The sequence below is a fragment of the Adiantum capillus-veneris genome, chromosome 25, assembly GCF_014529385.1.
Source record: "Adiantum capillus-veneris isolate H3 chromosome 25, ASM1452938v2, whole genome shotgun sequence".
Classification (NCBI taxonomy): domain Eukaryota; kingdom Viridiplantae; phylum Streptophyta; class Polypodiopsida; order Polypodiales; family Pteridaceae; genus Adiantum; species Adiantum capillus-veneris.
In genome coordinates, this window is record NC_140955.1 from 107605298 (window position 1) to 107893655 (window position 288358).

Here is a 288358-nt window from a genome sequence, read left to right on the forward strand (position 1 = left end):
TTAAACTAATCATTTAATATGGGAAGTGTGAGGGGAGAAAAAGCTAGAATAGTGGTTAAGCTGGCAGACTGGCCACAATAGGGATCCAAAGGAGGGAAAATAGGGATCCAAAGGGGAGCCATTGCAAAATAGCAATGTTCAATAACGGGCATAAAAGACCCTAAGGTTCAACAACGGGCATAAAAGACCCTAAGGTTCAGCCCATTAAGACTTCCAAAATGCTAAGGTTCCATAAATCAAAGGTTGTGTCCAAAGGTCAATCACTAGGAAAATTGGATGCTTAGTGTGTGTGCCAAAAGTCTTCAAAGAGTCCTACTTAGGAGGAGGCGAGCCCTCGAAGTAGGGGATGAGATAGAAACACACACACACACACACACACTCACAAGCTTCCTTTACACAAAGGGAAAGGGGGACACATGTCAGCTCCCTAGCCTAGATACCCACAAGGTGTACTTAAATCCTGTTGGATGGCCATGGAGGTGGACCAATGAGAATTAGGCTATAGTAAATCTAGTTTAATTAACTTAAAAACACTTAATAAGATAACCAATAGGAATTAACCTCTCTAGAAGACTATTGGACAGTCTCCCAAGGGGTCCAATGAGCATTTAGTAGCCCAATGGCTTGCCTGCTTCCTATTGGCTAGGAGACAAAGGGGTCCAATGAGATTTTAGATGCATTAATTAATTACCTAAAAATCTCTCACAAAAGGCGAAAGGGGGACACATGTTAGAAGGCTATCACTTATACTCTTGAAATTCCATTGGCTAAGCCTGGAGAGGTCCAATAGGGTGTGAGCATGAGCAAATAGCAAGAGGGGTCGACCAAGAGAGAGAGGGGGCTGATTTTCCCAAGGCATTATTGCATACACACTCACACTAGTCCATGTGTGGAGTAGGAAGACTCTCTCTCTCCTTCTCAAGCTTTAATGGAAATCTTATCACCTACTCCAATCTTGTGAGAAGGGAGGCCTACACCAACAACTCTTGGCTTTTTGATGCAAATCCAACCAAGGGCCAAGCTTCAATGCATGCTCATCTCCTCTACCATGCTAATTACTAAGCTAATCTATGCTAATATGAGTCATTATGTGAGGAGATGTACATCTTTCTCGTAAGACTACTCCCTCCTCTCAATCTACTCTCATACCCCGCTAGCTCTCACCATCTTCAAAGGTGTGTGAGGTCTTGGGTCTGAGACCGTGAGGGAATTGATGTTGTGTTTAATAAGTGTTTTGCTTAGTGCATGAAGTTTCCATCTTCATTGCACTAGCTAGTATTGAAGGAACACAAAGAATTGTATTGTAAAATGTCTTTCTTGATGGGAGAAACCATAATACAAAGCCTTTTGGAGGGGGGGCCGTCTCCATGTAAATCCGGTCCTCAATTGTTGTCAATAGCTTAATTTTTCTCTCTTTTGAAGTATTGTTCATACTATCTAACTAGGTGTTATAATTTTTGTTGGTCTCTCTATCCAAGCATTCTTGTTATTCTCATTAGGAATCTATTCTAATGAAATGCTCACTATGTTCATGCTATTTTCTGCTACACACAAGTTACTAGGCCATTAAATGTTACACGACAATAGGGTGTTCACCCTTGGTGTGATTGTGGGCTCATCACTCCTTTTTTGTTTCTTATTGCCGGGGGGGAGGATTATTGGGCGGATGTGAAATTTGGGCTTAAAATAGGCCTACGTAGGCAAGTTGGTCCATTGGGGATAGGTCACATGTGCTCAATGTCATTTTTTTGCATACATTCGAGTGTGAAGCAACCATCAACCATACCTTTGGAAGATTTTAGCTCTGGCAAGGGAAGTTCTTGTGTGGCGTTCTTGAAGGCCCATCCATGTCTCTCTCCTTGAAGGGGGGTTTCTCATTATCCCCTTAGATACAATAGGTTTCCCTATCAAGGGATCACACTCATTGATAAACAATGGTAGCGAGGTCTTTCCAAAGCTCAAGAGACATTTCAAAACAACAACTTCAAGGCTTTCCAACTTCAAATGGATTCAAAGGTAAGGTTATTCAACTTCAAAACTTCTATAAACAATGTGCTCAAAGATTTTCAAGACCAAAGCAAATTAAAATCTCTCTCTCTCTCTCTCTCTCTCTCTCTCTCCCCCCCCCCCCCCCCCCCCCCCCCAAGTTCAAAGCTTGAAAATATTTGTATACAATCTTTTCCACTCCATATATCTTCCACTTTGTAGCTCTCCTATAGCTCTCCATCCCATATCTCTTCACTCCATAGCTCACCTCTCCCCTTCGTGGCTCTGCTGCAACTCTCCACTCTTGCTTGAGGCCAGCTTTATTCCCCTTGCCATGGATCTAGGAAAAATTACAAACCTCCCATCCACAGCAAGATCGTCAAGTTTGGAAACGGTTTCTCTACATGTTTGGCTGCCAAAGGACTCACAACATCATTACTTGCAAACTACACAACAACGCCGTGGTGCAGGTCACCAATGGGGACCTTTGGGTACATGGTTGCGTCTACCCTAATGATCCAGCCATCAATGTGTATCCAACATTCAATAGCCTTGCTTCATTCTTACAATATTTAGATAGAGGGGAGCACAACCTTCTTGAATACTGCAAGCGATTGTCGTATATTGGAGTTGATAGCACACAATGGTCTTTGCAGCCCATAATATACAACCCATAATCTCTGCATTGGCCCCTCTCTACCTCCTTCATTCTATGCGATACAACCCATCTCTCCATGCTATGGATACAAATGACAATACAAATCTCCCATATACAACACGATCGTCATGGTAAAAAACAAAACATGTACATATCCGGTTGTCAAAAGAGCTCACATCCTCTAAGCATTATGACTTGCATACAACATAACAATGCCGTAGTGCAGGTCACGCAAATGTGGACCTTTGGGTGGATGGTTGCCTCTACCCCAATGACCCTTTGGCTAATGTGTATCCAAAACTCAATAGTCTCCCTACCTTCTTGCAATATGTAGGTAGAGGGGAGCCAAGTCTTCTTGGCTACTACAAGCGGTTGTCCACTATCAGAGCTCATATTGTGCAATGGTGGATGCATCAACACCAAGTTATCATTCATAACACTGCTAGTCTGCAATAGAGGATCATTCATGTGGAAAAAGAAGCACAAACTCTTTTGCAACATGTGGAAGAGAACGATGGTAAGATTGCAAAGTTTGAGGGTACCATATTGAGTTTGAAAGAGACACCTTTAGGTGCAAGGAAGAATAAGAGAAGCTTCTCATCCATAGAAACCCTTGCTCCCAAAGCCGGTGCTCGGAAGAGAAGAGTTACAGCTTCAAGGTTCATTTTGGAATACCCTATCATATTTTCTACATGTATAAAGTCTCTTATGTGGTGATTTTTTTGTTTTTTATTCTTGTTGCAAGAATTTCATCCAAGAGACATGTGGCACCCAAAGCCAAGAGGATCCCATCCATTTGCTTACTAGTTTCCTTAAGAAGGCAGATGTCATAGCACTCCTGCACACACTAAAACAAAAACATATTAATGATGCTGTAACCAAGGAATTGATGCATAAGTTTTCTAATCTCGTGAGTGATGTTGATGTGCATAAGGCTTGTGTTTAAGTTGGCATTACTACAAAGGGCTACTACATGGCCTCTTCAAGGACGCTGGTACAGCCAAAGTGTATCGACCATAGAATATGGCATGGGCAGGGTGTGTATGCTAGCAAAAGAATGGAAAAGGGCTGGAGCAGGTAGAAAGATCCTAGGTTGACTGGTGGCAGTAGAATTGTATGGCTGATGCAGTTTATAGGCCAAGAAATGCTCCTAGAGGAGCTAATTTAGGGGGCAGATGAAGGAGGTTCAAAGTGCAGCCTTTGGGTCTAGAAATGTGGAGCTCGAGTTGTTGAAGGAGCAGGTCCAGATGGCTCATCAAAAAAAGTTATGGAGCCCAAGATATTGAGGTTTGAAGGTGCAGTGTGTTGTAAATTCTTGCCAACAGGGCAGATAGGGACAAGTGGCCCAAGTGGATGTCATTGTATGGATGCATAGTGCTTGATCTATGGACGTATAGTGCTTGATTTATGGAGCATACTCATCTATTTAGATTGCAGAAGATCAGAGCTACAAATTGCAGTTTATGACCAATTGAAATTTTTTCGGGGGCTAGGTTGGTGCCAACCTGACCACATGGGGAGTCGTTCCATCTGGTGTTTTTTTTGGGTTTTGACAGAGTTTAAGAAGGTGCTATCGCAGTGCATGGAGCTAGCAGGAGTCGAATGCTCGTCAAACGAAGCTCGCAGCGGAGAGATATAGAAGTCAGAAAGTTGGGTGCATTTGTTCGAAGTTGGTTGCAGATGAATGTCCATGTTTTTGTGGCCTTCGTTTGGGGTCTTGGGAATCTCAAAGTGCGGCATGAGCAGGGGAGTTCAAGTCAATAGGAGGGAGTTTTGTCTGGGCCTTGCGGTCTGGCAATCCAACACCGAAGCCACAAATGGCCAAGTTTTGAAATTGGAAGGCACCCTATGGGGTTTTTTTGCTCAAAAGAGTTTTTTTTAAAAAGCTGCTTGGAGGAGAGGGTGCCATGTGGCAGCCAAAGTCCCATGTGCACAGACTCGGGAGAGAAGGCAGGAGTATATGGGCATGGGCTTGATCCCATTATCTTGTGTGGAAATGTGAGAGAGAGATCTCTTGTTGTGTGGATATGGCGGCCCGCTGGGCGCTAAGTTGGTGGCTCTGTGTGGGCTACGCCCGGCGTGGCTTGGGCAATTTTGGCCGGTCATTAGGAAAGAAATGGACTCATTTTCGGGCCTTTTAGCTCTAGTGAGAGAATGCTCCTTAGCCAATAGGAAGAAGGCTAATGTTACGTTGAAAAAACCTTTTTTCTCATTTTGAAAATGTCCATGAAAACTATTTTGGTGAAATTGTCACTATCATCAGAAAAGTAAGGCGCTTGATAATGACATCTTGTGCAAGCACCGAACGCCTTTTTATGACCCGTTGTTGCTATCCTATAAAGTGAAGTACTTGTACTTGTGCATCTCACACAGGTATCAATCACCTTTTTATGAAGTACTCACAATTTAAATTCGAACAGATTGTACTTGATAGTGATTGATAGATACTATTTAAGACTATGAAGGAGTCATAACCAAGCGAATAGAGGCCCTTGAGGGGTCTCTAGGACCCCTCTTCGCTTGGTTCTGACCTCACGAGGCTCTAGGATTAAGATATAGCATTTTTTAAGCCCACGGATGCATCCAAAATGTCCAAAAACCTTAGGATAGCTATTTAAAACGTTGAAATCTGACGTCTCTAGCTCAAGATTTCAGTGTTTTAAATAGCTATCCTCTATTCGCTTGGTACCTCATCTATTCGCTTGGTAATAGATGAGGTACCAAGCGAATAGAGGATAGCTATTTAAAACACTGAAATCTTGAGCTAGAGACGTCAGATTTCAGCGTTTTAAATAGCTATCCTAACGTTGTTGGACGTTCCGTATACATCCGTGGTATTATTTTTGTATTTTGAAAACAACTCTTACGTGTTTTCTCTCATCGTACATCACATCACTCATTCAGATTCACAGACATGGATTTTTGTGTACACTTAAGTTGGGCTCTTGAAAAGCATTTTGTACGAGCATGCATTTAAGTGATTGAGCAAACTTTTACATATGTACTATGAGAAATAGAATTCCAAAAGGAAACTTTTGCATTTTTCATAATTACCTCTCTCTATGATGACTTGGCATTTCTTACAGGGCCCAAAATTGATTCCAAGTTTCTCTTAATGTGAGGCCGCGTCGGTGGCATGCTGGTGACATCTGGTGGTTCTGACTAGCGCTCACTGGCGGCGTGAGGTGATGTGACAGCCCAGCTGGGGCCGATTCTCGTGCCTCCAAAGGGCTCCCCCAATTTTTTGAAGGCAAGGGTGCCCCCCCCACTAGCGATATCACTAGTGCATAGGGAGGGGTCCCGTGGAAAGCAACAGTGAGCCAAAGAGGGAGAGACAGTTCGAGAGGGTCCAAGGCAGCCAAAGGGGCAAGTCAAGGGGCACTCCCACCCGCCACAAAGGCCAATGGAGATAAAGAGAGAGGAAGTACAAGGAAGTTCAAACTTTATGCCAAAGGGGAAGCTCAAGAGGTGAAGGGGCGGTCGAGACGTGCTGACAAAGGACTAATAAATATGCACCATGCAATAGTTACCAAAAATGAAATGTGCCAATTGCAAGCAATGCAAGGAAATTCCAAAGGGTCTCAAGTAGAAGTGCACGAGCTAAAGGAGCTCGCATTTTTTTATTTTTTTAGGTTTAGTTCCCCCTATTAAAAGATGTACACGTTAATTTTTTGGGGCTTTTGCCAATGTAGGCTTTTTGGCCATTATGCTTTTTGGCCAAGGTAGTTTTTTGCCTGTGTAGGCTTTTGGGCCATTGTTTTTTTTGTCGAGGTTTGTGCCGAGAGGGGTGAAGATTGATTATACATGGTTGTATATGCAAGAAGGCTATTCACTACTGTCTCTTGACATCATTCCCCCCTCCCCCTTCTCTTATCTACTTGTGTGCATGTGTTTCCAGGTGTGTGTCGGAGTGGGTGCCCCCCCGAGGTTTGTCGTGCCCAAAAGTGCTACCTTGTGGACCGGGGATTTCTGCACCACCAGGGCCAAAACAAATATGATGTACGCATTTAAAATGGAAAATAAGACCCAACAAGTAATCATTGATAGTTTTTTGCTATTAGTGCCTTTCCAACCTTCTGTACATACAGAAGACTGAGAGACAATCAAAATGCCTTTAGATATAAGAGGAGTTGTGTATAACTGCTAGCATTTCCATGGAAAAACAAAGGAAAAAGGAGAGAGAGAGAGAGAGAAAATTACGAGAGCGGCAATAACCGTGGCTATGGACGCGATAGTGGTTTCTCAGCAATAATCGCGGTAATAGTCGTGGAAATTTACTCGCTTCTATTATCGCGACAGTTGCCGCTCCTATTACCACGCTTATTGCCGCTACATGCCCATTCAAAAATAAAGGTGCTCATTTGGGCCATCCAAAATTGGGTGGCCCAAATGAGCACCTTTATTTTTGACCTGCATAAAACAACGAAACAGCAGTTGTTATTGGAAAGAGTATAAAAAAACTAAAGAATTGAAATGGAATTACTTCACCTTGACAATTTAATATGCAAAAGATCAACTATTTAAAAAAGATACAATAAAAAGTAAATATTTGTATATACATTGTGTCACATTGGGACTTTACAAAAGTTTGAACAAAATATCATTCTATCTAATCCTCCTCTATCTTGTTGTCTGGAGTTTTTTGGAGCAAGGGATTGCGCATATGTATATACACATGCATGGTGCATAAAATAAATCATTGCCCATTTTCTAAAGCCAGGTCGTTATGTGGGGCCCACATGTATACAGGTAGGACAGCATATACATAGTGCATCGATTTTCATCGTCACCAGTATCAATGTGTTTTTTATATAATAATGAGGAGTTGGTAGCATGTAAAACTTCTCGAGGAAGCTATCCACGGGCCGACGACATAAGGTAAGCAGGAGCGTCAGATGGCATCTAGTGGCGTCAGAAGGTCGAATGGAGTCAATATTTTCATGTGGATGAGTACGGACACAACGTGGGTGTTTTCTTGTGATAATTATGCAGAAAGGTCATCATGAGGACCATATTTTGGTCCCACTTCACGTGGTGGAGGGATGAATTATTGGAAAAAGTTGAGTGCCAGGTGTGCGGATGGATGCAGCAGGGTAACAACTATGCACTGGGAGGTCAAATTTTGGCATGTTCGGGGTCCGTTTGAGGTCAACTAAAAGGCCAAGGGTGCTCAAGTAATAAATCTAAGTGTGGGAACTGAAAAACCTAAGAGAAGGGAAAAAAATGAGTGGAGAGAAGAGGAGGAACAGCCGCAACTGTGTTTTTGCTCATTTTGGAGCCTGTTTTGGCCGTAAACTGCTCATCCGAGGTCGGATTGGAGAACTTTGACATTGTAGACTGGGGTTTTGGGCCATTTTTTATGCGATGGCGCTGTCCATTTTTCCAAATTTCTCACTTTTTTTCTGTTGTTTTGGTTGTGTAAGTTTCTCCTATGAGCGAAGCTTTTGCTCCAATTTGTGATTGTATCTGGCATAATTTACCCATATTGTGTGAGCTATTTGCCCCATTGGTGTTGGCCCAAGCTCAATTGTATCTAAACATCAGAAATTATCCTCCTTTGAGCTGAGTTTTTTTTTTTTTTTTGTGTCTCTGTGTGGAGTGGGTAAATGGGTAGTCTCTCTCCTCTCACTCCATCGGTGTGTTCCCTGTTTCGGACAGGTGGGTTGTGTAAGCCGAGTGGTGACCCATAGTGTGTGTGTGTGTGTGTGTGTGTGTGTGTGTATCATCCCAAGAGTGTGTGTCGGGTTATTATAGATGTGTTCTGTGTGTTTCCATCCCATTCACATTCTTTTGGCGTCCCCACGGAGGATCTTCTTCGAGTACCTTCTGCTTTGAGCTTCAAGCTTCGAGATTTGGGATTACACGTTGCAGATTCTAGGTCACAAGTTACAGGGAGAGGTTACAGGGACAGGTGCAGATACAGGTGATTCACACAGATACAGGTAGCTGGAGTTCAGTGATACATTGGCAAGTGGGAGTCACTTGCAGTTGCCGTGGGTATGCATCATTTGGCGTCTGTTTGAGCGCATTGTCTACTGGATTGTATGTTACTTGTGGAAACTGCCATTATATGCCTTTGTGGAGCCATATATGGTTTTATTTGGCAGTCCCAGCCATTTTTGAGACCTGGTCTAGAAGATAGTCATTTTTGACACTTGACTATACGATATTTGCATAAGCTTTCGTGTGAGGGTCGATAGTGTGAGGTTTTATTGAGCTGGGGGATTCTCAAATGTGGAGATCCTTTCGGTGATACAGGTAGTTGAAGAACCCTTTTTGTGACCTCGCCATAGGCTATGTACTAGTGATTCCTACTTGGTGCTTGGGTCCTATTCTTACTACTCTACTTATGGGGAAACTCTACCAAATTTTTTGCAAGTTGTGATGGCTCGTTTTTTGGTCTTTTGAGCCATTTATATTGTTATGCTACTGAAATTTAGGCAAAATTAGAGGATAAGACAGGTGTGCTTTCTTGGGAGCTGCATGGTCGGCTTTAATGGATGATCAAAATGGCCCTCAATTCACTCCTTTTCATTTAACTCAGAGAATCCAGATAAATGTTCATGTGTCCAGGAAATTTTTTTTCCAGCAGCGCATAGTATTTATATTCAGTCCAAGAAGATTAAGAGAGATACTGGAATGTCTTTTGTCTGTTGTAGTTCCGATGATTAACTATGAAAACTCATTTGATGTGCATGTGTTTGTCCTTATCTAAAGTTGAGCTCCATTGAAGTTTCTAGGAATTGAGTCAATCAAAAGTTTTGGGTTCTTGCATGTGTGTTCGAAGGGGTTCTTGAAGCATCGTAACTTGGGTAGCCATGGCTTTCTCCTATCCGTAATTTCATGGAAGAAGTGATGAAGATGTGGAAGACTTTTTGGAAAAGATGGAAGTTGCCTGCATTAGCAACCAGATTCATGACCCGGCACAGATGTTACGTCTTTTCCACATTTGTTTGAAGAGTGATGCTTGAGTTTGGTCCAAAGCATTTGAAGAGGAGTTTGTGAAGACACAAGATCCTGACAAAGTGTGGCAAGAAGTACAGGCTTTGGTTCAAAAGGAAGGTGAGCCAGTAGATGCGTACATACGAAAGTTTTCATTGGCATGGGAGCGGATGTGCAAGGCCTTAGCACCACAGGTAACCCCACCTGATATGATGAAGAAGGACAAGTTCTTGGCTGGTCTTTGGGAGAATATACGTTGGAGAGTGGAGCTAAAGAAGCCTAGGACATATGAAGATGCACTAGAGGTGGCAAGGAACAAAGAGTTGAAGCTGAGGAAAATGAGCCAGTTAGGGGTGGAGTCTTTGCCCATGAGGTTTGAATTTCAACCTATGGATTCTTTTCAAGGTCGCATGCCAGGGGTTCATCATGAACCAGTGGTTCCTGTTACTCCTCAAGTTATGCTAGCAGTGGTCACTACAATAGTGTAAGATGATGGGCTAAGGCAAGACATGAGGCAAGTGGTAGATTTAATGAAGAATCTCAGCCTAAACGTGCTAGGTCAAGTGGGAAATAATCGAGGTCCAGGGAGGTTTGCAAATCAGCCAGGAGGTGAAGAAAGACCTAGGAATGGTGTTGGACAAAGTAATGGTAGGTTCTGGAGGCAGACGCCCACATGTTATAATTGTGGGGAGTTGGGACACATCAGCTCGCAATGTGATAAGCCACCAAGGATGGGGGGAGACATGTATCCATTGCCAAGACAGGTGCTAACTAGGTCAAATGATTATGTCATCGAAATTAAAGGAGAAGAAGGAACCAGTGGATTAACCCAGGAGGGAAAGGGAAAGACAAAAGTGATAAGTGTAGTGACCTTGGAGAAGGCATCAAAGCTAGAGGATACATTAGTGATGCCTATTGGGAAGAGGACCATAGAGGACAAGGAAGGAAGAAGTGCCCCAGGTCCTAGCAAGAATAATGGAAAGAGCCATGAAGGCGAGGATGTCAAGGCGAAGAGAAAAAGGAGGGCTCGTCGAAAGTTTCATGTTTCAGATTTTCCATTAGGGGATGGGCAATTAAGCTATGACTTGAAAGAGGATCTGACAAGAAGGAAGGCAGATGTTACCTTTGGGCAACTTATAGAGATGGTGCCTAAGCTAAAGCGACAGTGGAGGAGGATGGTTAACCCAATGTAGAAAGAACCAGAGAGAGGTTCAGTAAAGGTGTTGGCATAAAAGAAAAAATCCGGGACAAGGCTATGTAGATGGTGGAGCCCAAATATGTGTCATAACACACTCATGCGTTGAAAAGATGTGTCATAAAATCTAATATCTAACCAACCCAAATGATTTTCTCATATTAAATTGATCACTTAATGTGGGAGAATAAACGGGAACAAGTGTTAAGATATAGATATGTGCTTATAGATCTATCTCAACACACGGCCAATAGTAAAGGGGCCCAAATGGGAGATGGTCTATCGAGAGCAAGGCTAACCAATGGAGCATAAGACCTTAGGGTTAGCTTCATTGAAGACCTCCAATAATGTGTGTAAAAGTCCTTTGACCTTAGGTAAGCTAGGGCTGAGCTTGAGGTGGGAACCCTCGAGGTGCTTGTCGTGCTTGAGGTGCTTGTCCTGCTTGAGGTGCTTTTCATGCTTGAGGTGCTTGATTAAGATGCTTGAGGTGCTTGACTGGCTCCATGCTTGAGGTGCTTGACTTGGTGCATGATTAAGGTGCTTGAGGTGCCTTGAGAAGCTTGCGTGAGATGCTTGTGGGAACACCCCCTACTTCAAGTGCTTAGTCATGCTTGATGACTAAGGGGCTTGCTCATCCAAAGTCAAAAATATCCCTACAAGGAGGGGGGCGAGCCTACAAGGGGGGGGGATGAGAGAGAACACACACACACACACACACACACCCCAGCTTGAAGAGGCAGCAAGGACACTTGTCAAGTTCCTCCCCATGTTGCCCTCATGGTGTGCCTGAAGCCTATTGGTTGGCCACCCAAGGGGTCCAATGATAATTTAGGATATTTAATTAATTGATTTTTCATTTATCAAGTCCTCTCTCTCAAAGGGGAAAGGGGGACACTTGTCCCAAGGCTACCCATGTTGCTTGTAATGGCTCCTGCTTGTGATTGGCTAGGCTTGGAGGGGTCCAATGAGCTTCAAGCATGAGCTACAAGGGGGGGTCGACCCAAGCAAGCTAGGGGGGTGCTTAGGGGGTATACTCACCCACACACACTCACAAACACTCTCATTGTGTACTATGCAAAGTGCAAGAACTCCCTCTCCTTCTCCAAGCAAGTAGAGGTTGAGAACCTACACCAACACTCTTGGCTATGGAGTGCAAATCCATCCAAGAGCCATGCTTCAATGCTTGAGCTTGCCATCTATTTCTTCTTCATTACTATACTATTATGTATGCTAGCACAAGAGTTATGATAAGTGAGGAACTAGCTCTTTCTTGTATGAAATGTTTCTTCTTCCTCTTCCCTACCCTCATTCCCTGCTAGCGCTCTCCACCTTCGAAGGTGTTTGAGGTCTTGGGACTGAGGCTTGGTATAGTTAAAGCTTTCTTCAAGTTTAGGTTATGCTATGATGGTGATGCATGAAGCTTTCCATCTTCATTGCTTCACCTAGGTCACAAGGAACACAAAGAATGTATTGTAACAAGTCTCTCTTTATGGGAGAAATCATAATACAAATGCCTATTGGAGGGGGGACCGGCTCCACATAAATCCGGTCCTCAACTGTTGTCATTTTCTCTAAATTCTCTCTCTTGCAAAAGTATTGTCTATGCCAAATTGACTAATTGCTATGGTTATGTTGCTATCTTCAATTATGTCTACCCGCTATGCTCACAAAATCATTTCCTAAAAGTACTCTCATTAAATTCCGCTACTCTCAAATTGAATAGGCAAATTCCATTACAAGATGGGTCTTACAGTGACTGGGGTGTTAGGCTTTCGGATTAGATTGTCAAACCATCAAAAAGTAAAATGTTTGGGTGTTGTAAAGAGCTTAGAAGTGGATGCGTATGATGCAAAGGCAGTGGTTGATTTGCATGTGATGCTAGCGGGGTTGGGAGCATATCCTATTATACTAGGTAGACCATGGTTACATGCAGTGGGAGCTGTTTGGGTGTTGTAAAGAGCTTAGAAGTGGATGCGTATGATGCAAAGGCAGTGGTTGATTTGCATGTGATGCTAGCGGGGTTGGGAGCATATCCTATTATACTGGGTAGACCATGGTTACGTGCAGTGGGAGCTGTTCAAGATTGGAGACGTGGTACGATTAGACTCTATGGAAAGACAGGTGCCAAGAAGCTATATAATATGGACACAAAGAAACGATTGAAGGAGCTTTATGAAGATGAGTATGTGTCTAGTGATAAAGACTATTCCACAGTGTCTGATGAGGATAGTGATAGTACTACCAGCAGTGATGAGGATGTTGATGTTTCATTTCTTTTGATGGAAAAAGAAACCCAGGAGTCTGGTTTAGTCGCATTTGCAAATGAGGTTGAAGATGAAAGTGAAGGGCCTTATGAAGTGATTCAAGGGCGGATGCAATCAAAGATTGAATTGTCAAAGAAGCAGGAATTGATGACACGAATGATCAGTGGAGACCTCTCAAGTATGGAGAAGGAGATATATTTGCACATGCTAGCTAGTTTTCTAGATTTGTTCATTACTTCATATGAAGAGATCAGAGGGTTTAAGGACAAAGAGATGCATATAGAGCTGAAAGAAGGTGCTAAGCCGATGCGGCAAAGGCTAACAAGGATGGGTCAAGAGAAAATGGAAGCCTTGAAGGAAGAGGTGGACAATCTATTGAAGGCAGGGTTCATAGTCCCTGTGGAGACCATAGAATGGGTGAGCCCAATAGTAGTCATCCCAAAGAAGGATGGGAAGTGGAGGATTTGTGTAGATTTTAAGCCCTTAAATGCAACCACTAAGAAGAACCCATATCCTCTTCCATTCATCGATCAAATCTTGGATTCAGTGGCAGGTTATGAGAGGTACAGTGTGTGTGATGGTTTTTTAGGCTATTTTCAATTGAAGATTGCTCTTTAATACCGCACAAAGACAACTTTTATTACGCCATGGGGCTGCTATTGCTACACCGTATTTCCATTTGGGTTGTCAAATGGACCATCTTTCTATCAAGAGAGAGCAAAGTGGGTATTGGAACCATTCATTGGTAGTTGTGTTAAAGCTTTTATGGATGACTTTTGTGTCTACAGCAATAGGGATGAACACCATGAGATGTTGCAGATGATATTGGCTCGATATGAATCATGATGAATGTGGAGGACAACTAAATCCCAAGAAATGTCATCTAGCACAGCCAAGGGTGAAGTTATTGGGCCATATGGTGTCAGAAAATGGCATTGAGGCTGATCCAAACAAGGTTAAGTCTATTATTCTTCTTCCATCACCTACGAGTACAAAGCAATTGGCAACCTTTATACACAAAGTGAAGTATATGGCACGGTTTATTCCGTTGTCTTCACAGCTTCTTTATCCATTACAACAAGTAGCAAAGCATGATCCATTGCAATGGGATGACAAGTGTGAAGAAGTGTTTCAAGAGGTGAAAGAGGTGTTAGGGGGGTTGTAAGCCATGCATGCTCCTGATTGGGAGCAAGTGTTTTATGTCAATCCATCAGTAGGGGATGATTCCATTGGAGCCATGCTATTGCAAAAGGAGAAGGGGAGCCATTATATGAGGCCAGTGTATTGTGCAAGCCAAGTGAAGTTGGTAGCAGAGAGAAAATTCTCAGAAGTAGAGCTAGTGATGGCCAGTGTAATATTTGCTTGTCGACGATTTCGTCATTACTTGCTACCACGACCTTTTGTATTCTTGACGAGTTATGTTTTTTTGCCACAGTTAATTAATGGCACTAACATGTCAAATGTGGTGAAGAAATGGGTAATTGAAATGCAAGAGTTTGAGTTCTCTTTTTTAGTGAAAGATAGTACAAGAGCTACCTTAGATGATTTCTTGACTTACAAGGAGAATCCCCTTCTTGTTAAGGAAGAGGTGGTAAGAAAGGTAGTTGAAGAAGTGCCACAAATCATCAATGCACATGTGTTGTTCTTTGATGGCTCATACAGGAAGAGCCATGATGCAGCTTCAGGGGGTATAAAGACCATATTAGGTAAAGTGGGAAAATCCCAATTCCCAGGTTGGACAACTTTCAATATATCATGTACAAAATATAGAGATTTTGTCAAAAATTTGAGTTTTCTTAAGGTCTCATTCCACTTTATGCACATACAATACACAATGAAAACAACTAAAGTACCATGGTTTTAATCAATTGGATTATTAGGAGACGAGTATATTGCATCCATTATCATTGTCTATGTTCTATTGTCCTACCTACAACTTATCTCAACATGGAGAGCTTGGTTTCTAGGTCCACCACTTGTCCAAGTTAATGTAAAAGTGACTCAAGGTTCACAACTTGTGAAAGCAAGGATCCATTGAGGAATACAATCCACTTGGCTATTTTTCCTTAATTTATTGCATGTGACATTCAAGCAAGGTCCACTTCTAATCTATAACTTCTTAATTTGAGGCATGGGGCATACATAAAATATGTAGCATATGCTCTATTGCCTCATAGGAAGGTTGGTTTCAAGGTGCACTTATCCATGCTAGCCTATCTTGGAGAAATGATGGAGCTTGCTTCTCTCCTTGTTTCAATGGAGACTAGCTTGGACAAGTGGTGGACCTTTGCTTCTCTCTATGTTTCACTAGAGTTAGCTTGGACAAGTGGTGATCTTGGAACAAAACCCCCATGTAAAACATATCATGGGTATTCCAAGTGATTAGAAAGATTACCATTTAAGATATAACCTTATAGGTTGGACAAATGGAGCTTGGCTTGGAGAAATGGTGGACCTTTGATTCTCTCCATGTTTCAATGGAGCCTATCTTGGATAAATGGTGGAGCTTGCTTCTGTCCATGTTTCGATGGAGCCTAGCTTGAACAGTTGGTGGACCTTTGCTTCTCTCTATGTTTCAATAGAGTTAGCTTAGACACATGGTGGATCTTCAAACTAAGCCAACTACTATCAATGTTTCCTAGCTTGGACAAGTGGTGGAGTGTTTCTCTATTCCATGTTTCAATGGATCTTAGCTTGGACAAGTGCTGGACCTTAAAACAAAAACCCCATGTACAACATAGAATGGATTTTCTAGATTTCAATGGAGTTTAGATTTAACAAATGGTAGAGCTTGTCTTCATCCATGTTTCAATGAAACTAGCTTGGACAAGTGGTGGACCTTGTAACAAACCCCCCCATGTACAACATATCATTGGTTTTCTAAGTGATGGGAAGGAATACCATTCAAGATATAAACTTATAGCTTGGATAAGTAGTTGACTTTAAAACCAAATTCATCATAATACAATGAAATACAGGTTAGCCAATTCCTAAATCTTGAGACCAAACCTCCCATGCTATTAGAGATAATATATTGGATAAGTGGTGGACCTTCTATTATTTTCCCATGCCTAGTTTAGACTACCGGTACACTTTGCAGCTATAAAGGCTGGACGAGTTGTGGAGCCTTGTTTCTATCCATGTTTTAATGGATCCTAGCTTGGAAAAGTGGTGGACCTTGGAAAAAAGCTTCCATGTACAACATATATGAGGTTTTCCATGTTTTAATGGAACCTATCTTGGACAAATGGTGAATCTTGCTTCTCTCCATGTTGATTTTGGAACTACCTTAGACAAGTGGTGGAGCTTTGCTTTTCTACTCTTCATAATACAATGGAGTATACGTTGGTTACATGGTGAATCTTAAGGCCAAACCACCCATTTTACTAGAGATGATAGGTTGGACAAGTGGATCAACCTTCTATCATTTCTCCATGACTATATTGGACAATTAGTAGACCTAACATCTCTCTATGTTGTCTAGAGATAAGCTTGGACAAGTGATGGACCTTGCTTCTCTCTTCCCTTGGTTTACTAGTTTGAAGACTCAGTATATATACTTTCTTAGATCTAGCTTGAACAAGTGGTGGACCTTGTATCCACAATCTTAATTCATTACAAAAAAGTATATGAAAAAATAACATAGGAATCTTGGTTTGAAGGTCAAGCAATTAGGTTCCAAATGCACATAATAATATATTTTCCACCCATAATAAAAGAAAGATAAATATGTTATTACCAAATTTACAAAGGTAACGTCCAAGAATTCTAGCTTTGCATCTTGTCAGATCTAAATCTTCATCAAGGCGACATGCATGTATACATCAACTTTCAAGCCATTCAAGAATACATGCACTTAGATTCCATAGTTTTGTTTTCAAAGTCTTTTAGGTTCTAAAACTCTTTCACGTAAAGTATGTAATGACAAAATTCTTGAAGCAAACATTTGTGCCCAAGAAAAAGATCCCTCTCACATATTTAAAGTCCATGAATTCTCTGATCCATACTTACAAGTTTTATTTTGACATCAAACATCAATTCTCTCATAGTTACAAATAAATGCAACCTCGATATGAATTGACAAAAAATGAATTTCTTTTACTATATGACCCAACATAGGCCCCAATCAAATAAAAAATGAGTCTCCAAAAATTTGGGTGCACTCTAGCAATACATCAGAGTCCCCTTACAATAGGATGCACTCCAATAGTACATTGAAGTCCCCTTAGAGTAGGGTGCACTCCATTCAAGTGTTCATAAAATTGACACACCTTTGTTTTTTTATAAAAAAGACTATATCAAATTATATAAATGTTGAAAGATACACACTAGAATAAAAAAAGCATCTTATGGCCATATTTATTCAATTCTTTCGTGTTGACAAGTACACACCAAGGACATAATCTGTCTCAGAATCACTATATTGATTTACAATTGTGTTGTATGTATAGACTCTCTTATCTCTTGCATACAACCATCCTACCAACCATGGAATTATGGTTCTCTGCAAGAAGTTTTGAAGTTGCTCGGAAGTTTGCCTCCACATCTTTGGAAATATAAGATATGTCCCTGGCATGTTCCACATCACCCTATATGGAGTGTCATCAAAAATTAAGGTATTGTTTGCATCCAAATCCTCAAATATCTTCCAAATATCACTCAAATTTTTGTGATAAACCCTTGTAAATCCTAACATAATATTTGGATTTTGGCAATTTTTGTTACTCATAAACACCTTGAACTTGGTATACTGCTCAGGAAAACATTTTTGTGTGATGCGTTGCACCCTTGTTAAGTTATAGCAACTCCATATCCATAGCTTCAAGTATTCAGCACAAAAATCCAAAAAACTTTGTGCGTCTGGTCGCACCACATGATAAACTTCATCTTTATCCTCCACAAGTCGCATGTGTTGAGCCCAAGATGGCATAGAATCTCCATGTTTCATTTCAATTTTCTTGAGAAGTAACCCCTCTAGATCCAAGATAAGTACTCTTTTGATGTCCATGAAAGAAAGTGGTAGGTGATAAGGAGGTGATTCATTCCTTGGACAAGGTCTTGGAGGAGGTTGGATGGGCAATTCAATAGTTTTCTTCAATTTATGCCAGCATATAGCCAATCCATTTTTCTGTAATGGTTCTAAAATTAAAGAACAAGAACACTTAATGCAAACACAACAATAGACATGAGTTTTACATTGTCTACCCTAAGGTTTTATTAGATACCAAAATCCATCTATGATCTACTCATTAATAGAAAGAAATTCAAATTAAAATCCTGACTCTTTTTTATGCTACACTCTCTCTTAGTCTCAATACCATGGAGGTCAACTAGACTTAAGTCAACTAATAACTACTACTTGTTGTTAAAGGTATGCTTGAAGTACATAAGGCTTAACCAATGCTCTAGTGTAGAATGGGTATTTAGGTCTCAAGGTCTACCACTTATCCAAGCAAAGATCCATTTAGATATGGAAACCCAATTTTTCTTAATATAATGATATAGAGTGGACAAGTGGTGAATCCTGAGACCAAACCACTCATGCTACTAGGGATAATAGGTTGGAAGAGTGGTGGACCTTGAATGTAAACCCCCCATGTACAAAGTATCAGGGGTTTTGGGTATTTCAATCGACTATAGCATCTTCGAGACATGGTGGAGCTTACTTCTCTCCATGTTTCAATGGAGTCTATCTTGGATAAATGGTGGAGCATCATTCTCTCCATGTTTCAATGGAGCCTAGCTTGGACAAGTGGTGGACGTTTGTTTCTCTCTATGTTTGAACAGATTTAGCTTGGACAAGTGGTGGACCTTGGAACAAAATCCCCATGTAAAACATATCATGGACATTACAAGTGGTGAGAAAAAATACCATTCAATATATAACCTTATAGGTTGGACAAGTGGTGGACCTTAACACCCAATTATTATTAATATAATGACATAGAGTGGACAAGTGGTGAATCTTGCGACCAAACCTACTAGGAAAAGTAGGTTGGACAAGTGGTGGACCTTGAATGCAAACCCCCCATATACAAAATATCACTCATGCTACTAAGAATAATTTGGTATTAAGGTCCATGTTTCAATGGAGCCTAGCTTGGAAAAGTGGTGGACCTTTGTTTCTCTCTATGCTTCAATAGAATTAGCTTGGACAAGTGGTGAACCTTGGAACAAAACCCCCATGTAAAGCATGTCATGGGCATTACAAGTGGTGAGAAAAAATACCATTCAAGGTATAACCTTATAGGCTGGACAAGTGGTGGACCTTAGCACCAAATTCCTCTTATTATAATGACATAGAGTGGAAAAGTGGTGAATTGTGAGACCAAACCTACTAGGAATAATAGGGTGGACAAATGGTTGACCTTGAATGTAAATCACCCATGTACAAAATATCATGGGTTTTGCGTATTTCAATGGAGCCTAGCATCTAGGAGACATGGTGGAACTTACTTATGTCCATGTTTTAATGGAGCCTATCTAGGAGAAATGGTGGAGGTTCCTTCTCTCCATGTTTCAATGGAGCCTAGCTTGGACAAGTCGTGGACCTTTGTTTCTCTCTATGTTTAAATATGGTTAGCTTGGACAAGTGGTGGATCTTGGAATGAAACTCCCATGTAAAACATATCATGTGCATTTCAAGTGGCGAGAAAGGATACCATTTAAGATATAACCTTATAGGTTGGACAAGTGGTGGACCTTAACACAATATAATGACATAGAGTGTACAAGTGGTGAATCTTGAAACGAAACCACTCATGCTACTAGGGATAATAGGTTAAACAAGTGGTGGGCCTTGAAATAAAACCCCCTAGAGTGTTTCAATGGAGCCTAGCTTGGAAACATGGTAAAGCTTGCTTCTCTCCATGTTTCAATGCAGCCTATCTTGGATAAATGGTGGAGCATCATTCTCTCCATGTTTCAATGGAGCCTAGCTTGGACAAGTGGTGGACCTTTATTTATCTCTATGTTTGAATAGAGTTATCTTGGAAAAGTGGTGGACCTTGGAACAAAACCCCCATGTAAAACATATCATGGGCATTACAAGTGGTGAGAAAAAATACCATTTAATATATAACCTTATAGGTTGGACAAGTGGTGGACCTTAACACCCAATTATTCTTAATATAATGACATAGAGTGGATAAGTGGTGAACTTGGGACCAAACCTACTAGGGAAATAGGTTCGACAAGTGGTGGACCTTGAATGTAAACCCCCCATGTACAAAATATCACTCATGCTACTAGAAATAATTTGGTATTAAGGTCCATGTTTCAATGCAACTTAGCTTGGAAAAGTGGTGGACCTTTGTTTCTCTCTATGTTTCAATAGATTTAGCTTGGACAAGTGGTGGACCTTGGAACAAAACCCCCATGTAAATCATGTCATGGGCATTACAAGTGGTGAGAAAAAATACCATTCAAGCTATAACATTATAGGTTGGACAAGTAGTGGACCTTAACACCCAATTTCTCTTAATATAATGACATAGAGTGGACAAGTGGTGAATCATGAGACCAAACCTACTAGGGATAATAGGTTGGACAAGTGGTGAACCTTGAATGTAAACCCCCCATGTACAAAATATTATGGGTATTGGGTATTTCAATGGAGCCTAGCAACTTGGAGACATGGTGGAGCTTATTTCTCTCCATGTTTCAATGGAGCCTATCTAGGAGAAACAGTGGAGGTTCCTTCTCTCCATGTTTCAATGAGCCTAGCTTGGACAAGTGGTGGACCTTTCTTTCTCTATATGTTTTAATAGAGTTAGCTTGGACAAGTGGTGGACCTTGGAATGAAACCCCCATGTAAAACATATCATGGGCATTTCAAGTGGTGAGAAAGGATACCATTTAAAATATAACCTTATAGGTTGGACAAGTGGTGGACCTTAACACATAGTTCTTCTTAATATAATGACATAGAGTGTACAAGTGGTGCAATTTTGAGACCAAACCACTCATGCTGCTACTAGGGATAATAGGTTGGACAAGTGGTGGACCTTGAATGTAAACCCCTCATGTACAAAATTATGGGTTTAGGGTATTTCAATGGAGCCTAGCTTGGAGACATGGTGGAGATTGCTTCTCTCAATTGTTTCAATGGAACCTATCTTGGAGAAATGGTGGATCATCCTTCTCTCCATGTTTCAATGGAGCCTACCTTGGACAAGTGGTGGACCTTTGCTTCTCTCTATGTTTCAATAGAGTTAGCTTGGACAAGTGGTGGGTCTTGGAACAAAACCCCTTTGTAAAACATAGCATGGACATTACAAGTGATAAGGAAAAATATCATTCAAGATATAACCTTACAGGTTGGAAAAGTGGTGATGGACCTTGACAAGTGGTGAAGGATACCATTTAAGATATACCCTTATAGGTTGGACAAGTGGTGGACCTTAACACCCAGTTATTCTTAATATAATGACATAGAGTGGATAAGTGGTGAATCTTAAGACCAAACCACTCATGCTACTAGGTATAATACGTTAGAGAAGTGGTAGACCTTGAATGTAAACACCCCATGTACAAAATATCATGGTTTTAGGGTGTTTCAATGGAGCCTAGAATCTTGGAGACATGGTAGATCTTGATTCTTTCCATGTTTGAATGGCACCTATCTTAGAAAAATGATGGAGGTTACTTCTCTCCATGCTTCAATGGAGCCTAGCTTTGACAAGTGGTGAACCTTTGCTTCTCTCTATGTTTGAATAGAGTTAGCTTGGACAAGTGGTGGACCTTTGCTTCTCTCTATGTTTGAATAGAGTTAGCTTGGACAAGTGGTGGACCTTGGAATGAAACCCCCATGTAAAACATATCATGGTCATTTCAAGTGGTGAGAAAGGATACCATTTAAGATATAACCTTATAGGTTGGACAAGTGGTGGACCTTAATACATAGTTCTTCCTAATATAATGACATAGAGTGTACAAGTGGTGTATCTTGAGACCAAACCACTCGTGCTACTAGGGATAATAGGTTAGACAAGTGGTGGGCCTTGAAATAAAACCCCCCATGTACAAAATAAAATGGGTTTAGGGCATTTAAATGGATCCTAGCTTGGAGACATGGTGGAGCTTTCTTCTCTCCATGTTTCAATGAAGCCTATCTTGGAGAAATGGTGGAGCATCCTTCTCTCCATGTTTCAATATAGCTTAGCTTGGACAAGTGGTGGATCTTTGGTTCTCTCTATGTTTCAATAGAGTTAGCTTGGACAAGTGGTGGACATTGAAACAAAACTCCCATGTAAAACATATCATGGGTAGTTCAAGTTGTGAGAAAAAAAACCATTTAAAATATAACCTTATAGGTTGGACAAGTGGTGGACCTTAACACCCAATCCTTTTTAATACAATGACATAGAGTGGACAAGTGGTGAATCTTGAGACCAAAGCTATCAAGCTACTAGGGATACTAGGTTGGACAAGTGGTGGATCTTGAATGTACATCCCCTATGTACAAAATATCATGGGTTTAGGGTGTTTCAATGGAGTCTAGCATATTGGAGACATGGTGGAGCTTGCTTCGCTCCATGTTTCAAGTGGTGGACCTTCAATTATTTTCCCATACCTAGTTTAGACAACCCATACACTTTGCAACTCTAAAGGTTGGACGAGTGGTGGAGCTTTGTTTATTTCCATGTTTTAATGGATCCTAGCTTGGACAAGTGGTGGACCTTGGAAAAAAGTCCCCCCTGTACAACATAGCTGAGTTTTTTCATGTTTTAATGGAAGAGAGATTTGACAAATGGTGGAGCTTGCTTATCTCCATGTGGATTTTAGAACTAGCTTGGACAAGTGGTGGAGCTTTGCTTTTCTACTCTTCATAATACAATGATGTATAGGTTGGTTACATGGTGAATCTTAAGGCCAAACCTCCCATCTTACTAGAGATGATAGGTTGGACAAGTGGTCAACCTTCTATCATTTCTCCATGCCTATAATTAGACAATTAGTAGAACTAGCATCTTTCTATGTTGTCTAGAGCTGAGCTTGGACAAGTAGTGGACCTTGCTACTCTCTTCCCTTGGTTTATTAGTTTGAAGACTCATTATATATACTTGCTTAGATCTATATAATTACTCATTAGTTAGGTTACAAGTAGGTATGTAATTTGTTAGCCAAGGGACTTTGAATATTGAATAGTAAGAAAGTCAAGTGCTGGTTTGAAGATCTTTTGCTTATCTAAACTAGACTCTAACTCAATAATAAGTCTCTTAAGTTCCACGAATTGTCCTATCTAGGCTCCAAAAGAGTCTTAATTGGTTTGTGCTAGATTCTAACTTCCTTGATGGGGTAGAATCCTAGAAAAATGAGGCACTATAAGTTTTACCTTAGCTCAAATGGATTTTCACTTAAACTAGACTGCAATTTGGCACTCTAGTATCTTTGTCTTGATGGAGTTTAACACTAGATACATAGTAGTGATATTTAAGCTTCATGTCTCTTCACTTGATCGAGATATGAGACCATACTTTCAAGGTCACCACTTGTCTTACCTAAAGACCAATGTGAGACATGGGAGCAAGAAAGCCATCCGATATTGTTTTAAGGACTATTACATAGACAATCAATAACTTAAGTAAAGCAAAAAGACTTGGATCTTTCACAATTAATAACTTAAGTAAAGCCAAAAAGACTTGGATCTTTGACAGTTTTTTTCAAACTAAAAAAGCACAATCTCATGCTAACAAAACTATAAATCACAATTGAAAGTTTTGAACGAGAAAAAGATCAGCAATCTTATAAGAAGGATACTTTTCATTTCATTTGATGATTACAAACTAAAAGAAAGTCTCTCAAGAAATTGATAAACAAAAAATGTAGGTGACTGCTTCATTATTTTGAGCAAACATATCAAAATCTCTATTGATTGAGCTCCATCTAGTAGTATCCTTTGTAAGATCCTGCAGGAAGGAATAAAAAGAAAGATTTGTTAGATACCATGCACATGAGTGTTCAAGTATGTGTATCAAGAATATATGACATGTCACTAGTACCTTAGGGTTGCTTTCTATCCAGCCTTAGAAGATTGTTCTCAGCTTTCACCTGATTTATATAAGCCTTTGCTGTGGTTGCCTTCAAAACTCCTTTTGTGTTACAACCCAATTGCCTAGCTAAAGTGGTCAATTGTGACGCCTTCATGCTTTCAATGGGTGTACGCTCCTTTGCTAAGATCTCTTGTATTTGGGCTCTTCTCATTTCATTGCGGTGGCTTGTGTCACTTGCATTTTCAATGATAGTTTCATCCTGTCACCTTTTGCAGGTGGTATTCTTCTTGTAAAGAACACCTTAGCTGACCAAACATCATTTTTTGCTTCCAATACTCCATGATTTGTTTGTATTCACTATCATTTGTCACTATAGGTTGTCCATAACGATTAGAAGCAATTAAATCACGCACATCCCTTCTCTCATCAAGCTGAATCAAGTATGGCAGTAGCTCCTCCAAGAGCATATTGTCAACCATCTTCTCAGCATCAAATTGTGGTGGAAAAATGCAATTGTTTGCTGGTGAAATACATCCCTTGTAAGGAGAGTCATCAATAAGCACTGTTCTTTGTGGATCACATTCAAACCCCATGGCAATTTTGGCTAGAGGCTTGAACATTGCCTCAACGTTTGGATTGTCGGGTCTAAACAATTTTTGAGTTTGAGCGGTGTAGCAAACATCTTGCGACCAAATTGCAAAGAAAGGCAATGTATCCTCAGCTAAGTTGTTTAGTGCTGCAAGGATTTGATACACATTATTCCTAGTAGCTGTCGACCAAATTGCAACATTAAACCTCTGTAAAATAGTCTTCAAGAATTGGATGCAACCTGGCCTGAGTATAATATATCTTTTTGAATCCATTTGCACTGAGTTGTGGTGTGAGGATGGTTGAGGGGAACGTTTCAACAATAGACCATTTAAATCCAATATAATTGTAAGCATGGATTTCTCAACATCTACGCTACATGACGTAGTACCAATTGGCAATAGCTCGTGAGTGGACTTTTCAGTCTCTTTTGATGTATGTTGCATTTTTGAAGCATCGATTTCTTGGTTCTCATTATTGGAAGCTTGCTCAAGTTGCACAACACTAGACTCTAGTATAGAAATATCATCCATCTTGGGCACTTTAGAAACCATAGAATCTATGGATTCTATAGTTGTTGACTGAACCATAGGAGCATTATCCATCCCAGTTTGTGAATCTAAGAAAACACACACACAAATGGTATCTCAAAACCACTAGAATTTTATTCACCATATTTATATGTAGAACTCCTAGTAAGAAATTTATTTAAGGTAAAGTCGTTGTTAGAATCCTTGCAACCATTTTCAGCATTCGTACACCAAACACCACTTGTCTAAAATACAATCTACTAACTCAACATTTTCCATCCTACACTTTATTAAAGATGAGTACTTAAAGTGAAAACTAAAAGCCACCCTTGTTGAGGAAACATGGATACAAGGTCCACCAAATGTCCAACCTAGACTACAAGCAAACAATTAGAGATTTGGCTTAGATTTGGATTCAAAGGCCACCACTTATTCAAGTAAGATAACTCCACTTGTTTAAGACAGTAATGTTTGAAGCCCCACCACTTGTCCAACCTAGACATTGATTAAATTTTGGTAAGATTTATCACAAATCTAGAGTAGAATCAAGATTCTATGGCCAAGGTAGTCAAATAAGTTAGACAACACACAAAGCATAAGAGCACTTTAGATTCTCGTTGAGCATAAACTAAACAATAATCAAATGTTATATTCACTTGAGATTTCATCCATGAAAAATGAAAATGATGCATGTACTTGAGATTTCCATCCATGTACAATACTTTACAATGTCAAGTAAAGTTATAGTCAGCAAACAACTCTTCTCCTGCTTCAACTTGACAAATAGTCTCAATGCATACATGGCCATATTCTTCTGACTTGATGTGTGAAGAGGTGCATTTATGCCAAGGTGGCAAATTTGGATCAAATGTATAGCGTACGTTGGGACAGACATTTGTACTGTGAGAACTATTTATATAGCCCGACACGTTTCCTTCTTCTACACAACCAATAATGTATGATTGATCTTCCTCTTCTTCTATGTTTGGATCCTCTAGAAGAGAATATTTATAAGCTCTTGGAAAAATTTTGCATATCTTTTTCCAGTCTTGAAATCTATACTTATGCCCTCCATAGTTTAGAATAGTCAAACCACTTTCCAGGGTAGTATGCACAAATAGCCCATAACCAGCTCCTTCAATACATGAAAGTCGCACTTCAAAATCCACACCGTTAATATGGAAAATTACATCTTTGGGAATAGGAAAAGTTGGTGTCCCAAAAGGATCTTCATGCCAATCATAGTGTGAAATACATCTAGTTTTTATATCACTTAACTCCTTTGTGTCTGCAAAAAGAAGAAAATATTATGCATAAAATAATGACAATATCAAAGAAAGATATCATTATTTTATAGTCCAATAGGTCTATTGTATGGAAGACTTAGAGTGCCTCTTACATGGTGCCTCCAAGGTTTCCAAAAAATAAAATCATTGGAAAAAAAAGGCCACTGTGTCTCCAATCTATTGCCCATTTGAAGCATAGAGAGAACCAAGGTCCACCACTTGTCCAAGCTAGACATGGAGCATTGACACAAGATCCAACACTTATCCAAGAACCCTATAGTATATGTGGTAACATGGGATGCATTGATGCAACAAAAGTAGTCTAGCCTCCTCATCCATCTCTTTTTTCTTGTAGCCTAGAGGGATTAGTTTCAAGGTCTATCACTAGTCAAAAACTACACATAGAACATTGATACAAGGTTCCACCACATGTGAAACCTATCATCTCTAGTAGCATGGATGGTTTGATATCAAGGTTCACTGCGTGTCCTACCTATACTCTATTGTAGCATAGAGATTCTGGTTTGGTGGTACTACACTTGTCCAAACTTGGCTTGTTGTCGATATCTGGAGGTAATCAAGGGTCCTCCACTTGTCCAAGTTAGGCATATAAAACAATTGCAAGGTCCACCATGTGTACAACATATGATTGATTATAGCATGCATGGTCCTATTTCATGGGCAACCATCTTCTCTCCAACATGTGTCCAACCTCGGCTCCATTGAAGCATGGAGAGAAGCAAGGTCCACCACTTATCAAAGCTATTATTTTCCCCCAGTGCTTTCAAAACCCATAATACGTTGTACATGGGGGGGGGGGGGATTCTGGTTTCAAGGTCCACCACTTGGCTAAGATTGGATCCATTGAAACATAAAGAGAAGCAAGCTCTACCATTTTTCCAAGCTAGGTGCCATTGAAACATGAAAACCCCATAATATGTTGTATACGGGGGTTTTTTTCACGGTCTACCACTTGTCTAAGCTATGGTCCATTGGAACATGGATACAATCAAAGCTCCACCACTTTTCTAAGCTAGGATCCATTGAAACATGGAGAGAAGCAAGCTCCATTGTTTGTCTAAGCTAGGATCCATTGGAACATGGAGAAAACAAGCTCCACCACTTGCCTATTATTGCATAGAGATTTGGTTTGAAGCTCCACCACTTGTCCAACCTTGCCTTCATGTATGGAGATAATAAAGAGTGCAATGCTTCTCTAAGCTAGGGACATAAAAGAGTTTCAAGGTCCACTACATATACGATCTATGATGGGTTGTAGCATGGGAGGTTTCATTTTAAGGTTGACCACTTCTCCAGCTCCGCTTGTCCAACCTCAGATCCATTGAAGAATGGAGAATAAAGGTGTACCAACTCTCCAAAATAGGCAAGAAAATCTCTATTAAACCCATGAATTGTTAATATATGCTATGCTGTGGAGTTTTGTTTGAAGGTCCACTCCTTATCCAAGCTACAATCCATTGAAGCATGGAAATAAGTAAGATATATCTATAGTCCAAGATAGGATCCATTGAAACATAGAGAGAATCAAGGTCCACCACTTGTCCAAGCTATGCATGGGTAATTGATATAAGGACCACTACGTTTTCACCTATACTATGCTCTATCATGGATGGTTTCATATACCACCAATTTTCCAACCTATTTAGTAGGTTGTATTATGGGGGTTTGGTTTCAAGGTACTTCACTTGTCTAAGGTGGGTTCCATTGAACCATGGAGAGAAACAATGTCTACCACTTGTCCGAAATATGCTCCTTTAAAACATAAAAGCAAGGTCCACCACTTGTCCAAGCTAATGTTTCTCTCCATTGAAGCATGGAGAGAAACAAGGTCTACCACCTGTCCAAAATATGCTCCATTGAAACATAAAAGCAAGGTCCACCACTTGTCCAAGCTAATATAACAAATGGGTGTTGGTTACAAGGTGTACCACACTTGTCTAAACTAGTCTCCATGCAAGGTCCACCACATGTCCAAGCTATATGATCTTGGTTTGAAGGTCTACCACACCTCTTGAAATTAGGATCCATGTAAGGTCCACCTTTTGTCAAGCTATGCCTTTAGTGAGTACTAAAACTAAGTAAATTGCAGTACTTAAATACCTTTCCAAGCTCATTAAGATTTTGGTCTCTAAGGCCACCACCACATGTCTAATCTATGCTCTAATTGATTACTTATGCTAGTTCTCAAAGTCCAAACATAAGCTCCCTTCTAGCAAGGTTAGTTTAAATTTAGGCTCCAACACCTGTCTAAGCTAGGTTCAATTTATGAAGCATCACCATTTAACCATGCTACGATCTAATGTATCATATCAAGGGGGTATTGATAAAAGGTCCAAAACTTATTGAGTTCAAGCTCTTAAGTAATTAAGTCTTTGTGAGTATTAAATGTTATAGTTTTAGTCTAAAGATCCACCATTCAAAAACTCAAGTAATTTATTATTTACATTCAAACCTTGAATGCTTGAGATAAAAAATACAAACTCAATCAATACTATATAAAGCAAAATCTAACATTAAGAGTATCAAATCAGTAACAAGAAACACTAACATGCACAAGAAACTCAAAACATACGTGTCTCCATTTCCAAAAAGTCCTCCATTGACAGAGGATGTTGTTGTTGTTCTTCTTCTTCTCTTTGTGGAGAGCACTCCTCTGTAACAGGCACAATGTCATCTGATTGCGAAGTGGATTGTTGAAGTCCAGCCCATTTTTCTATATCTTCATGAGACTTAGCAAAGTCTAGCAGCATGGTCTCCACGTTTTTTGCCTCCTCCACACTATCAATTAAGCATATAACTTCTTTTTTCTGTTGTATTCCTTCTTGTGCAACCAAGGAGCCATCACCAAAAACATCAACAAGCTTGCGGTCTTCAAAACAATATGTACGAATGTAGTGCTTGACCAAAGCTCTTTTTTTGGCCTCCAAATATTGCAAATCTGACATATCGTTATCTGCTACTTGAAGAAGAGAACAATCAATTGGCATGGGATGTTCCTCTGATCTTCTTCTCAGGTCTTCAAATGCATTGCCTTGTCCCAAGAAGGCAATAACTGTTAGGAATTGAATTGCTCCTTTGCAAGGAGCTGATGGAAAGTGATGCAATGCACCACAACAATGGTAGCTCAGATTATCTCCCATGGCGTGAAAGGCACATTGCAATTTTGTGAAGTTAGTGAAATCCACAAATGCAAGAAAGACAAATCCAGGATCTGTTGACCCTCCAGCAATAGCCAAGATCCCATCCAAAGCATTGTTAAATGTCTCCTCACTCCACTTCAAATTGCCTCCAACGTTTTTTGTCATATCTAAAACACATAAGCCAATAGGCACTTTATTATTGAAGTGGCGCATCAAGTAGAGATTGCCTTCCATTTGTAGGCTCACCACATAGATTGACCATGGCAAATCTCTAGGCTCAGTTTTCTCCTTTTGAAGGTGAATTGCCCATTGCATGTATTTTATTGCTCCATCTGGAAAAGCCATTTTCTTTGTTCCACGCGTCAAACTAGATTTGATCCATTCCTCGCATAGCATTAAAATTGTTTTATAAACAACATCATTGATGTTATACATTTTGACCACCTCCTCCCAGTCTTTACATGGTGAAGACTCATTCAAATTGTTGAAGCCTTCAAGAAGTGCATCTTGAATCAATTTGTCTTGCTTCAACTGCTTGATTCGATCATACATGTCAGTTGCATCACCATCCTTTGCACTCTTTGACAGTAAAATCTTCTCATCTCTAATCTCTTCTTGAATAGTCTTTACCTCTGATTCCTCAAGGCCACAAAGGTATCTAAATACAGTTGTTGGGGGTTTCTTATTCTCCTCTTCTAGCTTTTCAATGATTTCTATCCAGCAATCATAAACTAAATCAGAGTACGTGACCATGTGTGCCTGTTTAGCAATCCAACTTGCTGCTGCACTCATTCTTGCCAATCGAAGAAAAGCCTAAAAATAAATAGAGAAATAATTAAACTATTGAGCAAGATTTGTTAATTAAACACTATCAAAAAGACAAAGAAAATAACTTACATCCCATCCGGCACGAGATGCATGTCCCTCTGCAATTCCACTTGCTGCCTTTGGTGGTCGTCCTGAGAAGATCCATTGACTCCGTAAATGTCTCAATATTTGGCTGTAAGGTTGCTTGACATACAATGCCTGAGCCTCCTCATTTGCAATGGCAGATATAGCAGTTGCAACAAATGGAGGAGCATTCACAACAATGCGAGCCTTTCTAAATTTATACACGCTAATCAGTCTTTCAAATATCTCTTTGTTGTTTTGTTCATTGTGAAGCAAAACTTTTGCAGCATAGATTGAATGCTGCCCATCAAGAATCCAATAATGATAATCTTTAATTTTTTGCTCCTCTACCTCTTCTACTGCCAAAGGAGTCCCCTTCTTTGATTTTGCATTTCGAACAGGCATCAAATATGCACATGCTGCAGGCTTGGTCGTACTCCGTGAAAATCCAAATAACACACTTTCAGCGTGTTTTTTATCCATAATACGTGCATTATAGTGATCAGGAGCAAGCCAACAATTTTGAATAGGGATATCAAATTCCCTATATTGGAAAGGAAAATAATTTATGTACTTATTCATTCCACCTGTATCTTTTTCTTGTCCTTTCATGGCCTCAGCTTCTAAAACATCTGGATCCACAATTCTCATCTTTGACATTGAACCCTCTGTTGATGAGGATGCCAAAGATGCCTTGTCTACATCCAAAATGGAACTAGTTCGCTTAGCTGCTACTTTTTGCACTTTTGCTTGCTTCTTTGTGGATGGTGGTCGTGAAGCTTTCACCTTTTTTCGTTGTAGTGTGGCAATGATGGAGCTTTGAAGTTGATCTGCTGTGATGTTTGGATTTGATTCTGCAAACTTCCATCCTCGAGAAAACATTGTCTCTTCTTTGTTTCTAGACATGCGCTCCAATGCATATGCTCCTGGAGATAGTTGAAATTCTAGATTCATTGGAACTAGAATGTCAATGCATTCCACCTCCGGATGACTATCAACTACAGAGACAGATGCTTCCACAACTTGTCCAACATCTTCAAACAAGCTGTCATTCTCCTTTTTGGCAATAAATAGATGCACCTTATGAAATTGTGCACCCTCTATACCATGTATGTCCAAATACCATTTCCTAAGATCATTGCAAGTATAGTCAACTGAGACAGCAACCCTTGCAACCTGTTTTTTTGGAGCCATCTTTCCTGAAACAAAAAAAACCAAATGTTATTTTAGCATATACTTTTTTGTAATGAATTAAGTTTGTGTGAATACAAGGTCCACCACTTGTTCAAGTTAGATCTAAGCAAGTATACATAGTAATCATTTAAGCTAGTAAACTAAGGGAAGGGAGAAGTAAGGTCCACCACTTGTCCAAGCTCAGCTCTAGACAACATGGAGAGATTCGAGGTCTACTAATTGTCTAATATAGGCTAACTATATTGAAACATAGAGAGAAGCAAAGGTCCACCACTTGTCCAATCTAGGGTCCATTGAAACATGGAGAGAAGGATGCTCCACCATTTGTCCAAAATAGGCTCCATTGAAACATGAAGAGAAGCAATATGCACCATGTCTTTGAGATGCTAGGCTCCATTGAAATACCTTAAACCCACGATATTTTGTATATGTGGGGTTTAAATTCAAGGTCCACCACTTGTCCAACCTATTCTCCCTAGTAGCATGAGTGGTTTGGTCTCAAGATTCACCACTTTTCCACTCTATGTCATTATATTAAGAAGATCTGGGTGTTAAGGTCCACCACTTGTCCAACCTATAAGGCTATATCTAAAATGGTATTATTTACCACCACTTGGAATGCACATGATAGGTTTTACATAGGGGTCTGGTTCCAAGGTCCACCACTTGTCCAAGCTAACTCTATTGAAACATAGAGAGAATCAAAGGTCCACACTTGTCCAAGCTAGGCTCCATTGAAACATGGAGAGAAGGATGCTCCACCATTTGTCCAAGCCAGGTTCATTGAAACATGAAGAGAAGCAAGCTGCACCATGTCTCCAAAATGCTAGGCTCCATTGAAATATCTTAAACCCATGATATTTTGTACATGGGGGGTTTACATTCAAGGTCCACCACTTGTCCAACCTATTATCACTAGTAGCATGAGTGGTTTGGTCTCAAGATTCACCACTTTTCCACTCTATGTCATTATATTAAGAAGATCTGGGTGTTAAGGTCCACCACTTGTCCAACCTATAAGGCTATATCTTAAAGGGTATTCTTTCCACCACTTGGAATGACATGATAGGTTTTACATGGGGGTTTGGTTCCAAGGTCCACCACTTGTCCAAGCTAACTCTATTGAAACATAGAGAGAAGCAAAGGTCCACCACTTGTCCAAGCTAGGGTCCATTGAAACATGGAGAGAAGGATGCTCCACCATTTGTCCAAGATAGGCTCCATTGAAACATGAAGAGAAGCAAGCTGCACCATGTCTCCAAGATGCTAAGATCCATTGAAATACCTTAAACCCACGATATTTTGTACATGGGGGTTTACATTCAAGGTCCACCACTTGTCCAACCTATTATCTCTAGTAGCATGAGTGGTTTGGTCTCAAGATTCACCACTTTTCCACTCTATGTCATTACGTTAAGAAGATCTGGGTGTTAAGGTCGACCACTTGTCCAACCTATAAGGGTATATCTTAAAGGGTATTCTTTCTCACCACTTGAAATGTCCATGATATGTTTTACATGGGGGTTTGGTTCCAAGGTCCACCACTTGTCCAAGCTAACTCTATTGAAACATAGAGAGAAACAAAGGTCCACCACTTGTCCAAGCTAGGCTCCATTGAAACATGGAGAGAGGATGCTCCACCATTTGTCGAAGCTAACTCTATTGAAACATGGGGGGAAGCATTCAATGTCTCCCAATGCTAGACCATTAAATACCTTAAACCCACTATAATTTGTACATGGTTTTACATTCAAGGTTCACCACTTGTCCACTTATTATTATATGTAGCATGATGTTTTGGTCTCAAGATTCACCACTTTTCCACTCTATGTCATTATATTAAGAAGTTGGGTCTAAGGTCACCACTTGTCCAACCTATAGGGTATATCTTAAAGGGTATTGTTTCTCACCACTTGAAATGTCCATGATATATTTTATATGGGGTTTGATTCCAAGGTCCACCACTTGTCCAAGCTAACTCTATTGAAACATAGAGAGAAGGAAAGGTCCACCACTTGTCCAAGATAGGCTCCATTGAAACATGGAGAGAAGGCATGCTTACCAATTGTCGAAGCTGAACTCAATTGAAACATGGGGGTTTACATTCAAGGTCCACCACTTGTCCAACCTATTATCTCTAGTAGCATGAGTGGTTTGGTCTCAAGATTCACCACTTTTTCACTCTATGTCATTATATTAAGAATATCTGGTGTTAAGGTCCACCACTTGTCCAACCTATAAGGCTATATCTTAAAGGGTTATTCTTTCTCACCACTTGGAGTGACCATGATAGGTTTTACATGGGGGTTTGGTTCCAAGGCCACCACTTGTCCAAGCTAACTCTATTGAAACATAGAGAGAAGCAAAGGTCCACCACTTGTCCAAGCTAGGTCCATTGAAACATGGAGAGAAGGATGCTCCACCATTTGTCCAAGATAGGCTCCATTGAAACATGAAGAGAAGCAAGCTGCACCATGTCTCCAAGATGCTAGGCTCCATCGAAATACCTTAAACCCACGATATTTCGTAGATGAGGGGTTTACATTCAAGGTCCACACTTGTCCAAGCTATTATTGGTAGTAGCCTGAGTGGTTTGGTCTCAAGATTCACCACTTTTCCACTCTATGTCATTATATTAAGAAGATCTAGGTTTTAAGGTCGACCACTTGTCCAACCTATAAGGCTAGATCTTAAAGGGTATTATTTCTCACCACTTGGAATGACCATGATATGTTTTACATGGGGGTTTGGTTCCAAGGTCCACCACTTGTCCAAGCTAACTCTATGGAAACATAGAGAGAAGCAAAGGTCCACCACTTGTCCAAGCTAGGCTCCATTGAAACATTGGAGAGAAGGATGCCCACATTTGTCAAGATAGGCTCCATTGAAACATGAAGAGAAGCAAGCTGCACCATGTCTCCAAGATGCTAGGCTCCATTGAAATACCTTAAACCCACGATATTTCGTACATGGGGGTTTACATTCAAGGTCCACCACTTGTCCAAGCTATTATCCTTAGTAGCATGAGTGGTTTTGGTCTCAAGATTCACCACTTTCCACTCTATGTCATTATATTAAGAAGATCTAGGTGTTAAGGTCGACCACTTGTCCAACCTATAAGGCTATATCTTAAGGGTATTCTTTCTCACCACTTGGAATGACCATGATATGTTTTACATGGGGGTTTGGTTCCAAGGTCCACCACTTGTATCAAGCTAACTCTATTGAAACATAGAGAGAAGCAAAGGTCCACCACTTGTCCAAGCTAGGCTCCATTAGAATTTAGAGAAGGATGCTCCACCATTGTCCAAGATAGGCTCCATTGAAACATGAAGAGAAGCAAGCTGCACCATGTCTCCAAGATGCTAGCTTCATCGAAAAACTTAAACCCATGATATTTTGTACATGGGGGGTTTACATTCAAGGTCCACCACTTGTCCAAGCTATTATCGCTAGTAGCATGAGTGGTTTGGTCTCAAGATTCACCACTTTTCCACTCTATGTCATTATATTAAGAATATGTGGGTGTTAAGGTCCACCACTTGTCCAACCTATAAGGCTATATCTTAAAGGTTATTCTTTCTTACCACTTGGAGTGACCATGATAGGTTTTACATGGGGGTTTGGTTCCAAGGTCCACCACTTGTCCAAGCTAACTCTATTGAAACATAGAGAGAAGCAAAGGTCCACCACTTGTCAAGCTAGGGTCCATTGAAACATGGAGAGAAGGATGCTCCACCATTTGTCCAAGATAGGATCCATTGAAACATGAAGAGAAGCAAGCTGCACCATGTCTCCAAGATGCTAGCTCCATCGAAAAACCTTAAACCCATCAATTTGTACATGAGGGATTTACATTCAAGGTCCAACACTTGTCCAAGCTATTATCGTAGTAGCATGAGTGGTTTGGTCTCAAGATTCACCACTTTTCCACTCTATGTCATTATATTAAGATATCGGGTGTTAAGGTCCACCACTTGTCCAACCTATAAGGATAATCTTAAAGGTTATTCTTTCTCACCACTTGGAGTGACCATGATAGGTTTTACATGGGGGTTTGGTTCCAAGGTCCACCACTTGTCCAAGCTAACTCTATTGAAACATAGAGAGAAGCAAAGGTCCACCACTTGTCCAAGCTAGGCTCCATTGAATATTTAGAGAAGGATGCTCCACCATTTCCAAGATAGGCTCCATTGAAACATGAAGAGAATCAAGCTGCACCATGTCTCCAAGATGCTAGGCTTCATCGAAAACCTTAAACCCAGGATATGTTTAGATGGGGGTTTACATTCAAGGTCCAACACTTGTCCAAGCTATTATCGCTAGTAGCATGAGTGGTTTGTCTCAAGATTCACCACTTTTCCACTCTATGTCATTATATTAAGAATATGTGGGTGTTAAGGTCCACCACTTGTCCAACCTATAAGGCTATATCTTAAAGGTTATTCTTTCTTACCACTTGGAGTGACCATGATAGGTTTTACATGGGGGTTTGGTTCCAAGGTCCACCACTTGTCCAAGCTAACTCTATTGAAACATAGAGAGAAGCAAAGGTCCACCACTTGTCCAAGCTAGGCTCCATTGAAACATGGAGAGAAGGATGCTCCACCATTTGTCCAAGATAGGCTCCATTGAAACATGACGAGAAGCAAGCTGCACCATGTCTCCAAGATGCTAGGCTCCATCGAAAAACATTAAACCCACGATATGTCGTAGATGAGGGGTTTACATTCAAGGTCCAACACTTGTCCAAGCTATTATTGGTAGTAGCCTGAGTGGTTTGGTCTCAAGATTCACCACTTTTCCACTCTATGTCATTATATTAAGAATATGTGGGTGTTAAGGTCCACCACTTGTCCAACCTATAAGGCTACATCTTAAAGGTTATTCTTTCTTACCACTTGGAGTGACCATGATAGGTTTTACATGGGGGTTTGGTTCCAAGGTCCACCACTTGTCCAAGCTAACTCTATTGAAACATAGAGAGAAACAAAGGTCCACCACTTGTCCAAGCTAGGCTCCATTGAAACATGGAGAGAAGGATGCTCCACCATTTGTCCAAGATAGGCTCCATTGAACATGACTAGAAGCAAGATGCACCATGTCTCCAAGATGCTATGCCTCATCGAAATACATTAAACCCACGATATTTCGTAGATGAGGGGTTTAACATTCAATGTCCACCACTTGTCCAAGCTATTATTGCCTAGTAAGTAGCCTGAGTGGTTTGGTCTCAAGATTCACCACTTTTCCACTCTATGTCATTATATTAAGAATATGTGGGTGTTAAGGTCCACCACTTGTACAACCTATAAGGCTACATCTTAAAGGTTATTCTTTCTTACCACTTGGAGTGACCATGATAGGTTTTACATGGGGGTTTGGTTCCAAGGTCCACCACTTGTCCAAGCTAACTCTATTGAAACATAGAGAGAAACAAAGGTCCACCACTTGTCCAAGCTAGGCTCCATTGAAACATGGAGAGAACGATGCTCCACCATTTGTCGAAGCTAAGTCTATTGAAACATGGGGGATTTACGTTCAAGGTCCACCACTTGTCCAAGCTATTATCGCTAGTAGCATGAGTGGTTTTGTCTCAAGATTCACCACTTTTTCACTCTATGTCATTATATTAAGAATATTTGGGTGTTAAGGTCCACCACTTGTCCAACCTATAAGGCTATATCTTAAAGGTTATTCTTTCTCACCACTTGGAGTGACCATGATAGGTTTTACATGGGGGTTTGGTTCCAAGGTCCACCACTTGTCCAAGCTAACTCTATTGAATCATAGAGAGAAGCAAAGGTCCACCACTTGTCCAAGCTAGGGTCCATTGAAACATGGAGAGAAGGATGCTCCACCATTTGTCCAAGATAGGATCCATCGAAAAATGAAGAGAAGCAAGCTGCACCATGTCTCCAAGATGCTAGGCTCCATCGAAATACCTTAAACCCACGATATTTCGTACATGGGGGGTTTACATTCAAGGTCCACCACTTGTCCAAGCTATTATCGCTAGTAGCATGAGTGGTTTTGTCTCAAGATTCACCACTTTCCACTCTATGTCATTATATTAAGAATATGTGGGTGTTAAGGTCCACCACTTGTCCAACCTATAAGTCTATATCTTAAAGGTTATTCTTTCTTACCACTTGGAGTGACCATGATAGGTTTTTACATGGGGGTTTGGTTCCAAGGTCCACCACTTGTCCAAGCTAACTCTATTGAAACATAGAGAGAAGCAAAGGTCCACCCTTGTCCAAGCTAGGCTCCATTGAAACATGGAGAGAAGGATGCTCCACCATTTGTCCAAGATAGGCTCCATTGAAACATGACGAGAAGCAAGCTGCACCATGTCTCCAAGATGCTAGGCTCCATCGAAAAACATTAAACCCACGATATGTCGTAGATGAGGGGTTTACATTCAAGGTCCAACACTTGTCCAAGCTATTATTGCTAGTAGCCTGAGTGGTTTGGTCTCAGATTCACCACTTTTCCACTCTATGCCATTATAATAAGAATATGTGGGTGTTAAGGTCCACCACTTGTCCCAACCTATAAGGATATATCATTAAGGTTATTCTTTCTCACCACTTGGAATGTGCATGATATGTTTTACATGGGGTTTTGCTCCAAGGTCCACCACTTGTCCAAGCTAGATCTATTACATATATATTATACATACAATATTCGACTAGATTCCCTACCTATTATGTCCAGTAGCATGGATGTTGTAGCTTTAAGGTCCACCACTTGTCCAACCGATACTCTCTTATGTAAGGAAGATCTCGCTATAAATTCAAAACCTTCCCGCCTAAATTTAATCAAAATCTGATTGCCTAAATTTAAAATATCCCTCCCAAATTTTAAATATCCCGCCTAAATTTTAAAATATCCCGCCCAAATTTTAAAATTCAAACTTTTTTATAAAAATTTAAATTTTACCACTTAAATTTAAAATATTCCACGCGAAATTGATTTTAAATTCAAGTTTACCACAAAAAGATATCATTATATCACCTAAATTCAAATATGCAAACCTCAAATCATTATATTGTACATAAATTCAAACAAATTCAAATTAACAAGCCTAAATTGATATTAGTTTGCATAGATATGAATTTATCACACCTAAATTATGTCACCATGTTAGAGAGAGTGGTTAGAGAATTTGAACAAGGTCCACCACTTGTCCAACCTAGATACCAAGAAGGATTGAGTGTACAAGGTATTGTTTGGAGGTCCTTATAGTCCACTGGTCTCAAGGTCCACCACTTGTGGTAAGGGTCACCAAAAAGTGTATATATTCATCCAAATAAATACACGTATTTTTGGTCTACATGTCCTAGTTTCAATCATTTATGTCCATTAGGTGTATCACTAAACAACACTACTATTTTTGAGAAACAGAAGTTACAATCATATCTACAAATGGATTAGAGGAAAATCAGCTCAGCATACATCCAAAACTCGCTACAAGAATCGACTTTAACAGATCATGCAAGTAAGTCTTCCATTCAAGTTTACTAGTATTACAATGTGTTAGTTATTTGTGATATTTATGTATGTATATATACTATGTGTGCATATCGTAATTAAGTGTAATTGTGTATCTGCATTATGTATGAGTATTACAATGAAATAACACAAATATACATACATACACATAGATAACACAGACGCACACATACATGAGCATGTATTTTCAAGAGAGAGATAGCAAGATACAAAGATAGATAGAGAGAGAGAGAGAGAGAGAGAGAGAGAGAGAGAGAAATACCTGTTTTCTAGAGAGAGGAGAGAGAGAGAAAGATAACAGATTTCACTGTGTTTATGTATGTGGAAGAGAGGAAGACGATGTATGGGAATATGTGCACGTATTTTCAAGAGAGAGACAACAAGATAACAGATTTCACTGTGGTTATGTATGTGGAAGTGAGGAAGACGATGTGTGGGAATATGTGCATGTATTTTCAAGAGAGAGACAACAAGATAACAGATTTCACTGTGGTTATGTATGTGGAAGAGAGGAAGACGATGTGTAGGAATATGTGTATGTGTGCGGGGATATTTTTCAACTACGTATCTCTGTCTTTTGACGAGAGAGTGTGTGTGCAAGAAGAGTTACAGAGAACCATCTTCTCTATATGGAGAAAGACAGAGAGTGAGAGAGAGAGAAATACCTATTTTTTCTCTATTCGTGAGGTGTGCAATGTCTCCTGAGAAGAAGCTATGCCCGATCCTGCCCTTCTGGAAAGCGTTGCGTACGCTGCTGTTTCTTTATCTTGTGCGCTAACTTTCAATCCTGTGCGCTCCACCTGTTTGTTGTGTACGATGCCGAGCTTGCTCCTCTACGTACGCGTATACTCCAACTGTGTGCGATCCGTGTGCGCTTTCTGTGTGTTTGCTGCTCGCCTGCTTTCTCTGTGTGCGTTGCTCGTGCGCTCTCTCTGTGCCTAATCTTGATAGGGTTTATTAGAATGCCACGTATGCTACAAGTCCATGTTTTATCATAGGATTTAAAAAAACAAAAGCAATATAAAACATTCACCAATTCACACAGCCAAAGACCCCGCCCGGAACAATATCCCAAAATCAGACTCCCAAGCCCCGCCATCGAGAGCGCTATATTCCACATCCCCATCAAGAGCGCTACCCCCAAACCTCACGTGGAAGCGCTGCCTTGTCACCCCATTGTGGCATTTCCCTAAGACCCCGCATTTGGAGTGCTAAATGGGAACATTCTTCATTAGTGAAATTTTGAACATAAATTATATTTAGCATATACTTAAATATAATACAAATATTAACATATTAACTATACTACTAATTTACTATAGCAGTTCTAGATTATGTCCCATACTATATTTAAGGTGCCAAAGGTTTGGCCTTATGGTCCTAGATTTAGCCAAGTGGTCAACACATAAAAGACCAAGTGCACACTGTGCCACAAAACTTGGCCACCACTTCACTTTCCAAAGTTTAGGCCACATGGTCAATCCTAAGTTTCCAATGTTCTTATTATGTCACCTTTTGCCTCGTGGAAAACCTAGGCTTGTTTTCACATACTCAGGCACTTCAAGCCATAATAAATTTTCATTACTCTTCGGCAACCCTTTTGTTCAAGTCTTTGAAAAAACGTTGCTTAAGGCCACCCTAAACCATTTTCATTTAGGGGTGTCTAAAACTAGCTTTTTGGCAATTCGAGAAGAAAATGGTCAAAGTTTTATACTTAGTTTTAACCACTTGACCAATTCAAATATTGGAAAGCAAGGTCTTGTAATACTTTTCTTTGGACATCACACATTAAAACTAGGTCCCTCACTTGTCCAAGCTATGCTCTAATACAATAAAGGGCTTTTGGTTTCAAGATGCACCACTTTCCCAACCTTGATTCCATTAAAGAAGCTAGCTCTACTTAGACATTTAATAGCAAGGTCCTGTAGCAGTTCACATTGAACATTTTCCATGGCAGCTAGGTCCACCACTTAACTAAGCTATGCTCTAATACAGTAAGGGGGTTTTGGGTTCAAGATCCACCACTTGTCCAAACTTGATTTGGGAAGCAAGGTCCTATAATACTTTGCTTTGGACATTCACCATTACAACTAAATCCACGACTTCTCCAAGCTATGTTCTAATACACTAAGGACGTTTTGGTTTGAAGGAGAACCACTTGTACGACTTTGTTTTTGGAAGTAAGGTCTTTTCATAGTTCACCTTGGACCTTGGACATTGGATACTACAACTAAGCCCACCACTTGTCCAAGCTATCCTCTATATATAGCCAAAGGGTTTGGGTTTCAAGATTCACCACTTTTCCAACCTTTCTTCCATTAAAGAAGAAGGGGCATTATAACTAGGTCCACCAATTGTCCAAGATATGCTCTGATATGGAAAGGGGATTTTGGTTTCAATAATCCACCACGTGTTCAACCTTGCAAGACTCAAGGGATACTTGGACATTGGAAAGCATAGTCCTATAGTAGTTGATAGGTGGCAGTGGGTATAACAACTAGGTCCAACCTATGCTCTGATATAGCAAAGAGGCTTTGGTTTCAAGATCCACCACTTGTCCAACCTTGCTTCCATTAAATAAATGAGGGGCTACGTAAACATTGGCAAGCAAGGTAGAAAGGTCCTAAGGTATTTCACCTTGGATATTGGGCATTATAACTAGGTCCACCACTTGTCCAAGCTATGCTCTGATATAGAAAGGGGATTTTCGTTTCAAGGTCCACCACGTGTTCAACCTTGCAAGACTCAAGGGATACTTGGACATTGGAAAGCATAGTCCTATAGTAGTTGATAGGTGGCAGTGGGTATTACAACGGTCCAACCTATGCTCTCATATAGCAAAGAGGCTTTAGTTTCAAGGTCCACCACTTGTCCAACCTTGCTTCCATTAAAGAAATGAGGGGCTATGTAAACATTGGCAAGCAAGGTAGCAAGGTCCTAAGGTGTTTCACCTTGGATATTGGGCATTATAACTAGGTCCACCACTTGTCCAAGCTATGGTCTGATATAGAAAGGGGATTTTCGTTTCAAGGTCCACCACGTGTTCAACTTTGAAAGACTCAAGGGATACTTGGACATTGGAAAGCATAGTCCTATAGTAGTTGATAGGTGGCAGTGGGTATTACAACTAGGTCCAACCTACGCTCTCATATAGCAAAGAGACTTTGGTTTCAAGGTCCACCACTTGTCCAACCTTACTTCCATTAAATAAATGAGGGGCTACGTAAACATTGGCAAGCAAGGTAGCAAGGTCCTAAGGTATTTCACCTTGGATATTGGGCATTATAACTAGGTCCACCACTTATCCAAGCTATGCTCTGATATAGAAAGGGGATTTTCGTTTCAAGGTCCACCACGTGTTCAACCTTGAAAGCCTCAAGGGATACTTGGACATTGGAAAGCATAGTCCTATAGTAGTTGATAGGTGGCTGTGGGTATTACAACTAGGTCCACCACTTCTCCAACCTATGCTCTAATATAGCAAGGATGCTTTGGTTTCAAGATCCACCATAATTTCCAACCTTGCTTCCATTAATATAGCAAGGAGGATTTGGTCTCAAGGTTCACCACTTGTCCAACCTATGCAAACCTTTTCCATGTTGTAGCATGATTTTTTGTTTGAAGAGTATTTTTCTATAACTATGGATTTAACAATGTAATCTTTTTCACTTACAGGATGGACTTTGAATCTGGGGAGAAAGTACATATGATACTTGACAATGAAATTGTTGGTATTGGCTGTGTGTGTAGAACAGATCTAGATTCCACTTGTGGTGGTACAAAGATAGGGCAAGGAAATGTCTCCATACTAGTGGAGGAATGCTTGAAGGATGTGGTCCTACCTTTTCCTACAATGGATACTTCATCTCTCCAAGGCTCATTATGGATTGTTGTTTGATGGTCAAAGCTTCTTTTGCAATCTTTTGTATTAAATGGGAACTTAATTGATCCACAGGAAAGCTACAATGGTGATGAAGAACATGATCATTCTGATCCTCTAGTTACAAATGCAATACCTATGACAAGCCCAGAATTTGAAGCAATGATTCGAGAGTTTTGGAGAAATCAGAGGGTCCTTTTAAAAGATGACACAATGATGCAAACCATGAATGAAGGGACCATCTTATATGTATTTTCACATGATTATGTCAACTTTCAAGAACTTGGTCCTGATTGTGTGGGTGTGGGTGTGGGTATTGAAAGAGAAAATGCAAGCATTGATGATGTGGTTGAAGTGGGTAGCATCACTTTGCTAAAGTGGCCCATCAAGCAGACAACAATGTTGAATGGGAGCCCATTACAACGATTTGTTCCTGTTGATGGCATGCATGCTACATATGAGGATGTATCCAACGATGACAATGTTGGAAAAAAACTTGATGGGAGTAATGTTGTCCAGTTGTCAAGGAAGAGACGATACACTTTCATGAACAGGACTCAAAAATCAAAAGCAGCACCAGCTTCTACTTTTTACCTTTCAAACAAATCAATTCAAAGGGTATCATGCATTGATTGTTGTGCACAAAAATGTTGCCAGTTTGCAGATCGTGATATGGTGACAAGGTTACGACAACAGTTTTGGGGAGAGTCTCAAAAATCACGCACTAATTATGTTTATGATGTTCTTTCTATATGTTATCAGAAAAATGAGAAGTCACGATACCAATTCAGGCTAAATGGTTCTATTGTTTGTTGTAGAGCATGGTATGAGCTACATGGAATACCAAAGACATCATTTTATAGATACAAGGAGAACTTTGAAAATGGTGTGCGCCAATATGTACATGGGAACACATGTACATTGAGAAGGGGACTTCAACATACTAGTTTAGCAAGAGCACTACTAAATGAGTTTGTGGAAAACAACTCTGAGAAGATGCCACATAGAAGTAGAACACTGCTAGATGGCTCAAGAGAGACTCAATTGGTGATTCCATCAACATACAAACAAGTGGATATTTTATGTAAAATCAACACGACACTTGACCAAATGGGCTATGAGAAGAATCTATCCCAATCTTCTTTTGGTAGAATTTGGAACAAAGAGTACCCACATGTCACTTTAACAAAGACAAGTGAGTTCTCTAAGTGCAATATTTGTAGCTCAATCAAGGCAAGGTTAGAAGCTAAACCTTCTCTTGAAGAGAGAGCTCTTCTCTTGAGGGAGAGAGAAGTTCACATGGCACAACAAAAGAGTTGCAGAAGCCTATATTATGCACGGCGCACGTATTCAAAAGCTCAACCACAAAAATATGTATGCATAATCCATGATAAGATGGATCAAAAGAAGACTGCCATTCCTAGATTACGCATTGTTTCCAAGGGTGTGGATTCAGGATATAATCTGCAGGTGGCATTGATTGGCATGATCACTCATGGACATGGAGAAGGTCATTACGGACACTCTGTCTTGAATGGTTTGTAGCCAACTGATCCAAATCTTACAATTGGCTCAATTGCTAATTGTTTACATAACCTAGAGAGGATAGATAAGCATCCTCTTGGTGATCTAGTAACAAATGGACTTCCAAGGAGCAATATTTCACTACTACATGCTTTGAACTCAAGGGATGCTTTGGACTACCATAACTTGAGTGATGGAAAAGAGCCCATTGTGCAGTCGTCAGAAATTGCAGAAGAGGAATTGGGGTCAACATTTCGCAGATTGCCAGAGAGCTTGTTGCTACAATTGGATAATTGTGCAGGGGAAAACAAAAATCGATACTTATTTGCCTATTTGTCAATGCTTGTTGCAAGGAGTGTTTTCAAAACCATCCAGTTGGGATCTTTAATGGTTGGGCATACACATGAGGACATAGACGCCATGTTTAGTAGGTTTTCAGAGAAGCTAAGAGTTACACAAACCTATACTTTGCCACATTTGATGGATACATTACGAAACAGCTCATTTTCATCTCCAGCTCCATTTTTTCTCACAAAGATCCCCGATTTCAAGCAATATTATGATGGCTATCTTTGTGATGGACAAGACATACTTGTTGGACATTCCAAACCGCTTCAGTTCAGGTTCTTTATGCAGGATGAGACACCAATGATGCAATATAAGGCACATGTAGGTGTATCAAGTTGGAGTGGAAGTATTCGCCTATGGAAAACAGACACAGAAGGCAAGCCGATGTTACCACATGGAGATCCACCTCTAGTACAAATGGCGGAGTATGTCAAGGCCCACGAAGAAGTCATTTTGGGGCTAAAGAACTATATAAAATTTTGGAAAAATTTAGGGAATGGTTCAAGTATTCCGCGATATTATAGACCCGTGATAGATTATTGGAGTAAGGTAATTGAAGAGATTGGAAAAGCAATCATATCAGAGGGAGTCTTGTATGAAATGTTTTGGCCAAAAACTCAAGAATATTCTCACCTACAAAGCACTACAATGAATTTGCAACAAGGAGCAGAAAGATTCGTAGGCCTTGAAGAGTTGAACGATCATTTTTGTGGGCCTCAACGAGATAGGCCAAGGGAAGAGTTTGACCCTATGTCTGATGTGCACCAAGGTGACTTTCTTATGCTTGTTCCGAGTGACACAGAAATCTATCCAGTGTGGCTTGCAATGGCTTTATCTGACATTGATGATGAGCCTACATCACCAAACTACAGAAAACTCTTGATTCAATATTGGGCACCTTGCGCGAGAAAAAGTGGGATGACAGATACTCAAGCTTACAGCAATTGTTGGAAGGGTTATTGGGCTGTCAACTATAAGGACCCACAAGTGTGGGAAACTGTAGATGCAATTGTTTGGTCCTGGAGACCCAACAAAGAAGGACCATTTTCTCGAATAAAGATTCCAGAAAGGCATGCTCTAAAAACCAAAGAAAGCCTCACTCGTGCACATCAACCACACTTGGATCAAAGTTCAGATATGGTATCAAATGTGGAGTAGAATTATGTGGAGCTTCTATTGTGACTATACTAGTCAGTTTGTAAACAAAATCGTTTTTGTATCTTCCTTTGTTTTATGTAATTTATAGTTATTATTCAAATCCATGTGTTGTAGGCTGAATATGCTACGTTGGAAGTCGCTTCGACATTTTTTTGAAGTATGGGATTAGAAGGTTGAGCATTAAAGGGGACGCCTTGTTAGTTGTGAAGCAAGTGCTGGGTGTGTGGAAGAACAAGAACACCTCATTGAAGGAAATGTGTTTTAGAATTAAAGGCCTGTTAAAAAATTTCAAAGCATGGAGCATCAGACACATTGAACGTGCTCTAAATGGAGAGGCACATGAAGCAGCTCAAAGCATGATTGGGGAGCTATTTGTGTTGAGGACCAACTTACCTCTTAATCATGTCCGAGAAAGTTTGGCTCAAGAAGAGGAGTTTTTGCTAATAGGAATCATTCCGAAGGACATTCAGAAGTCTAAGAAGTATGGTTTTGTGCGTAGAGCATACAAGTACAAATTTATTGGTGATGTCTTGTACATGAAAGGGGCTGATCTTGTGTTGAGACGTGTACCTTGGCGGGAGGAGCTTTATAGAGTGTTGGAAGAGAATCATGAAGGTGCATGTGGCGGCCATTTTGATCTAAAGATCACCTTGCATAAGATCTTGCAAGAGGGGTATGTATGGCCTAGTTTTCACAAGGATGTTCATCATTGGTGTAGGTCTTGCAATAGGTGTCAAGCATTTGGGAAAAGAGTGTTCAAGCCAAAGCTACGAAAAACCATTATGGCATTTGATGTGTTTGAAAAGTGGGGGATTGATGCAATAGGCCCATTACCTATCACAAGCAGGGGCAAAAGCTATATTTTGACTGCAGTGTACTATCTCTCTAGATGGGAAGAGGCTATAGCAGTAAAACAAATCACTGCAAAGGATGTGGCAAAATTTGTGTATGATGAAATATGTTGCAAGTTTGGGGTGCCATTAGAGCTACTTTCAGAAAGGGGCCAGGATTTAGAGCTAAACTGCTAGACTTTTTATGTGCGGAGATGAAGATTAGGCACCAGCATACCACTCCTTATTACCCACACTGTAATGGCTTAAATGAAAGATTCAATGGTGAGTTGGTACAAATCCTTTCAAAAGTGACAGAGCACCAAGGAAAGAATTGGGATTTGGAATGTCCTAGTGCATTATGGGCTTACCGTACTTCGGTGAAGACAGGTACAAGGTTTACTCCATTTCATATAGTATATGGAAAGGAAGCACTATTGCCTGTGGAAGTAGAGTTGCCTGTGGTGGTCAAGATGCTAGAAAAGTTTCTTGGGCCACCTAGTGATGCATTCAAAGAAAGGCTCTTACAATTACAAGAGGTTCAACTGGATAGGATGATTGCATTGGAACATTATGGGAAAATGCAGGATAAGGCTTTGGCAAAGATAAATGAAAAGGTCAAAAGTAAGGGTATCAAGAAGCATGACTTGTTTTTGCGCTACAATAGTAAGTTGGAAAACACCTTCCAAAAGAATTTTCAAGTTAAGTGGAAAGGCCCTTTCAAGGTAGTGGAGTGTTTTGCCAAATGGTACATATCAGTTGGCTAACCTGGATGGGATTTTACATAAGTCAAGGGTCAATGGATTGCGTCTTAAATTGTATCATGCTAGATTAATGATGGTGGAGCAAGATGAGCTGTTTGTGGAGCAAGTAATGTCTGTGAGGGACGAGGAGACCTGTGACACGGCGAGTCTCACATCTCTTTTTGCTACTACTGATCATGAAAGATCTAGCAGACTAGGGGATGGGCAAATTATGTCAGGAAATTTTTGGGGCAAGAGATTTCACATATGTATATACACATGCATGGTGCATAAAATAAAGGATTGCCCATTTTCCAAAGCCAGGTGGTTACATGGGGCCCACATGTGTACAGGTAGGACAGCATGTACATAGTGCATCCATTTCTACTATTACCAGTACCAGTGTGTTTTTTCAATAATAATGAGGAGTTGGTAGCCCGTAAAACTTCTCGGGGAAGCTATCTGCAGGCCGACAACATGAGGTAAGCAGGTGCGTCAGATGGCATCTAGTGGCGTCAGGAGGTCGAATGGGGTCAATACTTGCACGTGGAGAAGTACAGGCACAACGTGGATGTTTTTTAGGCTATTTTCAATTGAAGATTGCTCTTAAAGATTGCACAAAAACAACTTTCATTACGCCATGGGGTTGCTATTGCTACACCATATTGCCATTTGGATTGTCAAATGGACCATCTTTCTATCAAGAGAGAGCAAATTGGGTATTGGAACCATTCATTGGTAGTTGTGTTAAAGCTTTTATGGATGACTTTTGTGTCTACAACAGTAGGGCTGAACACCATGAGAAGCTGCAGATGGTATTGGCTCGATATGATGAATGTGGACAACTTAATCCAAAGAAATTTCATGTAGCACAACCAAGGGTGATATTATTGGGCCATATGGTGTCGGAAAATGGCATTGAGGCTAATCCAGACAAGGTTAAGTCCATTATTCGTCTTCCATCACCTATGAGTACAAAGCAATTGGCAACCTTTATACACAAAGTGAAATACATGGCACGATTTATTCCGTTGTCTTCACAGCTCCTTTATCCATTACAACAAGTGGCAAAGCATGATCCATTGCAGTGGGATGACAAGTGTGAAGAAGTGTTTCAAGAGGTGAAAGAGGTTTTAGGGAGTTGTCAGCCATGCAGGCTCCTGATTGGGAGAAAATATTTTATGTAAATCCATCAGTAGGGGATGATGCCATTGGAGCCATGCTATTGCAAAAGGGGAAGGGCAGCAATTATATGAGGCCAATGTATTGTGCAAGCCGAGTGAAGTTGGTAGCAGAGAGAAAGTTCTCGGAAGTAGAGCTAGTGATGGCCACTATAATATTTCCTTGTCGACGATTTCGTCATTACTTGCTACGAATAATGGACTTAACCTTGTCTGGATCAGCCTCAATGCCATTTAATGACACGATATGGCCCAATAATTTCACCCTTGTCTATGCTAGATGAAATTTCTTTGGATTAAGTTGTCCTCCACATTCATCATATCGAGCCAATACCATCTGCATCTTCTCATGGTGTTCAGCCCTACTGCTGTAGACACAAAAGTCATCCATAAAAGCTTTAACACAACTACCAATGAATGGTTCCAATACCCAATTCTCTCTCTCTTGATAGAAAGATGGTCCATTTGACAACCCAAATGGCAACACCGTATAGCAATAGCAACCCCATGGCATAATGAACGTTGTTTTTGTGCGGTCTTTAAGAGCAATCTTCAATTGAAAATAGCCTGAAAAACCATCACAGACACTATACCTCTCATAACCTGCCACTGAATCCAAGATCTGATCAATGAATGGAAGAGGATATGGGTTCTTCTTAGTGGCTGCATTTAAGGGTTTAAAATCTACACAAATCCTCCACTTCCCATCCTTCTTTGGACTGACTACTACTGCACTCACCCATTCTGTGGTCTCCATAGGGACCATGAACCCTACCTTCAATAACTTGTCCACCTCTTCCCGCAAGGCTTCCATTTGCGCTTGACCCATCCTTCTTAACCTTTGTCAAACTGGCTTAGCACCTTCTTTCAGCTCTATATGCATCTCTTCGCCCTTGAACCCTCTGATCTCTTCTATGAAGTAATGAACAAATCAGGAAAACTAGCTAGCATGTGCAAATATATCTCCTTCTCCATAGCTGAGAGGTCTCCACTGATCGTTTGTGTCATCAATTCCTACTTGGTTTGCATCAGCCCTTCAATCACTTCATAAGGCCCTTCACTTTCATCTTCAACCTCATTCGGAAATGCGACTACAAGGTAGACTCCTGGATTCCTTTGTCCATCAAAAGAAATGCAACATCAGCATCCTCATCACGGGTGGTAGTACTATCACGGTCCTCATTAGACACTGTGGAATAGTCTTCATCACTAGACTCATCCTCATCTTCATAAAGCTCCTCCAATTGTTTCCTTGTATCCATATTGCATAGCTTCTTGGCACATGTCTTTCCATAGAGGCCAATCATACCACGTCTCCAATCTTGAACAGCTCCCACTGCACGTAACCATGGTCTACCAAGTATAATAGGATATGCTCCCAACCCTGCTGGCATCACATGAAAATCAACCACTACCTTTGCATCATATGCCTCCACTTCTAAGCTCTTTACAACACCCGAACATTTTACTTTTTGATGGTTTGCCAATCTGATCCGAAAGCCTGACACCCCAGTCACTGTAAGACCCATCTTCACAACGCATGAGTGTGTTATGACACATATTTGGGCTCCACCATCCACATAACCTTGTCCCATATTTTTTCTTTTGTGCCACACATCTATTATTGGACAAATGTCTAGTAGCTCATCCATCGCCAACACCTTCACTAAACCTCTCTCTGGCTCTTTCTCCATTGGGTTAACCATCCTCTTCCACTGTCGCTTTAGCTTAGGCACCATCTCTATAAGCTGCCCAAAAGTAACATCTACTTTCCTGCTTGTCAGATCCTCCTTCAAGTCATAGCTTAATTGCCCATCCCCTAGTGGAAAATCTGACACATGAAACTTGCGACGAGCCCTTCTTTTCCTCTTGGCCTTGACATCCTTGCCTTCATGGCTTCTTCCCTTCTTCTTACTAGGACCTGGGGCACTTCTTCCCTCCTTGTCCTCTGTGGTCCTCTTTTCAATAGGCATCACTAATGTATCCTCTAGCTTTGATGCCTTCTCCAAGGTGACTACACTTATCACTTTTGTCTTTCCCTTTTCCTCCTGAGTTAATCCACTGGCTCCTTCATCTCCCTTAGTTTCGATGCCATAATCATTTGACCTAGTTAGCACCTGTCTTGGCAATGGATACATGTCTCGCCCCATCCTTGGTGGCTTATCAGCGGCCCAACTCTCCACAATTATAACATGTGGGCGTCTGCCTCCAGAACCTACCATTGCTTTGTCCAACACCATTCCTAGGTCTTTCTTCACCTCCTGGCTGATTTGCAAACCTCCCTCGACCTCAATTATTTCCCACTTGACCTAGCATGTTTAGGCTAAGATTCTTCATTAAATCTACCACTTGCCTCATGTCCTGTCTTAGGCCATCATCTTGCACTACTGTAGTGACCACTACTGGCATAGCCTGAGGAGTAACAGCAACCACTGGTTCATGATGAACCCCTGGCATACGACCGTGCGAAGAATCCATAGGCTGAAATTCAGACCTCATGGGCAAAGAATCCACCCCTAACTGGCTCAGTTTCCTCATCTTCCACTCTTTGTTCCTTGCCACCTCTAGTGCATCTTCATATGTCCTAGGCTTCTTTAGCTCCACTCTCCAACGTATATTCTCCCAAAGACCAGCCAAGAACCTGTCCTTCTTTATCAGACCTCATGGGCAAAGAATCCACCCCTAACTGGCTCAGTTTCCTCATCTTCCACTCTTTGTTCCTTGCCACCTCTAATGCATCTTCATATGTCCTAGGCTTCTTTAGCTCCACTCTCCAACGTATATTCTCCCAAAGACCAGCCAAGAACCTGTCCTTCTTTATCATGTCAGGTGGGGGTACTTGTGGTGCTAACGCTTTGCACATCCGCTCCCATGCCATTGAAAACTTACGTATGTACGCATCTACTGGCTCACCTTCCTTTTGCACTAAAGCCTGTACTTCTTGCCACACTTTGTCAGGATCTTCTATCTTCACAAAATCCACTTCCAACCCATGCCATAGATTGTCCCAACTCAACCTTACAGGTGGATCAGCCACACGCAACTCCTCTTCAAATGCCTTGGACCAAACTCGTGCATCACTCTTCGAACAAATCTGGAGAAGATGTAACATTTGTGACGGGTCATGAATTTTGTGCCGGGTTATCACTTTTTCCATGAAACTCCGGATAAGAGAAAGCCATGGCTACCCAAGTTACAATGCTTTGAGAACCCCTTCTAGCACACGTGCAAGAACCCAAAAATTTTGAATGACTCAATCCCCAGAAACTTCAATGGAGCTCGTCTTTAGATAAGGACAAACACATGCACATCAAATGATTTTTCATAGTTAATCATCAAAATTACAACAGGCAAAGGGCATTCCAGTATCTCTCTTAATCTTCTTAGCCCAAACATAAAGACTATGCGCTGCTGGAAAAAAAACTTCCTGGACACATGAACATTTATCTGGATTCTTTGAGTTAAATGAAAAGGAGTGAATTGAGGGCCATTTTGATCATCCATTAAAGCCAACCATGAAGCTCCCAAGAAGGCACACCTGACTTATCCTCTGACTTTGCCAAAATTTCAGTAGCATAACAGCATAAATGGCTTAAAAGACCAAAAGACCAGCCATCATAACTTGAAAGATTTTTAACCGAGTTTCCCCAGAAGTAGAGCAGTGTGAACCCAAAATATAGACTATACATGTATGCATAAACTGCCAACAATAGAACCCGAGCATCAAGTAGGAATCACTAGTACATAGCCTATGGCGAGGTCACGAAAAGGGTGCTCCAGCTACTTGTATCACCGAAAGGATCTCCACATTTGAGAATCCCCCAGCTCAATAAAACCTCACGCTATCGACCCTCACACGAAGGCTAATGCAAATCGTGTATAGTCAAGTCTCAGAAATGACTATCTTCCAGACCAAGTCTCACAAATGGCTGGGACTGCCAAATAAAACCAAATATGGCTCCACAAAGGCGTACAATGGCAGTTTTCACAAGTAACATACAATCCAGTAGACAATGCGCTCAAACAAGCGCCAACTGATGCATACCCATGGCAATTGAAAGTGACTCCCACTGTCAGTGTATCACTCTACTCCAGCTACCTATACCTGTGTGAATCACCTGTACCTGCAACCTGTAACCTACAACCTATAATCTCGAATCTCGAAGCTTGAAGCTCGAAGCAAAAGGTACTCGAAGAAGATCCTGAGTGGGGGCACCAAAAAAATGTGAGCGGGATGGAAACACACAGAACGCCTCTATAACAACGTGAGACACACTCTTGGAAAGATACACATATACACTATGGGGCACCACTCGGCTTACACAACCCACCTTGCCGAGACAGGGAACACACCGATGGAGCGAGAGGAGAGAGACTACCCATTTACCCACTCCACAGAGAGAGAGAGAGACACACACACACACACCCAAAAAAATCATCTCAAAAGAGGAGAACTTCTGATTTTTAGATACAAATGAGCTTGGGCCAACACCAATGGGGCAAACAGCTCACATAATATGGGTGAAATATGCCAGATAGAATCACAAACTGGAGCAGAAGCTTCTCTCATAGGAGAAACTTACACAGCAAAAAAAAAAAAAAAAGAGAGAGAGAAATTTGGAAAAATGTACAACGCCATTGCATCCGGAACGGCCCAAAACCCTAGTCTACAATGTCAAAGTGCTCAAATCCGACCTCGGATGAGCAGTTTACGGCCAAAACAGGCTCCAAAACCCCCAAAACAACAGTTGCGGCTAATCCTCCTCTTCTCTCCACGTCTTTTCTGTTCTTTTCTCATTTTTTTCAGTTTCCACACTTAGCTTTATTATTTGGGCACCCTTGGCCTTTTAGATGACCTCAAACAGACCCCGAACAGGCCAAAAACTGACCTCGCAGTGCATAGTTGTCACCCTGCTGCATCCACCCGCACACCTGGCACTCAACTTTTTCCAATAATGCATCCCTCCACCATGTGAAGTGGACCCAGAATATGGTCCTCATGATGACCTTTCTGCATAATTGTTACATGAAAACATCCACGTTGTCCCCATACTTCTCCTGTGCTTCTCCTTCGCATTTCCTCGCTTAGGAGAACACCCACAACATCATCAAACTTAAGAGTATTTGTGCCAGAGATAGAATTACTTACAGCCATCACAAGGCTGTTCCAACTATCCGGTAGAGATGATAGTATAAGGAGAGCTCGCACTTCGTCATCGAAATTGATTTTCACTGATCGAAGTTGACTTATGTTTGTGTTAAAGTCATTTAGGTGTTCTGCAACTGAACCATTCTCTACCATCTTTAGATTGAACAAGCGCTTCATAAGAAATACCTTATTGGATGCCGATGGTTTCTCGTAGAAGTCGTCAAGTGACTTCATCAAGTCCTCCGTGGTCTTCATCTCCGAAACATTGAAGGCCACCATTGACGCCAAGCTTAACCGGATTGTTCCCAGTGCCTTTCGATCAAGGACAATCCATGCTTCATCTGCCATTGTTGCGGGCTTCTTCGCAAGACCGCCTAGTGGCAAATAGAGGTCCTTCTGGTAGAGATAGTCTTCAATCTGCATCTTTCAATGTTGGTAGTTTTTGCCGTTGAACTTCTCAATCTTGAGCTTCCCTTCCTCCGCCATAACTCCCACTCAATTCAAGGAATCCTTTCCTTGAGATAATTTAGCTACGAGCAAACCATGCTCTGATACCAGTTGTTAGGAAATAAAACGTAGCTAAATAGATAATTGAGTAGATTACTTAATGGAGAGAGACATATTTATATACACGAGATTATAGAGTAGAGAGAGAGAGAGAGAGTACACACGATATACGTGGTTCACCCAATGTGGGCTACGTCCACGGGAAAGCAGCCACTCAATGGCTTTAGTACTTCAAAACAAGAAGAAGTTTACAAAGGGATTATACCCTTAATGGAGCTCCCGCCTTGCTTCACTCTCACCACCTCACACTCACCTTGTTGCATCAACTTCACACTATGAAATGTGTGTAGAAATGGCCTCCTTTTATAGGCCAAAAGGGCTGCCCTCTCTTATGAGAGACAGCCATGTGTAGCCGCCCTTGTGCGAATAAGTCCAAATCGGACCCTCCAATCCGCCCATGTGTGGCCGCCCTTGAGAAGACAAGTCGCTTTTGAATTCGGCCACCGGCCATTGACTACCGGCCACCAGCCAACCGACCGGTTGTTTTCCGACCACTTTCCGGCCGCCGTCCAGCCATAATATTCCGGCGAAAAAGAATATTCCGGCGAAAAACAAAGTCTCGGGGGCCTCCGCCCCCGAGGCCTTTAAAGTTGCCTCTGATTTTTGTCCGTGAAAATTTTGGTTTCCGGTGAGTGATTTTCCTTCACGCACGATGGCTTCTCCTCATAATGGGGGCCTTACAAATGTACGCTTTTACCATAGAAAATTACAAGGGTAAATCAGGCTCCATACTTAACAATCGGGGAGCACCACAGACGGAGAGTGAGCGAGAGAAGGAGACACACGACACACAGATATGGGTGGGGAGACTCAAAAGAGTGAGCAGCCCCCTATACACTTATGCTATGTATAAGGTATACACGTCAGTGGGCGCTCACACTCTGGGCGGCCGGGCAAGGCACAGACGCCTATACCCCAACAACCTCCCACTTAAAGGCGACTGTGCCTTTAAGCAAGAGAACCTAGTCTAAAGACTACAAAAGGCGAGAGAAAACCACTCTCAACCGATGCCCACTGGTTGGCTATGTGATCGTGTACATCCGGCTGTCCTGCTCCCGTGTAAGTCCATACACCACCAGACGTACCGCACACGTACTACAAGTATGTACGCAATACCTGCATATCTCCCTCGTGCACTATGCCATCATCAGTCAACAAACGACTGACAACCCCAATCGCAAATGCTCCCACTGCAGCTGCGATATCCGGTCTCAAGATCAACATCTCATACATGAGACCACCGAATGCCGATGCAATGCTAGCGGGCCCTGCTAGCTCTACGGAGCATGCATCAACATATATATCCCTGGCAATAGGCATCTCTGACTGACAAGGCGTGTCAGCCACATGCATCTCCTGACTGTCCGCAAAAGACGCATTAACCTGTCGTGCAACCTCAGAGCAAACCAGCTGCTCTAGGTGTGTACTGGAAGACATATCCTGCACAACTATATCCCCATGGTCACTGTCGAGCATAGAAAGGAATGATTGCATAATCGTTGACATCTCAGTCTCCTCTGCAAACATGACCACTCAATCTGATGTGACTCACTAGAGCTCTCATGCTCTAACTCCGTATGCATAGACTCTTTCACAACGTCCTCCTGTCGTGACTCACTAGAGCAAGACCGCTCTACCTGTCTATCGTACATAGAAGTATCTCGCACGACTGACTCTCTGCTTTGCTCAGTCACTAGCAAAGCATGCATGTCTAACTCTGTCACCTCTCTGTGTGACTGCTCAAGTTGTGCCCTAATTGTGTGCATAACGAGCTCACTACTCTGCACTCCATGCAAAGCACCCTGCAACCCATGAGCAAAAGAGACTGTCCGGGTCTCTCGCTCTCTGCATGGCTGTAACAAGATTGAGACTCGACCATCTCGCACCAGTACTACGTGCAATGGGTACCATGTGCCAACTCTAGCACCTCTCCCAATCACTAGCGAACCCAAATGCAACGCAAAAGATCGCTCAAGCAGCGATACTCGACATCCACTATCGTGTAACTGTCTGGCTGAGATCAAATCTCGTCTCAGATCTGGCACATAACGCACATGATGCAGGGTAAATCTCATACCGTTGGGCAAGGACAAACATACGTCTCTTGCACCCTCAATGTCATACACACCACCATCATCCATGTGCACACAACCAAGTCTCCCACTAGAAAATGTGCTAAACCACTGACGATGCAACGTGACATGGAAAGTAGCATCTGAATCTAGTAACCAATGTGAAGACAATGTGCAATCCGATATGCAATCCGTAGACATAAGATCGTCTGAAGACAAGCTAGATGTAAATGTGACATCGCCCTCACAAGCATACTCAGTAACCACCGTATTGATCTCACTAGCATCTGTCATGCCCAAATCTACATCACGCATCTATCGCCTCTGTTGTCTCAAACGCCTGAAGCATCGACGTCTAATATGCCCTCTATGTCCACAATGCCAACATGTCAAGTCTCTATGCCGTTGAGACTTGCATGTGGGACTAATCTCTCACCTGGACATAGAAGTGGGACTAGACTCCTCAGTAGACATGGATGTCGCGTACATAGCATGTAAACTCTACCATAAAGCATGAGTTGTAGTCTCCCTCGAGACCTGCCAGTCAACAGACTCAACCAGATGCAAACGAATCGTAGACATTGCTAACTCATCAAGATCCTACCAATCATCATCACGCATAGACTTGGGATTCGCCGATAAACCACACAAGGGTTTATCATGCCTCAAATCCGCCAATGCAACAAGCATATGCTCCTTCCAAGCAACAAAATCTGCACCATCAAACTGTGTCAGACCATAACATTGGAAGTCAAATGAAAAATCATCCATAATGCTCACAAAAGAGCAACCAACAATGAGTAGCAAATGTCAACCAAATCAGGCCTAAACTGACTCGAATCGCATCAACAAAAGTCTGCAAATATGGCTGTAAAATATGGCTGCAAATCAGCCCCAAAATTCAGCTCTTAAACAGCTACATAAACAAGTCACAAACGTGTTCCAGATCAACCTACAACTGAGCCATACATGGACACCTGCAAAGAGGAAACAATGGCTGAAAATTCAGCGCCCAAATAATCCCTCAAACCTGCCTCTAAACTTATAAACCTGTAAAACCTGTTGAAAAACCTCAAGCCATTAGTGCTCGAATCCGGCTACCTAGCTCGTAGCCACACAAGCATACATCACAATACTCACTCCTGTGAGTGTGCCAAGATAACTGTACGTCTGTCACACCGTGAGCGAATCACCAAGCCCACACTGTGCGCTATCGATGCATACACACGCACAAATCTCCCACCTGCAGAGAACACCGCACGCAAATGCTGAGTGCAACCAACAATCTCTACCTAGATTGCATTAATGATGCGCATAAAACCTCGGGAAAATTTCGCCAGAGTTTCGTCAGTAAAATGGCCACAAAACTAGTAACCAAACTGACTGCACGCTCAAAACCATGAGCAACCAAAGCGCATCAAACCGCACTCCAAATGCATGCACCAATCTCCACACTTTGCATACATCATTGCAAACACCTGCAAATCTAGTACACAAATATCTGCTCTACCTGTGACTGCCAAAAAACATGCTCGAGGCATACATTGCCAAGCTCAAAATGAAATCACATTAGTCTCCCTGAGCATCAAACCACATAAGGCATACATCGTATCCTCCTACCTGTGAGGAAACTTGCAGCAAATATCACTCTCACATTTGAGAGCAAACCATGTATGGAATCCTCGACAGACAATAAACAACTGCTGCTGCAAAAAATTCAGCGTTCAGAATTTTAAAATTCTGATATGACGAGCACGTCTGGAGCATGCCAAAACCCCAAGCTAGACTCCTCGATCACCTGTATCCGAGTCCGGGTGTGAAAGCTATGCCAAAAAACGTTGTTTTCGGTCCAAAAACGCAGCAAAAACTTGTTGCTGCTGCAAAAATTTCAGAGGTCAAAATCAGCTCAAATAGACATCACCATTGCGTTCGGAGCGTGCCAAAACCCCAGGTTACACCTTAACCTTGCATAAATCGCATTCCGTTTACAAAAGTTATACAAAAAACATTGTTTTTGGGGGCCGAAAAATGACCTGCGGAAATGAAAATCTGCATTTTTCCTACAAGTATGGCTGCAAATAACCATACACACTTGCAATACACTCTTCCCTCAAGCTTGGGAATACCCCTCAAGCTTCCATGAGCACAGATCTGGTGGTTGCTCACCAATCTCAAGCTTCCACCGAAAGCGAGCTCACCATAGCCGAAAGCTCAGTCCTCTATAGCACTCCATCTGTCGCGAAGCCAAAGCTCTGATACCAATTGAAGGGGATCGGGGAGCACCACAGACGGAGAGTGAGCGAGAGAAGGAGACACACGACACACAGATATGGGTGGGGAGACTCAAAAGAGTGAGCAGCCCCCTATACACTTATGCTATGTATAAGGTATACACGTCAGTGGGCGCCCAGACTCTGAGCGGCCGAGCAAGGCACAGACGCCTATACCCCAACACTCACCAATGTAGATATGATCCTCTATTCCAACGTCCTCCACTGATGGGAGCATCCATCCTGGGCCTCCTCGATCTCCCCAACTTTGTTGCTCAATCACTCAATATACCATTGCTAGTGATGTGCCTTGTATCCCTCCTCTAGTTGGTCTCGTCTCTGCTCAATCTTTGGATGGAAGAGCATTGTGATGTCTCCGGGTCTCTCTCTCTCTCTCTCTCTCTCTCTCTCTCTCTCTCTCTTTGACACACACACACACACACACATACACACACAAAAACGCAACCGTTTTTTGACCTAGTAGACAACGGCTCACTCTTTTCATCATAACTTCTTCATTTGAACTCCGATTTGGGTGATCTATAGCCTTGATCGAAGAGCACGGCGCCCTCTACGCATTGATGTAAAGACAAAAAAAAAAAACGGAGTTATGGAAGGCGTTTTTGTGGCAACATTTTTGAAGTGAACAGGTTCAAGAAAGTTGACTCTCATCTCTTATTTTACATACAATGTCTTCTGACACTCGCAAAGGTTCTTCTTCTTCAACAAGGTTCTTCTTCTTCAACAAGGTCCACAAGCTTCGTCATATTGGCCGTTCTCCCGAGCGAGGAGCTCTTTGCTTCCCCACTCTATGTGCTCCATATACCATAACTCCGGACATGCCAAAGTGGGTTTTGAAGAAATTTTTGATAACAATGGCAAGAGAAGGAGGTGTCTCTAACTTCTCTTCAGGAATTCCATGAATAACAATGTTCTTGGAAGCTCCCGTTCCTTCAACTCCTCCACATCCACATTCTCAATATTCTTTGTTTGAACCATATCTTGCATGAGTAAGGAATTAGGCACCACATTGTTACCACATACATCAGTCCAATACTTGTTTTTGCATACATCTTTCATGCCGCATACATCCCGACTCATGGTGTCAAATTTCTCCTCTTTCAATACATGGTCATGCTCTACTTTGCTCATGCGCTCCTTCAAAGCATTCGAGTCTACAAAGCATTCGAGTCATCCATTGATTCAAGGAAGAACCTTTGTTATGGATGACAAAGCTTCAATATGACGCATCGTCGGAAACTAAATGGGAAGCTTTCAAGAAAGTTATTTGTTCTTGTGCCAAAGAATGCTTTGTCATAAAGTATCTCCATAGTATCAACAAAGATAGATCACGCAAAAGATGGTTTGATAAAGAATATCAAACTGCTCGAAAGTCCTTGATAAAGCTTGATACAACTATGGACAAAGACAACTATCAAAGCCATTTGTAAACATACAAGGCATTGATTCAAAAGAAGAGAAGATGGAAAGTAAAGCAACAACTTTTTCAAGTTCAAGAAAAAGCACATACACGTGAAAGATTTTGAGGGACAAGCAGGTTGAGAATTTTGGTGACTTGAGTCTGGTGGATATGTACACACATAGTAGGCAATTATATGAGCAAGCAAATGCTCTCATTTTATGGTTCACTCCCATGTATGCCTTCTTCCTTTACTATTGAATATGTATGCGGTGGGCTTGAAAAGTTAGCCACTATCTTCAAGGTATCAAGCCAGAGATGATCGAATGGACATGATATTTTACCCATGAGTGGATGTGTGATATGTTTAACCTACCTTGCACTTCAACACGGTATGCCTTATGATTGGAGTACTAATTGGGTTAAGCCTTTGCATAAAGGAGGGCATGTAAAGAATATAAACAACTACCGGATTATAATGATTTGGTCTCTTATGGCAAAGTTGTTTGGGTGCATAATGGAGATGAAATTGAGTGATTGGGTTGAACAGAATGACAAGCGTGCAAAAGGACAAGTGGGTTTTTATCGATGCCATAGCACCATTCATCATCTTGTCACTCTTCCTGTTCTCATGGAGGAAAGTCGGTTGAAAAAAAAGCGATGTATTGTTGTTTTGTGGACTTTAAGAAAGCCTTTGATATGATTCCACATAACAATTTGTAAAGAAGGATGGAAGAACTACAAGTGCCAAGTGAGTTTATGCTTGTTGTTTCTCGAATCTATGAGAAGGTGATTTTTCAATTGTGTATGGAAAGTGAAATTTCAAAAAAAATTGTAAGCACTATTAGGATTAAACAAGGATGTCCATTGTCACCAACTCTCTTTGATTTATGCATCAATTGATTGGAATAAATGATACTTGACTTTATGCAACAAGAAGGCATTGAAGAGGTCACTATTTGCAATGTGATAGTCATGCTTTTGTTGTAAGCGGATGATGTAGTGTTTCTAGCGTACACTTTAGAAGATGCACAAAAGCTTATGGTTGTCCTTGAGAACTTTTGCTTGCATAGTAGGATGATTCTGAATGAATCCAAAACAAAGGTTATGCTTGTGAAAACCGATCATAAGGAGAAGCTATGCATTGTGTACAACAATGAGACACTTGAAGTTGTTGAGAGCTTGAAGTACCTTGGCCTTGAGGTTCCGTCCAATGACAAGTAGCATGAATGTGCTATGCATCGTTTGGAAGCGGAAAAGAGAGCATATTATGCATTTGAGAACATGTGTAATGCGGGAAAGATCAAGTGTTGGGTTCTCAAGAAGTATCTTTTTGATGCATTGGTAACAACGATTCTTTATGGAGTTGAAGTGTGGGACGGGAGTATCTCAAAGCCTACTTGGAAAGAGTTTGAGAATGTCCAAAAGCGTTTTCTTACAAACTTTCTCCAAGTTAAGACACAAACACCATATATGCTCCTACTTCTTGAGTCGAGATCTCTTCCAATTGAGGTTATGGACATGGAAAGGGTTGTGAAGTACATGATAAAGATGCGTCAAAACCCTTCACATCCACTTCCTACAATTGCATGAGGAGCAAGCTAAAAAGTTCAAAAGACGCATAAAAGCAAGATCTTGAGCAGGAGATGGATGAAAGACATAAAGAAGTGGTTTGGGAGATGGGATGCATTACACTTGCTACATGATGCTTCAATTGACTCCCAAGTGAATGAAGCTTTTCTACAACGCCAATGTATTACGGCTTGGGAGAAATCCGATGGATCACGCTTCATACATTACACCACCCATATTGCCCCCAACTACAAAACCACGTTCTTCGCTAAAAGAGAAAACCGTACTCACACTTACATGCTTAAGCCTATCCCCTTGTCGGCGATACGCAGTATCGCAGCCATTCGGCTTAGCTCCCATTTCCTTCAATGCAAGACAGCGCGTTGGGACAATGGAGAAGAGTCAAATCGACTGTACACATTATGCTCACTACAAGTTCGAAAGTCTGAGTACCACACACTACTAGAGTACTCAGTTTTTGTTCACATCCGAACTTACTTCTCTCACATTTTCAGTCATGACTTAGACCTACACACTTTCCTCTCCCAACCACAGTGTGGGCTCTCCATTGCGACTCTCATCACCACAATTTTGGAGCATCGAGAGTCACTCATCAATCATACACATACTACATCACATGTAGCTTTGGTCCCATAGGTTATATTTGACCTCCAAGGACAATAATAAAATCAATTTATCTATCTATCTCTCTCTCTCTAACCCTGCTCGATATCGCTAATTCTCCAATAGAAGAAATGAAATGAAATGAAATATATATGGTGAATCTAATACAAAGTCTCAATAAAGGAAAGAAACTATAGAGCTGTAAAAGGCGAGTAGCATCAACCATCCACATACAAAATGTGAGTAGGTATCTCAAAATACATATGGTGGATATGTTTGTATCAAAATCCGGTGATAGATCGCATCACTCGGTGCATGATAGTATCGATGTCCTCCATGGTGAGAGTTCACACGTCGTGCACGCGCACGCACGCAGAGAGAGAGAGAGAGAGAGAGAGAGAGAGAGAGAGAGAGAGAGAGAGAGGGAACTGAAATGAAATGAAATGTTATACTAACATCTTCAAAAGGCCAAAGTGACCTATTAGACGAGAAAGTTACAATGTGGTGGATCTGATACAAAGTCACTGTAACAAGATAACAAAATGACGAAATAACAAAATAACAAAATCGCTGGCGGATCTCATCAATCTCCTCCATGGTCAGTAGTATGACCGGGCGTTGTGCATGTCCGGCCAAAGTGATCTGAATCCTCTGATGCAGCCTCCGTTGATGCTGTGTAATCCTCCGCAGTCGTGGGCGTCTAGATCACCCCAGCTCCTTCACTCGGTCGATCAAGGTGCCTCTGGTGTGAGGCGACGAGCTCTGCTGTGGTAGTAGCTCTTTCGGGTGCCCAGTGGCAGCTCTAGAGAAGTCTGTGATCTGTCTCTGAGACTGGCTCCCTCTCCTCTCATCGAGCTCTCTCTGTGTCTGTGCAGCTCAAGCAAAAACAAACCCAGGCATCTTTGATCCTCGTACAGCATGACTTTGGACGGTGGTCCAAAGCCCTCTATGAACAAGCAATGGAAGCGGCCTTATATCTTGTAGTAGACGGGGAAGTGACATGTGTAGTGCAACTCTCTTTTAGGCTCGATGTCAGACAAGGGCCATGTCCTGGCCTCTGCTGGTACTCCGTTGTATCTCCTAGTCTCGATCCGCAGCTGGTGTGAACATCCGCATATCTGGCTAATAGCACATCGTATCCCATGAGACAAGTGGGTGTCCATGTATCTGGGCCTCGTCACAAAACCATCCTCCGTAAGCTGGAGAAGATACTCTTTGTAGAAAGCCATCTTCGTGCCCAACTCCTGTGCTAGTTGTATCCATGTCCTCCTGGTGTCTAGCTAAGTCAAGTCCTGGCGGATGAGCCTGGTGATCTCGGACTGTGTAAGAGTCAGAGAGGGTGCATCCAATGAGTACCGGAAGGGACGTAATATGTCTATGTTGAACCCATGCGTCTGAAACCATGATGTCATCTCCCCATACCATCATGCTGTATTTCCCTGCATGGCTAACTATCGAGAGGACTCAAGTGCAAGGCGAGCATATCTGTCTCTAGGAAGCTCCCACATGCGATGTATGAAGGAGACATATCTGGTGAGCACCTCAACCACTAGTGGGGGGGAAGGTAGCTCTGCTCGAACAATAGCACGTGGTACTGAAGCCTTAGCTCTAATGAGCCGCGAGATCATAGAGACCAGAGGATTCTCCATGTCCCCCCATCCATCAGTGCAGCATGTCCTCCCGTGATGACCTAATAAAGGTCCCTAAATCTCAGCTCCATTAAGCAATGCTAAAGCCACCAAAGTGTCAAAGAGCCAGATCTTAGTTCGAGGCTCCTGAAACTGAACCTGTGAACACATCCTTTCCAATCTACCAAATGTTGCATGGGCTCTGGTCAATTTAGTCTCTGTTGCCCTCCTCAATGAAAATGATGGCCCACTAAGAACCACTCCAAGGTAAGCGTAAGGATCTGTATACTCCACTGTCTCATGGCCGTATGTGAATGCAGGCGTTGAACTCCTGATCTACTATGGGGTAGTATTAAATACCATGACCTTGGTTTTACCAAGGTTGACGAACAAACCACTTTCCTGGGCAAACCTATGCAAAGCATCCAAGTGACGTTGCATCCCCTCTGGAGAGTCGAAGGTCAACACAATATCATCAGCATATAACAATAGTGACATCCATGTCCCTGCCAGCTGTGCACCTCTATCACCATCTCTCTCAATGTAGGAAGACACCTCATCCACATACATACCAAATAGAGTAGGAGAGAGCAAGCAACCCTGCTTCACCCCAATAGTTCAGTGAACCGGTGTGGAAAGACCCTCTGAGGTGCATACATGCCCCACTACTGACTTGTATAATGCCATGACCCCCCAAATGAGCTCTGTGGGTACTCCCATCTGCTGTAATCTGCACATCAATCCAATCTGTTGTAATCTGTCTTGAACCTTGCCTGCCCAGCTGCGCGTATCCCCTCCATTTCTGCCCATCTGCTCAGCTACTGCTCAAGAATAGATGGGCACAACCGTGCCAATGTGTGTCCTATCATGATAGTGCGATAATTCCCAGGCTCCATAGGGTCTCCCGACTTGAAGATAGGTACAATAGTAGATAGCCTCCAACTATCAGGCAAGCCCTCACACATGGCACGGTTAAACATAACTGCTAGAAGCTCTGCTAGTAGATCTCTGGCATGCGTGAAATGCTCAGCCACTAAGCCATCATGATCATATGCTCTCCCAGTCCTGATCCTATCAATGGCCTTCCTCACCATCTCAGCGGCGGTGAAAAAAGCACGTGTGTGGGCATGGATCGAGGGGGTCGGGAAGGGGGGGCTGCTCAGGAACTGTGTACAGAGATGATGCGTACTGGCCCAAGCCTCTATAGAAGTGGGGGGGGGGGGGGGGGGGGGGGGGGGGCTCATGAAAGAGCCGCCATGCCTCATGGGAGTCCTGACTCAAGAATAGCTTGTATAGATCCTGCTCTAGGCGAGCCAAAAATGCCCTTTTCTTTCGCCGCACTAGGCGTCGAAAGTCAATCTATGACTGTCTGTGAGTGATGTCCCCCAAAAGCACCTCCCTCTGAAGTCTAGCTCTAGTGTCCCGACATTCCTCATCATACCAACTATTCTAGGGCATGCTCCCCAGGGCATGCTCCCCAAATGACGTCTCTGCTCCAGCTAGGTATGTGGGTATGCCTCTACCGCTGCATCATGTAGTGTCTGTGTAAGTATCGTAGTAAGCTCCTCCAGAGGTCTCCCTGGCTCCTCTCTGCACAGGCGTCTGTAGATCCCATCTATGTATACAGAGTCCGTCTGCCGCGTGAAGGTGTATCGACTAGGGGCTGCTGCCCGTGGCCTGTGTGCTACACTAACTGAAAAGAGATGGTCAACAAAACAAGAGCATGATCCACTGGCACACCAAGAGGTCTGGGTCCAACTGTGAGATCCTGGATAGTAGAGATGAGGCTCGACTGTGCCATGACATAATGCACTGTGCTGGCTCCATGTTTGTGAGAAAAGCATGTAAAACCCCCCGCAACGGGAAATCTCTGTAGGCCATTCAAGATGGCCAATCCGTGTGCAATCCCCATGTCTATCAAGTATCCTCCATACTCACTGTGTTCCCCATCCTGCGATAGTCTGGATAGGCCCATCTCTACAACATCCTGCTGTCTCAGCATCTCCTGTGTAGTATCATAAAATAATGTCTAATGATGGGCAATCCTAGCATTGATATCCCCAAGAATGATGATGTCACCATCTCTAGAGAACCCCCATATGTCATCATCCAAAATAGAAAAGGGGGATTGTCCTCTAGGTGGTGCATAAAAATTGGCGTACTCGAGAGAAAGTAGCAAATAGCAATGTAAAGATATCTTCATGTCTCTGCTATAGGTATCAATGGTTGCAACTCCTCCCTGAATAACACTGTCACTCCTCCCGAGCACCGCTCTCTGTGCTCTAATCGTGTCTCCTGTCTACAGGTTGTCTCCTATCTATATCCACTAATGTGAGGCATAGACTGCCCAAGGGCCTGATGTGTCTCAGAGTAGAGGACGATGATAGATCCATTACAATTCCAGGTGGCAGTTTTGAGCGTGGTCCCATAGGTCTCGTACCGTCATGTGGAGCGCCGCTCTACAATCACCACCCAACCATTTTTGTAGAAGGTCGTCTTTCCCTTCTCCCTTACCGTTTGAATCTATGGCATTACCTCTCTCATATGCGTAAGCTCTGTGAGAGTGAGGCCATCTCCAAGGAATATGCCCGTTTTCTTCAGCGTAGGACGCTTCTTCAAGAAGTCCTTCTTTGCCTCCATCGATGGGAAACGGATGATTAAAGCTTTCTCTTTTGAAGTCTCCCCGTTTCCTTGTGTCTTCTTTCCTACCCTCCATGCCTTTGTATAAGTAGTCTCACTACCCATCATGCGGAGAAGTTCTTCGACTTCCCCTTCCACATCATCTCGGTCTTTTAGACTGGTTACTCTTACATGCAAAGCTCTAGTTTTCATTCGCTCGCTCCTCCTCTTCTAGAATCATGTTGATGATTGTAGGAGTGGGGACAGATGTGGTTTCTTGCCCTTTCCCTTTCTTAACGACTTCTATCCATTTCTCGGCCTCATCCGCCTTCTTCTTTGTCTTCGTGATCACATCCATCTTCGAAGATGTCTTTACCACATTCTGTTTCTCCTCCTCTTTGATCATCCGTACGTGCTTCTTGATGACCTTGATTTCCTCCATCACCGAGGGCTGAAATTCCCTTTCCTTTGGTCCACTGCTTGCTTTACCAGCAAGCTCTCGCTTGAGGGCTGAGACCTCTTCTTTAAGTGCTTTTGAATCCGCCTTAAGTGCTTGTAGCTCTGCGTGCAAGTCCTCTTTCTCCTTCTTCCATTGCGCGCCTTCGTTGAGACACATTTGAAGAAGGTTGGCCTTCTCTTTCCACCATCCCTCCATATCTGCTTTCCATTCTTTCATCTCTCTTTCCATTTGTGTTATCCGTTTGTTTGTAAGCACAAAGGTTGCCTTCGTATGAGGTTTACCCACTGGCGAAGCGCTCATGACCTCCATTAAAAACATAATTTGCACTTTTTTTCTGATTTTTTGATTTTTTGCTAATTTATGTCAATGCCGTTCTGTAATTCCCGTTGGGTGAGATGGGGACGTCGGACACTTGGACTCCAAGGTTGAACGTGACGCAGCCTGCCACGATGGCATGGTCTGAATTGCCTCTCCCTTGGCGCTCCTCCTCATTGGCTGGCGATACAAAAAGACGCCTTGGGCTGGGCAACGTGAACGCAGCCTTAGCAAGCCCGCTGCTTATCTAAGCAGCCCCCTCTGCAATTAAACTTTCAGATTAAGGTTCACGACTTGCGCAACGAAAATGAGCTGTGTAGGAATTTGCGAATCGAAAGCCCAACGACCAGGTGCTCACGCTGTATGCTGAGAATGCTTACGCGATGGTTGCACCTTACGCGAGGGGGGGTATGCAGGGGACCAATAGGCACCTTACGCAATGGTTGGCTGGAGCACCTTACGCGCTGCTGCACCTTACTTTGAAAAGCCTTTGCGTGTCACTTTGTTGCTGGGGCTCCCTGCTTGCTGCCCCCTGCTGCTCGAAACCCTAGTGCACAGGCAGCACTGCCCTGTGGAATGTTGCACTGCTCTGTCCATGCAAGAGAGAGAGAGAGAGAGAGAGAGAGAGAGAGAGAGAGAGAGAGAGGTTAATGCATCGGATGGATGGGAGAGTCGGTGGGTAGTCAGACTACCAGAAGAAAGAGAGAGAGAGAGAGAGAGAGAGAGAGAGAGAGAGAGAAGAGAAGCAGAAGAGAATTTTAACATCGTAGGAAACTATCCTAAGAGACCTTAAAGATCTATCCGACGAGGAGAGTTGAACTCAAGACCTGTTATAAGATCTATCCGACGAGCAGAGTTGAACTCAAGACCTGTTATTCAAGAGGGAAATGGCATAACCAATCTACCACACGGGTGATAGAAAAAGGAGAGAGAGAGAGAGAAGAAGAAGAAGAAGAGTATTTTAACACCATAGAAAACTATCCCAAGAGACCTTAAAGATCTATCCAGCGAGCCGAGTTGAACTCAAAAGATCTATCCGACGAGCCAAGTTGAACTCAAGAGCTGTTATTCAAGAGGTAAATGGCATGAGTGAGAGAGAGAGAGAGAGAGAGAGAGAGAAGAAGAAGAAGAAGAAGAAGAAGAGTACTTTAACGCCATAGAAAACTATCCCAAGAGACCTTAAAGATCTATCCAGCGAGCCGAGTTGAACTCAAAAGATCTATCCAACGAGCCGAGTTGAACTCAAGACCTGTTATTCAAGAGGTAAATGGCATAAGAGAGAGAGAGAGAGAGAGAGAGAGAGATGCACGCAACAAACTATGATTGTACACCCATAAAAAAGAGACAAAACCACCACAGCACAAGACATATAATTCTAAGTGGAAACATGCATCACCTCCCACAATTTTTTCTGATAGTTCTGAGGAGAAACTGATTACTTGACTCAAGAGGTGGTACATTTGATTACAATGGAAAATGCTGTTGGGAAGAACCTCTAAATAGAGTTAAGCGTGTCGGAATGGTTCTATGTTCAACTTGCATAGCATTTGATGCTGGGAATGAGGGAGGCACTGCCCTTTTCAAGTACAAAATGCAACATTGGAGCGAATTATAGACAGGAAATAATAATCCTTCCTTTTTGTGTTGGGCAGGTTTTTCATCACGATGCGAACTCTTTGAAAGAGACCAACATATCTACACAATCTCCTACACTAGGATTGCTATACCTAAATGTTACCTTCCCACAAAGAGCATTTTCTGACACTTTGTTCACCTAAAGAAAGAGAGCTCTATGCTTACACTATTGTCTTCCCAAGGTGTGTTAGATGCTTAGTCCATATGGTACACGCAACTGTGTTATGTTCTATGAGGAATACAAAAGGCCAGAAACATGCCTCTTCAAGACTTTCATGGCCGCTGCACTCGCGCACCAACCCTCGATCATTGCAAGAGTTGAGAGCGTGAGTTGTGCATGTCTGCCTTGTCAGGAATGCAGTTCCTTTGCTTCGTCTACCCCAATATCAACCTTCGGCCCATCATATGTGGACAAAAAGAAGACACTCTGATTTTTTTGCAGGTACCTAGTCAGAAAGAGCAGACATCTCATTATTAGCTCTAACCTTGAATGCGCACGTATAGCATCCGCTCATGAAAGTGCATTTGCTTACATACTTGAGAAAATCCGCCAACTTCTGTTGTAATTGCGAAAGAGCATCATCCTCCATGTTTGTGTAGACTAGTAGCTCAGGCAATTTAACTGAGAAAGTTGAAAAGAATGTACTGCATACAGTCAGCTCCAGCTTCCCATTGAAACAAGCCGTCTATGCTTTAGCAGAACATCAAGCTAAAAGAAAACATTTACCAAATAGGCGCAGAAGGTGTTCTGCACCATACACAGAAGAGGGAGCAATAGTGCTATTTTCTGGCACATGTTCGAGAAACTGTGCTCGTTCTGGCTTATAAAGAAGCATTGCAGGTAGAGATTTGTCGAAGTATGTGCGTAAGCCATTCAAGATCTCCACAAGGGCATCACCAACGCTGCACTCAAAAGTTTGGCCCATTAATGAAGCCAACAGAGAGGTAAACCTGATTAGGCAACCTAAAATGGACAGCAAAAAGGTTGGGTCTCTGCAAGAATTTTGCAACTTGATTTTGGTCCAAAGCATTCTCTGCATTAAGAACCATTCACATTAAAAACATGAGACACCCTGGCATCAGAGGCTACCTGAAACTCACGTGTGAGTCTGATCTCTAAAATAGGAACCTGAGCAGGGAGTAAATTCTTTAAAAAAGGGAGTCTTAGTTTGATAGTTGCCAAGGAACTCGTTTCTTTCGATCAAGAAGCTTACGAATGTTTCGAAACTTCTCTTGAACATTTCAAAGGCAAATATGTTCCAACTTCTAACAGTGTCTTAAGTCGCACGGTCTTGTTCATATGTTAGTTTCATTTAAGTTTACAACTTCAAAGTGAGTTTTAGAATCTCCTAGACTTTTCATGTTGATTTGTGTGTACATGTGTAAAGAGGGCCTATTTTAGCCAATGGACTCAAAACACCTCCCAGTTTGACAAGGCAATAAAATCAAACTTATGTAATTGTTTTCCTCATTACTGCTGCAGATGCGCCAGTCAATACCCCCCACCATTAATATCATATGTAAATTTGTAATGCATGCAATACAAAGTTCTTATCACTTACACTCCATCCTGTTTTGTCTTGAACTCCAGATATTTCTTTAAAATATCATCCACTGTAGGATGCCGTGGAAGCTTTATCAACTGCAAATCATCGGTTTAAGATTTGAACTTACATAATGAGATGAGAAAGAGGAAAAAGCAGCATTAGCACAACTCTTTGAAGTGAAAAGTACGAAGATCGAGAGTATAGGCAAACACAAAATCAGAAGCAAACGCAAGACCTTGTCTCAAAAAATGCTTATGTTTGAAAGCAACAATGAATTTAAACTTTAATGAAGGAAGCAACACAGGTATATCAAAAAGGAAACTGAAACTATATTGAGTACAACTAAACTTACTAGTTGTAGATTTGAACTGACCTTAACAATCTTCTTCGAAACAATCAAATTTAGAGAGCATTGAAACCATAAAAATAAGATGGAGAAGGCATATATTGAAGGCAAAGTCAAGAATAGCTACAAAACCACACAAATTTACATGATTTATGATTGTTTTAAACGTTTTTTTTTTAAATCAGCAATGCATAAAGTACGATCAATGAAATATTTTGGAAAATCTTAAGATCTAAAAGGTGAAATAAAATCTGATGCAACATTGGTTGTGCCACCACACAAATATTGCTATTTCTGCATATTTTGTAAACATGAAGTTCATAGAATTCTTATGCACATTAATATTGCTATTTCTGCATGTTCCGTAAACATGAAATTAACAAAATTCTTTGGTGCAACTGGCGCTCAGTTTGACTCTCCCTTGTTGGTAGGGTTGTGGTGGCCGCCAGTTGCTTTGGTGACGATGTGGTACATCACTTCTTATTAGACCTTTTGGAATTCTTGCATGGGCCATGATGCAACAAAACACCCTAGAGTTATGACTGGTCTAATGGGTGGCGTAGCTTTTCTAACCTCAGACACAATGATTTTCTGGTTGTTTTGCTACATGTTCTCCATGAATGCAAGAGAAGATTAATTAGCAGCTGGCAAAGATGATAAAAAAAGTACTTATGGCTATGCTCCAGGTTATGTAGCAATTGTTGTACATACAGCTATGAAAGCTTGATTATACAAAATCTTGCAGATAATTATCAGGACCTTTCTATGGTCTGGCAAGGAAGGACAGTCTACATGCTCGAAGATAACCTGGGCTGTCATCATTTTATCCACATCAGAGGGTGGTCTTGGGCCCATAGATCCTGCTTTTCAGAGTCAGGCCCTGAATTCACTGTTCGCGATCTCTTCCTCAGTAACCTTGGAGGAGGTTCTTCCTAGCAGGAATCAGGCTCAAATTTCCCTAATAGAGGCCCATGGCGCCATGAGATTTATTGGATTTTCACAAAGACGTGCAAGTTTGCCTTGAGCTGGGGATAGAACAACAGATTTGCAATGCGCTTGTTTAGAGCCATAAAGTGTCCTGCTTCAACAAAAGTCTTCTTGCATGGAGGAGAAACATCATAAGCCTCACTGATTTGGAACCCCTTGCTACGCAGCAAGCATGGTAATATGTTACGCAGTTGTCTATATGTAGCTTGCAGTCTTAAGGCAGTTGCACCTGCACACAGTTATGGAGAGTGGGTTTGCTTTTGTAGCATGCCTGAGGATGTTCAATAGCACACATTGAGCCTTCTTCAAAAAGGGCTGACTACAATGCAACACATCGTGGCAGCACTCCCAACAACTGGTATATAACTTTGGAGCTTCATGCCCTATCTTGAATGAGAGCTTTCACGGAGATAGAGGTGCTGATTGCATTCAAAGCATGTACAGAAGATGAGGAAGGGTGTTTCTTCTCTGAGGTAGCTTGCTCATGTTCAACGAAAAACAATCTTGACAGAGTGGCACCTCAAAGGATTAGAGTTGTGGCAATAGTAGCACGGTAATAGTTCCTCGCTCCTAATTCTAAAGCGGCTGTTGAAGAGGATTAGATGTTGTGGGATTTCAAGGCTCAACCTCTAGCAAAGCTACAATGGGACGATGGCAGAAATACAAATATCATATTAAATGGAGAGTGGCTGTGGTGGTATCCTCTTGCCTCTCCCCACAAACCTGTGGTTTCTTTTTCCATTGCACGCCTTGGATGACGCATCCTAATGCTGGATGCAAGTTGTGCTGCATCTAGTAAGTGAGTGTCCTCTCCACCTCATGTTACAGGCTTGGACACTCCAATCGAGAAATCAATAGCAACACATGAACAAAATCTGCAAATAACTGAATTTGAATAGAGAGAGAGGGAGAGAGAGAGAGAGAAAGAAAGAAAGAAAGAAAGATTTTTAACGTCTGTCAGGCCGAAATCGGCCTATGAGACAAATCAAATGTACATGGTGTGTATGTCATCCGTCTATCGGAAAGACAAATGAACTGAACAAAACTGAACTGAAAGTAGGTAGTGGGGTATCTGAGGAGGGATGGAGCTCTATCTCTAGGGGTATATGCATGTCTATATGCTCAAGGTAGTACAATCATGAGAATGCATCAAGCTATCTAGCTCCATCCTGTACTAATGGGGGGATGTAAGATGTGGTACATGGGCGGGTCTGGTGCCAAGGCTACCCGGATGAAAGCTGTCGGGTCGGCCCTCATCTGGGCCACTCGCTCCTCAGTGGCACGGCGCTCCCGGGCTCGGATCTCCTCGATCTGTCGGTGGTGGGAGCTCGCGCCCCTGTAGCCTGTGACTCGTGGTCGTCGTCTAGCTCGGCTCACCTCCACCTCTGGGAGTGTCACTCCCCTCTGAGTGTCTGGTGAGGGAGGGGCGGCAATCCTCTGAAAGAAGTCTGTGAGCTGCGACTGTCTCCCCTCTGTCTGTGTAGCTGTGTGTAGCTGCAGTAGTGTGTCCCGATGGCTCTGTATTTCTAGTAAGAACCGTCCGAGCTGTCTCTGATCTCGAGAGTCCATGATCTCTCGGAGAGTGGGCTGTCCTCTGAATAAGGCCTCATACCTGCCTCTGATCTCAGTGTATGCTCTGCATCTACATACAAAGTGCTCCTCACTCTCCACCTCCTCTGTGCAGGCTCTGCAGACTCGCTCCTCCCTGGGAACACCAGTATGTCTCCCGATCTCAATCTCTAACCTGTGTGAAGCCACTCTCAGCTGACCAATCGCCACCCGTGAGCTATGTGGCATGTATGTGTCCATGTAGCGTGGTCTCTGTATGAACCCCCCAGACAATATGGTGAGAAACTGGTCTCTGTAATCTGACATCCTCGTCCCCAAGCCAGGTGACTCCCAGACTCTCCTAGTGTATAGCTGCCACAGATCCTGTCTCAATACCAAGTTCCTCTCACTGCGAGAGAGGTGAACATATGGTGAGTGGGGGTCGTACTGGAATGGTGGTAGGCTCTCCATGTCAAGACCGTATCCCTCAAACCATGCTCTGACCTGTGAGTACCATGCTCTCTCATGCCCACTCTCTGATAGCTGTATAGCTGCCTCAAACGCTCTACGAGGAAGTCTGTCAGGAGGTAGCTCTCTCATCCTCTGGATGAAGCAGACTGTCTGGAATAGTGCCTCTACCACCATAGGTGGTGTGGCGAGCTCGGCTCTAATAATGTCATGTGGCACTGTCTTCTTGCTGCGGAGCAAGCGTGAGATCATACATACCTGTGGCCTCTCAAGCTGTGTCCACTGGTCAGCTGTCAATCCTGGTGCCCATACTGCCGCCGAGTACATCAAGGCCGGGGTGACTAAGGTGTCGAAAAGCCACCCCTTCGTGCGGGGTTCCTGAAAGTGTGCCTGGTGGCATCTCCGCTCTAACATGGCCAGAGCTGCATATCCTCGGGTGAGCCTGTTAGCAACAGCCTGCCTCATAGTGAAGGGTCCTGGTAGGCTGGTGAATGTGATGCCAAGGTAGACATAGGAGGTGACTACATCAACCTGTCCTCCTGCTGCTGTGAAGGTGGCAGCGCTCCTCACTGCACTGGATGTGTGAAAGATCATAACCTTGGTTTTGCCAAGGTTCACAGTCAGCCCCCTGTGTGTGCTGAATTCGTCCAAGGCCTCAAGATGGCGTTGCAAGCCCTCGGGTGACTCTGAAATCAACACAATATCATCAGCATATAACATGATGTGGACCGGAGTACCTGCCAAGTCGCTCCCCTCTCCTCCTGCTCGCAGTATGTAGTCGGAGATCTCGTCGATGTAGAGCCCAAAGAGTGTCGGGGAGAGTGGGCATCCTTGCTTAACACCGATGGTGCTAGCAATGGTCTCTGAAAAACCGCCTGGGCAACGAACTCGACCCGTCACCTTCTCGTAGAGAGCATATATGGCCCAAATCATCTCTGCTGGTACCCCAATGCTGTGAAGGCGCTGGAAGAGTCTCTCGCGTGGGACTGTGTCAAAGGCCTTGCGGAAATCCACAAAGCAGCAGTAAAGCCTCTTCTTCCGCGCCTTTGCCCCATCAATGAGGTAGCGCAGAACGAAGATGTGATCAGTGGTGGAGAAAGCTCGTCTGAAACCTGCCTGGCCTGGAGCTCGTAAACCCTCGATCTCTGCGTAGCAGCTGAGCTGTGCCTCAAGTACTGCTCCATATAGCTTGGCCATCGTGTGGCCAATCATGATAGTCCTGTAGTTCCCTAGGTCCAGGGTGTCGCCAGATTTGTGGATAGGCACTATGGTGTGCTGTGTCCACTCCTCTGGGAAGCCCTCCCCTATAGCCCGGTTGAAGACATGTGCAATCAACGGGGCTATAGTGGATGTGCTCACTCTGTAATCCAGTATGGTCAGCTGATCGTCTGTGCTGCATGCGGCGTATGGCCCTCTCTACCATCTCTGCTATAAAGGAGGAGGAGCACGTGGGGCGTGGCTCGTGTGGCTGTGGGATAGGAGGCTGCCCTGGCACCTCGTAAAGTCGCTCTGCATAATCATGCCATATCTCTGGATCCTCAATAGCTGTAGTCGGACGTGGCTCGCGCAGGGTGCGCCATGCCGTCGCGCTATCCATGCTCATGAATAGGCGGTATAGCTCAAGCTCCTGTGCCTCTTCGAATGCTCGCCGCTTTTGGCATGTCAGCGTCTTCATATGCCGTCTGGCCTCTCTCTCTGTGATCTCTCCTAAGGCTCGCCGTGCACGGAGGCGTCGGTATAGCTCTCTGCATTCATCATCATACCAGCAGTTCTGAGGCATAGTCCCGGGGGGGGGAGTGCGTCCTGTGTGAGTGGTGTGTGGAAAAGAGCTAATAGCTGAAGTGTGGAGAACGGAAGAGATATGTGATGTGAGAACTGAGAGTGGTGTGGATGGGTGGAGGAGGCATAGGCCATGCTCGACCTCGGCCGAGTAAAGAGAGGCTAGCTCATGTGTGAAATGGATGGTGGTGTGTGGAGTGTGTGCTGTGGAGCTGTGTGGGATGGTATCTCCGGTGATGGAGAAAGAGAGGTATGTGTGGTCGGCTCCGATGGGTATGGGTGGAATGGTGAAGGATGTGATAAGGTGTGTAGCCTCCCTGGGTCCCAGAATATAGTCGACTGTACTCCCCCCTCCCTCTGCAACTCCATGTGGCATACAAGTCAGGCCCCCTGAGGTGGGCCACTGGACCATCCCGTTATAAATAACGAGACGGTGCTGGGAGCCAAGTCGAAGTAGATGTCGTCCGTAGGCTGTGACTGGAGCTCTGTCTGCTGTATCTCTCACTTCATCTAGAGTGTGTAGTGCCTCTGGGTCCTCGTGGTCATATGCCTCACACTGCTCACTGCGCGTACGAGCATTGAAGTCTCCCATAAGGAAGACTTCACCCAGTGTGGAGTACTCCATAATCTCCTCCGTGAGGCATGCGTACGGTGACTCCTGCTCAATAGGGGCGAATCTCGAGCCTGTGGGAGCAAAGTAGCAAAGGGCAATGTAGACGATCCTGTCTCGTGAGAGCTCGAGGCGAATCCACATGTAGCAGGCCTGTGGGTCCCGGGCAACAATCTGTAGTCTGCTGTGAAGCCCCTGTCTAAAGAGTATGGCCACTCCTCCTGAGCCGCGAGTGGTGTGCTGGCACATACATCCCCAATGTAGAGACTCCCACTGGAATCCATGTATCCGTGGTAACCCTCTCTCTGGGCTCTCGTGTGTCTCTGTAAGTAGAATGATGTCTCGACCTCTCATCACCTCCTCAAGTCTCTCTGGGTGTGTCCATAGGTCTCCATTGCAATTCCAAACCGTGAATCTCCTCGTGTGTCCCACAGGCCGCGAGTCCCTATGCGATGGTCTTGCCATCAATGATAACCCTACCATCTCGATATACTGCCTTCTTCCCTTCTTTGCGGGCTTGGTGGACTCTAGGCATGCACGCGCGACGGTGATCTTGTTGCATCTTTGTGAGGTCGTCATCAAGATAAATCGGGGGGCCTTCTAGCCCTCTCAAGATGACCCTCTTTCGGAGGAAAGAAGTTCGAGACTCCTCGGAGGCGAATTGGAGGATGAGAGCTCTCTTCTTTGGATCTTTGCCGGCTCTCCAAACTTTGGAGAAAGGGATCTCTTCTTCCTTGTATCCCACTTTCTTGCATAAAGCTTTCCCATCGCTCTCAGGTGTAGACCCTTCTTCTTCTTTGATGCCGGTCACTCGCACATTGAGACGGCGAGCTTGTCACATCTTCTCCTCCTCGATGGTTGTGTGTACGATGAGTACCTCATCTTTTTGGGCTTCCTCTCTTGCTACCTTCTTGATGTTCTTTTTGACCACTTCGACCCATCCTTCTTTGGTGGCCTCTAATTTGTCCTCAATGCTTGCGGTGAGGGCTTTGGTGATCTCCTCCTTGAGGGCTTCCTTAGCCTCCTGTTTAATCTCGCCTTCCTCGGGGGTGAGGGATGTGATGGAAGCATGAAGGAGATCGATTATGCGGTGTATCTGATACAAAGTCAGATTAACAAAATAAACTAAAATAGGATAACCAAATATAAATACTGCGGAATCCTAAACTAAGCTGATAGCTGTGAAAGGTGAAAGCATGAAATGTGTGAACTAAGTAGTACAATGTGAAGACAATATGGGAGGGAAGTAGAGATCCACCTTCATAGAGATCGATCTTCATCTGCACTCTGGACGACGAAAAAGTATGGCTCGAATCCTTTGTTGTAGCCTCCTTCGAAACTGTGTAGCTCCTCTTCTCCATCGGGGTCGTCTAGATCTCCCTAGCTCCAATGCTCAGTCTATGAGAATGCCAGTAGTGCGGGCAGACCTCTCCATTGTTGGCTGCTCCTCTGTCTGTTCTTCTGGGTGTACAATATCTAGTGTGAAGAAATCTGTGATCTGTCTCTGGGGTTCTCTATCTTCAGCTCACCTCAGTAAAGTTTCTCTATGCCTGTGTAGCTCAAGTAGATATAGCCCAAGACATCTCTAATCCTCATCACTCATGACCCTAGCTAGAGGCCCAAAACCTTCTCTGAATAGACAATGGAAACGGCCTCGTATCTCATATACACTGTGCAATGACGTAAGTGATGTACCTTTCTCTCTGGCTCTAGATGGCATAAGCGGCATATCCTACTATCTGTTGGTGTCCTTCTGAATCTGCCAGTCTCAATCTCGAGCTGATGTGAGGACCTGCGTGTCTGGCCAATGGCACAACGCAAACCATGAGAAAGATGCGTGTCCATATACCCATACCCCGTGAGCTGGACAAGATGCTCTCTATAGAAAGCCATCTTTGTGCCCAACTCCTGTAATGGCTCTATCCATGTCCTCCTCGTGTCCAGCTAGATCAGATACTGACGAATGAGTCTATTAATCTCTACCCGCGTCAGAGACCTGAAGGGTGCCTGTAGAAAGTATTGACAAGGAGGCAACCTGTCCATGGTGAAACCATGTGTCTGAAACCATGATGCCATCTGTGCATACCAGCATGATGTATCCCCATTAAGAGCAAATTGTCTGGAGGACTCTAGAGCCACCCTGGCACATCTCTCTAGTAGTATCCCACAGACTGTGTACAAAGGAGACTGATCTGGTAAGCGCCTCAATCTCCATAGGGGGCGCAGCTACTTCCACTCGAATGATATCATGCGGTACGAAAGCCTTGGCTCTAATCAACCGAGAGATCATAGATACCAAGGGCTTCTCCATACGCCTCCAACCATCCTGGCCTACAGAAGGTCCCCAAACCAGCACCCCATATAACATAGTAGAGGCAACCACAGTATCAAAGAGCCATAACTTTGTCCTTGGTTCCTGGAACTGAACCTACGAACACATCCTCTCCATTCATCCCAAAGCCGCACCAGCTCTATTTAGTCTAGTCTTTGCTGCTCTTCTCAAAGAAAATCTCGGCCCAGTAAAGACTACCCCCAGGTAAGTGTATGCCTCTGTATACTCCACAATCTCCTGACCATATTTGTCAGTAGGTACTGATCTCCTGACCCATTGTGGTGTGGTGTTAAACACCATAACCTTGGTTTTAACTAGGTTTACACACAATCCACTATCCTCTTCAAAACTGCGTAGTGCATCCAAATGTTGTTGCATACCTTCTGGTGAGTCAGATATCAACACAATATCATCAGCAAATAGCAACAATGGGATCCACGTCTCTGCCAGCCGGGCACCCCTGTCACCCTCGCTGTCAATGTAATCAGACACCTCATCAACATACATACCAAATAGAGTAGGAGACAATGGGCAACCTTGTTTCACTCCAATTGTGGAGTGAACTAAATCAGATACCCCTTCCAGAGTGCATACATCAATCGAGCTCTTGGTACCATGTCAAATGCTTTGCGAAAATCCACAAAGCTACAATAGATCCATCTCCCATGTGCTCTGCCCTCCTCAATGATGGCCGTGAGTGTCAGAATACGATCAAGAGTGGAGAAACCCCTCCTGAAGCCGGCCTGACACCCTCGCCCTCTGCCCAATTACTTAAGTGTTGCTCCAGAATAGATGCATACAACCGTGCCAGTGTGTGTCCAACCATAATAGTGCGGTAGTTCCCAGGCTCTGTAGGTTCACCAGCCTTGAAGATGGGCACAATATTAGACAACCTCCAAGTCTAAGGTAATCCCTCAAACATGGCACGATCGAACAACACTGCGAGAACCTCCATCAGCATATCCCTAGCATGTATAAAGTGCTCCGCTACTAGACCGTCATGATCATATGCCTTCACGGTCCTCATCCTGTCGTCGATGGCCGTTTGTACCATCTCAGGTGTAAAGAAAATGCTCGTAGCTGGGAAAGGCTTGGTAGGGTCTCGAAAGGTTTCCTGTCCAGGAACCGTATATAATGATGTCGCATATTGGCCCCACACATCAGGTGAAGTAATCACTGGGGGAGGGGACTGCTCATGGAAGACTCGCCATGCCTCTCCTGAGTCCCTACTCAAGAACCTCTTATATAAGTCTCGCTCCAGCTCAGCTAGGTAAGCTCGCTTCTTCCGTCGCACAAGGCGTCGGAAAGCAATCCGAGACTCTCTGTAAGTGATGACTCCTAAAAAAAGATTCCTCTGAAGCTGGGCTCTCATCACTCTACACTCCTCATCATACCAACTATTCTGGGGCATGCTCCCAGAATGTTCTCTCTTGCCCGGCTTAGTGTGTGGGTATGCCACTATTGCAGCCCCATGCAGTGTGTCTCAGTCAGTAGAGTGGTGCACTCCTCCACTGAGAGGCCTGTACCATTTGTGCCAGTTGTGCCTTCCAATAGACGGTCCGAGATCTCCTCTGTATAAACGAAATCAATCTCTGCTGAAACCGACCCGTAGGGCGGTAGGCGTTGGCTTTCACCCGAAATTCTTTACTTTAGATACACACAGAGTACTTTGCAAAGGAGACCTGTAACGAGAATTAACACTTAATCACACACGCGGGTCGGAAGCTAGAATGCTCCGAGCAGACACCGACAACCTGTAGGCCCCAAAATTGGCGCCCGTTTCGGTATTTCTTTATTCTTTATCAAAGGGAATAAAACTTGTGATCTCCCACAAGCTACCCCGCACAATCTAGGCTAAGAAACACCTATTCTGGCCCGATTTCGCCCGCATAACTATACTAGGACGCTTCACAGTCAGTATCCCCACACAATAGGTGACTTTCCCGACGCATACGGACACTTTGCAAAACCTGGCGAGAATCTGCAGCACGCTGAATTCTCTGTTTTCTGCCCCGAAAATGCGCCAGTTCACCTGTACAACGGACCCCTTGCGTCCCCAAACCTCCTGGGGGTATTAGGGTCCGTTTAGGGCCAAAACCCTAAACCTACAAAAATACACAGCAGGCTGTAATTCCCTGTTTTGGGCTCCGTTTCGCGTGCCGGTCGCATCAGTAGCAAGACCTCGAGTTCCCGCACCTGTAGGGCTACTTGCCCTTTAAATCGGACGAGATTTCTGGCGTGAAACCTCTCCGAATTCACCTATACCTGCGGGGGATTAGCCGCTAGCTAATCCAGTACCTGTGCAAGAGGCTCTTGCCTCGGCAATTGCACATGAACCCACATAACTGTACATTGGTCAAATGAAAAGCCCACTAGTGGGGCATAACATACTGCTCGTAGGGGAGAGAGAGGGCAATGCGTAGCGTGCAGGGCATCACTCCTGGCACCGCACTGTACATAAGAGGGAAAGGAAGCACTCCATAGCTCTTAAACTGTAAGACAGACAGTGAATGAGGCTCCTCTCAGCTTAAAATTCAGCGACCATTTTTCCTTGCACTGGAAAGTGCACAGAAATGTGCCACTTGGCGCATTTACAAGCATTTTCCCATTTCGGGTTCGCCGCTTAAAAATATCCTGACCGGTTGCCCAGTTGACTTCACGGCAGAGTTGTAAAATGTTCCCCTAGTCATACCAGAGGTAATGACGCGAACACATTTCACGGCCCAAAATAGCAGTTCCCTAAATTTTAGGAGATGCTTCCGTTGGGCTCCCACTTGTCTTATGACCATCTATCCTCATTGGGACTGCATCCAAAAGTGCAATGTGGCCCAAATGTCGGATACTTTTTTGTTGGTAGTCCCACCTTGACTTGAAGTGGGTAGAGAAGGCTCTGCCTAAGACTTCTCAACAAAAGCTCAGAGAAAGCCTCCGTCCTGAAGCCAGTCTGGAAGACTTTGTTGCTACTGCTACTAGAATAGAGGGAGCAAGAATGCAGTTCATTGACTCTCCTCGGTTAGATACTGCCCCTGTACTCGTGGACACTCCTGAAGCCAGTCTGGAAGACTTTGTTGCTACTGCTACTAGAATAGAGGGAGCAAGAATGCAGTTCATTGACTCTCCTCGGTTAGATACTGCCCCTGTACTCGTGGACAGTCCATCAGCCCCCTTGACTTCTTTACGAAGGGAATTGGAAGCCCTTAAGTTACAGCGGGCCCTTCAAGAAGAGAGATCCTTCTCTCTCAGACAGGAGAAGCCTCCACATCAAGAGGCTTATGATCAACTTAAAAGAGAGTTAGAAGAGCTCAGGTCTCAGCAGGAGACTAAGGCTATGGTATGGTGTAGTTCATGCCGCTCTCCAAGACACCCTCCACAGGACTGTCCCCTTCGCTCTTATTGCCACTTCTGCGAAAAATCGGGTCATGAAGATAAGGATTGCTACTATATAAAGGGATTGCACAAAATACAGCAAAGTCTTGGTCCTTCTCTTAGCCAAGGGCCAACACCTGCATCCAACATGGTTTCTCCCGGCGGCCATCCACACTATATGCCACCTTTGCTGACAGCCCCTCCTATGCAAGGTATGCAGAGCACTTTTCCCTCTCAGAGCTTTTATCATACCCATGCCCCCTCACCACCTCACAGCTTCTATGCCTCCACCTCCAACTCCATGGAGCAAGGACCACCTCGTCTTTCGACTCGCCCTTTGAATCGGTCCATTTTATGCTACAGATGCGGGGAATATGGGCATTACCAAAGAAAATGCCCCCTGCCAGAAGGGTCCCCTCCTTGCCGTCATTGCCCTGAAACGAAGGATCACTACTGTAAGGATTGCCCTAAACTTCGTGCATCCACGGCTTCGAACTCAAGTCAAAGCTAGAATGAGTTTTCCTTTCCCAAGCTCAACTTGATAGCAGTGAGCACTGTTTCTCAGCTGCCGCCCCCTTCTACCCACGTGGTTACCCCTCAAAATAAGCCGCCACAATTGGCAGAGGGGCCATCGGGCGTCCTCACCCAGGCCCAGAGAGCCGCTCTCGGTCTTAGCATTCCATCAAGTTCAACTCCCCCACACATTCTCACACCAGTGAATATCCTGCCTGCAGCTGTTAGCAAGCAATCCCCCAGTGCTATGAAAGAATCCAAATCTTTGCTCTCAGATATTGATGAAGCTTTCTTGGAAGCAGTTTCTCATCTACAGAAGATCAAAGTACCAGATAAACAACAACAGGTAGAAAAAGCAAAGCATACAGCAAAGACAGTCTTGAAGAACACTTTCCAACAAGTGTCTCTCTATGACATGTTGCGGCTAGATGCGAGTTTCAGAAAAGACACCCTTGCAGTTATTCAGTCACTTTACCCTGGAGCATGTCCTAGTGGCGGGCACCTCCCAGTGCGACCGTCAAAGTCCTATATGATATCCAATCCTGCTGTTCCACTCACTGATTATAGAAGCCCTCGCCTGACAGTGTCGGTTTTGGGTCGCAATTCTCAGGAGTGATAGTGGATGGTGGATCTGGCATCAACCTGATGCCCGAGTTCACTATGTTAGCTCTAGGTCTACAACCTACTCGCCCTGCTCCCTTCACAATTACATTGGCCGACCAACGGACAGTCTACCCAGTGGGCATAGTGGACAATGTGCCTCTGCAGGTACAAGACTTTACTTTTAACTTGGATTTTGTGGTGGTTCGTCTTCCCCAGGTTGAGGGCGGATTTCCCTTGCTTATTGGAAGACCATGGCTGCGACACACTAAAGCACTCCACGATTGGGGAAATGATGCAATGTGGATACATACTTCTGGCTCCTCGATGCAACCCATTCTCTTAGAAGGTGGTATGGATCCCGTGGTGCAGCAAGTTTCTTTGTCAATGGAAACCAAACCTGAACAAGAACAGGCTATTACTCGTGAAGGGTCAGATGAAGATCTGTTGGAGGCTACAAAATCTATGCCTTGTTATGGAGTCTCTATTCACTCTTCGCCTGAAAGAACACCCTCTTCAAATGATTCCACAGTAACTAAATCTAATGTGCCACCTGAGCCTATGAAGAAGCATAGCATCAGTAAGAAACCTCCTCTACAGGAGTTCACCCCCCCTAAAACATCAACCCTGTTGGTGTCTGCTTCTCCGACCAGAAGAAAGCTCTCCTCTGTGTCTAGCAAACTCCCTTCTCAGAGCCCGTCCTGCAAGATGAATTCCAAGATCTTGATAGCTGTATTGCTCCTGATAGCTGGGTGCTCTTTGTTTGCCACTATCTACCCTCTCCCCCTCGCCTTACCCTCCCCCTCACCCCCTGGCCCTAGTCCCTCACCCTCCCTTCCCCTTCTTCCGCTCGCCCTCGCCCTCGCCCTACCCTCCCCCTCACCCCCTCGCCCTCGCCCTAGTCCCTCACCCTCCCTTCCCTCTCTTCCCCTCACCCTCGCCCTCGCCCTACCCTCCCCCTCATCCCCTCGCCCTAGTTCCTCACCCTCCCTCCCCCTCACCCCCTCGCCCTAGTCCCTCCCTCGCCCCCTACCCTCCCCCTCTCCCCCTCGCCCTCGCCCCAAGTCCTTCCCCCTCTCGCCCTCGCCCTACCCTCCCCCTTAAGCCCTCGCCCCCCTCACCTTCCTCTCGCCCCTACCCTCCCCTCACCCCTCGCCCCTACCCTCCCCCTTATGCCCTCGCCCCCCTCACCTTCCCCTCGCCCCTAACTCCCTCTCGCCCCTACCCTCCCCCTTAAGCCCTCGCCCCCCCTCACCTTCCCCTTGCCCCTACCCACCCCCTAACTCCCTCTCACCCCTACCCTCCCCCTTAACCCCTCGCCCCTACCCACCCCACCCCCTCTCGCCCATGCCCTCACCCCTCGTCCCTACCCACTCCCTCCCCATCCTCTCGCCCCTACCCTCCCCCTTCCCCCTCACCCCTACCCACCCTCTCCCTTCCCCTAGCCCCTACCCACCCGCTCCCGTTGCATCATCCCTAGCCAACCCGCTAGCCCTCCCCACCCCCTCAACCTCACCATATTTTTTGGGCTTATGGTCATCCCTCCTTTCGAGCTTATATTCATCCCTCCTTGCGGTGTTACTCAGGTTTACGGTCATCCCTCCTTTCGAGAAGAGTGTGGCAAAATTATCTGCAAGCATGGACCAGGTCATTTTCCTCTCACTACGTTTGCAAGCAATGCAGTGTGTCTCAACTCCACTTTTGGGGCCTAGAACCTGCTTCAAGAAAGATGTACAGATGCAACCTAACGGATTTCTCTCACAGTTTTTTTTTCAATATTTCCTCACCGAGACGGTGAGCGGTCTTGTGGCGGGCAACCTGTAGTAGCAGGCTACAGTGTCACTTTCATAGGACACAGTTAGTACAATGGTCTAGGCTGTTTCACACTGGACGGACCGACCCTCTGGGCTGGGAGTGACACGTGGCAGTGGCAGGGTATCGACGGTGGTCTAATGGACATCGTGGCCAGGTCACCACATGGCTGACATTTATGAGCCGTTGGTGGCCTTTAGGGTGTTACATATGAGTAGTAGCGGTTGGTCATCGGGATCATCTTCTTCACCTTTGGTCCAGCATCGTCTCTCGAGAGCAACGAGTCTTACACAGAGCACTCCTCCACCATCCTTGCACATCAGAGCCTCGACACCCCCATTTGTACCTGTGAGTCCTGGGCTGGAGCTGAGTGTGCTGCCACGCCAGAGTCTGTACATAGTTCTTTGAGCTAGTCGCGTCACTTGTTGTGGTCTACTCTACTGCTGATGTTGTGTCTCTGTGAGCTAGGGTGTGTGTTGTTTCCTGTTTTCAACCTGTTTAAGTGAGATTGTCACGCACATTGCACTGAGGACCACCCACTCTAGAGAGCACGACACATTATCCGCACTACAAGCACTTTTGTGAGTCTATTCGTAGACCGTGCATGCCGAGTCACTTAGCATAGATGTATATCCTCCGGTTGCACACAGCATGATCATCGGAATTCCCATCAGAATCCATTAGCATCAATTAGGGGAATTTTCCAATGCATTTAGCCTATTTTCCTATTTATTGGGATTTTCACTTATTATTTTTAAGTGACTTTCCAACAAAAGTAGGTAGGGCAATTTTGCTAAGTTAATATATAAGCAAACCCAAGTTAGCACTTTCTGGCAGAAGAGGCAGCAGGAGCTTCTCGCTCAACAGGCAACTTCTCAGCAGTACCCCCCATCGCCATACCTCCCACTCCTCTTGGCGTTTTTGTCCAGAATCAGCCATCGTCAGATCAGCCCATTTCCTGGCGTTTGTGATCCCTTCAGGCAGCCCCCAAAGCCCAGCGTTTTTGGGATTGCAAAGCATCAGCAGAATCAGCGTTTTGACATCAGCAATTTCAGCCAAGCTAGCATTTTTGCTGGCGTTTTTGCCTTGCTGCAACGTCTTGACTTTCAGGCCCAACTTGCCGCAGATACACAGCATTTTCAGCCTTTAGCAAGTTAGCAGATACATCCCAGATCGGTTGCAGAGGTTCCCCCAGGTTTAGCCCAAGAAAACGCAGCCAAAACAGTCATTTTCAGCCACCGAAACAGTCCCGAAATTCAGCGATTAGAAATCTCAGATTTCAGCCATCAAGTCGTCGTCGTCACCATCGTCGTCGTCATCAACATAGTCCCATTGCATCAGTCCATTGCATTCGCATTGTACACCTTTGTGCAATCAAAGAATAGACCACTCTCGCCGACGAGAGTGGGGCCTTCGGAGGAGGGTTTTACAACCTCTCGGGTGTCGTATATCTTCTCTCTCCTTCTCTCAATCTCATTCACTTGCACGCACAATCCACTCACTTTGCTCGTGATCACCACACTATCTATAAGACGGAAAGCTCTCTCTTTCCCTAAGAACTAAAAGGAACCTTGAGTAGTAAAGATCACTAATCTTGAGAAAATACAACATTCATTCCGCTGCACCTAACAATTAAGTATGGCTAATCTATGTGTAATCGTAATTTCCATGAGGTATATCCCATACTCCGTCTGCTCTCTGTCATCTCAGCATCTGTCAAGTCCCAACTCACTCACATCCAGCTCTCTAAGCATCTCATCTGAAGTGTCGTAGAAGACCGTCTACAAGTTGCCCGTTCGGGCATTGAAGTCCCCTAGGAGAATGATATGCATTGATATCACCATCCCTAGAAAACTCCCATATGTCATCATCTAGTATAGAGAAAGGCAACTACCCTCCGGATACAGCATACGCTGATGTACTGGGAGGAAAGTAACATATGGCAATATATAGGAATCGACCTATGTCAGCTCTCAGTCTCACCCACATATATCTAGCATGATCATCTCTTCGTACAATATGCACTAATGGTTGTAGTTCATCTTTGAATAGCACTGCTACTCCTCCTGAACCTCTACTCCCATGCTCTGATCTCGCAATTGTCCTCGGAGCTGTCTACCATCTGTATCCCACCACGTGGCATCACCTGTACAGGGGCTTGATGAGTCTCTGAGAAGAATACAATATCCTTGTCTTTGAAATTGTTCTCAAATGCACCCACGTCCAGCCTCATAGACCCTTTACGATTCCAGGTAGCCATCTTGAGAGAGAGAGAGAGAGAGAGAGAGAGAGAGAGAGAGAGAGAGAGAGAGAGAGAGAGAGAGAGAGAGAGAGAGATGAAATGAAATGAAATGTTATATTAACGTCTTCAAAAGGCCAAAGTGACCTAAGAGACCAAAATGTTACAATTTGGTGGATTTGATACAAAGTCAGAGTAACAAGATGACAAAATGACAAAATAAAATACTATGGAATCCTAAACGGCTAAGTGTGAACTAAGCAGCTAGCTGGGATAGCTAGATCACAAGAGATCCGGCGAATCTCATCAATCTCCTCCATGGTCAGTAGTCTGACCGGGCGTCGTGCATGTCGGGCCAAAGTGATCCGAATCCTCTGATGAAGCCTCCGTCGATGTTGTGTAGTCCTTGACAGTCGTGGGCGTCTGGATCTCCGTCGCTCGATCGATCAGTGTGCCTCTGGTGTGAGGCAACGAGCTCTGCTGTGGTAGTAGCTCCTCCGGGTGTCCAGTGGCAGCTCTAAAGAAGTCTGTGATTTGTCTCTGAGACTGGCTAGCCTCTCCTCTCATCAAGCTCTCTCTGTGTCTACGCAGCTCGAGCAAAAACAAACCCAGGCATCTCTGATCCTTGTACCACATGACTCTGGAGAGTGGTCAAAAGCCCTCTCTGAACAAGCAATGGAAGCGGCCTCGTATCTTGTAGTAGACGGGGCAATGGCATGTATAGTGCAGCTCTGTCTCAGGCTCGATGTCACACATGGGGCCTATCCTGGCCTCTGCTGGTACTCCGTTGTATTTCCCAGTCTTGATCCGCAACTAGTGTGAAGATGTGCATATCCGGCCAATAGCACATCGTATCCCATGAGACAAGTGGGGGTGTCCATGTATCTGGGCCTTGTCACAAAACCGTCCTCCGTAAGCTGGAGAAAATGCTCCCTGTAGAAAGCCATCTTCGTGCCCAGCTCCTATGCTGGCTGTATCCATGTCCTCCTGGTGTCTAGCTGAGTCAGGTCCTGGCGGATGAGCCTGGTGATCTCGGACTATGTAAGAGTCAGAGAGGGTGCATCCAGTGAGTATTAGAAGGGAGGCAATCTGTTTATGCTGAACTCATGCGCCTGAAACCATGATGTCATCTCCCCATACCAGCATGTTGTATCTCCTTGCATGGGTAACTATCGTGAGGACTCACATGCAAGGCAGGCATATCTATCTCTGCGAAGTTTCCACATGCGCCACGGTCTCCTGGCCGTATGTGAATGCGGGCGCTGACCTCCTGATCCACTGTGGGGTGGTATTAAATACCATGACCTTGGTTTTACCAAGGTTGACGGACAAACCACATTCCTGAGCAAACCTATGGAAAGCATCCAAGTGACGTTGCATCCCCTCCGGAGAGTCGGAGATCAACACAATATCATCAGCACCTAACAATAGTAGAATGGATGTCCCTGCCAGCTGTGCACCTCTATCACCATTTCTCTCATTGTAGTCAGAAACCTCATCCACATACATACCAAATAGAGTAGGAGAGAGCGGGAAACCCTGCTTCAACCCTCTTAGGTGCGTACATGCCCCACTATTGACCTGTATAATGCCATGGCCACCCAAATGAGCTCGGTGGGTACTCCCATCTGCTATAATCTGCGCATCAATCTAGCTCTGGGTACTGTGTCAAATGCTTTGCGGATATCCACAAAGCTACAATAGATCCGTCTCCCATGTGATCTGCCCTCCTCAATGATGGCTCGAGTGTCAAGATATGGTAAAGAGTAGAAAAACCCCTCCTAAACCCTCCCTGCCCGGCTGCGTGTATCCCCTCCCTCGCTACCCATCTACTCAGTTGCTGCTCAAGAATAGATGAGTACAACTGTGTCAATGTGTATCCAATCATGATAGTGCGATAATTTCCAGGCTCCATAGGGTCTTCCGACTTGAACATAGGTAAAATAGTAGATAGGCTCCAAGTATCATGCAAGCCCTCACACATGGCACGGTTAAACATAACTGCTAGAAGCTCAGCTAGTATATCTGTGGCAAGCGTGAAATGCTCAACCACTAAGCCATCATGATCATATGCTCTCCCAGTCCTCATCCTGTCAATGGCCTTCCTCACCATCTCAACCGTGAAAAAAGCACATGTGTGTGGGCATAGATAAGGGGGGTCGAGAAGGGGGGCCAGCTAAGGAACTGTGTACAGAGATGATGCGTATTGGCCCCAGGCTTCTATAGAAGTGATAGCAGGGGGGGGAGGAGTGCTCATGAGAGAGGCGCCATGCCTCAATGATCCTTGACTCATGAATAGCTGGTATAGATCCTGCTGTAGGCGAGTCAAAAATGCCCTCTTCTTCCGCCGCACCAGGCGTCGGAAGTCAATCTGTGACTGTCTGTGAGTGATGTCCCCCAAAAGCACCTCCCTCTAAAGTCTCGCTCTATGTCCCGGCATTCCTCATCATACCAACTGTTCTGGGGCATGCTCCCCGAACGGCGTCTCTGCTCAGGCTAGGTATGTGGGTATGCCTCTAGTGCTACATCATGTAGTGTTTTTGTCAGTATAGTAGTAAGCTTCTCCAGAGGTCGCCTTGGCTCCTCTGTGTACAGGCGTCTGTAGATCCCATCTATGTATATAGAGTCCGTCTGCCGCGTGAAGGTGTAGCGAGTAGGGGCTGATGCTCGTGGCCTGTGTGCTACACTAAACTGAAAAGAGATGGTCTACGACACAAGAGCATGATCCACTGCCACACCAACAGGTCTGGGTCCAATCGTGAGATCCTGGATACTAGAGATGAGGCTCGGTTGTGCCATCACATAATCCACTATGGTAGCTCCATGTCTGTGTGGAAAGCATGTAAAACCCCCCGCAGCGGGAAATCTCTGTAGGCAATTCAAGATGGCCAATCCATGTGCAATCTCCATGTCTATCAAGTGTCGTCGATACTCAGTGTGTTCCCCATCCTGTGATAGTCTGGATAGGCCCGTCTCTGCAACATCCAGCTCTCTCAGCATCTCCTATGAAATATCATAAAATACTGTCTGATGATGGGCAGTCCCAGCATTGAAATCCCCTACAATGATGATGTCACCATCTCTAGAGAACTCCCATATGTCATCATCCAAAATAGAAAAGAGGGAGTGTCCTCTAGGTGGTGAATAAAGTCACGTACTCGGGAGCAAGTAGCAAATAGCAATGTGAAGATATCTGTCTGTCTCTGCTCTCAATCTCACCCACATGTACCTAGCTTGCTCATCCCTGCGGGCTATATCTATCAGTGGTTGCAACTCCTCCCTGAATAACACTGCCACTCCTCCTTGAGGGACTACAGGGCAGCTCCGACCGCATGCGGGAGCGCCGCGAGGCTTTCCTTCGTCTCTGGCGCCCTGGGCCGTTTTACTCCATGGTCCAGGGGGTGCTCAGATGGCACTACTGTCCACCTATGTGGCTTTTCCCTCCTCCCATCTCTTGATTTAGCCCCATTGTATATATGTTGTTTTTTCATTGGGAGTCTCCCCATCATGTTTGTTGTAGCCCTCTCTTGTAGAGGTGGATGTAGCCCTATGGGCAGCTTTCATTAACTAATAGAAGGATCTTTTTCTCGGAAAAAAAAAAAACACTGCCACTCCTCCTGAGCCCCGCCCTGTGTGCTCTGATCATGTCTCATGTTTGCAGGCTATCTCCCATCTATATCCACTAATGTGAGGCATAGACTGCCCAGGGGCCTGATGTGTTTCAAAGTAGAAGACGATGTCTCTTTCCGTAAAACTATCCTCAAAAGCACCCAGATCAAGGCGCATAGATCCTTTACAAATCCGAGTGGCAACTTTGAGTGTGGTCCCATAGGTCTCGCACCGTCATGTGGAGCGTCGCTCTACAATCACCACCCGACCATCTCTGTAGAAGGCAGTCTTTCCCTTCTCCCTTGCCGCTTGAATCTCTGGCATTACCTCTCTCATATGCGCAAGCTGTGTGAGAGTGAGGTAATTTCCAAGGAATATGCCCGTTTTCTTTAGTGTAGGACACCTCTTCAAAAAGTCCTTTGCCTCCATGGATGGAAAACGGATGATTAAAGCTCTCTCTTTTGAAGTCTCCCCATTTACTTGTGTCTTCTTCCCTACCCTCCATGCCTTTGTATGAGTAGTCTCACTACCCATCATGCGGAGAAGTAATGCAACTTCCCCTTCCACATCATCTTGGTCTTTTAGACCGGTTACTCATATATGCAAAACTCTAGTTTTCCTTCGATGCTCTTCTTCTAGAGTCATGTTGATCATTGTAGGAGTGGGGACAGATGTCTTTCCCTTTCCCTTTCTTAGCGACTTCTATCCATTTCTCGGCCTCATCTGCCTTCTTCTGTGATTACATCCATCCACGAAGACATCTTTACCACATTCTATTTCTCCTCCTCTTTGATCATCTGTACCTGCTCCTTGATGATCTTGATTTCCTCTATCATCGAGGGCTGGAATTCCCCTTCCTCTAGTCCACTGCTTGCTCTATCAACAAGCTCCCGCCTGAGGGCTAAGACCTCTTCTTTAAGTGCTTTTGAATCTGCCTTAAGTGCTTGTAGCTCTGCGCGCAAGTCCTCTTTCTCCTTCTTCCATTGCGCACCTGCGTTGAGAAACTTTGAAGAAGGTTGGCCTTCTCTTTCCACCATCCCTCCCATTCTTTCATCTCCCTTTCCAGTTGTGTTATCCGCTTGTTTGTAAGCAAAAGGTAGCCTTCGTATGGGGCTTACACACCGGCGAAGCACTCATGACCTCCATCAAAAACACAATCTGCACTTCTGCAAGAGAGGCCAACCCACTATATCCACATTATGCATACATCCATGTCCCGCATAATGCATACATATGTTTTCCTCATATCAATCATACATTTTCTGATTTTCTAATTTTCCTTTTCTGCTAATTTCTGTCGAGGTTGTTTTAAAATTCCCTACAGGTCTACAACTCGTGAGAATTCTGAATTCTGAAAATGTATTTTCTGTATTTTGTAAATCTGCCTGTCTGAAAAAATCTGCAGATCTGAAGCTGAATTTCTGAGCTCTGAATTGCGTTCAAAATCAGGCTAAGGGAGATGTAGGTGCTCACGCTGCTGTGTCTAAGGGTTCGCGCACCAGGCTGGGACAAGTGCTGGTGCTCGCGCTGTTGTGTTTTAGGGTTCGCGTAGGCTAGGGCAGGCAGCAACAGCAGTAGCGCACACGCAACAACAGCTCGTCAGCAACAGCAGCAACTCGTCTACAACAACAGCCAAAGAGAGAGAGAGAGAGAGAGAGAGAGAGAGAGAGAGAGAGAGAGAGAAATGGAAAGTTCCGTCCCAAGATGTACTGGTCCAAAAGACCGGCGTCCCTATCGGAATTTCTTTATTATTGCTTCGCAAAGGTACAACATCCGAGGGTCCTCTTCTCCGAGACTTTGCGTCCAGATGCTCTCTAAAGAGTGGCCCTGAGGACACTTGTAAACTGTACAAGGGTTGCCAAAAGCAAATCCCCAAAAGCTCTAGAAGCGCCTGGCACCAAAAGCATTTGCTCCCAAAAGCTTGCGCTAAAAACTGTCAATGGAAATCGTCGAAATCCTGCCACGTCAGCATGTCAGCGCGATTTACGGAAATCTGTCCTAGCCCTTGTGCTTTGTCTTTCAGGGTTTTAGGCTCCTCAGCGGGTGCTCCATAAGTTGGTTGGGTAAGGTTTTGTATTTAAAAACTCTAACCCATTTCTATTTAGGCCCCTCAGTCACACCTTGTGGGTTTTGTTCTTGTCCTCTCAACCAGTTACTTCCTATTGGAGACACCACATCATCACTTTGACAGAGATTCTCGATGCGTCATAGGATGGGTGACGAGAGCATCGGATATGGACTATTCCATTGAAATCCGAATTGGGTAAAGAATTACACGTAAAGATGCAAGCACAAAAATAAAGATGGCATCTGTGAAGCTTTTGACAAACAACGCGAAGCTTTTAAGTGCTTTCCAGGAAAGCGGATGCTTTCCCATGAGGAAATCTATGTTTGCATTGCAACTGTGCATGAGGTTGCATCAGGGACGATGGCGAGTGCTATGTAAGCATCAGTTTTCAACTCATTGGTTTTTACTAAGTTTTTGAACAGGTTCACATTATTTTAAGGTGACCGGCTGCCCATGTAATAAGTGGACAGCCCATTTTAAGATAAAGCAAGGCCAAAAGGAGGAGCCCCCAAAATTGGCTAAAAACGGCTCTTAGGGCAGCAATCTCTCTCTCTCCGTTCTCTAGAATCTGCCGCCAGCTCTCTCCTCCTCTCCCTACTATTCCAACGCCCCTAGTCTCTGCTATTGTTGGGAGAAGTCCGCCAGCTATTCCTGCTGCATCCAAGGGCCTATAAGAGCAAGCCCTAGCGCCCTCTCTTGTCCCAAATTGCACCGGCACTACCACAAGGGGCTCTACCGCTACGGAACCGCAAGTGATCATGAGAAGTCGGAGTACGGAGGTCGCTTTTCCGTACTAGGAGCGGTAGCTGAAGTTTGTGAATACGCTCTAGAAATGGTGTTTGTGCTTTTTGCACGTACCCCACCATGGAGGAGCAAGGAGGCTTTGGCCTACACTCGGGGATTCCAAAAATGGAATCCGGAACGGATGCAGAGCTTTACGCTCCGAGTACAGATGGGAAAAGAATTGAAATTGAGAGCTCATCCCTCAGATTTCCCTAACGGGAAGGAAACGACCATCGAGTCTAAGATCCGGAATGGAGGGGTCTCTCCAGTTCTTGTGCTTGTAAAAAGATTCTCCTTGAATAAAAATTCTCTTTACGGGGGTTGGGGACCAGCCCATCTTCGGTTCCCAATATTGTGTCAATCCTCTCCCTCGTCTCTTTTGGTCAATATTCTATTTATTTTCAGCTTATTGATTACTCATGTGCACTCCCGTTTGTGATAATAGAATCAGAGCTCGGTCGCCTCTCTTTTTCTATGAAGGAGGATGATTCCAAGAAGGAACGGGAAGAACCACGACGAGTCAAGGGAGAACCCCTGAAGAGATGAACTTCAATTCAACTCACAAAATTGAAGCAGCTTCTCGCGCTCCCGACTGTCCAAAAGGTTTTGGATGGAATCAAGAAACTGCAAGGAATGGAAGCCGATGGGTGTAGGGAAACCATGCTGATGGTAACAACCCACATTAGGAAAATGCAGAAAGAGGTGCCGCAACACACAAGGGATCTCCAGATTGGAACAAAGGGCCTACATAGAGAAAGGGCAAGGCAAAAGAACTCTCTTTACTGAATGAAAGCAAGGATGTCTCTATCTCTCCTTTTATCATACTCTCCTGATTATACTACCTCTACTTCTCATACAATATCTAAACCTTCTTCAAAGAAGAGAATGCCTACTATTTCCTACATAATACTAAGGAGAAGCCCAAATTCAAGAAGGATAAATGCAAGCATCACCACAAGATGTGGGTTTTCAAATATGGTGACAAGGACGTCAAGTTTGACAGTTATACAAGACGAAGAGATATCTCCAAGGCACTGTCTTTTATCAAACGGTTTAGAGTTGCTTTTGCCAACAAAAACTTTGCCGAAAAATCCAAGTTGCGTCATGTTGGGATGTATCTCAAGGAGACGTCAGGCAGTTGGTAGTTGGCCAAGATTCTAGTAGGTACTCAAGCCAGAATATAAACTTAGTTCAAAGCTAAATTTTATGAACAGTTCCTTCCCACCCCGACTTCAAGAAGGACATCCGGAAGGAATGGGACATGCTTGCCCAGAAGGAACATGAGAAAGTCAGGGCTTATGTCGACAAGTATTAGCTGGTTCTTCTCAGTTACTCCTTTCATGAAGATTTCCATGAGGAAAAGATGCAGAAGTTCGAAGCAAGCCTTCGACCACCGCTTGGAAAGAGTATGAAGGTGTATTCCCATGATACCCTTCAGTGGATGATGAAATCGGCAATCATTGCCGAGGATTTACATTTCACTAGTACCCCTAAAAGGATGGAACAAAGCACCGACCGTGCCAGGCAAAGAGCGGTCAATGATGACCATGGCGACCAAGGTAAAAAGTGTCCCTAGATCAGCCTAAGAAGCGAGAGGGTACTGGAAAACGGCTTAAGTATCTCACGCCCATCCAAGTACAAACTTTCAAAGAGCAAGGAAGATGTTTCTACTGTGGTGAGAAAGGACACATAAAGCCTGATTGCTCTGTTTGGCAACAACGGCAGGAACAAACATGTTCGAAGAAAGAACAAACGAAGAAGGAACCGGCTCCACCGAGATCGAATTCTATTCCTGATATTCAAGGGAATACGGAAACGAAAAAAGGGAAGCGTCAGCTTCTAAAAGACTAGGGATCTTTGAATAACTAGCGGGTATTGATCCTTTATGATCCACAATTAACGGACAACTTTATCTCATTGGATACTGCAAAATGGCTAGGCCTCACACCGGCTCAGCTCAAAACTCCGGTCACATCCAAATCGGCATTCAAGGGGTTGACCACCAATGCAACTCCATTGCAAGGACAGCTCAATCTTCAGATTGGCGAGTACAAGGACCGCAAATCATTCTTGATGACACCCATCGAGGCATGTGATATCGTCTTGGGTATGCCATGGCATTTCCATATGCAACCGGTCCCCGACTACGTGGAAAAGACCCTCACTTTTGAGAATGAGGGCAAGAACATTATAATTTTTGCTGATGTTGGGGATTGGCTATTCACTCTTGTAAGCCATATCTCCATTAAAAAGGAAATAAAGAAGTGTGTTTTTGCTTACTTCATTTTCACATGGAACAAGGATAACACTAACGAGGGTTCACTCTCGACTTTGAAAATTAAACGCTTCCAATTTATTGAAAGTTATAAGAACTGTTTCACGACAACTCTTCCGGATAGGCTACCTCCCAAACGTCCGGAAGATCATCGCATTGATCTCATATCGGGTAGCTCTCCTCCTACCCAACCTCCTTACATGGTAAGTCTTGCTCAAGAAGAGGAAATTTTGAAGCAAGTCAACGAGCTTGTAGAAAAAGGTCTAGTACGACCAAGTACTTCGCCCTACTAGTTCTTGGGTACTTGGGGTTCTTGGTACCTCCCAAACGTCCGGAAGATCATCGCATTGATCTCATATCGGGTAGCTCTCCTCCTACCCAACCTCCTTACATGGTAAGTCTTGCTCAAGAAGAGGAAATTTTGAAGCAAGTCAACGAGCTTGTAGAAAAAGGTCTAGTACGACCAAGTACTTCGCCCTACTAGTTCTTGGATACTTGGGGTTCTTGGTACTTGGTATTGCTTGCAATCTAAGTCTAAGAAAGCTTTTCTCTTACACAAAGCTTAAATCCTTGCAGTGCACCCCTGGGCGGCCTTGCGCTCACATCAAGGTTTCTTTTTCCCACCTCACGTCAATTTGCCTACCACAATGTGCAAGGTCCGCTCTCAATGAGTGGAAAAAAGGAACAAGGGGAGACTAGACCTACCACTCTTCAAAAACATAGATTAGAGAGATCAACACACCCAAGTGGTCTTAGGTTACGTGCAATCTCAAACAAGAACAAAACTTTGTGGTTCTCTTATGGCTTAATGTCCCTTAAGACAGAGCGATGAAGGCGGAAGCGCACCCGATGCACGATGGACTAAGGGTGGGAGTGGCTAATAAGTCCGGGATAGACACGAAGATTCTTTGAGAAAATAAATCTGAGAGAGGTTCTTTTCTTGAAGGAGATACCAAACACTACCAAAGAGCTTTGATATCAATGTAATGTGCAGCAGAAGTGATTGATGGTGAATGCTTAGGATGAATGCTCAGTGCATACTCAAGATTCCTTTTACTTCAAGAGAGAGTTTGTTTTACTTCATGAGAGAGATGTGCAATCCATAATTTGAGAGTATGATGTGTTTAAATTGGCCGTGTGAAAGATTTTTGGACACAATCGAGGTGTCTTTTGCTAGCTTACTTTCTATATGACCATTGAAAGCATTGCATTAGCGCGCATTCCTACCTGGTAAATATTGAAAGTTTGCATATTTTCTTTGATCTTGCAATCGAAGATGGTTGCTTTGATTTTAGAAGGCGGTCTGTGACGAGTTTTAGGGTTAGGGTTTTTGCGTCGACATCTGATCAATGCGTACGTTTTTTACCAATCACAGACTCACTCTCCCTAGAAAGGTGGTCGATGCCAATCTCTTTATGAAAGCCAAAATCCTCTGTAATGTGCACAGTTCTCCATTAGTGGTGTGTCCATTTGTGATCATCTACTAAGGACATTTGAGTGACCTTCGTGTTTAGAGCTAACTCAATTAAATTTTGCAGAATGCCGAGGGGCCTAAAACCTAGAGAAAGAAGAAGCACAAACTTATGATTCCCGCCAAGGGCATAAGTTATTTAAAAAGGCAGCAAAATAATAAAAACTGCAGTTTTACCAACTTACAAAGTTCCGTCGAAACCTAGAGAAAGAAGAGGCACAAACTTATGATTCCCGCCGAAGGCATAAGTTATTAAAAAAGGCAGCAAAATAATAAGAACTACAGTTTTACCAACTTATAACGTTTTGCCAAGGGGGCCTAATCACATTATAAGGGATCTAAAGATGAAAGTTGCGCAAAGAATACCACGTGGCATATTGTACGAACCCCCGCCAATTACCCTGACTGCTATACAAAATTCCTCAATTTGCGTTGAATTGACACTTGGCACAGTTGTAACAAGCTTGGACACCCCAAGCGAGAAATCAATAGCAACACACGAACAGAAAATTCAAAATCACTGAATTTTAATAGAGAGAGAGAGAGTCGACACGGCACGGTGGAGTTCCGTGGCTAGAAGCATTGGTCCCAAAGATTGGCGCCCCTTTCGTTATTTCTTTATCATTAATCATTGGAAAGTACAACTCCCGAGAGACCTCTGCTCTCAGACTTTGCGTTCAAATGCTCTGCAAAGTGACACCCATGGGGCTCTTTTATTCTTACAAGGGATGCCTAAAAGCCGAGCCCCAAAAGCAAACAGGTTCAAAATCACTAAGCCCAAAAGCAATTGATCCCAAAAGCTCGTAATGGAGACTCCCAAAAGCAACCAAGGTAATTTGTGGAAATCCGTACAGCCTGCCGTATGGCACTTGCAATGCAAATCGCGAAAATTTTGTACCATCTTGCCACGTCAGCATGTCAACGCATTTTACGGAAATCTCTTTCAATGTTCAAGCTGTTGTCTTTTAGGGTTTCGGGCCCCACAGCCGATGCTTCATAAGTTCTTCGAGTTAGTCCGTTCAGTTTCTCTTGTCCATTTTGCCATTTCTCTGCTAGTTGGTCATGCCACGTCATCACTTTGTGACATTTCCCCCTCTTGGAAAATTGTAATCGCCCTCGATTACGCTGCAAAAACAACCACAGACCAAAAACTTTCTTCAATAGACACTGACTCTATGTACTCATGCACGAGACTCCACCAATCCAGCACTTCTGCAAAGAGATCAGTCACACGTGATCAATCACATATCTGCTGAGGATCTCAGATACAAATCCTGATCATTGTAACCATTCATCAATCACATCTAGATCTGTCACTTATCTTTTCACAGATGTCTTCATCTACTAAATCTTGTTACTATCAGATTCATATCTTTTCACATTTCAATCAAGCAAACCATGCCCAAGACTATCCCTACAAGACAATATCCACATAGCGTGCAGTTCACAAATCACACACTTAGTTCACAACGAACATTCAAATCACATTCACATCACTACTCGTGTCGAGATCTTCAATGAGAATCATGATCTATTGTAACGTATTTAGCAATCACATCCAGATCTGTCACTAATCTCTCGCGGATGTCTTGATTGACTAAATCTAGTTACTATCATGTCTGTCTCATCTCTCCAAAGAACAAGACCAAAATGTTGTAGTCATTTCATCTTTCAAATGTGCAATCCAACACTACTCACATGAGAGAGCACATGTAACAGATTCATTTCGGGAATTCCAAGTTTGAAGTACTTCTGCATAAAGTCATTCAACAGAATACTATAAGCCCCATCAGTATCCCTGAAATCCAAAGGAAGTCAGTAACTTTATTCCATCTACGTAATCTGTGACGAAGGAGCGGAGTAACTCTCCTCTTGTGCAGTTCCCGATTGCACCAGATTCAACCCGCTGATCATCGGGAACTCTTGGACCAGTCAAAGCTAAACCAAAACCCTTAAGGTAAAGTTCCAGTATTCAAGGAGTATCTACTAAGTCGTCCTCCTCCATCCACTTCGCATCCAATGTCGGATAGTTCTTGACTAAGAACTGCCGTTACCTTTTCTTTCCTTGTGACCTAGTATTTGTTCCGGAACGAGAATCTCCTTGTTCTCTTCCACTTCAGGTTTCTCCTCAAGCTCCTTGTCCACTGGCACCTCACTTGCAACCTTTATGGGTCCCTAGCCAACCATGGGAAAGTAAAGCAATGGATTTCATCTTCCCAAGACTCCGAGTGGGCATGATGACATTTGAACACTAATAGACAGTTTCAATAAGCAGGCTCATTTTCTTTCGATCAAGAAGACAATTAAGCCCAATCATTTGGCTAATTTGTTTCACAGATTTTTCGATTACATGGTATACCCGACTCCATTGTTTCGGACAGAGATCCCCAATTCACTAGTTTGTTTTGGAGAGCGACCTTGGAGAACATTGGAATTTGGCACCAGGTTGCAATTTTTGACAAACGAGCAATCTTAGGTAGCCAATTCAATAGTTTAGGACTTGTTGAAGTCCTATATTTCGGATCAAAAGACTCAGGGGGAAAAGTTATTTTCCGGTGGTGGAGTTTGCCAACAACAACACAGTGCATACGGGGAAGGTGTCATTTGAGATCATCGAGGGTGCTGAGAAGGTTCCACCTATTCTATGTACCCATAATAAGATTTTTGAAGCAGATCAATATGATCTAGATCTGGATACTGCTTTTGCCAAGGTGTTGAGGCTCTTGAGAAGTCTCAATCAAGGCATAAGAAGGCAGCGGACAAGCATTGACGTGACTTGCAGCTAAAGGAGAATGATTGGGTGCTTTTATGGTTTGAGAAGGCACGCCTATGGAAAGGAAAAGGGTAAGAAGAGGCTTTTTCCAAAGCTAAGTATGCGATACTATGGCCCTTTCCAAATTCAAGAGAAATAAATCCTTCAGATTAAAATTTTCAAATACTTGGAAGATTCACACTGCATTTCATGAGAATCTGTTGAAAACCTTTACCTGGTGCCTTATGCCTGTCAAACTTGACCTTTTGGCATATCAAACGATCCTCAGCGCGTAGAACAATTGTTGCACACATGCCACTAGTGGTGTATACAAAAAAGGTGGACAATGACATGCTGTCAAAACCTTATTTCTAACACTTGTGTCACACGCAAGTAGTTTTTTTTTTTCTCTCCTTTCCCAGCATCAAATAGCCTTCCATGGGCGAATAGCCCACAACCACTTCCCCGCTCTGTCATCGGTCAAAGATGTCTGCAAAATCTAGATCTGTGGCGCACTAATCTACCATATCCTCAAAGCTGTGGTGATGAACTGCCGAAATAGCCAAAACCTAAGGCTTATGGACAGTGCATCCATCACCACACTCTTTTGTCCCTGATCATGCACAATCTGAAAGTGAAATTGTGACCAAGTGTTTGCCCACCCCATCTACTTGTCCGAAAGCTGTTTTGGAGACAAGAAATAGCGCAAACTCTGATGATCGGTACACACTGCCAAATCGGTTCCAAGTAGAGAGTGTCGCCACTAAGTAAGAGCATGGATGATTGCCAAAAGCTCCTTCTCATAAATCTATGCAACCCGTTCTGGTTTGAAAAATGTTCGGTTCTCATAAGCTCATACTACGACCCCAATGTACCTCAAATAGCTTTTGCAAGACTGGCAAAGCCAATAGTGGGCCAGTCGTCAACTTCTCCTTGAGAGTCTTGAAGGTTGCAATCTTAAATGGTCCCCTATTGGAAAGGAACTCCTTTCTATGTCAAAGCATATAGAGGAGAAGCAATCTCCACAAATCTTCGAATGAACCTTGCGTTGAAAGAGCAAAAACCCAAAAAGCTTCAGACATTCTTCAAATTGGGCCAATCTCTGATGGTCTCCATCTTGGCCAGGTCCATTCTAACACTCTCCGCAAAGACGATGTGTCCCAAAAGGTGAATCTCGGGTAAGAAAAATCGCTCTTCTTCCCATACACCACCAATCAGTGCCTGGAAACACGTGTAGCAGATGGTGTTTGTGCTCTACCTCACTCTTGGAGAAGACGATGATGTCGTCAAAAAAGGTGTCCACAAATGACCTATACTCACTAAAAATCATGCCCATCATCTTGTTAAACATTGCTGGAGTATTTGAAAGGCATCACCAAATACTTGTACAAGCCAAGAGACGTCCTCGATGTTATCTTATAGAATTCCCCAAGAGCAAATTCAGATTTGATGATAACCACTCTTCAGATCCATTCTACTAACTCTTTCAAAACATGAGAGAGAGACTTATGACAAAGACGGGATGCTTTGCACACTACGAATGACCACGGGAGAGGCACCCCTGAGAGTGATGGTGAGAGTGTTTTCTTTCTAATTAACTTGATGAATCTCACAGAACACTTAATGCTGAAAAATCATATCACAATCAAAAAGAGGAGAACCAACAAATTTGGGGTGAAAACATGCATGCCTCACACAAACTGAGAGATTAAGACATTCATGCGTGACGGAAGAGTACATGCCTGGAGCAAATCTAGTCACCGCAATCTGATCTGCTGGGATAGGTTCTAAGTGTGCCCTCTTCACAAGAGAATCATTAATTACATCATAAATACTACCAGAATCAAACAAGATCACAGCGCGCTGACCATTCACATGACCATAACACGTAATGACAAACTCATTCAGTCTTATGGTTATTTGGATGATTATAAGAAACTTGGGGTGCGCTATTTGGCTCATTTAGGACACTAACAGGAGAAGTGGGTTCTGTGGTTTCTTATGTGGGTTTCTTCCCTGGACAATCTTTGTTCATGTGACCTTTAGTGTGTGTGACACTTAATGACACAAAACATCTTCCTTGTTTTCCATACTTGGTTCGTTCTTAAAGACTAACCAACCTCCGATTATTCCTTGAGCAGATTTTTCATCAAGTGACAACTTAGGGATTTCTTCAATTTTAGCCTTTTCTTTATTATCGATGTTAGATGAAGAGTTGTGTGCTCTAGGTGTAGTCGAAGATTGAGAAGGAGAGGTACTATGGTTCTTACCATTCTGTTGGTTTTGAGGGTTCTGCAAGGTACTTGAAGATGACTTACTCTCCTTAGGCTTACCTTTGTTGTGCTTCATTTCTTACTTGATAGCTATCCTGACGGTGTCATTGTACTCCTTAGGGTTAAAAACTTGGGACATTGTATTTCATGTTGTCGCAACCAAAGAGGAAAGCCTCCTTGCGATCCTCATCCGACTTATGCACTTGAACGCCAATTTGCAAAATATGGTTAGAACAAGACGTAACGGGAGTTCCATTTTGCTTTAGGTCTTGCCAATCCTTTTATCCAATCAAGGTATTGCGGTGGCATAAAACGAGCCTCGAGCTTGTCTTGGAAGTCCACCCAACTGTAAGATAGTGGTTGGCCATCCGTGGCATGCTCAAGATGCGTGGCCAAGTGTGTCTCTTGCTAGGCTTGATACCAATTAATGGCATCACCCAACCAGTACATGGCGGTTGTCAAAACTATATTGTTACTGCTTTTCTTGTTAGCTACAAAATAAGCATTAAATTGACGCAACCAAGAATAAAATCACAGAAGCATCCAGCTTACCATCATACCTACTAAAAGTAAACTTTTCAATAATTGGATTGTCGGAGTCGTCGTCTCTACCTAGTCTTTGTGATGACTCTCTGGCCTTATTGGTCGCTCTTCGAGGAGAGCAAGTGTAGACCCAATCTTGCATGCGTTGGTCTCTGTAGCGCGGATAGTGTGTCGTGCTCTCTACAGTGGGTACTCCTCAATGCAATGTGCGTGACATCTCACTCAAAACAGAATGGAAACACAGGAAACAATAGATAACAGCAAATCAACGCCGAGACACAACAGCAGACCAGAACATATGGACTCGACTATCTCAAAGGAACCAATACAGCCTCTGGCATGGCAGCACACTCAGCTCCAGCCCAGCGGGTACAATGGGGATGTCGAGGCTCAGATGTGCAGGGATGGTGCAGACGTGCTGTGTGTATAGACTCGCTACTCTAGACGACAACGCTGGACCATATATAAAGAAGATACCATGATGACCCAACAGCTACAACTCATATGTACCACCATAGAGAGCCACCAACGGCTCAGAAATGTCAGCCACCTAAGTCTATCTCCAAATTGAGTGGTGGTGGTGACCTGGCCACGATGTCCACTAGACCACCGTCCGTATCCCTGCCACGTGTTACTGCCCAGCCCAGAGAGTCCATCCAGTGTGAACCAAACCAAACCAACTGTACTAACTGTGTGTCCTATGAAAGTGACATTAGAGCCTGCTACAGGTTGCCCGCCACAAGACCGCTCACCGTCTCGGTGAAAGGAATACTGAAAAACTATGAAACAAAGCCACTATGTACCGCATCTATACATCTTTCTTGAAGCAGGTGCTAGGCCCAACCACGACCTTACATGCCTCAAAAGTGGAGTTAAAAACACTGCATTGCTTGCAAACGCCTTAAGCCTTTGAATAGGCAGGAACCCAGTATGATTGCATAGTCCAAGAATCCCAATTGGCGAAACAGAATGAGGCTCCACAGCAAAGAGATATGCTCGGTTTGGATCCAACGCATCTTTTATCCTCCATAACCATGGTGAGAGGAAAATGACCTGGTCCATGCTTACAGATGAATCTTGCAACACTTTCTGCAACAGCATTCTTCTCCAAAAGAGGGATGACCATAAGCTCGAGTAACACCGCAAATGAGGTTAAGCTCCATCGTGATGGCAGAACGAAAAGCATTAACAGCAACAGGATGGCAACCAGGTGAATGCTTGAAAGCCACAAGGAAACAGCCAAAAGCCTCTTCAGCTTGCTCGTCTTCTGTGATCGGATTACAAAAAACTTGATCTCCCCCTTTGTGTCGCTGGCCATCTCCTGTGAACAAGGAACAAAGCCAGAGGGCCGCTTGATGGTTAAAATACAAGAGGTCTCCGTCTCCTCACCCGAGAGGGAGAAAGAAGAGAGAGGATTTACAAAAAAAAAGTGTGTGTGTGGGTGTGAGAGAGAGGGAAGTGGAGGGAGGGACAAAAGCAGAGAATGTATCAATGATACACCAATGTTGTTAAGGCAGTAGAGTTGTATTAATCATGGAACAAAGGAATAAGTTGCCTATAAGAGGGCTGCAATGGGAGGGTTACAACTTCCAAGTTGGTAATCCCACACGCTTGAGAGAGGAGCAACCAAATCCAAAGGGCTCTGAAGTGCAAGGAAGTCGATAGAGGACAGAGAGTGGAAAGGCGCCGTGTATAATATGCAGCTTCTTTCCAACCTTGCTGCAAGAAAAACTCATGACCCATTGTACTTCTTGCTAAATTGAGTACAAGCTTGATATGACACACACAATTGTCTTTGTTGTAAATTGTAACTGCTCTAGAGTCTACAGTTCAGCTCCCTCCCCCCCCCCCCCCCCCCCCCCCCCCCCCCCCCCCCTCTCTCTCTCTCTCTCTCTCTCTCTCTCTCTCTCTCTCTCTCTCTCTCTCTCTCTCTCTCTCTCTCTCTCTCTCTCTCTCTCTCTCTCTCTCTCTCTCTCTCTCTCTCTCTCTCTCTCTCTCTCTCTCTCTCTCTCTCTCTCTCGACATGGCACAGATATGCCGAGAGCTTATACGAGATCCCAGGACAGCCACCCATACTTACGCCATCGGCTACCCGACCCACATCATCTACTTTCTTCACCACCCACATGGTGAAGAAAGCTATATCCCACCTACAGCATGGGAGGGCTAGAGATCAGGCAGGCCTACAGGCAGAGCATCTTATATATGGTTGTGATGCATTGGCACCATTCATTGCCCACCTCTTCAACCGCGCGCTTTCAGAGGGATTCCCAGAGTCGTGGACAGCACACACCATCGTGCCTATCCACAAATCTGGGGATGCCATGGATCCTAGCACATATCGCACTATCATGATTGGTCCTATACTGGCCAAACTATATGGCGCGGTTTTAGAGGAGGAGCTCAGTTCTCTAGCAGAGGGAGAGGGCATGAGGACACCAGGACAGGGAGGCTTCCGCCGAGCTTTCTCTACTATTGATCATATCTTCACCCTTCGTTGTCTGATCGACCAGACACGGGTGAGGAAGAGGAGATTATATTGCTGCTTCGTTGACTTCCGCAAAGCATTTGACACAGTACCTAGAGAGAGACTTTTCCGATGTCTGGCTGCGCTTGGGATTGGAGAGGAGATGGCATGGGGGATCTATGCATTGTATGAGCATGTATCTGGCAGAGTGAGATGCCCGGGTGGATTATCTGACACCCTTGTGAGCACCATTGGTGTGAAACAAGGTTTCCCCCTATCACCTACACTCTTTGGTCTATACATTGACGAGATTGTAGACTTCATCTTGCACAGGGGTGGAGAGGGTGTGGATATTGCAGGGACTACTGTACACATACTCTTATATGCAGATGATATTGTCCTGATGTCAGAGACGGCAGAGGGACTACAACTACATTTGCAGGCCCTGGATGATTTCTACTCACAAAGAGGACTCACGGTGAACCTTGGCAAGACCAAGGTTCTCATATTTCATACATCCGCTCAGATTCGCCGACAGAGTAGATTTACAGTAGCTGGAGGGGATATAGAGGTGACAGGCTCATATGTATATCTGGGGGTTACATTCACCGCAGCATCAAGGACCTTCTCCATGACACAGGCAGCCAGAGATAGACTTACCAGAGGATACGCATCACTAGCTCTGATGGAGAGACAGTGCCACCAGGCCCACTTCCAGGAGCCTCGGACGAAGGGGTGGCTCTTTGACACACTGGTCACACCTGCACTCATGTATGCCTCGGCCATTTGGGGACCGGGACTGGCAGACTCAGTATGGACACAGATAGAGAGGCCACAGATTATTATGATCTCCAGGATGATTCGCAGCAAGCCATCAGTTCCACACGACATTATTAGAGCTGAGCTGGCTGCACCATCGATGTTGGTAGAGGCACTCTTTCAGACTGTTTGCCTTCTTCGCAGATTCAAAGATATGGATCCAGATAGGATCTCTCATAGAGCCTTCATTGCATCTAGAGAGATGACACAGGCAGGGGACACTAGCTCATGGTATGCCCAGACAAGAGATTGGCTAGCTCAGCACGGTTTTGATATTGATAGACTACCACCACTCCAGTATGACACCCAGGCCCCGACCTATACCCTCTCACGCTCTGAGCGGGATAGGGTCATCAGACAGGAGATATGGCATACATATATTCAGAGGACATGGCGCAGGCCCACAGACACCCTACCTCCTAAAATGCTATATTACTACGAGCATTTTCTGAGGCTCTCAGAGCAGGGATTCATTGAGATTCCATTATACATGCAAGAGTACATGCCACACCGACTTCGGGTCAACATTGGCCAGCTACGAGTGTCATCACATCAGCTAGAGATTGAGAGTGGCAGAGCCAGAGGCATACCACGAGAGGAGCGTACATGCCGGATTTGTCAGACGGAGGTGGAGAGTGAGGAGCATTTTGTCATGAGATGCCCAGCATATACAGAGCTGAGAGAGAGAGATATGGCATTGGAGACTCATTACAGCAGCATATGATAGGCCGAGAGCAGAGGAGGTTTGGCCAGTTCCTGGTTGCGGCTTTAGAGGTTCGAGAGCAGTTGTTACAGCCACGCCAGAGTCAGGATAGCAGGACACAGACTACCATCACACAGTTTTTCCGACGAGCAGGGCCAGACCCCCCCACACTACCTACACAGAGTAGAGGGCTTACCCTTCTGCAGGCAGAGTCTCAGAGGGCACGTCGGAGGCCGAGGCTCCCAGGATACAGGACACATGGGTGTCACCAGAGGGAGATCTCGAGGATACTAACCTTACACCATCAGTATCTAGAGCAAAGTCATGTACCAGCACCAGGAGATCCAGCATTCCAGAGATACCTGAGCAGGCCACCACCGATGTACCACATTCTCTACCCTACATATGTTGCTTGTTTTTAGATACCCTCCCTATCATCTCATGGTGGTATCACCTTGCGGCCCCTAGTTGAGCCTGATGATGCGTGAGCACACCTCGACACGAGGACCCACACTATACATTGTACACCACATGCACCACCCTACCACACCCTTTTGCATAGTATAGGCTCATTTCAGTTTGTACCCTTTTTTTTTAATTTTCCGATGCCTAGAGCATCAACACATGTATATGATATTGTCTCATAGGTCGAGTTCGGCCTTTCGAAGACATTAATAAAGCTTTCTCTCTCTCTCTCTCTCTCTCTCTCTCTCTCTCTCTCTCTCTCTCTCTCTCTCTCTCTCTCTCTCTCTCTCTCTCTCTCTCTCTCTCTCTCTCTCTCTCTCTCTCTCTCTCTCTCTCTCTCTCTCTCTCTCTCTCTCTCTCTCTCTCAGCCCACACCCCACATCGGTAGTTCTATAGATTTTAACCATTACCAGCCCTCCTAGCTTTTGTCAGCAATGCAGAGTCATATTGAAGAGGCCCTGCGTCGACAACGTATACGGACCACCTCTTGTATTGAGTACAATGTATGCATTCATAAGCTTTAAGGCACTGGGTAGGGGGCGAGGTATGGGTAGGGGGGTGACGGCTGGTGACGAGGGGCCGAGGGGAAGGACTAGGGGAGAGGGCTGGTGAGGGGGAGGGACTAGGGGTGAGGAGGTGTGAGGGGGAGGGTAGGGGCGAGGGTGAGTTCAGGGGGGAGGGGGTTGGTGGGTGGGTGGGGGGAGGTAAGTAGGGGGACGAGGGAGAGAGAGAGAGAGAGAGAGAGAGAGGGGCGAGGGGGAGTTGTTGGAGGGTGGGGGAGGGGGTAAGTAGGGGGACGAGGGAGAGAGAGGAGCGAGGGGTGGGTAAGGGGGGGATTAGGGGCGAGGGGGTGTGATGGGGAGGGTAGGGGGAGAGAGGGGTAATCAAGGGGCGAGAGGGGGGGGGGGGGGGGGGGGAGGTAATTAGGGGGACGAGGAAGAGAGAGGGGGCGAGGGGTGGGTAAGGGGAGGGGCGAGCCGTAAGTAGGGGGACGAGGGAGAGAGAGGAGGTGAGGGGTGGGTAAGGGGGGGGCGAGGGTGAGTGAGGGGAGACGAGGGAGAGAGAAGGGGGGACGAGGGGTAGGTAGGTGGCGAGGGTGAGTGGGCAGGGGGTAGTGAGGGGAGATGGCACTCCCGCAGATAGATATCATGATCAGGGACATCATCAAGCTTGAAATCAATATTGTTTTTGTCGTATCCCGTCTTGAGGAAGCTTTCTGAAGGGAGTTCGCTAGACACAGAGGAGAGCTTTGTTCTCGTCGGAGAAGCGGCTGATGTTGATGGGGCTGATGTTGAAGGTTGGTGAACTCCTGTAGAGGGGATTTCTTTCCGATTCTATGATTCTTCATAAGCTCACCAGATCCAAAGGCTCCCCCCAAGGGCACATGCGGAGTAGCTTCTGTGACCCTTACCCTTTGAGCTGGCTCAGGTGGCTCATTAGGTTTACATATTGTGGAAACATTGGAAGAGGGTGTACCTTCCAGCAAAGAGTGAATAGAGACTCCATAACAAGGCAAAGATTTGGTAGCATCCAACCACTCCAACAGATCCTCGTCTGACCCCGTCAGGTGGAGTAGGCTGTTCCAATTCAAGGCTGGTTGCTAGGGACAAAGAACTATGTTGCACGACGGGATCCACGCCTCCTTCTAGGCGAATGGGTTGCATCAACGAGCTAGGAGTATGTATCCACATGGCATCCTTTCCCCAATCATGAAGTGCTTTAGTGTGTCGCAGCCATGGTCTACCGATGAGCAAGGGAAATCCGCCCTCCACTTGTGGAAGACGAACCACAACAAAATGCAAACTAAAAGTGAAATCTTGTACCTGCACAGTCACCTTTTCCACTATGCCCACAAGGTATACTGTCCTCTAGTCGGCCAATGTTACTGTGAAGGGGACAGCTTGAGTAGGTTGTACGCCTAAAGCCATCATAGTGAACTCAGGCATCATATTGATGCCGGATCCACCATCCACAATTACCATAGTTACCCGGAACGCGGAACGGGAACGGCAACGGGATCCCCGCGGAACGGGGGAACGGCTAGGGGTCCGGAACGGGAACGTCGCGGAACAGGAGGTATAAAAAAACACCCAAATAGTGCAATTTTTAGCTCCTTGTGTTTAAATACAAGGAGTATTAGAGTGCTTTGACTCTAATACTCACAAAAAACTCGTTTTGAAGACCATTCAACCTTGCTATGACTAGATGATGAGAAAGAGAGAGAAAGAGAGGGAGAGATTTGAGAGAGTGGGAGGGAGAGGAAGAGAGCTTGAAGGCTTGAAGCCTTGAGCCTTGAGAGAGTGAGTCTTGAGAGGGAGAGATCTTGAGAGTGAGAGGGAGAGAGCTTGAGCCTTGAGGATTAGCTTGTGAAGAGAAAGGGGGAGGGGGCTGCATTTTATGAGTCCTTGAGGCCTTGCACACTTTCAAAAGAAGCCCAAACATTTACTTCAATTTTTGCCAAATTTGTTTGTAGCCGTTGGCCGTTCCAGGGGCATTCCGGAACGGTCCAGGGGCGTTTCGAAACGTTCCGGAACGGCCGTTCCGGTTTGCATTGGCCACCCGGAACGTCAGACATTCCGGGACGTTCTGGAACGTTCGGGAAGGGAACTGCCCCCCGGAACGCCGGAACGGGGGCGTTCCCCGGTAACTATGACAATTACTCCTGAAAATTTCTACCCCAAGATGGGCACGGTGAGACGAGGGCTTCTATAATCCATGAGGGGAGCAACGTGATGGGATATCATATAGGACTTGGATGGTTGCATTGGGAGGTGCCCACCACTAGGACCTGCTCCGAGGTAAAGTGATGGAATAAATGTAAGGGTGTCACTTCGAAAACTCGCACCTAGCCGCAACATGTCATAGAGCGACACTTGTTGAAAAGTGTTCTTCAAGATTGTCTCTGCTTTAGGCTTTTCTTTCTCTTCCAGTGGCTTTTCTGGTACCTTGATCTGCTGTAGATCAGCCACTGCTTCCAAGAAGGCTTCATCAATATTGGAGAGCAAAGATTTGGATTCTTGCTTGTCACTGAGTGAGGGCTTGGCCAAGCTGAAGGCAGAGTAACCACTGTTGCGAGAATGTGTGGGGGAGTTGAACGTGTTCGAATACTAAGACCGAGAGCAGCTCTCTGGACCCGGGTGAGGACGCCCGCCGGCTCCTCTACCAACTGCAACTTCTCTTGAGTGGTAACCACATGGGCGGAAGGGGGTGGTTGAGGAGTGGTGCTAGCTGCTATCAAATTGTGCTTGGAAAACGTAAACTCATTTTGGCTTTGACTTGGGTTCGCGGTCGTGGATGCACGAAGTTTAGGGCAATCTTTACTGTAGTGATCCTTCGTTTAAGGGTAATGACGGCAAATAGGGGACCCTTCGGGGAGAGGGCATTTGCTTTGGTAATGACCATATTCCTCGCATCTGTAGCACAAAATGGGCCGATTCAATGGGCGAGTCGAAGGGCGAGGTGGTCCTTGCTCCTGGTGCACGGAGTTGGAGGTGGAGGCATAGAAATTTTGAGGTGATGAGGGAGCATGGGTATGATAAAAGCTCTGAGGCGGAAAAGTACTTTGCATATCTTGCATATGAGGGGCTGTCAACAAAGGTGGATATGGTGTGGATGGCCACAGGGAGAAACCAAGTTGGATGCATGTGCTGGCCCTTGTTGAAGAGTAGAACCAAGACTTTGTTGTATTTGTCACAATCCCTTGAGGTAGTAGCAATCCTTGTCCTCATGTCCAAAACTTTTCACAGAAGTGGCAGTAAACCTGAAGGGGGCATTCTTGTGGAGGGTGCCCTGGAGAGCGGCATGAGCTACACTAAACCATAGCCTTAGTCTCCTGCTGAGACTTGAGCTCTTCTAGCTCGCGCTTGATCTATTCCAATGCCTCGTGATATGGAGGCTTCTCCTGTCTAAGAGAGAAGGACCTCTCCTCTTGAAGAGCTTGCTGTAACTTTAGGGCTTCCAGTTCCCTCCGTAAAGAAGTTAACGGATCAGAAGGACTTTCCAAAAACAATGAGGGGGTCTCTACCTGAGGGGAGTTGGTGAACAACTTCCTAGCTCCCTCTATCCTAGTAGCAACCGCGACAAACTCCTCCAAAGTGGCGTCACGTCGGAGACTCTTGGAGTTTTTGCTGGAAAGTTTTGGCAAGAGCCTTCTCCACCCACTTCTTAACCTAAATTCAACCGGTTGCTGAGGAAGCTTGGCCACCAGAGACTTTGTTCTGGTCATGAGCTCTGCAAAAGTCTCATTTGGCTAGAGCATCAGGTTTGCCAACTCCTCCAGGACCTTCTCCTGGAAGTCCCCTAGTCTGAAAGCTTCACAAAACTGTTGTCGTAAAGTGGCCCAAGCTGCAAAGTGGTTCTCTGCGAACTGACTATACCACTTGTTTGCTAAGCCATCCAAGGTAGATGGAAAGAGTACCAAATAAGCATCTTCTCTATTAAGTCCACGACCTCTACAGAGAGATAGAAACCTCCTTGCATGGTCATCTACATCTTCTGAGGAGAGTCCAATGAAAGTAGGAAACTTGATGTTTACCTTTGCCAAACATCGGCCAATGCCTCCATGGCCTCTTGCTCTGGAGCCTGTTGCTCAATAGCTTGCTGTAACAAAATGGGAGAGAGCTTTACTAGGGAAGGTGACCTGGAAGATGTGGAACCGGATGGAGGAATGGATGATGCCGTATGTGCAGGTATGGGTGACGAGGTTGGTGGATTTCTACTAGGTGCCAAGGGTTGACATCTTCTGTCGTAGAACTTCAAAGGACTCAGTAGTGCGCTTTGACACTCTAATGACCGCCTTGTATGTGTCATGCAGTGACCACAAACCCAACCAAGCTTTGGGCAAGAAGACTTTTAACTGCTGAACACCAGTCTAGACTCTACTAGACCAGGGCGAGTGACTAGACCACCTGGCTGGACCGGGGACGAGGAAGGACTAGACCACGACGAGATCTGGTTGGACCAGGGCGAGAGGGGACCAGACAAACATGGCGAGAGACTAGGTCAACTAGACTAAGCTCTCTAGGGTGAAACTGGACCAGACCAACAGGCAGGCTGCACTGTGCAAAAGGCGAAGTAGGCGAGGCTAGGTAAAAACCAGGTAGCTCCTCGATTTGTACCTCAACAGAGAGTAAGACTTCAGTTGAGGTCCCACCAAGCGTGCCAAAAATGAGAGCACCTGTAGCGCGGATAGTGTGTCATGCTCTCTACAGTGGATGCTCTTTAGTGCAATGTGCGTGACATCTCACTCAAAACAGTATGGAAACACAGGAAACAATAAATAATAGCAAATCAACGCCAAGACACAACAGCAGACCAGAACATATGGACTCCACTATCTCAAAGGAACCAATACAGCCTCTGGCATGGCAGCACACTCAGCTCCAGCCCAGAATTCACGGATACAATGGGGATGTCGAGGCTCAGATGTGCAGGGATGGTGCAGACGTGCTGTGTGTATAGACTCGCTACTCTAGACGACGACGCTGGACCATATATAAAGAAGATACCATGATGACCCAACGGCTACTACTCATATGTACCACCATAAAGAGCCACCAACGGCTCATAAATGTCAGCCATCTAAGTCTATCTCCAAACTGAGTGGTAGTGGTGACCTGGCCACGATGTCCACTAGACCACCGTCCGTATCCCTGTCACGTGTCACTGCCCAGCCCAGAGAGTCCGTCCAATGTGAACCAAACCAGACCAATTGTACTAATTGTGTGTCCTGTGAAAGTGACATTGTAGCCTGCTACAGTCTCACAACGCCTCCCACTATGGCCCCATAGCTGCCCTCTTTTCTTCAGCCACTCTGTGTTGAGCTTCCGTGAAACGGGCATGTAGCCTTACCAAAGGGCAGTAAACTTTAGATTTCACCCGTAAATAAATCTGCTAGCTTTTTGTGCACTATACGACACAAAATAACTTCACAAATGAACCTGCGGCTCGAATTCACCACTTCAAACCAATCAAGACTTGGTAGCTAGAGTGCTTTCAAGTAGACAATGACTGTAATCGACTTGGACACCCCAAGTCGAGAATCTGATGCAACACACATGAGAGAAACTGAAAGTAACTTAATCGCAACTAAGAGAGAGGACACGAACCGACGTAGTTCCGTGCCTAGAGATATTGGCCCCAAAGTTTGGCGCCCCTTTCGGTATTTCTTTTTATATTAATCTTGGCAAAGTACAATGTTCAAGGGTCCTCTCTTTGCTCAGTGCTCCCAAGCCAATTTGAGAGAGAGGCATTGGCAATTCCTTATTAAGGCCCTCAGGCCTAAAAGCATTACAGTGAAAAGCTTCAAGTCCCAAAAGCATCTGGTATCTCAAGCTAGCGTCCAAAAGAAGCCAACGTGAATCGCGCCAAAATTCGTGGCATCCGTACAACGTGCCACGTCAACGTGAATCGCAGAAAACCGTATTGTTATCTTAGTGTCTGTTCGGGTGATCATGCCATGTCATCATTTGGTGACAATGACACCCTGTTGGCCCCAAAGACTGGCGCGCCTTTCAGTATTACTTTATTCTTATTGCACTAGAAAATACCTATAAACTTCTACAAGCTCTCCTATCACAAGGCGGGCACCACGTGCCAATGGAAAAGAACAGACTGAACAGACTTTTAGCACTTCAATAACAACTGAACTGAAAGAGAGAGACGACACGCGACACGGAGTGGTGAAATTCCACCCCAGAGAGTATTGGCCCCAAACCTTGGCGCCCCTTTCGGTATTTCTTTATATTGCATCAACATAGTACAAGCCGGTACTCCAGACTCTGCACCTTCTCCAGGAAGCATGCCAGAGAATGAGCCCTAGCCTCATATTTAAAGGCCCTTGGCCTGAAAAGCAGTTACAGTAAAAAGCCTTTATAACTCAAAAGCTTTTGGTCCAAAAGCAAAGCCAAAAAGCTGCCAACGTAAATCACGGAAATCCGTACAGCTTGCCACGTTATCAGCCAACGCAAAACGCGGAAATCTTCTTGCTGGCCTTAGGGTTAGGGTTAGGTTTCTGCAGTTTTAGGGTTAGGGTTTCCAAAATTAGGGTTTGCACGTTTTAGGGTTAGGGTTTTCAAAATTAGGGTTTCAATAATTAGGGTTTTGGAAAAAATTAGGGTTAGGGTTTCTACTCTCGGGCAACCACGTCATCACTTTGTGACACTTCTTCTGTTTCTTGTTCTTCTTAGGGTTTAGGGTAGCTCCGTTCTTCAGTAGGTCGACACGCCAGCAGTTTGTTACATCTTCCCTTCTTGAAAGAGAGTAATCGTTCTCGATTACAGCATATCTGCAAAACAACTCAAGTTAGTTCAAAAAAATTTGAGGGACAATCAGTTTGCTCTTTTTATTAAGGAGTTAGCTTCTCCTTTCTGCTCTTTTGATCAAGGAGTTAAGTTCTCCTTTCGGTTGTTTTGATCAAGGAGTTAGCTTCTCCTTTCTGCTCTTGTGCTCAAGGAGTTAGCTTCTCCTTTCGACTGTTTTGATCAAGGAGTTAGCTTATCCTTTCTGCTCTTTTGATCAAGGAGTTAGCTTCTCCTTTCTGCTCTTTTGATCAAGGAGTTAGCTTCTCCTTTCTGCTCTTTTGATCTTTCATCCAGATCGGAACCCTTGATATTCCGGCGTAGTCAAATTAGCCATCACATCGAGGCCATACTAATCTTCCACGGGTGTCTTAAAGCACTGAAATTACATACCCAGGCAATCTCATCCAATTACGAATATTCAGTAAGTGGCACATCACAATGCAACACAAATGCTTACATATGCATGTTACAAGACACAACAAACAGCGCCGCTGAGCACTCCCGCGAGACAAACGGTCTGCGGTATGAAGCTACTCAATGACTACCTCGTCACTCCCCCTGCAAATAACCTAATAAGGTCCGGACCATGAGCTCAAAGGACTGTACAACCAAACGCTCCACAGGCCGCAGTCTGCGTCGCTTGGAGGTTCAAGCATACAACCAAACGCTCCCCAGGCATCGGCCTGCGTCGTTCGGAGGTTTTCTAGCATACAACGGAACGCTCCCCAGGCATCGGCTTGCGTCGTTCCGAGATTTTCAGACATACAACGAAACGCTTACCAGGCATCGGCCTGCGTCGTTCCGAGCTTCAAACGATATCAAAACAGTATTTCTTACTTCTCCACTCGGGAGTAAAATCACCAATCATTGAAACCAGTATGAAACTAGAGTCAAACAATTCAAATCGCCACCAAAACAGGTTCAAAACAGATACCATCCATTTCAAACAAATTCCAAACAGGATCACAAAACAAGATCAAACAGAACTCAAACTTAAAAAGCAATCTCGACATCAGTCGAGCTCAAGAAGTCGACTGCCTTTCCATCTTGAAACTTGCACCAAAAATTAGGGTTAGGTACCTTCCATGAGGTCGTAGCCGAGCATAGCATGGTCCATCAGCTCTTGGACAAACAGTGTTGCTTTGGCGGCGATGGTAGTCCCAAGATAGCAATCGCACTAAACCTCCAAGGTTATCTGCTCGTGAACAGACATCTACTGAGAGATGTCAAGAAATTTCAAGATATAATATGCTAGGTTTTCCATGGCAAGCATTTCAGGATACCCCACTCTGCCAAAAGTTGCACTCCGAATGAAGATGTCAGAAACCATATAACTTCGGGCATTTTTATTTTTTTTTTCTTGAAAGCTTGCCAAGTACTAGGAGTATGCTGCTTGGTAGCTGTAGACATCAACATCTGCATGACACTGCTTCTAAGAAAAACAGTGACTTGAAACAAATCTGGATCCTTCTCTTGCAAATAATCTTAATTGGCTTATGCCCTGTAACACATCAGCGGTGAAGATGGGAGCGCGCCCGATGCGAGATGAAGTAAGGGTGGGAGTGGCTAATAAGTCCGGGTTCGAGGGCGAAAATCTATCCAATAAAATTTCATCAATAGCTCTGTCTGCTCTTTTGTAGGACCGGTATGCTTTCAAAAAAGCGCACGCCTGATGCTCTGATACCACTGTCACAAGGCGGGCACCACGTGCCAATAGAAAAGAACAGACTGAACAGACTTTTACCACTCCAATAACAATTGAACTGAAAGAGAGAGACGACACACGACACGGACTAGCGAAATTCCACCCCAGAGAGTATTGGCCCCAAACCTTGGCACCCCTTTCGGTATTTCTTTATATTGCATCAACAAAGTACAAGCCGGTACTCCAGACTCTGCACCTTCTCCAGGAAGCATGCCAGAGAATGAGCCCTAGACTCATATTTAAAGGCCCTTGGCCTGAAAAGCAATTACAGTAAAAACCCTTTAAAACTCAAAAGCTTCTGGTCCAAAAGCAAAGCCAAAAAGCTACCAACGTAAATCACAAAAATCAGTACAGCTTGCCACGTCATCAGCCAACGCAAAACGCGAAATCTTCCTGCTGCCCTTAGGGTTAGCGTTAGGGTTTTTGCAGTTTTAGGATTAGGTTTTTCAGAATTAGGGTTTGCAGGTTTTAGGGTTAGGATTTCCAGAATTAGGGTTTCAGCAGTTAGGGTTTTTGGTAGAAATTAGGGTTAGGGTTTTTGCTCTCGGGCAACCACGTCATCACTTTGTGACACTTCTTCTATTACTTGTTCTTCTTAGGGTTTAGGCCCCTCTGCCGGTAGCTCGTTCTTCAATAGGTGGACACGTCAACAGTTTGTTACATCTCCCACTTAAACGTCAGCAGTTTGTTACATCTCCCACTTTTATTGGGTTGAAATTTCCGTATTCTAGCCCAATTTTGGCAACATAACGGCAGTAGAAGTCATCACGGTCAAGAACCCAAGTAAACGGTGATTTCCCACGCACTTCAGAGCCCTTTTATAAACCTGGCAAGAAATTATAGCACGCTGTATTCTCTGTTGTTGGCCTCTAAATTGCACCAAAACACCTGTTTGATGATTCTCTAGCTTCCTCGAAGCTTGTAATCAAAATTCATCAAAACTCTAATCCTGCAATAAGTTACAGGAAGCTGTCATTCTTTGTTTTGTGCTCCGATTCGCGTGCCAATTGCTCTTGTGGGTAGCTCTCGAGCTCCCGCACTTATTAGGTTACTTGCTCTATGAGTTAGAGCAAGATTTCTCGCGAGAAATCTCTCCAAATCGTCCTGGTAGCACGTGTACCTGCTTTGAATCACTGATTAGTTGATTCGACCGACGTTCCCTGTTCCCAATCTAGCTTCCCGTTCCGAATCCCCGTTCCGTGTTTTAGATGTGAGTGTCCGAAACAAGGAATGGCATTCCATACCAGTTGTCGTTCTCCATTCCCCGTTTCCATTTCCCGTTCCGGGTAACTATGGATTCGGTACGTGTGCAAGAGGCCCTTTGCCTCAGCAATCGAGCATAGAATCCCCTCAACTGTACATAGCAGATGAAAAGCCCTTGAGCTGGGCATCACGAATATATGTTCAAACGGGGGAAGAGATGCACGAGAGCGGAATCACCGTGCTACATAAGACAAACGAGAAGGCAAGCTTTCCATTAAAGCTGTGATCACTTGCACCCACTACTCACACACAAGTAGTCACATAATGTGCCCCCAAATCAACCTCCTCTCTCATATTGATTTTGGACGCCCTTGCACATTGACGTTTCTGTTGAAGCCTCTGTAACTGACAAGTGTCCAATTTGTCCAATTGGTTTAATTTCCTAGTACCCACCAACTTATTGTCACGTGACACATCCAACCCTATGTGTCCGTTGACAAGCTACAGCATGACAAGGGTTCAGTCAGTCCAGTCAGTCTAGATTTAGAAATGATCTCGCACTTTTTGTGAGACTATTCGTAGACAGTGCATGCCCAGTCACTTAGCATAGATGCATATCCTTTGGTTGCACACAACATGATCATCAATATTCCATTCAGAATCCATCAGATTCAGTCAAGGGTATTTTCCAATGCATTTAGCCTATTTTCCCTATTTTTTGGTATTTTTCACTTATTATTTTTAAGTGACTTTCTAACAAAAGTAGGTAGGGCAATTTTGCTAAGTTAATATATAAGAAAACCCAAGTTAGCACTCAATGGCAGAAGAGGCAGCAGGAGCACATGCTCAACAAGCACCTTCTCGGCAGAACCCCGCAAGTGACCTAGCGTTTTTGCTCCCAAGCAACAGCCTAGCGTTTTTGGACAAGCCAACAGCAGATCAGCCTAGCGTTTTTACATCTGCAGAATCCAAGCGACAGAAACACTAGAATTCAGCCCTAGCGTTTTTGGTTGCAGATCAGCCCCAGCGCTTTGCACCATTATCGCAATGGAAACTCCAGAACCATCAGCGTTTTCAGTTTCCAGCACTTAGACTTCGCATATCAAGTCCCGAACCTCTCAGATCTCACCTTCCCGCAGCAGTGCCTCGCCGCACGGTCAGTTTCCGCAAGGTTTACAGTTTTAGCCCGGAAAACGTAGATTTCAGCTTCTGCGTTTTCAGCGCGTCGTCGTCGCATCGTCGCCATCGACATCGTCATCGACAGAGAGTCAGAATTCAGCAGATAGAAGATTTGCAGATTTCAGCCCATAGCGTTTTTGGACAGCAATAGAAAGATTGCAGATTTCAGCCCTTAGGTCAACTTCGTCATCACCGTCGTCATCGTCGACATAGCCTAGACTTGCATCAGTCTCATGCATACCATTTGTACCAGATTGTGCAATCGTAAGTAGACCACTCTCGCCGACGAGAGTGGGGCCTTCAGAGGAGGGTTTTACAACATCTCTGGTGTCCTATCTCTCTTCTCTCTCTATCTCTCACTCTCATACACTTGCACGCACAATGTCAATTCACTTTGTTTGTGATCATAGCACTTTCCATTAAGAACAGAAGGCTCTACCTTCCATAAGAACTAAAAGGAACCCTTGAGCACAGTTCGGAGCACTCATCTTGAGCAAAGCGCAAACAATCATTCCGCTGCACCTAACATTGGTATCAGAGCTTTGGCAGTGTTCTGTATCACTCAAGGAAAGAACCACAAGAACCACAAGAATTTCTTTTGCTTGTTGAGGTCACATGAACCCAAGTTCGCTTGGGCGTGTCGATTCCTAATCGTGTTGAAGAATGACAGGAATCCCAACAAAGAAGGGCTTGTCCAGTCTCCCCTTGTGTCTCTTTTCACTCATTGAGAGCGGACCGTGCACTTAGCGGCCGGCCAATCGACGTGAAGCGGGAAAAAGCAACCTTGGTGTGAACGCAAGGCCGCCAAGGGGTGCCCGCGGAAAGAAGTAGAACTCGGGTGAAGAGAAGATCCTTCTCAAACGCGATTTGCAAGCGAAAGAAAACCTCAAGAACCCAAGACCCCCAAGAACGCAAGTTCCTCGTGAACTTAAGAACCTCAAGACCCACAAGAACCCACGACTTCAGAATGATCATCACTCAAAGCGGAATGGATACTTCGCTTGGAGGTGATGAGCATGAGAGAGGCGAAGAAGAATTTTCCCCACCAGGAGGTTTTTCTGACCCTCCCCCTTCACCATCTACGACAAGGATTGTGCTAACTCCTATGGAGGAGTTGGACCAGGAAGGAAAAGCAGAAATAGAGCGTGAACACAAAGAAAGAATGGCAGCCATAGAGCGTAACTACACAGAAAGAATGGCAGCCATAGATCGCGAGAACAAAGCAATAAGGCAAGAGATGTTGCGACTCTTTTCTCAAATGCAGGCACAGATTCAACAGGATCAGGAAAGGGAGACTCTCTCACACTCTTCTTCTCCAAAGCATGATACACAGGATTTGCATGATTGTGTGAAGCATGATGATAATTTGAATGACAATGATAAGCATAATGATCTGGAGGATAATGACAAGCATGATGATTTGCATGATCAAGATTGATTTCTCATAAGCATGATGATTTGCATAATCAAGATGTGATTTCTCACAAGCATGATGAGTTGCATGAAGACGATGTGATTGTTCACAAGGATGATGTGTTAGTGGATGCTTTTTCTAACGAAGCTAACCTCGTTGTAGATTCGCTCAATCACGAAGAACAGATCTTGGCTTTCGAGTCAAGGTCCAAAAGAACCCCCACAGTACGATTCGATCATTCAGGAAGAACCGATCTTGGCTCTCGTGCCTAGGTCCAAAGAACCCTCACAGGAAGTATTATGTGTTCGCATGATTGATACGCACGCATTGTTCGAGTGTTTCATTTGTGATCGTTTCCTATATTTTAGTCAACGTCTTTATGTGATCCCTTTTCCTAGGCATGACATATTGTACATTGAGCACCTTACACTCGTGAATGAGCACGAATGTATGCGGATTGTTCATGAAAGCTAAAAAGTATGTATGAAAGGAAGTCACATTCCACGTCTCTTCCTTGGCATGACACAGTACCCGAAAGAACACATGAAAGTATGAGCACCAAGCATGGGCATTTCCATTGTGAATTGCCAAAGTTGATTGCTTTAGATCCAAAGAGAAAGATTCGGTCTCATTGTTTGCGTGTGTGTGGTGAACGGTTTGGCACTCCGTCTATTTCTTCATCTACATTGCATACACAGTCTTTGAGGAAGACAAGATTTTTGTCCTTCACTTTACATGAAATAGGTATGTTCATGGTTTTGTGTTGGAAATCGTTTCAAGAATTTTCAGCCATGGAGATTCTTGAAGAAGAACGAAGCATGACTCTATACGAAGTTGAAACTTCGAAGGAGCCACAAAAGACTTTGTGTCACTTTCGGCACGGCCCAAAGAAGCAAGCATTGCAGACCTTTATGAAGTTCAAGTACCGCACGACCCACACATCAGAGTGGGCCGGCGAAGAGTCCCTTCCAAGATTCCGGATGCTATTGGCGATCTTCTTCGACGCCATACAGTTCAGTACCAATACCTCACTTTGAAAAGGAGGGGATGTCACGTGACACATCCAACCCTATGTATCCGTGGACAAGCTACAGCATGACAAGGGTTCAATCAGTCCAATCAGTCTAGATTTAGAAGTGATCTCGCACTTTTTGTGAGTCTATTCGTAGACCATGCATGCCCAGTCACTTAGCATAGATGCATATCCTCTGGTTGCACACAGTATGATCATCAATATTCCCTTCAGAATCCATCAGATTCAGTCAAGGGTATTTTCCAATGCATTTAGCCTATTTTTTGGTATTTTTCACTTATTATTTTTAAGTGACTTTCCAACAAAAGTAGGTAGGGCAATTTTGCTAAGTTAATATATAAGCAAACCCAAGTTAGCACTCAATGGCAGAAGAGGCAACAGTAGCACATGCTCAACAGGCACCTTCTCAGCAGAACCCCCGTAGAACCCCCCAAGTGACCTAGCGTTTTTGCTCCCAAGCAACAGCCTAGCGTTTTTGGGCAAGACCACAGCACATCAGCCTAGCGTTTCTGCATCTGCAGAATCCCGGCGACAGAAACACCAGAATTCAGCCCTAGCGGTTTTGGTTGCAGATCAGCCCCGGCGTTTTGCACCATTATCGCGACGAAAACTCCAAAACCATCAGCGTTTTCAGTTTTCAGCACTTACACTTCGCAGATCAAGTCCCGAACCTCACAGATCTCACCTTCCCGTAGCAGTTCCTCGTCGCACGGTCAGTTTCCGCAAGGTTTACAGTTTCAGCCCGGAAAACGCAGATTTCAGCATCTGCGTTTTCAGCGCGTCGTCGTCGCATCATCGCCATCGACATCGTCATCGACATAGAGTCAGAATTCAGCAGATAGAAGATTAGCAGATTTCAGCCCATAACGTTTTTGGACAGCAGTAGAAAGATTGCAGATTTCAGCCATTAGGTCGACTTTGTCATCACCGTGGTCATCGTCGACATAGCCTAGACTTGCATCAGTCTCATGCATACCATTTGTACCAGATTGTGCAATCATAAGTAGACCACTCTCGACGACGAGAGCGGGGCCTTCGGAGGAGGGTTTTACAACATCTCTGGTGTCGTATCTCTCTTCTCTCTCTATCTCTCAATCTCATACACTTGCACGCACAATGTCGATTCACTTTGTTTGTGATCATAGCACTTTCCATTAAGAACGGAAGGCTCTACCTTCCATAAGAACTAAAAGGAACCCTTGAGCACAGTTCGGAGCACTCATCTTGAGCAAAGCGCAAACAATCATTCCGCTGCACCTAGCACTTATGAAGTCTCCCCGAGGGGCCTAAATGACTTTAATCGAGCCTAGCCACTCCTTTACCAATCAGATTTCAGTGCGATCGGCCCAACCATCTCGTGGTTGGCTAGTCTTGACTCGTGCGGTGAACTCTCGGCCAACGGTAGCCGTTTCATTCTAGCCATGCCAAGTCCGGGCATTTGAGGTTTCAAAAAGAAGGTCCCAAAAATTACATAAAAATCAAGCGAAAGAAACCAATGAATAAAGTTAGTGTTTGTCACATTCTTGTGACATCGTGTGCCTGTTCACGCTCTAGCTCCATAGCTACCCTCCTTTCCTCAGCAGCTACACGTTGAGCTTCGCGTTCCCTCTCTACTGTGGCCCCTTGAGCCTCCTCCTCTCGTTCCGCTTCGGCTCACTGAGCCTCTTGCTGTAGCATTATCTTTATCATGGACTCTACCAAAGCCTCCATAGAATGTGGTGCAATCCGTGGCGTAGATGGGGACATGGGAGAATTTAATGGTCCTCTTGGTGTAGGGACACCGTGTCAACTCTTTCTCTCTACTAAAGTTCAATGATTTTGATCGTGTTGCTATTGGTTTCTTGCTTGGGGTGTCCAAGCTTGTTACAGTGGTATTAGAGCTTTTAAAAAAAAAAATTCTACGGAGGATTTGATCCCTTTTGCAACACACACAGATTTTTGTGAAAGACAATGGTATCAGAGCTCAGAAAGATTCTTCTTCTATGAAAGATCCGATCCCTTTTGCAGTGCACATAGGTTTTTGTGAAAGAATATTTGTGGCCCGCACCCAAACTTATTAGCCACTCCCACCCTTCGTCCATCGCGCATCAGGTGCACTCCCGTCTTCATCGCTCTGTCTTTAAGGGCATAAGCCATAAAGAACCCCAGATTACACATGGATTTTCGCAGAGAATCTGACAAAGATAACACCTCTCAATGGGCAGGCAAAGAAAGTTGAAATCCAGCGCGGGAATTGAAGAAAGGAATGAAGAATTGGGAAAAAGTTTTGGAAGGGAACGAGATTCCAGAAACGCCTGAAGGTTTACCCGATGGATGAGATTCGCTTGAGATGATGTGAGGCCATTGATTCTCCTCTCCAATCGGGAAGAAAGCAGAAAGGATAGTCGCGTGTACAAAAAGCTCCAGCTGCACTCACAAAAAGAGTTAGATAAAACTCTTGAAAAGAAGATGAACCAGATATTGAAAGGCTTAAAGCACTCTCGGAAGAAAAGGAAATCGGTGGGTTTCTCCGGTTATTTGGGCTGGAAGTCGAGTTTCGAGGTGGCAAGCAGACCCAAGAAGTGTGCTCGTTTCGAGAATGACTCAGATTTTTCTTTGTCTTTAGAAAGTTCCGATAGTTCGCCGTCCTCTAATTCTAGAGAGGATGAGAAAAGGCGGAAGAAAAGGAGAAAAAGCAAGAAGAGCAAGAAAAGTAGATTTTTGAAAAAGTCTAGAAGGCATGGAAGGCCATCTAGCAGTTCGGAGGAGGAGAGCTCGTTCTCTTCTGCAGATGAGCAACAAAATCAAGGAGTTCAAGGAAGAGGGTCAAGCCGTCATGTTTGAGACGTTTTCAAGCTACGAGGACACCCTTTGAACCCTTGAGTTTGTACAACAGTTTGACGTCGCCTTCTTGGGAGTTGGTCCATGGAACACTCCAAGGTGCAAATGGGCGGCATCTGACTTGAAAGAAATTGCACGGGCATGGTGGTCTACTCTGTTGTTCCGCAAAGAAACGCCTGTGACGTGGGTAAAATTCAAGAGAATTTTCACCTCAACTTGGATATCAGACGAATATGAAAGGGATGTCATCACAACTTGGCATCATTTGAGAATGATTAAGAAAGATACATTGGATGACTACCGCCAAAGGTTTTGGGATGCTTATTGGCCAGTGTCTTCGTTTCAGAAGATTACTTTGAGAGACCAAATTGAGCGGTTTTGTTGTGGTTTGCCAAAAGAGTTTTGAGAGCATTGTCTGTAACAGAAGTCTGACTTCATTTAGAGACTTATGGGACATGCTAAACAACAATTTGGGATGCATGCCGGCTCATTGACTTATCCTATGGAAAGAACTGTATATACCTCATGAGGGCAAGAGTCTTCCAATAAAGAGAATGAATAGGAGGAGCCGGGTGACAGATCATCACAAGATTCCGGAGCAGTATGAGAATACGATGATAGCGCATCCGAGGGTTCCGACGAACTAAGGGAACCTCATGTAAGGTCATCAAAGGAGAAAGAGGAAAATTATGAACCCACTGAAAGAGATTCTAGAGAAGGTTCTCATTCCACCTAATACATCACCTTGTTGTCCGCAAGTGCTCTCGGTTCTAAAGAAAGATGGATCTTGGAGAATGTGCATTGACTTTAGAGCTCTCAACAAAATCACCATCAAGAACAGATTCCCTATTCTGAGGATCGATGATATACTAGACAGACTTCATGGTTCTACTTGTTGTCAGAGTGTGCAGCGGAAGGTGAGGGAGAGAAAGAGACAATGGAGAGAGAGAGAGAGAGAGAGAGAGAGAGAGAGAGAGAGAGAGAGAGAGAGAGAGAGAGAGAGACACATGACAGGAAATAGATGGTGGAAAGGCTAGCAGCCCAATAACTCCAGATGGCTACATGGTGTGAGACAATACAATGAGAAAGAGAGTGCCCCCCCTCCTATATATAGGAGAATGGGGGTTGGTCAGGCAATAATCCTCAATATAGCCCAATGACCTAAAAATATGACCCTCCAATATAAATGGGGGAATATGTGACCGAAACAGGTCTAAAGTGGGAAATGTGTTGAACAACCCTAAGTGTGCCTGAGATCCATGTCCAGCAGGTGTACAGGAAGTCAACCCACAACCAAAGGGCCAGTGCACCTGAGCGGTGAGGAGCCAGTAGAAAGTGTGCGAAGCATCTGGAGATGAAGAATCTAACACCCCCCCTCAACAACAGATGTGGAGAAGCTGTCGAGGAGAATGCAACACGCCTGGTAAATCTGGAGAAGATGTAAATCCCGGGAGAAAAGGATGAGAAGCGCCAGCCATACAACACGACACTCCGTACAACACCAATGTGATGACCAACGGTGAGGAAACTCCGATCAAGTCGCACAAGGAAGCTGATGGAGTGGCAAGCTATGGAATAAGTCACTGAAGAGGATTTATATGAGGAAGTAACCTAAGATGAGCGTACAATAGCCCATCGGTGATGATCACCACTGAGATGGAGGAACCGAGTGTAGCAGCATGAGACAAGACATGGGAACCCACCTTGAAGAGGAACACTCTGACCACGAGGAGAGGAAAACCGCCGAGGTGGGAAACCGATAGCATATCCAAGTCAAAGAAGCTCGAGCAGAAGAGGGAGGAAGAGTGGAAGAAGAGGCTCAATAGAGAAGGCATCGTCCACCATAGTAGACAAGATGACAGGATAAGCAATCCATCCATGTAGAGACCGCAATATCAACAATCTTTCGGGAGAAGAGTCGTCTTGGGGGTATACGCTGCAATATGATCTGCCATTTCATGGTACACACACAATATCGGACAAAAGAGTCGGAGGAGATCCTAGGGAAAGTCAATCTGTGGGAGCACATCCACCACCAGAATCTGGACAAAAAATCCAAGAGAGAGTCTACAAGTGCAAGTCGTGAAGACACGGAACATAGGAGCACTCCCCCTCGAGAAACTAATGGAATGTGGTGAGGTTAAGGACGGCAGAGACGATGCATCGGGAAGAATGAACGGTGTTGTAGAAGTCATACCCTCGGAGTAGACCAGCAAAGCAAAAATCATCCAGGAGATCTTCATCATGTAAGTAGTGTATAAGTACATCCAAACTACAAGTGGAGGAGCGACACGACCAGGCAAAAGCAAGGAAGAGGCTTTACCGAGTGGAGGCAAGGCAAAAGAGACACCATGAAGCAGTGTGCCTGAAGAGACCATGCAGGCATCCAAATGCCAAAGGATACTCACATCTAGAAGAACATGTCCAAAAGAAGTGCCTGACGTGCCAAGAGGCACGGGTCTATCGTACAGAGAACCAATGAAGGAGGTGGATAGGGAAATCCTAAATAGAGAGACGACAGTCGAGGAAGAGGAAGGGGGGGTTACTGAGGGAGAAGTAGCGGTGGAAAATACAAGCCACGTCCACATAAGTACCTGTACAAATCCAATCCCCTGCATGTTCCCGAGGGCAAGAGAACCACGGCGAGGGAAGATCTGCAATGTCAAGATCCGTCCGTTGTGCCAGAACCTATATCTGAGTCCACGTCTCAATGTCAAAGAAGAGCAAAGCTGAGAAGAGGATCTGAACAACCGTGCCGGATAGAACGTCAAATGATCGCGAAGTAGGGTATAAGTGACGGGAGAGGCAAGGGAAACCCAAAGGGATGCTGAAGGGGTAGAGTAGAGGTGCTGTCCAAAACCTGAAAATGTAGCAAAAGGTAGATGGAAACACCGCGAGAACGCAAGGGATGGAATCACTGGATGCCGAGAGTGTAAGGTGAGGGCTGTAAATACACCAAAACAAGCTGAAAATCAGCAAGGTAGAAGTTGGAGAATTTCCGGCAAGTCACGGGATTGATCAGCTTCTAAGCGGGAAGACCAAGGGGCAAGGAGCGGCGCTCCGGCTGTCCAAGATCGGCAAGGAGGAAGGCCTGAAATTAGAGGTAAAACATTGGTCAAGCTGCTGGCTGTCCTGCTGTCAAAAAACGCTAGTGCAATCAGCTGCTGTCCTGCCCAAAAATGCAAGAGAATAGGGCTGAAAAACGCAGATCCTGCTGGTTGAAAAACGCTGGAGCAGATCATGGCCCTCCTACAACAAAAACGCTAGGTGTAAAAGACCCCTCTGCTGCAAAAAACGCTAGGCCAGCCAAAAACGCAAGGCACAAAAAACGCTGGTAGCCAGAGCTGTGTGAGAGGAGGAAACGCTAGGAGGAGGAGAAGGATGGGGATGAAGAGAGTCGCAAAAACACCAACAAGCCACAAAAACGCAGGTAGGCTGAAAACGCTAGTGGCATGAAGGATTTCTTCGGAAACTCTCCGAAATGGCCTCATTGCTGATGGCGATGGCAGATCTAGCACCCTTGTGCTTTGATACCATGTCAGAGTGTGCAATGGAAGATGAGAGAGAGAAAGAGACAATGGCACGAGAGAGAGAGAGAGAGAGAGAGAGAGAGAGAGAGAACAGACATGACAGGAGACAGATGGTGGAAAGACTGGCAGCCCAATAACTCCAAATGGCTACATGGTGTGAGACAATACAATGAGAAAGAGGGTGCCCCCCATCCTATATACAGGAAAATAGGGGCTAGTCGGGCAATAATCCTCAAAATATCCCAATGACCTGAAAATATGACCCTTCAATATAAATGGGGGAATATGTGACCAAAACAGGTCTAAAGTGGGAAATGTGCTGAACAACCCTAAGTGTGCCTGAGATCCCTGTCCGGTAGGTATACGGGTGGCTAACCCACAACCAAAGGGCCAGTGCACGTGAGTGGTCAGGAGCCTGTAGACAGTGTGCGAAGCATCTGGAGATGAAGAATCTAACAAGACAGTTCCAGGCATTTATTCAATTGTGGCGTCCTAGATCTTTCTTCGCAGTGCACCATGCTATCCACTAGCATTACCCCCCCCCCCCCCCCCCCCCCACAATTTGGCCATTGTACATATATTGTTGATCATGGAGAGTCTCCCTTTTCTTTTGTACATTGTACCCTCTTGATAGGGGAGATGTAGGTCGCTGGGCAGATTGAAAAACCAATAGAAGGATCTTTTTTGTGCAAAACATGAAAAAACATTTGAAGTTATAGAGTAATGAGCCCAGATTCCTACATGCCATGCAATGGATGGCCAGCACACGAACGCAATCAGTCACACAACGTGACATATTCCACAACAGTGATGCAACAATGATTCAAACACTCTTGGCCTAGTACAATTGAATGGTTATAAGGAGGCTACAAAATGATCTTCCTCTGAATTGACCTTCAATAAATGAGACATTAACAATGAAGTGTAACAAAGTTCCGGTTATCTCCTTCTCCAAGAGTACAGTGCCAACAATGAGATTTGCCAAAGTTTTAACTATGAAAATAATTTAACCCCCACAGAAGGTGGATATTGGAGGTCTTTGTTCATTTATACAAAACATAACCAGACCTTTCCAAGCTGACTTACGAACTCCCAATCATCAACAAGCTGCTTTTTCAAAGTGCCCGGTAAGGGAATTTTCATCACTTGTTCTGGTTCATCAGCATCCCTATCCTGGGAAATAAAATAATCAACAGAAGTTTGTCACCTACTGCGAATTGATGATTGCATAGGCAGCAAGTAACACATACATTCATGGACACAAACATTTGTGCATGCACAGCCATGAAAGATGAAGATTCAAACATAAACAAAAACTTGCATTGAAAAGGTCAACAATAATTTATCACAAGCAATCTCATAAGACATAATCGCAACATATAAGAAACGATAGGAATATCAAGGCATGAATTTAAAAACGGGAAAAAGACATTCTCAATTCGTTAGATTTGCTACTCTAAATAACAAGATTAAGAAAGAGATTAAACTGAGTTACCACAATTGCTAGATATATGTACAAAACTTAAATATAGAACACTGGCAGGAAGAGAAATCAAAATGCCTTGCTTACATTCCCATAAGCAAAAATTCGAAGAAACACAACAAGTTCAAATCCATACAAAACTTGAAACTAAATTCCTAATGGTACGAAACAACCTAGAATATGCCATCATATGGCCCATCACTTTCATGCACACACAAGCACGTGCACACCGCAGGCCACACATTGAAACACGCTGATACACACTCTTATGTACAAGCTACATGCACATGCAAATGTGTGAGAGCACAGAGCAGCAACAACAAACTGTTTTTCGTTTTTTATTCAAAGGAAAGTTAGGAAACAAAACATATACAAAAACGCAGCATTTTGACAAAGCACAGTAAGTCATTGATTTAAAAAATATGGAACCAAGTGCTTCGAATCACAAATCATGCCAGCAAGGTATGACTAATACCCCAGGCCTCGCACTTGTTTAAAGCATCCATACTATCAAGTCAAAACTTTATTACTTCACTTCACAAATTCGGATTCTTGAAACGATAATGACTGCATTACAATAACCTCTAGATTAAATGCGGAAATATAAAGAAATTTTCATAGCAAAAAGTAACCCCAAAAAAACCAAAATACATTGCTTACACAAAACACAGAAAATACAAATAAACACAAAATGCAAACCAACTCCCCAGGCCTTGCATTTGCTTTTAGCATCCATACTATCAGATCAACACTTTTCTTACTTCAGCTTGCAAATCCACATTCTTGAAACAATAATGACTGCACTACCATAATCTCTAAATTTAATGCAAAAATATACAGAAATTTTACGGCAAAAACGTCCCAAAAAAAAAAACCAAAATGCATGCTTACATTATTGAAACACAAAATATACAAAGCATGCCAGTTTTAATTATTTGAACGAATGACTTTCAGAGTTAAAATTGAAGAAATTGTACAAACCTCCACGCCTGAATCTGCTTTGCGCTTTTTCCCCCTTGTGACTGCAATTAGCATGACAACATATATTGCGTTATATACCATAAAATGTTCCTAAACTAGCCTACACAGCTCTTTTTCTACCGATTTTTCCTCTTGAGCAAACGTTTTGTACTCTTTGTAGCAGGAAAACAATGCCGTGCTCTCTATTGTGGGTGCTCTTCAGTGCAATATTCAAGAAACCTCACTCCATGCACACACTAGAAAACTGAAATGGAGCAGAGAACTGAAATGGCATATACAACAGAAATGTACTCAAAACATAACACAAATAAACTCCTCACAAGGTACAATGGGGGTGTCGAGGCTTAGATTGTGCAAGGAGAGTGTTGTATGCAAGAGGAGACACTAGACCAAAGACTCGTACCAAACTCATGTCAGACTCCTCATATATACAATGGCTATCCATCAAAACATAGTTGCATGCAAACATTTCAAGAGGAGACCCTAGACCAAAGACTCGTACCAAACTCAAGTTAGGAAAAAGGACATAGCCAAGTCGATATTAGAGTAGTTCACTTAGTGGAGGGAGAAAATTTTCACGCACGAGAGATTATAGAGAGAGACAGACTTTTAGCACTTCAATAACAACTGAACTACGAGAGAGAGAGAGAGAGAGAGAGAGAGAGAGAGAGAGAGAGAGAGAGAGAGAAATGAAATGAAATGAAATGTTATATTAACGTCTTCAAAAGGCCAAAGTGACCTATGAGACCAAAAAGTTACAATGCGGTGTATCTGATACAAAGTCAGATTAACAAAATAAATTAAACTAGGATAACAAAATATAAATACTGCGAGATCCTAAACTAAGCAGTACAATGTGAAGACAATATGGGAGGGGAGTAGAGATCCATCTTCATAGAGATCCATCTTCATCTGCACTTTGGACGACGATAGAGTATGGCTCGAATCCTTTGTTGTAGCCTCCTTCGAAACTGTGTAGCTCCTCTTCTCCATCGGGGTCGTCTAGATCTCCCTAGCTCCAATGCTCGGTCTATGAGAATGCCAGTAGTGCAGGTGGACCTCTCCACTGTTGGCTGCTCCTCTGTCTGTTCTTTTGGCTGTGCAATATCTAGTGTAAAGAAATCTGTGATTTGTCTCTAGGGTGGTCTCTCTTCAGCTCTCCCCAGTAAAGTTTCTCTATAATACCTGTGTAACTCGAGTAGATATAGCCCAAGACATCTTTGATCCTCATAACTCATGACCCTAGATAGAGGCCCAAAACCTTCTCCGAATAGACAATGAAAACGGCCTCGTATCTCATAGTACACTGTGCAATGACATATGTAATGTACTTCTGTCTCTGGCTCTAGATGGCATAAGTGGCATATCCTGCTATCTGCTGGTGTCCCTCTGAATCTGCAAGTCTCAATCTCGAGCTGATGTGAGGACGTGCGTATCTGGCCAATGGCACAACGCAAACCATGAGAAAGATGCGTGTCCATATAGCTGGGTCGAATCACAAACCCATCCCCCGTGAGGTGGAGAAGATGCTCTCTATAGAAAGCCATCTTTGTGCCCAACTACTGTAATGGCTCTATCCATGTCCTCCTCGTGTCCAGCTGGATCAGATCCTGATGAATCAATCTATTAATCTCTACCCGTGTCAGAGACCTCAAGGGTGCTTGTAGAGAGTATTGAAAAGGAGGCACCTATCCATGGTGAAACCATGTGTCTGAAACCATGATGCGATCTGTGCATACCAGCATGATGTATCCCCATTAAGAGCTAATTGTCTGGAGGAGTCTATAGCCACCCTGGCATATTTGTCTCTAGTAGTATCCCACACACTGTGTACAAAGGAGACTGGTCTGGTAAGCGCCTCAATCTCCATAGGGGAGGCAGCTAATTCCGCTCGAATAATATCCTACGGTACGGAAGCCTTGGCTCTAATCAGCGGAGAGATCATAGATCCCAGGGGCTTCTCCATACGCCTCCAACAATCCTGGCCTATAGAAGGTCCCCAAACCTGCACCCCATATAACATAGTAGAGGCAACCAAAGTATCAAAGAGCCATAACTTTGTCCCACGTTCCTGGAACTGAACCTACGAACACATCCTCTCCATTCCTCCCAAAGCGCACCATCTCTAGTTAGTCTAGTCTCTGCTGCTCTTCTCAAAGAAATTCTCGTCCCAGTAAAGACTATCCCCAAGCAAGTGTATGCATCTGTATACTCCACAATCTCCGGACCCTATTTGAAAGTACGTACCGATCTCCTCACCCATTGCAGTGTGGTGTTAAACACCATAACCTTCGTTTTACCTAGGTTTACACACAATCCACTATCCTTTGCAAAACTGCGTAGTGCATCCAAATGTCGTTGCATACCTTCTGGTGTGTCAGATATCAGCACAATATCATCAGCATATAGCAACAATGGGATCCACGTCCGTGCCAGCTGGGCACCCCTCTCACCTCTCTATCAATGTAATCAGACACCTCATCAACATACATACCAAATAGAGTAGGAGACAATGGGCAGCCCTGTTTCACTCCAATAGTAGAGTGAACTAAATCAGATACCCCTTCCGGAGTGCGTACATGTCCCACCACTGAGCTGTACAAAGCCATAATCCCCCAAATCACCTCTATGGGCACCCCCATCTCTTGGAGTCTACGCATCAATCGAGCTCTTGGTACCATGTCAAATGCTTTGCGAAAATCCACAAAGCTACAATAGATCCGTCTCCCATGTGCTCTACCCTCCTCAATGATGGCCCTGAGTGTCAGAATATGATCAAGAGTGGAGAAACCCCCCCTGAAGCAGGCATGACCCTTTGCTCGTACACTCTCGCCCTCCGCCCAATTACTCAAGTGTTGCTCCAGAATAGATGCATACAACCGTGCCAATGTGTCCAACCATAATAGTGCGGTAGTTCCCAGGCTCTGTAGGGTCACCTGCCTTGCAGATGGGCACAATATTAGACAACCTCTAAGTCTCAAGTAATCCCTCACACATGGCACGATTGAACAACACTGCGAGAACCTCCATCAGCATATCCCTGGCATGCATAGAGTGCTCCGCTTCGAGACCGTCATGATCATATGCCTTCCCGGTCCTCATCCTGTCGATGGCCCTTTGTACCATCTCAGGTGTAAAGAAAGTGCTCGTAGCTGGGCAAGGCTTGGTAGGGTCTGGAAGGGGTTCCTGTCCAAGAACCATATATAATGATGTCGCATATTGGCCCCATACATCAGGTGAAGTAATCACTGGGGGAGGGGACTGCTCATGGAAGAGTTGCCATGCCTCTCCTGAGTCCCTACTCACGAACATCTTATATAAGTCTCGCTCCATCTGAGCTAGGTAAGCTCGCTTCTTCCGTCGCACATGGCGTCGGAAAGCAATCCGAGACTGTCTGTAAGTGATGACTCCTAAACGAAGATCCCTCTGAAGCTGGGCTCTCATCTCTCTGCACTCCTCATCATACCAACTATTATGGGGCATGCTTCCAGAATGTCGTCTCTTGCCCGGCTGAGTGTGTGGGTATGCCACTGATCCAGCCCCATGCAGTGTCTCAGTCAGTAGAGTGGTGCACTCCTCCATTGAGAGGCCTGTACCATTTGTGCCAATTGTGCCTTCCAATAGATGGTCCCAGATCTCCTCTATATAGACGAAATCAATCTCCGGTGTAAATGTATAGCGGGTGTGTGACCTACCTCTTGATGTCTGGGTTGTACTATACCGAAATTTAACTAAGAGAGTCAAGAGAGCATGATCTACTGCTATGCCCACTGGCCTGGCTCCCACTGTGAAATCCTGAATGCAGGAGACTAAGCTGGATGTGGGTGATTTGGGACTTGACAGGTCCTTAGATGACAGAGAGCAGACGGAGTATGGGAGATACCTCATGGAAATGACGACTACACATGGATTAGCCATACTTAATCGCTTACAGCGATTTCTTGAAGCAGCCGGTTTCACATGCTTTCCACACAGACATGGGGCCAGTAGAACGGGGTTGGAACGGTCCACCTAAAGTAAGGATTGAATTACCTCCATTCAGCTTAGTCTCAAATAAACTCCTAAACAACCCCAAAACTGCCCCCTAATCTGCCCTCAAACTACACCAAATATATTCCCCGAACAGCCCTAAATCTGGATCCAAAAGCCCACTTTTTTTCCCCCAAATGCCTACTTTTGCCCGTTCTGCCCCGCATTTCGCTGTTCCACCTCATGTTCCGCCCATTCCGGAACACCGTTCCGGTTACAATCCGTTCCGGAACGGCATTCCGTTCCCATCTCTGTTTCGGGAACGATACTCGTCTGGAACGCCGTTTCGGAACATTTGGACTGTGTTCCCCCGGTTCCCTGTTACAGTGCTCTAAGCATCTCATCTGAAATGTCATAGAAGACTGTCTGCGAGTTGCCCGTTCGGGCATTGAAGTTCCCTAGCAGAATGATATCACCATCCCTAGAAAACTCCATATATCATCATCTAGAATAGAGAAAGGCAATTGCCCTCTGGATGCAACATAGACTGATGTACTAGGAGGAAGGTAACATATGGCAATATATAGGAATCGACCTGTGACGGCTCTCAGTCTCACCCACATATATCTAGCATGATCATCTCTTCATACAATATGCAGTAATGGTTGTAGTTCCTCTCTGAATAGCACTACTACTCCTCGTGAACCTCTACTCCCATGCTCAGATCTCGCATTTGTCCTGTGAGCTCTCTCTCACCTGTATCCCATCACCTGTGGCATCACCTGTCCAGGGGCCTGATGAGTCTCTGAGAAGAATACAATATCCTTGTCTTTGGAACTGTCCTCAAATGCACCCACGTCCAACCTCATAGACCCATTACAATTCCAGGTAGCCATCTTCAGTGTGGTCCCATAGGTCTCGCACCGTCATGCAGTGCGCCGCTCTAAAATCACCATTCGTCCATCTCTGTAAAAGGCTATCTTTCCCTTCTCCCTTGCCGTTGTAATCTCTGGCATTACCTCTCTCATATGTGCGAGCTGTGAGAGAGTTAGGTCATCACCAAGGAAAGTCTTTTTGAGAGTAGGCCTCTTTCTCAAGAATTCCTTCTCTTCCAACGAGGGGAAGCGTAGTATGAGAGCTCTTCCCTTTGAAGACTCTCCCGTGCCATTACTTTTCTTACCTACCCTCCACGCCTTTGTGTGCAAAGGCTTCTCCATCCCCATCATGGATGTAAGGCTTGTGACCTCTTTCTCCACATTGTTTATGTCCTTGAGACCGGTCACTCTCACATGTAGTGCTCGCATCCACCTTCTTTGTTCCTCTTCAAGGGTCATGTTGATAGGCGTCGGTGTACAAGGGGTTTCTTGACCTTTCCCTTTCTTGGCGACCTCAATCCATTTTTCGGCCTCGTCCGCCTTTTTCTGTGTCCTTGTTATCATCTCCGCCCATGAAGCTGTCTTTGCCACAGTCCTCTGTGATCATCCTTACCTGTTCCTTGATTTCCTTGATTTCATCTATTACCGAGGGCTGAAATTCGCCTTCCTCTAGACCATTGCTTACTCTATCAGCAAGCTCCTGTTTAAGGGCTGAGACTTCTTTTTTGAGTGTCCGTATCTCGATGTTTGGGTTCTCCTGTTTGAGGGTTGAGACTTCTTCTTTGACTGTCTGTATTTCTACATTAAGGCTCTCTTTCTCCTTCTTCCATTGTGCGCCTTCATTGAAGACTATTTGAAGGAGGTTGGCCTTCTCCTTCCACCATCCTTCCATCTCTGTTTTCCACTCCTTCATTTCCCTCTCCATCTGCGCCATCCGCTTGTTCGTTAGCATGAAGGTTGCCTTTGCACGCGACTTGCAAACAGGTGAAACATTGACGGCTTCCGTGTCCTGTGCAAGGTCCTGTGTAGGGAAGATTGCTTCCATGTTTTGTTGTGCAAGAGATGTATCGGGCTCACTAACCATTTCGCAAAAGACATACAACAGATGGGGTCCCAAAACCCCCTCCAAGGGCCCCCCACTCCGTTGCCGGAATGGTATTTACTTTCGGTTGCACGAACCTAGTGCAATATGCTGATGTAACACTGGGCTGACAAACAGATACTGATGCAACAATTCTTCGTGAAGGAAACGCTAGGAACTCCGCGCTGAACACTGTGGTACTGTTGTTCTGCAAAGCAAGAACTATGGGAAGGCTGAAAACTGTAATAACTGTTGGCTGAATATTGATGGGGCTGGCAGTACTGCTGTGCTCTGACGGCTGAATACTACGGTGCTACCTTATACTGAGGGGACTGCGGTCCAGGGGCCAACGATGGCTGTCGCCCACTACGCGGGATGTTCTGTTGCCTGCGGGAAGGCTCTGCTCATCCAACGCTGAAACTCTAAGCAACGTAGAGGCTGTGTGGACTACTCGCGATGGGCCAGCTACAGGGAAGGGCTCAACGCGACCACCTCCTAAAGGCCTGCAATGGCACTCGAGGCTGTGGGCTGTGATGCTCATACCAGGTCGCTGTTGTCCTGCCTGCGCCTACTATAATGCCTGCGCAGAGTTTGCAGTCCTGCTCGCGCTGAGAGAGAGAGAGAGAGAGAGCTCATACCTGGTCGCTGCAGTCCTACTCGCGCTGAGAGAGAGAGAGAGCTTCTCTCCCCCTAGCTATGGAGTAAGTGTGCCTTCCCCGTGGAGGCGTTGCTGGTGGTGCTAGGGGGCGGTGTTACTAGTCGTGGCTGTTGTGCTCGCGTTGCTGGACTGTTGCTAAAGAGAGAGAGAGAGAGAGAGAGAGAGAGAGAGAGAGAGAGAGAGAGAGAGAGAGAGAGACGAGTTGAGGGCTCTGCTGCACCCTGCACCCGTTTTCATGAACCCTAATCTCTGTCCGCTGCCTGTACGCGAACCCTAATCCCACGAGTTTGCAATCCGCTGACTGTACGTGAACCCTAATCCCATGAGAGAGAGAGAGAGAGAGAGTGTGTGTGTGTGTGTGTGTGTACGTGCGCGCGCGTGTGTGTATGTGTGTGTGCGTGCACGCATGTGTGTGTGTGTGTGTGTGTGTGTGTGGCAAAAGAGAGAGAGAGAGAGAGAGAGAGAGAGAGAGAGTGGCGGAATTCTACCCCAGAGAGTATTGGTGTTGGAATTAGGGTTGCAGAGAAACGCACACAGCTTGGAGAAGACGAAGGAAGCTCAAGGCACACAACTGAGAGTATATTACTTAGGCAATAGAAAGATAGATAGCCCTAGAGTGATGGCGTATATACAATGCACGGGGGAAAAAACCTCCTAAAGAGGGAGAAAAAGCCACGGCGGTCCTAGTGTGTTCACACACATCACTACCACATGTATATGGTAACAAATTCCCCCTGGAGTGATGCAGTGAACGAGAGCTGGCACATGAGTAAAGGGAAGTGCCATGCCCCGAGGACATGATCAGTCCACAAAGGGGAGTAAGCCCAAAGCTTTGCGGAAAGCTTCGAGCTTCTCATGAGACAATGCCTTTCTGAAAAGATCTGCAAGGTTGTCCTGTGTTCGCACATAAGCCAAGCTCGTCTCTCCTGCTGAGAGCCTCTCCCTGACATAGTGGTAATGCACCTCAATGTGCTTTGTACGAGCATGAAAAATTGGGTTCCTCGCAACTGCCAATGCGCTCTGACGATAGTGTTGGCAATTTCCTGTCCAAATCCTAAATCAACCATAAGGCGTTTGAGCCATACACACTCAACCGTAGCTGTGAAGACTGCCCTCTACTCAGCCTCACAACTAGAAGTGGCCACAGTAGGTTGCTTCTTGCTCGACAATGATATACATGAACTGCGTAGACTCAACTTCAAACCTGTTTCCATGGGAGTGGCAATAGGTTTACAATCCTCAAGTTCAAACTTACATAGCAATGCCTCTATGTAACTTTCTGACACAAGGCAATATCACCATCACACTGCTTAAACTGTATACCCAAGTCATGACGCAACCCCCATAGGCTGTACGTTTCCTCATTGGAATTCACATTCGAACTTCCACCATAGTACATTCCGATACATTTTCAGCCATAGCCAGAAATTGTTTGAAGCACATAAAAACTTCGGACTTCGCTTTAAGTGGAAATACCCATGCATGCGTGGAGTAATCATCAATAAAAGTCACGAAGTACAAGTAATTGCCCAAGGAAGGAGTTTGCATGGGCCCACAAACATCATTGTGACAAGCTACAACCTGCATGTGGCCCTAACTAGACCATCCTTTGGAAACTTAAAACGCTGCATTTTACCCAAAATACAGCCTTCACAAACATGTTTGAGAGGTGCTTCAAGAGGCGGCAAAGAAGCAACCATATCAGATTTTTGCAAACGCAACAAACTGGCAAAATTCAGATGCCCAAAACGTGCATGCCACAGTTTTGCATCTGAAACAGCCCTTGAATCTGCAACTGCATTTGCAAAATTTTGTCCACACTTGTCATACAAAGTGAGCTTATACAGCCCATGGCACAAAAGGCAAGATGCAACAATTTCATCACCAAAACTGAGATCATGAATTGTACATCTTACATCCACAATTTTGACTACAAGTCCAACTCTAGCAAGTGCAGATACAAACAAAAGATTCTTCTTGATCCCAGGTACATAAAGTGCATCAACAAGTGTGAAAGAACTGCCATTTGCAGCAATAAGCACAATCTTTCCAACTCCCTAAACCGGATAAGAGCCATTGTTGCCACAAGTGATTGAATTTTCATGAGGGACAGACTCAAGAGAGGTGAACAATTCACGATGTGAGGTAATGTGCTTTGTAGCACCACTGTCGAAATACCACACATGTGAATCTGCACCAACTGACATGCATGCAACATGGACAGCAGGATTGTAAGTGCACTCTGCACTAAAAGCCCATTCTGCATCAACATCAACATCAACATCACAGTCTCCTTTCACAGAAGACTCGACAATGGCTGCATTTGTAGTGGAACCAGCATTTACAATGGAACCACCCTTTTTCTTCTTAGCCTCTTTAGCCTTTAACTTAGGACACTGCTTGATCAAGTGATCATTAGCTTTACAATAATGGCAACGCATCTTCTTTTTTCCCTTATCACCATAATTTCCAGACGAATTACTGTCAACAGAAGCATTAGAAGCAAAAGTTTTGCCACTTGCAGCAGAACCATAAGAAGTGGCTGCATTGTTGTTACCACCCTTTCTTTGAGAAGCAATAAAAGCCTGTTCAACTGCACGTTGTCTAATCCTGTTTTCTCTAGAAAAGGACTCTTGCAACAGCAATGTGCATAATGCATCAAACTTGGCAACTTTAGGATTCCCTTGGGTCATAAGTCTCCCAGTACTAGCAAAAGTCTGGTAAGAACCTGCTAAGGCATCAAGAACAATCTGCACAAGGGAACTGTCTGAAATGACTTCACCTGATGCAAAAATAAGTTACTCATTGATATCCTTGACACCAGCAAGGAAAGTGTCCATATCATCTTTCTCATGCATAATCTTCGATTCCAGCTCTTTACAACAGTAAAGCAATTTTAGCCTCATTGCGGCTTACATAAAGACTTGCTAGAATATCCCAAGCCTGTTTTGCAGATTTCGTTGAACGAATGTAAGGAGTAATGGTGCGCTTCACAGACAACGCAAGCAACACATGAGCCTACGCATCCTTTACATCCCAACGAGCTTGTTCTATCGTAGGTAAAACAACTCTAATAGCAGCAATCATTGCAGCAAGACCTGCAACATCCTCAACATCGCCTATATCCTCAAAACCAAGACATACATCAATGCCCTGCACAATATTTCAAACGCCCTTTGACACAAGAACATGTTGCATCATGTAAGCCCACATAGGGTAATTGTCCCCATCCAATCTGTTCTCAACAGCAAATATCTTGAACACATCTGTGTTGTTGTCAACCATTGTAAATGCATGCACATGATGTGAAAACTGCCCGAAATGAGGAGAAACTGAGTGAGACCAACACGTGCTATATAGCACAACCCGCAGTAGACTGTACAGGACCTGTTATGCAGAAAACGACACTGACAAAAATTCTGCACTAAATGACAAAACTGCTTGTGCAGACCTGCCTGTAGTGGAAACGGAGGCCGAAATGAGCCCGAATCAGAAATCTGAGCACACTAAGCTCTACGTAGAGCTTACCCCGAAATTTTTGTCGATCTGCGAACGCTCGCCAAAGCTCACTGAAATCGGAGAAAATGAGCAGGCGTATACTGGAGCTGCTGGCGACCAAGCCCGGGAGAACGCAACCTGCTCTAATACCAATTATTGGAATTAGGGTTGTAGAGAAACGCACACAGCTTGGAGAAGACGAAGGAAGCTCAAGGCACACAACTGAGAGTATATTACTTAGTGTACAATAGAAAGATAGATAGCCCTAGAGTGATGGACGTATATACAATGCACGGGGAAAAAACCTCCTAAAGAGGGAAAAAATGCCCCGACGGTCCTAGTGTGTTCACACACATCACTACCACATGTATATGGTAACAATTGGCCCCAAACCTTGGTGCCCCTTTCGGTACTTCTTTATATTGCATCAACACTGTACAAGCCGATACTCCACCTTTTTCAGGAAGCATGCCAGAGAATGAGCCCTTAGCACATATTTAAAGGCCCTAGGCCCCAAAAGCAGTTTACATAAAAAGCCTTCAAAACTCAAAAGCTTTTGGTCCAAAAGCAATGCCAAAAAGCTGCCAACGCGATTTGCGGAATTCCATACGACTGCCATGTCATCGGTCAGCGCAAAACGCAAAGCATCCGTACAGCTGCCACATCATCAGTTTTGTGTGTGTGTGAATCCTGCTTTTGTTTAATCCCTTTATGTCATTGGGGCCCCATCGGACGGGGTCCCCATAAGTTGGTAGGACTTTCCCCTTGGCCGGCATTTGTAAGTTGGCTCCATTCTTCAAGGTTTTGACACGTCAGCAGTTTGTGACACACACACACACACACACAGCACAGCACACACGATATACGTGGTTCACTCAATGTGGGCTACATCCATGGGAAAGTAGCCTCTCAATGGCTTTAGTACTTCAAACAAGTAGGTTACAAAGGGATTATACCCTTGATAGAGCTCCCGCCTTGCTTCACTCTCACCACCTCACACACACCTTGTTGCATCAACTTCACAATGCACCACAATGCGTTTGGTGTGTAGAAGAGGCCTCCTTTTATAGGCCAAAAGGGTTGCTCTCTCTCATGAGAGGCAACCGTGTGTAGCCGCCCTTGTGTAGACATGTCCAAGTTGGACTCTCTAATGCGCCCATGTGTGGCCGCCCTCGAGAAGACAAGTCCGCCTTGAAATCGGCCACCGGCCAACATACCATTTTCCGACCACTTTCATGCCGCCGTCCGGCCATAACATTCAGGCGAGACTGAGCGTGTATTTTTGGTTTTCCGGCGAGTGATTTTTCTTTACGCACGATGGCTTCTCCTCATAACGGGGGCCTTACAAATGTGCATTCGCATTCGAGTTTGCCAAGTTTGCAAAAGAATGCATCGAGGGTGGATGAGTCATTCATAACCGGTGTTGTGGTGACTTAAACTTGAAACAAGCACAATAATTTTGAGAAACACCATGATTACTTGAAACTTGAAAGCACCAAAAGCATAATCAATGAAAATTAAGACTCAAAACTTAAAACTTATGACTCCAGACTCAAGAATGTTCGAAATGTACTCACTACTCACATTATGGCATAAAGAGTGAAGTACATAAGTTAAAAGTACTAGACTCTAGTCCCAAGGCAATAAGCCCAATACACTAAAAATAAATTAGGACTCAAAACTTAAAAGTTAAGACTCAAGAGTGTTGACTTACTACTCACATTATGGCATAAAGAGTAAAGTACATAAGTTAAGAGTACTAGACTCTAGTCCCAAGCCAATAAGCCAGACACACTAAAAGTAAAGTGTGCCCATTTTTTTTAAACGCCCAAATTTTGCATGGCAAGTTTGCAAAGGCATGCAAACTCCAAACGTTTGCACACATTTGCAAAACCTTGCAAACGTGTTTGCATGCAACTATGCATCACAGGTAACTCTAGCAAAATATCTCTGAAAACACAACTATGCATATCTGTGGACTGTAGTGGTGGTGGTAGGTTGGCCAAGGTGTCCACTCGACTTCCACTCCTCTGGTGTCGTGCAAAGCGCCTCTAGTCAACTAGACCACCGACACGGTCTAGTCCACAAGTTGAGAGTGTTCGCTGAGAGTGTAAACCCAAAACTAAGTGTAACTGCTTCCTAGTCTGATGCAACAATGACATTGTAGTCCTAGTACAAGTTTCCCACCACAAGACCACTCAGTCTCCGTGAGAGTGAAGCTACCAAACCATATAGCCAATGACACTAGAACACCATGGTATAGACAATGCAAGGAGGCCTCCATGCTGCTACTCATGCTTTGAAGAAGGAGGTTGATGCAGGTAAAAGGGCGGGTAGGGTTGTGGAGGCCATTGGTATGGTGCTGGATAGGGATGTGGAGGCCACTGGTATGGTGCTGGGTAAGTCCCAAAACCAAGAGGTGGAGGGTACATCGGAAAATGCATGGCAGCTCCCAATCCTGGTGCAGAAGCTGCTGCTGAGAGAGGAGCCTGTGAAGCTAGAAATGGATGGCTCTCATATGTGCCGACAGTATAGACTGGTTGTTGAGCATATGGAGCCACTAATGGTGCAACAAACACAGAGGAGGTTGAGGCATGAAGTGTGGAATTTGAACGTAGAAAGCCCTCTGAGCCTCTACCCTGAGAAACATCGCCCTGATGACAAAAAACCTCTGACCGAGTCCCTGCTGCCACAATGTCCACTTGGAGTGGCATAGAGGCAATCGTCGACGTACACGTAAGAACTGGAACACTGTCCGAAGCAGCTTCAGAGACGACTTGCTTCGCTACATCAATTGGCTCAACTAGATTGCCACTGGTAACGTTAGCAGAGGAGGCTAATTGAAGCAGTGCAACATCTTGGAGTTTCTTTTTGAGTGCCCTATTCTCAACTTGAAGATCTGCTAGCTGGGTTCTCAGCCTACATGTAGTGTCAACCTGCCTGAGCAGCTGAATTTCCTCGTCATAGATGCGCTGATGACATTGAATCAAGTCGCTATGCATTGCATCATAAGTAGCGCGATGTATTTGTTGAGCGCCGTCCATAGCGGTCAATGCTTCGACAATAATGTGATGAGCATGATTTTCAATATTGAATGCATCCTGAGTCCGCGTAATGTAATCATGGAGTTTCCCTCTCATAAGTTCCTGGGCTTGTGGTATGGAGGAGGGTGTATGTGCAGCTGGAGTGGTGAAGTAGGTGAAAGTGTCAGAGGTGGGGTTTGTAGTGGATGGAGTGTAGATAGGGGCGGGTGCAGTGGAAATTGAGTGAGATGGAAGGTGTTGTGAAAGAGGTGCAGTGACAGAGGTGGGAGTGGAAGTGCTCAAAGTGGCTGTGAGAGGGGAGGGTAGAGATGAAGTGATGTTGACCTGACTCTCGGAGAAGGGGAAAGTAGCCAGGTGCGCTGGGTTGTCATGTATTACACGGGCTCTCTTACTGACCTCTTTGCCCTTGGCCTGTGAGCTTGGACCAGCTATCCTCTTAAACTGGGCTGGGGTATCAACATCCTGTGTTGTCGCATCTGTAGAAGGAAAACAATACCCGTGCTCTCTATTGTCGGTGCTCCTCAGTGCAATATGCAAGAAACCTCACTCCATGTGCACACTAGACAACTGAAATGGAACAGAGAATTGAAATAGCACATAGAATAAAAATGTACTCAAAACATGAGATGGATAATTCCAAGCCCAATGTAAGCATCGACTACTCTCAAGGTATCAGCTCTAACTCTAGCTGACAGAGCACAAAGCTCCAGACAAAATGCACAGGGTACAGTGGGGGCGTCAAGGCTGAGACTAGGGAGAGTGTTGTGTGCAAGAGTAGACCCTAGACCAAAGACTCATACCAAACTCATGTCAAACTCTTCATGTATACCTAGCAAAAATATCTCTGGACAGACAACTATGCATATCTATGGATGTTGTGATGGTGGTAGGCTGCAGTGTCGACTACCACTCGGTGTCCTGCAAAGCGCCTCTAGGCCACTAGACACCGACACAGTCTTTGAGAGCGTCCTCCAAGTGTGAACCCAAGACCAATTGTAACTGCTACCGAGTCCGGTGCCAGTGACACTAGAGCCTTGCTACACTCTTCCCGATTGACGGACAGTCAGCCCAACAACTTGAATCAACCAATCTGTCACGAGGAGACCTTGTCACATGAGCATTGCAGTTGAGCCACGTGGACAAGCTACTGCTCCAAGTCAGCATTAGTCTTAGTTAGTATAGCTGAGGATCTAGCCTGGCAGGTTGTGAGCCTCTAGAAGGACACGCATGATCAGGTAGGTCAATAGTTACATAGCCTCACTTGCACAGTACAGACGTAAGTCACACGCATGTGAGCAATCACTTATAGATAATAAGTCATAAAAAGTACCGTTTTCAGCCACCCAGTACAAGCGTTTTCAACCTACAACATCAGATTTTGCCTCAGCATCAGATCAGCCCTAGTGTTTTACAGATCCTCGACGTCAGCATCTGCCATCAGATCCAGCCTAGCATTTTTGCATCAGTACCAGATCTCAGCATAGGTATAGCTTCTATGGCTCTACAAAATGTAACATTAATCGGATTCAGCATGCGCAATCCGTCATACCAGTGAACATGCCAAATAAAAAATAGGGCCTAAATGTTTTAGAAAAGCTTGTATCATAAAACAGAGGCATTGGCTCAATGCTCGAACTCTATGAGCCTGATTGGTAGCATTTTCGTACGGATGTTAAATAAGTAACATCATATCATTTGGTTTGGCAAAGCAAGCTTTCTTTGTTATAAGGAAGGCAGCCAATTGCCCACGTTGCAGATGTGTGTGTGCGCACGTGCATGTAAACCCAAGAGGAGGTATGCCAATGGCTAATGCAGAGGAAGGCAATTCATCGCACATGTTATCAATAAAGTGTCTCTATATCTGTTTAACTCAAGTAGATATAGTCCAAGACATTTCTGATCTCTAGTTAAAGGACCGAAACCCTCTCTGAATAGGCAGTGGAAACAGCCCCGTATCTCATAGTACACTGTGCAATGACATATGTAATGTTACTCTGGCTCTGGCTCTAAACGGCCCCTTATCTCATAGTACACTGTGCAATGACATATGTAATGTTACTCTGTCTCTGGCATAAGCGCCATAACCTGTTGTCTGCTGGTATCCCTCTGAATCTACTAGTCTCAATCTCGAGCTGATGTGAGGATGTGCGTATCTGACCAATGGCACAACGCAAACCATGGGACATATGTGTGTCCATGTAGCTGGGTCGAATCAGTCCAGTAATCTCCACCCATGTAAGAGACAGCGAGGGTGCCTGAAGAGAGTACTCGAAAGGGGGCATCATGTCCATGGTGAAGCCATGCGTCTAAAACCATGAGGTCATCTATGCGTACCAGCATGAATTGTCCCCCTTGTAGCGCTAACTGTCTGGAAGACTCAAGGGCCAGTCTAGCATATCTGTCGCTAGTAGTATCCCATAGGTTGTGCACAAAGTAGACTGGTCTGGTAAGCATCTCAAATTTCAATATCCATAGGGGGGTAGCTAGCTATGCTCGACTGATAGTATGAGGTACGGAGGCATTGGCTCTAATCAGTCGAGAGATCATAGATAAGAAGGGCCTCTCCATACGTCTCCAACCATCCTAGCCTGCAGAAGGTCCCCATATCTGCACCCCATACATCATAGCTGAGGCTACTAAAGTATCAAAGAGCCATAACTTTGTCCGAGGTTCTTGGAACTGAACCTGCGAACACATCCTCTCCAAGCCTCCCAAGGCCCCATGAGCTCTCACCAAAGAAAACGTCGGCCCAGCGAAGACTACCCCAAGGTACGTGTATGTATCTGTATACTCCACAGTATCATGACCATATGTGAAAGTAGGTGCTGATCTCCTGATCCACTGTGGTGTGGTGTTAAACACCATAACCTTGGTTTTACCAAGGTTTACAGACAATCCACTATCCTATGCAAATCTGTGTGATGCATCCAAATGTCGTTGCGTACCCTCTGGTGAGTCTGAGATCAAGACAATATCATCATCATACAACAACAATGGGATCCACGTCCTTGCCAGCTGAGCACCTCTATCGCCCTCTCTGTCAATGTATTCAGACACCTCATCAACATACATACCAAATAGAGTAGGAGACAATGGGCAACCCCAATAGTGGAGTGAACTAAGTCACATATCCCCTCCTCGGTGCGTACATGTCGCATTACTGATCTGTATAAATCCATAATCCCCCAAATCAACACTATGGGCACCCCCATCTCATGCAATCTGCGCATCAATCGAGCTCTTAGAACCATGTCAAATGCTTTGCGGAAATCCACAAAGCTACAATAAATCCATCTCCCATGTGACCTACCCTCCTCAATAATGGCTCAGGGTGTCAGAATATGATAAAGAGTGGAGAAACCCCTCTTGAAACCAACATGACCCTTTGCTCGTACACCGGTTTTCTACACGTTTAGGGTTTCGCACCTAAGCTACAAGGAATCGCCAGGGGAGCCTCGGAAAGCCCTAGGAATGCGTATACAAGGTAGTAGGCTCCTAACAATGGCAAAACAGAAAATTACAACATGCTGAAATTGACCTGCAGCTCACTAGAAAGCTTCCATACCGCAAGGGAAAGTGTCCTTGACGTGTACTTTTGACCTACAAGGATATTTGCGCCATTATGCTAGCGAAATTGGGTCAAAAACCTGCAATTACAGCTATGGACAGGTTTGGATAGCTTGGTGAGGGTTAGGTGGAAACGTTTGGATCGTTTATCTATCAGGGGAGCCTTGGGAAAGCATTGGGTGCTTGTACAGGACAATTTACAGAGATTTCCTGTGAGGAATCTCATCTAATTCAAGGGGCAAGTGACCCTACAAGTGCGAGAGCTCGAGGGCTACCCAAAAAAGTGATCCGCACGCTAATCAAAGCGCAAAACAGAGAATTCAGCAAGCTGTAATTTCTCGCGAGGTTTTGCAAAGAGCTCTAAAGTGCGTAGAAAGTCAATGTTTACTTGGGATTTTGTCCGTGGAGACTTCTATTGTGGTTATATTGCCGAAATTTAATTAGAGTAGAGGAATTTCAACCCGATAAAAGTAGGACAGCTTGTAGAAGTTTACAGGTTTTTATCAAGTATAATAAGAATAAAAAAACACCGAAAGGGGCGCCAGCCTTTGGGGCCAACAGGGTGTCGCTGTCTGTTTGGGAGCGCTCTAGCTACCAAGTCGTGAAATGTCTTGAAGTGTTGAATTCCAATCATCACAAGCTTATTCATGAAGTTCTTTTGTGTCGTAGAGTTAAAGAAAAGTTATTGGGTGAAAGCCAAAGTCCACCAGGCTGGTTTCATGGTTCCATTGTCGAGACTTGAATCACTTTTTCCTCAAGTAGTGAGCCTCGATTAGTTTTTGAGCAGCGACACAAACCTCAGGAACTTGGAATTACACTATGGATGACAAGACGGATGACACCATGGAAGAGGGTTCCTCTTCACAGGACAAACAGGAAATTCAGCATGTTTCTACATAACCTTTTCAGCATTCGCCCTGCCAAAAAGCTATCAAATTAGGGCTGATTTTCTACTGCGCTTTTACGGTTTGCAAGTATGAACCAAGATGAGGAGAGGTCTCACGGTGGTAGACTGGCCACTAGATCTCCTACGGGAGTGATGTGGGTTTACCAGGTGACACGCTGCTCTTCGATTCTCTGAGGAATTTGCTTGGATTCTTTGACGCATTCGTAAATCATCTTGAAATTTGAGCTTACTTGGTCGTGGGTAGTACGCTACAATGTTGTGGAATTATGCTCGTTTGCAGAGGCAAGAGCCTTTTGCACACATAAAAGTTAAAGGACAGGTTGCAAGATGCTGTTTGGTGAAGTTCGAGAACTATCCACCTATGGATGCAAAGTGGATGAAAGAGCATGAACTATCAGAATAACCAAATGTATTGCAGCTTTATCTTGAGTCCTTTGGGTTACAACCTACGTATGCCCCAACCAAACGTCTGCAAAGGAGAGGTAATGATAGAACTAGCACATCAAATGTACTCATAGATTCAGTGCAATAGTAGTGTATATTGTTTGACAAAAGTATGAAGGTCTCATTAAGTCATTTGTACACATGTTTTGACAGTCTTTCTTGCGGATACATGCAATGATAAAAGGGTGCTTACCACACTAAATCATCTACGGTATGTATATATGGCACGCAATCGAGGACGTTTGCGATTTTAAGAGGGAAGTATGTCACAAGGACGTGGCAATTGCTAACTTGAGTTGTTGGTTTCTTTCCGATGATTTTTGTTTAATTTTTGGGACCCTTTTTTTGAAGTTGCAAATGGCTGGACATCCTATGGCCAGTGTGAAACGGCTGACGACCGAGAGTTTCACCCACAATCGGGAAGGGCAAGTCGCCACGAGTAGGTCGGGCCAATCCGCACTGGAATCCGAGCACTAAAAGGGTGTCTAGGCTCAATTCAAAGTCATTTAGGCTATAACAAGCTGTTGACGTGTCAAAGCTTGAAGAATGGAGCCAACTTACAAATGTCGGCCGAGGGGCCTAAACCCTAAGAAGAACAAGTAACAGAAGAAGAAATCCTACCAACTTATGGGGACCCCGTTCAATGGAGCCCCAAGTGACATAAAGCAGTAAAATAAAGCAAGATCCGGACACACGCCAAAACTGATGACATGGCAAATTTCCGAAAATGGCGCTAGCATGATGACGTGGCAAGCTGTACGGATTTCCGTGATTTACGCTGGCAACTTTTTGGCTTTGCTTTTGGACCATAAGCTTTTGAGTTTTGAAGGCTTTTCACTCTAACTGCTTTTCAGGCCAAGGGCCTTTAAATATGAGATTAGGACTCATTCTCTAGCATGCTTCCTAGAGAAGGTGTCTGGAGTAACGGCTTGTACTGTGTTGATGCAATATAAAGAAATACCCAAAGGGGCGCCAAGGTTTGGGGCCAATACTCTCTGGGGTGGAATTCCGCCACTCCGTGTTGCGTGTCGTCTCTCTCTCTCGCTCTCAATTGTTATCGAAGTGCTAAAAGTCTGTTCAATCTGTTCTTTTCTATTGGCACGTGGTGCCCGTCTTGTGGCATAGGCCCCTCGCTACACTTTAAGTTGGTGCGTACTAGGAAATTAACTCAAAAGAGGCAAATTGGACACATGGCGGCTCCAAATGCAATTGCCAAAAGCATCAGCAAGAGGGGGCGCCCATTTCAAGAGGGGGCTGATTTCAGCTCACGAGAAGAGTGCTACAGTGTGTGAGTAGTGGGTGCAACCGTGCAGGTACTCACAGCTTTAATGGAAAGCTTGCCTTCTCCCTTGCTCTATGTAGTGCGACGATTTGCTCTCGCGTATCTCTCTCTCCCCTTTCGCACATATGGTAATGCCCCACTAGTTGGGCTTCTCAGATGACCATGTACAGTTCTGGGGGTTTTATGCACGTTTGCCAAGGCAAGAGCCTTATATACAGGAACCGGATTAGCTAATTGCTAATCCCCTTTAGGTACGCACAATTCCATGGCGAAGGAATGCAAAAACGGAAAGTTTTCTCACGTGAAAACTCGTCCGATTTATAGGGGAACTGTCCCATTGTGTGTGGGAGCACCTTAGACACGCGTAGGCGTGCTCGCTCCACTCAAAACGGTCCAAAACAGAGAATATAGCATGCTGTGTTTTTCCGCAAGTTTAGGGTTTCGCACCTAAACTGCAGGGAATCGCCAGGGGAGCCTCGAAAAGGCCTTGGGATGCCTGTACAGGGCAATAGGCTCCTAATAGTGGCAAAACAGAAAATTACAACATGCTGAAATTGACCTGCAGCTCACTGAAAAGCTTCCATACCGCAAGGGAAAGTGTCCTTGACATGTACTTTTGACCTACAGGGATATTTGTGTTGTTATGCTTGCGAAATTGGGTCAAAAACCTGCAATTACAGCCATGGGCAGGTTTGGACAGCTTGGTGAGGGTTAGGTGGAAGCGTTCGGATCGTTTATTTGTCAGGGGAGCCTCAAGAAAGCATTGGGTGCTTGTACATCACAATTTAGAGAGATTTCCCACGAGGAATCTCGTCTAATTCAAGGGGCAAGTGACCCTACAGGTGCGAGAGCTCGAGGGCTACCCAGAAAAGTGATCGACACACGGATTGGATGCTGATAGGATCTTGCGGTAGATGCTTAGATCTGCAAGGCTAAGGGCTGGAATGAAAAAACGCTAATGGGATTGATGGGATCTGCAACTACGACAAGGGAATGGGCTGACCTGCTGTCACCGATGTCGGCGATAGGCTGAAAACTGAAAACGCTAGCTGATCTGCTGTCTTGGGCTGACTTCTAGAAACGTTGGCTGGTTTGATGTGGAAATCTGAAATCGCTGAATGATCTAGTACAATGGCTAAATTTTGAAAAAGCTGGCTGAATTGGTGGAAAAACGCCACTTGCTGCTACGGTATTGCAGGTACTTGGTACTTGTACTGCGGGTACTACCTTATGGTTGAGAAGTGACCCCTAATATATATATATATGGTCACTTATATATGGGATAAAAGCTGGATAGGGCAATGCCCCTTAAAAATCTCACCATTTCTAAAATGATGCAAAAATGTCACTTATTAATAAGTTGATGAACTATGAATAAGAGGTAATTCACATGCAAACAAATACCTAAGCTGAGTACTAATGCAACTGTATGGGAACACTCCCCAATGCCTACACGTTGCAAACATTGGCTATGGTCATGTGCAATCAAAGGGTATGCAATACTAATCTAAAGTGCCTACACATGCACATCTTGTGTACAGGCTCACAAGAGTGCCATGACACTTCCTAGGCTGTCCCTAAACCCTAGTAATAGCTGTAACAATGTCAGACTTTGTAAATAATTAATTTATTTACGAGGAAATAATTATCTAATTAGTTTTGTACACATCAGAATAGATCTAGCAGCTCTGGGGCTTCAGGTGCGCCCAAAATTGGGCCAAAGCACCTCAGGGAGACCCTAGCAGAAAATACCTTGAAGCCCTAGTGATTGGGAAATCAGGTCTTCAATAAAGGGGTAGATAGTAGCCTCAGATTTCAGGCTCAAAAAAATACGTACGTCAGTGCGAGCACAAAAATGAGATAGGGTCCTTAGAACACTAACCCTAAGGCCTAAATTATTTTTACGGCCTTAGGATAAGTCAGTTAAAATATTTTTAAATTGTTTATGTTGGACCAAATGGTCGGACAAGTGCGAACAGGTAATGCCAGAGCGGTGCTGGTACGGCATTGTGCTCGGGAGTAGCTAACATTTCATTAGTAGCATCTGTGTATGCAGTTGTAGCATTTGGGCCAAAGCACCTCGGGAGACCCTAGCAGAAAATACCATGAAGCCCTAGTGATTGGGAAATTGGGTCTTCAATAAAGGGGTAGATAGTAGCCTCAAATTTCAGGCTCAAAAAAATACGCGCGTCAGTGTGAGCATAGGAATGAGATGGGGTCCTTAGAACAGTAACCCTAAGGCCTGAATTATTTTTATCATAGTTACTCGGAACGCGGAACGGGAACGGCGACGGGATCCCCGCGGAACGGGGGAACGGCTAGGGGTCTGGAACAGAAACGGCGCGGAACGGGAGGTATAAGAAACACCCAAATAGTGCATTTTTTAGCTCCTCGAGTTTAAATACAAGGAGTATTAGAGTGCTTTGACTCTAATACTCACAAAAAACTCGTTTTGAAGACCATTCAACCTTGCTATGACTAGATGATGAGAGAGAGAGAGAGAGAGAGAGAGGGAGAGAGATTTGAGAGAGTGAGAGGGAGAGGGACAGATTTGAGAGAGTGGGAGGGAGAGGAAGAGAGCTTGAAGGCTTGAAGCCTTGAGCCTTGAGAGAATGAGTTTTGAGAGGGAGAGATCTTGAGAGTGTGAGAGGGAGAGAGCTTGAGCCTTGAGGATTAGCTTGTGGAGAGAAAGGGGGAGGGGGGTGCATTTTATGAGTCTTTGAGGCCTTGCACACTTCAAAAAGAAGCCCAAACATTTACTTCAACTTTTTCAATTTTTGCCAAATTTGTTTGTAGCCGTTGGCCTTTCCAGGGGCGTTCTGGAACGTTCCGGAACGGCCGTTCCGGTTTGCACTGGCCACCCGGAACGTCAAACGTTCCGGGACGTTTCGGAACGTTCGGAAGGGAACTGCCCCCCGAAACGCCGGAACGGGGGCTAGGGGGCGTTCCCCGGTAACTCTGATTTTTATGGCCTTAGGATAAGTCAGTTAAATATTTTTAAATTGTTTATGTTGGACCAAATGGCCGGACAAGTGCGAACAGGTAACGCCAGAGCGGTGCTAGTACGGCATTGTGCTAGCGGTGCTAGTACGGCATTGTGCTGGGGAGCAGCTAACATTTCATTAGTAGTATCTGTGTATGCAGTTGTGAGTTAATTTGCACATTTCTCTAATAGCATAGGAACTTTTAAATGTGAAAGGTGAATGGTTTTAAAGTTATTAAGTGTGCCATTTGGCACACTTACCAATACTAAGTGGCTCTCTCACTCACTCTCACCCTCTCTCTTCTTCTAGCGTCCCCTCTTCCTACTGGCTATTTAGGAGCACCCCCTCCCCCTCTTCACAGCTTGGCAGTGCTCCTACCCCCCCTATCGTGAGTGTGCTCTACGCATTGGAGCCCTCCATGGAAGCTTGAGAGCATCCCCTTGTGACATATGTGGCGGCCTCGTGCTCCCATTGTCTAGAACAAGGGTTCTCATAGCCATAGCCAGCTTTTGGTGAAGTTTCATCGCGAGAAGTTACAGCAGGCACTCTCTTCGTAGAGTGTGGTGACTGTAAATTCTCTATTTTCAGCCCTTAATCATCTCTTTTAGGGTGAATTTCAGCAAAGTACTCATAGAATCTAGTTCCTCTTTACCTACACTACGCGCAAAGTTTGGTGCGATTCCATTGCGAAAAAGGTCTCTATTTCGGCATCAGAACGTGCTCAGGTAACATTTTCAGGTTATGTGCAAAAAATTACAGCAAGCATGTGTGCATGCATTTTGCATGTTTCTCCCTTGTTTTTATTGCAGGAATGATTATGCATAAAGGGACATAGTTAGCGGTAGGTAGACTCTCGTTTATGAGAGCTTCCGTTGAGTTTTGTGCAAGATAGATTCTCGTTTTCGAGAGCTTTCCAAAATCTCATAGCAGAGGGAAAATCCTCTTAGTATTCAGACAGTAGCTTTCGTACTCTCTCAGTCACATGTAGGAAAGAAATAATAGAGGACGGCTTTTTCCCCGTTCTTGTGCTTGTAAAGATTCTCCCTTAGTGATAAAGATAATCTCTTTATGGAGGGGGGACCAGCCCATCTTCTGGAGGGGGGACCAACCCATCTTCTGGTCCCTAATGAAGTGTCAAGCTTTCTCTCTCTCTCTCTCTCTCTCTCTCTCTCTCTCTCTCTCTCTCTCTCTCTCCAATTCTCTTGAGTATTTGAAGTATAAGCAAAAGTCAGTTTACGCTTCCGTATTTTTGTGACAATAGGAGTTAGCTTGTTCCCATGCACATAGGGTTAGATGTACACGTGATAACAAACTTCAAAGGCCAGCCACGGTGTCCACTCAGCTACCACTCCGCCATGTCCCATCATATGCCTCTGGTCCACTAGCATGTCGGATGACCTTGGTCCATCAACCAAGTGACCGTACGTGTGAACCAAGACCCACTGTAACTAAGTACATGTGACATTGAAGCCCAGCTATAGGTTGCCTGCCACAACACCAGCCACTGTCCCAGCGAGTGACCCTTCAGCATCTCATATCAACAACACAAAACCTCCAACATGAAAAAACCACCAAAACAACAAGCTGCAAGGCGTATGTTATATACAATGAAATGAAGCATGGCATCTGTAACTACTGTTGCTGACTATCTAAAGGAGAAGGCTGGTGCGGATAAGAGGACTGGTATAGAGACGGAGGCCAGGAGTATTGGGGAAAATAAGCACCAAATTCCATAGTCGGAGGATACATTTGAAATGGAATTGCAGCCCCTTGTGCAGCATTTGACGTTGCTTGCTGAGCCTATGAAGCTGGAAAGGGATAACCAAGGAAGTGGCTCAAATGAGAAGAATCTTCCACGGGCTGCTGAGGGTAAGGTTAGTGGTGGCAGAACTAATTGTGAGAAAGCAGAATCCATTGGTATGGAGTTCGTATGGGGAGGCCCATCTGACCCTATCATTTGCAATGTACCAAGCACAACAGAACCACCCTATCTACCCACCAGTTGTGTACTCTCTTTGGCACAAGTGTCGACAAACGAAGACCCCATCTCTATCAGTGCTGAGTGTAGGAGTTGTAGAAGATATTATACCAAAAGTAGCTACATCCATAGCTCTATCAGCCAGTGCAGGATCGTACAATGCATCACGAAGCTCCTACCTAATATCCTCTATCACAACACAAAGATGTCTCACTTGATTTCTCAACAGCCTCAGATGATGAAATATGAACAATCAAAACATCTGTCATAGATTTGTTGTTGTCATAGAAGGTACTTCCGATACATGGCATCATATGACGGATCATGCACTCGATGACTGTCCTCCAGCGTATGCAATGCCTCTACCGTAGAAACCAAAGCCCATTGCTCATTTTTTTTAATTGCTTCGCAAAGCTGTAGGAAAGGATATGTTTGGGTTTTACTGAGCACCAAGAAAGATGGTGTAGAGGAAGAGACTTGGGAGGAGGATGAATCTGTGGAGAATGTGGGTGGGTTAGTGACAGGATCAATGGTAGCACTAGTGATGATAGGTACGTGTGTAAAGAAGAGAATAGAGAAGCGTGCATCGTCATAGAAATGGTGATGTAAGGAGGGGCAGGTGCGAATCAACAACAAACACACGTTGGAACTTGAAACTTACAATATAACAACCAAAGTCGAGACACGGTAGAAGGCAATTCTCTATCCAAATGCAATGGCTCCTAGTCAAGAGCCCCTTTCGGTACTTATTTTTAAATTTTTATTAATAAGTCACAAAGTTAACTTGTCAAGGAGTCACCCTTTGAAACTATGCAACCGTCCACTAATTTGCCAGACAACTCTTCACACCAACTGCAGATCGAGACTGGGAGATGCAGCGGAGTACCAGCAGAGGCCACGACATGCCCCCTGTGTGACATCGAGCCTGAGACAGAATTGCACTACACATGCCACTGCCCCGTCTACTACGAGATATGAGGCCGCTTCCATTGCTTGTTCAGAGAGGGTTTTGGACCATTCTCTAGAGTCATGCCGTACGAGGATCAGAGATGCCTAGGTTTGTTTTTGCTCGAGCTGCGCAGACACAGAGAGAGCCTGATGAGAGGAGAGGCTAGCCGTTTCAGAGACAGATCACAGACTTCTTTAGAGCTGCCACTGGACACCCGGAGGAGTTACTACCACAGGAGAGCTCGTTGCCTTACACCAGAGGCATACTGATCGACTGAGCTGGGGAATCCAGACGCCCACCACTACGGAGGACTACACAGCATCGACAAAGGCTGCAAGAGAGGATTCGGGTCACTTTGGCTCGACATGCACGACGCCCAATCAGACCACTGACCATGGAGGAGATTGATAAGATCTGCCAACGACCGATGCTGAATCTACTTTGATCTAGCTATCCCAGCTAGCTATTTAGCTGCTTAGTCCACACCTAGCAGCAGTAGCAGTTTAGGATGCCATAGTATTTTATTTTGTCATTCTGTCATTTTGTCATCTTGTTACTCTGACTCTGTATCAGATCCACCACATTGTAACTTTCTGGTCTCATAGGTCACTTTGGCCTTTTGAAGACGTTAATTTAACATTTCATTTCATCATCTCTCTCTCTCTCTCTCTCTCTCTCTCTCTCTCTCTCTCTCTCTCTCTCTCTCTCTCTCTCTCTCTCTCTCTCTCTCTCTCTCTCTCTCTCTCTCTCTCTCTGGGCGAGAGAGGCGCTCAACTGGCACGGACATGGATCCCTTTATTATTATATGCTGATGATATTGTGTTGATATCAGAGTCACCAGAGGGCATACAGAGACAGTTGGATGCATTGCACAGCTTTGCAGAGGATAGTGGATTGTCTGTGAACCTTGGTAAAACCAAGGTTATGGTGTTTAACACCACACCACAGTGGGTCAAGAGATCGGCACCTACACTCGTATATGGTCAGGACACTGTGGAGTACACAATGAATATACATATTTGGGGGTGGTATTCACGTGACCGAGGTTTACTCTAGGAAGAGCAGCAGAGACAAGACTGTCCAGAGCCTATGCGGCATTGGGAGGGCTAGAGAGGATGTGTTTGCAGGTTCACTTTCAAGAACCACGAACAAAGATATGGCTCTTTGATACTTTGGTTGCTTCAGCTATGCTTTATGGGGTCCAGGTTTGGGACCATATGTGAATTGACAGTTGGAGGAGCATGGAGAGACCCTTGGTATTTATAATATCCCGGATGATTAGAGCCAAGGCCTCCGTACCACATGCGATTATTCGAGCGGAGGTAGCCGCCCCGCCCCTCCTATAGAGATTGAGGCTCTTACCAGATCGGTGTCCTTTATGCACAGTCTATGGGATACACATAGAGGCAGATATACTAGATTGGCTCTTGAGTGTTCTAGACGGTTAGCGATGCAAGGAGACGCATCATGTTGGTATGCGCAGATGACCTCATGGTTTCAGAGGCATGGTTTCAGCATGGATAGATTGCCTCCTTTTCAGTACTCCCTGGATGCACCCTACCTGACAGTCACACGGACGGAGATCACTAGACTCATTCATCAGGATCTTATACAGTTGGACACCAGGAGGACATGGGTAGAGCCGATGCAGGAGTTGGGCACGAAGATGGCTTTCTACAAAAGAGCATCTTCTCCAACTTTCGGGAGATGGGTTTGTGATTCATCCGAGCTACATGGACACTCATTTGTCTCATGGTCTGCAATGTGCTATTGGTCAGATTCGCACATTCTCACACCAGCTGGAGATTGAGACAGGTAGATTCAGAGGGATACCACCGGAGTCTAGGATATGCCAACTATGCGATAGAGTGCGAGAGACAGAGCTACACTACATATGCCACTGCATTGTGTATTATGAGATACGAGGGCGCTTCCATTGCTTAATCAGGGAGGGTTTTGGACCCCTAGATAGAGTCATGAGGTATCAGGATCAGAGATGCCTTGGCTTATATCTACTTGCTACACCGACATAAGAGATAGTCTACTGAGGAGACATGGAGTACGACAGTCACAGAGACAGATCACAGACTTCTTTGGATCGAGGGAGCCAAGAGACCAACCACCAGCACAGGGTGGTACCCACATTCATACCAGAGGCACCCTCATTGACAGGGCGACTGAGCTCGGGAGATTGAGACGACCACGACCGAGACACGGGAGCACACTCCATCGACGGAGACTGCAGCAGAGGATCAGAGGCATTCTAGTACGACACCCAAAGTGTCATTGAGGGCCTATTTTACATTTTCACATTTCACATTTCACATTTCATTTTCAGTTTTTTCATTTGTTACATTCAGTACTTTTTGTACTTGTACTTCAGACATTGTATTAGATTCACCACTTTGTATCTGATGGTCTCATAGGTCATTTTGGCCTTTTGAAGACGTTAATATATCATTTCATTTCATTTCATATCTCTCTCTCTCTCTCTCTCTCTCTCTCTCTCTCTCTCTCTCTCTCTCTCTCTCTCTCTCTCTCTCTCTCTCTCTCTCTCTCACTCAGTTCACTTTTTGTACTTGTACTTCAGACATTGTATTAGATTCACCACTTTGTATCTGATGGTCTCATAGGTCATTTTGGCCTTTTGAAGACGTTAATATATCATTTCATTTCATTTCATATCTCTCTCTCTCTCTCTCTCTCTCTCTCTCTCTCTCTCTCTCTCTCTCTCTCTCTCTCTCTCTCTCTCTCTCTCTCTCTCTCTCTCTCTCTCTCTCTCTCTCTCTCTCTCTCTCTCTCTCTCTCCATTACCTACATTCAGTTCAGTTTTGTATCAGTTTTGTTTCATTTGTCTTTCCGATAGACGGATGACATACACGCCATGTACATTTGATTTGTCTCATAGGCCGATTTCGGCCTGACATAGACGTTAAAAATCTTTCTTTCTTTCTTTCTTTTTCTCTCTCTCTCTCTCTCTCTCTCTCTCTCTCTCTCTCTCTCTCTCTCTCTCTCTCTCTCTCTCTCTCTCTCTCTCTCTCTCAGTCAGATCAGTGCCAGAGATCAGGGCAGCAAGAGAAAAGGGGAAAATCACCTTTATAGAGGAGGGAAAGTAGTGGTTCTGGAAAAGCGCTCAGCATGATGGTGTGAGACCTATGGGGCGACGCTCCGGATAGCGGCGTGGAATTGTAATGGATCATATAGGCTAGATGTAGGTGCCTTTGAAGACAGCTTTAGGGACAGAGACATAGTTTTCTACTCAGAGACACACCAGATACCGGGACAGCGTATGCCACATGTGAAGGGTTATTTATGGGAAACAGCTGGTCGACCAGACAAGAGATCTCTACGGGGTAGCCGGGGTTCAGGAGGAGTAGCAGTCTTATTTAAAGAGGAGCTGAAACCACTACTACAGATTATCAGGAAAGATGAGCAAGCAAGGTATATGTGGGTGAGAATGAGAGCCGAGACAGGTAGATTTCTATATATCGCTATATGCTACTTCCCTCCAAGTACCTCAGTCTACTCCTCACCTAAAGGACAGTCCCCTTTCTCCATATTGAATAATGACATATGGGAGTTCTGTAGAGACCCCTTGGAACTTCTCCACGCAGACTTGGACCCAAGAGCAAGATGTACGGTGGGAGCTAGTCACCAACCACACCTTTGGTTCGTAACCTCTTGCTTGAGCTGATTCACCCCCTGCATGGCGAGTTGAGGCAACTCTGCTAGCATGCAGCAACACTGTCACCAGGTCTTGCTTGGTCTTTGGCGAGCAGGACCTTTCTTCACAGTAACGTGAAGCTCTTTCTACTGGTAGTATAGGCCACCTGTACGGCTTTTCCCTCCTCCAATTATGTGATATAGCCTTCTCAGCTAATGATTTTTCTCCTAGAAAGTCCTTTTTCCATTATATCCTTCCCTTGAGTGCTTCACTAAGCTCAACCTGCCAATGCTTGTTCATGTTTGCTCTCTGAAACACACAATAAGAAAAGAGAGTCTCAGGGAGCTTCCCAAACAATCGACTGCATGTATCTGTAGCTTTGAGATCCCCCCTTAACAATGCAAAGCACGGGACTTTCAAATCCATGAAGTTAGCAGGTCATCAAAAACACAATGCAAAAAATTTTGAGAAAAAAAAGTGTAATTGGAAAATAAATAGAAAATGATCAAAGTGAAAGAGAGAATCACCGGCTGTAGTTTTAGGTTTACTCTGAGCAATTCGTCCTTTCAAATTTTTGTCACTATTCTGATCCTCAAAAAGCTGCTTCTGCTTTTCAACGTTAGCCTCGCTATATTTCATTAAGCGATCTGAACCTACCCACTCATCCCAACTACAGACACAATTGCAGCAAGCATCAGCAACATTCACCTCTTCATCTCAAACACACTTAAAGACTTGACAGAAAGAACTCACTTCTTGCTCCAGCCCTGCCCATAAACAACAGGATAGAAGATTAATTCAATTTTAAACACACAAAAACTTAGCTTAATCTTTTCACAACAATGAGAATAATTGACTCAAATAAAAAATGCTCAAGTACCTTCTAATTCAAATCAAAGAAAAGAACAGGTTAAAGTCTAGCAACAGAAGAATGGAGTATTCATACTACCAGAAGCTGGCATTTGGGTGTAGACGAACAAATCTTTAAAGACAAACTATAAAAGAAAAATTATCAAAGAGATTTATGTTCATAAGCTTAGTAGCTGCCATAGGAAGATTTTATCATCAAATCTGCAAAAACGAGAGTACCCTCTACAAGCAGGAGCACATGCATACATGTCATTAAGCACAAAACATGGGACATGAATTGGTGCCTCTATCAGAATAAGGAACTCTTGAAATGCCCTCGATATCTAAAACAAAGAAAGTTCAACAACATGGTTTTTCCTTTGCAGATAATTAGAAAATGCATGAGAGAAACACTACTTACAAGGTAATGCACAAAATACTTCCACTACAAGCAGGAGCATATGCACACATGTCATCAAGCACAAAACATGGGACATGAATTGGTGCCTCTATCAGAATAAGAAACTCTTGAAATGCCCTCGATATCTAAAATAAAGAAAGTTCAACAACAAGGTTTTTCCTTTGCAGATATTTAGAAAATGCATGTTAAGGATAAATCATACAAATGAGAGAAACACTACTTACAAGGTAATGCACAAAATACTTCCACTCTTTCTTCCGCACCTCAACGCGTTGAACCTACAAAAAAGGCCATTGAGCGATTACATGTTTTACCTAAAGATAATCAGATTTGTTTTTGTAGACAAGAACAACTTCATAAATGCTTTAATGAATAAATGCTTCTTATAAAAATAAACATCTCAAGGGCATAGCCTCAAGATAAATGTACAAAGACTATCACCAGAGAGTGGTTATAACTCACGCTTTTTTAGCTTACGCCTCGGTAGGGAGCATCTTGATACATATCCCTTCGAGGGGAGGTTCTCTTTCTGGGCATTCTCTCATAATAGTGTTAAAAGGTGTGACAAGTCAGTGACACGGGGCAGCAGCTGTACAATGTACGGACATCTGTGAATTATGCTGAGAATGATGACGCGGCACTACTGTACGGACCCCCGCAAATTGCACTGCTGGTGATGGCGTGGCAACTGTACGGAAATTCCGCAAATTGTGTTGGCAGCTTTTTGCAATTTTAAGCGCTAGCTTTTGGGACCAGATGATTTTAGACTTGATGCTTTTTATGTTAATGCTTTTGGGGCTCTGCTAGCATCCCTTGTACTCTTTATAAGTGCCCCTAGGGTCAGTCTTTCGGGCATCTAGACGCAGAGCTAGAAGATTGGTTCCGATTGCAGTTGTATCCTTTGCAAAAGAAATACCGAAAGGGGCACCAGCTTTGGGGCCAAGATGTCTAGCACTCCACATGTACCCGTGTGGATTCTCTGTTTCTCTGTTATTTCAGTTGTCTTGAAGTACTAAAAGTGTTGCCAAGTGTGTAGATTGCCGATATTTCTGTCTTTCCGTCCAATCAACGCTGGAAGTGGGAGTAGGCAAAAACGGCCCCTAAAACGCCACAACAGTGCTCTGGGCACATACAAGGTGGGACCATGGCCGGAACGGCCAAACGTTCCGAGTGACTACCTATCACCAAAACATCCACTCAAGCTCTCTCTCCCTCTCAAGGGTCTCAAGACTTGTAAGTAGGGTTGAACAGTCTTCAAATCAGATTTTTTTGTTGGTATTAGAGTCAAAGGACTCTAATACTACTCGTATTCAATCAACAAACCTAAAAATTGCATTGTTTAGGTGTTTTTTATGCCTCCCATTCCGCGTCATTCCCCCGTTTGGGGTTAACTTGGTGTCGTATAGGTCTCTTTCCTTGATGATTCTTTGAAACGTCTCTCTCTTCTATCTCTAGAGTATCTTTCTCTAGTATGCCCTAAGCGAGCCTAGAGAAGTTGCACATTGCTATCACCTCCAACCTCAGCGATCGCTTTGCCCCACCATTGCATGCATACCCCACAGCCCACTCTAACACACATACACACATTCATCCACTCATACATGACACACACACACACAATCTCACATTAGAGCAAAAGGGTAGATCGTGCTAATCACCTAAGTGACAACCTTGGCTTATGTGGGGAGGGGGTATTAGAGTTTGTCACCTCTCTCGCTAGTCTTGGGGGAGCTACTAGTGCCCCAATATCTCCCACGGGTTGATCATAGGGAGGAAGGATTGTTTTGTGGCTGTGCCCGGCCAATGTGAGGTAGTTTTCTCATTTCCGGTATGTTTCCGCCATTGTTTTCCCACCCTATATTGCTAGCGGTGTCATTTTGTGTGCCTCTTGGTGGTCCCAAGTCTAGTGTCTTTTACCCAATGAGCCTATGCCATTGGTTTCCAACATTTTTTCCAGTTTTAGCCCCTATTTTTGGGTCATGGGGTTCTTCAAGGAGGTCGAGCAACTGAGTTGGCTCTTATATTGAAATGGGGGAAATACTCACCCATCTATTATCAGATTTTGCGCATCAGCATTGTGTGCCAGCATTCGGGTCCCTCCCTATCCAGAGTCTTCTCTCACGCAACATTTTCTCTCTCTAGCGTTTTCTCTTGCGCAACATTTTCTCTCTGTATCCTTTTTCTCTCTAGCTGTTTTTTCCAACATCGCCCTCCCTCTCTCTATGCCTATGCGTTTTAGCACCTTCTGCATCTTAACTTGCCCTAGGCAACCCTCCTCCTACAGAGTCTTTGCAAATCCAAGAGATCATGTAACGGGACCACATGCCAACGGAAAAGAACAGACGGAACAGACTTTAAGCACTTCATTAACAATTGAACTGAAAGAGATGCACGACTCACGAAACATGGAAGTTCCACCCCAAGAGAGCATTGGTCCCAAACCTTGGCGCCCCTTTCGATATTTCTTTACATTTGTCATTGCTTCAACTCAGTACCAACCGGTACTCGCTTGCTCTGCACTTCCACGTGCAGAAACATGCCAAAGAATGAGCCCTTGGCACATAATTAAAGGCCCTAGGCCATGAAAAGCACTTTACAATGAAAAGCTTCAAAGTCAAAAGCATTTGGTCCAAAAGCTCCTGGCCTAAAAGCTGCCAATGTAAAACCAGGAAATCCGTACACTACCAAGTTGGTGCAGCCAAAGTTGGTCTGTGCAAGAAAGTGGTCTATGTCAAGCAAAGGGTGCTAGCAGGTGTAGGACAAAGTGTTAAAGCCAATATGGAAGACTTGGCCAAGCAGGTGCTAGGGGAAATGTACGCTTGATGTGGTTTTTTAGGCCAAAAAGGCTCCAAAATGGTTCAAGTTGGGATGACAGCTCAAGGTGCCCGAAGTGCTCAGTCAGTGCCCTAGGATGTGGAGTTCGAGATGCTGTGCAAGCTAGTCTAGACGGCTCGTCAAACGGAGCCCCGGTGTGGAAGATATTGCAGTTAGACGTTATAAGGTTTAGTAGATCTGAGACGGACAGGGCAGATAGGGACAGGTGGCCCGAGCGGATGCCAACGGATAGATGTGTAAAGCTCAAGTTATGGACCATGCTGGTCCTTTCGGATTGCGAATCGAAGTTCTACAAAGCAAGTTATGGCCATCAGAAGGTTTTTCGGGGGCGAGTTATGGGCCAAGTTGGTCACATTGGGAATCGTGTCATCTAGCATTTTTTGGGCCTCGATGGAGTTCTACAGAGTAATATGAATCAAGTGGAGTCAACGAGGACTGACAGCACCTCAATCGGAGCCTAGACCATAGGAATATTGCAGATTGAAATCGACGTTCGTTCTCGATGTCATGGTGCCAGATTAATTTTGGTGATTTGGACGGCCTCGGCAAGAGGGCCCAAGAAAATTGAAATGCGGCAAGCACGAGCAGAATTAAAGCCGAGAACCGAGGCGATCAGGTGGAGTTTTCACTTCAAACATTGGATTCTTGAGCAACAGATGGTGAAACTCTGAAGAGGGGGCAAAATTTGGTCCTCAAAAGGGGGGGTTTTGAAACTTTTTTTAAGGCATTTGGAGTAGGACTAATGAGAGGCCACCACGTGGCATCTGTATAGACCCACATACAATGGCGCTGGCTTGGGGACTGGCCTATATAGGCCGCAGCGTGACTAGCTTGTGTTGTAGAAGTTGGAGGGAGTCCCTCCTCATGATGCGCCTATGGTGGTTGCCAGGGCGGCGCTACGCAATGGCGCGCGGGGCGTGCGCGGCGGTGTTTTGGCCAAGGTAGGCGACGCACGGCGGTAGCCGGCCAGTGTTGCGGCACGCAACTCTACACGGTGAATGGTCAGACGTCAACGCAGTGATGACGTGGCAAGCCGGTAGCGGCTGGTCCTACGCCCTCAATGGGCAAAAAATTTTAAGGGAAGGAACCCCCCCCCACTAGCGAGGTCGCTAGTGCTCGGGGCAACGGGTGGTTCTTGTGTGTGTGTGAGAGAGAGAGAGAGAGAGATCCGAGTCCAGACTCCAGAAGGGTTCCAGGTGGCCATTCCAAGGGCGGACCATAGGGGCAATTCAAAGCATAGTTACCCGGAACGCGGAACGGGAACGGCAACGGGATCCCCGCGGAACGAGGGAACGGCTAGGGGTCCGGAACGGGAACGTCGCGGAACGGGAGGTATAAAAAACACCCAAATAGTGCAATTTTTAGCTCCTTGTGTTTAAATACAAGGAGTATTAGAGTGCTTTGACTCTAATACTCACAAAAAACTCGTTTTGAAGACCATTCAACCTTGCTATGACTAGATGATGAGAGAGAGAGAGAGAGAGAGAGAGAGAGAGAGAGAGTGAGATGGAGAGGGAAAGATTTGAGAGAGTGGGAGGGAGAGGAAGAGAGCTTGAAGGCTTGAAGCCTTGAGCCTTGAGAGAGTGAGTCTTGAGAGGGAGAGATCTTGAGAGTGAGAGGGAGAGAGCTTGAGCCTTGAGGATTAGCTTGTGAAGAGAAAGGGGGAGGGGGGTGCATTTTATGAGTCCTTGAGGCCTTGCACACTTTCAAAAGAAGCCCAAACATTTACTTCAATTTTTTCAATTTTTGCCAAATTTGTTTGTAGCCCTTGGCCGTTCCAGGGGCATTCCGGAACGGTCCGGGGGCGTTTCGGAACGTTCCGGAACAGCCGTTCCGGTTTGCATTGGCCACCCGGAACGTCAGACATTCCGGGACGTTCCGGAACGTTCGGGAAGGGAACTGCCCCCCCGGAACGCCGGAACGGGGGCTAGGGGGCGTTCCCCGGTAACATTGAATTTCAAAGGCCGCCTAGGCCGATCAAAGGGGGAAATTGGGAGACGGTCAGAGCCAACCAAGCGGATAATTCCAAGGGCCATTCAAAGAGGGAGGACAAGCAAGTCCAAGAAGCAGTCGAGATAAGGTCAAGGAGTAAGTTCCAAGGTAAAAGGAGAAGAGTAAAGTAAAATTGAAAAATAAAAATACCAAGGGGCACTAGCGACATCGCTAGTGCACCCCTCTCAACACAAGCAAAGAGGAGAGAACAGATGCAAGGCGGCTGCCCCCTCCAAAGTTGCCAAAAAAGGATGCTAGATGGGCCAATCAGAGGCCAATTTCCAAAATTGAAGAGTGCACCCCTATAAAAGTCATTTTTTAGTCATTTTTAGGGGTTCTTTGCCTGCCGTTTGCAGGGGAGCCAAGGTGTGTGAGTATTTTCCTACGGGCATTTTTGTGCAGAGGTGTGTGCCTGCAAAGCCCCAAGTGTGCGTTTTCTTGCCCGGCGACCATGTGGGTGCGTCGTTTGATGTAAAAGAGTTGTAAAAGGTGTATGAGCAATGGCGAAGCTTCCATGTTGTTTCTCTCGCATCGTTTCCCTTGCCCTCCTTCTCTATTTCTTTTGCTTGTGTGTGTGGTGTCAATGCGGATGTGTGTGCCCCCCGGGCCCCTCCTTCGTTTGCGGAATGGAAGTGAGTGTGGTTTCGTGTGCGGCAGCGGTGTGTGGTGTGAAGCGAGCAGTGAAATGTGTGGGTAGCTGAGTGTGCGTATTCACGCGTCAGTATGTGCGCGGGCGGTGGCCTGCCAACGTGTGTCGAGAGTTTCGAAGGTGAACTCTAATGGATTGGGGTGTTGTGTACGCCCTCGGCTATAGAGAGGCAGTCTTTTTGTGTGCCGGGTGTGTTACCCCATTCCCCCTCTCCAACGTCAACAGCCCAATGCAAAACATGGACTGTCCGTACACTCATGCCACGTCATCAACTGCTAGCGCCCAAGTTCTTGTGTGTGTAGGGGTGGGTACTAGGTCTGTCTTTTTTTTATCTTAGGTCCTAGGCACTTGAGCCCCATTGGACGAGTAAGTCGGTAAAACTTTCTCGAATAACTTGCCCCACTCAGCGAGGACCTGTAAGTTGGTGAGAACTTCTGCTTCTGCGGCTTCTAGGGTTTAGGCCCCTCGATCACGATCTGCAGGTTGGCTCAGTGTTACGAGGACGTCGCAATTGCTAACTTGAGTTGTTGGTTTCTTTCCGATGATTTTTGTTTAACTTTTGGGACCCTCTTTTTGAAGTTGCGAATGGCCGGACATTGTATGGCGAGTGTGAAACGGCCGACGGCCGAGAGTTTCACCCGTAGTCGGAAGGGCAGGTCACCACGAGTTGGTTGGGCTAATCGGCACTAGAATCCGGGCAGTAAAAGGGTGTCTAGGCTCAGTTGAAAGTCATTTAGGCCCCTCGCTACACTTATAAGGTGGTCGGTACTAGAAAATTAACTCAATAGAGGCAAATTGGACACATGGCGACTCTAGGAGAATTTGCCAGTCTCATCCCAGCTGGGGGCGCCCAATTTGAGAGTGGAGCCTAATTTTTGTTCATTGGGGTGCTACAGTGTGGGTGAGTAGTGGGTGCACGTGCTCACAGCTTTAATGGAAAGCTTGCCTTCTCCCTTGCTCTATGTAGCGCAACAATTTGCTCTCAAGCATCTCTCTTTCCCCTTTGCACATACGGTAATGCTCCACTAGTTGGGCTTCTCAGATGACCATGTACAGTTCTGGAAGTTTTATGCGCGTTTGCCAAGGCAAGAGTCTTCTGCACACAAACCGGATTAGCTAATTGCTAATTCCCTTCAGTTTCGCACAGTTTTATCGCGAAGAAATGCAAAAACGGAGAGTTTTCTCATGTGAAAACTCCTCCAATTTATAAGGGAGTTGTCCCATTGCGTGCGGGAGCACTTGAGACACGCGTAGGCGTGCTTGCTCCGCTCGAAACGGTCCAAAACAGAGAATTACAGCCTGCTGTGTTTTTCTACAGGTTTAGGGTTTCACACCAAAACTGCAAGGAATCGCCTGGAGAGCCTCGGAAAGGCCTTGGGATGCGTGTACAGAGCAGTAGGCTCCTAACAGTGGCAAAACAGAAAATTACAGCATGCTGAAATTGACCAGCAGCTCACTGGAAAGCTTCCATACCGCAAGGGAAAGTGTCCTTGACATGTACTTTTAACCTACATGGATTTTTGCGCCGTTTGGTTGGCGAAATTGGGTCAAAAACCTGCAATTACAGCCATGGACAGGTTTGGACAGCTTGGTGAGGGTTAGGTGAAAGCGTTCGGATCGTTTATTTGCCAAGGGAGCCTCGGGAAAGCATTGGATGCTTGTACATAACAATTTAGAGAGACTTCTCGTGAGGAATCTCGTCTAATTCACGGGGCAAGTGACCCTATAGGTACGAGAGCTCGAGAGATACCCACGAAAGTGATTGGCACGCAGATCGGAGCACAAAACAGAGAATTCGGCGAGCTGTAATTTCTCGCCAGTTTTGCAAAGTGCTCTAAAGTGCCTGGAAAGTCAATGTCTACTTGGGATTTTGTCCGTGGAGACTTCTACTTTGGTTATGTTGCGGAAATCGGGTTAGAGTAGAGGAATTTCAGCCCGATAAAAGTGGGACAGCTTGTAGAAGTTTACAAGTTTTCCTCAAGTTTAATAAGAATAAAGAAATGCCGAAAAGGGCACCAGTCTTTGGGGCCAACAGGGTGTCGCTGTCTGCTTGGGAGCGCTCTAGCTACCAAGTCGTGAAATGTCTTGAAGTGTTGAATTCCAGTCACATGTTTATTTGTAAAGTTCCTTTGTGTCGTCGTAAAGTTAAAGGGTGAAAGCCAAAGACTACCGCCCTACGGGCCAGTTTCATGGTTCCATTGCAGGTGTTTCATGGTTCCATTACAGGGATTTGAACCACAGTCGCCTGGGTGAAAGCCAAAGTCCACCGCCCTATGGGCCGATTTCACTCAGTGGCTTGCAACGTTAACCATTTGTAAAAAATCACTACGATGGGGTTGGCTCTTGGAGATTCCACATTCGGAGGTTGCCACATTGACCACCATCGAAGATGACAAGTTGTGCACATGTCAGCCACATCAAAAGTGCCAAGCGGACTTGGTACTCACAACTTTCTGCCTTTGAACCAACACGGCTGTTTAAGATAGACATTGCCTTCTCGGTAAGACCGCTCATGCAAACATTTTGGAATAAGTAGACGCACTACGTTCTACACCCTCCAAAGCATTAACAAGGGAGATTCTTGCCTACCAATGCTACTCTCGGGACGAGAGTTTTCTAAGGGGGGGTGTATGTTAGACTCGACTCGAGCGAGGGTCTCCGGGGTGACGGTGGACGCGATCACCTGACCACAGCTCGGTGCCGTGGGGCGCGCGATGGACCCGGTTTGGAGACAACGGACGATGGGGCATAGTCCTAACCTTCATTTCTCCTCAACTCACAGTTTGGCTACTACGGACGCGTGATTAGGTATGAGAGAGCCCGGTAACGGGAGTGTCCCCCTCCATTTCACAACGTGGAGGTATCAGGGGAGTCCACCTCGCACGAGGACTTCATAGACCCAATTTCGGGGCCGTCCGCTCTTCGTCGGCAAGTCTCATCGGCGAGCGTCGGCTCGGCGCTACATGCGGACGGGTTGTCCGTTTTGGACGTTTAGGTACTCCACGCGGAGGCCTCGACTTCCTCTTCGAGATCAGCCATGCACATCCACGAACACGCGCCCGAGGTGCTCCTCGTTCGCGACCGACGGCTGTCGGCAGATTAGGCCTGCGGCCCGGCCTTGAGGCGGGGTCCGGGGCATTTTCGGCTATTTTTCAAGTTCGCCCAAAGTGGCCTAAGAGAGTTCCAAAGGGACCTTGTAACAGACTTGGACACTCCAAGTCAAGAATCTTCCGCGACAGCACAAATAACCACTTCAAAACAGTTCACATTTCACAATTGATTTGACATTGGCTCGGCAGAGTTCCGTACCTAGAGATATTGGCCCCAAAGACTGGCGCCCCTTTCGGTATTTCTTTTTGTATTAATCTGAGTTCAAAGTACAAGAGTGCGGGCAGGCGCTCACCCTCAAACTCTACGTCCAGATGCTCTGAGTTGTGAGAGGCCCTGCCAGCTTATTTAAAGGTACAAGGGATGCCAAAAGCAGAGCCCCAAAAGCTGCCATAAAAAGCTTCCCATAAAAACTGCCTCTAAAGGCTTTCAAAAATAAAGCACCTAAAAAAAAATAAGGCTCTTTCTCTCTCTCCAGCTTACGTAAATTAAAGCAAGAACCTCTCTCTCTCTTTGCATAGCCCAAAAGCAAAGCAAAAGCTGCCGTAAAAGCTCCACGCGAAGGCTCTGTCTGCCAACGCTGCCATGTCAGCCTCTGAAATGTGAACTACGGGCTGCCACGTCAGCAGATGGTACGGATTGTCCGCTGTGGCCGCAGCCACGTCACCATTGCATAGTAGGTCTTTGCCCGCACCAAGGGGGTAGTGTGTGTGTACGCTGTGCAGCCATGTCATCACTTTGTGACAGACCTCTTAGACATGCGCTCAAGGTCCAAATAGCCTCATTCGCTCAACATGATCCTAAAGACGCTTCCGCACTGAAAATAAACTTCATGAATGCGCGGTGCCAAGATGGCTCCAGCGCGCATCAAGCTATACGTGATCTCGGGCCGTTTTCTGAACGAGCCCAATCAACGAGCCGCCAAAGGGGACTCAAGTCAGCTAGACATGAGTCTCCCAGCCCGCGTGCTCTAAGTTGCGGACCCTCGGCCTCTTAGTGAAGGGTCACCTTGAGTGTCCCGAGCACACCCAAGGTGGTTAAGGACTGGTTAAGAACTTTTTAAGGCTAAGATAGGGCAAAAGTTGAAGACAAAGTTATTAAAACAATCATTAAAATGATTTATTAATAAACTTTACTTAGCAACGTTTCTAGGTGAAACTATCGCACATTTGCCAACTTGAGAATCCGATTGACGCGGAGAATGGCTCAATTGGATTCCTCTAACCTGAAACAGAATGTGTAAAGACGTCTTCGTGGATGGATGTGATCACGAAGACATAGAGAAGACGGATGAGGCCGAGAAATGGATAGAAGTCACTAAGAAAGGGAAAGGGAAAGAAACCACATCTGTCCCCACTCCTACAATCATCAACATGACTCTAGAAGAAGAGCAGTGAAGGAAAACTAGAGCTTTGCACATATGAGTAACCGGTCTAAAAGACCGAGATGATGTGGAAGGGAAGGCAAAGAACTTCTCCGCATGATGGGTAGTGAGGCTAGGCATGGAGGGTAGGGAACAAGACACAAGGAAATGGGGAGACTTCAAAGGAGAGAGCTTTAATCATGCATTTTTTATCCATGGAGGCAAAGAAGGACTTCTTGAAGAGACGTCCTACACTAAAGAAAATGGGCATATTCCTTGGAGATGACCTCACTCTCACACACCTTGCGCATATGAGAGAGGTAATGCCAAAGATTCAAGCGGCAAGGGGTAAGGGAAAGACGGCCTTCTACAAAGATGGTCGGTTGGTGATTGTAGAGCAGCACTCCACATGACGGTGTGAGACCTATGGGACCACACTCAAAGTTTCCACCTGGAATTGTAATGGATCTATGTGCCTTGATGTGGATGCTTTTGAGGATAGTTTTACGGGAAGAGACATCGTCTTCTACTCTGAGACACATCACGCCCCTAGGCAGTCTATGCCTCACATTAGTGGATACAAATGGGAGACAGCCTGTAGACAGCAGACACGTTCAGAGCACAGAGGGCGGGGCTCAAGAGGAGTGGCAGTGTTATTCAGGGAGGAGTTGCAGTCATTGATACATATAGCTTGCAGGGATGAACAAGCTAGGTATATGTGGGTGAGATTGAGAGCAGAGACGGGCAAATATCTTTACATTGCTATTTGCTACTTCCCCCCGAGTACGTCAGTATATGCACCACCTAGAGGACACTCCCTCTTTTCTATTTTGGATGATGACATATGGGAGTTTTCTAGAGATGGTGACATCATCATTCTAGGGGACTTCAATGCTAGTATTGCCCATCATCAGACAGTATTTTATAATACTTCAGAGCTGAGAGAACTGGATGTTGCAGAGACGGGCCTATCCAAACTATCACAGGATGGGGAATATACTGAGTATGGACGACACTTGATAGACATGGGGACTACACATGGATTGGCCATCTTGAATGGCCTACAGAAATTTCCTGCTACGGGGGGTTTTACATGCTTTCCACACAGACATGGAGCCAACACAGTGGATTATGTCATGACACAGCCCGAGCCTCATTTCTAGTATCCAAGATCTCACGGTTGGACCGAGACCTGTTGGTGTGGCAGTGGATCATGCTCTTGTGTCGTTGACCATTTCTTTCCAGTTTAGTGTAGCACACAGGCGACGAGCAGCAGCCCCTACTCGCTACACCTTCACGCGGGAGACGGAATCTGTATACATAGATGGGATCTACAGACATGTGTGCACAGAGGATCCAGGGCGACCTTTGGAGGAGCTTACTACTATACTGACACAGACACTACATGATGCAGCAGAGGCGTACCCACACACCCAGCCTAAGCAGAGACGCCATTCTGGGAGGATGCCCCAGAAAAGCTGGTATGATGAGGAATGCCGCGAGACTAGAGCTAGACTTCAAAGGGAGGTGCTTTTGGGGGACATCACTCACAAACAGTCACAGATTGACTTCCGAGCCTAGTGCGGCGGAAGAAGAGTGCATTTCTGGCTCGCCTAGAACAGGATCTATACCAGCTATTTCTGAGTCAGGATTCACGTGAGGCATGGCGGCTCTTTCATGAGCACCCCTCCCCCCCCCCTCTGCCATTACCTCTACAGAGACCTGGGGCCAATACGCATCATCTCTGTACACAGTTCCTGGACAGCCACCCCTTCCCGACCCCCCGGATCCATACCCACACACATGTGCTTTTTTCACCGCTGAGATGATGAAGAAGGCCATTGACATTTTGAGGACTGGGAGAGCATATGATCATGATGGCTTAGTGGCTGAGCATTTCATGCATGCCAGAGATCTACTAGCAGAGCTTCTAGCAGTTATGTTTAACCGTGCCATGTGTGAGGACTTGCCTGATACTTGGAGCCTATCTACTATTGTACCTATTTTCAAGTCAAGAGACCCTATGGAGCCTCGAAATTATCGCACTATCATGATTGGACACATATTGGCACCGTTGTACGCATCCATTCTTGAGCAACAACTGAGTAGATGGGCAGAGACGGAGGGGATACGCGCAACCGAGCAGGCAGGGTTCAAGAGAGGTTTTTCTGCTCTTGACCATATCTTGACACTCAGAGCCATCATTGAGGAGGGCAGATCACATGGGAGACGGATCTATTGTAGCTTTGTGGACTTCCGCTGTAAGGTGCAGCGGAAGTGAATGTTGAACTTTGCTCAAGATGAGTGCTCCGAACTGTGCTCAAGGTTCTTTTTACTTACGGAAGGGAGAGCCTTCCGTTCCTTAAGTGAGAGACTGCAATGGACACAAACAAAGTGGTGAACACTCTGAATGAAGGTGATGAGACTGAGAGATAGAGAGAGAAGAATACGACACCAGAATGTTGTCAAACCCTCCTCCGAAGGCCCCACTCTCTATGGCGAGAGCGGTCTACTATTGATTCCACAAATCTTTACAATGCTTGGTACTTGCCCGACGATGTCGACGACGATGAGGACAACGACGAGACGGGCTGAAATCTGAAAATGCTAAGGGCTGAAATTTGCAAATCTTTATCTGTTGAATTCGGACTCTATGTCGATGACGATGTCGATGGCAACGATGCAACGACGACGCACTGAAAATGCAGATACTGAAGTCTACGTCTTCCGGGCTGAATCTGCAAACTACGCGGGATCTGAATTAGAAGCACTACCGGATTTGTATCCGAATTATCCAGACTTCTCCACCATTTGGGAAAGCTACATCGTGGAGAGAATGAGTTTCCCTATTCCATTCGGGACGGTCATCTCTACCACCATCAGGCCATATGTGTGGCGGAACCATTAAGAAAGAAGATCATGGATGAAGCACACGCTTCACCTTATGCGGGTCATCGGGGTATTCTCCCTACGACCTTAGCAATGGAAAGATATTTCTTTTGGCCTAGCCTTAGAGCAGACATTGATAAGTATGTCAGGGAATGTTTGGTTTGCCAAAAAGTGAAGTATGATTGGCATAAGACGCCTGGGTTGCTACAACCATTGCCTGTGCCTAATGAACCCTGGGAAAGTATTGCCATGGACTTCATCATGGACTTCATCATGGACCTCCCTAGAACTCAGACTGGAAATGACGCGATCTGGACCATTGTGGACCGGTTTAGCAAGCAAGCACACTTTATACCAGTCAAGAAAACGATCAAAGCAGATCATATGGCTAGGGTCTTTCTAGCACAGATCTTTAAGCATCATGGAATGCCTAAGTCCATTGTGAGCGATCGAGATCCTCGCATGACAGGAAATTTTTGGCGTGCCTTGATGGATAATCTTGGTACAAAGCTGAATTTTTCATCTGCCTACCATCCTCAAACGGACGGGCAAAGTGAGATAGCCAATTCCACAGTATTGGACATGTTAAAAGCTTATGTGTCAGACCGACAATCTGACAGTGACAAAAATTTGCCTCTTGTCGAGTATGCGTATAACAATACCATACACTCATCGACGGGGAAAGCACCTTTTGAGATTCTCTATGGTAAGCCTTTGCTTCCACCCAATCTTTTTAACTAAGGATAAGATCTTTGCAACAGATGAGTTTGTCCGGGATTTGGACGCTGCCTACGGGCAAGTTAGGAGAGCTATTCTACGCTCTCAGGAAAAGCATAAGAAAGCTGTAGACAAGCACAGAAGGAATCTAGACTTAACAGTCGGGCAATTAGTCTTACTCAAGTTTGAGAAGGCAAGACTTAAGAAAGAAGCGTCTCATACGGGGAAGGTGGTAAAACTTTCTACCCGTTATTATGGGCCGTTTAAGATCACTGAGCGAGTGAATGATGTCACTTTCCGATTAGAGCTACCGCCTAATTGGAAGATCCATAATGCTTTCCATGTCAGTTTACTCCGGTCGTATGTGGGACCACCTCCAAGCCAGCCTAGTGCTGAGAAACCTCCTGAGGTTGAGGAAACAGAAGAAATACTCCAACCGGAGCAGATAGTAAGTCATCGGGAGCGGTCTCTCAAATCCGGAAAGATAACACGGAAGTATTTGGTTAAGTTTAAGAACTATTCGAATCTAGATGCTCAGTGGATGACGCAAGAGGAATTAGCAGCTTATCTCGAGATACTGGAGATATATGTCCAAGCACTATAGTTGAGGTCAACTGTTTAGAAGCCAGAGGGATGTTGCTAATTGGACTATTTTCTTATTTTTAATGATTAAATCTCTTTTTTAGGATATTTTATTATGTGCACTAAGAACTGTTAAAAGATTGTAGCTACAGGAACTGCCATCAGGAACGGAAAACTCTGATGTGTCATTTGATGGGTGACGGTAAACATCGCGAAGAAGTTTCCGTACGTTCAGTGAAAAGGGCCGGGTTACAAGTGCCCCTGATGCGTCACATGATGGGTGACGGGTGCATCAGTAAGGGGGAATCCCGTAGGCTAAGGAGGAAATCCGAACTGAGAAAGAAAATACGCGTAAGAACGCAAGCACAAGAATAAAGATTGGTTCAATGGCAGGAACAATCGCGGGAAGGCAGACGCTTTCCCGCGAGGAATCTATGTTTGCATTGCATTCGTGCATGTGGTTGCATCCAGGGACGCCTGGGAAGTGTTGTGAAATGCATTGGTTTTAACTTATAAGGTTTTATTGAGTTTTTGGGCAGGTTCAGACCAATTTTAAAATATGCCGGTCGCCCACTTAATGAGTGGGCAGCCACTTAGAAGATAAAGCAACAAAACCAGCCAACGAATTCTCTCTCCCTATTTCGGGTAGAACAGCGCGCGCGGAAAAAAAAAAACAAAAACAAAAACAAACCCGGCCGCGATCTCTACGCGAGCAGCTATTCGTGCCGTGGCCAGGGAGCTATAAAAGCACCACATGCCCTCACTCAAAGGGGGTACCAACGTCAGCAAGAGAAGACTCTGCCGCAAGAGATCGCGAGACTACGAAGCACGGAAGTCGCTTTTTCCCGCGCAAGAGCGACAGGTATCTATTGTGGATTCGCCATACGAATTGTTGTCGCGTGTTTGTGTGGTTTGTTTTGCAGGAATCTCCCGTCTTACGAGAAGGCCCTTCACGAAAAGTACGGCTTCACGCCTAAGTCCCTTACGGGAAAGTACGGCTTCGCGCCTAAGTCCCTTACGGGAAGGAACGGCCTTGTGCCCAAGCCCTTTACGGGGAAGCACGACCTTCGGGTGTAAGATTACAGAACGGAGGGGTTTCCTGGGGTTCTCGTGCTTGTATAAGAATTCTCCCTGAATAAAAGAATACTCTTAACGGGTGGGGACCAGCCAATCTTCTGGTCCCCAATACTGTGTCGATCTTCTCTCTTCTCTCATGTTTTCAAAGAATTATAATTTTCAGATTTTCTAAGTGCTCGTGTACGCTCCCGTTTTGTGACAGTGGTATCAGAGCTCGGACTCCTCTCTTTCTCTGCAAAGAAAGATTTCGGGAAGAACGGGAAGAACCATGTCGAGCCAAGGGAGAAGCGTTGAAGAGGAGCTTCAACAAGTGCAAGCTCAGCTTGCGGAGTTGCAACAAATTTTACTGTTGCCAGACGTCCAAAAGCTTTTGGGCAGAATGAAGAAAACGAATGGAACTGATGCAGTCAAGCATCCAGACAACACTGTTGGCTTGAGACCACAAGAGGCAAGAGAAGAAGAACGTGCCGAGGTGCACAAAGGATCTTCGGATCGTAATGAACGGCCTACTCCAAGGAAAGGCCAGGAAAAAGCGCTCTCTTTGGTAGACGAGAGCAAAGACATCTCTATCTCATCTCCATCTTACTCTCCTGATTATACTTCTACTTCTCGATCATCTCGTCAGAAGGAGGAAGCCGCTATTACTACTACTCTTCATCAACCTAAAGATAAGCCTCGATTCAAGAAGCATGGTCGCAAGTTTCAACATCGCATGAGAGTCTTCAAATCAGGCGACAAGGACATCAAGTTCGAAACCTACAATGGACGGAGAGACATCTCCAAAGCACTGTCCTTCATGAGACAGTTTGAAGTCGCCTTTACCAATGGGCACTTCACAGGAAGATCCAAATTACGCCATGTGGGGATGCACCTCAAGGAAACGGCAAGTAATTGGTGGCTAGCCAAGATTCTAGAAGGTTCTCAGGCCAGAACTTGGGAGAGCTTCAAATCTGAATTTTATGAACAATTTCTTCCACCTGACTTCGAGCAGGACATACGGAAGGAATGGGATTGGCTTGCCCAGAAGGAACATGAAAAAGTAACGACCTATGTGGACAAGTATTGGTCGATTCTTCTGAAGGTCACTCCCTTCATGAAGATTGCCAACGAGGAAAAGAAAAGAAAGTTCGAAGCGGGTCTCCAACTGCAGCTTCGAAAGAGTATGAAGGTGTATCCGCATGATACTCTTCAAAGGATGATGGAGTTAGCAATCATTGCTGAGGATTTGCACTCAACTGGGACGCCCAAAAAGATAGAGCATAGCACTTACCGTGCAAGACAAAGAGGGGTCTACGATGACCAAGGGGGCCAAGGAAGAAAACGTCCTCCATCTAGAGACGATGATCATTCTAAGAAGCCAGAGGGCACTGGCAAGCGAACTAAGTACCTTTCTCCTACTCAACTTCAAACTTTCAGAGAGGAAGGAAGATGCTTCTACTATGGCGAGAAAGGACATATGAAACCGGACAGCCCGCTAAAGCAACAACGGCAAGAGCAAGCCTCTACGAGGCAAGAGAAAGCAAGGAAGTAACCCGCACCACCAAGCTCGAACTCCATTCCAAATGTTCAAGGAAACACAGAAATGGAGAAAGGGAAGCGTCAACTTCTGAAGGGCTGGGGGTCTTTGAACAACCAGCGAGTACTGATTCTTTATGATCCAGGATCGACGGATAACTTCATCCCCTAAGGATGTCCATAAGACTGCTTTCCGCACAACCTTTGGACTATATGAATTTTTGATAATGCCTTTCGGCTTGACCAATGCTCCTGCGACATTCAATCGCATGATGGACCGCATTTTCAGCCCGTATCGAGCTTTTACGAGAGTATTCTTTGACGACATACTCATCTTCTCTAAGTCAGAAGAGGAACATCGGAAGCACTTGGACTTAGTGTTTCAAGAATTACGAAAGCATGAGTTGCATGTGAATGCAAAGAAAAGCGAGTTCTTTCTCTCAGAGATACACTATCTCGGCCATATAGTCTCTCACAATCAAGTGAGTATGGATCCTACCAAGATCCGAGTGGTAGAAGATTGGCCTATTCCCACTACGGTACATGATGTACGTAGCTTTCTGGGAGTATGTTCATATTATCGAAGGATTTGCTCATGTAGCGGGACCACTTCATGATTTGACAAAGAAGAAGATTCCTTTCAGATGGGGATCGAGACAACAAGGAGCTTTTGATCGGCTCAAGTACTTGCTAAGCCATGGACCTATTTTGATAGTGCCTGACTTAAGGAAACCATTTGAGGTTCACTGCGATGCTTCAAGTGATTGCATCGGAGCAGTGTTAAACCAAGAAGGCCATGCAGTGGCTTATGAAAGCAGACGGCTTTAGGATGCAGAGTTGCATGCATCAATCTACGAAAAGGAACTCACGACTGTGATTCACGCCTTATCAAACTCGAAGCACTATCTTCTAGAAGCGGATTTTGTGATCAAGACTGATCACCAGAGTTTGCGGTATTTTCTTACGCAAAGGAAACTATCTGAGAAGCAGATGAGGTGGGCAAACTTTTTGTCTATGTTTCACTTCCAGATCCTTCACACGGCTGGGAGTAAGAATGTGGTCGTAGACGCATTGTCTAGGCGGCCAAGGGTGAACGCTATCACTTCGGTGTATCACCAAGAATTAGAAGCACTACCGGATTTGTATACGAATGATCCAGACTTCTCCACCATTTGGGAAAAGCTACATCGTGGAGAGAATGAGTTTCCCTATTCCATTCGGGACGGTTATCTCTACCACCATCAGGCCATATGTGTGGCGGAACCATTAAGAAAGAAGATCATGGATGAAGCACACGCTTCACCTTATGCGGGTCGTCGGGGTATTCTCCCTACGACCTTAGCAATGGAAAGATATTTCTTTTGGCCTAGCCTTAAAGCAGACATTGATAAGTATGTCAGGGAATGTTTGGTTTGCCAAAAAGTGAAGTATGATCGGCATAAGACGCCTGGGTTGCTACAACCATTGCCTGTGCCTAATGAACCCTGGGAAAGTATTGCCATGGACTTCATCATGGACCTCCCTAGAACTCAGACTGGAAATGACGCGATCTGGACCATTGTGGACCGGTTTAGCAAGCAAGCACACTTTATACCAGTCAAGAAAACGATCAAAGCAGATCATATGGCTAGGGTCTTTCTAGCACAGATCTTTAAGCATCATGGAATGCCTAAGTCCATTGTGAGCGATCGAGATCCTCGCATGACAGGAAATTTTTGGCGTGCCTTGATGGATAATCTTGGTACAAAGCTGAATTTTTCATCTGCCTACCATCCTCAAACGGACGGGCAAAGTGAGATAGCCAATTCCACAGTATTGGACATGTTAAAAGCTTATGTGTCAGACCGACAATCTGACAGTGACAAAAATTTGCCTCTTGTCGAGTATGCGTATAACAATACCATACACTCATCGACGGGGAAAGCACCTTTTGAGATTCTCTATGGTAAGCCTTTGCTTCCACCCAATCTTTTTAACTAAGGATAAGATCTTTGCAACAGATGAGTTTGTCCGGGATTTGGACGCTGCCTACGGGCAAGTTAGGAGAGCTATTCTACGCTCTCAGGAAAAGCATAAGAAAGCTGTAGACAAGCACAGAAGGAATCTAGACTTAACAGTCGGGCAATTAGTCTTACTCAAGTTTGAGAAGGCAAGACTTAAGAAAGAAGCGTCTCATACGGGGAAGGTGGTAAAACTTTCTACCCGTTATTATGGGCCGTTTAAGATCACTGAGCGAGTGAATGATGTCACTTTCCGATTAGAGCTACCGCCTAATTGGAAGATCCATAATGCTTTCCATGTCAGTTTACTCCGGTCGTATGTGGGACCACCTCCAAGCCAGCCTAGTGCTGAGAAACCTCCTGAGGTTGAGGAAACAGAAGAAATACTCCAACCGGAGCAGATAGTAAGTCATCGGGAGCGGTCTCTCAAATCCGGAAAGATAACACGGAAGTATTTGGTTAAGTTTAAGAACTATTCGAATCTAGATGCTCAGTGGATGACGCAAGAGGAATTAGCAGCTTATCTCGAGATACTGGAGATATATGTCCAAGCACTATAGTTGAGGTCAACTGTTTAGAAGCCAGAGGGATGTTGCTAATTGGACTATTTTCTTATTTTTAATGATTAAATCTCTTTTTTAGGATATTTTATTATGTGCACTAAGAACTGTTAAAAGATTGTAGCTACAGGAACTGCCATCAGGAACGGAAAACTCTGATGTGTCATTTGATGGGTGACGGTAAACATCGCGAAGAAGTTTCCGTACGTTCAGTGAAAAGGGCCGGGTTACAAGTGCCCCTGATGCGTCACATGATGGGTGACGGGTGCATCAGTAAGGGGGAATCCCGTAGGCTAAGGAGGAAATCCGAACTGAGAAAGAAAATACGCGTAAGAACGCAAGCACAAGAATAAAGATTGGTTCAATGGCAGGAACAATCGCGGGAAGGCAGACGCTTTCCCGCGAGGAATCTATGTTTGCATTGCATTCGTGCATGTGGTTGCATCCAGGGACGCCTGGGAAGTGTTGTGAAATGCATTGGTTTTAACTTATAAGGTTTTATTGAGTTTTTGGGCAGGTTCAGACCAATTTTAAAATATGCCGGTCGCCCACTTAATGAGTGGGCAGCCACTTAGAAGATAAAGCAACAAAACCAGCCAACGAATTCTCTCTCCCTATTTCGGGTAGAACAGCGCGCGCGGAAAAAAAAAACAAAAACAAAAACAAACCCGGCCGCGATCTCTACGCGAGCAGCTATTCGTGCCGTGGCCAGGGAGCTATAAAAGCACCACATGCCCTCACTCAAAGGGGGTACCAACGTCAGCAAGAGAAGACTCTGCCGCAAGAGATCGCGAGACTACGAAGCACGGAAGTCGCTTTTTCCCGCGCAAGAGCGACAGGTATCTATTGTGGATTCGCCATACGAATTGTTGTCGCGTGTTTGTGTGGTTTGTTTTGCAGGAATCTCCCGTCTTACGAGAAGGCCCTTCACGAAAAGTACGGCTTCACGCCTAAGTCCCTTACGGGAAAGTACGGCTTCGCGCCTAAGTCCCTTACGGGAAGGAACGGCCTTGTGCCCAAGCCCTTTACGGGGAAGCACGACCTTCGGGTGTAAGATTACAGAACGGAGGGGTTTCCTGGGGTTCTCGTGCTTGTATAAGAATTCTCCCTGAATAAAAGAATACTCTTAACGGGTGGGGACCAGCCAATCTTCTGGTCCCCAATACTGTGTCGATCTTCTCTCTTCTCTCATGTTTTCAAAGAATTATAATTTTCAGATTTTCTAAGTGCTCGTGTACGCTCCCGTTTTGTGACAGTGGTATCAGAGCTCGGACTCCTCTCTTTCTCTGCAAAGAAAGATTTCGGGAAGAACGGGAAGAACCATGTCGAGCCAAGGGAGAAGCGTTGAAGAGGAGCTTCAACAAGTGCAAGCTCAGCTTGCGGAGTTGCAACAAATTTTACTGTTGCCAGACGTCCAAAAGCTTTTGGGCAGAATGAAGAAAACGAATGGAACTGATGCAGTCAAGCATCCAGACAACACTGTTGGCTTGAGACCACAAGAGGCAAGAGAAGAAGAACGTGCCGAGGTGCACAAAGGATCTTCGGATCGTAATGAACGGCCTACTCCAAGGAAAGGCCAGGAAAAAGCGCTCTCTTTGCTAGACGAGAGCAAAGACATCTCTATCTCATCTCCATCTTACTCTCCTGATTATACTTCTACTTCTCGATCATCTCGTCAGAAGGAGGAAGCCGCTATTACTACTACTCTTCATCAACCTAAAGATAAGCCTCGATTCAAGAAGCATGGTCGCAAGTTTCAACATCGCATGAGAGTCTTCAAATCAGGCGACAAGGACATCAAGTTCGAAACCTACAATGGACGGAGAGACATCTCCAAAGCACTGTCCTTCATGAGACAGTTTGAAGTCGCCTTTACCAATGGGCACTTCACAGGAAGATCCAAATTACGCCATGTGGGGATGCACCTCAAGGAAACGGCAAGTAATTGGTGGCTAGCCAAGATTCTAGAAGGTTCTCAGGCCAGAACTTGGGAGAGCTTCAAATCTGAATTTTATGAACAATTTCTTCCACCTGACTTCGAGCAGGACATACGGAAGGAATGGGATTGGCTTGCCCAGAAGGAACATGAAAAAGTAACGACCTATGTGGACAAGTATTGGTCGATTCTTCTGAAGGTCACTCCCTTCATGAAGATTGCCAACGAGGAAAAGAAAAGAAAGTTCGAAGCGGGTCTCCAACTGCAGCTTCGAAAGAGTATGAAGGTGTATCCGCATGATACTCTTCAAAGGATGATGGAGTTAGCAATCATTGCTGAGGATTTGCACTCAACTGGGACGCCCAAAAAGATAGAGCATAGCACTTACCGTGCAAGACAAAGAGGGGTCTACGATGACCAAGGGGGCCAAGGAAGAAAACGTCCTCCATCTAGAGACGATGATCATTCTAAGAAGCCAGAGGGCACTGGCAAGCGAACTAAGTACCTTTCTCCTACTCAACTTCAAACTTTCAGAGAGGAAGGAAGATGCTTCTACTATGGCGAGAAAGGACATATGAAACCGGACAGCCCGCTAAAGCAACAACGGCAAGAGCAAGCCTCTACGAGGCAAGAGAAAGCAAGGAAGTAACCCGCACCACCAAGCTCGAACTCCATTCCAAATGTTCAAGGAAACACAGAAATGGAGAAAGGGAAGCGTCAACTTCTGAAGGGCTGGGGGTCTTTGAACAACCAGCGAGTACTGATTCTTTATGATCCAGGATCGACGGATAACTTCATCCCCTAAGGATGTCCATAAGACTGCTTTCCGCACAACCTTTGGACTATATGAATTTTTGATAATGCCTTTCGGCTTGACCAATGCTCCTGCGACATTCAATCGCATGATGGACCGCATTTTCAGCCCGTATCGAGCTTTTACGAGAGTATTCTTTGACGACATACTCATCTTCTCTAAGTCAGAAGAGGAACATCGGAAGCACTTGGACTTAGTGTTTCAAGAATTACGAAAGCATGAGTTGCATGTGAATGCAAAGAAAAGCGAGTTCTTTCTCTCAGAGATACACTATCTCGGCCATATAGTCTCTCACAATCAAGTGAGTATGGATCCTACCAAGATCCGAGTGGTAGAAGATTGGCCTATTCCCACTACGGTACATGATGTACGTAGCTTTCTGGGAGTATGTTCATATTATCGAAGGATTTGCTCATGTAGCGGGACCACTTCATGATTTGACAAAGAAGAAGATTCCTTTCAGATGGGGATCGAGACAACAAGGAGCTTTTGATCGGCTCAAGTACTTGCTAAGCCATGGACCTATTTTGATAGTGCCTGACTTAAGGAAACCATTTGAGGTTCACTGCGATGCTTCAAGTGATTGCATCGGAGCAGTGTTAAACCAAGAAGGCCATGCAGTGGCTTATGAAAGCAGACGGCTTTAGGATGCAGAGTTGCATGCATCAATCTACGAAAAGGAACTCACGACTGTGATTCACGCCTTATCAAACTCGAAGCACTATCTTCTAGAAGCGGATTTTGTGATCAAGACTGATCACCAGAGTTTGCGGTATTTTCTTACGCAAAGGAAACTATCTGAGAAGCAGATGAGGTGGGCAAACTTTTTGTCTATGTTTCACTTCCAGATCCTTCACACGGCTGGGAGTAAGAATGTGGTCGTAGACGCATTGTCTAGGCGGCCAAGGGTGAACGCTATCACTTCGGTGTATCACCAAGAATTAGAAGCACTACCGGATTTGTATACGAATGATCCAGACTTCTCCACCATTTGGGAAAAGCTACATCGTGGAGAGAATGAGTTTCCCTATTCCATTCGGGACGGTTATCTCTACCACCATCAGGCCATATGTGTGGCGGAACCATTAAGAAAGAAGATCATGGATGAAGCACACGCTTCACCTTATGCGGGTCGTCGGGGTATTCTCCCTACGACCTTAGCAATGGAAAGATATTTCTTTTGGCCTAGCCTTAAAGCAGACATTGATAAGTATGTCAGGGAATGTTTGGTTTGCCAAAAAGTGAAGTATGATCGGCATAAGACGCCTGGGTTGCTACAACCATTGCCTGTGCCTAATGAACCCTGGGAAAGTATTGCCATGGACTTCATCATGGACTTCATCATGGACCTCCCTAGAACTCAGACTGGAAATGACGCGATCTGGACCATTGTGGACCGGTTTAGCAAGCAAGCACACTTTATACCAGTCAAGAAAACGATCAAAGCAGATCATATGGCTAGGGTCTTTCTAGCACAGATCTTTAAGCATCATGGAATGCCTAAGTCCATTGTGAGCGATCGAGATCCTCGCATGACAGGAAATTTTTGGCGTGCCTTGATGGATAATCTTGGTACAAAGCTGAATTTTTCATCTGCCTACCATCCTCAAACGGACGGGCAAAGTGAGATAGCCAATTCCACAGTATTGGACATGTTAAAAGCTTATGTGTCAGACCGACAATCTGACAGTGACAAAAATTTGCCTCTTGTCGAGTATGCGTATAACAATACCATACACTCATCGACGGGGAAAGCACCTTTTGAGATTCTCTATGGTAAGCCTTTGCTTCCACCCAATCTTTTTAACTAAGGATAAGATCTTTGCAACAGATGAGTTTGTCCGGGATTTGGACGCTGCCTACGGGCAAGTTAGGAGAGCTATTCTACGCTCTCAGGAAAAGCATAAGAAAGCTGTAGACAAGCACAGAAGGAATCTAGACTTAACAGTCGGGCAATTAGTCTTACTCAAGTTTGAGAAGGCAAGACTTAAGAAAGAAGCGTCTCATACGGGGAAGGTGGTAAAACTTTCTACCCGTTATTATGGGCCGTTTAAGATCACTGAGCGAGTGAATGATGTCACTTTCCGATTAGAGCTACCGCCTAATTGGAAGATCCATAATGCTTTCCATGTCAGTTTACTCCGGTCGTATGTGGGACCACCTCCAAGCCAGCCTAGTGCTGAGAAACCTCCTGAGGTTGAGGAAACAGAAGAAATACTCCAACCGGAGCAGATAGTAAGTCATCGGGAGCGGTCTCTCAAATCCGGAAAGATAACACGGAAGTATTTGGTTAAGTTTAAGAACTATTCGAATCTAGATGCTCAGTGGATGACGCAAGAGGAATTAGCAGCTTATCTCGAGATACTGGAGATATATGTCCAAGCACTATAGTTGAGGTCAACTGTTTAGAAGCCAGAGGGATGTTGCTAATTGGACTATTTTCTTATTTTTAATGATTAAATCTCTTTTTTAGGATATTTTATTATGTGCACTAAGAACTGTTAAAAGATTGTAGCTACAGGAACTGCCATCAGGAACGGAAAACTCTGATGTGTCATTTGATGGGTGACGGTAAACATCGCGAAGAAGTTTCCGTACGTTCAGTGAAAAGGGCCGGGTTACAAGTGCCCCTGATGCGTCACATGATGGGTGACGGGTGCATCAGTAAGGGGGAATCCCGTAGGCTAAGGAGGAAATCCGAACTGAGAAAGAAAATACGCGTAAGAACGCAAGCACAAGAATAAAGATTGGTTCAATGGCAGGAACAATCGCGGGAAGGCAGACGCTTTCCCGCGAGGAATCTATGTTTGCATTGCATTCGTGCATGTGGTTGCATCCAGGGACGCCTGGGAAGTGTTGTGAAATGCATTGGTTTTAACTTATAAGGTTTTATTGAGTTTTTGGGCAGGTTCAGACCAATTTTAAAATATGCCGGTCGCCCACTTAATGAGTGGGCAGCCACTTAGAAGATAAAGCAACAAAACCAGCCAACGAATTCTCTCTCCCTATTTCGGGTAGAACAGCGCGCGCGGAAAAAAAAAACAAAAACAAAAACAAACCCGGCCGCGATCTCTACGCGAGCAGCTATTCGTGCCGTGGCCAGGGAGCTATAAAAGCACCACATGCCCTCACTCAAAGGGGGTACCAACGTCAGCAAGAGAAGACTCTGCCGCAAGAGATCGCGAGACTACGAAGCACGGAAGTCGCTTTTTCCCGCGCAAGAGCGACAGGTATCTATTGTGGATTCGCCATACGAATTGTTGTCGCGTGTTTGTGTGGTTTGTTTTGCAGGAATCTCCCGTCTTACGAGAAGGCCCTTCACGAAAAGTACGGCTTCACGCCTAAGTCCCTTACGGGAAAGTACGGCTTCGCGCCTAAGTCCCTTACGGGAAGGAACGGCCTTGTGCCCAAGCCCTTTACGGGGAAGCACGACCTTCGGGTGTAAGATTACAGAACGGAGGGGTTTCCTGGGGTTCTCGTGCTTGTATAAGAATTCTCCCTGAATAAAAGAATACTCTTAACGGGTGGGGACCAGCCAATCTTCTGGTCCCCAATACTGTGTCGATCTTCTCTCTTCTCTCATGTTTTCAAAGAATTATAATTTTCAGATTTTCTAAGTGCTCGTGTACGCTCCCGTTTTGTGACAGTGGTATCAGAGCTCGGACTCCTCTCTTTCTCTGCAAAGAAAGATTTCGGGAAGAACGGGAAGAACCATGTCGAGCCAAGGGAGAAGCGTTGAAGAGGAGCTTCAACAAGTGCAAGCTCAGCTTGCGGAGTTGCAACAAATTTTACTGTTGCCAGACGTCCAAAAGCTTTTGGGCAGAATGAAGAAAACGAATGGAACTGATGCAGTCAAGCATCCAGACAACACTGTTGGCTTGAGACCACAAGAGGCAAGAGAAGAAGAACGTGCCGAGGTGCACAAAGGATCTTCGGATCGTAATGAACGGCCTACTCCAAGGAAAGGCCAGGAAAAAGCGCTCTCTTTGCTAGACGAGAGCAAAGACATCTCTATCTCATCTCCATCTTACTCTCCTGATTATACTTCTACTTCTCGATCATCTCGTCAGAAGGAGGAAGCCGCTATTACTACTACTCTTCATCAACCTAAAGATAAGCCTCGATTCAAGAAGCATGGTCGCAAGTTTCAACATCGCATGAGAGTCTTCAAATCAGGCGACAAGGACATCAAGTTCGAAACCTACAATGGACGGAGAGACATCTCCAAAGCACTGTCCTTCATGAGACAGTTTGAAGTCGCCTTTACCAATGGGCACTTCACAGGAAGATCCAAATTACGCCATGTGGGGATGCACCTCAAGGAAACGGCAAGTAATTGGTGGCTAGCCAAGATTCTAGAAGGTTCTCAGGCCAGAACTTGGGAGAGCTTCAAATCTGAATTTTATGAACAATTTCTTCCACCTGACTTCGAGCAGGACATACGGAAGGAATGGGATTGGCTTGCCCAGAAGGAACATGAAAAAGTAACGACCTATGTGGACAAGTATTGGTCGATTCTTCTGAAGGTCACTCCCTTCATGAAGATTGCCAACGAGGAAAAGAAAAGAAAGTTCGAAGCGGGTCTCCAACTGCAGCTTCGAAAGAGTATGAAGGTGTATCCGCATGATACTCTTCAAAGGATGATGGAGTTAGCAATCATTGCTGAGGATTTGCACTCAACTGGGACGCCCAAAAAGATAGAGCATAGCACTTACCGTGCAAGACAAAGAGGGGTCTACGATGACCAAGGGGGCCAAGGAAGAAAACGTCCTCCATCTAGAGACGATGATCATTCTAAGAAGCCAGAGGGCACTGGCAAGCGAACTAAGTACCTTTCTCCTACTCAACTTCAAACTTTCAGAGAGGAAGGAAGATGCTTCTACTATGGCGAGAAAGGACATATGAAACCGGACAGCCCGCTAAAGCAACAACGGCAAGAGCAAGCCTCTACGAGGCAAGAGAAAGCAAGGAAGTAACCCGCACCACCAAGCTCGAACTCCATTCCAAATGTTCAAGGAAACACAGAAATGGAGAAAGGGAAGCGTCAACTTCTGAAGGGCTGGGGGTCTTTGAACAACCAGCGAGTACTGATTCTTTATGATCCAGGATCGACGGATAACTTCATCCCCTAAGGATGTCCATAAGACTGCTTTCCGCACAACCTTTGGACTATATGAATTTTTGATAATGCCTTTCGGCTTGACCAATGCTCCTGCGACATTCAATCGCATGATGGACCGCATTTTCAGCCCGTATCGAGCTTTTACGAGAGTATTCTTTGACGACATACTCATCTTCTCTAAGTCAGAAGAGGAACATCGGAAGCACTTGGACTTAGTGTTTCAAGAATTACGAAAGCATGAGTTGCATGTGAATGCAAAGAAAAGCGAGTTCTTTCTCTCAGAGATACACTATCTCGGCCATATAGTCTCTCACAATCAAGTGAGTATGGATCCTACCAAGATCCGAGTGGTAGAAGATTGGCCTATTCCCACTACGGTACATGATGTACGTAGCTTTCTGGGAGTATGTTCATATTATCGAAGGATTTGCTCATGTAGCGGGACCACTTCATGATTTGACAAAGAAGAAGATTCCTTTCAGATGGGGATCGAGACAACAAGGAGCTTTTGATCGGCTCAAGTACTTGCTAAGCCATGGACCTATTTTGATAGTGCCTGACTTAAGGAAACCATTTGAGGTTCACTGCGATGCTTCAAGTGATTGCATCGGAGCAGTGTTAAACCAAGAAGGCCATGCAGTGGCTTATGAAAGCAGACGGCTTTAGGATGCAGAGTTGCATGCATCAATCTACGAAAAGGAACTCACGACTGTGATTCACGCCTTATCAAACTCGAAGCACTATCTTCTAGAAGCGGATTTTGTGATCAAGACTGATCACCAGAGTTTGCGGTATTTTCTTACGCAAAGGAAACTATCTGAGAAGCAGATGAGGTGGGCAAACTTTTTGTCTATGTTTCACTTCCAGATCCTTCACACGGCTGGGAGTAAGAATGTGGTCGTAGACGCATTGTCTAGGCGGCCAAGGGTGAACGCTATCACTTCGGTGTATCACCAAGAATTAGAAGCACTACCGGATTTGTATACGAATGATCCAGACTTCTCCACCATTTGGGAAAAGCTACATCGTGGAGAGAATGAGTTTCCCTATTCCATTCGGGACGGTTATCTCTACCACCATCAGGCCATATGTGTGGCGGAACCATTAAGAAAGAAGATCATGGATGAAGCACACGCTTCACCTTATGCGGGTCGTCGGGGTATTCTCCCTACGACCTTAGCAATGGAAAGATATTTCTTTTGGCCTAGCCTTAAAGCAGACATTGATAAGTATGTCAGGGAATGTTTGGTTTGCCAAAAAGTGAAGTATGATCGGCATAAGACGCCTGGGTTGCTACAACCATTGCCTGTGCCTAATGAACCCTGGGAAAGTATTGCCATGGACTTCATCATGGACCTCCCTAGAACTCAGACTGGAAATGACGCGATCTGGACCATTGTGGACCGGTTTAGCAAGCAAGCACACTTTATACCAGTCAAGAAAACGATCAAAGCAGATCATATGGCTAGGGTCTTTCTAGCACAGATCTTTAAGCATCATGGAATGCCTAAGTCCATTGTGAGCGATCGAGATCCTCGCATGACAGGAAATTTTTGGCGTGCCTTGATGGATAATCTTGGTACAAAGCTGAATTTTTCATCTGCCTACCATCCTCAAACGGACGGGCAAAGTGAGATAGCCAATTCCACAGTATTGGACATGTTAAAAGCTTATGTGTCAGACCGGCAATCTGACAATGACAAAAATTTGCCTCTTGTCGAGTATGCGTATAACAATACCATACACTCATCGACGGGGAAAGCACCTTTTGAGATTCTCTATGGTAAGCCTTTGCTTCCACCCATCCTTTTAACTAAGGATAAGATCTTTGCAACAGATGAGTTTGTCCGGGATTTGGACGCCGCCTACAGGAAAGTTAGGAGAGCTATTCTACGCTCTCAGGAAAAGCATAAGAAAGCTATAGACAAGCACAGAAGGAATCTAGACTTAACAGTCGGGCAATTAGTCTTACTCAAGTTTGAGAAGGCAAGACTTAAGAAAGAAGCGTCTCATACGGGGAAGGTGGTAAAACTTTCTACCAGTTATTATGGGCCGTTTAAGATCACTGAGCGAGAGAATGATGTCACTTTCCGATTAGAGCTACCACCTAATTGGAAGATCCATAATGCTTTCCATGTCAGTTTACTCCGGCCGTATGTGGGACCACCTCCAAGCCAGCCTAGTGCTGAGAAACCTCCTGAGGTTGAGGAAACAGAAGAAATACTCCAACCGGAGCAGATAGTAAGTCATCGAGAGCGGTCTCTCAAATCCGGAAAGATAACACGGAAGTATTTGGTTAAGTTTAAGAACTATTCGAATCTAGATGCTCAGTGGATGACGCAGGAGGAATTAGCAGCTTATCTCGAGATACTGGAGGTATATGTCCAAGCACTACAGTTGAGGTCAACTGTTTAGAAGCCAGAGGGATGTTGCTAATTGGACTATTTTCTTATTTTTAATGATTAAATCTCTTTTTTAGGATATTTTATTATGTGCACTAAGAACTGTTAAAAGATTGTAGCTACAGGAACTGCCATCAGGAACGGACAACTCTAATGTGTCATTTGATGGGTGACGGTAAACATTGCGAAGGAGTTTCCGTACGTTCGGTGAAAAGGGCCGGGTTACGAGTGCCCCTGATGCGTCACATGATGGGTGACGGGTGCATCAGTAAGGGGGAATCCCGTAGGCTAAGGAGGAAATCCGAACTGAGAAAGAAAATACGCGTAAGAAAGCAAGCACAAGAATAAAGATGGGTTCAATGACAGGAACGATCGCGGGAAGGCAGACGCTTTCCCGCGAGGAATCTATGTTTGCGTTGCATTCGTGCATGTGGTTGCATCCAGGGACGCCTGGGAAGTGTTGTGAAATGCATTGGTTTTAACTTATAAGGTTTTATTGAGTTTTTGGGCAGGTTCAGACCAATTTTAAAATATGCCGGCCGCCCACTTAATGAGTGGGCAGCCACTTAGAAGATAAAGCAACAAAACCAGCCAGCGAATTCTCTCTCCCTATTTCAGGTAGAACAGCGCGCGGAAAAAAAAAAAAAAAAAAAACCCGGCTGCGATCTCTACGCGAGCAGCTATTCGTGCCGTGGCCAGGGAGCTATAAAAGCACCACATGCCCTCACTCAAAGGGGGTACCAACGTCAGCAAGAGAAGACTCTGCCGCAAGAGATCGCGAGACTACGAAGCACGTAAGTCGCTTTTTTCCGCGCAAGAGCGACAGGTATCTATTGTGGATTCGCCATACGAATTGTTGTCGCGTGTTTGTGTGGTTTGTTTTGCAGGAATCTCCCGTCTTACGAGAAGGCCCTTCACGAAAAGTACGGCTTCACGCCTAAGTCCCTTACGGGAAAGTACGGCTTCGCGCCTAAGTCCCTTACGGGAAGGAACGGCCTTGTGCCCAAGCCCTTTACAGGGAAGCGCGACCTTCGAGTCTAAGATTACAGAACGGAGGGGTTTCCTCGGGTTTTTGTGCTTGTATAAGAATTCTCCCTGAATAAAAGAATACTCTTAACGGGGGGGGGACCAGCCCATCTTCTGGTCCCCAATACTGTGTCGATCTTCTCTCTTCTCTCATGTTTTCAAAGAATTATAATTTTCAGATTTTCTAAGTGCTCGTGTACGCTCCCGTATTGTGACATTTTGCAATCTGCTCCTGCACATTAGAAAAGAGTCGGAACAACTCTTGCATGAGTTGGGCTCTTTGTTTGGCCGCCAAGCGCGCTTGCTCGCGCTCGCGATCTAATTTGGCTCTTCTTTCGTTGTTCACGTGCTATGGCTACCATTCTTTCTTGGCGTTCTGCATTTCTTTCTGCTTTTCTTGCTTCGCGTTCTAACTTCCTGTCCATCATTATCTTGTCGAAAGGCTCCATTGGAGTTAGTGCAATCCTTGGCGTAGATGGGGAAGGGGGAGGGTCGAAAATACCGCCTCGTGGGGAAAACTCTTCTTTGCCATTCCCGTGATCACCACCTCCATGCGAAGTATCCATACCACTTCGGGTGATGACCATCCACTGAAGTCTTGGGTTCATAAGTTCCGAGGATCTTGGGTTGTTGAGTTCTTGAGGTTCTTGAGTCTTGAGGTTCTTGAGGTTCCGGAGTCTTGAGGTTCTTGAGGGTCGTGAGGGTCTTCTTTAGCTTGCAATCCATGCTAGAGAAGGATGTTCTCTTCACCCGAGTTCTTCTCTTTCCCGCGGGCGCACCCCTTGGCGGCCTTGCGCTCACATTAAGGTTGCTTTTTCCCACCTCACGTCGATTGGCCGGCCGCTAAGTGCACGGTCCGCTCTCAATGAGTGAAAAGAGAACAAGGGGAGGCTGGATAAGCCCTTCTTTCTTGGGTTTCCTGTCACTCTTCAAAAAGACGATTAGGAATCGACACGCCCAAGAAGACTTGGGTTACGTGCGACCGCAACAAGCAAAAAATTTATTGTGGTTCTTTCCTTGAGTGATACAGAACACTGTCAAAGCTCTGATATCAATGCAAGGTGCAACGGAAGTGAATGTTGAACTTTGCTCAAGATGAGTGCTCCGAACTGTGCTCAAGGTTCCTTTTACTTACGGAAGGGAGAGCCTTCCGTTCCTTTAGTGAGAGAGTGCAATGGACACAAACAAAGTGGTGAACACTGTGAATGAAGGTGCTGAGACTGAGAGATAGAGAGAGAGAAGAATACGACACCAGAATGTTGTCAAACCCTCCTCCGAAGGCCCCACTCTCTATGGCGAGAACGGTCTACTATTGATTCCACAAATCTCTACAATGCTTGGACTTGCCGATGATGTCGACGACGATGAGGACGACGACGAGATGGGCTAAAATCTGAAAATGCTAAGGGCTGAAATCTGCAAATCTTTATCTGTTGAATTTGGAATCTGTCGGTGACGATGTCGATGGCGACGATGCAACGACGACGCGCTGAAAACGCAGATGCTGAAGTCTGCGTCTTCCGGGCTGAATCTGCAAACTACACGGGATTTGACCCTACGGCGAGGATCTGCGGAGGGAAGGTGAGATCTACGAGGTTCGGGACTTGTTCTGCGGAGTGTCTATGCTGAAAACTGAAAACGCTGGTCTTCTTGTTGGTTCTGTCGCGAAGATCTGCAAAAACACTGAGGTGCCAGGCTGATGCAAAAACGCTAGGGTTGATTCTTGTTCTGCTGTGGAAAATTGCTAACGCTAGGGCTGATCTGTGGTCGTGTTGTCGCCAGGCTGCTGCAATGCAAAAACGCTAGCTGATCTGGTTGCAAAAACGCTAGCTTGTTGCAGATGGTGCAAAACGCTAGGGTCTTGGTGGGGGTCTTGTTGAGAAGTTGCATGATGAACACAGAGTTCCTCCTACCTCTTCTGCCAAAAAGTGCTAGCGCTAGGTTTCTATATATATAAACTTATGAAATTTGCCCTACCTAGTTCCCAACAAAAGTCACTTAAAAATAATAAGTGAAAAATGTCAAAAATAGGGAAAATAGGTTCTGTGCACTGGAAAATGCTCCTGATGGATTCTGATGGTAATGCTGATGATCATGTTGTGTGCAACCAGAGGATATGCATCTACTCTAAGTGCCTGGGCATGCATGATCTGCGAACAGACTCACAAAAAGTGCCAGAACACTTCCTAGGCTAGACTGACTGGACTGACTGAACCCTTGTCATGAAGTAGCTTATCCACGTACACAAAGGGTTGGATGTGTCGCGTGATATCTGCAAAGCATTTGACACAGTACCCAGAGCTAGATTGATGCGCAAATTACAAGAGATGGGAGTACCCATAGAGCTCATTTGGGGGGTCATGGCATTATACAGGTCAGTAGTGGGACATGTACGCACCTCGAAGGATCTATCTACACCGGTTTACTCCACTATTGGGGTGAAGCACGGCTTCCCGCTCTCTCCTACTCTATTTGGTATGTATGTGGATGAGGTTTCTGACTACATTGAGAGAGATGGTGACAGAGGTGCACAGCTGGCAGGGACATGGATTCCACTATTGTTCACTATTGTTATATGCTGATGATATTGTGTTGATCTCTGACTCTCCAAAGGGGATGCAACATCACTTGGATGCTTTGCATAGATTTGCCCATGAAAGTGGTTTATCTGTCAACCTTGGTAAAACCAAGGTCATGGTATTTAATACCACCCCACAGTGAATCAAGAGGTCAGCACCCGCATTCACATACGGCCAGGGGACAATGGAGTATACAGATGCTTACACTTACCTTGGAGGGTTTTTAGTGGTCCAGCATTTTCATTGAGGAGAGCAACAGAGACTAGATTGACCAGAGCCCATGCAACATTGGGTAGATTGGAGAGGATGTGTTTACAGGTTCAATTTCAAGAGCCTCGAACGAAGCTCTGGCTCTTTGACACTTTGGTGGCTTCTACATTGCTCTATGGAGCTGAGATATGGGGACCTTCATTGGATCATCACGGGAGGACTCGTCGCATTGATGTATGGGGAGACATCGAGAAACCTCTGGTCTCTATGATCTCGCGGCTCATTAGAGCCAAGGCTTCAGTACCACGTGCCATCATCCGAGCAGAGCTAGCTGTCCCCCCACTAGTGATTGAGGCACTCACCAAATCTGTTGTAAGGTGTAGCGGAATGAATGTTTGAACTTTGCTCAAGATAGTGCTCCAAACTGTGCCCAAGGTTCTTTTTGTTCTTATGGAAGGGAGAGCCTTCCGTTCTTAATGAGAGAGTGCAATGGACACAAACAAAGTGAATGGACACTATGCGTGAAAGTGTATGAGACTGAGAGATAGAGAGAGAAGAGAAATACGACACCAAAGACGTTGTAAAACCCTCCTCCGAAGGCCCCACTCTCGTCGACGAGTGGTCTACTATTGATTGCACAAACTGGTACAAACTGAATGCATGTGACTGATGCAAGTCTAGGCTAGGTCGATGACGACGACGGGGATGGCGAGACCGACCTAAGGGCTGAAACCTGACGCTTATGAACTACTGTCCAAAAATGCAGCTGGCTGAAATCTGCTACTGCTGAAAACGCTAGGAAAAACGCTGGTATCTGTTGATCTTTGTCGCTGAAAATCTGCTGCTATGAGGACTGAAAACTGATGGTCCTTAGGGCTGAAAACTGTTGGTCTTTACCTGCTTAAAATCGCCATGCACAAAAGCTGCAAATCTGGAAATGCTAAGGCTTCTGAAAAACGCCAGGGCTGCAGAGCTTTCCTTGGAGGAAAAACGCTAGCAATTGAGGATCTTTGGCGATACTTGCTTGGATGGAAAAATGCCAAGGCTGAGGATCTGCTGGCGATGGTACTTGATGAAAAACGCCAGGGGAGAGAGTCTCTGCTTGGAGGGGAAACCGCCACCAAGGGTTCTTGCATGAAAGTTGCCTGTTGAGCTTGGGCTCCTGCTGCCTCTTCTGCCAATTAGTGCTAGTCTAGGTTTGCTTATATACAAACTTACTCAATTTGCCCTACCTACTTTCCAACAAAAGTCGCTTAAAAATAATAAGTGAAAAATGTCAAAAATAGGTAAAACAGGCTAAATGCATTGGAAAATTCCCCTGAAGGATTCTGATGGATTCTGTTGGGAATGCTTATGATCATGTTGTGTGCAACCAAAGGATATGCATCTACACTAAGTGACTGGGCATGCACAGTCTGCGAACAGACTCACAAAAGTGTCAGATCACTTCTAATCTAGACTGACTGGACTGACGGAACCCTTGTTATACTATAGCTTGTCCACGGACACATAGGGTTGGATGTGTCACGTGACATCCCCTCCTTTTCAAAGTGAGGTACTGGTACCGAACTGTATGGCGTCGAGGGAGATTGCCAATAGCATCCGGAATCCTGGAAGGGACTCTTCGCCCGCCCACTCTGATGTGTGGGTCGTGCGGTACTTGAACTTCATAAAGGTCTGCAACGCTTGCTTCTGTGGGCCGCGCCGAAAGCGACACAAAGTCTTCTGTGGCTCCTTCAATGCTTCAACTTCGTCGAGAGTCATGCTTCTTTCTTCTTCAATAATCTCCATGGCTGCAAATTCCTGAAACCACTTCCAACACAAAAACATGAACATACCTATTCCATGTAAAGTAAGTGAAAAAAATCTCGGCTTCCTCAAAGACTGTGCATGCAATGTAGATGAACAAAGAGACGGAGTGCTAACCCGTTCACCACACACACGCAAACAATGAGATCAAATCTTGTCGTGCTGATCTAAATCAATCAACTGTGGCAAGTCACAACGGAAATGCCCATGCTTGGTGCTCATACTTTCATGTGAGCTTTCTACAAATGTGTCATGCCAAGGAAGAGACATGAAATGTGACTTCCTTGAATGCCTACTTTTCAGCTTTTCATGAAAAATCCGCATACATTCGTGCTCATTCATGAGTGAGACGTGCTCAACGTACAATATGTCATGCCTAGGAAAAGGGATCACATAGAGATGCTGACGAAAATACAAGAAACGATCACGAATGAAACACTCGACCAATGCATGCTGACTAATCATGCAAACACATAATACTTCATGTGAGGGTTCCTTGGACCTTGTTAACCCTCACGGCTCACGGACACCCTATCACCTACGACGGACGTTGTATTATTTATTTGGTAGAGTCAGGTACCGGGCTTGTCGGTCCAATAGGAAGAGGGTAAGAGTGATCGCCAATGAGAGACGCACTCTAACTGGAACATTCAAGGGATTAGTTGGCTAAGCATGGGCGCCCAAGTGTGAATGGGGCGAGCTCATATAAAAGTCAACTAAACCTAAAATTCACTCATTCTCTCATTTGTGCAATTGAAGAGTGCTCTTGCTCCATCTCCATCTTCCTCTTCTTCATCTCTTTGTGTGTGTGTATGCGTGAGAGAGAGAGAGAGAGTGTGTGCGATCGAGCATTGCGGCGGCATGACGGCGGCGAGGCGGTTGAGCACGGCGTAGCGGCGTCTCCCTCTTCTTCGCGGCGAGGAATCCTCCACGAAGCAAGCGTAGAGCGGTGAGTGACACACCATCGTCATCTTTGAGCTTACTAGTTTAGGCTTGTTGTGTGCTTGGAGCCATTTGTAGCTCGCACGCCGTGTATCAGCAAGTTCCTTGCATTGACACGTGCGACATACGCGCACATTTTTGGAGCCGCTGCCGAGGAATGCCATACACTAAGCTTGAATGGCACTCTGTGCTTCTTTTGTGGTACAATTTCTATTGTAGGAAAGGTAAGGAAGGAGGGTGTGTGTGTTGAGAAGAGGGATTTGGTGTTATACTGTGTGTTTTTTTTGTTAATGGAGTTTTCAAAGGTACTGCGTTTATTCTCTATGTATTAAGGTTGTTAGTTTTCTTTGTTAATGGAGTTTTCAAAGGTACTGTGTTTATTCTCTGTGTACTAAGGTTGTTAGTTTTCTGTGTACAGTAAATAGAAAGTAGATCTGTGAGAGTTAATAGAGTGTGTTAGTGTGTAACAGTAGGTGTATTAGTTAGAAGTAGGTAGATAGAGTGTGTGTGCTCTCGCGCAGGCCGCGGCAATCTTATCCTTTTTTTTAAAAATCAAAAAAAAAATTTAAAGAGGGTAAGATTGCCGCGATCGCCTTTTAAAATTACGAATTTTAGCTTCACACGTAACTAAAAATTGATTTTTTGAGGACAACGGAACTTCAGATGCCCGAAAATTGTGTTGTAAAGCACACAGCAACCCTCTAAGTGATACGCTCGTTTCGAGCTATCACACACTTTAATCAAAAAAATCAAACATTAAAAAATATTAAAAACGTAAAAAACACGAGTAAAAACGGACGCTTAAAAAAGGTAAGCGATTAACCTTCGAGGTTATTCGCCGACGCTTGTAGGGTACCAAAGGCACATGCATCTGCGCTCTGGTCACGTGCTAGAGACGGAGCAACTAGAGAGAATTTCAACTTACGCGAGTTCTCAATATCCACCTACTTTAGGTTCCGGGCCCTCGGCGGGGACTCAAGGTAGTACAAACCAAGACCCGAACATAGCGGTTAGTGACTCTTCCTCTGACTACGACATCATGGAGGGTTTCCCAATGCCTAATCCCGATAGCTCAAGCCAAGACATGCATGCCATGGACCCGCGGTCCGGGCTGAGCGTGCTTAGCCGCCTGAAGGAAACCTTTAGTAGAGCCACTCGCTCCGAACATGGAGCTAATGATGTAAATGAGGGGGGTAGGGAAGTAAATTCTCCATTCGTGACCAACGTAGACCCTATACCGTTAGAGAATGTGCACGTGAATACTTCATTCACTGCACCTCCTGACTCTTCAGAGTTATTTCCCTCCGAGGTCATATTACCCGATGGTAGAAGCCTTGCCGAAGTGCAAGAGGTTGAGCGATATATCCTTGCAGCGAGGGAAAAGGAAGTCGAGAGCTTACGCAAGGCGGAGCAACGAAGAGAGTTAAAAGTGAAAGCCCCTATGTCAATATCCTTGCTAAGAGAGAAATCAAGTGCTCCTGACTTAGCAACCGCTAAGAGCCAACCCCTAGAAAGCAACATTGCACCTGGCACCTCAATCCTAGATAGAGTGTTCCTAAATGAGAACTGGGAGTACGAACTACAAACGAAAACTCTGACCGACCTATACACACAGGTCACACCTATCACGTGGGTTGGTTAGATGTCCTACAATCCACAATGGGTGCTACTAGTGTGGAGGATCAACAACAAAGAGTTTGTGAGGTCATCCACAAGGTCATTGAGTTAAAGAGAGAGAACAAGGGGATCAACATGCCTTCAACGGGTCTCATGAGATTCTTAGATACAGGAAAGGCTAAACAACCGACCTTATCGCAAATGGGGACTCCCTCGGTAAGTCCGATGGATCCTCCATATGTTGTTTCTCCAGGAGTCTCAGTGCAATCTGAGTCCACAAGTGATAGCTTCACCTTTCTAAGTCTAGCTCATCTTTCCCTTGATGACACCACGGCTACCATGCCTACCCCAATGATGGGCATGCCGAGAAACATGCCATGGACCTCATTTGTTAGTAAAGCACCCCTACATGGTAGCTCAATGCCTGCAACAGTACCTACAAGTGTGTACCAATCGTATGTACCTATGGGTCATCACACTCATATAGTCCCTACCCCTCCCAAGGTTTCAACTACCTATGCTCCACAACCACAACACCCAAGTTCTTATTTCCATGGGACTATACCGGCTAGCATTAGCATGTCACATCCGACGTCTGCTATGCCTAGGGCCACACATGAACTTTGGACCACCACATGGCACAACATCGTACCCAACGTGGAACCCAAGGGCTTCCTATGCGCCAAGCCCAATGCCAATACCTACTCCACATGTAGTCTTTGGAGCACCTCCACCCACGGTGCCTGCTCATTTAGGTGACTTGGCAACATTTGTTCAAGCTATCGGTCGATCTATTGCTGAGAATATGCGTTACGCGCCTGATAGAGAGCCTAGAACTAAGCCAGTACAAATAGCCAAGCTCACACAAAAATTTAGTGGAGACGGGGATGTGAAAAAGCATATCGAAGTGCTTGAACAAATATGCGATTCTCTAGGAGAACACAATGACCTACATAAGAGCAATGCTTTAAGCCTAACCTTAAGTGGAAAGGCTGGGGATTGGTATAGAACCCTAAGGGTGGAAGAAAAAACGATTTACCATACTCTTAGGAGACTGTTCTTAAAAGAATACATACGAGAGGGAGTGCTTTGGGGTGTAGCCTCTCAGCTCCAGAAAGCCCAACAAGAGGAAGGAGAATCAGTAAGAGATTTTATTAGTCGCTTGAAGCATTTGAATTCTCGATGTAATCCAAATGAGCGCTTCAACAATAACCAATTGCTTGATAGATTCATTAGGGGATTACGACATGAGGATATCTACAATGGTTTAGTCATTACAGGTATCACCACTTGGAAAGCAGTCACCACCAATGCGATCCAATTGGAGGATAATTTAATGATTCAAGGAGAAAGAGTGTCTGTTGAGCCTAAATCTATTAGCTCGCAAGCATCGGGGCATCAGCCAATGACCCTAAAGCCTATTGCTAAGGAGCCAAAGATATCTGAGATGACTTTAACAGATCTCACCAAGGCTATTCAAGAGAGTCTTAGAGACAATCGTGCTCCGCAAAACAATCATATGTATCCAAGAAGGGAGCAACAATGGTGCTCAGTATGCTATGGACCGCATAGTACCAGTGAATGCCCTACTTTTAGAGTAAAATTCAATGGGAATTGCAATGCCTGTGGAAGGTATGGTCATCAAGCTAAGGATTGCATAGTATTTAAGCGCGCGATGGCCAATAGACCAACCTTAGCATGGACAGACACACCTCGAGTGCCTGCATTGATGCCAGCCCCACCTCTTGAACAAACAGCACAACACATGGTCCCTAGGACCCAAAATGTTGTTCAAACAACACCTTTACCACCTCCAGTGCTAGGACCGCAACCACCACATCCGAGAATCACTTCTGTGAATCAAGTGGGTTGTGAGTCATCTATTGCTTGTTTGGAAGGCTTTGAGTAAGATATAGATCCTAATATTGCTTATGGGATGGATGTGTTTGAAGAAAGTCCACAATACTACATGGAGGACTATTGGAGACAAGTCAAACCTATATATCAAGTAGCTGCTCTTGCGGCAAGAGGTCAAAATATCAATTACACTGCTAAGAGACCACCTCTTCAATGCTACGAGTGTGGAGGTCCACATCGTATAGCCGAGTGTCCTATTAGGCTACAAAAGAACGCTACACTAATGCAAACCAATCAAGCGAGCACGTCTACAATGCCGATACTCATGTGTAATCGATGTGGCATAGATCATTTGATTGCCCAATGTCCAAATAATCCAAATGCACCGAAGATCACGCCATTAAACTTGATTGAAGTTACCGAGGAGCCATCACAAAGTACACCTGTGGTACCAGTAAACGTACTCACACGATCGATGCTCCAAAAACAAAACTATATTTTTGAGGAAAGAGACACAACATCAATTGCCCAATCTCAGAAAAAGAAAACACGAAGGAAGAGATCGCAAAAAGCAGCGAAGTCAGACCCCAATTCAAAGACCAACATAAGGACTGGTGACAACCCTGTATATATGAACGACGCTGAAGAGGATTCTGATTCAAGTGAAACCATGGAGACCAAAACGACCACTAAAATAGAAACCAACAAGGAAGATCTTCATGAGCCACAATGGCCAGGATCCAAAAAGAAGATAGGAACTTACCCAAACCCTACAGAGGAGATTGAGCGAGTCAAGCAATTAAGGAGTTTGATAGAAGATACCCAAAGGGATCTAGAACCAACATCTAGGCAGATCCAGATTACAGACACCGTCTTCCCTACGCAACATCAACCTCACCAAGTCCATAGACCCTTAGCTATACGTAGTGTCATCCAAGAAGAAAGTGACTTAAAGTCATGGGAAAGTGGGCGTACTCACTTCTTGATGGAAAGAATGTTTACAGAGGGACTACTTGATCCTATCGAAGAAATGGAGATCCCATCTTCCCCACGTCAAGGGACTCAAGGCCAAAAGGTGCCGTTAACATTGCCAAATTGATGGATTTCATGTCTTCAGAAGTTAGAACCACCATCATGTCCAAACTATATAAAGACCCTAAGCTAGTCTCAGCTCTTCGAGCCTTCCTCAATGGAGAACTAAAGTTTGGGCTACCACAATTTGCACAAATGGATGGAGCTGGGGAGATGCCAATAGAGGAGGAACACTTAGATCCACAACCCAACCTAGATGAGAACCTTGTTATAGAAATACCTGTTAACAAGTTGGGATAATACTTTGAGGGTGATGAATCCAATGCGACTATACCAATCACTACTAAGGGATTAATTGTGAAGGGAATCCTTGATGGTGGCGCTGGGGTTAGCATTGTGACTAAAAAATGCTGGGAAACTATGGGAAGACCTCACCTTGCGACCACAACCATAGTAGTGAAGATGGCCAATGGGTCTATTGTTAAACCTATTGGGATGCTAGAAGATCTCAAGATCAAGGTCTTTGGACATAAAATAAGGATTACCTTTATTGTTATGGATTTCTTCAAACACACTATGGTATCGGAGATGATCTTAGGACGTCCTTTCATGAGGGAAGAAAAAATGGTATATGACTGGTCTAAAAACCATGTCTACTTGCAATTCCAAGATTCTGTCATTCGAGTGGATCTTGTGACGGGTCGAGCACATCCTCTAGGAAACAGGTTTATAGTTGATCATAGATCTGACACCACAGTTCACTCAGCCCCATTGCAGTATTGTTATACATGTAAAGCGGACACTGATGTTGGGGAAGATTCTCCTTATATGGATGTGCTACCTGGGATGACTGAGTCAGACAATGTGGATTGGGTCCACCTAACAGCAACCATAGACACTTGGGAAAACAGGGGGACCACCTGGGTATCACCCAAGGGCGATGAAATGCCCGTACCCTTAAATATGCTACAAGCAATGCATATAGCTTTTGACAAAACTCATCCTAATATAACGAAGAAAACATACAAGTGGGTCCCTAAATCTTCTTTAGCGACCATGGCTGATGCTAAAAAACAGAAGCCTTGTAAGAAACGTCTCACTCGCTCCAAGAAAAGTAAGAAAATGTTGCGATGGATTCCTAAACGACTATTGGAAGCCCAGGGCTACTATCAAGGAAATGATCAAATCTGGGTGCCAAAACGTAAATTGTGCTCTTACTTGTCACCTGACCCATGTGAGCCCAATCTTGTAGCTCCAAAACGAATTGACAATCGCGGAAAGAAAAAAATCACAGAATGCTACACACCCGCTCCGGAGCTAGTTTGGGTACCGAAGAAAGAGCGATTTGTTCCACCTAGCTTAGGAAGGGGGGAGTCCCATGAAGCTTCTAGCTCCTCATGTAATGCATCCATAGAGGTAAAAGCTTCTCCACAGCCTCCACCTACAATAGGGGACCTCCATAAAGTTACAAAGGAGTCCACACCTTCCAATGTTTAAGAATCACCTGATGAACCACTTCAAGTTCGATCCTGAGAGAGTACCTTACCACCCTTGCAACTCGATGAAGCACCTAAGGTAATAGAAAACTACTGGCAAAAATCCTCACCTACCGACTGGAACAATTGGTTTCAAAGGGTGGCAAGCATATTTCAAACGGTATGATCTACCCAAGGAAGGGGAGAAGTCTTCATTCACGTCAGCCTATTGACTTATTTCCCTCTTACCCTTGTTTCCATGACCTCTCAATCACCAATCTTATGGAATGTATAGCCTTATACTCACCCAAAAAAAAAAAAAAGGAGCAAGAGCAATAAGCAAACGAGTATGCACAATAAAAGTTAAATGACCCAGACTTACACATCCACATTCGGTACACTGAAACAGAAACCTATGTCATAAAACACCTATGATCCTCATCATTCGAGTGATGGAGGGTAGGTAAGATTAGTACGATAGGAGTGTTTCTGTTTTAGAGTTGAGTGATTACCAAAGTTCTTTTTTCCCACTGATGTGGCTCCTAAAGGTATTCTTTGTGTTTCCTAGTGTATACAAGAACGTGTTGCTGTTGTTAGGATTTGGACCTTCATGGAATCTTTCTCTCGTTCACACTTCAAATCAAGCACGATCATCAACACAAACAGGTGTTTCTTGTCCATTAACATTGCCCCTTATCTCTTTGCATCTTATTTGTCTGATTTAATTGTGATTGGTAGCATAATATTCAGCGCATTTGCTTAGTACCAAACATTAAATTCAATGTAATTTTTTGTCATAATCACTTGTTTAGGTTTAAAAATCAAGCAGTCTGACTAAGCTAGTTTGACCAAGCTAGGTGTTAGAGATCTTCTCTTAATACCATGGAGAATGCCTTCATAATAATCAATGGTTACTTAGGTTCTTAATCCGATTTTGGCAGCATTGTGTGAAATGTACTAGGGCTCTCTAGTGGGCTTGACCCTATTGACCTTTAGCTTAAGTATTATAAAGGGAGTTTACTAGTGTGATGAGCCTGGGGAGGTGTAAAAGTGTTATATGACCCCCCAAAAGTTACAAAATTAAAATGCTGAAAAAGAACAAACAAAAACAAATCAAAGTGCCACAATGTAAAATCTTAAGCTGGAAGAGAAATCTCAGCTTTATTTGGTACTTCACTCACATGTATCGCCTATGGTACTAGAGCCCTAGAGGTTCCCAGTGTGGGCGCTTTTCCTTGAAAAGCAAAAAACCCAAGGCATACAAAATAAGCACACACATCAAAATTGAATCATTGTGAAAAGACTTTGGGGGGGTCAAAGAAAAGGTAATCAGTCGGGCAATGATTTCATGAGAAATTCCTTTTATCGTAGCTTAACTACAAGGTCTTCTAGGTATAGCCTCTAGTAAGCCCTCGAACATGAAATACTTGGCTCTCGCGATTAAACAACTTAATTAACCAGAGAAAATTAAAAAGCTTACCCATGGTATTAATAGTCGATCTCTAGTACCTTTCGACCGTTAAATTAGCGACCCCAGACTTGTTTAATTTTTACCTTTACCTCTGTTTATACATTTGATTATATTGAAATTTAATAATTATTGGTGACAAATGGTTTAGAATTATACTAACAATCAATTTGTCTGCCTACAACTGCATATGCTTTTTAATTGTATATAAGAATGCAATTACTGTGCCAATTTTGTTTGATTTTGCAGTGACTGAAGAAGGCTAAGGACATTCATCTCAAATGCTCTTCCACCTCGACTAAACGAGCTTCAACTCAATAGCTTCCGAGGACGGAATCTACATCAGGAAGGGGATTTTGTTTGATTTTGCAGTGACTGAAGAAGGCTAGGACATTCATCTCAAATGCTCTTCCACCTCGACTAAACGAGCTTCAACTCAATAGCTTCCGAGGACGGAATCTACATCAGGAAGGGGGGCATGTTAACCCTCACGGCTCACGGACACCCTATCACCTACGACGGACATTGTATTATTTATTTGGTAGAGTCAGGTACCGGGTCGGTCCAATAGGAAGAGGATAAGAGTGATTGCCGATGAGTGGCGCACTCTAACTGGAACATTCAAGGGATTAGTTGGCTAAGCATGGGAGCCCAAGTGTGAATGGGGCGAGCTCATATAAAAGTCAACTAAACTTAAAATTCACTCATTCTCTCATTTGTGCAATTGAAGAGTGCTCTTGCTCCATCTCCATCTTCTTCTTCTTCATCTCTTTGTGTGTGTGTATGCGTGAGAGAGAGAGAGAGAGTGTGTGCGATCGAGCATTGCGGCGGCACGACGGCGGCGAGGCGGTTGAGCGCAACGTAGCGGCGTCTCCCTCTTCTTCGCGGCGAGGAATCCTCCACGAAGCAAGCGTAGAGCGGTGAGTGACACACTGTCGTCATCTTTGAGCTTACTAGTTTAGGCTTGTTGTGTGCTTGGAGCCAGTTGTGGCTCGCACGCGGTGTATCGGCAAGTTCCTTGCATTGACACGTGCGACATACGCGCACAGACCTAGGCTCGAGAGCCAAGATCTGTTCGTCGTGTTTGATCGAATCTTCCTGTGGGGGTTCTGTGTATCTCGACTCGAGAGTCAAGATAGGTTCGTCGTGATTGATCAAATCTGCAATGAGGTTAGCTTTACTAGAGAAAGTATCCATTAACACATCATCCTTGTGAACAATCACATCATCTTCATGCAAATCATCATGCTCGTGAGAAATCGCATCTTGATCATGCAAATCGTTATGCTTGTCATTGTCATGCAATTCTTCATGCTTGTCATTGTCATTCAAATCATCATGCTTATCATTATCATTCAAGTCATCATGCTCATCATTATCATGCAAATCATGTGTGTCTTGCTTTGAAGAAGTAGAGACTGAGAGAAAGTCTCCTTTTCCTGATTCTGTGCAAAGTGCGTCTACACTTGAGAAAAGAGAGTCGCAACAACTCTTGCATGTGTCGCACTTGTTCATGCTCACGCTCTATGGCTGCCTTTCTTTCTACTTCTCTTTTTGCTTTTCTTTCTGCGTGTCTGCGATCCATTTCTGCTTTTCTTTCTTTGCATTCACGATCAAATTCTGCCATTCTTTTTGCTTTTCTTGCTTCGCGTTCTAACTTTCTTTCCATAAAGGTCTGCTCCAACTCCTCCATAGGAGTTAGTGCAATCCTTGGCGTAGATACTAAGGGGGAGGGTCGGAAAAACCTTTTGGTGGGGAAAATTCTTCTTCGCCTCTCATGCTCATCACCTCCAAGCGAAGTATCCATTCTGCTTCGAGTGATGACCATCCACTTAAGTCGTGGGTTCTTGTGCGTTCTTGTGGTCTTGGGTTCTTAAGTTCACGAGGAACTTGGGTTCTTGGGGTCTTGGTTCTTGGGGTTCTTGAGGGTCTTGAGGTTCTTGAGGTTCTTCTTTAGCTTGCAATCTGTGTTAGAGAAGGATCTTCTCTTCACTCGAGTTCTGCTCTTTTCTGCTGGCGCACCCCTTGGCGGCCTTACGCTCACACCAAGGTTGTTTTTTCCGACCTCACGTTGATTGGCCGGCCGCTAAGTGCACAGTCCGCTCTCAATGAGTGAAAAGAGAAACAAGGGGAGGCTAGACAAGCCCTTCTTTCTTGGGTTTCCTGTCACTCTTCAAAAAGACGATTAGGAATCGACACGCCCAAGTGAACTTCAGTTCGTGCGACCTCAACAAGCAAAAAAAAAATTATGTGGTTCTTTCCTTGAGTGATATTGAACACTGCCAAAGCTCTGATACCAATGTAAGGTGCAACGGAATGAATTTTTGAACTTTGCTCAAGATGAGTGCTCCGTACTATGCTCAAGGTTCCTTTTGTTCTTATGGAAGGAAGAGCCTTCCGTTCTTAATGAGAGAGTGCAATGGACACAAACAAAGTGAATGGACACTATGTATGAAAGTGTATGAGACTGAGAGAGAGAGAGAGAGAGAGAGAGAGAGAGAAGAAAAATACGACACCAAAGACGTAAAACCCTCCTCCGAAGGCCTCACTCTCGTCGGCGAGAGTGGTCTACTATTGATTGCACAAACTGGTACAAACTGAATGCATGTGACTGATGCAAGTCTAGGCTAGGTCGATGACGACGACGGGGATGGCGAGACCGACCTAAGGGCTAAAATCTTACGCTTATGAACTACTGTCCAAAAACGTTGCTGGCTGAAATCTGCTACTGCTGAAAACGCTAGGAAAAACCCTGGTATCTGTTGATCTTTGTCGCTGAAAATCTGCTGCTATGAGGGCTGAAAACTGATGGTCCTTAGGGCTGAAAAGTGTTGGTCTTTACCTGCTGAAAATCGCCGTACACAAAGGCTGCAAATCTAGAAACGCTAAGGCTTCTGAAAAACGCCAAGGCTGCAGAGCTTTCCTTGGAGGAAAAACGCTAGCAACTGAGGATCTTTGGCGATACTTGCTTGGATGGAAAAACGCCAAGGCTGAGGATCTACTGGCGATGGTACTTGATGAAAAACGCCAGGGGAGAGAGTCTTCGCTTGGAGGGGAAACCGCCACCAAGGGTTGTTGCATGAGAAGTTGTCTGTTGAGCTTGGGCTCCTGCTGCCTCTTCTGCCAATTAGTGCTAGTCTAGGTTTACTTATATACAAACTTACTCAATTTGCCCTACCTACTTTCCAACAAAAGTCACATAAAAATAATAAGTGAAAAATGTCAAAAATAGGTAAAATAGGCTAAATGCACTGGAAAATTCCCCTGAAGGATTCTGATGGATTCTGATGGGAATGCTTATGATCATGTTGTGTGCAACCAAAGGATATGCATCTACACTAAGTGACTGGGCATGCACGGTCTGCGAACAGACTCACAAAAGTGCCAGAACATTTCTAGTATAGACTGACTGGACTAACGGAACCCTTGTTATGATGTAGCTTGTCCACGGACACGTAGGGTTGGATGTGTCACGTGACATCTGTCTCCTTCATACACCGCATGTGGGAACTTCCCAGAGACAGATATGCCCGCCTTGCACTTGAGTCCTCTCGACAGTTAGCCATGCAAGGAGATACAGCATGTTGGTATGGGGAGATGACATCATGGTTTCAGACGCATGGGTTCAGCATAGACAGATTGCCCCCCTTCCAGTACTCACTGGATGCACCCTCTCTGACTCTTACACAGTCCGAGATCACCGGGCTCATCCACCAGGACTTGACTCAGCTAGACACCAGGAGGACATGGATACAGCCAGTACAGGAGCTGGGCACGAAGATGGCTTTCTACAAAGAGCATCTTCTCCAGCTTACAAAGGACGGTTTTGTGACGAGGCCCAGATACATGGACACCCACTTGTCTCATGGGATACGATGTGCTATTGGCCAAATACGCACATCTTCACACCAACTGCGGATCGAGACTGGGAGATACAACGGAGTACTAGCAGAGGCCAAGACATGCCCCCTGTGTGACACGGAGCCTGAGACAGAGTCGCACTACACATGCCACTGCCCCGTGTGTATGGCCGCTGGCATAAACACATATTATAACTTTTTTATTCACTACCATTTATTCTACTCCTCAACAGGTGGATGTGACAACTCAAGATAGTAGATGATCTTGCTCCAGAGGAGATGGACCGACAGATTAGAGATGAGCAGGAGGCGATTCTCAAAAAGCTGCATAGAAAGCTTGAGAGTGTGGATCGTCGTGTGACTAGATCACGTGCAGGAGCTCTCAGCATTCCTCTACGCCCGACGCTTCCAGATCCAGACACTATGAGATGAGAGAGTATTAGTAGGGAGAAGCTTCCTGTTCGCTCCTCTCGCTCACGAGCAAATGAAGTTGTCTATCTCATTCACACCAAGATTGCTTATTTCTCTAAGGAGGCTAGCAATGCAGAGGTGCTTGTTCCAGATGCCACTGTTACTGAGCCAGAGTTTGATGAAGAGGACAATGTCCTTGATGATGGGGGCATGCTCTCTTCCGACAATTCATCTTCGGCATCTGACACAGACTTTTGAGGCTATAGGCATGCCGCCTAATAGCCTATGTGCATGCTTTGGAGGGCAAAAGACTTTTAGTGTGTTTCATTATTTTGATTCATTTTGTATAGCATATATAGTGTCAGCTTGTGGCTGATGCCATAGACATTATGCTTGTAGTTAAGTTTGTACATGTGTTTCATTGTTTTGTTTCAATTTGTATGGCATTTACAGTGCCGACGTCTGGCTTACGCCAAAGACAGTATGCTTGTAGTTGAACTTGGTTTTATGACTTATCATTGAGACTTGAGGCATTTGAGATTTATGTCCAATATCAATATGTTCATTTTCAGTATTGTAATTTGTAATGTGAATTTGTTTATGTGTCTATGGGTTTTTCACTAAAACATGGGTTTTTACAAATGTACATACCTATTACGTAGCTAAAAGGTGGTTCGGTACGGTAGTACGTTCCGTACATACCTCATGTCGTACACTACGTACCTTTCCACCTTGGGTCATATATATATATATATATATATATATACCACCTGAGTAAATTGCCCTACCCAAACTTTGACAAACAAGTAAAATGAATACCTAAAAGCCAAAATAAATAATGGGATCACATTGGGCAGCTCACTTGAGATGCCAATACTCTAACATGTTTGCCACTATTTTTGACCATATCCTTCCATCTTCTGCTTTTACAAGATAGTGCATGAGCATGGAAAGCAAAAGAGGTGCAAGAGAGACACGAGGCTTTGAGGGAGTGTTGTAGGTACTTCTAGTAGAATTAGATCAGAGGCCGAGAGGTCTAGAAGAAGCAAAGCAAAGAAAAGAAGACTCAGGGAACAAAGGAAATCAGAGGTGTCTCTAGTTCCTATGGTTAACAAGCACAAGGGTTCCACAGGATTCCATCTCCAGCTCAGGCACACTCTTCTTTGGATCAAGGTTGGACCAATACGTACGTACGGATCTGTATCGTACGTACATAACGTATATTGTACATACGAAACGATTCTTTTTTATTATAATTATTATTATTATTTTATTTTGTGGCCGCCGAAGGTAACAAATTGGCCAAGCGATCCCTATTTTCTCCCAAATTTGCCCATGAATCCCACAAAACCCACTTTTCGAAACAGAGGCCTTTCTGTTAGACGAAACTTTGAAACTTTGAAACAGAGGCGCTATTTTTCATTGTCTTGTGACTGTCCAGTTGTCTTAAAAGGTAACTTATAATTGTCTTGATCTTTTGATGTCATGATAGGAGTTTAAAAGTTATAACTCATGAGTCTTTCAGCCTGTTTATTATTTAAGGTACACATGTAAAAGTTTAGTGCTCTTTGGCGCATATCACACGTCAGGTATGTGATTCATGAGTCTCTAGTTGTTGTGTATAGAGTTTAGACATATTCAAAGTTGTGAAACATCCAATTGACAAATTTTGTAGCTTCATCTCTGAAACTAACAGTTATTTCTGGGGTTTCTACCCTTATTTATGAATGCCACGTATTTTTGCGTACATAAAAAATTTACCCATATGTACAGACGTACCGTACGTACTTCCACGTACCATACAACACGTATGGTTCCACCTTGCTTTGGATGCTCTACCCCCTCCTTCCTGCCCAATATATCATGGTGGCATAATACCTGTCACTTTGAGTTCAAAAGCAATCATATTCCTCTGGCTATGTTGACGACATGGTGTGGGAAGAACTTTGCACCTCTTCAATTTGATGGAGTTGTTTGTGTTAGGAGATATGAGAGGTTAAAAAACAAGTGTAGCATTGTTTTTCTGATAGTCTATTGCTTTTTAGGATATTCCTTTGATAAAATTTTTTACTTTTATTCCTAGGGTATGTGCCCTCAAAGATGCTCATTAATATAAAAATGTTTCCTTGTACGAGAGAGAGAGAGAGAGAGAGAGAGAGAGAGAGAGAGAGAGCTTTCTTCACATCACCTAGAGGCCGATCATTGACATTGGAGAACCAATGTCAACAATAAAAGTAAACATTTATTCGTCATCGTTAAAAAGTACATGAAAAGATGGAAGTAATAAGGCAGACAAGGTCACTGCTAGGTACAAAAATATGAATGGCAAATGAGCTCCCTCTCACACAATTGAAAAACAAACCAAAAAAACTTACAAAGGAATAAGCCAAGAAGCAAGGCAAATGAGCAATGTTTAGGAGAGGTAAAGCTGCGAGCATTGATTGAGGAATTCCGGATAGACCACGTGGCCAAACACTAGGTGCATTGCTTTGTAATATGTAGCTCACACTTATGGAGAGCATCTTTCCATGTGAAGCATTGTAATCTTCCTTTCTTTCCCAAACAGAAATTTACTGACAATTACATATCTGATCTGTCCTATAGGTTGATTCAGCCTAGACATGTTAATGGAACTCTCTCTCTCTTTCTCTCTCTCGTAAAACCCAGGGAGACCATTCAGAGAAAGAAAGGCTTGTTTTCCAAAACAACCTTGTAAATAAGCAGCTTCAGAGCCTTCAAATTATGCAAGTGTCGATTTTTTGAGATGTCCTCGAATTGCCATCTCTGCTGCCGTGATGTTAGATACGCAGCTAAGATCTGGTTCCCTTAAAGTCTCCCCCCATACTGACATGCATATCCATGACAAACTCAACCATCAATCTCCTCAGCGGCTCTCTCTCTCTCTCTCTCTCTCTCTCTCTCTCTCTCTCTCTCTCTCTTACCTTGGCCTCGTAGATGAGAGGGCCGTGATAGGCCAGGACCTTTTCGCCCTCGCTAAAGAGGCCGCCATCGCTGGCATCTTCGCTATTACCATCGTCCTCCTTCCCGCCAGTCGTTGAGCTCCCCATCTCCCCCCTCCCTGCTCAAATTTCAAACTGTTGCTTAACAGTAAAAATGAATCTCTCTAAGAAGCATTTACGTGAAATATTTTAGTAAGGAAATGAATGGCTATTTGAGAGAGAGAGAGAGAGAGTAAGGTTAATCATTTGTCATGTATCGGCAAATCAAACTCCTCGTTTCATCTCCTCTAAACTCTCTAAACCGTTTTGACTTTCCATATTCTTGAACAACTTTTCATCCCCTCCAAACACTTGCTTTTCCACGTCTTTAAGTCCATTCATTTTCCATTAGAGATCTCACATCTCCTACTAAGGTTTTTAACATTTGCTCATTCGTTTTCAAAGAAATCTTCAATTAAAATGAACTGGAATCAATTGTCTTTCGAATAATCGATCGGGTTTATTGCCTGTGTATCATTTTATATCTAGGATTTAACATATAATGATGCTTGGGAGAACTGAGTTTATGTAGATTCTAGTTGTTTGGATAACTATTCGAGTTGTAAGTATTTCCTTTATGTATATTCTAGTTGTAGGTATTTCCTTTGCGTATCCATTACACATGAATAGATACCAAGTGTGTGAGGACCAGCATAGTGATGAACTCTTATGCGATGGCGAAAAGGTATCTTATTGGAGGGTCAAAACCAAGACTTTACATGTCTATTTTTGCCTTCTAATTTGTGGAGCTATTTATAGTCACGTCTTGCACCATGGTTTTGCAAGTGGGAAAGTGTGTCTCAATGTTAACTAGTCAACCTTAGAGTCATGCATTATTGCTCCTTTCCCTATGTACCCTCTCTAGCCAAGGTCCTGTATAACCCCCTCTACCATTTAAAAAGTCATATTCACCAACCTATTTCATTTATATAGATTATGGAAGAAGCCTCAGGACCCCTAGCCTATTTCCCTCTCTCTACTTTTTTGGGTGCAAGAATATCAATGCAATCATGTTATTTGTTCATTGTTCATTAGTATACTTAGTAGCACTATTTTGATAATGTTAGTGACATAATTGTTTACATGCCATGCTAAAATTGGCCCATACATCAATCCTAACGGACGTCCATGGTGGGTCCAACAACCCTGACCCATAGCCCCTCAGGTCAAGTCCCTATATTCGGAGGTTTATGTTATTAAGAATTTTCCATTTACTTCCACCATTTTCCCTATTTCCTCTTACCAATTGACTTGGGTAGGCACCATCTTTTTGGGGTTTTGAGTTGGAGTGAGTGCTTGGAGCATTACCCCTATTGTTGGTATAGATTTCACTTCGTTCACTCCACCACAACACTTGTTTAATTTATTGTGTAATTTGCCTTCTCTTAGATGGCAGTTTCCCACTAATCTCAATAAGTTTATTGATGGAAATGCAAGGGGACATGTGTATATGAGGCTGCAACGTGCTCAAAGGTGCTACTAACAAAGTTCCCAAACAAAAGAGAGCTAGGAAACCATTAATGAATCAACAAACCCTAGTTTTCGTGCAATCTGACATACAGATAGCCACAAATGGGAATATGCTTCGAGTAGTGTTACTCTACTTGTGGGACTTATGCTTGAATTCAGTCCTCTCCAAAATTTTAGGTTGGTTCCATAAGAGCTAGCCACGTCAATTTGGGAAATAGCTCCATGCCATACTATTGAACAATTGGCACGGGTGTATATCTTTACCGAGCAAGCCCCGACAAGATGAGCAAATTCCTTATATATTCTCTCACCCCCCCCCCCCCCCCAATGTGCATGGCTTTGTCAATCGACAACAATCAATCTCCATGAACATTTTAACATTATATTAATGTTAGGAATAAAATCAAACTCTAATTAAAATTGCAATTGATGGAAATAACCAAAATTTTGAATAGCTTATGCATGCGCTTCAAGTAGAGAGGGAAATAAAGTATCACCTCCTTCCTTTTTATAAAAGTGGAGAACACCTGCCGGAGGTGAGGGATGGTGCTTGATGGATGTCATGGCTCGGATTGTGCATGACATGTGACTTGTAATTCTTTTTGGTTGATATTAGTATAATTCCACTCACGTTATGTGAGTTTTTCCAACAAAAGAAAGCTCAGAAACTTTTGACAAAGAAACACCACAATCCCCTCTCTTTTTTTGGCCAAACTCACAACTGTGAGCAGAGAAGCACCACAATATTTTTTTTAAAAATTTGGCAAAGCTCACAATTGTGAGTAGATTATATTATCATAACCAAAAAACTACACATTTATGGCCATGCTCGTGACAAGCCATGACAGCTTCATAAGGTCATAAATACATTGGCTGACAGGGGAGCCACCCCATGACAAGGGATGAGCCCACATCCTTACCCATGCAAGTCAGTCATCGCAGTGCTCAAGGCCATGTTCCATTCATCAGAGTTTATTTGTTTCCAAATGGCGATGATTGCCCCCCTGCTTTCTTAGATTATCTTCGTGAACTTAGTTGTTTCCATGGTGTTCTCCAAGATCCGACAATTCCTTGCCTTCCAAACATGTTTGAAGTAGCAATATCTCACTATTTGCGTTGCGATGAGCAACACTTGGCTCTTGAACGTCTTCCTTCCCAAGAGTCGATCGTTCTTAAAGAATCCTATTTTCCAGGTTTTTGAACCCATTTGCAAATTTTCCTTGCTTGGCCACAAATCGTTGGGCACTCCTTGAACAAGTGAGTGAGGTCTTCACTAGTCGACCTTCATTGTGTGCATCTATATGGACCAATTCCCCTGGCGAAAACACTGGCCGGAGTCAAGATGGGAGATAGTCATGAAGAATATATGGTGCCCGCATAAGATGAAGGTCTTCATATGGAAGGTTTTATGGGGAGCCAGAAACACCACAATCCTATTTCTCTATTGTGACCATATCACTTTCATTACAAAACGTTCTATTACAAACCTTAATAAGCAAAGAATATGTGAAGGAATCACAATAAAGTGTGCATCTTGACGGATGAAAAGGCATGGTTCTCTATGTTTTTTTATTTTTTGTTGTTTTGTCGTCTAATGGTCCTTTCTCGTCAACCTATAGCTTCTAAGTCTTGTTCCAACCATCCACATAACCATGGATACTACTAAATTGATACACATTGAGGTACCCATATCTTCCTACATTTGGGTTGTGTTGTATACCTGCATCACCCAATTGTCGATGCCATCTACCATAGGAGTGTCTGAAAAATTGTTGGATTTGTGTGTGGCATGCTTTGGCCATGAAAGGCAGACACTCTATTGTTTTCTCCTTGCAAAAAAATTATATACATCCTTACATAGGACTTCGTTTCTAATGGAATTGACTTATGTGATGTTGATAGAGTCTACGAGAGGGTTTCTCTTGACTCGTTGAGCATCCATCTTTGCTAGTGCAAAATGTGGTAGAAGACATCAATCAAACAATGCAGCAACCACCATGGCAAGAGAAAACAATGAACAAAAGAGAGCAAGGGGTTTCCAAGCGTGTGCACAAGGAGGTAACTAGCACTAATGGATGTCAACTACAACTAGGAGATATAGAAACTTATGGGGTAGGGAATGCTTTACTTCATAATCCAAATAAGTGTATATGTCGCCTTATCTCTGATTGTGTAGACCATCGTGTCACACTGTAGGGAAGATCGTGGTTTAAATATACACCTTGTCCTTGATTGTGCAGACCTCCACGTCACACTATAGGGAGGGTTATGTGTTTTAAGCTTTTCATTTTGAATTACTTACATCAATTTGGGTATTTTTATGTTTATATTTTGATGTCATTTATGTTTATGACATTTTCATGCAAGTCATTATGGCATTTTCATACATTAACATTTAGATTTACTTCTCTAATGTGCTTTTCAGAATTCCACCCATGGTAGAGACAAAGTTGTTGCCTGCTCATCGTAAAGTCGTTATTGATGCTCTTGTACTTTATCTATATCATGTTACAAAGGATCACTTACAATGAGCATTTAATCTACTTGGGTTAAATTTTGAGGATTGTATTATAGAGCTTGTAAGACACTGTTTCATTCTTCAACGCGATTTGACCTGATCATGCTGACAAATGGAGTCATGCATGTAACAATCAAGCAACTCTTAGGACAGATTGTCAGGACGTTTGAGAGCATCCAACATCCTAAAATCATGACTGTTTCAGGGATTCTAGATCAAATTCAACTAATTTCATGGTTGCATTCAAAGCTTAAGTGTAAAAGCAGACAAGAATACTCCTCCAAACATCCAAGGATTGAAGAGAAAGGTCCAGTAGCTAATGAAGAACTTGTTGAATCAACAGCCCAAACCCTAGGAATAATCACATCTTCTACGTGTCTCTCTATCACAGAGGCAATTTCTCTGGATGAAAGGCTAACCCCCCCATCCCCCCCCCCCCCCCCAATCCTTCGCTTGCTTGGCAAAATTTCAAATTTTCACCTACAAGCTCCCAAACTCAACGAAGGGTGCTTTGTTGTTGTGAAGCAAGTCAAAGTGACACATCCATAATTCAAGGATGCAATATATGCAACCGAGATTTACATAATCATGTTGCACGGAAAATCTCCTATACAAATGGCACTAAAAGAGAGCATTGTGATGACTATTCAACATCATGGTATGATCCTTGTAAAATACCTTGTGCCTCATAGTGTGAAGCCAATGCTTATCTTCAGAATGTGGAATGATGGTCATCTAGAGCCTTGGATACAAGCATGCTACCTTGATGGGAGAAAACCAGCTACAAGAGAGTTCCAATACACCTATGGATCTTTGGAGCTACTTATTGAGAATTTCTTACCAATTACTAATGCCCTCTTATAGACGCTAAAATGTTTGCACATTTATGACTTTCTACACAATGATTTGCATGCTTGAAACATAAATGATACACTTTGGCACCAAGGGTGTGTATGTCGGCATTGCAGATTGGGGATCAAGCATCGTCGCAAACATCAAAGAGACATTTCTTCGCTTGATGCAACTAAGCCCGGAAGCAAGATCACATCAAGAGAGGGATTATCCATGGACATCTCCTGAAAACATTAGCACAAACCCCCCTCCTTTCACTAAAGCCTCTAATGTATATAGCTTATGTTGGATTCTTATATGCTTGATTTTGTGTATTCTACAACCTCCTGAATGTGAAAAACAAGCTTTTTTGTGCAACGTACTACAATATATCACCCAAGGGAAAGAGAGGAATCCCTTAAATATGCCAAAAGCATGGGATTTATCACTTTGTATGAATGGAGCCCACAATGTTGGCTATAATATTGTAACCTACTTTGGTCTACGGCCAATTGATAATTAAATTATCAATGAACCATAAGGTTTTTGGACATTTTTTGAAGTGTGCAATGCTTGCTCAATTTAAGTCTTTAAGTCTTTTTCAAGAATCACCCATAAATTATTTCAAGTTTAGTTGCAAAAATGTTTATAAAGCAATTTCAAAGGTTTAGGGTATTTGCACGTTTCATGTCGCTAATGTGTGCTTCTTGCTATGCGCAGATGAAAAACATACCTCAGTCAGTAGACATACCATCCCAACACGATGATATGCCTTTTAAGCAAGATGACGTATCTCTACAACGTGATCAAAATGCAAATGAAGTTCCTTGTTTGAACCATGAACTAGCACAACATATATACAAGGAAGAGGAGATTCATATAGCTAAAGTGGATCTAAGTGGTTTGGCAAGGTCCCAATAGGACGAGTCAAACCACGAAGGAGAGCTACTAAGCTACAAGGAATGCAAGAAATTCCGCCCAAATAATTTTGCATAGCACACACTTTTCAAAGCCTCTGGTAGCGCGAAGGGGTCTCCTCTAACCTGCAGCACACGATATTGTCACATCACATGCACGCCAAATTCTTACAGGTGTATACATAAAATCCAAACAACCAGATAGCCATCTACTTTGTGCAGCAATGCTATTGTTATTATGTTTTGGGACGCAAAGTAGACTGGAACGATCGACCTATCATAGGACGAGTTGGCAAGGAACAGCCGGCAAAACATGTTCATGCTCAAGAGACAAATGAAGGAGAGCCTCCACCAAGAAGGGCTTCACTTACCTCCCCAAAGGGACATCAATCCTTTAGCAATTGGCTACCCAAGGCATAGAGCTCACAAGCCAAGCAGAGACTACACAATCATTGTGTGCTCGATGCAAAGCACTAAAAGCCGAGAATGTTGGATTAAAGCAGAAACTAGCAAGGTACAAAGCAAAATTTGGTCCCTTGGAAGAGGATATATCGCAAGCATGGACAAGAGGATCCATGGAAACAAATGAGTTTCATTTGTTGGAGATCATGGGAGACTACACCCAAGATCTAGGCTAGATCTTAAAATCTGTACAAAAACCCATCAGTAGACATCATACGCGTATGATGTCTCAAGGGGTGATCTGACAATCGTATTGAACCTTTGAATTCATATTCACATTCTGTATATTGTGTGTGGCACATTCACCAAGTTTCATCTCATTTGGGCAACTAAGTTAAGAATTGAGTGCTTGTTACTCTTTTCAGGAAGTTCCTGGGTAAAAAGTAGTGAAATGGTACAACTTTGATATCCAAAATTGGTTGTGAGCACATATGCATGTTGCACATATCAAGGGGCAGCTGTGGTAGAAACAAAACTCCATTTAGGGCAAAAAGACATCATACGCGTATAATGTCTCTTTGGTCAAGATTGAGTCAAATTGTGCATATGAGTGTACCTTTGTGATCTATAACAGATAATGAGCACATAGAACCAACTTCATCGAGTGGGAAGAACTATTGGAGCTAAAAAGTACCAAATATGATTTGAGGCAAGTGTATGACTGCATTTCTCATATCTAGCACAAAAAGTATTGAAACTGAGTTTGGAAAGCTTCTGAGAGTTGCTTGCATGGTAGAGAATATCTGGAGAAGAAATCTTCTCATTTTGGCAAGATAGTATGATGTCTCAAGGGCATATTTAAAGACTTGAGAAGTTGAGAAATCTTCTGACAATTTCAGGAGGATTTAACCAGATTCTAGGCGTTAAGACCACATAAGGAGGTTGGATTGAGGTTTAATATATTAGGGAGAACAGAAGATTAGAATTTGAGTTGAATCTGGCATAGTAGACATCATACGTGTATAATGTCTAAGGACCATATTTAGGGTTTATGTGGTTGGATTGAGCCTGCTAGAGTTTTCCAGCTAACTCTAACACCCCCTTTTACAAGTCAAATCAGTGTGAAGAACATACATAGGGAGCCAACCCTCCACAAAATAAATTTTGGACAGAAATTACCCGCAAGGTCATACTAATCAACACTAAATAGTACTGAATTGAGAAACACTGTTTGACAAAGATTTGCAGAGTTTAAAGTTTTGTACAGATAGCCATCAAACAAGGTCCAGCAAGCTGAGACCAATCTAAAGTACAAACATTCAACAAATTGGAGAGCTGAAAGACTAGCCTGAATAAGGAATGACAGAGAAAACTTTTGAGGTAAAAGGTTTGGATTGATAGTTGTGTGTTAAACAAAATTGATGTATTTAAGATCAGGTAGAAATATCCAAAGAGACCAGAGATCATAAGGAGATCATGCCAGCTTAGTGTCCACCGAGGAGAGTGTGACCCAAGCAAGAATAGATCCACTAGCACCAATTATAGAGGACGGTAATGGGACTGACACCTCTTCATAGCAATCTATTTACCTCATGGCTGACCAAAACACCATTGTTAACCGATAGAACCAAGTGGGAGGAGGTAGCACCTCTAAGAACCCCACTCGGACAATGAGGTATACAACCCTTTACTTAGAAGGACGAAATGCCCATGGAGCTCAGGTATATGCTGATGAAAGGGGACGTAAAAAGCATATGTATTGAGGAAAACCAGCTAAAGGAGTGGAAGCCCTTCTAGTGTATGATGATGGGGATAGATTTTGTGATGATGAGGGAATACAACACCTCATTGTTGAGGACTCAAAGAACTATAACAAATACGGGGACAATGTTGCAAAAGGGAAGATGGTTTCTGAAATCATTGAAATACCTCCTCGGATAGATCTTCCTAATGCCACCCTAGTGTTTGACAAGAAGGTGACTAAGTAGTGACCAACCAAGGAGTGGTAGGAATCTACAAGTACATGAATGGAAGGGCCAAAACATATTTCTGGTATCTAGCACCTTATGCCTTTGAGTTAAGCATGAAAAAGTCTTTATACTTGTTCTCATACAAATCAGGTGAAGGGAGTAGAGAAAGCGGAAGTAGCGAGATTGATAGTCACTGGAGTTATTTCAATAGATCTAGTTGCAACTCAAGTCCCAAACCCTACCCCTAGAAACTCTACAAATCCCTTTGAAGAAGTGGAGGATACGACCAAATTTCCAACTAGACAAGCTAGAGTGGTTGAAACGCCAATTTTTCCTTCATATCTCAACCCAAATCCTGAAATGTTGCAATCTTGGTTGTGCCCCACAGTAACGAGGCAACAAGAATTCTATAGAAGAGAGAGCAATGGTTGATGCATTGACATGTGATGATTGCGCTCCAAACCCAGGACGTATATATAAACATAGTAAAGATGCTTACATGCTAGAAATGCCTTCTTATCTTTCTCCTTTTTTTGAAAATCTAAACAAGTGCATGTAGGATCTTCTCGTATATGAACATCATAGCATTCACTAGTAAGAAGACAAAAAACCACATGATTGTGTGCCACCATTTCTTTTTTCTCTATCAACGTTGCACTTAGACTCTCAGCTCTGGAGCCAAGCACTTTTCAGCTTCTTTTGAGATTCCATGCCTCCATTTTTTACTCCTCTTGCATGATGGAGGAGGGGTTATACATTAACCCTCTCTTGGCACTATTACACACCTTAGTTGAAAACCTGCCTTTGAAAGGCCTCTATACTCCTCCTTTGAAATCATGGTACCAAGCTGAATTGACCATGTTGTAGGTGTATCTAGCTTGTGATCGACTTGTTTGTCAACATTCCAAGTGTGTTCAACATTGTGGTTACAAAACCACATCCATTGAGCAAATGTTTTTCCATCGTATGTGCGCTGTGACCAAAATGATGGTGCAACCAACCTAGGACTTTGACTCTCAATACATTCATACATTTTTTTCCTTTTACTCTTCCAAAGGATTTTCTACGACAATGAATTGGCATGCGCCTAAGGGCCCACATTGACCTGTGTATATCCTCTTGCAAAATTTGAGTTGTACTGTCCACACCACCATCATCATCTTTATTACCCATGCTATGATATTTAGTACTTTCATTGTAAGTTGGTCCTTCTTCTTTGACAAAATTTTCCTGCAATCTAGCTGAGTTATCCACAGTCACATTGTGCATATTTGTGAAGTTAATTTTTCGTGGTCGTCCGCGTTAAGGCGATCTCGTGACTCCATGATATACCCTAGTCAGTGTGAGCTATTGCCAAGGTTTGACCTCTTCTTTATTTGCACCGATTCTTTGTCACCATGTAAAATTGGATCTTGGAAGTTAGTTTCATTATCATTCATTCCATGCAGCACACGAGTCATTGTAATCGGGGTTGGAGTCAACCTTGATTGTGCTCTATTCAAGAGAGTATTTATGTCTGGTCCAATACCTATTTATCGTCCGGTCAAATATCCCAACTGCTTTGCACATTGAAGATAGGAGTTGATGACATCTGTAACACAAGCATCATACAATGTGATCTTTTTTTTTCCTCCCTCTCCAGAAAGCCAACTTGCATGTATACTCTTTGATAAGTTTGTAGTAGGGATAGTAGCACGATCCCATGGGCTCAACTCATCCATAAAGATTAGAAACATTAGTTCACAACATTAGTTCACAATATTTACCACACAATTCTGAGATTTATACCCAAAAAGAAACTCACATTTATGGAAATGCCCCCCCAATGTGAGATTCTATCTTCTTCAAAGGCACCAGATTCTCTATTGGAACACCATTCTACCACCATCTCTTTATTGACCTAGCTTGCATTTCTGCTTCCAACAAAGTGTTACTTGTTTGCCATTGCACCTATCGGTCTTGCTCCTGGGAGTGGTGGTTGTTGCCCCAAAACTGACTGTGGTATTTTAACCCCAACTAGTCCTTACAAATGCCCTGCCATATATCTAGGAATTGGTGATATTTGGGGAGGTGCTACTTGTGCCTGAGAAACATACTGTCATTCTCGCACATAACCCTTATTGTAGTAGCACTCTTCAGTTGTGTGATTTGTCCATTTCTATTCGACAACGCACCTCTTTAGTTGCTTAGCCTACGGCTTAACAAACGGGCTAATTTTCTGATCAAAGTCCCTGACCTCTTTTGTTCGGATCACTCTCAAGAATGTTGCCATGTGGTCTCTAGGGTATCTTTTCCCTAAATATTTCTTGCTAACCCATTTCTGGACTTGAGAAGGTCTAACACATCTGTGGTCTACCAACCTAACTGTGAAATCTCATCGTCCCTCCCTCTTACAGGTTCTCGTTCATGTCTCAATCTGCCGTCAAATGCTTCTTCCAACCTGTATACTCTATCGGTTCTATCACAGGTGGTTCCACTGAAATCTTCTTTTCGTCTTGATTCTATCCATAAAGGGGAATCATGCTGTGGTCGGTATCGTTGTTGGTCCCTTGCTCTCCTTGGGATAAGAGTAAGAATAAGTGGGCATTGGTGATACTATCGGGGTCACATAGCGTTGATACTTGCTCAGTCTCATATCTAAGTCCAGTTTCAAGATAGTGAATAGCTATTTGATCTCAAACAGATGCTCAAAGTTTTGTGCACTCAAATCTTATTTATAGTTTAGTGGTAATTTATCCCATTGAAAAGTATTTTGGCAACTTGGATTCCCCTACTAATTACCAAATTGCATTATACATTCTATTTTGTTGTAACTTTTTTGTGAAACCCATTATGGTATGTGGGGAAATTTGAGCTCTATCTTTCTGGGAGAAATGAAGTATTAAATTAAGGCACCATGTCCACATTGGCAAGTCCATGTGTTGGAAATATGGTTTAGTGGTGGTTACTTCACTGCAAAGTGTTTTGGCATTTTAGTTGTCTCTACTAATTATCGGATCATATTTATAAAGCATGTTTTATTCTTATTACTACTTAAAATAATTTGAATACATGTATTGAAGGATTCTTCGTATTTGTGGGCTTACTAGCAAGAATGGGTCTATCTTGAACATTAATGTTGGGTATTATATCCATATTTTGTGGTTAGTGTTTTCTAAAATAGATTACACTAAGTGGTGAAAAGCTCAATATATATGATAAAATATGAAAAAGCTCTAACTAGGGATTATAAGGCTCGAAATCACAAGCTCACAATTTTATAACCTCCGAGAGACCTAGAGCGTGCGGACCTTCTACAACTTCGTACGACGTGCATGACACACCGACCGACGCCAGACATGAGAGGTATACTCGTTACCATCATGTGCTATTCTTGTTCTATACTCTCTTTGTCATGAAAAACTCCAAAAACGGCAATGTGGCATCGCGAGAAAGAAACCAAAACGGGACTGTAATGATTCAACCACTGACTTGATAGCTACAAGACTTGACAAGGGGTTAATCCTAACCTAGGAGAACACCTCTATGACCTCCAATGCAGGTTTAGGTCAATCGGGAAAAACCTAACCTCTTGGGGCACTACAAAAGTTGATCGGGAAGGGATCGTTGAAAGGACACAAAACTTTATGAGAAGTTATGTCTCAAGTATGTCTACAAGCCCATGTAACCTCCTCTCGGATCTATCATCAAAAAGACATCGAGTTAGGCTTCAAACACACAAAGCATCATTTGGCCCTCACGAGGACAAGCGAGGCATGTGTTTGCCACCAAAATTTATAGGCATCATCGACATATCATCGACAACCAACATGTAGGGTCAAACATCAAGAAAAATCATTGTCGACCATCTCCTCATAAAAAGACGATATTTAAGCGCCAAAAAGGGTATCCGTGAGGCCGAATGATACATCAAAGCCATGGGAAGGTGCCCTTCTGCATTCCACAAGCTTGGGATATGGAGCTCAAGAAGAATCTTTGCAGGAAGTCATCTAGAAATCCCATTCATAGACTGAAATTCCAAACAGGGAGTTTCTAAGCTAAACATCTAACTTTTTAAGTTCAAAACTAGCTAGTAGGGCTTAGGGCACAACACAAAACACCCCAAGGCATCAAACTCACTTTTTATCAAGGAAGACATCATACACGTATGATGTTTCACAATCAGATTTGGCACAAAAATCACTCACTTGACTTCACAAACACATTGTGCATACCTTAAACATGAAGCACATAAGATTTGGAGCTAATTAGGGTACTCAAGACCCAAAAAATGCAAAGTCTCGGCCTAATCCCATAACTTGGCTTTGGACTTACCAAAAGTGCTTCAAATCAAGTGAAATTTTACACAAAGCAAGCACATAGCCTATACATCATGTTCCAATGCTCAAATATCCAGTTTGCAAAAGTAGACATCATACGCGTATGATATTTACATCTGTCTCACAGAGGAGTTTTGTCAACATTCTGAACATCCAGCTTTGTTAAGCATAGTACATATAGCCTCTACACCAAGTTTGGGCACCTTTGGGCATGTTTTGAACACCACCCTCCTCATTTTCCAAATCAAAATGTTATAGGCCTTGGGCTCATAAGCACTAGTCCAAATTCATATTTGCACACATCAAAGCCATACACACATCATGAGCTACCTCTACCAGAAGTTTGAGCCAAGAACACCAAAGTAGACATCATACGCGTATGATGTCTAGACCCCTTGACTTGACATGCTGTTGTGATTTTGGAAACTCTAACACTTTCTACACATCATTATGAGCTCCGCAACAAATTTTCATCACATTTGGATATCCTTTGACCTTCGATCACCCAAAAAAGCAGAAATCTGGATGCAAAAACCTCTTCAAGCTCTTTGAGTGTAAGGGCGGTGGTAATGCGTGTGCTAGTCTCCACCCAACCGTGCTATCTTATCGCCTCCCCCTAGCGTAAACACTGTCCGGCCGTGCCGGTGGCCTTGCCCATAGGACCCATGTCCTTACATTACCCCCCCCTTGGAGAATCGTTTTCGTCCTCAAAAACGAACGTAGGAAAACGTTTCTTAAGTGCGGAGACATTCTCCCATGTAGAACCTTCTTCAGGTCTATCTAGCCATTTTACCAACACCTGTCGTCTGACATGATGTTTGGTGCGAAGCTCATGAGAATCCAAAATCTTTTCGGGCTTATGAGGAATGCTTGGCGGTTCGATAAGTTCAACCAACACACCTGTGTCAATGACATTATCATTCTGTCCTAGCTGTTTTCGTAAACGGCTAACATGGAAAACAGGATGAACTCGTGAGTGCTCTGGAAGATCTAACTTATAGGCCACTTGACCTATACGTTTGAGAATGGTAAATGGTCCACAATAGCGTGGTGAAAGTTTAGCAACTTTTCCCGTCTTCAGACTTTCTGAATGCTCCGAAACTTTGAGGAAAACCTTGTCTCCTTCTTCGAAAGTAGGAAGATGTCGATGCTCATCTGCGTACTTCTTATATCGATCTTGAGCTTGCTTAACATTCCGTCGAGCAACTCGAAGCATGTCAAAATGGTCTTGGAGAAAATCCTTCGCTTGTTGTATCTTCTCCTTAGCCAACCCCACCGTAATGGGTGATCTAGGTTGAAATCCATACAAAAGCATAAATGGACTAAACCGTGCAGTCACATGCTTTAAACTATTATAAGCAAATTCCAATATAGGTAAGTAGTCTTCCCAATTGGTTTTCTTCTTGCTAACGTATGCTCGTAGCATATCCTCTAGCACTTGATTAACTCTTCTTGTTTGACCATCCATTTCTGGATGATCAGTCGTACTTAGATTTAGTTTAGTTTCCAACTTTTGGAACACAGCTCTCCATAAGTGATTATCAAACTTTCGATCTGTGTCACTAATGATACTAGCTGGAAGACCATAGAGTTTATATATATGCTCTACAAATAGCCGTTCTAATTCCGGTGTCTTAATCATAGTCTTAGTGGGAATGAATCGACCCATCTTTGTGAGACGGTCTACAATTACCCAAATGGTATCATGGCCACGATTTGTAGTAGGTGACTAGTCCTACTACAAAATCCATAGAGATACTCTCCCACTTACCTTGTGGAATCTCTAAAGGATGTAAAAGGCCACCTACCTTGAGGCGCTCTGCCTTATTAACTTGGCACTCTTGGCAGTTTAGTACGTACTCTTGAACATCATGATGTAAGCCCGGCCAATAAAATTGCCATTGAACTAAGGCATACATCTTACGGATACCTGGATGACCAGCACTTGGACTATCGTGACACTCAAATAAGATTTGGCGCCTAGTGTCTGAGTCCTTTGGCACACATACTCTACCTTTGTGGAGTAAGTAGCCATCATCAATTGAAAAATTCTTCCATCTCTTAAGCTCTTCCTAAGTAGGGGTGGAGCTCTGTGTGTTGGAGTTTCTACCTGCGCGTGCAGAGACATGTTGATCTTTCTGTTCAGAGACATGTGAGTGTGAGGGATTCCTTTTTAAAACTGCACTCCACACTTTAGCATATGAGTGATCTTGTGCACACTTGCCATGTAATGACTCCAAAAATCCACTCTTTAGTTCCGTGAAAGCAAGTGAATTAATCTGAGGCATTAGACTTAGTGCATCCGCTACTACATTATATCGCCCCTTGCGATATCGTAGCTTACAATCATAATCTTGAAGGATTTCTGCCCATCTAGCTTTACGGCCCTTCAAGTCTGTTTGAGTAGTAAACCATTTGATACTCTCATGGTCAAAAACTACTTCAAACTCGGCACCATATAAATAGTGTCGCCACTTTCGTAAAGCGTGAATTATGGCATAGAGCTCTCTCTCATAGACATAATAATTTTGTTGAGCTCTATCTAACTTTTTACTTTCAAAGGCTATAGGTCTTCCCGCCTAGAGAAGTACCGCACCAATGGATTTATCACTAGCATCAGTCTCTACCACAAACGGCTTAAGTGGGTCGGCGATTGCTAGGATGGGAGCAGTGGCTATAGCTACCTTGAGCTGTTCGAAACTGCGTTTTTGGGCTTCTTCCCAAGAAAAGGTCTTACCTTTTGCTTTAAGTTGATCCGTCATAGGAACAATGATTTTGGCATAGTCACGGATATATTGTCTATAAAATCCAGCCATGCCTAAAAATATTTGAAGCTCCTCAACCGTGTTGGGATGTGGCCATCGAAGAATGGCAGGGACCTTGTCAGTGTCGATCTTGATGCCAAAATAAGAGATCACATGACCGAGGTAATGTATCTCTGTTTTAAAGAAATCGCACTTGCTTTGCTTAGCATACAGTGCGTGAGCTCGTAGCTATTCAAACACTAATCGTAAGTGTTCTATGTGTTCATCTTCAGTCTTACTGTAAATGAGAATATCATCAAGGAAAACAACAACAAATTTTCCAAGACAGGGACGTAAGACACTATCCATGAGTGTCATAAATGTAGCTGGAGCATTGGTTATACCAAAAGGCATAACCAAAAATTCAAAATGCCCGAACCGTGTTCTAAAGGCAGTTTTGGAGATATCTTGCAGTAGGATACGTACCGGGTGGTATCCTGAACGAAGATCGATCTTTGTATAGTATCTTGCCCCGTGGAGTTGATCAAACAACTCATCCACTTGAGGCAGAGGATACTTGTTCTTGATGGTTATCGCATTTAATCTGCGATAATCTACGCACATGCGCATAGTACCATCTTTCTTTTTTACCAATAGAATTGCTGATGCCCAAGGCAAAGTGCTAGTTCTAATGAAACCACGAGCGAGGTAGTCAGCCAACTGACTCTCAACCTCCTTGGCTTCTTTAGCACTCATACGATAAGGTGGTTTACTCACCGGTTTACTGCCTGGCAAGACATCTATTCCATGCTGCACATCACGTGTAGGGGGTAAACCCGGTGGTAAATCACTTGAGAACACATCACTATACTCCGTGAGTAAGTGAGTCAGCTTTTGCCATGCAAAAGCAGAAAGTAAACTAGAGTTATGCTGGGATGGAGAATCTTGTAATTCTTGTAATGTTTGTTTTACAACAGTTGCACGTTGCTCTATAGAATTAAAATTGAGAGCACTTTGCTCGTTAGATTTGTTAACACTTTGTTTATCCGTAAAATTCATTGCACTTTGCATACCATTACTAGAATTCATTGCACTTTGCATACCACTACTAGAATTCACCGCACTTTGCTCTTGAGAATTCACAAGATTTGGAGACAAGCAGTAACACAAAAAGACTTCATCTATTAAATTTGCTTTCTGCAAAATAGAAAGCTTGGCTGTACATATAAGAGGTGCAGATGGTATATTTTTCTCACCAAGCAAAAGCACATGTTTACCATTGGCCATAAAGGATAAGGAGTTGTGTTCATAACTAGTGTGCAATGTGTTATCTAAACCATGCAGCCACTCCCGTCCTAAAACTACATCAGCACGGTCCATGTTCATAACTTGGAAGTCAAGGGTCATCGTATGATCTTGAACAATAAGCTCAACCCCTTGAACTACCGTGTCCCATACTTCTTTATCATTCCCAGACATCTACTCCACCACATACTTGTGAGAGCAGGGAGTCTGTAAAAGCTTCAATTTCTTGACTAGCTTATAGTTCAAGAAGTTATGAGTTGCACCATCATCCACTAAAATACGAACACGTTTTCCGTTAATAGTGCCATGCATGCGAATCAAATCATGAGGTCCAAAGGTGGGCTGCCACATTGAAGCAGGCACACAACACTTGTGCTTTTCTTCCATATGAAGAACCTCTACAACACAATTTTAAGGAGATGAATCTAATGTGAGGCGTTGCACCGTGTGCACGGCCTTTTCTTTGCCTTGCAAAAGAGGACAATCTTTCTTGTTATGTTGGTCCGAAAGACATCTAAAACACAAATTGTGTTTCTTTGCACGCTCAAAATCAGCAGTGCTGAGAGACCCACGTGAAGTATCTCGTGATTGCTTAGGCTTCTTAGCCTCCTGTGGGCGTGGAGAGGTAGATTGTCTCTTGTTCCTCTTGGAACGTGTAGGAGATCTACCTCGCCATTGGCTCTTAGCCACATTGCTCTTAGCAAAAGTATTCTTAGAGTAGGGAACATTTTCTTTCCTCTCTTGGTCATCATCATATCTTTGTGCATGACTAATGGCTTCTTCCAAAGTTTTTGGATGTTGGGTCTTGACATGAAGACCCAACATCATATCTTTGTGCATGACTAATGGCTTCTTCCAAAGTTTTTGGATGTTGGGTCTTGACATGAAGACGATAGTCTTTGTCAAGATCCCTATTAAAACCCCGTATCTTTTGGAATTCATCTAAACCTTCTAGTTTTAATATGATTTCCTGATACTTTGAAAGGTACTGTGTGAGAGAGAGACCAGACATGCGGCATGCATCCCATGCTAACCAATTCTTATCTTCTTCATTGGAGTCCAAAAACTCTTTGGAGAAAGAAGCTTGAAACGCAGCCCAAGACGGAGGACGAGCGTCTATTGGAAATGTCATCCACCACTTATAGGCCTTGCCTTTAAGAGATAGACTTGTTTCCATAGCCGTCTTTATATCCGGGGTGTGTCTCAATCTATGAATATCACTCCATTTGTGTAAGAATGTATTGACCGCATCCTTGTTGCGATCACGCTCTTCCCTGTGAAACTCAGGAATGGTGATATTCTTAAGTAATACATTACTACCTTCTGCATCTTCTACAACACTTGTTTCTTGGACTCCTTGAGTCGTGCGAGCTTGGTTCCCTTGAACCGTGCCACTTGTGGCTCCTTGAGTTGTCTGTGAATTCATAAATTTCACAAGTAACTCTGTAAGATTGGTAACATTTGCATTGAGTGCAGAGAGGTTTCTTTCAAGTACGCTTTGGCGATGTTCCAAAGTCTTGCCATATCTACAAGTCCATGATCTCCTAGATCATCATCATCATCATGCATATTAGTGTCAGTAGCACCCATGGTGCCCTGATTTTTATCTACGTGCTCAAAATCAAACGTGTGTGTAGGTGGGATATCTTCACTGGCCATGGTAAACACACACTAATGCAAAGAGAGAAAAGAAACGACAACTTGTACCTTGAGAAATTGAAGTCTTTGTGTTTTTTATGCTCCATGATTTGCGTTTCATGCGAACCTCGCCTTGCGGAAAGTTGAGCGCTTCACTTGTCGTTCCTTGTAAGAACACCGTTGATGATTCTTCACAAAAACTTGTTGTTTTTGTGAAGGCTTTTCTTCACTTTGAAGCTACCTCCTTGAGGAAAAAAGAATTTTTGGAGGAAAACTTGCCTTCCTCCCAGAAGTGAAAAGGAAGGGTAAAGCTACTTCCTTGAAGTTTGAAGCTTTCCCTTTCCTTCTAGTTTTCCTTTCAACACAACTAGACTATCTTTCCTTGTTATACACAACAAGGGCCAATAGCTTGATGATAAAGTGTTGGCCTCTTACCCTCATGGGGTGGGTTCAACCCTCCTTCATGCAAGGGTTAAGCAGGCCTTCCTAAGCGCGCAGCCAACGGAAGCCTTCGGAGCCTCGGTGCCGACGAGTTTCCGGTCAAGCTTGCCTTGGTTGCCCGTTGTGGAGGGTGTAGATGGGGCGACCGCGGTCGACTGTCGCTGTCTGTCCGCACGTTGCTCGCATAGGACACTGTGCCTGTCTTCTTTTTGCTGCACAGCGGAGACGTCGCTGTCTGCGTAACGTGGGGGAGAAGCAGAGTGTCGCACGCACATGCAAAGCTGCTTTTAGCCTCCTCCTAGAAATAGCTCAGATACCAGTGTAAGGGCGGTGGTAATGCGTGTGCTAGTCTCCACCTAGCCGTGCTATCTTATAGCCTCCCCCTAGCGTACACATTGTTCGGCCGTGCCGGTGGCCTTGCCCATAGGACCCATGTCCTTACATTGACACCCATTCTCAAGCTCAATTTCAAATATGAGACCATGGACACCATGCACAAACTATACACAGCTTACCCAAGGAGTTTCAAGCTATTTTGCATCAGTAAGCATCATACGCGTATGATGTCTCTTCTCTTATACAGATGCCAAACTCCAAAACTTTCATCAAGGGCATGTCCACCATGTAGTATAAAAGCCATGCATTCAATTTGGACAAGTTTGAGTAAGATTGTGACTACTTGGATCCTACAATCAAAAAATCTCAGCAAAAGACACATTCTATGGCCCCAAACACATGACTCATCTCCAACTCAAAATCTGAGATGATCAAAGGGTTTTCCATCACCTGAGGATGCTACAGATGAAGTCTGGGCCAAAAATCTCAACAGAGACATCATACGCATATGATGTCTCCAGAGGTCCAAATGACCAATCTGGGGGGATTTCTCACTTCCACTGCCTTTATCCCATTAATCTTAGCCCATAGCCCAAGTCTCATCAAGTTTTGATTTTGTATACCCATCTAAACCCAGGTTTTGGAATCCCAAGCTCTATACTTGATTATTGGTTTCAAACACATGAGAAGAAACCCAAATCAAAATTTGACATCATAGGAGTCTATACCATATCAAGGCCCAACTATAGTACAAGTTTGAGCCATTTTGAACAAAGTAGACATCATACATGTATGATGTCTCACTAGCCTAAAAATGAACCTAGAAGCTAACTTGACCCTTTCTAAGCCTTTACCGCATGATTATGAGAGCATCTACCAAGTTTCACCCCATTTGAACCTCATTTGCTCAAAACTAAGCCAAAATCTAGCTTCAAAACCTGAAAGGAGTTCTAATGGTCACAGCTTGTCCAAATAACATCCAAATTGAAATTCAAACTATATTAATGATGTACATATGAGCTATGCACATATGGGACATGACTCATTTTTGAGCATCTAGAAATCATACGTGTATGATGTCTAACAATATGAATCTGCACCCAAAATGCATTTTTGATGACATGCATAGCACCCTTAGGCCCTAATTAGCTTGTGTTTCAAATTTGAAGTCATTTGGATAGCTAGAAATTGAGAAAATGCCAGATTTTGTAAACAACGCTAAGTTTTGCACTTGGAGTGCCCGCAGGATCAATGGAAGCAAGCAAATCACCAGCTAAGAAGAAGAGGCAGTCCTTGAAGGACATTAACGCAGCCACTGAGCCTTACACACTACCAGAAGAGACACTGAAGCTAGCCAAGGCTTGGGTAGAGGAAGCCACATTGGAAAGGGAAGGATTGGCAGTGTACCAAGGTACATTCAGAGGCCCGCAATGAAATATAGTGGATATCCCAATGAATTCACGAGAAATGTTGGAATATGAAAATAAAGAAGAAACACTCACCCACTGGAAAGAGCAGATTTGTACAACTTCTTCATAGCACCACCATCATGTGTAGATATGCAAAGAGTCTACGAGCTAGTCAGCTCATCCAAAAAGATGGCAAGGCAATGATTACTGCTTTGGATGGACAAAAGACAAAGACGATGATTACACCTCAAACCATAGCGGATGCACCGGGGCTCCACAATAAGGGTAACTCCATTAGAGAAAGAAGAGATGAAGTAAAGGTCTAGTCTCAAAAGAAACCCAATCAGACATTCAAAGACCTGGTAGACCAGAGAGCTGCAAAGATTTGTAAACTTTACAACCAATACTTCCATGCTCGCAGCAAGCGGCCACAAAAGTACACAATGCCTCCCCATGCAGTGGCTACTACGATAACTTGGGCCTCAAAAAGCAGCGTACCCAAAGAAGTGAATGCCCATATTTGCATGAGCAAGTGGTCAGCATGGGTATAGAAAAGCCCAAGTACATTGGAGGTGGAGAAACACTGACAAAGATTGCATATGAAGCTATTGGCGCAAGAGGACAGTGGCCCGATCCACCAACATAGAATGAGTGGTTCAAGTTAAAGCAAGATACAGAAGATGAATCAGTAATAGCAGTAGCCCCACCAGTCACCACACAACTTCGGACAAGGCTAGAGACTGTACTAGAGGAAGAGCCTTAGGAGCCTCCAAAGAAGAAGGGTAAGATGAAGATGACAAAAGAATCAAGACCCAAAGAGACACACAACCAAAAAGCCACTTCGATCGAGAGGTTGATTGAGCAGTTCAAGGCAGAACGGGCACTCAAAGGAGTCTTTGAGGAGTATTGGGTACCAGACCCATCAAAAATCGAAGGAAGCTCCTCAAGACCTCTAGCGGATGAATTCGATCATTACATCCGAGCCTATGAAGAATCTGAAAAGGTGATCGAACATTAGATTTTAGAGCCCTTCACAATGGAGGAGGTACAAGATATCAAGAGAAAGCTCAAAGAAACACCAGAGGCTTCAGTCAAGAAGGTGACTAGACAAAAAATGCAACCCCACCACCTTCACCACCAGGCTCCTCTACTCCTCCTCCAAGTCCAAAGCCCTCTATATCCCAACCACAACACTCACCAGAGAAGACATAAGAGGCAACACCTACACCAAAAGACAAGGAAAAGGAAGAAAGGGACGCTTGTGAAGACCTCCTTAAAGCAGGATACACATCGTCAGAGGCTTCTACACTGGTCTATGGCACTCCAATCCCATGGTGGGCTGCCAGATAGGAGCAAGAGAGAAAGGAGATCCCTAAGGAATAGATGAGAGTTGATAGATCAAAAGGACTACAACTAGACCAAGAAATGCAGAGAAGAGCACAAGAAAGGCAATCCCCACAGCTTGGAGTGCCAGGGTTGGTCCAAACCTCGCATGAACCACAATGGAGACCATTGGCTAGCCCATAAAGAGCACGACTAGCAAGAGTATTGTTGTGTATGGGACACCAGGTTCCCTTTTTTGGCCCGATTCCTAGACCATCAACAAGAAAACTGGTTTTAGCAAATGAAGAGGATGTGAGAGCCGCATATCAAGTACTTGATAGAATCAAAACGCGGTCTCCAACACTGCTGACTAGTATGCTGCGTACCAGGGAATAAAATATGCACATGGAACATGATCACCTCTCAAGCATGATCCACATTACAAATCAGAAAGCTGAGGAAGTAGAAAAAGAGCTTGAGACTCTAAGTACAACACTAAGAGAGGCCAAAAGCGAACGAGACAATATGACACTACAAATGGCAGAGGTTTTGTAGGAAGTAAAGAATCTCCAAGAAGAAAAGGAAAGAGTGGAGAATGAGCTGGAAGCAATGAAGGATGAATTGCTGGAGCTGAAAGCCAAATTAGAGCTCTAGGACTTGACAATCAAGAGACTCAGAGCAACCCCAAGGGCTGCACGGTCAATTGCAAGAGCAGATAGCCAAGCTATTCAAGCTTTGGAAGCACAAATCATTGCCCTACAAAAGGAATTATGGTTAGAACAAAGACAAAGAATGCATATGGCAGAGGGGTCCCTAGCCGTAGAGGAAAGAATGAAAGCTCAACACCAAGAAATCCACAAAGAACACGGAGACCTTTAACAACAGTTAGCTACTCTTAAAGAGCGGTTGGTAGATCAAGCAGAAGAAGCTACAAGGAAAGATAGACTTGCTCAACAACAAATAAAAGAACTATAAAAAGAAGTAGCCGAAGCAAGGACACAGGAAACACAATCAAGGCCCATTGACCTTGGGATCAACGCCAAAGATGAGCCCTTGGAGGTTCCTAAAGATACAGAAAATCTACAGCACGTAGAGGACCAGCTAAAGACATAGGAGGAAGGAGAGAAATTGTTAACTGCAGAGGAGGAGACATGCCTCCAAACTCTGATTGAAAAATCCACAATTGAAGACCACAAGGCAGCCTTGGAGTGGGAGACATAAATGTTACACTTAGTAGGAGTCCAAGGGCTTGCCACAAATGTGATCAGGGAGGAATTGATATAACCTTCACTCCCATACCCTCTCCTAAAGTATGAAGTGTTGGTGATCAAGAAAAGAGGAAGCGGAAGCAACAAAGCGAGTGTATGAGGGAGATGTCAAAGATTCAGATATTATTGCAAAGAAGATAGTGGACTCCCAACCAAAGTGGAGAAAAGCATGGCTCCTCAAGTACCCCGGATTTCTAAAGTACTTGATGAAATCCCCCAAAAACATCAAGGGATGACACTCTATCTTTCCCAGTCCCTCATGTATGCACATAGAAGAACCACACCAGAATCTTGAAGAAACATCCCACCTGGCTCAATTACCCATTTATGCCACCGCCCAAGGAAAGAGAGAGAATAAGTGTATCTTATATGGTGAAAATCCTAAAGGGAAACTTTAAGATTTTCACTGACTCCCCGACTTGACGGGTGTGATGATCAAGAAGATATGCAAAACCCTCTTGGTGTGCATTGAAGTGCTCACACCGTCCAAAGCTACAGACTTAATCCTACTGCCAGTGGGCGACATTGTCACCACAATGACATTTGATTTGTCAAAACAACAATCCTTAGAGGTGTTACATCTATTATACAAAAATATATTGTTCTTAGCAAGCTACCACTTTTGGTGAAGAAGCCTTCTACATCGGCTTATTTACTTATGACAACAAAATATTCGGCCCCACAGTCACCTTGGGCAACATAAGGTACGAGTCATACTTGAAGTTGTTAAAGCCCCAAGAATTCCACTGACTCAAAGTTTGAGAATTACTACCAAATCAAGAGATCAAGACCCATCATGTCAAGGAAGACATGGGCGCAGAATGGAGTAGTGTTGACGATCGAACACAGAAGAAGCTTCTCCCAACTTTTTGTATCACTATTTTTTAGAAACAAAATGACATCTTGTAATGGTTTAAGCGGCCAATATTCTTTGTGGGAACGAGCCTCTAAGGAGGAATTGTATATAAGCCAATTTTTGTAACTTTAAGCCAACTTTGGTAACCTTAAGCCAACTTTTGACTCAATCTAATCTCACGTTTACTATGCGTTGTGTTAGAGAGAGAGAGAGAGAGAGAGAGAGAGAGAGAGAGAGAGAGATAGATAGATGTCTTCTCTTCCCTACGCACTCTACAAAACCTCCATTGCAAAAATGACACCACCAATGCATTAGCAACAACTAGGGCTTCAATCCAATGCCAAGCTTGCACGATTTCGGTGTCGTCTCTGAAGCGAGCTCCTACAAGCTTTCGAGTGAGTTTTCTTGCAAATCGTGTTTTCGTTTGGTGATTTCTTTATACCTGTGGGTTCAGTGCGAGTATACCTATAGATTAGGATCATACAAATCAAAAAGTGATGACCTGCATTTTGCTGCCTGTCTTTATACGCGATTGTCACACGAGGTGGTTCTAGGTAGGATATCAAGTCAGAGTCCATAGGGTAATGACCTCTTGATGAGGAGAGTGTTTCCTATGAGTTTTGTGACTTTTTGAATGGATTTGGTCTAGTTTTGGATAGCATGAGCATTGTAGGTTGAGTTGTATTCACAAGTGCATAGGACATCTAGATTTGGTTTCCTTGAGTAGAGATTGTCTTATAAGATTGAGTAGGTGATTGACATCCATCTCCTTGTTTCCATGCGCCTACCGGTTAAGCTTCATACTTGGCTGACATAGAGCTGTTGGTTTTGTTCTCTCTATGCTAGCGTTCGCTCGTGGTGTCTCCGCCAACAGTTGGTACACTTTAAAGTTTTTTATTTACATCTCATGGTCCACACTAAAGAAAATGTCATATGCATTGTTCATTTCAAGTTTGTTTTACAATTATGAAAAGGGGGGGGGGGGGAGAGTAAGGGTATAGATTCACGGAAGTGATGAGCATGTCACTTGAACATAAAACTCCCACCGCTTTCATGGAGATGCCCCTTGGATGACAATGATACAAAGAAAACAAATGGGATTTCTCCACAACGAGGTAAACTTAAAACTTACGTAAAGACAAAACCTTAACTCTTAAGAGACTCATTGTTTTCTTATGGTCTTGTCTGAGTAGACACTAGAAGAAAATAGGAACTAAGGGATTATAACTCAATGAACCTAATCTAAATTTCAACTAGGATAAAAAAACATTTCCAAGAAGATTTGGCGTGGATAGCCATAGCATAACATAGAAGTTTTAAGTGTGAATCTCTCTTAAATGTTTGGAAAAAGACCGGCATAGGTGTTTACCTATGGGATGCAACAAGCGATGGTCCTTTCTGGCTAGGACTCATAATCATTGGTACCTCTATATTTTGAGCTCAGATTCATTCAATGCCCTTGAATTGGGATTAGATGGGAGTGAGTCCCACCGGGTGGGAGGACCCGCATATGCATTTGGAAATTGGCCTAGTCGGGGTAGGCCTGATATTGACGGGAATGGAGATAGGAAAATGGATCAAAAAAGACATTAAAAGGACATAAGAACTAAGGAATTATAACTATTTAACCTAATCTATATTTCAACTTGAATTAAAAAACTTTACCGAGAAGACTTGACGTGGAAAGCCCTAGCGTAACATAGACGCTTAAGTGTGAAATCTATCTTATAACCACTATTCTATATTTTGAGCTTATGTTCATTCAATGCCCTATAATTGATATTGGACAAGAATGGAGGAAGGAAAATGGATCCAGGAAGGGATCGAATAAGGGAGGAAGATGTGATTTAATTAAGGAACTCTTCTAATTGTTTGGTAAGAAGCAACCTTGGAAAGGCTACAAACCTAAATTGGCAATCTCGCAATTGTCCTCATCATCGAACCTTTGCTTTGCTTCTCAGAATATTTACCTAAGGACCTTAAGGTAGATTAATTTTGTAAGGCTTTTGCAAAAAAGGTAAAGAAAAATAAGAATTGAAAATTGTGTAAAGACACTACTTTCACACGTGACAAAGGATACATGATACCCGAGTCCTGGGGGGACGAGGATAGGGATATGCCTGGAGAAGTATATGTGACTGATTGAAAGATAACTAGATCACTTTATTGATACTAAAGAAAAAAGAAAGTAAAATATTCTAAACAGGAAAAATGTGGAAACAATTTGATAAATACTCACTTGCAAGGGTATGCAATAGTTTGCATGTTGCTTTCAAACGCTTTCTCTAGTTGACTTGATTGGAATCCTGTTCTTCTAGTATTATAGTACTACCTTGAGAATGTGCTTTTAACAAACGGTTCAGTGGTAGGGTGGATTCCAGAGGGTTATATTGTTGGCCAAAAAGATGATCCAAATTTTTATGTTGTATATTAAGTTAAGAACAGAGAAAGGATTTTTGATTGGCAAAGTAGGGATCAAACTTGGAAATGTGGGAAATGAGTTGGTAATAGTCCTCACCTTAGGGGAATGCATCCACAATTGTGCTTGGCCATGCTTGAGAAAAAACCCTCAATGACCTTGAACCAAGGCCTAGTTAGAGAGCTCCCACAGTTGACCCTAGAAAGTTTGAGTTTAATTTACTATGATGAATTTGAATTAATATGTCAATATGATAAGGAACTATTTCTTGGATTTAAGGGATCCATGTAGGGAAAATGGAATGTTATCACCCCCTTGAGTTGGCATCAAAGAGCATGAGGAGTCCTTCCTTGGTGTCGGTCTCAAGTGGGAGGGATGTCAGGAATCGTGCTGAACTTTAGTATGAACTTTTGTAGGAAGAGAGTGAGGTATTGACAAAAATGGCATGGAACTCTTAAGAAGAGGTAGTTCTCAGCATTATGCAAGAATAAAAGGGAACTATGTTGGCGGATACACCGCGACGGACGTCAGCATAGCGCGAAACTCACATAACATATAATGTCAACTGAGGACGAAGCTCGATCCGCAGGTGTGTGGAAGCAAGCAAAGGCTGTCAACCTCTACTCGACTGACTAATGACTACTTCCTACAGAGATATCAAATCTACATGCCATTGGTTCTGTGAATGTAAGAGTCTCCTAAGATGCTACCGCAAGCCAAAAGCCCATCAAACGATCTCGAAACTTCACGAAACTCAAGGGAAGTCCTACACACACTGGAAGGCCGCTATCCCTAAGGTCTCTGACCACAAATCCTAACCCAATACCCTCCGTGCAAAAAACGCATAGTATGTTTGGTCGGATTCTACAGGTCATTGTTTCTAAAATCTAACATGCCTAATGTGTAGCTCTACTCGCTCTGATCGCGTGGTTATGCTGAAATGCAAAAACGGACAACGTTTACTCACTAAAACTCCAAAAGTAGCTCGCGGGTGAATCTGCCAGAACATAGACGAACGAACGTGATGTAAGCATGAACGCATAGCTCTCCTCGTGGGCAACACGCTGCTGCTCTTCGTTAACGATTCCGACCACCGTAGCTCTTGTAGCACGCACACACACACACACACACACACACACACACACACACACACACACACACACACACACACACACACACACACACACACACTCACTCTCTCGCAGTCTCCCAGTCGACACAGAAGATAAGGTTATTAGAAGTCGCCTTACAAAGCTTTAGGTTTTGGTTTATATACTAAACCTTAGAAAACCTAATGTCTGGCCAAAATGACCTGATTTGTCCCTAGGCTTCTATAGAGCTTAATTACAACACCGTGAGCTGGCTTTGCTCATCCAACAAGCATCTGCGGCCAAAATACAATTGCCGACTTAAAATATGAAGTTCCTGTAAACATTACAAAAGTGGTCGTAATGGATCAAAATAATAATAACGGGATATTCGATGATGTCCACGAGCTTGTATCTTCACATTACAACATCCATTTTCATCTTCATCACTTCATCAACATCTTTATATGGAATCTTTAGAGAATCTTTGAGGAATCTTCATGGAATCTTTGTGGAAGCGTTGTTGAAAGGTTGACCTATCAACACTCTCCCCTCCGAATTCTTGTCGTCCCCGAAAAGACCCTATGTCTGTAGTGGCCTTGACGAGTGCTTCATGTTTTGGTGTTGGTTGAAGCTTTTGTTGTTGCAGTTGCTTCTACTAGATGCTTTGTATGTTGTAGAGTTACCTTTTTCTTGTGCATGTAGTGTAGTTGAAGCCATATCTCTCCCCCTTCAATTGGTTGTTTTATCGTGAATAGGTGGAGTGAGGTTTGTTGTTGCAACAAGTATTTATCTTGGCAGCTCTGTATTGTTTGTTCTTTGGGTGTCATCCTGCATGTGTACCTGTAAACTTGAAGCCTTTTTGAATTTTTTCTGGGCTGCTCCCCTTTGATTTTTTAGTTGATGAGCATGTAGTTGTTTGGGGATGTCGTTGGTCTGCTTTTCTGTGTTTATATAAAAAATAAAATAATAAAAATAAAATGTGGTGTATATTACAAAATGAAGGTCTTGGATACCTGTACTTATGTTTTGATGTAACCGAGTTTTGTTGAGTTAAAGTACTTATGGCCGTATGGCTACTATTATTGACTGGATATACATTGGATAAGTGTTTGTAGCTTGAAGTTAGAGTCGTTGTTGCTGAGCAAATGCTTATGAAATCTGTTACCACTTCGTCATCGTCATTTTGTTGTGTAAGTGCATGGGCGGAACACAAATCGTGTCAAATGAAAATGTCCAATGATGGGACATTATATATGCTTGCACATATAGATGCATGGGAAACAATATGTTGTGCGAGAAGAGTTTGAATGGGTGCTTCCAGGAGTGAACGTAGTTATAGAAGCAAAAATATATTGGACTTCAAGAGCTGCTGTTACTCACAAGAAGGGCTGTTGATGCTCGAGGTTTTTTCACTCTCCTCACTGTATACATGTGCGTGAGTGTTTTGTGGATTACTCCGCCTCTCCACCAAATAAAATTGTTAGACTTTGACTCTTCTGCTCACCTATCCAGCATGAGCGACTCAATTTTACAATACGCTCAACTCTTCCAGCTTGAGCTATAATCTATATATCTTCCATTATTGCTTGCATACAAGATCAAATCACTATCCATGCTTTCAAGTAGTCGTAATGCTAATTCTTCCATCGACATATGGTCTTTGACGTGGGGCTTTTTCATAGCCTTAGGGCTATGTTTCCGAGTTGATTTTGGCGAGGTTTGCACCGAGGGTGAAGATTGAACCAAATTTTTGTTTTTCATTTCCCTGGATGGTGCTTTTGGACGGGGTCCAAGTATGTGACTTACAGGTTGCCCACAAATGCTAAACTCATCCATATTTTTCACATCGGCTATTTCGTAGTGCCTATCGTATTTGTCGACCGCAATGACATCTTGACCTGACTTTCTACATTTGGCATTGTGAATTTCCGGTGGTGTCTCTCCTCCGGCTCGGCATCTTCCAATGCTTCTTGAAATTCCACTTGGGCTCCTGAAAAGGACACTGCTTTTTGTAAAACTTGACTTCTTAATCCCATTCTTGAAGGGATAGGGTCTCTTTGTTGAGTTTGAGCTCCCCCCATCCGAGAGGGTTCCATATCTGATGTTGGCATCTGTTTAATGCCTGATGATATGAATTCTTGTGCTTTGTTAAGTAGCTCTTGAGACCGAGCTAGTTCTTTTTGAAGTTGTGCTATCTTCATAGCTGGTACTTTCAACGTATTCCCTGTTTGTGCAATTTGGTGTGTTTGTGCTTTGTCTTGTGCTGGTGCAGTGTACGAGACTTGTGCCGTGTCTTTCCATGTGGTGTCTTGTGTTGTGCCTTGTTGTGTGTCACTCATTTGTGTAGTGACAGCTATAGCTGTTAACTCTTCTAGCTGCATATCAAGAGGTAAAGCCATGACTAGATGATAAACATTACCACCTTCAGATTTGTAGTCTTCCCCTCTTGATCCAAATATTTCAGCCGCAAAATATTGGTCACTCTCTGCAGGAACTTCATGATTTGTGGCAGCTTTGTAGTAGCGACCATCCTCATCTAAATAGAGGGTATCAATTTGCCGTTTCCATCTTGAGCTTTGTACAAAAAAATACTTGGAGGATATGCGTAGAGTTCTGTAAGTTGATCCTTGTACAAAATTTCTATCTCATTGTCGATGTATTTTCTGTGCCTCGTGTAAATTGATCCCAAACAGTCTTCCATGAAATCTGGATGTGGGTGTAGTACATTCTTCGCTGTTTCAACTTCCACATGTTGAGATGTCCGAGTTTCCTCTGTATCTTTCTTTGTCTTGATGTACAAATTCCGATTGACATCCTCATAGCACGGCTGTCCTTTGTAGTGGCCAATCAAATAGATCCAAATTTGCTCTCTTGTGATTCCTGTGGATGTACTTGAAGCTTCATCTCGACTAGTCTGATTCCTTTGAGATGCCATTGCTTTCGTCTTGACTCCCTTGGTGTACATGTTCAGTGATAGTTCTAATTGCTTGCCTCAATGCTAATAAAAGTTATTAGCACCCTTGTGTCTGTCTTTTTCGCTTGAGGTCCTTCACCTTTTGTGGATGCCTTAATCTCTGAGTTTTCTGAACTGGGCTTTGCTTGCACTGCTTGAACTTCTTAGCTCCCTTGCTTGCCAAGGCTGATACTGACTTGTCTCGCTGCTTTCTTTGCCTAGAGCTTTTTAGCAGGCCTCGATCTATTGGAAGCACTATGATAAGTTATGCAACTTACCACTATACTACAACGACTGCTCCCTTTGTAGCAATTCATGAGTCGAGTCTACCTGTGTTCACTTATGCACACAATCTGCAAAATTCTATTTAGCTGGAAAACTTTTTCACAATGAATGCAAAAAATCTTGATGTACCCTTGACAGCCACACTTGTGCCTTGAGCTTAGAGGTGACTCTCAATTTTACACTAGGCCGCGGTTTGCTTTTACACCTTCCAGCGGGGTGATCATTGGTTTTTTCCAAGCTATAATTTCAATCTGCTAGAATTAGCAATCTTTAGTGATCAATTAGAAGGCCTAGAGACCAAATCTGGTTTCAAATTTCAGCTTCCCGATGAAGAAAATCTCACACGCACTCGTGTCCGCTCCAGCTCGATTTGAGCGGTCTGTTCCAGAGCCTGGGTTGACTCTAGCCGATGACCTTGCTTATGGCTCACTAGCCCCTCTCTTAGAGAAAAGTCAAAACTATGTTCAAAACCGTAACCATTTTCTCTCAATTCCTTCGAACTGTAGGTTTTAGACACACCTGACTTTCGGATGCCTTAAACGACGTTTTTTTCAAAGTTGACCTAAATGGTTGCCAAAGTCATACATTTAGTTCAAGTTTTGCTCTAAGATCTGTAGTGTCGCTCTTAGGCTACGTTTTGATATAAAAACTTTCCAATCCAATACCGTTTGTGAAAGTTATGGCCAAAATAGTGAAATGCAGTTTAGAATGGTCAAAATGAGTCCAAATTCAATTTTAAAAGAAGATTTGGGATCTCTGTGACACTGAGAACACCCCTATATGGTCAAAATTACAGTTGGACCCTAAAACTGGCCTGGAGACATCCTACGTGTAGGATATCTTTTTGCTCAGAATTGAATAAAATTTGGTCTAGAGACTCCCCTTGGTGTGTTGAACCCATAGGTATCCTCACGTTTTGTTTCTGACACCTCTAGGCTGGTCAAATGCTCAAGAATCTGTTTCAAAAGCTGGATACTCTATCAAATGATTTTTCAAGTCAAATGAGCTCCAAATTGGCCCAAAATTGACTGGCAAGCTTATAAAATGCTATGAAACACTTTGGTATTGTCAAATGTTGGTCTAGGGTCCAAAATCATGCAGGAGACATCCTACGGGTAGGATGTCTTTTTGCTCAGAATTGGCTCAAATTTGAACCCTAGATTCCCCTTGAGTCAAGCAACCCAATGCTATGCTCAGGATTTCATTTGGACCTAAAAATCATGCAGGAGACATCCTACGCGTAGGATGTCTTTTTGCTCAGAATGACTTGAAATTTTCACCCCAGCTTCTCCTTGATGTGTTGATCACAGTGGTGTGCTCACAGGTTGGTTTGGAGTCCTAAATCAAGCTGGAGACATACTACGCGTAGTATGTCTAACTGCTTAGATTTTGTCCAAACTTGATCCCAAGATTCTTCTAGTGCTCAGTAACCCAATGGTGTGCTCAAAATTGAATTTGGATGCCAATAGGTCAAGATTTGGGTTGCATAAGCTTCTAGTGCACTCCAAGAGTAGGATGTCTGGCAATTCTCGTCTTTGCTTGGTAAATAGGCCAAACAAGGTCCAAATTCACTTTTGAAAAAAAGATATGGAATCCTTGAGACACTTAGAACCTCCCTATATGGCCACAATAGAATTTTGACCACTTTATGACCCTGGAGACATCCTACACGTAGGATGTCTTTTTGCTCTGTTTTAGCTCAAACTTGCAATGTAGCTTCCCCTTGATGTGCTAAACTCAGAGCTATTTTTACTTTTTGATTCTGACACCTATAGGTTGGTCAAATGATCAAGATTTTGTTCCAGAAGCCTGATGTTTGTTCTGATGAATTTCCAAGTCAAATCAACTCCAAACTAGACCAAATTTGCCTAGGAGGCTTATCTAAGGCTAAATGACAACATGGTATGGTCACATTAGAATTTTGGTCTCAGAATCAGGCAGTAGACATCCTACGCCTAGAATGTCTTTTTGCTAAGAATGAACCCAAACTTGGACCAAAGATTCCCCTAGTCTTCAAAACCCAATGGTATGCTTAGATTTGAGTTTGGATATCAAAAGACCCCAAAAATAGCTATTCTTGCCTTTTGTCCATCCAAAAACGCTAAAGTTTGTTCAATCTTCACTTTCACTGACCCAAATGAGATGAAATTTATCACATGCACTCAATACAACATTTAGAGCATGCCTGTGGAGTCATCCTATGGTTTGGTCTCAAAATTAGGCCTTGGACACAATTTGGGTAGGATGTCTGACAATTCTCGTCTTTTGGTTTTAATCTGTCAAAATTTGGTCAAATTTCCACATTCCACTTTCTAGGTGAAAATAGGGTAGAACCTACCTTCTAAACACACTGGTAACCTCAGATTTTCAAAAAAGTGCCCAGATCACCCTGTAGACATCCTACGCGTAGGATGTCTACTGCTTATGTTTTCAGACTGAAGTGTCCCTGATGGTTCCTTATGCTCTCAGCAAGTGCAAGTATGCTTCACAATTGCAAAAACATGCAAAAATCACTCAATTTAAGCCTTTTCTGAAATTTTACGTTTTCTGACTCCGCCTTTTGGCTTTTGGTCAACAGAAATAGGAAAAAACACTCAAGTCAATATGTTACTAGGGTAAAACCTACCCTCTGAACCCACTGGTAACCTCAGTTTCCCCAAATTTCCTGCCAAAAGTGCCCTGGAGACATCCTACGCGTAGGATGTCTACTGTTTGAAAATGCTAATTCTTTCTGGCAGTAGTACTCCCTATGCTCTATAGAGCTCTCAGCAATAATCACAGAAACTTTTGGACTTCAAATCAACTTCCAAACACAATTTACTATCTTTCCTACTTAGCATTTTCCACTTCTTTGATGAGCCTAACAACAAATAAGACATGCATAAAGTGCTCTAGATCAGCAATCAAGATATCCTACTTACCCTACTCCTACTCATCATGTGAGATGGTGATTTTGATGTCTTGGTTGCTTCCTAGACTCATACGGACTCTCAAGTCAACCTACCACCACATCTACCACGCCAAATCCTACTCTCTACACCACAACCTACTACTACATAATACTACCTAAGACGAAAGATCCAGGCTAGACACACGCTCCCTAGACTTCTCCTGAGACCTAGAGAGTCCACCACCCTCTGATCCTATCTAAATGTAAAATAGTACGCTAGCAAGCCAGAGGGACCTCTATCCTCTAGGACTCGTCTCGGTCACCTACCTAAGGCCCTTGTCCCCGGTAGCGGCACCAATGTTGGCGGATACGCCGCGATGGATGTCAGCATAGAGAGAACTCACCTAACATATAATGTCAACTGAGGACGGAGCTCGACCCGCAGGCACGTGGAAGCAAGCAAAGGGTGTCAACCTCTACTCGATTGACTAATGACTACTTCCTACAGAGATATCAAATCTACATGCCATTGGTTCTGTGAATGTGAGAGTCTCCTATGATGCTACCACAAGCCAAAAGCCCATCGAACGATCTCGAAACTTCACGAAACTCAAGGGAAGTCCTACACACACTGGAAGGCCGCTATCCCTAAGGTCTCTGACTACAAATCCTAACCCAATACCCTCCGTGCAGAAAACGCGTAGTATGTCTGGTCTGATTTTACAGGTCATTGTTTCTAAAATCTAACACGCCTAATGTGTAGCCCTACTCGCTCTGATCGTGTGGATATGCTGAAATGCAAAACCGGACAATGTTTACTCACCGAAACTCCAAAAGTAGCTCGCGGGTGAATCTGCAAGAACACAGACGAACGAACGTGATGTAAGCATTAACGCATAGCTCTCCTTGTGGGCAACATGCTGCTGCTCTCCGTTTGCGATTCCGACCACCGTAGCTCTTGTAGCACGTACACACACACACACACACACTCTCTCTCTCTCTCTCTCTCTCTCTCTCTCTCTCTCTCTCTCTCTCTCTCTCTCTCTCTCTCTCTCTCTCTCTCTCTCTCTCTCTCTCTCTCTCTCTCTCTCTCTCGCAGTCTCCCAGTTGACACAGAAGATAAGATTATTAGAAGTCGCCTTACAAAGCTTTAGGTTTTGGTTTATATACTAAACCTTAGAAAACCTAATGTCTGGCCAAAATGACATGTTTTGTCCCTAGGCTTCTATAGAGCTTAATTACAACACCGTGAGCTGGCTTTGCTCATCCAACAAGCATCTGCGGCCAAAATACAATTGCCGACTTAAAATATGAAGTTCCTGTAAACATTACAAAAGTGGCCGTAATGGCTCAAAATAATAATAACGGAATATTCGATGATGTCCATGAGTTTGTATCTTCACATTACAGCATCCATCTTCATCTTCATCACTTCATCAACATCTTCATATGGAATCTTTAGAGAATCTTTGAGGAATCTTCATGGAATCTTTGTGGAAGCGTTGACCTGTCAGCTAAGTAGAAACTATATAAAAGAAAATAAAGGTGACATGATAAAGCACTTTTTCTAACCCATCTGTCATAATAACTAATATCTAATTCTCCTAAATGTTTTTCTAATGTTAAACTGATCATTTAATATGGGGAAGTACCAGGGGAGAAAAAGCTAGAATATTGGTTAAGCTGGCAGACCGGTACAGGAGGGATCCAAAGGAGGGAAAATAGGGATCCAAAGGGGGGGCCATCTGCAAAAGAGCAATTTGCAACAATGGGCTTCAAAGACCCTAAGGTCCAGCCCATTAAGACTTCCAAAATGCTAAGGTTCCAAAACTAAATAATATGTTCAATGGTCAAACTCTAGGTAAATTAGATGCTTGTGGGAAGCCTCAAAAGTCTTCTCACATCCCTATCCTTGAGGGGTGAGCCCTTTTAGTAGGGGATGAGAGAGAAACACACACACACACACACTCTTGCAAGCTCCCTTTACACAAAGGGCATAGTGGACACATGTCAGCTCCCTAGCCCAATTGTCCCCAAGGTGCATTCAAATCCTATTGGATGGCCATAGAGGTGGACCAATGAGAATTAGGCTAGAGTAAATCTAGTTTAATTCATTTAAAAGAACCAATGGAAATTAAGCTCTCTAGAAGACTATTGGACAGTCTCCCAAGGGGTCCAATGAACATTCAACAGGCCAATGGCTTGCTTGATTTTTAATGGCCAGAATACTAAGGGGTCCAATGAGAGATTAATTGAATTATTTAAATACCTAAAGCTCTCACAAAAGGGGAAAGGGGGACACATGTCACAAGGCTATCCCTTATGCTTCTCAATTGTCATTGGCTAAGCTTTACAGGGGCCAATAGGATGCCACTATGAGCATTTAGCAAGAGGGGTCAACCAAGAGAGAGGGAGGGCTGATTTTTGCAAGGCAATATCACAAAGACACTCACACAATCTCATGCGTGAAGTAAAGAAGACTATATCCTTCTCAAGCTTTAATGGAAAGCTCATCATTTACTCCAAGCTTGTGAGAAGGGAGGCCTACACCAACAACTCTTGGCTTTGTGATGCAAATCCAACCAAGAGCCAAGCTCCAATGCATGCTCATCCCCTCTACCATGCTAATTACTAAGCGATGCTAAGCTATTAAGAGTGATTATGTGAGGAGACATACTTATTTCTCGTAACAATACTCCTTCTTCCTCTCGATCTACTCTCATACCCCACTAGCTCTCACCATCTTCGAAGGTGTGTGAGGTCTTGGGTCTGAGACCGTGAGGCAATTGATGTTGTGTTTTCAAGTTTAAATCTTGGTGCTTGAAGCTTCCATCTTCATTGCACCAGCAAGTTATTGAAGGAACACAAATAATTGTATTGTAAAATGTCTCCCTTGATGGGGGAAACCTATAATACAAATCCTTTTGGAGGGGGGACCGTCTCCATGTACATCCGGTCCTCAACTGTTGTCAATAGCTTAATTTCTCTCTCTTTTTGAAGTATTGTTCATGCCTATCTAACTAGGTGTTATGCTTTTGTTGCTCTCTCCATCCAAGCACTCTTGCTATGCTCATTAGGAATCTATTCTAATGAAATGCTCACTATGTCTATGTTATTTTTAGCTGCACACAAGTTACTAGACCATTAAATGTTACACCATCTTTCCTACAAAAGGGCCCAAAAACAAAAGTAGAAACTTCTTCTTAAGAACACTAATTTTTTTCCAAGTGGCACCTTCTTCAAGTGAATCTTTGCACTTGACTAAAGCTTGTCAACCTACATGATGACACGTACGTAAATCATGATAGTCTAAGATTTTCTCAAGTTCATGCGGTTGGGTAGGATGTTCAACAAAATCAACCAAAATCTGATGGTCAATGACATTGGCGTCCCCATGCAAGTGTTTACATAAAAACTTACATGAAATATCAGATGAATACAAGAGTGTTCCATTAATGATAGTTTGTAGGCTCAACCACCAACTAGCTTGAGTATCTTGAAAGGCCCATAGTATCTTGGAGATAATTTAGGTGTTGGCCCTGGCACACACAAAAATCCCTCTTCCCCTTTCGTGAAGGTAACTTATCGACATTTCTCATCAGTGTACTTCTTATACCAATCTTGGGCTTGTCAAACATTTTGACGAGCCAGTTTCAACATATCCATATGGTCTTGGATGAAATCCTTGACCTATTGAAGTTTTTCATTTGCTAGCCCCACCGTAATTGGTGACCTAGGTTGCAAACCGTAGAACTAAATCCAGTCATTACATGCTTAGCATTGTTATAAGAAAACTCAAGAAGAGGTAGATAATCTTCCCAATCTGATTTCTTCTTGAAAATGTATGCTCATAGCATATCCTCTAGCACTTGATTGACCCATTTAGTCTGACCATCTGTTTCAGGATGATATGCTGTACTTAGGCTGAGTTGTGTACCCAACCATTTAAATAAAGCCCTCCAAAGTTGACTGTTAAACTTGGGATCACGATCACTCACAATGTTACTTGGAAGTCCATACAAACTGCACAAATTGTCCACCGCTAGAGTCTTAATTATTGACTTGGTTGGAATAAACTTACATAGTTTAGTCAGCCGGTCTACACCCACCCATATTAAGTCATGACCTCGTACAATGGTTGGTAAACCCACAATGAAATCCATAGAGATACTTTTCCATTTTCCGTTAGGAATCTCTAATGGATGCAAGAAACCTCCTTACTTCAGCCGTTCTACTTTATTAACTTGATTTCCATTTTCCGTTAGGAATCTCTAATGGATGCAAGAAACCTCCTTACTTCAGCCGTTCTACTTTATTAACTTGATATTTATGGCAATGCAAGATATGGTCTTGGACATAGCCACGTAAACCTGGCCAAATTGTCATCTTACAAGAGCATAAGTCTTCTTAATGCCTGGGTGCCTTGCACTTGGAATATCGTAACATTCATAAAGAATTTGGTGCCGAATGTCCATGTCCATCATTGGTACTCTCCCCTTGTGGAGTAGGTACCCATTATTGATTGAAAATTTCTTCCATCTCTGCAGATCATCACTCGACAAAGGAGAACTAGGTGTGGAGGTTAACAACACACTACCAACATTGGAGTGAGAAGGATCCCTCATTTTCACATGGCTCCACATGTTGGAGTATTTTTTTCCCTTAAGAGATTCAAAGAACCCACATTGAATTTTCATGAACAAAAGAGAGTTGATCTAAGGCATACGACTAAGAGCGTAAGCTACCACATTCTATCATCCTTTATGATACCAAAGCTTTACGTCATACTCTAAAGAATTTCAATCCACCTAACCTTTCAACCCTTCAAATCAGTATGTTATGTAAATTATTGTATGCTTTCATGGTTGAACACAATCTCAAACTAAGCTCCATACAAATAATTCCACCATATCTTCAAGGCACACACTATTGCATAGAGTTCTCGTTCATAAGAAGAGTAGTTTTACTGTGCTACATCAAGCTTCTTGGTTTCAAATGCAATTGGCCTTCCCTCCTGTATAGAAGGGCTGCTCTAATAGCATGATTACAAGCATCCATTTCTCAAACAAATGGCTTCAAAGGATCCATAATAGTTAGAATAGGAGTGGTAGCTAATGCGTCCTTGAGAGCATTAAAATTTTGGTGTTGAGCGGCACCCCACTGAACGGTTTTCCCTTTAGCTTTCAATTGGTCCGTCATCGGCACAACAATGTGAGCATAGTTTTTACCGAACCTTTGATAGAAACTTGCAAATCCCAAGATAATTTGTAATTCTTTTAAATTTCTAGGAGAAGGCACCTTCGAATGGCATTCACTTTGGATTGATCCATGTGCAACCCATCAGCTGAGATGACATGCCCTAAATAGTGAATTTCATCCTTGAGAAAATCACACTTTGACTCTTTTCCATATAACTTGTTTTCTTGTAGCAATTCAAACACCTGCTTTAGATGTTGCACGTGCTCTTATTTAGAGACACTGTACACAAGAATGTCATCGAGAAAGATGATAACAAACTTGCCCATATATGGTCTCAAGACACTATCCATGAGTGTCATGAAAGTTGTGGGCGCATTGGTAAACCCAAAAGACATAACCAAAACTCGTAGTGTGCAAACCTTGTTTGGAACAACATAGTTTTGGGTATATTAGCAAGTCAAATACGTACTTGTTAATATCCTGACCGCAAGTCTACCTTAGTAAAAATACAAGCTTGAGTGAGCTTGTCGAACAACTCATCCACGCATGGTAATGGGTACTTGTTCTTAATAGTTATCGCATTCAAACCATGGTAGTGAACCCACATGCGCATGCTACCATCCTTTTTATTCACCAATAGGATAGGAGAAGCTCATGGTGAAGAACTAGGTTGAATAAACTCTCTACCGAGATAGTTAGTAGAGTGACATTCTAGCTCAACAGACTCAAAATGGCTCATTTTGTAGGGTGGTTTACTACTTGCAACCATGTCTATGCCATGTTTCCCAGATCATTAGAAAATACATCTTGATATTCCATTAACAAAGTCTTTAATTGATTAGCAACATTTTCTTGCTGAGGTGAAAGAATAGTAGCCATTGCACGAAGAAAAAGAGAGATGTGTTGCCCGTTGTGGTGCGTCCCGCCTTGCACAACAATAACGAGAGTTACTCCCCTCCCCCTGGTGAACCCAACAAGCCCGCTTGTAGAGCTTTGCCCGTCAACTCAGCCCCCTTCCCCTTAATTTGCTAGGGTTACTGCACAAAACCTCTTCGGTTTTGGCTCCACGCTCTCTATTGCATGAGCATGCAACAATATGCAAACTCAATAGGCCATGCCCTCTTTGGCCCAAAAAAGTTAAAGCTTTGATACCAGTGTAATTCCTTGAGGAATTGCCTTGGGAATACTTCCTTCCTACCACCCTTTATGCAGGCCCTTGGCTGTCCTCATATGGTATTCCCCTGTCCACACCTTGGCAGTCAGCCCCCAGTCCATGACCTCCTAGGGTTGCCCTTGGCATGACACCGGGCTTCCAGAACCTCTCACACCCACACCAATATCAACTCTATGTCACCACTTAGACAACAATGATGAGATTCTCCATTTTTCAGGATCCCTCCTCTTTTTCCACCATTGTGACAACAATGATGAGATTGTCCATTTTTCAGGATCCCTCCTCTTTTTCCACCGTTGTTTTCTTCTAGTTGCATGCCACAATATAGTAGCCCATAAAAAATTTAAGCAACACCGATTTAGCTATATATCGATGATGGTTTGAATAGTTCTAATTTAATAATGGGTTTTCATAATTGTGTATAGCTTGTTTTATTTATTTAGCCAATTTAAATTATATTAGTGATTTTGAAATGAAATATGCATGGTCCACATATCCAATATTTTGAAAAAATGCATTTTTCCGACATAGCCATATCACCTCACTACTGTCCAAGACATATGCCTCATAACATTAAACCTCCTCATGTGCTAGTGACAAGATCTCAAATAAAAGTAACATCCTCTTGTTTATATTGCTCAACATCCTCTTGTTTATATTGCTCAACCTTAACCTTCCAATGCATAGTAATATTGATGTGGCTTTCTCACAAATCTTAGCACAAATGAAGCAGTGAAGCACTTGCAAGTAAAAATACCTTTTGCCACCATTCCAAAACAATTAACACACCATAAACAACAATACTCAAGACATATAAATAAGTAGATTGGAAGACGCATCTCTCCACCAAAATCTAATAAAACAATAATCTTCCACATAGAAGCAAGCATCAAAAGCGCTTAACTTATGAGGACATTAGCTCAAGAGTTACAATAATTTATTTATACAACCACATTATATTAAACCAAAATGGAATATCCTTAATCCTTGAAAAAGGAATGGAATGCTCATTGTGGTAATATCATAAGCTGCATCTAGAACCAGCTCATGGATATCTATATAAGTTCAAGGAGCCAAGCTTTATTGATGAAAATATGTGTCCTTCTCAAGTAGCCCACTATGGTGAATATCAATATGTATCCTTATTTATATCATATGAGTTCTAAAAATTCTCCTCCTCTATGCTAATATTGATCCTTTACCAATGTGTTAGGGAAGGAGATTTGGAGCTTCTTTATGAACACAAAAGAGGTGATGCTAATGAAGAAAGAAAGCAAATAGTTTTTGAGGAGGATGAGAAGAAAGGGGATGTTGTCACAGGCCATGATGTGAGCATTTAAAAAATGATGTGAGAAGAAGGGGGACGTTGTCAGAGGCCACCATGATGTGAGCACTTAATAAAATTAAATACTAATTTCTATATTTCTTTTGTAGTTTTAAGAGGAGAAAAAGATAGCTAAGGCTATAGAATTTGTTGTATTTGGAAATGGAATTCAAAAGAGGTTGAAAATTAGATAGTTAACGCTGAGAAAAAGATAGCTAATGCTATAGAATTACATGTAGTGTTTATAGAGGAAACTTGAGTGAAAAGAGATGAGTGCGTGAGTGAAAAGAGATTGAGCCATCTTGCTTGTGCCCAAATTTTCAAAAGAGGGAAGAAAATGGGGAGCCTATTTGGACGCTAGCAAGAATCCCTGTTTCATATACATTCCGGTGCTTGGTATTCATCAACATCAACATGTGAGTATGCATTAGAGGTCAATACAAGTTTGAGATTTATGTTTTATTTTAAAGAACCTATGCTTAATGCAATCTTTAAATGGAATCAATGCATATGAGATTTCATAGTAGAATGTGAAGCTACACTTCATTGGTAGAGAACAACCTTTTGACTTTTGTTTGCTTTCCAAAGTAGGCTTTGGATTTTTTTAGTCCCTCACATGACATTTGGATTGTTGTTCTCTTATACACCCACCTTTTAGAGAATTTTTTTGGAGTCATTTTGTGCGGAACTATTTTGAATTTGTAAATAGAAAAGTTTTATCTCTCATCCATTTACTTGACTTCATCATACAATGTGCATTTCTCTCTCATTATTTATTGTGTTCTCTCTCTAGAATGTGCATCTTTCTCTCATAATTTCTTGTTTTCTCTCTCTAGAATGCTTAGATCTTATAATGTGCCTTGTATGTGTGGTTGGGGTTTATTACAAGCAGTTGGATAGAACGAAGTGACTTTGCCAAAAAATCTCTATAAAAGCTAAAAAAGCTCTAAGTGAAAAGCTCCCTCTCTTAACACCCCAGTTTTATCTCCAGGGGGGGTCATTGCTACCAGATTACATGATTTTTTAGACTCAAATTAGGCTGGTTGTTTTGACACGTGAGTGTCCACAAGTTTCATGCTCAACAGTTCATGCATATCATGGTTGAGCAAGAAGCAACCTACTGTGGCCACTTCTAGTTGTGAAGCTGAGTACATGGGCAATCTTCACAGGTACAATTGAGTGTGGATGGCTCATATGCCTTATGGTTGATTTGGGTGTTGGACAGGACACTACCAACATCATCTACATTGATAGTCAAAGTGCATTGGCAGTTGCAAGGAGCCCAGTTTTTAATGCTCGCACAAACCACATAGAGTTACACCTTTAACTTTTGGATAATGCTAATTCATTCTTCACTAGTTTTCTCCTCTCTATAAGGTGCAATCTAGCCTCGTATCTCAGAGTAATCTTACCTCCATCGTTCTCTTTTCTTTCCATTTCCTTGTCAGAACGTCTTAGGATTATCTCTTTCAATCTTTTAGGGTGTCTATTTGCTCATTTTCATTACCTTACTTAACGGACCGATGACAAGAGTTGGTTGCATTCCTCATCTTTAACGAGCAAGTGAATTTGTAAGGAGATATTTTATGGAGCTATATGAGTGCCTACTCTTTCCTCACTTGGGAACTTTAGTAGCACAAACCAAATGGTGGATGTATTGTGGCATAACAAGGGTGACACTTTGAAGTCGATATCACTTTCACAATAATGTTTTCTCGGCTATGGTTATAAAAGTTATGGGTTTGGGCCCTCGATATTACTGCGTACTGAGGAAAATTCATCATGATACTTTGAACGAGCCTTTTTGCCTTCACAATTCCTTCCTCACCAGAAGATTTGACTTTATTACAATTTTGGCTTGCCTCTTAGAGGTCCTTTTGACATATCACCTCATGCTAATGAGGTGAGTGTTATGATAACATGTGAAGTATCTATACTATATATGAATGAGAAAGAAATTCAGGCGGCCACGTGGCTGAAAATGGTTTCGTCTAGCCATTCTTGCCTGAGTGACGTGATGCCAATAGACCCCTGGCGAGTGTGTTCTGAGTCGACAGTGAGGACAGTGCGCGCAGCTAGACAGGTGACATTGACAGCACCCGCGTCTCACATACGACTCACGAGAGAACCCCTCTCTGTCTCACACATTCAGCGTGTGCAGGCAAAAGTAGCCGAGGTCAAGACGACCCTCCTTGGCCAGACATAAGACAATCCGACAACATTCTCTCTCTCTCTCTCTCTCACACACACACACACACACACACACACACTCTCACTCATGCGCAGACAAAAGACTCCATTGGCGCTGGGTAGCATCTCTCTCTCTCTCTCTCTCTCTCTTTCTCTCTCTCTCTCTCTCATGCGCAGGAAGAGGACTCCACTGGGGCTCGACAACATTCTCTCTCTCTCTCTCTCTCTCTCTCTCTCTCTCTCTCTCTCTCTCTCTCTCTTGCATGGGCAGACAAAACTGAGAAGACTCCATGGCCCGCACAATATTTTAATTCTCAGAACACCCCCAATATTTTGTCACAATTCCCAAAATGCCCTTTGATTTTTCCAAAATTCCCAAAATACCCCCGGTCGTGGGATTAAATTTCTTGAAAGACAATTTAGCTTTTCATAAGAAGACTTGATTGTCTATCAATACAAGATGCTAAAACAAGAATTTGAGTCTCTTAAGTAGGCTCTCATTATTTTTAGACATGATATTTTCTCTTTTTTGCCACGTAATTTGTGACTAATTACATTCTAAGCACTCAAAATCGGATCAATAAAAAAGGAATAAAGATTAGGAAAATAAATACAAGGGTATTTTGGTAACTTTTGAATTGGGAGGATATTTTGGGAATTTCCACACATTAGAGGTCTATTTTGGTTTGGTAATTTCCCCGAAAAAGATCAATCAGACGTTTGCTTTGGAGTAGTTTCAAAGAGAAATTTTTTCAAGGTAGAAGATTTTTTAACAATTTAACTCTATTTTCTTGAATTTTCCAAACGGACTTTCTCCTTCTCCCCGTCTCTTCAACCGGCTGTTTTGATTGTTCAATTCAATTTCTCAAGGCTTAGTTGACGCACTTTTCTCGAACACTGACGCAGAGAGAGAGAGAGAGAGAGAGAGAGAGAGAGAGAGAGAGAGAGAGAGAGAGAGAGAGAGAGAGAGAGAGAGAGAGAGAGAGAGAGAGAGAGAGATTACGTTAAACACCAGCTTGGCAGCAATCCTTCATATGCCATACTAGATGGGAGTCCAATCGCCATGCTCAAGATGGGGGATTGAACCTTGGATCGAGGGGACAACAAGCTTTGGGTTGTTTTCAATGGATGCGAACCGAGGGTGTCTCATCTAGACTGGGCTATTTTTAGCGGATGAAAATTGAGGGTGTGTCTCTAGATGCAACGTTGTCTCATTGAGTGCATTGATTGTAGGATATGTCCAACAAGGTCAGGGAGGGAGATTGTTTGTTGCTTTGTGGGTGCCTTGGTTGACATGTATGCCAAATGTGATGCACTTCATAAAGCACACAAAGTGTTTGAGGAGCTTCCTGACGGGGATGTCATCTCTTGAAATGCACCTATTGCGAGGATATGCACAACTTGAGGAGGTCCATGGAATGGAGGCAAGGGTGGCAAGCATGGGGTTTCCCCTATTCCCCGGAGATGCAACCACTTTCGCTTGCATACTGACAACATGGCGGATACCCAAAAAGTTATCTGCAAAGTGGTAAGAGCGAGACCCACCGGTAGGCGGGTCGTGTGAGCTAGTTTCAATAAATGAGCTACCTAATATGTGCCGTGCTGATGATAATTTCTTTTGTGATCATGTGATGGATGGGTTTATTGATATGTATAAAAATCTATCTTTGTTGTATGTCTTAACAAGTTCACAGTATATTAAGATCTTGGTTATTGTCTTGAGTCCTTCTTTCTCGAATTTCTCGCAATCAATATAGTTAAATTTGTTCTTAGTTTCCGATATCCGGTATTTTATAGGAGTGCTACCATTCACCGAGCAAGGTTTCTAGAGCGAGTCAAAAAACCGAGCAAGACCTTCACGCGAGAGAGAGAGAGAGAGAGAGAGAGAGAGAGAGAGAGAGAGAGAGAGAGAGAGAGAGAGAGAGAGAGAGAGTTCAACAACGAAAATAATAATCTAGCTCCCAAGTCCCTTTGGTGTTATTTGTGCCATGTCTTATAGCTCTTGCATAGGAAGGCAACACCAATGGCTATCTCCCAATAATATTGCGATAGACCAAGCACAAATGCCATAACCATGTAGAGCATCAATGAAAAATGGCCATCTCATGATAGCATTGTGAAGCACAATTGCCATATTTGATTGACTAGGCACAAACTAGCAGCCCATAAGCCGCAAAGCATCGATGGAATGGAAAGAAAGAGTTAACATAGACCATAAAAAAAAAAACATCTCTCTATCTCTTGCCTCACCATCCTTACAGATGACATCTCTCTCTCTCTCTCTCTCTCTCTCTCTCTCTCTCTCTCTCTCTCTCCATCCTCTTGCCTTTTCGTTTGGGAGACATGTGAGCATCTTTGGAGATTCTTACTAATGAAAGGACCTCAAGTTGGGGAAATGGATGGCCCAATTTTTTAAAAGAGGAATTTCACAAGATCCTTTTATTTGAAAGAGAAGGAAAAGATTAAGAGAGAAAATTATGTATTTCTCTATCTCGTTATTTCCACATGTGGGTTGCGTTCTGTTCTATGTCTCTCTCTCTCTCTCTCTCTCTCTCTCTCTCTCTCTCTCTCTCTCCCCCCAAGTTTGCAGACAATAGAAGAGGCATTTTGTGTGTCGCACTTGACAAATCCATTGCATAGTTGATGACGAGAGTAGAAGCAAGAAAATAAGTATCCTTTGGACTGACATACATCGAGAGGGGGAGAGAGGGGGTGCACAAGGTATCATAAAGTGCACTGGGTTGTCTCTGTCCCACTTCATCTCTTGCCATGGGCCGTGTGCAATATTAGGCTATATCTATCTTGCCTGATATATAGCAAATGCTATACATAGTACAAGCATAGGGGGAGGGGAGGAAAGAGTTGCTTCAATTGTAGATGTGGAGATGAGTAGCACTGCGATTGAGGGAGGGGGGGGGGGGCATCACAAGATAAATGCTAGCCCTGTGAAAATTCACTATGGCATGGTGAAGGGCATTTTGGGTTGAGGTTGACTAACGAGGATTTTAAGAGATGCTCTGTCTTCTAGAGCAAAAGTGAGTGGAAGAGAAAAAGTGGACATGGCACGTGGGAAGAAAGAGAGAAGGCGATGGATTTTTTTGCATGATGAGTGCAGTGTGCATTGTGTCAGCTCGATGAGGAATGCAAGGCTAGGCCATATGCACACAAAGTCTCTTGATGAGGTGTACATGGCTAGGTCGCATGCACGTGGAGTCTCTCAATGATGGGTACAAGGCCATGCCACATGCGCACGCATAGTCTGTGTGTGTGTGTGTGTGTGTGTGTGTGTGTGTGCGCGTGCGCCTGCACTCTGTGTCTATCAACAACCGCACAATATTTCTATAACTTGTCGCTCAGAGAGCATGTTTGTGCAATGGGAGAGGGATAAGAGCATGTGGTTGGTAGTGTTCATGAACTTTGTCACATGCAGCTGCAGATAAGATGATGATAAAGAGAGCACAGGCCCAGGAGCATGTATGTGCAATGGGAGTATGCTAGGAACATGTGGTGATCAAAGTTGTGAGCGTGAGAAGCTTTTAGTGCTTTCCAAGAGCCAAAGAGATTTATGTTTTATTTTAAAGAACCTATGCTTAATGCAATCTTTAAATGGAATCAATGCATATGAGATTTCATAGTAGAATGTGAAGCTACACTTCATTGGTAGAGAACAACCTTTTGACTTTTGTTTGCTTTCCAAAGTAGGCTTTGGATTTTTTTAGTCCCTCACATGACATTTGGGGGCTCTGCCTGTGCACATGAATAGGGACAAACAAGAGGTTGAAGTTTCATCCAGCCAAGGAGAGGGAGTTTCAATGTTGAATTAAATGTCTGTACCCCTACTTGCTTCAAAATGTGGATCTAAAAACCCCCAAAATCAATCCGCGTTGACACGAATTGATTTGAGGGGTTTGGATGTGTGCTGACCGCTTCGTTCAAAGTATTTGGTGACATGGTAGAGCCGGGCAAGGACATGAAATAGGCGAGCAATGGTGTGTGTCAGGGTGAACGCAAAAGCAAATAGTCAAGTTTAAGGAAAACATGGAGAGAGGGAGAGATGCCAACAACATGCATATGTTTGGAAAAGGTGTATCTGTGCGCACGGACGTGCATGTTTTTCTTGTGACACACGGACAGGGGGATGTTGATTGCGTATAGATCATGGTGTTATGTGCATGATTCTATAGAACATGGGAGGCACGATTCTTTTCCAAACGGTGAGGGTGCACGGTAGGTAGGAGACAATGATGGCATGGTCAATTTCGAGCTTTGCTCCAAATAGACCCTCCAAATCAGTACGCGGCACCGTGTCCTAATTTGGGGGCTTTTCATACCTTTACTTGGCGGACATCACAATTCACAATGCGAGAGAGAGAGAGAGAGAGAGAGAGAGAGAGAGAGAGAGAGAGAGAGAGAGAGAGAGAGAGAGAGAGAGAGAGAGAGAGTACCATATTATCTGCATGGTAGTCTTCAAGATCAGGGCACTGGGCCATGGTGTGCGCGTCATCAGCCAAGGCTATCATCACAATCTCCAAACTAATGCTATAAGTTGCCTGAAAATGAGAGACCAGTGTAACACAGTGCCTTGCCGGAGGCGTCCTTCCCTATTGCCAGAAACCCCTCAAAATCAAGAAACGGTGCGGCGTCCTGATTTGGGGAGTTTTCAAGTTCTCAAATTTTTTGCCTTATGGCAAGCTCAATACAGATGTGTGTGTGTGTGTGTGTGTGTGAGAGAGAGAGAGAGAGAGAGAGAGAGAGAGAGAGAGAGAGAGAGAGAGAGAGAGAGAGAGAGAGCTTTAACACCCATCGTCCATTCTTAAATAGCATTGGCAGTTACCTTCTCTCCATGCTAGGCTTTGGGCACACTTTGGTACAGTGCAGGCTGGTAGCAGTCTTCGAAAAAATGTGCCTCTCTTAATATCACACCGTTTTCAATTTCATAAATGCCGGCTGAAGGCAAGGAGAAATTCGGCCACAAAATAGAGAATAATAATGTAAAAATCTAAAAAATAAACCTAATTTCCTAAAAGGAAAATTACCAAAATACCCCTCTAATTTGTAGAAATTCCCAAAATACCCCTCAAATTTCAAAAATTCACAAAATACCCTTGTATCTATTTTAGTTAAATTGTTCACGATTTCCTAATCTTTGTTCTTTTTTGACAATGGATATCCGTTTTTTAGTGCTTAGCATGTAATTTGTCACAAATTACCTCCCAAAAGAAGACAATTATGTCTAAAAATAATGAAGCAATTCATCTCCAAAGACTACATAACCAGCTCAAATTCTAGTTTTAGTATCTTGTATTGATAGACAATCAGTCTTCTTATGAAAAGCTATAATTTTTTTTATCTTTGGATAAATTTACTCTCACAACCAGGGGTATTTTGAGAAATTTTGCGAAATTTGAAGGCATTTTGGGAATTTATGACAAAATATGAGGGGTATATTGGGAATTTTTGAAATTTGAAGGGTATTTTGGGAATTTCCACAAATTAGAGGGGTATTTGGGTAATTTGCCCTTTCTAAAATTTCCTCTTGGCAGATTCAAGGAAGGGAGTTTTGTATGTTTAGAAAAATGATTTTTCCCAAATTCTGGCAGGTAGTGGCACACTCCTTCCACATCTATTCCAACTTCGAAGGACATTGGCTTTGTGAAGTATCACTAGCTTGGATGTACGGCCCAGTGTTGTGTGTAGGAATGGACGCCTGGTTGGTTTGTTAAACGTTTTGAGTATTTGCAATGTGAATGTTAAATATCAATCTACTTCTTTTATATGTGATACACACACACACACACACACACACACACACACACACACACACACACACACACACACAGAGAGAGAGAGAGAGAGAGAGAGAGAGAGAGAGAGAGAGAGAGGTTTCTTTATCATTCTCAAAGGTTGGAGTGCATAGCTGTGTGTGTGTGTGTGTGTGTGTGTGTGAGAGAGAGAGAGAGAGAGAGAGAGAGAGAGAGAGAGAGAGAGAAATGGAATGCTCACACCTATAAGAAAATATGGTTTTTCTTGCATATGTATAGATGCCTCTCGATGTAGAGAAATATAATGAGCAAATTTATAGTGTTTCCTAAATTTATGAAATCTCACATGACATTAAGTATTGTCAAAATGTAAGAAAAGGTGACAATGCCATGTGTCCTATCCTCTTTAATTGGTAGGTTTTGCTCTATTTCTGGTTCGCTCGACAAATCTTGCTCGGTCTTTGGAATTCCTCTTTTATAGAAGTCATTGAGAGAAATACATATATAACTAAATTTATTTCTATATCTATTATGTAATTCCATACGGTGACCCAAGTTACAAGATTTAAAGGGTAACACTAGTCTTGTTATTATTTAGCAAAAATAGTCATATTACAAAAGGTTACATTACTTGAGTAACACAAAAGTTTAACAAGATGGAGCTTGTATTGATCTATTATATGGGCTAGAGAAGAGAATAGGATCACAAAAAAGAAGGAGAAAACACATTACAAAAGGTGAGGAAACTGAGAAATAAGATGTTCTTACTCCTCCAAGGAAGCATCTTTAGTGGGATAGCCGTTCCATTGGACGAAAACCTCCCAAATTTTCCTGGTTAGTAGCTCCAGCTCTTTCATGTTTAAAATTTTCTCTAGCTCCATCCTCATACTCTCCCTTAGTCTTGAGAATGGGAAATTGTTGATTTAGGTCACTAGAATTCAAGGTAGCATAGACATTGGCTTGTTCATCTATCTCATCCTTTATTGAAATAAAGTTTACTGTTGCTTATCTAGGTGAGTTGACGGTTGGCTGCTGAGCATGAGAATGATTTATAGGAGGAGGATTTTCTTGGGTTGCATTTTTTCCTCTTCCTCCAAGGTTTACCTTGATTGGGTGATTCTGAAAGTTAACAGCAGTAGCCAAAAAACTAGGGTTATTTCCTTGTGGCCATTTGGTCTTCTTATGGATAAATTCTAGGAATTTATAACACTAAATTTGTCTCTCTGTGGTTGAAAGAGAATTCACATGAAAAAAATGCGGTGGAGACTGGGACTGGGTAATTGGATTTGATATAGACGACACTTTGGGAGCTCTAGAGGGCTGGTTGGGGTAAGAAGGGAGTTCATGCTCCCTACTTGTTGTAATACCTTCTTTAAAAATACTCTTGTGTTTTGACTTGGCCTGGATTAGAGCATTTGCCAATGACGCAAGTTCAAGGGACTCTACTTAAAGACCCAAGTCTTCTGCTCAATGATGAAGCAAATTAGCTTTTGTTTATTAGTCATCCGAAGAGCATATCGTGAAAGTCGCACAATCTCTTCATAGTATTCTTTGACATACCTATTTTCCAGCTTGCAAGAAGAAACTCATTCATGTCATTGGTGGAGTAGTCTAGGGGACGATATCGCTCCTTGAAATGGTGCTTTAACTCATTCCAACTTTGGGTTACCTATGCTACTTGCGAGATTGGCAATTGAGCTTTCACCATGTTTTTGTTGGTTGTTCTAGCTTAGCTCTTCCCATTATCCCCTAAGCTACTGAATTGTAACCGGAAAGACTAAAGTGGTCATCCATCTGAATTATCCAATTCTTTTAGTTGAGTAGGCTTATTGTCGCCCGTTGCCTAAAAATGTATGTAGTTGCATAGATTTGAGCAGGGTCTTAAGATCCTTGTCACGCCCAATATCCTCTACGAGGGCTACAAGGACAACTTGAGGTGTTGGTGGTGCTCACGCATCAAGAAACATAGAATCTAAAGTGATGACTACGGGAGAGTCCCAAGCAACTCTATCTCTTGGGAGTTTACATGGCATATTTTATGGCTGGCACAAAAAAAAAACCCACTTTCTCTTAGCAATAGGTTCAGAAATACTCAACAGTACTTTTAAAACTCTTTAAAAGTCATGCATTTCAAAAGATGAATTCTCTTTATCACGTCCAAAAATTAACATTTGGGAAATAATTAATAGTCAAGGGAAGCACTTCGTTAGTGTTTTCTAAATGTTAAGTTCTTCAATTTCATGTTTCTGAGAGGATTTCCCTTTAAACCCGAGGATTAATAGCGCAAGCCCATATAGAAATTTTCCAATTTCTTTCCAAGGCTTATGCCTAACGAGTCCATTAGGCACATCCACGTGTGGTTCATAAAAGGTTCCTCATATGATTAAGACTTGGAGCTTTCTTTCATAGGTAGGGTCATAAGACCTGACAATACAATAGCACTTGGGACCTACTAATTTTCTATTACCATTTCTAGACGGAGATTATCCAAATCATAGTCATCCCCAAGGCGTTAAAGTTATATTGTATCGGGTTTCCCATCTTTACATCTTTCCAATTCTCCCTTAGGTAGGAAGATGAGGCAGACAAAGTGCTTTATCATGTCACCTTTCTTTTCTTTTCTATAGTTGCTACTTCCCTTTTGTTCTTGCATAATGCTAAGAACTACCTCTTCTCAAGATTTCCATGCCATTTTTGTCAATAACTTGCTCTCTTCCTACAAAAGTTCATACTAAAAATCTTTATCTGGCCAAGGATAGAAACTACGCTCTGATACCATTTGTGAGGGACATGCCAGGGATGGCCAGCTGCACCATCTCCAAATGGATACACCACAATTCCTAACATCCCTCCTGCTTGAGATCGACACCAAGATAGGACTTCTCCTTCTCTTTGATGCCAACTCAAGGGGGTGATAACATTCCCTTTTTCCTACACGGATCCCTTAAACCCAAGAAATACTTACTTATCAAATTGAGCTTTTAATTCAAAGTTATCAAAATAAATTGAGCTCAAACTCTCCACGGTCAATTTGGTTCAAGATCATTGAAGCTTTTCTCTCAAGCATGGTCAAGCACAACCGTGGATGCATTCCCCTAAGGTGAGGGCTATTAACAACTACTGGTTTCAAAGTTTGATCCCTACTCCGTAAATCAAAATCCTTTCATTGTTCTTAACTCAATATACAACATAAAAATTTGGATCAACTTTTTGGCCAACAATATAACCCTTCAAAATCCACTCCACCATAAAACCATTTGAAACATGCACATTCCCAAGGTAGTACTGTGATACTAGGAAACAGGATTCCACTCAAGTCAACCAGAGAAAGTATTTGAAAGCAACATGCAACTATGGAATACCCTTGCAAATCTGCATTTATTAGTTTTTTCTTTTTAGAATATTTTACTTCCTTTTTCTTTTAGTATTATTCAAGTTATCTAGTTATCTTTCAAGCAATCACATGTACTTCTCCAGGCATATCCCTATCCTTGTCCTCTCAGGTACTCTGCCTCCTCCACCACGTATGGAGGTGGCCTCTTTACACAATTTTCAATTCTTATTTTCATTTATCTTGTTTTGGAAAGGATTACAAAATTAATCTACCTTAAGTTCCTTTTAGATAAATATTCCAAGAAGCAGAGCAAAGGTTCGATTGATGAGGAGAATTGTGGGATAGACCATTTAGGTTTGTAGCCTTTCCAAGGTTTCTTTTTACCAAACAATTAGAATAATTCCTTAATCAAATCACATCTTCCTCCGTTATCCAATCCCTTCTTGAATCCATTTTCCTTCCTCCATTCTCATCAGCATCAAGAATACTCGGACTAGGTGAATGGACCGAAGCTCAAAATATAGGCCAATGGTTATTAGCTATAGCCAAAAAGGACAATCCTCTCTTGCATCCCATAGGTAGACACCTGTGTTGACCTTTTTCAAACATTTAGGAAATATTTCACACTTAAAACTTCTATGTTATGCTAGGGCTATCCACACAAAATCTTTTCAATAAACTTTTTAAATCCTAGTTGAAATTTAGATTAAGCTCATTGAGTTATAATCCCTTAGTTCCTATTTTTTTTTAATGTCTTCTTGGATCTATTTTCCCTCCATTCTCATCAGCATCATGCCTACCTGGACTACGTCAATTTTTAGACGCATCCGCGGGTCATCCCACGTAGTCGGTCCTCACTTCCATACAATCCCAATTCCATGGCATTGAATGGGCTCGAGCTGTTGGCTCTAAACAACATATCTACCAACTTACCAAATTTCATGTTTAGAAGATATGGAACATGGACCGCAATCCATGTGCCCATCTGAGAATTTTAGGCAAAGACGTATACAAACTGTAGCAAAGATATTCTAGTTGAAATTTAGATTAGATTCATTCATTTATAATCCCTTAGTTCCTATTTCCTTTTGATGTCTACTCAAATAAAACCTTAAGAAAACAACGAGTCTCTTGGGAGTTAAGGTTTTGTCTCAATGTAAATTTCAAGTTAACCCTATCTTGGACGAATCCCATTTGTTTTCTTTGAATCATTGCAATCCATGGAGCATCTCCATGGAAGTGGTGGAAGTTTTATGCTTAAATGACACGGTCGTCACTTTTGTGAAGCTATCCCCTTACAACCCCCCCCCCCTATTGCAAAACAAGCTTGAAATGAACAATGCACAAGCTCTCTACAATGACCTTTGCTTTAGTGTGAATCATGACATGTAAATACAAAACATTAGAGTGCACCAACTTATAATCTTAAAGCTAATAATCATAAAAATTCCTTTGGTAGATTATGCAAGATTGGGGGATTGATTATGCAAGAATAGAACCCTTCAATGAATGGTAGTGTAAGAGTAAAATGTGAAGTTCATAAGAGTGGACATGCTAGTGTAATGAAAAATGGTTATGTAATGGAGTATGAATGATTAATAAGTTCCTCTTTAACATGGGATTTAGGCATACCTTTGCTGCCGTGGAGAGGATTAATCACATAACTAAGAGAGGATTAACGATTTGGGGTTTTTCAAATGACAGGAGAGGGGATAACCTTACTTGGAATGAAAATCCTCTTATTAAAAAAAAAACTCTTTTGACTATGATAAAATTACCCTTCAAAACTCAACCTCCTCTTGAGAGAATTAGATATTAACTAAATTATATATCACTAAAAATATTACAAATTTATTTTACAGAGAGGCAAAAAAAGATTCTATTTCTTCATTTAACTTGAATGCATAATCAAAGAAAAAGTTGTGAACCTTTCATGAGAGCATTTCTTTTGGAGAAATTATAATGCCTCTTTTGAAAAATAAGGATAGTTTCCAAAAAAAATCCAAAACTTATTTGCCTTTGATTTATGCCATTTATCTCTATTAGGTGATTTGGGTAAGAGAGTAGGAGTAACTTTAAAGTTGATAAGAACTTTTTAGGAGGGTTTAGTCACCATTCATCATGCATACTATTTAAATATAATGATCTCCAGGCACCTATGGATAAAGAGAGTGCTTTCTATCTAGAGAATATTAGCATGGTACTATAAGACCTTGAATTAATAGAATTTGAAATAACATGGTATTTAGTGGTTAGAACATTGTTAGTTAACAAGAAAAGTTATAATTTGTTCTTCTAAGTAAGGGAACAACATGCTTATGGAAACATGAGTGCTTAAGCATGAGTTAACTTAGAATATAAAGTAGCCAATATTTTTTAAGATGTGCAATAGCATGAAGGTGATAAGAAAACATTACCTTGGTGTATGTATAGTAGAGTCTTCTCTTGGCTTTGGGGGCTATTGAAGAAGCTTGGTGATGTAGTCGGTCGTCTTTTTCTTTGCCTTCACTTAAAGTACCAAAATTTGTGCTACTTGCAATGAGAGAATGAAATGAGAGAAGGGAGATTCAAGCTATGGAAGTGTTAGCGATCGCCAACAGATGTTTGTAGCATAGTGATCTGACACTAAGGAATTTTCAACCCCATATTTTTTAGATGTTTGCCCATTTGGCTCCATAGATGCGGTCTATTTTTTAGTAGCTCTAAGAGATAAAGTGTGCAATGTAAAGGGTAATACATCAATTCGTGAAAACTCTTGGTATCCATCATTTTTTGGTGTGGCTTTCCACTGAGAAGGTACCATTTTAACCTCAAATTTGTTTCAAGTTCTCCTTTGAAAGATGGCAAAGTCTATAGAGAACGTGGTTTGCTCTCGTCAGATACGACAGACCCAGCATCCCCATATAAAGATCTTATATCCCCTAGGAAAAATTCATGATCCATGTTTATTTCAGGGATATGTGCTGACTGTGAAAGTAGCACTGCCATCTTTTTGGGTTCTAATCGATTCCCATAAGGATTGTGGCCAAGGTTCTTCTACCTCCAGAATTGGAATCACTACTTGTGAACCCACCCCATCTGTGGTATTGGCTACTTCCCTTGTATCTAAAGGTACCTCAACTCTCGACTCTTCTTGGTCTCTATTTACAATACCATGGATCTCCATTTCCTGGATTTTTTTTACTGATTAGCACCTCTGTTTTTGGAGCATCTAGAACATGTGGTTCCATAAGAGGTTAGGTTGCCTGGATGAGCTCTTATGGAACCACTTTGCAACAACCTCTCTTTTTCATACCTTTAATGAAGATACCTCAGCCATCTATGCTCTTGGGTTTGATTGGGTTTTAGTCTTGTTAAGTATGGAGCCTGATTTACCCTTGTAATTTTCTGTGGTAAAAGCGCACATTTGTAAGGCCCCCATTATGAGGAGAAGCCATCGTGCGTGAAAGAAAATCACTCACCGGAAACCAAAATTTTCACGGACAAGAATCAGGGGCAACTTTAAAGGCCTCGGGGGCCTCCGCCCCCGAGACCTTTTTTTCGCCGGAATATTCTTTTTCGCTGGAATATTATGGCCGGACGGCGGCCGGAAAGTGGTCGAAAAACAACCGGTCGGTTGGCCGGTGGCCGGTAGTCAATGGGTGGTTGGAAGTCAATGGCCGGTGGCCGGTGGCCGAATTCAATGGCCGGTGGCTGAATTCAAAAGTGAACTTGTCTTCTCAAGGGTGGCCACACATGGGCGGATTGGAGGGTCCGATTTGGACTTATTCGCACAAGGGTGGCTACACATGGCTGTCTCTCATAAGAGAGGGCAGCCCTTTTGGCCTATAAAAGGAGGCCATTTCTACACACATTTCATAGTGTGAAGTTGATGCAACAAGGTGAGTGTGAGGTGGTGAGAGTGAAGCAAGGCGGGAGCTCCATTAAGGGTATAATCCCTTTGTAAACTACTTCTTGTTTTGAAGTACTAAAGCCATTGAGTGGCTGCTTTCCCGTGGACGTAGCCCACATTGGGTGAACCACGTATATCGTGTGTACTCTCTCTCTCTCTCTACTCTATAATCTCATGTAAGTAAATCTGTCTCTCTCCATTAAGTAATCTACTCAATTATCTATTTAGCTACGTCTTATTTCCTAACAACTGGTATCAGAGCAAGGTTTGCTCGTAGCTAAATTATCTCAAGGAAAGGATTCCTTGAATTGAGTGGGAGTTATGGCGGAGGAAGGGAAGCTCAAGATTGAGAAGTTCAACGGCAAAAACTACCAACATTGGAAGATGCAGATTGAAGACTATCTCTACCAGAAGGACCTCTATTTGCCACTAGGCGGTCTTGCAAAGAAGCCCGCAACAATGGCAGATGAAGCATGGATTGTCCTTGATCGAAAGGCACTGGGAAAAATCCGGTTAAGCTTGGCGTCAACGGTGGCCTTCAATGTATTGGAGATGAAGACCACGGAGGACTTGATGAAGTCACTTGACGACTTCTACGAGAAACCATCGGCATCCAATAAGGTATTTCTTATGAAGCGCTTGTTCAATCTAAAGATGGCAGAGAATGGTTCAGTTGCAGAACACCTAAATGACTTTAACACAAACATAAGTCAACTTCGATCAGTGAAAATCAATTTCGATGACGAAGTGCGAGCTCTCCTTATACTATCATCTCTACCGGATAGTTGGGACAGCCTTGTGATGGCTGTAAGTAATTCTATCTCTGGCACAAATACTCTTAAGCTTGATGATGTTGTGGGTGTTCTCCTCAGCGAGGAAATGTGAAGGAGAAACACAAGAGAATCATCAAGTGCTGCACTATCAGTGGAAACAAGAGGAAGGCTTAAGGAGAGGTTCAAAAACCAAAAGGGTCGTGATCGCTCAAGGCGGAGCAAGTCACGCACAAAGTCAGTTCTTGAATGTTGGAACTGCGGCAAGAAGGGCCACGTCAAGAAGGATTGCTGGTCCAAGAAGAAGAAGGAGACAGAGTCTCAAGACAACAAGCCAACATCGGAGGCCAATGTGGCAGGTAAAGTAGAGCAAGATGCTCTAATTCTCTCATTAGACAATGTGTCTAATTCCTGGATAGTAGATTTCGGGGCTTCATTCCATGCGACACCACACAAGCAACATTTCCAAGACTACACCAAAGGTAATTTTGGGTATGTATACTTGGGAGATGATGAAGCTTGTGAGATTGTCGGCAAAGGTACAGTTTCTATCAAAATTGCTAAGGGAAAAGAATGGAAGCTTAAAGATGTTAGGCATGTTTCTTCTCTTCGCAAAAATTTGATCTCTACAGGACAATTGGACGATGAAGGTCACAACATTGCATTCGAAAACAAACGGTGGAAGATCTCAAAGGGATCTTTGGTGGTTTCCAAGGGTGAAAAAGTCGGTACACTTTACTTGTGTACTGTTAGCACGCAACCTTCAGCTTGTGCAACAACTACAGAAGTTGAGAGTGCGGTGTGGCACTACCGACTTGGGCATATGAGTGCCAAAGGAATGCAAATGCTTCAAACAAAGAAGCTTCTACCAGGTTTGAAAGAAGTGGACTTAGAGTTCTGTGAAGATTGTGTTTATGGTAAACAAAAGAGGGTAAAATTTCAAAAATCAGGAAATGAAAGAAAAAATAAAAAACTTGAGTTGGTTCATTCTGATGTTTGGGGTCCTACAAGTACACCATCACTTGGTGGCTCATTGTACTATGTAACATTCATAGACGATGCGACTAGAAAAACATGGGTTTATATCATGAAGAATAAATCCGATGTATTTTCCATATTTCAAAGGTGGAACGACTTTGTGGAGAATGAAACAGGTACCAAGGTTAAATGCCTCAGATCCGACAATGGAGGCGAATATTGCAGCCAAGCTTTTGAAAGCTTTTGTGCTAGCAATGGCATTAGGAGGCAAAGGACAACCCCGAGGACACCTCAACAAAATGGGATTTTGGAAAGGATGAACAGGACAATCATGGAACGAGCACGAAGCATGCGGCTACATGCAGGCCTACCGCTTGAGCTTTGGGTGGAAGCTGTAAGTACGTCTGTGTACTTAATCAATCGGTCACCCTCAACGGCATTGGATGGGGGAGTTCCAGAAGAGGCATGGACAGGTAAACCGGTGAATTATGCATTTCTCAAAGTGTTTGGGTGTGAGGCTTTCATGCACATAGATAGAAGCCTAAGATCAAAGTTAGATGCAAAGTCCAAAAAGTGTTTCTTCATTGGCTATGGAGAAGGAGACTTTGGGTATCGCCTATGGAATCCTGAAGATGGTAAAATATTAAGGAGTAGGGATGTAATTTTTAACGAACAAAATATGTACAAAGATTACTTGGAAAGAAAACAAACAAAAGAAACAGGTGATGAGTACATGGAGCTTGAGGACGGTGAAGACTCAAGGACTGCAAACGGTGACAATGTGCAACAACATCAACCAAATGAGGAGCCTCAACCTATTCCCCGAAGATCTACAAGAGCAAGTAGACCTCCAGAAAGGTTTGTTCCTTCCTTCAACCATCTCTTGATCTCAGATTCTGGAGAGCCGGAGAAGCTATGCAACATGATTCCAAAGAAGAATGGACGAAGAGCATGCAAGTGGAGATGGACTCACTACATCGCAACCAAACATGGGAGTTGGTTGATTCGCCTAAAGGTAAGCGGGCACTTCAAAACAAATGGGTGTACAAGCTAAAGGAAGAAGAAGGTGGGAAGAAAAGGTACAAGTCTAGGCTTGTGGTAAAAGGTTTTTCTCAAAAGAAAGGTATTGACTTCAATGAAATATTTTCTCCTGTTCTCAAAATGAACTCAATTAGGCTTGTCTTAAGCCTTGTGGCTGCTCATGATTTAAATCTCGAGCAAATGGATGTAAATACGGCATTCCCTCATGGTGACTTAGAGGAGGAAATCTACATGCTTCAACCAAAGGGGTATGAAGTAAAAGGTAAGGAGAATATGGTTTGCAGATTAAAGAAGAGCTTGTATGGTTTAAAGCAAGCATCAAGAAAATGGTACTTGAAGTTTGATCGATGGATGTTGGATCATGGATTCACAAGATGCAACTCGGATCACTGCGTCTACACGGAGAATTTGGGAGATGGGAAATTCATCATCCTAATGTTGTATGTTGATGACATGTTGATTGCAAGTGCTAACATGCAGGACATCAAAGACCTAAAAGAGGAGCTGTCCAAATATTTTTCAATGAAAGATTTAGGTGCTGCAAAGAGGATACTTGGTATGAAAATATCAAGGGACAGGACGAAGAAGACAATAAAGCTATCTCAAAAAGATTACATCAAGAAGGTACTAGAAAGGTTTGCAATGCAAAATGACAAACCAGTTTCTACACCTTTGGCTGGTCATTTTAAACTAACGAAGGATATGTGTCCAAAGACACAAGAGGAGATAGCCTATATGTCTAAAGTTCCATATGCTGCAGCGGTAGGTTCTCTAATGTATGCTATGGTCTGGACAAGGCCAGACATTGCACATGCAGTGGGAGTTGTGAGTAGGTTCATGGACAACCCAGGTAAAGAGCATTGGCAAGCTGTGAAGTGGATACTTAGGTATCTAAAAGGGACAACAACAAATGCTTTGTATTTTGGAGGAACTGATATTTTTCTAGAAGGGTATGCTGATGCAGATATGGCAGGTGACAAAGATACTCGAAGGAGCACTACTGGCTATGTGTTCACGGTTGGAGGCATAGCAGTAAGCTGGGCTTCAAAGCTGCAGAAAGTGGTTTCACTTTCTACCACGGAAGCAGAGTATGTAGCAATGACGGAGGCAAGCAAAGAAATTCTGTGGCTTCACAGATTCTTAGAAGAGCTTGGATTCAAACAAGACAATTGTGTCTTGTACAGTGATAGCCAAAGCGCTATCCATCTTGCGAAGAACTCAGCCTTTCATTCAAGGACAAAGCACATTGAGGTGAGATATCACTTCATACGCACTCTTTTGGAAGAGGGACAACTAAAGCTAGGAAAGGTGCATACAAGTGAAAATCCTGCAGACATGTTAACAAAGGTGGTCAACAAGGAGAAGTTGAGCTTTTGCTCATCTTCAATCGGCATTCAAGGATAAGAAGCCAGAATGGAAAGCAGTCACAGGTTTGGTTTGGAGATCAGTCTCCAAGTGGAAGATTGTTAAGTATGGAGCCTGATTTACCCTTGTAATTTTCTGTGGTAAAAGCGCACATTTGTAAGGCCCCCATTATGAGGAGAAGCCATCGTGCGTGAAGGAAAATCACTCACCGGAAACCAAAATTTTCACGGACAGGAATCAGGGGCAACTTTAAAGGCCTCGGGGGCCTCCGCCCCCGAGACTTTCTTTTCGCCGGAATATTCTTTTTGCTGGAATATTTTTGCCGGACGGCAGCCGAAAAGTGGTTGGAAAATAACCGGTCGGTTGGCCGGTGGCCGGTAGTCAATGGGTGGTCGGAAGTCAATGGCCGGTGGCCGGTGGCCGAATTCAATGGCCGGTGGCCGAATTCAAAAGCGGACTTGTCTTCTCAAGGGCGGCCACACATGGGCAGATTGGAGGGTCCGATTTGGACTTATTCGCACAAGGGCGGCTACACATGGCTGTCTCTCATAAGAGAGGGCAGCCCTTTTGGCCTATAAAAGGAGGCCATTTCTACACACATTTCATAGTGTGAAGTTGATGCAACAAGGTGAGTGTGAGGTGGTGAGAGTGAAGCAAGGCGGGAGCTCCATTAAGGGTATAATCCCTTTGTAAACTACTTCTTGTTTTGAAGTACTAAAGCCATTGAGTGGCTGCTTTCCCGTGGACGTAGCCCACATTGGGTGAACCACGTATATCGTGTGTACTCTCTCTCTCTCTATCTCTGTACTCTATAATCTCGTGTATGTAAATCTGTCTCTCTCCATTAAGTAATCTACTCAATTATCTATTTAGCTACGTCTTATTTACTAACAAGTCTAACTTCATAGGCCTTCAAAATTGCATCTAAAGGTTCGAAGACTTTGTCGACCAAAACTGAACCTCCCGAGTTAGTCTTTGACTCTTTAGGCCCTTTGTGTATTTCTTGCTTTCTTGCTCTCGTCTAAGCTGTTCTTTTGTTTGATTCAATTTTGTTTCTAAAGCAGCTTTCTCTTGAAGCCTCTTTGCTTTCATTTGATCTCTTTTGGCTTTCCATGGTTTTCTACCTGTTCTCATGGATAAGTTTTTTATTTCTCTTTGGGGTGGAAATATGGGTTCCTCCTCAATGACTGCATTTTTGGTAGCTTCTTGAGCTTGAGCTCGAGTCATCACCTTTACAGGGTTTGTGCGTTCTACCTCCGATCCGCTTGAAGAAGGCATCACATCTACAACATTTATTGTTGCTTTCCCCGTGTAGTCTGGATTTTGAGCATAGTGTTGGCATAGATGGTCTCTCCCATATCTGTCACAAAATCCAAATAATTCTATTTGTGGACCCTTGTTTGGACAACCTCTTGCCCAATGGTCACCTCCACATTCATAGCATGGACCTTCTTGTTTCATAGCTGACAATCGAGCCAATGGTTTTTCTTGCCTAGTGAGAATGTTCTTCAAACCATACTCCTCATTGGCTATGAACATAAGCGTATTTTCATCCATGGAGTACTGATTTCTCGTAGGTAGTTGACTACACTCTATCATCATCATCCCTGTTAGAGTTGTAGTTGACTACAACTCTACCATCATTCTGAAGAGGTGGTTGTTGCCCTAACATTTGTTGCGGATTCGATTGAGTGTTACACCATGGGATGCGGTGATCCGCTCCACAAGTATTACATCTCCTCAATTGAGGTTGTCACACATTTAGGTTATGTTTGTAGCCTTGGTTTATTCTTCTAATCACCCCCTTGACCACTTGATCAATGATTGGTTCCCAAGGAGTTTGAACATCTCTCTTTGTTGTTGATTCACTCTTCGGAGATGAGGCACTACTACTCATGTTGTCTGTATCTTCACTCACCTCTCCATAGGCCTTACAATAGTCTCTCTAGAAACTGGTCTTGGAGTACCGTAAAAGTTTGGATTTAGGAAACATGGAAAAATTCAGCTCTAAAACCAAAAATTTCTCGCAAGCTTTCTTCATGGATATACCTGACTCAATTTGGAGTTGTCTATTAAAAGTTAGAGCAATTTTAGTGAACTGCACTTGAAACATCACTCAAGACAGTCTAAAGACAAGAACACCGGAACTTTGGCTTGTATCTTGGTCTCCAAAAGGTATTTTTAGCTGAAACTTAAGATTTCAGATGTTCTCAAGTATGTCTACAAGATCACTAAGTCAGATGTCCCCACTACGCAGAGGAACATGGATCGCAATCCATGTTCCTTTGCCAATTTTTTTTTCTTCAAATTTTCTCAAATTTTGATAGTATATAGACAAGGTCACATACGAACTCTATACCAATTTTCATCAAATTCTGAGATTGAGGTACATGGATCGCGATCCATGTTCAACAACATCTGGACTTGATATCTTGGCAGCTTGTTGCACTCTATGTCCACAAGCTAAACCTCAAATCTTTTTGGATTTGGACTTGGTTTGATAGGTCAAATAGTCAACACTAGGTCTACACTGCGGTTTTCAGTCTGTCACCTGTTTTGCTCCCTTTTGACCGAGATTTGCTCAAATTTTTTCACAACTAGGCTTGGGGATATGTTTCCTTGTGTATGGACTACTGATATCAGAAGTTTCAAGTTAAGCTGTCACCATGGGTACATTGGATTACGATCCATGTTTGGAGCCCAAATTGACTTCTCTTGGTACCATCAGATTCAGCATGATTGATAAGTCCTATGGTATCAATTTTTTTTGAAAATGTGACATAGGAACATGGATTGCGATCCATGTACCTATGTGTCAGAAGGTACTAAAACTTGGCACACAGCTTGGTACTTGGTCTCCTGATCCCTCCTATATGGTTTTTATGTGACTTGGACTTGTTTAGGTCAGGTAAAATTCAATCCTTAGGTCTGTTTTAGGGTTTTTACCTTGAAATATTTTTGACCCTTTGGATGATTTTTTTGGACTTTTTTGACAAAACTCCTTTGGAGACTTTTGTTCATAATGGTCTATGCTACAGGCTGGAGAATTTTTTATCCAAAAATTTCTCAAGGGTACAGGGATTGCGATCCATGTTCCACCACTTTTGGATCTGAACTTTGGTGTGCTGATAGCTTGTGAAGTTTCTAGCTTGCTCCATAAAGAATTTCTGGATTTGGATAGGTTTTGCCCTACCAAAAATGATTTCTACCACTTGTTATGACGATTTTGACAATGTTCTGTTTTTTGCTCTTTTGACCACTTTTTACAACTCTTTTGCATATAGTTCTTTTGGGAGAGTTGTTCCAAATGATACCAGCCACCTAATGCTCAAATCTTAGCCAAATTTTATTAATGAGTTACATGGATCGCGACCCATGTTTGACCTCATTTTTACATGAAACTTGGTCATGTGATAGTCCATGTTATGGTGATACTTTTCCCCAAATCCTTTTGAATTTGAATCACTTTTTCCTAGTCAAAAGCGAGTTTTTCTGTTTGCCTTGCGATTTTTGACTTGTTTCTGTATTTGGCTATTTTGACCGACTTTTTTCAATTTTTTCACATGGTCCCTTTTGGCAAAGTTGTTTCACTAGTTATTAGGGATATACTGAACAAATATCAGTCCCAAATGTCAAAAGGTACATGGATTGTGATCCATGTTTGACAACATTTTTTCATGAATTTTGTTTTTCTGGTTATGTATTCCTTGTAGAAGCCAAATCTCACCGCTTTTTGAATTTGGATCGCAAAAAGTTGAAAAATCCCCAATTTTATGTCTACATGACCTGTTTTACTGTTTTTGTCTTATCAGCCAATTTTGATGTGATTTTTGAGTTTTTCTTCTAAGCAAACTTGATAAGAACAATGTTCCACTGATGTGCACTGTAATTGGTCACTTTCTTGCAAAATTGGTCTTTGGGGTACATGGATCATGATCCATGTTCCTCCATAGAATTTGGTCAAGCTTTCCAGATTGCTTTTAGAGAGTCTATTGATGTCCTTGATTCACAAAGTTTTGAATTTGGATCACTTTTGAGGTCTCTACCACCAAATTTTCACAATTTAAGAGTTATGGTCATTTCGGCCAAAATATGGTTTTCACCCTTTTTTCCTTCAATCTTTTAGCCCAAATTTGATGGTAGTAGTTTCTACTTACTCTACTCCTAAGTATTGTAATGGAACATGAAACAAAAACAAACAAAACGGTATAAAATAAAGTCAAAATGGAAAATGATATAGTACTCTAAAAGCATAGAGAAAATCAAAGAATGAAATGCTTTTGGCTATCTCACTAACAACTCTCTTTACCTCTTGAGAATAGATCTAGCAAGTCCTCGACTTCTAGGCTCTACCAAGTACTAAACCTGTGTCTAGCTACTTCATTTCTAAATGTAAATGGGATGGAGAGACAAATCCTAAAAAAGAACGCTCTAAATATGCACTAGGTCACTCACCATCTAAGGATTATATCCCCGGCAATGACGCCAACATTAGCGGGTCGCCGTGATGGACGTCTGTAGGATAGCGTTCTGGCACTAACATAATGTCAATACTTAGGAAAGTAACTTGGATGGGGCAAGACGAGTCTTTGAGATCGTCAATATCAAGAAGTGAACCTTAAAGCAAACACAACAACTCTACAAGAAAACCAACACTCAATGATCAGGGAAATCTGCCTCTGTCCTTTCTCACAGCTCTAGGTCATCACGCCATTTTGGCACTCGAATGAACTCAAAATGCAACGAAACTTTATGAGGAAGTCTAGGATACCTAGGGACACTATCCTACCAAGTCTGGTTGCAATCTGACAAGGTAACAAGATCACAATCCATCATAAAAAAGGTCCTAAAAACTATAGCAAAACTATCCAAGAAGGTCACCCTATGGTCTAGGAACACTCTCCTATGGTCAAAACGACTAAAAACAATGATTTAAACACTTAAATATGATGATTAGGCTCACTAACGCGTAGTCGTGAACCTCAACAAAACTGACAATGCTTACAGTTGAATGAAAGAGAGGAACACAATGCAAGTTTCAAAACTGAAATCTGATTACCTATTTATAAGTTGCAATGATTACAAGTTGGAGCAGCTTCGTAGCTTGAGTGTAAGTACAACACAGCTCTTTTCTTTTTCTAAAGATAAGCCTCCTTTCACATTAAAGTTATTGACCTTTATACCTAGGGATTTCTAAATGGCTAGTGGCCGGTTCACATGGACCTTTGCAATTGTCATGCACTACAAGAGGTTGTGTGCTCTTGTGACGCTGTTAGCGACGGAAATACACTGGGTTTTTATAACCCCCGGCGTCGCTAAAACCGTCGCTACTAGCGTCGCTATATAGCGACGCGTATAGCGACGTTTAAACAGAAGTCTATAGCGACGCTCATAGCGATGCTACAGAGCCATAAATAGCGACAGTTATAGCGACGCCCGAGAGGATTTTGTTTTTGGTGACAGGGCATTGAACGCCCTGCCACCCATCAACCATATTGTACTTGATTCACTTTTTAAAAAAAGTGCAAGGGTAGATAATAGACCCAAAATAGTCACCCACAAGACGCATTGTTTGCAAAATTGACAAGCGTAAAATTGACAATTGTACACATCATAGGCAAAATGAATTGATTGGCAAATGTAATAATGACAATTGTACAACATCATAGGCATAAAGAATTGATTGGCAAAATGAACTGCGGTGACAAATGTAATAATATACATGGTTCAAAAAGACGTATAAAATCCGTCTTATGATACATAAGCTATGAGAAACCCTAAACTAATGCTATCTAGCTACGGCTAAACTGACGTCGTCTAGTCAGACGTCTCATCGCGTCCAAGCGGCGTATCTGTCGGATTCTGCAAAAAAAGACAATAAGACAGCTTTCAGTAAGTATAAACATATAACGACATTTATAAAACAATACAAAAAATAGAAAAGAGTAAACCCTAATACTAACCATGCCGCCGCGAGAACTGAGAATGTCCATCAGGGCGTTTTAGCCCTTCCTGCCTGCGTACTCGCGCTCGTACGGTGTGGGATCACGTCCTGTCATCGACCACTGTCAAAACATACAAAGATTTCATTATGTTAGAATTAAAAAACTCATAAACCCTAAACTATCGAACATAAAGAGCAATGCGAAAACACTTACAAAATTGGCCTCAAATGATGCCCATCCATCGCTCCCCAAGTGGTGTGAGCTACCTGCCTCTACTCGCGCTCTGGCTGCATCCTTTTGTTGCTTCCACTTGTCGGGATTCTCGCGCGCTGCTTTCTTCGCATTCTTCCAATCTTCTTTGGCTAGCCAATCTGGCCTGTTCCACCCATGCTTGATTGCTTTTTGCACTTCGGAACGCTTGTGTTTGCAGTATTCGCGCATTCGAATCTTCATCAGGTCTTCATTGAAGCGCTGATCCCGTGTTGGAACGGGAAACTCATCATGAAGTATGCTGATGACTCTGTTTTTTAAATCACTTGGTACTTCACTCCATTTGTTTAGTATGTAGTGTCTAAACAGCTGAGAGCAAAGACCACGCATGCGCGAGATCACCTTCTTGCCGTCATCATCCATGATGATGCCGCCGCTGAAGTCGACGGAGTAAGGCAAGCCCTGTGGCCGGTGACGCGTGAACCTGGGTATCCCGGCAGGGGTCTCTAGCGGCGTGTCGATGGGGGTACGGACGTCAGGTGTCTCCACCGGCGTCTGTGCCCCGAAGCGAGGAGTGTCGAGCGGGGTGGCTCCTGGCGGAGTAGGTAGAGGTGTGTAGCTGCTAGGAACAGTCACCCGTGCAAAACCTGGCGTAGATGGCGATGCTGTGGCTGGTGTGGGGGCGGGCAAAGAAGGGGAGGGTAAAGAGCCTCATCGAACACGAGGCGGTGTGGAGGCATCGGTGGCGGAATCCCCACAACAACCGCCATCGCCACCACTAGAGCGCCGGTGTCTAGACGAGTGTGAAGCTCGTCTCGTCGACGCCGAAGCTTCGGAGCGCGTCGAATGCTCCGAAAGAGAGGGAGATGCGGATGGAGTAGGAACGCGCGATGATGCGCCAAAGCGATGACGCTCCACGTACCACTGTCTCTGCTGCGGTGACAAAGAAGAAAGAAACTCCTCATCATCCATACCTGCATTAAACACACGAATATTTAAACTTAATATTGAATTAATAGAGTAGACAATGACGCAAAGACCATTAAATACAATGACGTAATGACGCATATAAATACAATGACGCAATGAATTGAGTGATAGAAGAGGCAAGTCGAAAACTCAGAATTTTCAATCAAAAGATGTGAGCGCGAGTAGAAAAGAGCGTTATACACCATGGAAGGTACTTAGAGAGCCAGAGCTTTTACAACACGGAGCAAAATTGTTCAAATACAATATTTGTGGCTTTAAGAGATCTCTCTCTCATCCTCGCATAACTCAGCATAACTTCCTATATCTATATAGAGCTCTCCGTTTAAACACATATCCTCTGTTTCATTTTGTAGCTCCTCTGCATGCACCCCATATAGAGTAGTAGCATCTTGATGCTTGTCTGGCACCACCGCAACGGCTTTTGATTGAGCATCTTCTCTGATCTCCTCCATTGATGCCATTGTGATTGACACATGGTAGCCTTCATACGTTCTTGCACTACGAGGGGCTACCTCTATGACGTACCACCAGTTTGATGTAGACTTTGTAGGATGAAATGTTACCTGCCAGAGCCACATAACTTATATGAGAGCTTTCAAGCACATAACTTGTAAAAGGGAGATGTTAACTATTTACATACTTACTTGTTCACAATGCTCGGGTAGTACGAAAGTGTCTCTTAGGTCAGTCCATTTCTTAGTAGAATCCACTTCAAGAAAACCAGACTCTGCTCTACGCACAGTAGCGTTGCGACCCTCCATGATTATCTTGAACCATTGCACGTCGAACAAGTCGACAAAAAATCCTCTGTAAACGATCCTCAAAATCTGTTGCAGCGTGCCGAAGTAAGTGAGTTCCGCCACCACAGGATCTGCATCAGAGGAACGTCGTCGACTAGACTGTTCAAATTTTGCCATGATTCCACAATCTTGAGTAAAACGCTTTTTGTTGATTCGTTCCACCCTAAAATGTCGACCTTTACACCATGCTGCTGTGTATGACTTATACTACAACGAACAAAGATTATGAGTGGCCGTTCAAACGTTTAGAAATAAAGTCACTAGCTAGTCGTACATTGCAAACTTACCTTGGTCGCGCAACCCCAAGAGTACTCCCACTCTTCCTTAGTCACTTCGTCACCGCATTGTTGTGCGCTTTTCAATTGGTTGTGCAACCATCTTAAGCTCATGAAGGTTGGTAGGCTCTCCAGAACCGTCGGATAGTGCATCGGTGGTCGTCTTCCCCGTCTCCACTCGATTCGTGCCCTTTGTCGCTCTTGCTTTACATCCTCATATTGTGAAATCCACTTTTGCATCACTGGATTGTGAAGCATGCAAAATCGGTTGATTTTAGCCTCTAGATCTTCCGTCATCTTCTTCTCAACACCGAGATTGCACATGACAATCCCAGATATGCGCTCATCATCTATGGTTCGCCATAGCGTGTCCCGGGATTTATCAAATCCATCTAGCCACTCTCCAATGTACACTAGGGACTCTAATACCAATCAACCTTCTGCCATGCTACCCTCCGGACGTGCGTTTTGACGCACATATCCCTTAAGCGTTTTCATGAAACGTTCTAAGAAGAACATCCATCTAGAATGAACTGTGCCAGCTATTTCCACCTCATCAACTATGTGAACAAGAAGATGCACCTGAATGGTTAGCATGGTAGTAGGAAAATGTTTCTCAAACATGCACAGAAGCTCCGCAGCATTTAGTTTGGCGAATGGTATGGAGTCTACGTTGATCTCCTTTTGTGAGATCCATTGCACCAGCTTTGCAAGTTTGTAGATTGTGTTACGGATGTCGAGAGACAAACATCCCTCAATGGAAACCGGTAAAATAAATTGTAAAGTATGTGCAGCAATGATATTAAAGTCCACATTTTATGCAATGATATTAAAGTCCACTATGAACGTACCTGACACATTTAATGCCAATCGTGTGACTTCAAACCGGTAAGCTTTCCTTCTGTAGTAAAACACGTTCGGAGCGAGTGCATTACGCTAGTGGGGGTCCGCAAAGATCGAATGGTCTCTTTTACTTTGCGTTCTTGGGCTCCTGTGAAAATCCATGGTGCTTTAGGGAGTTTTATCGATCCATCAGACGCTATTTGCGGCCAATATTGCTCCATACGATCCACATTTCTAAGGTCAACTCTGGCTCCCAAAGTATCTTTCTTGCCGGTCAGATGGTCCCATAGTAGATTACCTACATTCTTGAATATGTGCATTGGATCGAGCAAGTGATTGATCATGAGTCGGGGCCAGTATGGTAACTCGTACCATAGAGATAGTCTCTTCATCCCTGGAGGCAATCCGTCATCGCACATCTCCTTCTACTCTAACCATGCTTGTGCAGACATCCTTGGTGGCTCTCTTCCCAAAAAGCCATCGCGTAACACATGATTCTCTGGAAGATACGCTTGATGACCTTCGTAGATTTGCTTCTTCAGTGAGGGCGGCCTACGTGCATTCAGTCTAGGTCCACATGTGACACATGCTCTGTATCCGCTTGTTTGAAGCCCTGCATGTATACACATGATAATAGATCAACTATGGGAAAAAACAAGATTTACAGTGTTTGAGTGAGGAGTGTCAATAGATCACCTGAGCATTCTGTTAGCCCGGGATAGTCATGCATGGTCCACATTAGAATGCCTCTGATCAAAGCATTCCGTCGTCCTGTGTGTCGGCTCATATCCACCACCTCTATGCCAATCCACAATTGTTGTAGCTCTTCCAATAGTGGACGAAGATACACATCCATATTCCCCACTTTATATCGCCCTGGCACAATCAAGCTTAGCCATAGGTGCCCCTTCTTCGTAGTCAACCACGGGGGAATGTTGTAGTTGACGATGACACGGGCCATACACTGTAAGATGTTGATCTTTGACCAAATGGACTTACGCCATCCATAGCCAGGCCTAAGTGCAAATTTCGAGCTTCCCTGGCAAAATCCGACCATGTTCCATCTATATGTTTCCAGGCTGCGCAATCTGCAGGAATTCGTAGCACACCATCCGAAGATTTATTCTCCTCATGCCATGATGCTAGGGCGGCCATGGACTTACATTCGAAGAAATGCTTGATGCGAGGAAGCAGAGGAAAATGTCGCAAAACCTTTTGTGGAATTTTTGTCCCGTGGAGATCTACTCGATATCTTTCGGAATCACATTTTGGACACTTCTCCATGTCTATGTATTCCCCTCTGAAAAGAATGCAGTCATTAGGACAAGCGTGGATAGAATTGTAATCCATCCCCAAGTTTCGCAAAATCTTTCTTGCTTCATCTCGGGAATCTGGCATCACATTGTCAGCTTGTAGTATGTTCTCTTTAAGCAATCTACACAACATAAAAATACGATACAGTCGTGTAAAAATCTATCAAATCATTATACATTTAGAGTTTTATTAAAGTAAACTAATTGTAATAGATCACCTGAAAAGCACTGTGACGCTAGTGTCACTCCATCCAAACTTTGCCTGCATGTTGAGAAGAACCAGAAGTGCTTTCAATCTAGACATACATGATCCATTATACAATGGCGTATGGGCTTCACTTTTCATATCATCATAGATAAGCCTTTCTGAATCCATGATCGTCTCGATCATTTCATCAATCTCGGGCTCAAACATTGCCTCGTTGGGAATGTGCTCTGCATGATCATCCCCCGAGCTGTCAGAGGCTACATCTTGTGGCCTCACATATGCTGCTTGACCAAAGCGCCTGCGAACACGTCTATTGGGTTGCAATATTGCTGCTTGTTGGCCAACGTCAGGGTCCGACGAGTTATAATTGGCAAGAACTCGATCTATAATAGATGGATCGAACTCTCCAAATTCGCGAACGTGCTGCAAAGAAACACGTCTTGTCCGTCGCACAGCATGCTTGCATTGATTACAAGGACATAAGACCCTCGTTGAGAGATAGGTGTTTCGGTTGGACGGTCCCACATCCTCGTCACTACTCATAATGAGGATAAAAATCTTATAACCTGGACAACAAATTTAATATTCTATTGGCATTCTTCGTCTTATCTCTCTCTCTCTCTCTCTCTCTCTCTCTCTCTCTCTCTCTCTCTCTTTACCTCACATTCTCTAGTCATGTCCAATCCCCGCACACCTCGGTCTAGAGGTGCACGGAGATCAGAACCACCGGGTTATAATCTCGTCTTTATTGGTCAATACCTATATTTGTGGGTACAAGAAATCTACAGACCCACGTCTACATGATACTGCATGTAGTGGACAAAACCCCTTTGCCTCTTCTCTAGCTGTAGCACTTCACAACATCTTAACATCTTTTCACAGTAGATCTTTTCACTGTTCATCTAACTCTAAACCCTAAACCGTAAGTAATTCTTGCGTGGACTCGATCTAACGTAAATAAGTGTAAATCTAACTAAAAATAAACCTAAATTTTATTTAACGTAAGTCTACATCTAACCTAATCTTTAACGTCTTTTGGGATAGTTTCCTACGACGTTAAAACTCTCTTCTTCTTGTGTGTGTGTGTGTGTGTGGGTAAACCTAAATAAACCTAAATAAACCTAAGTCTAATCTAATATAACATAAATCTAAATCTAACGTAAATTATGTTATATTAAAAACAAAGAACTAAACTAACAGGGATTATAAGAACCTTAAAATTGATTTAACACATAATTTTTCACATAACTCGGCAAGAGTTGGCATTCTCATCACTAAAGATGTGAGAGTTAACTTCCGGCGGTGATGCTGCCTCATCTCTATCCACATCTGACGACAGCAATTGGCCCTTTAGACCGTTCTTGCTCTGGTTACTAACATTTCACCAGTACTTTTGGATCGACGGAGCCCACCATGAGTGAAGGCAGCAATACCCTATATTCCATTGAGGGCTTTCTTCACCCGCTTCATGCAGGCATCGGAGTCTATGGAGACCTAAATCTAATCTAATATAATGTAAATCTAAATCTAGCGTAAATAAACGTAAATCTATTTAAAAATAAACCTAAATCTAATCTAATTTAACTTAAATAAACCTAAATCTAATTTAACGTAATTCTACATCTAACCTAATCTTTAACGTCTTTTAGGATAGTTTCCTACGACGTTATAACTCTCTTCTTCTTGTGTGTGTGCGCGTGTGTGGATGTGTGTGCCAATAAAAAGAGATAAATGGTATAACCTTTCTATCACCCATGCCAAGTATGATAGATTGGTTATGCCATTTCCCTCTTGAATAATAGGTCTTGAGTTCAACTCCTCGTCGGCTAGATCTTTAGGTCTTTTAATTTTAATTAGTTTCCTACGACGTTAAATTAGTTTCTCTCTCTTTCTCTCTCAATGTGTGTGCGTTGTTTTGTTTATGCATGTTTTCTCTCTCTTTTCCTCTCTCAATGTGTGCGTTTTTTGTTTATGCATGTTCTCTCTCTCTTTTTCTCTGTCAATGTGTGCGTTTTTTGTTTATGCATGCTCTCTCTCTCTTTTCCTTTCTCAATGTGTGTGTACATTCTTTGTTTATGTATGTGTGTGTGCGTTTTTGTTTATGTTTGTACACTCTCTCTCTCTCTCTCTCAAAAAACTATGTGTGTGTGTGTGAGAGAGAGAGAGGGACAGAGAAAGAGGGGAAGGGAACATGAGAGTGAGGAGAGGGAAGAAGCATACCTGGCTCTCCTTCCTCTCCTCGTGTGTGTGTGTGTGTGTTTGGAGAAGAAAGAAAGAGAGAGAGAGAGAGAGAGAGAGAGAGAGAGAGAGAGAGAGGGAGAGCGTTACCTGCTCCTTGCTTGAGGGCGCCGAAAAACTCAGATATGAGATCTGAGTTTTTGGGCGCTCTCTGTTATTTTTTTAGCCCAGTCGGCGTCGCTATGAGCGTTGCTATGAGCGTCGCAAATTTACTTGTAAATTTGCGACGCTTATAGCGACGCTCATAGTGACGCTCATAGCGACGCCGGGATTTTTTTTTTTGAGCGTCGCTAATATGAATAGCCTCTTGTAGTGATGACAAATTTATAATTCAGGGAATTGACTTGGTACTCTAGAATCAGGATTTACATAGAAAACAAGCAAATCAATCACTCAATGATGAGGGAAATGTACCTATGTCCTTTCTCACAGCTCTAGGTCATCACGCCATTTCGGCACTCGAACGGACTCAAAATGCAATGAAACTTTAGGAGGAGGTCAGAGACCCTTAGGGGTACTATCCTACCAAGTTTGGTTGCAATTTGGCAAGGTACCAAAATCACGATCCATCATGAAAAAGATCCTGAAAACTGCAACAAAACTATCCAAAAATGTTGCCCTATGGTCTAGGAACAATCTCCTTTGGTCAAAACGACTAAAAACAATGATTTAAGCACTTAAATTTTATGATTAGGCTCACTAACGTGTAGTCGCAAACCTCAACAAAATTGATAATGCTTACACTTGAATGAAAGAGCAAAGAGAGAGGAACACAATGCAAGTTTCAAAACTAAAAGCTAATTACCCAGCCATTAGTTGCGATGATTGCAAGTTGGAACACAATGATTTAAGCACTCAAATTTTATGATTAGCGTCACTAACGTTGTCAGGAGTTTTTTTGAGCAAGGGATTGCGCATATGTACATACACATGCATGGTGCATCGAATAAAGGATTACCCAATTTCCATAGCCAGGTGGTTACGTGGGGCCCACATGTGTACAGGTAGGATAGCATGTACATAGTGCAGCGATTTTCACTATTATCAATACTAGTGTGTTTTTTCTACAATAAGGAGGAGTTGGTAGCGTGTAAAACTTCTCGAGGAAGCTATCCGCGGGCCGACGATGTGAGGTCAGCAGGTGCGTCAGATGGCATCTAGTGGCGTCAGGAGGGCGAACGAGGTCAATATTTGCACACGGATGAGGACCGACACAACGTGGGTGTTTTCTGGTGATAATTATGCAGAAAGGTCATCATTAGGACCACTTTTTGGGGCCACTTCACGTGGTGGCGAGATGAATTATTGGAAAAAAGCTGAGTGCCAGGTGTGCGAATGATGCAAAAAGGTGACAACTATGCACTACGAGGTCAGTTTTTGGCCTGTTCGGGGTCCGTTTGAGGTCATCTAAAAGGCCAAGGGTGCCCAACTAAAAAAGCTAAGTGTGGGAACTGAAAAAACGGAGAGAAGACCAGAAAAAACGTGGAGAAGAGAGGAGGAACAGCCGCAGGTGTGTTTTTTGGGTTTTTGGAGCTTGTTTTGGCCGTAAACTGCTCATCCCAGGTCGGATTTGAGCACTTTGACATTGTAGACTGGGGTTTTGGGCCGTTCCGGACGCGATGGCGCTGTCCATTTTGCCAAATTCCTCATTGTTTTTCTTCTGTTTTTGCTGTGTAAGTTTCTCCTATGAAAGAAGCTTCTTCTCCAGTTTGTGATTATATCTGGTATCTTTTATCCATATTTTGTGAGCTGTTTGCCCCATTGGTGTTGGCCCAAGCTCAATTGTATCTAAACATCAGAAATTCTACTCTTTTGAGCTGAGTTTTTGGGTGTGTGTGTGTGTGTGTGTGTGTGTGTGTGTCTCTGTGTGGAGTGGGCAAGTGGATAGTCTCTCTCCTCTCACTCCAGAGGTGTGTTCCCTGTCTCGGCCAGGTGTGTTGTGTAAGCCGAGTGGTGCCCCATAGTGTGTGTGTATATCTTCCCAAGAGTGTGTGTCGGGTCGTTATAGAGGCGCTGTGTGTGTTTTCATCCCGCTCACATTCTTTTGGCGCCCCCACGGAGGATCTTCTTCGAGTACCTTCAGCTTTGAGCTTAGAGCTTCGGGATTACAGGTTGCAGGTTGCAGATTACAGGTTCTAGGTTACAGGTTACAGGGACAGGTACAGGTACAGGTGATTCACACAGGTACAGGTAGCTGGAGTACAGTGATATACTAGCAGTGATGTCACTTGCAGTTGTTGTGGGAATGCATCACTTGGCGCCTATTTGAGCGCATTGTCTGCTGGATTGTACGTTACTTGTGGAAACTACCATTGTATGCATTTGTGGAGCCATACTTGGTTGTATTTGGCAGTCCCAGCCATTTCTGAGACTTGGTCTGGAAGATAGTCATTTCTGAGACTTGACTATATGCAATTTGCATTAGCCTTCGTGTGAGGGTCGATAGCGTGAGGTATTTATTGAGCTGGGGGATTCTCAAATGTGGAGATCCTTTCGGTGATATAGGTAGCTGGAGCACCCTTTTTGTGACCTCGCCATAGGCTATGTACTAGTGAGTCCTAATTGATGCTTGGGTTCTATTGTTGGCAGTTTATGCATACATAGACAGTCTATATTTTGGGTTCACACTGCTCTACTTCTGGGGAAACTCTGCCAAAATTTTTCCAAGTTATGATGGCTGGTTTTTTGGTATTTTGAGCCATTTATGCTGTTATGCTGCTGAAATTTTGGCAAAATCAGAGGTTGAGTCAGGTGTGCCTTCTTGGGAGTTTCATGGTTGGCTTTAATGGATGATCAAAATGGCCCTCAGTTCACTCCTTTCCATTTAACTCAAAGAATTCAGATTAATGTTCATGAGTCCAGGAAGATCTTTTTCCAACAGCGCATAGTCTTTATGTTTGGGCCAAGAAGATTGAGAGAGATCCTGGAATGTCCTTTGCCTGTTGTCATTCCGATGATTAACTATGAAAACTCATTTGATGTGCACGTGTTTGTCCTTATCTAAAGTTGAGCTCCATTGAAGTTTCTGGGGATTGGGTAGTGAAAAGTTTTGGGTTCTTGCATGTGTGTTCGAAGGGGTTCTCAAAGCATCATAATTTGGGTAGCCATGGCTTTCTCTTATCCCGAGTTTCATGGAAGAAGTGATGAAGATGTGGAGGACTTTCTGGAAAAGATGGAGGTTGCCTGCATTAGCAACCAGATTCAGGACCCTACGCAAATGTTACGCCTTCTCCAAATTTGTTTGAAGAGTGATGCACGAGCTTGGTCCAAAGCATTTGAAGAGGAGTTGCGTATGGCTGATCCACCTATAAGATTGAGTTGGGACAATCTAAGGCATGGATTGGAAGTGGAGTTTGTGAAGATAGAAGATCCTGACAAGGTGTGGCAAGAAGTACAGGCTTTGGTGCAAAAGGAAGGTGAACCAGTAGATGCGTACATACGTAAGTTTTCATTGGCATGGGAGCGAATGTGCAAGGCCTTAGCACCACAGGTACCCCCGCCTGACATGATGAAGAAGGACAGGTTCTTAGCTGTTCTTTGGGAGAATATACATTGGAGAGTGGAGCTAAAGAAGCCTAGGACATATGAAGATGCACTAGAGGTAGCAAGGAACAAAGAGTGGAAGCTGAGGAAAATGAGCCACTTAGGGGTGGAATCTTTGCCAATGAGGTCTGAATTTCAGCCTATAGAGTCTTTACAAGGGCGCATGTCAGGGGTTCATCATGAATCTGTAGTTCCTGTTACTACTCAGGTTATGCCAGCAGTGGTCACTACAGCAGTGCAAGATGATGGGCTAAGGCAAGACATGAGGCAAATGGTAGATTTGATGAAGAATCTCAGCCTAAACATGCTAGGTCAAGTGGGAAATAATCGAGGTCGA

At 43.7% G+C, this 288358-nt stretch overlaps 1 protein-coding gene across 5 annotated transcripts; it reads right to left on the bottom strand.

Annotated features, from left to right (window-relative positions):
* Positions 1-68513: 68513 nt before the first annotated feature.
* On the bottom strand, positions 68514-211483 carry LOC147425446 (MRG family protein). Of its 5 annotated transcripts, XR_015186435.1 has the most exons (11): positions 211186-211413; positions 160621-160674; positions 159880-159893; positions 159654-159796; positions 130227-130267; positions 128831-128935; positions 70765-70844; positions 69930-70105; positions 69740-69824; positions 69463-69648; positions 68514-68816 (listed from the first exon to the last, which is right to left on the bottom strand). XR_015186435.1 is itself a non-coding variant. In XM_086500324.1 (10 exons), the coding sequence occupies exons 1-10, from the start codon at positions 211309-211311 to the stop codon at positions 69552-69554; spliced, it is 903 nt and encodes a 300-aa protein (XP_086356450.1). In that variant the 5' UTR covers positions 211312-211425; the 3' UTR covers positions 68986-69551. The 5 variants fall into 5 exon arrangements, 4 of the variants coding, with proteins under 4 accessions (XP_086356450.1, XP_086356449.1, XP_086356448.1 ...); XM_086500324.1 differs by lacking the exon at positions 68514-68816 and having other exon boundaries at positions 68986-69648; positions 128849-128935; positions 211186-211425; XM_086500323.1 differs by lacking the exon at positions 68514-68816 and having other exon boundaries at positions 68986-69648; positions 211186-211412.
* Between the last annotated feature and the right edge of the window lie 76875 nt (positions 211484-288358).

What these genes read in the sequence shown, in the direction of transcription:
- LOC147425446 (XM_086500321.1), bottom strand. Translation starts at nt 211,311, where the DNA reads ATGGGGAGCTCAACGACTGGCGGGAAGGAGGACGATGGTAATAGCGAA. An exon ending in CTCTCATCTACGAGGCCAAG is followed by an intron (nt 160,675 to 211,185) that starts GTAAGAGAGAGA and finishes CCTTTTTTGTAG; the next exon opens with GTTCAACGCGTTGAGGTGCG. An exon ending in TAAACCTAAAACTACAGCCG is followed by an intron (nt 143,828 to 159,653) that starts GTGATTCTCTCT and finishes TTCCTTCTACAG; the next exon opens with ATGCGACAACACAGGATGTT.